Source organism: Sciurus vulgaris (assembly GCF_902686455.1).
Source record: "Sciurus vulgaris genome assembly, chromosome: 10".
Lineage (NCBI taxonomy): Eukaryota > Metazoa > Chordata > Mammalia > Rodentia > Sciuridae > Sciurus > Sciurus vulgaris.
The window spans coordinates 108,207,603-108,495,960 of NC_136470.1; the positions used below are offsets into that span (position 1 = coordinate 108,207,603).

General features: G+C 32.3%; 1 protein-coding gene across 1 annotated transcript; it reads left to right on the forward strand.

Moving 5' to 3' along the window:
- Nucleotides 1–492: 492 nt before the first annotated feature.
- SI (sucrase-isomaltase) lies at nt 493–122,461 on the forward strand (the record flags this gene model as incomplete). Its single annotated transcript, XM_079155080.1, is given in 81 exon segments — nt 493–610; nt 2,040–2,167; nt 6,320–6,437; nt 6,752–6,861; nt 7,680–7,831; nt 9,569–9,740; nt 11,446–11,545; nt 12,400–12,512; nt 16,151–16,276; nt 16,877–17,008; nt 17,097–17,216; nt 19,312–19,425; nt 21,489–21,573; nt 22,001–22,118; nt 23,511–23,682; nt 25,721–25,837; nt 28,171–28,325; nt 29,140–29,224; nt 29,979–30,035; nt 31,697–31,821; nt 33,549–33,637; nt 34,627–34,676; nt 35,389–35,559; nt 36,324–36,479; nt 39,768–39,974; nt 42,748–42,902; nt 47,157–47,325; nt 48,647–48,743; nt 48,843–48,955; nt 49,039–49,164; nt 50,559–50,687; nt 51,382–51,492; nt 53,100–53,162; nt 53,472–53,588; nt 54,840–54,927; nt 55,961–56,099; nt 58,638–58,771; nt 59,719–59,753; nt 59,950–60,066; nt 60,435–60,583; nt 61,754–61,838; nt 61,934–61,987; nt 62,577–62,701; nt 67,162–67,250; nt 69,978–70,016; nt 70,019–70,026; nt 70,201–70,309; nt 70,312–70,367; nt 84,865–85,035; nt 85,794–85,949; nt 89,214–89,420; nt 92,170–92,324; nt 96,560–96,705; nt 96,708–96,727; nt 98,044–98,140; nt 98,240–98,352; nt 98,436–98,561; nt 99,959–100,087; nt 100,781–100,891; nt 102,495–102,557; nt 102,866–102,982; nt 104,223–104,232; nt 104,235–104,309; nt 105,334–105,426; nt 105,429–105,471; nt 108,000–108,067; nt 108,070–108,132; nt 109,071–109,105; nt 109,303–109,395; nt 109,397–109,420; nt 109,784–109,816; nt 109,819–109,888; nt 109,891–109,908; nt 109,911–109,932; nt 111,097–111,181; nt 111,276–111,329; nt 111,915–112,039; nt 116,498–116,586; nt 119,328–119,377; nt 119,552–119,719; nt 122,393–122,461. Coding segments are annotated over 81 exon segments (8,295 nt in total).
- Nucleotides 122,462–288,358: the final 165,897 nt, after the last annotated feature.

Below are 288,358 nucleotides of genomic sequence, written 5' to 3' on the forward strand. Positions count from 1 at the left end.
TACATAATGAGACTTGCAATTGAAGAGACATGAGTTAGAGTAGGTAGAACTTTATCATTTTACTTCAAAATATAACATCTCTCAGCCTTAAGTTTCTGATCAGGAAAGTGTGAATAAGAACATCTCCTTCCCAGAATTAAGAAGTGTGAAAATTAGGAGACAAGATGAAAGTTAAAGCTTTCTTTGACTTGAATAATGCCTTAAAATAAGAGGGCAAGGCACAACAACTTGGAACGGGTTATTCCCTTGTTTATGATTTAGTGTACGCTGTAATGTGTATAATTAATCTGCTCCTTTTGCTAAAAGTTGCATATGTTGCTTACATTTTTGTCAATGCATACTATTTTAGATTGTAAACCAATAAAACTGTTTGTCCCTCTGCTTGTCTCTTGCTTAGTAAAAATTAGTATACCTAATTTCATGAGAATTGATGGTGGTTCATTATACATTATATACTTTATATTTTAATCTCAAATTCCTTTCCTTCTTCAGATGGCAAGGAAGAAATTTAGTGGATTAGAAATCTCTTTGATTGTCCTTTTTGCAATAGTTACTATAATAGCTATTGCCCTAGTTGCTGTCTTAGCAACTCAAACACCTGCGGTTGATGGTAAGTAAGAAAAACTCTTATACATGATAGTGAAGTTAAGAGAAAGTTATTTCATAATAGCTAATGATTAAAAAAAAAAGATAATCTATGAGAGGTGAAACAGGAGAAGGATGACCTCTAGCAAGTTACACAATCGCTTCAACTTTCTATCATTTTTTTCTGGTTATTTCAATGAAAACCCTGTGTAATTAAGAATGCATGTGCTTTCACATTAATGGACTTTTCCATTACTTGAGAAAGAGCAAAGAGACAGAGGGATGAAGATGGCAATGTAAGATGGAATAGTTGCCTCTCGTTACTAGTGAGATTGTTTTCATTAATGAGAAAATCTAGATTTTTGCAGTGGCCTTCAGAAATTTCCAAAGCAGGTGAGGAATGTGGTGAATATACTCTCTTTCCTCGTCAAATTATTAAGGAGAAAGAAGGTGTATGACAAAATAAAATAGATGAAAGGTGAATCAAGGTTTGAGGTATTTAATAACTTTTTCTGAATATGTCTGTTCTAATTTAGAGTTGCTGCATAATACTGTGGGCCACAATATATACTTGCTTTTTCTTTATCATTCTCTGGACCAAAACAGAATTGGAAAGCACATTACACATTATATGCTAGTCTAACAGTAGGTAGGAATTCCTACTGCTTTATCTTCTTTCAGCAGTAGCTCGCTATATTGTTAATCAAATTTTATCTTTAACATATATGATTCCTATGATATTCTTTTTTATATGGGGGTAAAATCTATTTTTTTTTTGCTATTCCTAACTTTCTATTTTTTACCTATAAAATTATTCCCTTCAAAGTATCTTCTTCCTCCTGTTTTTCTCTTTTCCAATCTCGTGAAATTCTCTGCATTCTTCGATTCGCTGTTTCTCCATCTTCATTCTTCATCTGTAAAACACAAATTGTAAGTGCACTGGGAATGTACTTTCTGTTTCCTTTTTAATATGTGAAAGTATTCTGCTTTCCTGAAGAATCAGACAGCAAATTCTACACTACTATGAAATATTCTCTAATTGTTAATTCCTGTAAAAGTTTTAAAAATTCTCTTTCACGTTTCTTTTTTTCAGTAAGAATTTAAATTTCACTGAATCAGATGAAACAGTTCCTAAAACAATATAAAAAGAAGGAATAAAATAGTTTGGGAAAGAGAAAAATACAATTGAAATAACTACATTGTTAAGCTAGTTATCAAAGACTGTAGTATTTTAAAATGAAATCAAACACTATAGTATTTTAAAATATTATTTGGTTCTTTTTATTACTATTAAGGCTTGAATTTTGGCATCTTTTTAAAGGAAAATTCATTTTAAAGTTTTCATTTAGTATATATTCATGTGCTCTTTTAACATAAAGTATGTATTACTTGAAAAAGTCTGGTGGAAATAATTTAATGTCATATCTTATTTAACTAAGTACTTTCTTCCCCAGAATTGAGTCATGCTACTTCAACTCCAGCTACAACAGCAAACCCTTCTGGTCTAGGAAAATGTCCTACTGCATTAAATGATCCAATCAATAAGAGAATAAACTGCATTCCAGATCAATTTCCAACACAGGTCTGCAAAAACACTTTAATGTTTCTATGTATTATTACATTAAGATAATTGCTCAATTATGGATAATTACAAACACTTAAGAATCTAGACATAAATTAGGCTAAATTTGTCTTTTTTGTAGCTCCATATAAATAAGTGATGTTTGTCTAATTCTATCATTTTTCCTTCCCCCCACTCAACCCCATCCCTGATTTTCCTCTATACTATCTATCCTTCCTCCATTCTTGTCCCCTCCTACCCCTGTTATGTATCATCATCCACTTATCAGAGAAATCATTTGGCCTTTAGTTTTTTGGGATTGGCTTATCTCACTTAGCACGATATTCTCTAGCTGCACCCATATACTGCAAATACCATAATTCTATTCTTCTTTATGACTGAATAATATTCCATTGTGTATATATACCACAGTTTCTTTATCCATTCATCTATTGAAGGGCATCTTAATTGAAATGGTTGAGTTTGCTTTTTCATACGGCTGTTCAATTCAAATTAACAAACTAAAATTTATCCATGTTTAACTAATAATTATTAATGTTACAAACCTTCATAATATTTTAATCTCTCATGCTAATTTCTTTTAAAAAAAAGGTTTTTAACTTGACAGTATGGAACCTTTGAGTGACAATGTCTATATTCTATTAGAGTATTTGAAATGACAGCATTAAAAATAATCTGTAGAAAATAAAAGATCACTTATGTTTTCATCTTTTATTTTAGAAAACAAAGTGAGTTTATTTATTTCTATTTAGAGTGTTATAGTTATGCATAGTAGTTGGGTTTATTTTGATAAAATCAGACTTGTATGGGATTTGATTTCAGTCCCCATTTCCCCCACCTTTCCCTCCTCACCTCCCTCTGTCTTCTCCCTCTCTCCTCTATGCATCTTCCTTTCACTCATTTATTTATTAATTTTTGGTTGGTACTTTCTACTTGTACACAAAGATGAATTTTCCTGTGGCATATTCATATATGCATATAATGGAATTTTGTGAAATGCATTCCATATCTCCTTCCCTTTCCCATCTCTACTCCCTCCCTCTAGATTTCCTTCTTCTACTCCACTGATCTTCCCTATATTTTTATGATATCTGATCTCCCTGGTATTTCCCTTATTTTGCTCCAGGTTCTGCTCATGATAGAAAACATTCAATTCTCAATTTTTGCTTCTAATATTTCAATTACCAAGGTTTTCTTCATTTCCATCCATTTTCCAGCATGCATCATCTCATTTATCTTTATGGCTGAGTAAAACTCCTTGTTTATATGTACCACATTGTCTTGATCCATTCATCTATTGACAGGCATCTGGGCTGATTTCATAATCTGGCTATTATGAATTGTGCTGCAATAAATGTGATTCACAATAGACAAAATGAACTTATTTTAAAAGCTTAGTTTATGTCAACTGATTCCACTGAATTATGCTCCTAACCCTCAAATGAATTTCAATGTTTCTCGATATTTTTAACCAAGAAAAATTAAATTTAGCAAAATAATTCTAATGAGAGTCTGATGTGAAACAAAATCTCATTTATTAAATTTTAGATTTGTATGGGAACTTAGAGTTCTATGATTCTAAATGAACATGACAGGGTCTTTCTGTTAGTGCTGAGACAAAGCTGGAATTAGAACTGTAGTGTGCAAAGTTCAATGTTAGCTTATGTTCAATGAACTCAGTTGTCATTCTTCATTAGCCAGGATGTTATAATTTTCTCTAATTGGATAATTTTACAAGGTAATATTTTTTCTATTATGGAAAATTGATTAAAAATACATGATGAATGAATGAAAAAGTAAAATCTATCTGAAATTAGATAAAGGGCCTAAACATTGTTTCCTCTTTTTCTGTTTTAGGAGAAGTAAATTTCAAATGGGATATTAATTCAAACTCCATCACTTAGTTTTTGAAAATTTTGATTATTTCTAATTCTATGATTTTGATAATATTTTCTCATTAATGCATTGGAAGATTCTTTAAAATACATTCAAATGTTACATTTCATCTTTTCAAGTGATCCCTTAGAGCAATGATTTATACTTAAAATTTTAAATATGAGAGGCATACCATTTGAATAAATATTATTTTGTCCAATCAATGCGGTTAAGGTTGAATTTAATAAAAATGATAACTTCTATAAATTTTCTGAAGTTTTCTCAATTGAAAAAATTCTCTTGGGATTTTATATCATTGAAAATGGATCATGTTTACAAAATTATTAAAAATAAAGAATTGATTGTGGTAAGCTTTTTGTATGTATGATTTCATTATAAAAGACATGCATATTTATTTTATAATAATGAGAAATTATGAAAGAGTCAACATGATAATTCTAAAAACAGCTATAATTTTTATTATGTATTAGTCGCTCAGGCTGCCATAACAAAATACAAGAGACTGGATGGCTTCAACTCTGGAATATATACTTTTAAATTAATACAAACATACATACACATACACATACATACATATAATACTTTGGTATGTATATGTAGTGAGTTAAATGATATTTTCCAAAAACTTCTGTCCATGTAGAGCCCCAGAATGTGATTTCCTTAATTGGAAATCAGTTTTATGCAGATGTAATTAGTTTATATGAAATCATACTGGATTAAGGTGTACCCTAAATCTAGTGACTCATAAAAGGAAGAGACTATGCACAAAGACAAAGAAGAAAGATCTTCTGTGAAGATGGAAGCAGAGATTGGAGCTATGCAACTACAAATCAAGGAATGCCAAGACAGTGGCCAATGGAAGCGTAGAAATAGACAAGGAAGGATTCTTCCCTAGACCTTCGAAAGCAGCCTGGCTTTGCTGAAACCTTAGGTTAGAACTTCTAGATGCCAGAATTGTGAGAATAAATATCTGTTGCTTTAAGCCACCTTTTCCCATGTTGTTATGGCAGCCCTAGGACACTAATACAGTATATCTCAAGAAATTTAATGTAAGTCTATTGTATTAAAAATTTTTAAATTTTGTTAGAATGTGATTATGATACTCTTATTTCTTGTCTTAAAACAATACATTTACACTTTTTCCAAATCATTTACCTATGTCTAGAACTACCCTTTGGTCTTATACTAATAGTTTTAAAATATATCTTAGACTTCTGTAAATAATTTTTGCAAAATTAGGACTTTTTTTGTGGAAATATTTCTATAGTTTAAATAACCAGAGGCAAAATTGCCCCATTGAAAGTAACACATTTCTTAGGTTTTGATAGGTATTGACTCTCCCGTTTGGTCAGATCCAACTGCATTCTTGTTTGCATGTGTGCGTGTGTGCACGTGCACACATGTGCATGTACATGCATGAGCAGTGGTGTGTGTTTCTGAAGCTATTTTAATTTAATAGGAAAGTGGATGAGAGGTCTATGTATATTTTCAACTGACCAAACATGGAGACTTTTAATTTATTTTTATGATTAAAAAAATCCAAGGAAAAAGACCCAAGGTATTCAAATTATGATCTGTCACTATTAAATTTTGATATTAAGTAGATTGTGATTACATCATTGTTAGTACATAAAGCACTGTGTTGATCAACTTTTTATATTAGCATTTATATTTTTTGTCTACTTCATATAATCTTTCCATATAAGTAATAAAAATTTCTGAGAATTCAGGATTTTGTTGTACTCATTGAACATAGTTGTAGTAATTAGTTGTGATGCCTGGCATATAAACTAGTTAAATATATTTTGAACTATTAAATAGCTAAAAATAACTTAAAATTTTTATAGTCTTGAACTCAGACATATATCTTCATCTTAATTATTTATCACCCACCTTGATACATAATTAGTACAAAATAAGCATTTTAATTCTTTTTCACTAACATCATGACAACAGAATTTGTTATAATTACCCAGAGCATATGAACTTTAAAAATAGATGAGCTAACAATAACATGTATGAACACATGAAATTAATAATTTACAACTCAGAGCATCAATATTTAATGGTATAATTGATTCAATTCATCAAATATATTTCTTTCATGTGATAATAATAAAAGAACAAATGATACATGGGTATGTTATATATTTGAAGAAATAATCTTGTTTTTTAAATATTCAGTTAGTGGAAAAAGAGAGACTAGAATATCTAACATTAGTACTAATCATTATTTTTATAAAATATTTTTATCAGGTAGTCTGTGCACAGAGAGGCTGCTGCTGGAGGCCAGGGAATGATTCTATTGTTCCTTGGTGCTTCTTCGCACGTAACCATGGCTATACTGCTGAGGAATCATCCACAAGTAGTACTGGTAAGAAGTGCTTTGTCATGATGACTGAATATAGTGCATTCTTAATAAAAAAAAAAAAGGCATTTTAAGTTTCTCTTTGGAAAAATAGCCTAAATAACATGGAATAAGTGCATACTGAAATGTTCAAATTGATTATACTGGTTTTTTTTTTTTTCATGATTTTATCTTCATATAAAAAAACTCATTGTTTGTGTTGAATACAATTATACATATTCAAATACTTAAGTTAATACAATTATAAATATTCAAATATTTAATAGATGTTGATCTTTATGAATAAATTCATTCATCCTTGTTTGTTTTCCTGATTTAAGGATTTGAAGCCAAATTAAACAGGATAGCTTCTCCTACACTATTTGGAAAGGACATTAATAGTCTCCTCCTTACAACTCAAAGTCAGACATCCAACCGATTCCGGTTCAAGGTTTGTTTTTTTTTTTCTTTCTATTTCTAAAGAAAATTTAATAATCAAAAATGTTTTATGAACACACTCCTTACCTTATCCATACATTTTCCTACATAAGAAATATTTATTCAAGGCAAAGAACTAATTATACTAGTTACTACAAAACTCTGAGCCTGTTTGTTTAAATATAACTTAAGAATAATTGTTTCTCCTGCCATTACTTTGAAGAATTTAAATAACAAAGTCCAGGTAAAATATTTAACACATTGAGAATATGTACTCAATAAATATTAATATGTTTTAATTTCAAATTTAAGCTATGAGGAAATATTAGTTTAAAATGTAATTTGAAGAAAAATGTTAATAGTGCTATGTGAATGCAATTTATCTTTACTATTTCTTTTTAGAGCTTGTGGTTTGTATGCTTGGTTTTACTAATTCTTATTGCATGCAGTTTAAGAGATTTTTTTTTTAACCTTGGAAATTGAAGCAGCACCAATTACTTTGCATACTTGTTTTTTAGCAAAAATTTCACAAGAATTGACTTATTTTGAAATTTTATTTATTAATTTATTTTGGTGGAGCTGGGTATTGAACCCATAGCATCGAATTCTAGGCAAGTGCTCTACCCTGAATATAATTTCAGTTCTGAGATTTCTTTAAGCACAATTAAAATTCCTTATGGAAGTATCTAAGGGGGTAAACACTAAAGAGCACTAAGGATAATTAAATTCACAGGGCTGAAGTTATTTTCTATTTGGAGCCTGCATTTAATTATTCAAAAATTGAATACTGTTTTAAAATTAAGTAATGCATATTTGTTCAAATCTTTGCAGATTACTGATCCAAATAATAGAAGATATGAAGTTCCTCATCAGTTTGTGAAAGAATTTACCGGACCCACACCTTCTAAAATACTGTATGATGTAGAAGTTGAAAAAAATCCTTTCAGCATCAAAGTTATTAGAAGAAGCAATGGCAGAATTTTGTAAGTATTAATTTTAATTTATGTTTGTATAAATTTAAAAATTGGAATGTCAATATCAAGTTATTATCACAAAGAATAAATTTCCTTCACAAAGAAAGTGCAGTAGAATTTTTTAAAGATTATGATTACAAGGGAATTTTCCTTTCCGTGAATGAAAGGCACTAAAAATGAATGAGAAAATGCCAATTTCAGCCAATCAAAGATAAAGGTGGAGAGAATCATCCATTTAATTATTACCTTGTCCATATTTTTGCATATGTAAAATTTTTCTTTGTGCTGTCCTAATTAAATAATCTATTGACAATCTGAGTGATCAAATGGTTACTATTAACCAACATATTAATTAATATTAAAATTTTTCTTGTACATGTTAAATATCACTTGGACACCTTCATTTTGAATGTATTGACTGTGGGTGGGGGGTAATTGGTGCAAGAATTTAGTAATTTCCTGTGAATATTTTCAATATAAATATTCTTCCATTCCTAAGAAACATGAATCTCAGAAATGACTTTCAATGAATATATTTCAGTATTTTTGCAATTAGCTTTATTCTAGATCATAAAAATATTAAATTCTAAGTGAAATAAACCACACATGAAGGTAAAAATGCTGTACAATCTCACTTTAATTGGAATCTAAAGAAGCAGAGAGTGGAAGATGGTTACCAGATTCTGGGAAGTGGTGCAGAATAGAGAGATTGTGGTAAAGTTTGCCTAAAACTTTTTTTCCGCTGCCTAGTGGAAACAGTTTTCAAGGTCTGTTGCACGGCATCATGACTTTAGTTGATAATAATGTAATATATCCCTCAGAACTGCAAGTAGATGCTAGATGGTCACACAACACAAAATAATAAATATGTGTGATGATGACTATGTTAAATAGCTTGATTTACATTCAGAACTGTATTTAAAATTTTTGCATCATGTTGAATACATGCAGAAAATTATAATTTGCCAACAAAAATGAAAATTTTTAAATGCCAGTTAGCATTTCTTTCTCTCTGTTTTTTTTTTTTTTTTTTTTTTTTGGTACTGGGAATTGAATTCAGGGGCACTCAACCACTGAGCCACATCCCCAGCCCTGTTTTATATTTTATTTAGAGACAGAGTCTTACATGAGTTGCTTAACACCTCACTGTTGCTAAGGCTGGCTTTCAACTCCAGATCTCCTGCCTCAGCCTCTCTACTGGGATTACAGGCATGTGCCACCGTGCCTAGTCAGTTAGCTTTTCTTGTAATATATATCTGGTCTACATGAAATATGCAAGGATCTTTATTTTTGGAAAAAAAAATACTCTTGAAGATAATTTTAGCATAAATGTTAAATGTGTAAAAGCCAGTATAATCCTACGTTATATCTCAGTCATGGGAATAAGGAAGAACACAGTTTAAAACATTTCTTGCCTACCATTTGTGAACTTTTAAAACATGAATTTATTTTCCCAGTATGTATCATCTGTGAAACAGGGCAATAATGTTAATTATAACTTAGGGTTGTGATGAAGTTTAAAGGAGAGAATGAATGTGAAAAATTGCTTTCATGATGAGAAGGAAATTGTGTTGATGCAGTAAACAACCCCTGATTGTAGGGAAATTTGTGTGTCCTTAAAAGGTAACCAAACAAAAGTTGATTTTGCTTTAGAAAGGAATATTCTGTATGATATTAACATAAACCCATATTTGGTGCAACAGTTTATATGTTTCTACATATTTTATTTTTTCTTTCATGGTTTAGATTTGATACCAGCATTGGTCCCCTTGTGTACTCTGACCAGTATTTACAGATTTCAACCAGACTTCCCAGTGAATATATTTATGGAATTGGGGAACATATTCATAAGAGATTTCGTCATGATTTATATTGGAAGACATGGCCAATATTTACTCGGGATCAACTTCCGGGTGATGTAAGAAATTATCTTTCTTGTTAAACATAAAATCATTATATGGAAGGGGTTGATAGTTTTAAATAGCTTAACTATTTTAAGCTATCATTTATTTGACATTACAAATAAATTATTTGCATATTAGTGACATATAATCCAGAATCTCATTTGTTGTAGTGGTGAGGACAAATAGCTAAATCCTAAATTGGCTCAGTGACTGCAAGATTTTTGTGACTGTTTCAACAGGCAATTCTTATTTATGAATGTTTTAGTTTGACTTTCATTTTTACATTTTATCATTCCTCTTTCGATAACCCTAGTATTCAAACCCATTAAGCTAGAATAATTCTGAACATCATGCTGTACAAGATTTTATGTGATTTGGTGTTTTTCTGTCTTTTGAACACCAAAGGGTACCTTTATCCTCTTATTCTGAACATAACATGTGATTATTTTCCATAACTTTGAATTATTGCAAGGCAATAATTGCAAGGCAATAATGGGGTACATCTTGTTTCTCTGTACATGAAGTAGAGGCATACCATTTGTGTAATGATACATTTACATAGGGTAATGGTGTTTAATTCATTCTGTTATTTTTAAAATTTTAATTTTTAAATGTTTGCTTTATAGAATAATAATAATTTGTATGGCCATCAGACATTCTTCATGTGCATTGAAGCCACTTTCAGGAAAGTCATTTGGTGTTTTCTTAATGAACAGCAATGCAATGGTTTTTCTTTTAACGTACTAAAACTTGAGGTGGTTTATCCTTCATGTAATATGTCATTGAGGGTTCAGCAAAGTCTTCCTCATAAAAACTTTAGTATGTCAATCATCACCATTCTTATTCTTTATATATTGTATTATTCTTTATATATTGGTCTCCCCCTCTAGAATGTGAGATGCTTGAGGACAAAGACTACAGTCATTTTAATATTTTTAATGATGATGTGATTTTTTAAATGTCAGTGTTATTTCATTCTCCAAAATGAATAAGTTAATGGTTGTTTTAAGGAGCTTCACTTGGTACTGAGTTATGAATAAATTCTACCAATCTTTATTTATAGCATGGCTGTCTGTAATAACCAGCAGGCTGAAATCCTCATCCTTACTTTCTATTCATTCTTTTCTTTGAACTTTCATATCCAGTCAGTTAAGAAGTTTCTCTCCTTTCACCTTTTAGTGTCCATACAGTTTGCATCCACTACTTCAATTCCTCATCAGCAATCCACAAATACATGCAATAGTTGTATCAGAACAGTCATCCATGAGTTCCTTGCACACTCATGAGGTGTAATGGATACACATGCAATTATGTCCTCATAACTTATTGAAACCCATTTAATTATAAAAAAATAAAGAAATGTAAATAACTATTAAAATAATAGGTATGCTGTGTTGTCTCACCTGTTAATATAAAATTACTAATTAAAACAAGTTTTAGTTTTTTTGTACTAAAATTTGATATGATACAAATAACGAACAATATTGGTATAGAAATCTAGGGCATGTTACAGAAACAAATGAGTTTATAAAAGTCATTTTACTATATTTAATCTTTAAAAAAATTTTTTATTGTAAACAAATGGGGTACATCTTGTTTCTCTGTTTGTACATGAAGTAGAGGCATACCATTTGTGTAATGATACATTTACATAGGGTAATGGTGTTTAATTCATTCTGTTATTTTTAAAATTTTAATTTTTAAATGTTTGCTTTATAGAATAATAATAATTTGTATGGCCATCAGACATTCTTCATGTGCATTGAAGATACTTCAGGAAAGTCATTTGGTGTTTTCTTAATGAACAGCAATGCAATGGGTAAGATTGATCTTTCGGATAACATGCTTAAATGAGATTTATTTTGACATGTTTAACTGTTCTCTTCATTCCAATCACGGATATTAGATGCCAAAGTAAACTCTACTATAAATGGTTTTAGCATGTGAAATTATTATAATTAGATTTTGAAATTAGTGAGACAATAAATTTTTGCATATCAATGTTTCTATTTTGGGGAGAGTATGCTATGCTTTGACACACAGGTGCTTTTCTTTTCCTTTAGAGTAACTCTGAAACACATCCACACAAATTAGTTTTCCCATCCCCACAGCCTCATTTGTCAAGATAAGTTAACATGCTTCTCCAAATAAAAAAGGGAATGATCTCTATGGGAATAGAAATAAGAAAGAGTAATGTTTTAGTTTATTATACTTCAAGTGATATAGAATCTTTTGCTTTTTTTATGTTGTGAGTGGAATACTATTTAATAGGTGAATCAGTGTTAATAAAATGTTACAAAAATAATGTTCCAGCAGGAGCAGTCTATTACATGGTTATCAAGTCAATTATATGTAAAAAAGTTAAATTAAAAACATTCATATTTTTCTTCTTAGTAATTAATGTGCGATGCTATGACCTTCAAGGAATCCCGAATTGAAATGATTAATTGAGATGCAGTTTTAGGGGAAAAAAAAAGTTTTTGCTGTAAGAGTTCTAATCCTCTTATTCCTGTGGCATTCTACTTTTCTACTGCACTATTCCTGAATTCAATATTGAATTTCTTTTTAACTATTTAAAATAGTGTGAAATAAGGTGACTTACAATTACTTTAATACTAAGTAACTTTTCTTTTTTTACCATTTAAACATACTTTACCAATTGTTATTTTGCAGAGATTTTCATCCAGCCTACTCCAATAGTAACTTATAGAGTTATTGGTGGCATTCTGGACTTTTATATATTTCTAGGAGATACTCCTGAACAAGTAGTTCAACAGTATCAACAGGTGTGTTTCAGGTCTATTTTTATTAAAAAAATATTTTGTCATATTTTTTCTTTGTCTATCAAGTCCACATATTTGAATAATTTTTATTTACATATCAGGGCCTCTTAACTAAACATATCTTAAAGCATTTCGTTCTTATGATATGAGAAAATTGCTATCTAAGCCTCACTTACCTGTAAGAATAGCATCTTTACATAGTTGAACGAATCCAAGATGAGCTTAGAGCAGTGAAGAATCCAGAAATTACCTTGAACTTGAATTTTAAAATTCCTTCCATGTGATACTTATCTTATAAATATTAGCATATATGATTCCTAGTGTTATCCAGGAAAAGGACATTACTTTTAATAAGATTAAAGGATATAACTATTTGAAAAACCTAATTTTCATGATATACTTTTTAACCTATAATTCTATTTCCAAAACTGGACATTAACAAATAACACCTGCCAAAAAATTTCTAAGAAAAGTTTCTAAAAATCTGAAATGAGACCAGTTAGAGTTTTACCCAGTTAGTTTACCAATTATGTCTTAAGAATTTCCAAATCTCTGTTCATAAATGTGAATTTTGGAAAAGAAGTACAAAAAATTTACAGTCTCCTTAATATAAAATTATAATTACCATTCTGGACTTTCATATATAAAGTAAGAATTTGGGTGTGGTAGTCGTATATGCAAACAGTATATTTTTCTTTAAAAAACTGACATTTTAGCTGGGTGCAGTAGTGCACACCCGTAATCCCAGACTCTTGGGCTGCTGAGACAAAGTCAGCCTCAGCAATCACAAAGCACTAAGCAAGTCAATGAGACCCTGTCTTGAAATAAAAACTACAAAATATAGATGGGGTTGTGGCTCAGTTGTTAAAGTGACCATGAGTTCAATTTCTGATACCCCATCCAAAAAACAAAACAAAACAAGACAAAATAAAAACCAACATTGTGATTTGTCAAACATTAGTTCCCATAGCTCACTACTACATGCTGAGAAAAGTTTGTTGTCGACAATAGTTGAGTTTGAGTATTACTGAAAATCTGAATATACCATATATATAGCATAGTCGTTTATTTACTTACAATATTTTTTGTTGAGCTTGAATACAGCATATAAGTGCTGAATTTAAATAAGGTTCAAATTGTGTAAAGAGTAGGCAGAAGAAATTTAAAATTTTATTTAAAAAAAAGAAATTATCTTCTCTCTATATTGCTAACATATAGTTGTTAGTATGTTAAAATTTAAAATAGATTTCATTAGAATGGCAAATGGTTTTAGCAGTTTTAAAAACCATCATGTATTCCAAGTATAAGTTAAATAGAAGATAGTTAATGGGAAAATATATATTTTAAGTACTTAAGTTAAACATTAACTTTATAATATATATGTATGTTTATGGAGGTGAGTATATATATATGTATATGTACATGTATATATATCATATCTATGAGGAAAAAAATTTCAACCACATGTCCAAGTATTTTAAACATGAAGTGTTTAGGAATATAGGCCAAAAATAATACTTTTTTTCAGAGACTTATGAAATTATTTTAAAGATAAATTTAATACTTCATTTGTATAAATAATAACCATGAGTAGTTTTAAAAAAAATTTGCATTATAGTTTTCAAGCTGCAGTTTATGAGGAAATCATGGATATGTGTGTGTGTGTATATATACATATATGCATATATACATATACATTTATTTTTTTATTCTAAAGAAAACTGTTATGCCTATTTAGGTTATTTATCATAAAGTAACCTAAATCCAACATTTCAGTGAAACAATTTAATATCAGTTATGTCTTTATTTCCACATATAAAATTTCATCCTATTCTGTGATGAGACATGATGCTCTCTTACAATTCTGTGCTGTGCTTGTTTGACCACTGTGAAAATGAAATTGAGATCCATTTGACCTAGGAAGAAGAAAAGCAGCCAAGACATTGCATGTAAAGAATACTAGGGAGTAACTGGGTGAAAACCTTGTACAGCATATATTTTGAGGAACATTTTTGAAAACTGGAAGAGAACTAATTGCCCAAAAACCAGGTCTGGTGTGCACGCCTGTAATCTCAGAGACTCAGGAAAGTGAGACAAGAGGATTGCAAGTTCAAATCCTGACTGCAACTTAGCAAGTCTTGAGCAAATTAGTGAGACCCTGTTTCAAAATTTACACAAATTTTAAAAAGGACTGAGGATGTTGCTCAGTGGTTACGCATCCCTGGGTTCAGTCCCCGGTGAAAAAATAAATAAATAAATAAGAAATGCCAAAATGTAAGGGAATATAAATTGCAAACTGCAACTTTAAATATATTTTTGTCTGACATGATGACGTTTTGTTGTTGTTTTAACAGCAGGTGAGGGTGTTGTGGGAAAATTTTCCCTTTATCGTATCTTTTTTTACTTGTTATTCTTTTATTCTCTCATTTCAACTTCCATGATTATACAAAATATATCTTGTCAAATATTACTTTCTTGAGTAATTATAAATCACTCAAGAAATTATTCAATATAGTTACTTGATTTTTTTTTATTGTAACCAAATGGGTACAACTTGTTTCTCTGTACATGAAGTAGAGGCATACAATTTGTGTAATCATACATTTACATAGGGTAATGTTGTTTGATTCATTCTGTTATTTTTTCCTTCCCCCTCACCCCTCCCACCCATCTTTTCCCTCTATACAGTCCCTCCTTCCTCCATTCTTGCCTCCCTCCCACACCCCATTATGTGTCATCATCTGCTTATCAGCGAGATAATTCGTCCTTTGGTTTTATGGGATTGACTTGTCTCACTTAGCATGATATTCTCCAATTTCATCCATTTGTCTGCATATGCCATAATTTTATTATTCCTATGGCTGAGAAATATTCCATTATATATATATCACAGTTTCTTTATCCATTCATCATCTGAGGGGCATCTAGTTTTGCTCTACAATCTGGCTATTGTGAATTGAGCAGCTATAAACATTGATGTGACTGCATCTCTGTAGTATGCTGACTTTAAGTCCTTTGGGTATAGGCCAAGGAGTGGGATAGCTGGGTCAAATGGTGTTTCCATTCCAAGTTTTCTAAAGAATCTCCATACTGCTTTCTGGAGTGGCTGCACTAATTTGCAACCCTACCAACAATGTATGAGTGTACCTTTCTCCCCACATCCTTGACAACATCTATTGTTGCTTGTATTCTTGATAATTGCCATTCTAATTGGGGTGAGATGGAATCTTAGGGTAGTTTTGATTTGCATTTCTCTTATTACTAGAGGTGTTGAACATTTTTTCATATATCTGTTGATTGCTTGTACATCTTCTTCTGTGAAGTGTCTGTTCATTTCCTTAGCCCATTTGTTGATTGGGTTATTTGTATTCTTCGTGTAGAGTTTTTTGAGTTCTTTATATATTCTGGAAATTAGTGTAATTATAAATTATAGCTATTTCATTTTCTAATTTTTAATGAGAAATAAGAAATGAGAGACAGACATATTCAGGAAACATTTTAGAATGCAGGAAATACTAAATATTTAAAATATGTGGTTAAATACTAGAGATATAGCAGAATAAAAAACTCATTAATGTTAGTTATCAATGCTGAATGAGTTTCTCTTTATTGAAACTTATTTAATTTCAATTTACCTCAAGCTCATTGGACTACCAGCAATGCCTGCCTATTGGAGTCTTGGATTCCAGTTGAGTCGTTGGAATTACAAATCATTAGATGTAGTGAAAGAAGTAGTACAAAGAAACAGGGAAGCTGGCATACCTTTTGTAAGTAGAATGAAGGGTTTGTGGGTGGGGATATATATCTTAAGCATTGCCATATAATAATAAATGTAATGATCTTTAGAATAACATATATATATCTGTATGTGATAAAGCCATAGATGTATATGGTAAAGCTAGTTTTTAATGCTGAGGTATATTTAATCTCTTGACATAATTACTACTTTTCTTGAAAGTTACAAATATGTTTTTGAAAACTGATCAAAAGTTATACTAGAACATAGTATATATTTAACTCTAAACAAAATCTCATGCATTTTAAAAATGGACCTGATTTTGAATTTGTATGTTTTAAAAATAATTCCCTGAACTGTTCAGGTTTTTGTTTTCTGTGCAATGAATATCACATGTATGACCTAATAAAAATCTAGTCATCACAGAGAAAAATGTGAATAGTCAAATAAAGCTTTTACTTTTAAGAACTAGAAAATCTAGTTTTATAAACAATAACACTGCTTCTTAGATTATGATATAAGATATATGTTGATTTATTTTTTAATGATTATATAAATAAATTGGACCTAAAGTTTGTAATTATTAGCTCTTTCAGTATGATTGGTTCAAATACACTGTGTTAATTTTCAGGATACACAAGTCACTGACATTGATTATATGGAAGACAAGAAAGACTTCACCTACGATCAAGAAGCATTTCAAGGACTCCCTGAATTTGTTGAAGATTTGCATAGCCATGGGCAGAAATATGTTATCATCTTGGTAACATAAATTATAGATTCAAATATTTTTAATATTTGCACATTTGTAGGTTAATAGATTTTCTATAGTTTCTTCTTTCTATTGTTAGGACCCTGCAATTTCTATTGATAAGCGTGCTGATGGAAGTGCATATGAAACTTATGAGAGAGGAACTGCACAGAAAGTGTGGGTGAACCAGTCAGATGGAATTACTCCAATTATTGGAGAGGTATATTATGATATTCATTAAACTTGTGTGACCAATTTTCTATTAATCAACAGGATTTTTCTATAAGTTGTGTGTGTGTACTTTTATTTTTGGATTTTATATTTCAGTTGTGGTGAGTAATTTTAGACAAAGGATATATTTTAATAATCTTGAAAATAATTTAATCATTCAGAAAGTAAATAGACATCACATATTTTAAAGACTATAAACACAATTATAGCAAAAAAATTGTGGTGTATAATTTAGATTCTCACAAAAGTACTGAGGGGTCTTTTCAGCTATTTGATATAAAATAATTGCAAACATAAATTGAGTGCTAAGCACCTATATAGTGAACATTAAGTTTTAAGATTTACCTTTAATGCAATAAAAATGAAATATATATTAAAATTCATTGCATGTGACAACTGAATTTTAGAAAAGTGAAGTAAGTTATCTAAAGTCTCACAACTAATGAGGAATCAAGGCAGAAATGTGCCTAGCCCTCAAATGTAACTCTTTAAAGGGAATAAATACCCTTTAAGTGGCAATTTTGTAAGATATCTTGAAAAGCAAAGTAATATCTAGACAGAATGAGTAAATAATTCCATTTCTTTAACTTAATCAAAATAAATAAAATGATAAACAAAAATATCAATTTAAAACACATGTCTGTTTACTACAATGAAGAATATATTTGTTTTCTTTTTAGTAAAGGTTTTTGGACCCATGGTTCTCTAGTACTAAAAAACACCCTAATCCTTTTTAAACATTTATTTTAAGAAAAATTCTCCCTAAATTGCCCAGGCTGGCCTTGAACTTGCAAGTTTTCCCTGAATTGTCCATCCTCCCTCCATGGGCTCTTCAGTAGCTGGGATTACAGGTGTATGTCCCTGAGCCTGGCTCCGATCACTTCTGTGCATTTGTTAAATTTTCTTGAGAAAGATCTCCTTGAATAATTATGAGTCTATTAGAACCACGTTTTCCTACATGTGATGCTATTACTATTTCATGTAATATTATTTTTGAAGATCTGTTGAGCAACTGGGGAGGCTTAAACAGGTGGACCAAAGTTTGGGGCCGACCGCAGCAACTTAGAGAGGCCCTAAGCAACTTAGTGAGATCCTGTCTCAATATAAAAAAAATAAAAATAAAAAAGACAGGGAATAAGTCTCAGTGGTAAAGTACTGATTTCAATCCCTAGTACAAAAAAAAAAAAAAATTATTCTGTTGGATATGGCCACATCAGCCAGCCAGCCAATACTGATTATTTGGATATAAAACAGTATATTTTATCCCAATTTATTTAAAATTGAATTCTTCTTGCTTAATGTAGTTATTGGAAGCAATAAGTAAAATAATTTGGAGGAACATAAATCACAAAGAGATAGTATAGTATGCTTTCTGTTTACCAGTATGAACTAAGGAATAAAATTACCTGGGTTAAAATTCTTACTGAATCAGTTCTTAGAAGTGTGACTTTGAATAAGTTGCTTAAATTGTGTATAACTTTTCTCATCTGCAAGGTGAATTTACATGTGCCACTTCCCTTACCTATAAAGTGATGATAAAAGTAGCACTTACCCCACCTCCTAAATTCCCAATGAAGATTATATGTTAAAAATTGTAAAAATGCTTGGAACTGTGCCTAGTATATGTTTAATGTCACAGTGACATTGTTGATAAGACATAAATATAAAAAAAGATTATTTGCCTGGATTTCTTGGTAGCAAATGTCTTTAGAAATGAACTATTTGTTTTATTTTATTCAGTTTTGAATGAATAACCTAACATACATTTTTAACCTAACATACAAGGATGATTAGAAATAAATTTAGTTACAGTAAAAGTAGCAGCCTCATCCAAAGTTCTTTTATATTTTCCTTCCTAAATACCTTATGATCTTCCTCTCTCTTTCTTTTTAACTATTCTTACTTAAATGCACCTAGAAATAGATCTGAGAATATTATGGAAGTGTATAGTGTATGAGTCACGTATTCCTAAATATGTATAATATTATTACTTTAGTAATTTTAGAATACACAACTCAGATAAAGTTCCATTTATTTATTTATTCTTTTATTTATGTATTTCTGTGAATGATCTATTTATCTAGGTATGGCCAGGATTATCTGTATATCCTGATTTCACTAATCCAAACTGCATAGAGTGGTGGGCAAATGAATGCAATGATTTTCATCAAAAAGTGAACTATGATGGACTTTGGATCGTAAGTAGTTTAAAACTGTTATTTTTGACAATGAATAGAACAGTTTAGCCATAAAAAGTATGTTGTATTTTTCTGATCTATTCAACATAAAATTAAAAGCCCTTAATGTTTTTCTAGAACCTGTAAATATTATATTTACTATCTTCATGGGTTAGAGAGGAACAACAAGAAATACAAATTGAGATGTTTTCCTTGAGATGATTGAGATATTGAGATGATTATTTGAGAATAAATTTAATTGTTTAATTGAAGTGTTTAATTTTATAACTAGCAATTTATCTTTAAAAAGTTAATCAGATTTGAGGATAGGCCTGTAGAAATCCATAAACCTATTCGCAATTTCAAAAACTTTAACGTAAGTTTGCAAGAATCAAACAATATCAATATGAATGTCTCTACTCTTCAGAAACTTTTAGCAAGCTATGGAATAAAACAAATCAAAATTGGCGGTGAGTTGTGATTCATATTAAGAAACAACAAGAATCAATATCTTAGATGACCGGTGAAGTTATTAAAGGAAAACACATGTCTTTGTTTCTTGGAATGAAGTTTTATTTGTGTAGCTATGCATTGCCAGTTACTAAACTTAATTAAGGTACTAAGAAATCCTGGATGATAGTCAAGCCTTCATAGCAACCTTAACTCCATTTCATGAAAGAAATCACTATGATCCTGAAATTTTATATTTTAGGAGAAACATTTATTGAGCTTGAACATAGAAGAACAGTGACTTTGTTCAAAAGTATTGCAACTAAATGGAACCCTGGGGAGACATACTGGATAACCTATCTATGTGCTCTTTGGGTATTTAGGTCCATAAAATTTCTTTGTCCTTGAAATGCTAATTATTTATTTAGCCATAGTTTAATTATAAATTGATTTATTTAATCAATAAATGATATATTTTGCAAGAATTTATTTGCTATCATCTGCATATCAAATATGTTGGGAAGAATACAAATATGGAAAAATTATGTTTTTTGCTAACAAAATGGAATTGAGTAAAGAATAAGCATTATCCTCAGAATTTCTACAATAGTGTCAATAGAATGAAAATAGAGGTTTCCATTTATTTTTTTCTTTTACATAAAACTAGTGATATCACACTGGTAATATTTAGCTACTGAAAGAAATAATTAAAAGGATTCTATGACATTGTTTTTTTTTAATTTTATCTCTTAAACTATGAATTGAATTTTTCTTTCTAGACTTCTTTTTTTCCTGGATAAGGAACACTTTGGTTCATTAGAACACTAACAATTATAAACTGATAATTTAGGAACAGCAAAAGAGACTTTGCTCTGTTGAAAGATAGAAAGAAAGAATACTTCATATCCTATATAAGCAAGGGATGGAATTCATCTTTAAAGGCAGGAGAGGATGAAATGGAAAAGGTATCAGGACAAAAAAAAGTTTTCCAGTAAAACTATTAATACAGAAACATTTAAGTTAATCTTTATAAAGATGCTTAGGTTATCAGTTTTCAGAATATGATCAAGCTCACCTAGGGTTCCTTGAAAATCTGCCAGGTATTCCAGGAGGTCACACTATTTGAATTAGAATACTAAAGATTATTTGCATTGTTTTTTCATTTCCAGTCTCTCAGGAGGAAAGACAGGAACTTGAGCGAGACAATTATTGTTGCTAACCATGTGCTTAGCATATCATAGAAACTTAATATATGAGCCAAAACATAATTAAGTTGAATAAATGAATGTGCTAGGATTGTGTGTATAATGATTGAAACTTGATGAAGAGACTCATACAATCATTTGGAAAAAAACATTTACTTAATATTTTAATTAATGTGTTTCATGTTCAATGAAAGTTACTCAAGTGAAATACATTTAGATGTTTAAAATTGCTCAAGCTGGCTGAGATATCTCTGTGAGATGGTATTTAAATTTGACTTATTTTAAGTTGGTAGCTTGGATGTGCTTTCTAGGAATAAAAGAACTTTGTGGTTCCCATTGATAAAGTATTTTTAAACAATTGGAGAATTTTTGCTTATATGATATAGAATTATATAAAATCTGCTAGCTTTCATTTTTAAATCCTTTTAGGACATGAATGAAGTTTCCAGCTTTGTTCAAGGTTCAACCGAAGGGTGCAGTGAGAGTAGTCTGAATTATCCACCTTTTACTCCTGGTAAATTTCATTTGGTTACCTATTAGTGTTAATTGATAGTAGTATTCTTGTTAACTGGTAAATTCTAGCATATATTTCTAAATCGAAATCTTTGATCTATTTTTAAAACCTTAAATCAATATGTAATATGATGTAGGATTATATTTAAATAAACTTATCTATTGTAGAGAATTAAAATGAATCTATGGGTATATGATGCACAATATAGATGTATACACTTATGTACTCCCATTATAGTCTATTTTTCCATGTGCTTATTTATTATAAAAGTTAGGAAATACTAGTTCTCTGGTATTTATTAATATAAATGTAAAGCTAATAGTTTTTGCAAGAGCAATAGGAGTGCAGGATAGGGGTCTAATTATAATTTATTTTAATTCATTGTAGTCTTTTATTTAAGACATGTTCCTTATGTGCTTTCTCTAAGATATTCTTGACAAAATCCTGTATTCTAAAACGCTCTGCATGGATGCTGTGCAAAACTGGGGAAAACAGTATGATGTTCACAGCCTGTATGGATACAGCATGGCTATAGCCACAGAGAAGTAAGTTATCATTTCATTCTGACACTCCTTTTGTATTTATTATCTAGAAATCTTTTTGGTAATTTATCAATATAATTAGAAAGTAACAAGGGTAAAAAAGAAAGTTAGTAATACTTTCATACTAAAAATTCATCATTCATTTATTATGTTGTTAGATGTTGATTGGATTTAAATTATCCTTCGAAATTTTGATTCAGTTTGCCATTTCTAAACATTACTGTTTTCTAAACAAGAACTTCCCAATTGACTTGAGCCAATGGTGTTCCTAGACCAGGTTCTTAATTATTTTCCAAAACCAAGTGTTTTAATTAAAATTAAAGTGTAGTTTCTAAGTAATAGATTTCCAAGTACTTTTTTAGTGCAATGAAATAAAAATCTTACTTGAAACAAAACTAAGGAAGGAGACGATCATATGTTGATTACCCCTAAGTGTTTTTAAGTATTGTGTAAGGTTCTATAATGCAGTTGTTAATAAAGCATAGGTCCTAGTCTTAATATATTTGTAATTTTCTCATAATTAAATAACTATGATTGAGTATTCAAATCCATTCTTTCTCATCCCAAATCATATCATAATATTAAAGTTTTGTACATTATCTTCATAGTGTTGAGTTACTTTTATGTTTATAGTTACTACAGTGTTACATATTGCATTACTGAAGTCAATAAGATCTAAGGGGGTAAAAAAAACATGCTCTGTACCAATGTAATTAAAAGTGGGATGTGGAAAAAGCATATGAGAGGATCATATTTTTCTAAGGTACCCTGGATAACTTTATATGTTGAATTAAATTTTTCTATCTTTTCTCAATAATTTTGCATTGATAAAAAACTATCAATAAAGGGCACCAACAGAGATAAAATAAATAATGCTAGTTGTTGCAGGTGGTGGTTAACTTCTTGAAACTGAAAAATAAAAAGCTACACACACATAAATTTTTTTCCCATAGCTGCCTACTAATACTTGAAAATGTAGACTCTAAGATATGATTAGTCATTATCCTGTAGAAAGAGTTTAAGTTGGACTGAAGTTCATATTATAAACTTTATATTTATAAAAGGATTTCAATGAGTTTGAACAATATAAACCAATACAAATATTGAGTTGATAGCATGGGCTTTTGATTTGGTAAAGGATGAGTGAAGTCATTGAACATCTCATTGTTTCTAAAAAATAAAATTCTTCTGTATTTGATCAGGATACATTTAAATTGGTAAGTATTGATAGGTAAATAAAAATGATATACAAATTTGTGGAAAAGCTCTTAAATATTATGAATTGGCTCAGTGACTATTCAAATATATATTTGAAGCTAAAGTTCTAAAATCAGCAAATATCAATTTCGGTTTAAGGTAAATCCTATTTATTTATTAATTTTGTTTCATTTTAAGAGCTGTAGAAAAAGTTTTTCCTAACAAGAGAAGCTTCATTCTCACCCGGTCAACTTTTGCTGGATCTGGACACTATGCTGCACATTGGTTAGGAGATAATACTGCTTCATGGGAACAAATGGAATGGTCTATCACAGGAATGCTAGAGTTCAGTTTGTTTGGAATGCCTTTGGTAAGATAGCTCAATACAGTGTTTTATATACATATATATTTATAAAAGCAAAAATTCATATTAAATTTCTTTTCGTTTTTTGTCATGAGGGTTGAATCTAGGAAACCTGCACGTGCTAGGAAAACAGTCACAGAGCTGCATCCTGAGCACCAAAACATAAACTTTCAATGGCATCTTTAATGCTTTTTGGTAAAATTATTAAAAAGCATGTTACAGAAATAAACTCAATCTTTATTCTTTAGGAGTTTGTGAGAAAATGAAATTTGGATGTCTGTATCATTTAAGCGATTATGGTGGTAAAATGGAATTAACAAAACTTTATCAAGCAAACTAATTCAGGAAATAAATATAAATACAAACAAAGTATGGAAAAGAATTTGACTATAAATATAAAACAAAAGACTATAGGGCAGAATTCAAATACATTGTGGATAAAAATAAGTTCAAAAGTAGAAATATATTTAAAAGGTTTTATTGTCAGTTTAGCTTCACAAAGAAGATAGAGCTATTTCTTTTACCTAAAAGATAAAAGATAAGTACAGAGAAGTGTTCAAATATTCAGCAGTTGAGAAAATGTATAAAAGGAAATGCTACACCTGAGAAATTAGGCAGATCTCTATATGAAGCAAAAAAAAATTTATAGTGTTAATACTCAAGACTGCAGAGAGTCATTTAAAAATGTAAAGTTTATTTGGAAATTTTGGTGAAGTAGTTATTCTTTCTTTCATGTGTATGAATAAAATGAGCACCAAAAAATCAACTGAACGATCAGTAAAGATCCCCCTATCACAATCCTGCACTTGGAAATTAAAAAGCACATTATCATCTTATTCATGCATTAAAAACCAAACTGAATGGGAATGGGAAAAAAACCCCAAACTTATAACTGAATCTTAACAATTTTGTTTCTTATCAAAGCTTGTGTTACTTCTGCTAAATTAGTGTTTAGAAGAAGAATGATAGCCTTAAATGAGTAAATTAAAAAACAAAGAATATCAATAAGTGATCCAAAGATGTAGGTAATAATATAAGAGATGTTAATGCAATTAAGGCAAAATATTTTGAGAAATAATTAAAAAATTTTAATACAAAGGTGATTCTTTGAGAATAAAATACATCTGTGTTTGTCAAAAAGAAAAAATATATTAGAATGTATTTTAATACAAAGTCTTATTGACTGCAAAATTAAAAAAACAATAAGAAGTAAAAACTTAGTAAATGAATTAAAGCTGTACCAAATTAAAGGACAAGAAGACTCACAATGTTAAGTATAACAGAAAAATAAATCTATGTATACATAATGTTTAATAAGAGTGCTTTATATGTTCATAAGGAAATATGTACATTAATTTCATAGAAATATCTCTTATAGTCATGAGATCCCATTCAAAAGAGAACTAGAGTAACATTGATATAATTTAATCTTACCAGAAAAGAAAAATGCACTGTAATTCATACATGTCATTTGTATAGTTAATAAACATGCAAACAATACTAACACATTATTTAGAGATACATATATATTTTCATAGAAAAATGAAGAAATGCTTGTAAATAGTAAATGCTACATTCAAGATAGTGTTTTCTGGAGATGTCTTGAAGTAAGTCTATTACAAACTTACATGTATATGGATTGAAGTGAAACTCAATTTTATTTAGAATAATTTATTTCATAAACTCAATATGAACATATAATCACAGGCTTTTTCCTAGCTTACTCTTATAATGATGTATTGTAAATAAGAAAAATTAAACAGTTTTATTTTGGATTAAGATGCAACATATTTTAATATAATATTTTTATGTTTATACATTGAATTAGTGATTTTATCAAAAAAGAAAATAGATAAATGTATATACAGGCTAAAAATGAAGATGAAAGTATGTAAAATGATGTGGTTTTAGAGGCAACGATGGAGCAAAAATGAAAAATGAACAGGGTTAAAGAGGAGATGATAAAGATGAGGCATAAACTATGATGCTCTTGGCAATTTTGAGAATTTTAGTGCTGTAAATAATAGATATATTTGTTATTTAGGTTGGAGCAGATATCTGTGGATTTGTGGTTGATACTACAGAAGAGCTTTGCAGAAGATGGATGCAACTTGGGGCATTTTATCCATTTTCTAGAAATCATAATGCTGATGGATATCAGGCAAGTGACTCTTATTGTCCACAGTTGTAGTTTTAATAATGTCCTAAATGTATCTACAGAAAATATGATCTGAAAGATTGCAGAATTCACAAAGAATAGTTAGATGTTTTTGTTTCAATGCCCATATTTATATATATTTATGTACATATATATACACATACATATAAATATTATATAAAAAATCAAATAAGGAAGTCATGAAAAATGTACTTATAAATATTTTATGGAAGGCTAAGTCATAAAAATATGTGTTAAATTACTAGTATTTTAAGTTAGAGTCAAAGATTTTTGAGTATGGATTCTTTGATTCAGCAGATTCAGCAGTGTAAGTTTCAGGTAACTTCTATTTCATAAAAAATGTACTGTTAAGGATTTCCAATTTTTGTTTCATGAAAGAAAAACAAAAAAATTAAAGACATTTACTAAATAATTTGAGTCCCAAGTTACTCTATGATGAAAGAAAAAACGGAATAAATAGGTAGAGAAAAAACAAAACTAAGACTTTCATAGCATGGTTCTGAACCAGTAGGAGCTGCAATACCAGGAAACATGGAGCTGTTTAACCAGTCCTGAATTCAGCTTGTCTTGGGCCCTGATAAGTATATTTTTCAGAGATGGGTAAAGTTTAGTTTAACAATTAAGCTAATTAAATGTGTGCTCTTTAAAAATTACTCAGTATTCACACATTTGTTGCATGCACTTAATTCCTTAAAAAGAAGAGATGACTCCTCAGCTTGGCTCATACGGAGGCACAAGGAAACAGAATTAGAAGGGCAAATTGGAGGTTAGCCACTTCCTAATCCATCCAATGATGCTGAGCAGTTCACCCAAATGATACTTGTGAACAATTCATGTCCATAGGAGATCCTGATATGACTCACATTGTACTTTGTATTAATTGGTGTTTCCAAAAAGTAGATGGTATGATAGAATGAATATGTTAGAGATCCATTGGTGAAATACTTCTGAAGGACAATGGAGACGAAGCATAAGAAAAGGGCAGGAATTTGCAGGCAAATGGATGAAATTGGAGAATATCATGTTAAGTGAGATAAGCCAATCTAAAAAATCCAAAAGACGAATGGTCTCACTGATAAGCGGATGATGACACGTAATGGAGGGTGGGAGGGGGGCAAGAATGGAGGAAGGAGGGACTCTATAGAGGGAAAAGAGAGGTGGGAGGGGTGGGGGGGAGGAAAAAAATAATGGAATGAATCAAACATCATTACTCTATGTAAATGTATGAATATGCAAATGGTATGCTGTTACTCCATGTACAAATAGAAACAACATGTATCCCACTTGTTTACAATAAAAATAAATTAAAAAAAAAAGAAAAGGGCAGGAGACTTCAAATCACATTTCAGGTCTCAAGCAGGGAAGCTGACAGGGTAAGAAGGTGATTTGGTAAGGAGAATCACAGATTGCAGCAGGTTAACAGTTTCAGTGAGGTCAGTTGGGGGTGTTTGCAAGGCCAAGTTGACCATTGGAAGAGTTCCATATCTCTTAGAAAAGGGTGTGCAAAATGCTCCCACTACGTGCTTTCGATGGCTGGGAGGGCCAAAAGGAAACAGGAGTTCAGTGTAAACGTAAAGGTGAATCCAGGGAAGTGGTGACTGCTGACTCAGTAAATTTTTTGACCTGTACTGGAAATCTCAACAGGCTTTCCCACAGGTTAGCTGAGGAAGTCAGCTGATGTAGACTGTTAGATGATTAGTGGACTCAGTAGAAATGCTGCACTTCAAGGTTCAAGTCTGCAGACTGTCCAGGTAGCTCTGCTCCCTGTATTCCTGGACCAGTGGACTACCTGGGGTGTATTCTAATAACAGTGGCAAGGTACAAGACAGTTAATCCTCACGCAAGCCCGTGTTAAGCCTGTGCTTGGTTATGACACATGTACTACCATCCTACTGGCCAAAATCACTTCGGAGGGCTGAGCACAAAGTCAGGTGTGGTAGGAGCTTGTGAAGATAGGAATACCCAGCCCAGTGATAGGGACTACGAAGTTACAGGGCGAAGGTTGTGAGTAAGAGGAAAAATTGGAGCCAAAAATTCATTCTACCACAATTAACAGGTGAAACTCCTATTTTGTTTTAAAAAAGTCATCTTCCCAGTGTATGTTTATATCAAAAATGTCTAATTTAAATCTTAGTAAAATACATGAGCAACAAAATAGAAACATTCACACACTGTGATGATGAAATAATTTTAGCTTTTTATAAACAAGGACAAATTTACACAATTTGTGTTTTAGAAATAGATGAAAATATTTCTATTTTGATTTCCATTCACAATTTAGGTTTCTTGTTTTAATTTCCCTTTTTATTCTACAGCATCAAGATCCTGCATTTTTTGGACAGAATTCGCTTCTGGTCAATTCATCAAGACACTATTTAACTATTCGCTATACCTTATTACCTTTCCTCTATACTCTGTTTTATAAAGCCCATGTGTTTGGAGAAACAGTAGCAAGACCAGTTCTTCATGAGTGAGTACTAAGTATAAGAATTAAAATATCTTTTAAAATACATTAAAACATACATTGAAAAGATTAGCAGAGAAAAATCAAGATATCAAGTGGATCTACGCTGCTTATATTTACAGCAGCATATTATTTATTTATATACAATTTGACAAATTATATAATGATTTTATTAGACATAATTTGTTGGATAGACCACATTAATTATAGAAATGTTACAATTGAATAGAACTTCCAAGGTCAAACATACATATAATATCTTAGGGAAATGATATCAGTAAGATTAAGCCCAGAATTATTGAAAGAGTATCAAGTATACATTGTAAAATCATGTAAATATATATAACAGTGTAAAATATTTACAAAAAAAAGTGAATTGGGCTTCCACTTGTATACCATAATTAGAATAGACCTTTTCTCAAGGAGGGATTTAAAGAACTTTACAAATCTATGTCAAAACTAGAAAAATAGAATATGAAACATTCTTGGTCCTTAATAAAACTATCTTACAGGAGAAATTAAAAAAATAATTTATTACAGACTCAAAGTAGCCATATAACCTATGGAAGATTTTTTTTGAATAGCAGAAAAACTAATTCTTCCTTGATTTCTTCCTCTTATCTCCCTTCCTTCATTCTGTTCCTCTCTTTCTTAGGTGTGAGATGAATCATAAGGGATGTAAGAACTATTGATTTAAAATTACACATAATAAATAAGTAGAATGAATAATGATTCTCAGGGCTAAAAACATAAAACAAGATAGGAATTTGGATATATTTATTTTGGATTATTTTATCTTAAAAATTGTCATTGTTCTTAGATTTTATGAGGATACAAACAGCTGGATTGAGGATACTGAGTTTTTATGGGGCCCTGCATTACTGATCACTCCCGTTTTGAAACAGGTAAATTGTACAAATTTAGTAAATTTATTACTTAAAGGGAACTTTGTATTACCAAATCCATACTTAGTTATGAAGCATCTGGGTAATAGATGCTACTCAATGAACTGTTTCAAGCTGTTAAATATTTACTTGAACACTAAAATGCGGAAAACATTTGAAATTATTAAAAAATATTAAATCAATATATGCTTCAAATACATAATATGTAACTGAAGGTACAGAAATTGTTTAAAACTAATATTCTCCTGTCAAAGCTTTTTTATTTAAATCAAAATAAAATCTTACAGTAATATCAGTGAGCTCTCCATTAAATGAACATAAATATTGAAATTTAGTTATAGTGTAAGTAAAGGGGAATCTGAAAACTAGCTGATCTTAAGAAAGTGTTGATAGAACAGTGGAGTGAAATTTGTGGTTCCTATTTTTTAAATGTCTATGTTCGTGGAGGTATACAGAAATGAACATGTTTACATTCACAGTGATCATGAGGTTTATAGCAGTATAAAAGCATTCATGCATTATTTTAATCAATACCTACAATAATTTCATCTTTACCCCTTTGCTTTAAGTTATTTCTTACATTATGTTAAGTAATGCTAGGAAAATAGCACTTCAACTATTATCTGTAGAAGATAATGGTGTGTGACAACATAGAGAAAATTTTTCCTCTTAAAAGATGGAAAGTCCAACTTATTATTTGACAAAGATTCTCCTTAAGAATTAAAAAAAGATTAAAAGTCTTGCTTCAATTTAGGGAGCAGAATCGGTGAATGCATTCATACCTGATGCTACTTGGTATGACTACGAAACTGTAAGTAACTTTAATACATGTTTAAGCTTACAGCTATTATATTTTGAAACATCTGGACATGGAAACTTAACTCCAAACATATACCATACCTATTTTTAAGAGTTCTGTAATTATTATAAAAAGAATAATTTGAGAACAGTGTGAAAATTGATACACATATATTCTTTGTTGCCCCTGAGCTAGGTTTTAATGTAATGTTCTATTCTTTAGTATAAGCATGTATTGTTATTCACTTAAAATGGAATAAAACAAGTGTTTTAGGAAATGGTAGTAGCTTACTCTAATGCTTTTCTATTTTACATATTTAATTGTATTTAATTACTGAGATAATATTCTACATTTACTTTTATATACTATATTTAAACATTTAAAAAATCTTTTTATTTTATTCTTGTAAAGGCAACATAAAAACATTCATACACAATCATTTTCATTTGGAAATACCTCTTAGAAGTACTTATTTTCAATGTAATTTTGTTGCATATTATTTAATTTGCTAAGAAGAATCTTTAATTTTATGGAATAATGTTTTTTAAAGAAACTTTCTAAAGACATGCTAACTTTATTTTCTGTATGTGCAAGTCAGTCAGTTTCCTTATTTTTTAAATTTGTTATTTTAATTGTACATATTTGGAGTAGAGTGTAACAATTTGACTTAAGTACACTGTGTGAATATCAAATCAGTGTAGTTAGCATTTCAATCTCCTTAAACATTTAACTTTTTAAATTAACACGTAAGAAATGTACATACATAGGGTATGGTGCATTATGTCAATGCATGCATACTTTGTGTGTGATTAATCAGAGTAATTAGCTTTTTAATCTTCCTATCACTACATTGTTTCTGGAGACTTTGTGCTCTTCCTAGTTATTCATAAAATATATACTGGGTTATTGTGAACTAAAATTACCTCATTGTATTGTAGAATACTAAAACTTTTATTTCTGATTGCACTTTTTTACCTTTTATTTAACGTCCCTCTGTCCCCTCTCCCCCAGAGAACAATATAGGAGGTTCCTCAAAATATTAGATCCACCATATGATCTATAAATCCCAATTCTAGATAGATTTCCAAAGAAAATGATATGAACACACTTACACTTCTATGTACTGAAGTATTATTCACAATAAATAGGATATGGAATCAACCTTGATGTCTATCAGCAGATAAATGGATAAAGAACATATGTATATGCATAATAGTATGTAATTCAGTTACAAAGAGTGATATCCCTAGCATTTGCAGCAAAATGGATGCAACTGAAGGATATTGTGTTGAGTGAAATAAGCCAGACAGAAAAATACCACATATTCTCTCTCTCCTGAGGATGCCAAAAATGTTGATCAGAATACAGAATTGTGATTCCTAGAATCACATTAAAGTAAAATACTAGAGTGGGGTTATTTAAAATTAGTTTTGATTATCATGCAAATGAAATTAATTTCTCCATATCAATCTTTTCAAATTTTGAGAAAGTAAGTTCATTTTTTTCCTGACTCTATTCAGTAAACTGAAGGAATAGAATTTTCTTTAAAAGTTAGAAAGCAACATAATCACATTCATTTGGTTGATATGAATGACCACACATAATGAAAATGTGGAATGGAATTTAAAGTTTTCACTGATCATAAAAAAACCTTCTAATTTTCTAAATATTAGGGTGCAAAAAGACCATGGAGAAAACAGCGGGTTGATATTCCTCTTCCAGCAGATAAGATAGGGTTACATATCAGAGGAGGTTATATCATCCCTACCCAAGAACCAGCAGTAACAACAACAGCAAGGTAAAATGAAAGTCACTAGCTAAAATCTGAAATTTAATATGTGCTAAGAGTTCATATTTCTATCAAGAATCAGAGATTAATGTTCAGTTTTTTCACCAGAAGATATTTGACACACAGAGGTAATGCTTAACCATAATCCTCATGGTTATGTATATTAAATATATATAATAGCAAATGTCTTCATTCAAAAAATTAACACTATTATATTAAATAGTTTTCCCATACTGAATATTTACTCATGTTCTCTGTAGAAAATAGAGAATTCAAGATAATCTCTCATTCTTGATAAAAACATAAAATACTAATGCTTGTTATATAATTTGAAGATGTGTCAGTATTTACATGTTTGGATTTTCAACATGTAATTGTCACAAAATTTTTCTTTTTCTAGAATGTTTTGCCTTTCATTTGGTAAGTGAGCAGGCATACAGTAGCATGTGCGTATAGTCCATCTCTTTGGAAGGTTAAGGTGATAGAATTTTGAGTTTGAGTCCAGTCAAAGGTATTTAGGAAGAGCTGGGCTCAAAACAAAATTAAACAAATCAAAATAAACAAGCCCAAAATCTCCAAATGCTCCATAATTTGGTATTATATAGATGACCCAATAACTTGTTGACCAGATAATTAAATATTTTTTTTTAAATTGGAAATGAAGTAAATTATTTGGTTTAGGTAAAGCACAATAAACAGTTTTCTGGTAAGAGTAAGACTCTTAAATATTTCTATATTTAGAATGAAAGAAGAAACTTAACAGCTCTGGTGTTTTATTTTGTAGTATTGAGTCCAAGAGTATAGAGATATCTTATACCTTTTATATAACATTAAGAATACCCAAAACTATATTATTTACTTTTTGTGTGTGTGTGTAACGTGTCTATTCACCTAGACTATAAAATCCATGAAAGCAATCATTTGAATTTTTTCAGTTTTAGTCTTCCAACCTCTTACAGTGCCTGGCCCATGAAAAGCTATTTTCTGTAAATGCTTATTTGAATGAATAAATTAATGAAAGGATGACTAGTAATTTAGTTGCATTGACATTCTAGGATTGTTTATTCTTATAATGTAACTTTAATGACTATGCTTTCAAAATTGGTCACTGAGCTGTATTGAACAAGAGAAACCACCTTCATAAGTGTGTATTGGAGGAAATATATTCTGTATAAAAACAGTTGCTTGTACCATCTATCCTCAGGGATGCTATTTTATGACAATATATAACTAAGAAAAAATATTTTTATTGATCACATATCTCATTACTCCTGTTACAAAATTATGTTCAATTTTAAAGTTAGAGATTTCACAAAAGATTTTTAGAATTTTTATAGCATGTCTTCATTATTTTGTGTATAAGTTGTAGACTTTATACACATCAATTTGGGGTGATACAAATTGAACTGAGCATTCATAAGATGCCATTTTATTTTCATTTGACTTGAAATTTCACACTGATTCAATTTTGCAGATGCTAGAGACTTCAAAAATTCATTACCACACTATTGTACTTATTTATATTATATATTTTCCAAGAAAATAAATTATCTCTGCATTTACATAAGAATATTGGCACTGAAAAACTTCAAGTGTGAGTACTCATTTGTGAATATTAGTGGTCTTATGTTGCTGAAGAACTACAAAACTATTAGGTTGAAATGGACTTATTTATAGGATATTTCACTATTGTACATTTTTTAAAAATTATATGCACACCTACTTTTACTTCACAGCCGTAAGAATCCCCTAGGACTCATAATTGCATTAGATGAAGGTAACACAGCAAAAGGAGACTTTTTCTGGGATGATGGAGAAAGTAAAGGTAAGTTTATAGGTAATATGCTTTTAAATGTTTAGTGTGATAATGTGGCATTTTGAATGTACTCATAAAAATAGGATCCTTTCTCTTATTTTTAGGATTTTTAGTTATTCCGTGAAATTTAACATTATTATTTGACTTATGTACATTTAATTGAAATATCTAGTTTTGTCTATTGGCTTGCTATTAGTTCTTGACCACTGTGTATATCTTCATATGCTATGTTAGTATGTTAAAAATAAAATTTCTTATAAATTTCCATGTGTACAAATTAAATTATGACTGTAGTACTTAAAATAAAATTGTGTAATTGTAAACAAAAAGTGAAACCAGTATTTAATTTTTTTTAATCAATGACAAATTACTTGAGGTAAGGATGTTTTACAATTTGTTACTGCTATTCAGTGTCTTTAATTTTATGTTTTTAGTGACAAACTGGAGAATTAGTATAACAACAACAACAACAACAACAAAAGTAGAAATAAAACAGCTATTTTTATGCTAATACCTAATTAAACATAGTAAATTTATGTTAGCCAATTAAATTATTGTCTATCTCAATCTTAAAATGTCTCCAGATTCATTCTTTCTCTCTACAAAATGAAAAGTAATTAAAAAATAATTTAAAGAAAGTGAAGTAAATTCATGGTTTGCCATGTCTTCCTACAAAAAACTTGACATGTGACTTATTAGGTAGAGAATAAGATATAAATATCATTAAAATGATAAACTTGTAATTATATATCTTTTATGATTTTCTAGAAACAGCACTCTGAAAAACTAGGCAAATAGATTTCTTTACCTTAACTTATAAGGAAATTAAAATGCTAAGATTATTTTGTGTACAGAGTTATAAAACTCAATATAAAAGCAAAATTGTTTAAGAAACTTCAGTAACAAATTGTATCTAATTTTTAAAATGTGTTACATGACTGTAAAGAAAATAATTTAATTGTATTTTAAACTGAATATTTGATTATTTTCCATTTCAGATAGCATAGAAAATGGCAACTATATATTCTACACATTTTCAGTTTCTAATGTAAGTATTCTCTTTTAACACGTAGTTAAATGTGTATTTTGTTAATGTATGGGTTATTCTTTTATTATGAATTACTTTTTTAAATGATTTTACATTTACCTCCAGAGCTTTCCCAAATACAATCTAATATTCATAAAATTAAATTCTTAAAGTTGTTAAATTATGAATAAATTGTTATCATAAAATTTTATATTTAATTATAATAGATGATTTTTCATACTAAAATTTGTGCACTGAAACCTTTGGACTTCTTAAAGTATTATGTTGGGTTTTAAGCAACATGTCCTAGAAAAATGATTTTAACATATTTGAAGATGTTTTAATATGTCAGTCCCTGTGATACTAAAGCAGATTTTGGGTGAGAATGAAAAAATCTGTGCCTAGGTTAAATTTTGAATAACTAATAGGGATTATTTTCATAGATGCTGAACTTCTTTTTCTTTGTATATTCTTTTAGGCAAAACTAAGTTATTCATCAATGTTGGGGCAAAAATAAGAAGGGGCACATATGCGTTGCATCATGAGTGATTTAGGTTTTTTCTGAAAATTAATTTTTATGTCATATGTATGAAAAATGAAGAGATACTTGCTTGGGGAGTGTTGGTGGGAATGGAGATGTAGATGATTGAAACTTTTTTTTTATATCTTCTGTTATTTCAGGTTGGTTTATGATGACTCTCTGTATGACATTATATGCTTTTGTTTTCCCCAGCACAATTTGAATATTTCATGCTCACATTCATCATATCAAGAAGGAACTGCCTTAGCATTTGAAACTATAAAAGTCCTTGGGTTGACAGATACTGTTACAGAAGTTAGAGTGGAAGAATATGGTCTTCCAGTGACTATTCACAGTAATTTTACTTATGATGCTTCCAATCAGGTAAACCATCTTATAAAATATTTTAGTTGTTGTGTACTCATTTATTGTTATAGAATCATAGACACTTGGTTTTTTTAAATTAATTTTCTTCATGAATTCTCCCTCCCTCCCTTCTTTCCTTCCTTCTTTTCTGTCTCTCTATCCTTCTCATTTTTTTCTATTTGGCATAATGCCATATTGCTTCCCTTTCAACTTGTGCTCTACATGTAAGTACTGGATGCAATTAGGTTCAGAATAAATAAGTATTTATGTCCTCTGAATCTGGAAACTTCCTTATAAAAAAGTGATCGACTTTTTTTTTCCCCATTATATTCTTTGAGGGAATGAACATTTACTTTGTATCTACTATGTCTGAGATATTGTACCAAGTACTTAAAATTTCGTATCTAATTCATTCTGAATAGCAATCTCTTTTATTAGGGGCTATTGTTCCTATTTCACAAAGGAAGAAACTGAGGTTAATACAGTTATATAGTATTCCCAAAGACTCCTAGACATTAAATGACAGAACTAAAAAGTGAACTCATATCTAGAATTAAAGATAATAATTTTCCTCCATTTTTTACAATCTCTCATAGCTACTCCATCTTGGAAGTTTTATCTGTTTGAGATGCATTACGTTAAGTATTGTGGCAGAACTATTAATGATTGATTTTGAAGAATTGCTCTGGTTGTCACATTGTAAAATGGTAAATATTTTTAATTGTCCATGGTCATATTTAATAAAATGATCTTTAATTTTTTTTCTTATTTTGTCTTCAAAGGTTCTCTTAATTAGGAATCTCAACCTAAACCTTGGAAAAAGCTTTATTGTTCAATGGAATCAAGTTTTCTCTGAAAATGAGAAATTTACTTGTTATCCAGATGCAGACCCTCCAACTGAAGAGAAGTGCCAACAGCGTGGTTGTTTATGGCAAACGGTAATTTTAACTGTGACTTTTGATATGATTTTCACATAAGTATTTCAATGTGCACTTTACATATTAGAGTTTTAATTCCACAGCATATAAATAAGATTCATTCAGAAAAATCATGCAGAATTTGAAATCAGTACCTCTGATAGATAGTCCTACTTTACATTAATTAATTCTTCCAAGATTTACCTTAGTAATTGCAAGACTCAATGGATGTTTGAATTGTTTTCCAGACACTTTAAATAGTGTAAATTATTTAATAAAACGATGCTTTATTTGTGGCACTTTATTAGATATTGACTATAGGAAAGCAGCTCAATTGGGTAAACTAGGTTGCCATTGGTGAACATCTTTCAAAAGAATTGTCTCTAGATAGTAAATTTATGAAGGTGTGCAATGGGTTAAAAAGTTCTGTTCTTTTTAGAGGAAATGTCTAGACATTTCTTTTGGAATTCTTTCTTCTGAAAAGAGATGGTTGTGCATAGAAAACATTTTTACCAATGCTGTGGGAAAGGGATAAAAGAAACATGTCTTTTTTGTGTGTGCTTGTTTTTCAAATTCTGATCCTTTGGTTTCATCACTGGGCTTTGGCAGCATGAACAGTTATTTCATATAACCAGGGCACTAGGTTTATATATATTACCACTAAAGTCAAAACACATCTGCCAGCAACTTTCCAAGAGTGTCTGCGTTTGTGTGAGACAATAAGAAGAATCTCTGCTTCCAGAAAAATTGTCCTCATTCCTCTCCATTGCTTGATAAAAGAGCATAATCTTCAACATTAGGGAAAATTAGGGAAGAATTGAAAAAAAGAAGTGAGACGAAAAGATTCTGAGATTCATGAGAATGAAGTGAAGCATTCATGAGTATGAAGTGAAGCATTCATGAGTGAAGCATTTTCAATTTTCTTCTGTGTTCCCTTTAAATTCCAGCTGTCCATTCAAATACACTCTCATCCCCATTCCATTCAAAGCATGCTCACTTTCTTCCACTATCAAAATTTAAAGGAGAGGTGAGAAAAATCTTACTAAAGCAAATTTTACTACTTCTAAACAAGATCGTAAAACTTTTACTTTTTCAAGAACAATTAATATTTCAGCACCTGACGATTCTTGGTCAAGTAAATGAAGTTTTAATGTTGGGATGCCACATGAGTTGGCCATTGTATCTGATGATTGAGGATGCAGACAACCTTCCTTTTGTTGCTTTATGTTCTAGTGTGGGAAGACAAACAATTAATAAGGAAATTATATGTCATGTTAGGTAAATACTATGGAGTAAAATAAACAGAAAAAGAAAAAAAAAAAAAATACCAGTGGTGTAATGTGGTCACCACTGTAATTTGGGTAGCATATATACAGTATTTAAAACCCTGTGATGGGTTAGAATCTTTAAAGGAATGAACTTGAGTAGATAAGGGAAAAAGAGTTCTAAGACCAAATCCTGGTTCATTACATTTCATTAGGAAAATGAGGAGGAATAAGAAAGGAAACTGATAAACAATAGGAAAAGCAATAAGTTGAAAACAATTTGCTGGGTCCTGGAAGGCAAGAGAAAAACACATTTTAAGATAGAAAAAAATGATCAATAGTGTGAAACATGTTACTCAATCAGTAAAATGAAGAATGAAAACCAGCATATGGATTTGGCAGAATGAAAGTGTTAGTATTGAGAAGCAAAATACTTACGGATTTTTTGGGGGTAAATCCTGGCTACAATGAATTTAAGTGAAAATGAAGAAACATATTGCAAATAGTAAGACAGTGAGTATTATGAATTCTTGTATGTTTTGTTGTGAAGAATACAGAGAAAAGAGAAAAATAGCTGAAGAAATTAGTGTGGCAATATTTTTCTTTTTAATTTAAGATGGGAGAAATAAAATTAACTGATATATTAAGGCTAATGCATTTAAATGCAACATTAGTTAGAGTGGAGAACTGAGGGATAAACATTTTTGGAAGCAGAGGGATGTAGAAATGGGTGCACATATGAGATGATTCTCCTTAGATGGAAGCCAGACAGTTCACATCATGTAATAGGAGGTGGGCACATATGATATCTAATGATTATTTTATTCTTATTGTTTTCCATGAGGTGGACTATGAGAATAAGGAAAGATTTACTAGGAGGCAGAGAAGACAGAAAAATGTCATGTAGGTCAGTGTAATGGTTAATAGGTTGGGGGAATACGGTATGAGTACATCATTAGGACCAATTACACCCTCCATGATTATAGAATCTAATATATTGTCATTTTGCTGTCATCCATGGTTCAGGCTTCTCCATATTTTCCACTTTATTTTACTCACAGTCACAACCTGACTTCTGTCATTGTATTTGAATTCCACATATAACAAGAAATGTGGAAAGGTAAAGACCAACCCGATTTAATCTATTTATACATCTTTCTTTTAGGGAGCATTGGAAAGGTTTACACAACTCTTGTCAAAGAGATTTGAAAATAGCAATGAGTATATTGCTTTTCTCAACAATATAAGTTAATAAATAGGTATGTAGGAAGAATGGATTGTGATAAAGTAACTAGCATTTAGTACCAGAATTTATCCTTTCCTTTCTCTTAGTTCTAGCTTCCACCTCCTTATAAACCGGTTGGTTCTGAGGTTTGACTGTAATTCCTATTTTAAACCCTGGTCAAGATGGAATTGACAAGTCATCAAAAAGGATTAAATAGGGTCATTATAAATGGAAGAAAAGAACCTAAGCATATGCCCTTGTGATGGTTCCTATTTGTGTGTGTGTGTGCGCGTGTGTGTGTGAGCGCCAAATTTACTTTTTTTTTATTGGTTGGAGCCACTTTTACATGCAAAAAACAATAGTTAAGTCACTATTAAAAGTAAGAAAAATGTGTGATCAAAAGATGTGAGTACTGCACTTAATTTTAATAAAGACAACAAAATTTGTTTTTTTAATTGCAAACCTACGACATTTCATGTTTCAGTTCCACTGTTCTATCTTTAGACTAAAATGACATTTCATATAATAATTATAAAACTTGGTGTTTCAGATTACTTTATACTTTTCCTTTGTAAGTCACACATTTGATTAAGTATAAGTCTAGGTTATTTTTAATCTAATTAAATTTTATATTTTTACTTTGAGACAGAGTATTTTTAAGTTGTCCGGTCTGGCTCTAAACTTGTCATCCTCCTGCCTCAGCCAACCTAGTAGTGGGGAATTGCAGGCTACCATTCTTAGCATGGTGTGTGATTTTTAAAAGAGTCAAATGATCCAATGCTTACACTTTCTGACAATAAACATACATTGTATTTTTAGGCTTTGTTTGCATCCAATGCACCTCAGTGTTACTTTCCTAGACAATACAACTCTTATTTAGTCACCTCAACGCAGTATTTATCAACGGGTATAACAGCTGACCTTCAGTGGAATACTGCAAATGCTAGAATACAGTTACCATCTTCACCCATCTCAACTCTCCGTGTGGAGGTGAAATATCATAAAAATGATATGCTGCAGTTTAAGGTATGTTCAATATAAACTATTATAATATTTAACTCAGCTCTTGAAATAAGATATTTTTAATAGATAAGGTATTTGAATTTTGAATGTAATTTTACAGGATTTTGAAGGCTAATTTTATTAATTAGCTTGATGATGTTTTGATTCTACACAAAATGTTTTTTTCACACAGTTCGTAGGTGACAATTAAACAAAGATTCTCATCTTTGCTAATTTTGGGAATAATAAAACGTGGTGATTTAAAAACAAATTATTGTTAGGTAAGTTCATCATTGAACAGACTCGTCACTTGAATTTTATTATGTTAATAGATTTATTAAAATATATTAAACAGGATGCTTACTATTGTCCCTAAAAAGTGGTCTACAATTTCTACTAATGCAATATAACATACGAAAGAATGATTTCTTTCAATATTTACAGTTAGCCATTATATTTTTAAGAATTCTCAGGAAATTCATTAAGAAACTTAGTAGAAATTATAAGAAAGATCAACAAAATGACTGGATGTAAAATAAAATCTTCAAAATATATTTATTGAATTCTGTTTCACCATTTAGAAGCTGAAATTGCAGCAGATCTTTTTAGCAAAATCAAGAAAAAAATTCAAAATATAAACAAATCAAATCAAAACACCAAACACCATAGGAGCTATTGTATTGCCCATAAAGTAAAAACTAATAAAAGTGCTGATATATGTTAATAAGCACTAAAAACCCCAAATAGAACTAAATGTTATTTTATTTTGCAGTGCTGGGGATTGAACTGAATGTTATTTTAAATGTTACTGCACTTTATATAAATTGTTGCTTTTAAAGTATTTCCATAGAAAGCACAGTTTAATATTTTTTGAGACTTCATACAGTATCTTTTAAGTTGATCTGCAAAGAAAGACACATAGAAATAATTAAAAATTAAAAAGGAGGAAAATTTTAAAAGTTTACTAAATTGAAACAATATGGATCTGGAGCTAAAATTGCCTGATAGGTTATGGTAACAAAATGGTACAAAAGCATAAAAGATATGCTTTATGAAAATAATATACATTATGCATGTATAACATATGTATATGCATAGTGCAAAACTTAATACCAAACAATGAAGGCTTGAGAAATTAATAGTGATGAGCTACTCTATTTAATAACTCATGTAGAAAAGTGTCTGCTTCAAACACACTAAAATAAATTTTAGATTGAGTTGCATGTGAAAAATAAATCAAGCATAAGCCTAAAACCAAATATAAAGTCATATTTATCTTGTACATGGCTAGTAGAAGTCTTTCAAACTATAGATACAAAGGAACAAATTTCCATAGACATCCCAAATTGTCTTCTATAAAATTAATCATTTTTTTACATCAATAAATAAACAGAAGACACATTTGCAGGTCAATTTAGGGATCTAAAGACTATCATGCTACATGAAGTAAGCCAATCCCCCAAGTATCAAAGTTCCAAAGGCTCAAATGTTCTCTCTGATATGTGGTTGCTAACACACAACAAGGGAAGAGGTGGGGAGGGAGGGAATAGAATTTCAGTGAATTAGACAAAGGAGAATGAAGGGAAGAGGGGGGATGGGAATAGGAAAAGCAGTGGAATGAATCAGATATGACTTTCTTATGTTCATATATAAATACACCACCAGTGAAACTCCACATCATGTACAACCACAAATATGAGATCTTAATTAGAATAAATTATACTCCATGTACGTTCAATATATCAAAACACACTGTACTGTCATATATAACTAAAAAGAACAGATAAAAATAAATTAAAAAAAGATGAAAATGAGTAAATATCTGAAAAAGATACATTTAGTTAGTAATTTCAACTCATGCAACTGAGAAGACTAAGAAAGCCTCATAAGTAGATATTTAACAGAAAGAGAAATAAAGATTGAAAATAAGACTATAAAAATATTTATACTCATGAAAAATCAAAAGAACAAAAGGCAGATTCAAAGAAAGGGAAACATAAAACATTTATTTTTATAAACATAAATAAATGCTGAAAAACAAACATTCTCATGAACAAGAAAATAACAGGACACATTCTGAGAAATGGCACAGTTAAACAATTTTGTCCTGCAAACTTCTTTAAGTGTGCTAACAGAAACCAAGACAATTAAATATATCACTAGACCATACCATCTTCTGAGACCATCATCATATATGGGGCTTGTCATTGATGAAAATGTCATTATGCGCACATAACTGTAACTAACAGCTGTCTAAAATGCTTGTAGTTTAATATTAATTAGTATTTGAGTACATGTTTCAGTGAAAATATTAATTTCTAAGTAATTCTAGAAAGTAGTTTGCCAATAGTTATCAAGGACCTTAAAAAATGTACTGAGGAAATAAAGACATGAATAAACATAGCATCATAAACATTTGTTATCTGATTATACGTGTGACCAAAAATATTGAAACAACTTTTGCATCTATGTGTGAAAAGATAAACACATTTTATGCTTTATTCATAAAATGGAACATTTGTCTCTGAAAGTTTTAATTTTTACTTCTTGTTTAGAAAATGAATCACAAAACATTTTTAAAAAGATGCAAATTTAAATTCTCAAATTGATCCCATTTATATTTTTGCATCTTGAATGCTATATAAATGAAGTAGGCCATAGATTTAGAATAGGTATTTTATGCACAATGATTTTAAATAATCTTTTAGTAAAATTATTTAAATTATTAAATGATATTTTCATGCTGTGTCAACAATAAGGACAAAATACATCTACTTTTATTATTTCTCTGGAATAGATCTATGATCCCCAGAATAAGAGATATGAAGTTCCAGTACCATTAAACATTCCAGCCACTCCAACAAGTACTTATGAAAACAGGCTTTATGATGTTGAAATAAAGGAAAATCCTTTTGGCATCCAGATTCGACGGAGAAGCACTGGAAGAGTTATGTAAGTGATTGAATCATTTCATGTGAAAGATATTTTAATTTTAGCTTAAGAAAGAAAAGATAGGATTATTATTTTCATTGCATTTACCATGCTAGAGTAGTATCACAGTAAACGTTTTAGTTGTACTAAATATTTGCCAATTTTAATATTTTTAAATTAGACAATAAGCACACCCACAGAACTATCATAAAGGACTAGTCTAAAATTTCATTTGCATGTAAATGTGATTAATTTTTATTAATAAATATGATACTTCTCTTAACATCTAGCCTCTTGTTGAAAAGCATTATGTGTCGGTAAAAGTAATAATTGAGAATAAGTCATAGAATTATTTTATTGAAACTGTGAAAAGTTTATTTTGACTGAAATCTGAGAGAGTAAAATTTTTTATACATATATTTTTAGTTGTGAATGGATCTTTATTATTTATTTATTTATATGTGGTACTGAGAATTGAACCCAGTGCCTCACACATGCTAGGCAAGCGCTCCACCACTGAGCCACAACCCTGGTAGAGTTAATATTTTTTCTCCCAGTTTTGATGAACAAAAACTGAGATAAAAAAAAAAAAAAAATCTGTATTTATTTTTATGTTAGAGTAAATAAATTTATTTTTAAAATGTCTTTATTTTAGCCAAACTACAGTGTATTAAAATATATTTTATATGTTGCAAGCTCACTTTTTCAATCTTTAGATGATTGGTGAATGATGCATCATCAGGATACAAATGATAGGAAAAAAAACATGTCAGTACTGACTTAATTTTGATTTTGTTTTGACAAAGTTTCATTCAAAAATAGGAGAAAATATTTTAAAAGAAAATTCTGATGAAGAGCATTATTTATTGTTATTTGGGAGGCATAACTCTCTATTAAGTAGCTTACAAAATAATTAATATAAAAACTTTGAAGTTGTCCCACGTTATTTATATTTGTTTCCTCTCCTGCAAATTTTATTTTTTCCTCTTCCTTTATATTATTCTTACAAATAACCCAAATAACAGTACATTTTTTAACACATTTTTCCCAAACACTGTTATTTATAAGTATAAAATACAAGAAATGAGCAACTGAGAGTAGTGATTGGGAAGAATTTAGAATTAAAATATTCATTGTGTTTACAGTTAATTGTAATACTGATTTATTTTTGTTGCATAGGTAGAAAAACATTTACAGTGATTATCTTGAAGCCTGGGGAAAAAAGGTTACATACCATTTCAGATTGTGCATTTGAGTCATTCTGAACTTCACATTAATTTTATTTTATTTATTTATTTTTGAGAAAAAGGAGAAAGAAGGTTTATTGCTTTGCTAGCAAAGGAGGAACATAGGGGAATTCTGTTCCAAAGGCTGTGATTCTGCCCATTAGCAGGAACAGGGGGCTTTTTTTTTCTTTTGTTACTGAATCACATTTTATTGCATATGTATACCGATTTTATTTACCCATTCATTCACAGATGAACATCTAGGTTGAGTACAGATCTCGGATACTGATAATGATGCTGCAATAGAGATGTTATTTTGACCTACTCTTTTTGCCCCTCTACTGGCATTTTCAGGATTTATCCCCTAAGTAAATTTCTTGTGTTCAAAACTTTGTAGAACCTGTATCTGTGGAATTGCATACATTTCTTTAAGATGCCCAATTTCCCCATATTACTTTTAACAGGGGGGTTTAAGGAGGTGATTCAAAGTCTACAAGTCACCTGTTCTGTTGGAGTTGTAATTCACTTGTTAATTTGGGAGATAGTCATTTCTGAGATCCTCTGTTAGCATCCCCAAAGTCTGGATTACTTTGTTCCTATGATGGGTGTGTACTCAGGGACAGATAAATCTTCCTAAAATGGGGAAGAAAGGTAATCCTGTTTCCCCTGAAATTAGGGAAGTGTAGAGATTAGGGAGGAGCAGAGAGAGAGGAAGAGAAAGAAACGTGTCTGTTTTAAAAATCAGCTGCAGTGGCAGAGCAGCAAGGGCTACTTTCAAAGCATAAAATAAACCACTATTACATATCCTCACTGTGTGGGAATGCCTAATAATAATGACCACAAAGGACTCAAGAGTACCAAATTTGTCCTGAGTCAATTTGAATCTAATCTCATAGACCTACAAATTTTCCTAAGCTCCTACATTGATAAACTCGATCTGAGTTACTGTCTTCATGGTTTTCAGAGACTGGCTGAAATACTAATTGCTAATTGTTTACAAAAAAAAGTAATCCTTTACTGTCTTGTTTGTTGATGGCTTAGCATGATCCCTGCCCTATGTATGCCTTGTCCAGTCACCTGCATTCTGCCACTGTGGACCTCTGAACTTCTCTGATGCTGACTACCTTTAACTATCCACATCCTACCTGACAGAAAAGAAGGACTTTGTGCTACTTTCCCCAACTTCACCCACTTTCAGCCAGAAGCAGCTTGGAGATATTGTCACCCATTTTCCTGTAGAAATTAACAATAATTTTATTTTTTAAACAGTTCTTGTCTTTTATACACACACTTCAGACAGAGCACTCATCTCCAAAATTTATAAAGAACTTAAAAAACTTTACACCCAAAATACAAGAATCCAATCAATAAATGGGCTAAGGAAATGGGCAGACACTTCACAGAAGATACACAGTGATCAACAAATACATGAAAAAGTGCTCATCATCCCTCATAATTAGAGAAATGCAAATTAAAACCACCCTAAGATTTCATCTAACTCCAATTAGAATGACTGTTATCAAGAACATAAACAGTAAGTGTTGATGTGGATGTGGGGGAAAAAGGCACACTCACACATTGCTGGTGGAGTTGCAAATTGGTACAGTCACTCTGGATAGCAGTATGGAGACTCCTCAGAAAGCTTGGAATGGATCCACCATTTGACCCAGCTATCCCACTTCTTGGTTTATATCCAAAGGACTTAAAATCAGCATACTACAGTGATGCAGCCACATCAATGTTCATAGCAGCTCAATTCACAATAGCTAGATTGTGGAACCAACCTAGATGACCTTCAACTGACGAATGGATAAAGAAGTGGTGGTATTATATATACACCATGGAATATTACTCAGCCATAAAGAAGAGTAAAATTATGGCATTGGCTGGTAAATGGATGAAGTTGGAAAATATCATGCTAAGTGAAATAAGTCAAATCTAAAAAACCAAAGGCCGAATGTTTTCTCTGATAAGTGCAGGGCAATATATAACGATGGGGGTTGGTGAGGGAAAGAGAAGAATGAAGGAACTTTGGATGGTTAGAGGAAAAAGGGGTGGGAGGAAATGGGAATGGAAAAACAGTAGAATGAAGCAGACAGTATTACCCTATACATATGTATGATTACATGAATGGTGTGAATATACATTGTGTAAAAAAAAAAAAAAGAAAGAAAGAAAGAAAGAAAGAAAGAAAGAAAGAAAGAAAGAAAGAAAGAAAGAAAGAAAGGGGGATATTAATGAGGCAGGATAATGGAAAAACAGGCAAACTGGAGAAGTCCTGTGCAAACTGGCTGAATTTCCCAGTAAATTCCTCAGCTCTGTGATCTCAGTGCTCAATGGGTGCTTCAAGAGTCTTAGTTGAAATTGATTTTATTCTGTATGCTCTTCTACTGCTTTTTTTTAATTTTATTTATTTATTTATTTATTTATTTTAAAAATTTTATTTATTTATTTATTTTTTTAATTTATTTTTTTATTGTAAACAAATGGGATACATGTTGTTTCTCTGTTTGTACATGGCGTAAATTCATACCATTTGTGTAATCATAAATCTACATAGAACAATGTTGTTTGATTCATTCTGTTATTTTTTCCCTTCCCCCACCCCTCCCACCCCTCTTTTCCCTCTATACAATGCTTCCTTCCTCCATACTTGCCCCCCTCCCTAACCCTAACTCTAACCCTAACACTAACCCTTCCCTCCCCCCCATTATGTGTCATCCTCCACTTCTTCTACTGCTTTTTAATTGTTCACTTCAACCATGATAAAAAAAGTAGTTCTTGTCTAAAGATAAATACATGCAATTACATTATACTTCTTAAGTTTCACATATGGGTATGTGAAACATATTTCACATGTACTTCATAACTTAACCAAAAGAAAAATGTGTCAGAATAATAATCTATATCCATTTGGTACCTGGTACAATTAGGAACATAGGGAAAATTGTTTGTTTTCAGATCATCAAGGAAAGAACCACCATCATTATTTGTGATACTACTTAGTATGAATTTTTTCAGTAGTTGCATTGTTTTCTTTTGTTTTCAGTTGGGATTCTCGTGTGCCTGGATTTGCATTTAACGACCAGTTCATTCAAATATCTACTCGTCTGCCATCAGAATATATATATGGTTTTGGGGAAGTGGAACATACAGCATTTAAGCGAGATCTGAACTGGCATACGTGGGGAATGTTCACAAGAGACCAACCCCCTGGTGTAAGTACCAACATGTAAATACCTTATGAGGCAACGAAATTCATAATTATCATTCAGTTCTTTTCTTTGTAAATTGGTAGTTCAAGATTGAAGTACATAATGAAAAAGGGGCTAAAGATTATTAGATCTGCTATAATGATTTTCTAAAAAATAGACAAACAAAATCACCATAAAATACAAGTGAAAGTAGAGAATAGAAAATGACAAACATTAAAACTCCAGATTGTGATCCAATTCCTTAACACTTTCAACTGCACAGAAAGAACATGCTGATTCGGTGTTCCTGGAAATTAACTGCCTAGATTCTTCTAGTTTTTTCTGTTACTTCTGAGATAATGATTTGATTCTGATTTTTTTCTTTTTAACCCACAGCTGCGGTTTTGCATTTTTGAGACCAAACATCTTTACAGAATGTTTTTATAAATTCATGACTTTCCCCAGGGTTCTGTCTCATTTATGGTACATTGCATGAATAACAGATGCACTGTAAAAAAAAAAATATATATATATATTAATTATAATTGTCCCAAACATATTATGAAGAAAATTCATGTTAATAAAAACTAGCATATTTTAATTTTTCACATATATGTGTTCTTAAATTCTAAAATCAGTAATGGAAGCAAACACATGCATAATTATTACTATTTTTATTGTGGCGTTCAAACAACTTTTGCTTTTATTATGATAGTCAAAAAAAGTTTTATTTGTACCATATTAGTCCAAAGGATAATGGGGTTTTATTTATAGAAACTTGAAAGAATGCTTATCAAAATATATTTAAGAACTCTTCAACATTAGTATAGATATTATTTGATTAATATAACATTGATTCTCAAAAGAACTTTTACATGTCAATAAATTATTGAGAGTCAAATGGGGGACAATGCATTAAAAGTTTTATAAATGTAAAACATTTTATTTTTATAAACACTCATCTTCTTGAAAGTTTGATTATTTCATCACTTAAACACTTCTAGGGTATTTTTTATGGAACAAAAATTGCTAGTTTGCAAATAAAATGAGACATATAATCTGTGGTAAAAAATCCAATTAATGTCAATGGCATTCTACATCAGTCAATATGGCAGTTTTCAATGGGTATTAAATGTGTGAGGATTAATATGTATGCTTTCTCTAAAGCAGTAATATAATTGTTCAAAGAATAGAGAAGTGGTTTCCTAAGAGAAATAGGTTTATTTTAATTCAGTCATAATTTTTGTGGAACAAGGCTTAATCTTACAACAAATTTTAAAATAGCATTGAGTAAATTCATGTTATTGTTATTAAGTATGTATTATGCTTTCTTTTAAAATTTCAGTATAAGCTTAATTCCTATGGATTTCAGCCCTATTATATGGCTCTGGAAGATGAAGGCAATGCACATGGAGTTCTTTTACTCAACAGCAATGCTATGGGTAAGACAAATTTTGGATTTCTTCTAAAATATGTGTAACTTTTTAATAAACTAATATTTTCTACTTAGATAAAAATGGTATATTATTTTGGATTTCCAGATGTTACCTTCCAGCCAACTCCTGCTCTAACTTACCGGATACTTGGAGGGATCTTGGATTTTTACATGTTTTTGGGTCCAACTCCAGAAGTTGCAACAAAGCAATACCATGAAGTATGATTTCGTATTTATTTTAGAAAACATTTTTTCATATTACAAAGTAATTCTCTGAGTTCACCCATACAATTTTTTTAAAGGTAATTGGCCAACCAGTCATGCCACCTTATTGGGCTTTAGGATTCCAACTATGTCGTTATGGATACAGAAATACTTCAGAGATTGAGCAACTATATAATGAAATGGTGGCTGCTCGGATTCCCTATGTATGTATATCAATTTTCAAGACATTATTAAATGTGAAATGTATAAATGTAGAATGAAATAATTAAGCACCTTTATGCTTTAAAACATTTTAAGTGTTTGGTAATAATCCTTAGTTTTTAAGTAGTACCTGATGAATTGAATATGATATTTTAATAATATCTTTATCATATTGATAAAGGAGAAGGTATGATACCATTTTTTCTTTATTCCCCTTCATTTCTATAACCTTAAGTTATATCAGTCCATGCACTGACTTTAATTGCATAGGTAGTCAGAATCATTTCAAATTTTCTCATTATGTTAGAGTAAGTAGCTGGGTGATTTTAGCTTTGTAATAGATAAAATTATAACATATGTAACAGAATGTGAGACTTTATAAAATATTCTCTTCCCTCAATATTTGGAAAATCAAGTATTCCATAGTATCAGTCAGTATCAGTCTCTGTAATTTTATTTTTAGCAATTTTATGGTCTACCAGGGATATTTCTGATCATACTTAAATATTGAAATGTAGAAGGCTGGTTATATAAAGCTCATTTTAAGAATAACTAAGAAGGACCTCATTATAAGACACTGTACTTATGGTAGAATCCAGTGTTACAATGGACATTACTGTAGGGAGATTTATTATGTAGTCTGATCATACAGAAATATGCAAGTGGTAATTCCTCATAAAAGAAGGGTTTTCTTCATTACCTTCTCTATCAGTGTTTTTTTTTTTTTTTTAAGAACTAGGAGAAATCAAGTTTATGTCAATCATCAATGTAAATAGCAAATTAGATTTAGGGTAAATCAGAGATTCCATGAAAATATTCAAATGGGTTTGTTTACATGTATTTGTAAACATTTCTCTGTGAACAATGTGAATGTTTATTTAAGCTGGGCTATTATTTCAAAAATGACAGCTACTACAGGGGTTACAATAATTGACAAATTGGTGTCCCTTTTTATTTGCCAATTTTAGAATTATTTGAAATTATCCAATATTTCTTTTATAGTTCCCAAAAAGAGTGCAATATTTGTTTATGTGTATCCTCTATGAAATCCTAGTTTTTCTTTTAACATAGTTTCATTGTGCCATGAAGCCTTTTACCTTTTTGTTTTTCTATTTCCTTTGGGAGTTATATAAAAACATACTGATTTAGAATTTTTACTTCCAAATCAAATTTACTAAGTGAGCTTTTGACAAAACAGAATATGTATGTAAACTTGTTTTTAGACTATTTTATATCTTTACATGCCACTTTTATTCCTTGAGCATTCCATTTCTTGATTAATCCTCTTCAGGGTCAACTGAAGCAGGACTGAAGAACTTTAACAAGCATGATGGATTATAATTCATTTATACTCATATATTTTTTACCCCATTGTTACTATCCTCATATATTTCAGGATGTTCAATACACAGATATTGATTACATGGAAAGGCAACTTGACTTCACAATTGATAAAAATTTCCAAGACCTTCCTCAATTTGTTGACAGAATAAGAGAAGAAGGAATGAGATATATTATCATCCTGGTTGGTATTTATTTTTACTTGAATCTTATTATCTTGGTTTTATTAATTCTCCCAAAGTGACAGTAGGAAAGATATTTCAAAATAAGAAATATATAACTTTGGCTTTTACTCCCAATCTAAAGATTTCTTCCTTCAACATTTCATTGTATTGACATAGACTACACCAAGTACCATGTGCTTTTAGGTAAATCCTTAGAGTTATATGTCAAAGGCAAACTGTTTTCTAGTGACCATCCAAGCTACAAAGTAGCCTCAATTTATAGAAGTTTTAAAAAGCATGGTGCATTTTTCTGTTCTTATACAATTTTCAAGCAATTCTCTGGGATTGCTTCTGAAGCTTTTCACATTTAAAATGTTTACATCAGGTTAGTAATACTATAATATTTTATCAATGTCTTATAGGGAGCAGGCGAAAGATTTAGGAACCTCACCAGAGGAACCAAAGCGTAACAAAAAGTACTAATAAGCTTGCTTGACAACATAGCTAATGGACTTTCAAAAGTTCTTAGGAGTTTTCTTCTGAGTAATTTATAGGACAATCTGTCTATGGTACTAATGATTTTATCCTTTATCTATGGAAAGCACAGTCATATGCTAATATAATAATGGGAGAATAAAGTGTTTCACAGTAGCCACCCAGGTAGCTATACTTTTATTCCACATGCATGTCATTTATGTTTAACTTTAATTTTAGGACCCAGCAATTTCAGGAAATGAAACAAAGCCTTACCCTCCATTTCAAAGAGGATTGGAGAAAGATGTCTTTGTCAAATGGCCTAATACCAATGACATTTGTTGGGCAAAGGTACTAAATATTTTGAAATAAAATGATTATGAAAGTGCTATTTCATTGAAAACTTCCATTTAAATATTAAAACCATATTTAGAATGGCAGATAAACAAAAATGTAAGGGTTTAATAAGTAAGTAAATATATGTACTTTTTGAGTTCAACCCAATTTATTAGAGACAAATAGTTCATACAAGATGTAAGACCAAATCTCAGGCTTATTTTAAAATTGTATTTCATTATATTTCTTGTCATCTTTTTTATTTTATTATGGAATTACCATTATTAGAAAGGCTGCTCATTATTCTATGCCGAAAGAGTCACTTAAGTGTGTGTACTTCTCTTAAAAAATATCTCATTAATAAAATTAAAGCTGCATTAAAGAGCTATGCTTGTATTACTCACTTGAACAATGAATATTATTTACTCAACTTTTTGTAAGTGAAAATATGCATATCTGAATATATTAATATTCCAGATAAAAAACTGATTTGGTTTTCCTATAAATCAAGTAAGAAAAAAATCTGATAATAATATCTAGACTAATAAAACCCACAAAAACCTGTAATGGGAAACATAATTCAATACAAAATGAATTTCTTTTTGTCTTGGAATATAACTAAGATATTAGTGATAAAGATAGTGAGATTCACACAGTCTATACATTAATCAGTTGTATTAATCAACATTAATTGCCTGATTTTGATAAGTATGTTATGTTAACATCAGGGAAAGCTAGGCAAACAAGTATATGAACCCTAGATCATTTTTGCAGCTTTTCTGTAAGGCAAAAAAGGTTGAAAAATAAAAAGATAAAAATAAAAAAAATAGATAAAATATTATCAGATTAATAGAAGGTTAAGAAATTTGCAATACAGAATATGGTGTATTGGCCATCAAGGAAGATCTTTCCTACTTTTTTCTACCTTCCTGTATATTACTTTAGAGCACTATTCCTTAGAAATATTTAATCTTTTTAAAATAATTACTTTTTTGGGGAAGATGATTCACATTTTTTTATATGAAGCTTTCTAGCTTTTTCAACTGAATTCAATTCCTAGAACTTTCAGCATGATTGAATTTAGGCTTTGTCTAGTGTATTTTTTACTGGAGAAGGAGAAAACATTGGTAGACAGTGAGGCAGGGGAGGTGGGACAAAAGGAAGGAAAGATTAAGTACCAACTCTGAAAATTAATAGGACTCTTCAAGTCAGCATATCATCATTCAATCACATCTTCAGTGCTTTTCAAGTAAAAAATACTGTTTATAGTTTAAATTCTGGGGTAATTCTAGAAATAGTTCTAATATCACATTAAATTAAGGTTGGTAAATGCTTTTCATATTATTTCTTAACCAGAACAATTGCTTACATGTGTTGTTTTCTAAATCACTAAGTATCACAGAAGTTGACATCTTTTCCTTAATGTTTTTCAATACAGGATAAGCTAATATAGAAAATAGGAATAATTTGCAAGAGATAATATTAAAAAAAAACACTCCACAAACTAAAAACAATAATTGAAGGACTTACAGATGGGAATCTTGAGATCAATATGCCTCTAATAATACATTCTTCCTGTGTATCATAATCATATCATACTGACAAATTCTTCTCCCCTATAGGTATGGCCAGATTTGCCCAATATAACTATAGATGAGAATCTTACTGAAGATGAAGCAGTTAATGTAAGTTTTATATTGATTAATTATATAACCAAAAGAAATCCAGAATTTGGACTTAATAATGATTTTGATTGATAATTAAATTTGAATATTTTCCTCCCTCTCCACGTATGTTGCACTCTCCTTTTACCACTCACAGCTGCTTGTGTTGTCGGAAAAAAAAATCACATACATGTACGAGATTAAAGTTGAGATCTGATTTCCTTCATTATTACTCACAGCATGATTGTAGATTGGGTGTACATTTCCAGTGTAGACATTTATGAATTTCTTATGAAGTTCTACATTTTAATCTGAATTTTGGTTTTTCAGGCTTCCAGAGCTCATGTAGCTTTTCCAGATTTCTTCAGGAACTCTACAGTAGAGTGGTGGACAAGGGAAATTTTAGATTTCTACAATGAGCAATTGAAGTTTGATGGCTTGTGGATTGTGAGTAAGAGCAATGTCTTTTCAGTTATCTGTTCTGTAGTAATTGTACAAGATTCTCTGACTCCTTAATAATGTCAACAAATCACTTTTTGTGAAAATTTGCTCACACATTTTTGCCCATAGAACTTTCTTAAGCAAAGGACTACTAAAATAGAGCTTTAACAATTCAATACATGTATATGGATGTTATTTACAGGACTTTTTCATCTTGAGCAAATTACCAAAATAACCTCCTTTCCTAACTATTAATAAATATATACAAACACTTATTTTTATTTAATGTAGTAATAATTCTCATACTCAACTGTATGTTGTAAGAAATAATAATCTCATATATGTAGCAACATTATCTTTTATACAATTTCCTTACCTTAGATGAAACTTTAAAATGTTACTGGTAATATTTTCAGTAATCTAATTTTGAAATGAGAAAAGAAGAAGATTTACTTTACTACAAGTAAATATTTAATACAGGAGATTGTTCATAATATTCCTCTTGATACCTGGAAGTAACATTTCTTACTTTGTTGGGTTTTCCACATGAATACATTAATTTTATTTTTTTAAATTGAGCTTTATAGAAGTTTTGTTGTGTCAACCTGGAAGATAGAAAATTACATAAAGCCTTTTTTTAAAGTAATGGAAACAGATATACTTGATATACAGATTTATAAAGTATAAGAAATTCTAAGTATATCCTCGAGAACAGCATGATCCAGGGAAGATGACTTGTTTTCAGATGGAGGAAATCACCTTTAATGATAGCTAATGCTTATATTTAGATTATGGTCCATTTATATGTGGCTACAGAGACTCAGATATGTGTTCAATGCAGATATTCTTTGAAGTTTCCTGTATTTTTAAATTACATCTTGTGGTTTTAAATGTGAAAGCAGTTTATACTATGCTCAAGGCAGCAGTGAAGTGAAAGGAGTAAGACATATACTATTATAATTTAATTTGTGTCTTAGAAATATAATAAATTTATTTTTATTCATATAATATACAATACAGGAAATATGACATTTATGTTTCTCAAAAGGAGGCCTGTATCATAAACAAGTTAGGAAACACTGAGCTAAACTAAATTTTTCAGTATCATTACGATGCTTTGTAATTTTATTTTTTAGAATACTAAGTAAATCAAAGAGTTCAAAATGATTTTAAATTTACTTGCTCTGTAATATTGTTCTTTTCAGAATATATATTCTAAATTTATTTATTAAATCTTTTTTAATCCCTCTCTTTAAGGATATGAATGAACCATCAAGTTTTGTAAATGGAACTACTACCAATCAATGCAGAAACACAGAGCTAAATTATCCACCTTATTTTCCAGGTACAATACTATTACTATGCCCCTGACATTATCATATTATTATTATTTACTAATAGGATGCAGAAAATAGAATCCACATTTTTAATTTTCACTGCCCACCTGCAACCTTGGGACATGCCTTTACATATTACCAAAATATTTAACACTATTTTGAAAAAAAAAAAAAAAAACAAGACATGTATACATGTATTTTATTTATATGAACATGATTCTTAAATTGTTTGAAATTTTTACTTAGGTTTTCTTAAGAACCTTCCCGGATATAAAATAATTAATTATTCTTTGAAAGGAAGAATTTCTATAAAAATATTTAAAAATTTTTTAAAACTAGAGATAAATGGAAGAAAAGTATCATTTCTCTGTTCCTATTTAATCTATTAAACATAAAGTGATTGCAAAGGTCTTAAACCTATACTGAGAAAATGTGGATTAAAAGAACAATTCCATTTGTGGGGCACTTTACTTCAGTGCTTTATTGTATCAAATAGAGTTTTAAATAAAACTTTATTTATTCAGTGCTTCAAAAATAGTACTTTTATATTTTTATTAATTCATATAACTCAGTTATCATTACAGATTGTTCATTTATAACTAGCATAGACAAAGTATGCAGAGTGCTAAACAATCAATAATTATTTTAAAATAATGATTAATTTCTTTGCCAAGAGAACCATAAGGGGGTAGTATGTTATTGTTTGATATAAACAATAATTTCTGGTGTTCTATAGCACAAAAGAATGAATATAATTAACAATAATGTATTATATACTTCAAAATACTAAGAGAGGATTTTGAATATACTCACCATAGGAAATCATAAAAGTTTAAGGTGATGGTATTTTAATCAACCGAGTGATTACTACTCAATACACATGTTAATCAAAACATCACATTATACTTCTTCATAGATATTTACAATACTGTATCAAACAAAAATTAAACTAAAGAATTAAAAATGCAAATTATATAGTTTTGAGCCAAATATTTCAATACTGGACACGTTATAACTTTTTTTTTCACTGATTTTCCTCAGAACTTACAAAAAGAACTGATGGATTACATTTTAGAACTATGTGCATGGAAACTGAGCATATTCTTAGTGATGGATCATCAGTTTTGCATTATGATGTTCACAATCTATATGGATGGTCACAAACAAAACCTACATATGAGTAAGTAATATTTATCCTCTCTGTCCCTGTGATTTACTTTCATCTTTCAGATCTTAACTTCCATGCTACCTATTTTAATAGTCCTGAGGACTATTTCTGGTAGTCCTTTCCTTCCCAATTAGTCTATGTAACTTACTTCTTTGATAAAACTCAGATAAAATGTGTTTCTATGTATGTATATATGTATTTATGTATCTATCAACTATCATCTATCTTGTCATTGTTTTTAATTTTCATCCTATTCCAAAAAGAATTCTAGACTATTTTTGTTTCCTTACCATGTACCTTGTACAATGCCTGGCAAATAGAAAGTTCTCAAAGAATAGTGTTGAATGAATAAAAAGTAAATAACATAATTTAGTGACACTAACCACAACATTAAATCCTGGTTAAATTTATTTAAATCTCTTATTAGCAAACTGGACATATCTTACTGAGCTTGAACTTCTCAAGTTTTAATATTTGCATGACTCATCTATATTTTTAACAAACTTCTATGCAAGGTCAGTAATGATAGAGCATTTATTAATCTCTGAGTATCAAGTCTCTATTATTCAATAAAACTTCCTCAAAGTGATAAAAATGTTCTAGAATTTGGGTACCCAGTGTGGAATCCACTATTCATAAATGACTGTTGAGCAACTGTGATTCAGGAGTGCAATTTTAAAGTTTACTCAAATTTAATTAAGTAATACTAAATAATTAAATATGAAATAATCAGTGTCTCATCATCACCATGTTAGAAGACAGTATAGCTCTGGGTCACTGGCTCTTGACTACACATTGTAGCCACCTAGAGATTTTTAAAAAAATGACGATTTTATTAATCTCTTCTATAACCAAAGCCCCTGTATTTTAACAAGACTCAAGATGATTCTAATGAGCATTAGCTTTGAAAATAACTATTCTAGTATATTATCCATGTTAGTAAGAGAATAAAAAACATTTGGAATTTAAAAGTATGAATAAAATCACTTACTTGCTAATAAATACGTTTGCCTTACTTCTTCCACCCATCTAATTCATTCAATCCAAAAGGGGCAAAAACTAAGTAAGAAATTATTACTTGACTACACCACACAGACTGGCCCATGACATTCCCCAGTAAAGACTCTAAGTCATTTTAAGAGTGAACAAACTTGTTTTCAAAATACTTTTTTACTGGGAAATACATTATTCTTTTTTAGTCCTACTGTGCAAAAACATCATGGCACAAGTATTATCAACTAACCTTACTTTAGTTAAAATTATAGATATTAAAAATATTAAAAATTGATGGATGATCTCCTTAGCAAAACTATTAATTTAACATGAAAATATTCCATTTAAGATAAATTGAAAAAACAGTTGTTTCTATCAAGGATAGAAAATTAAACTTTTTCAACATATTACATTGTCTAGCATGGTTTCTGACATATTCTGGATGCTGAGGAAATTTAATTTATGAATGAATCATTATCCCACTACAACTATCAAAATTGTGTAAAGATATTCTAGGTAGATGTAGGTAAATTTCTAGTAGTTCATACATGAAGATATTAAGGAAATTCAATTATTATTATTTTTTTTAGACAGACTTGCATAGGTAAAAAGAACAAGTGAGTTACTTAGTGCCTTGCCTTCACTGAGGCTGGCTTTGAACTTGTGATTCTCCTGCCTCAGCCTCCCAAGTCACTGGGATTATAGGCCTGCACCACTGCACCCAACTATTGTGACAACTTTTAAAGCCGAATCTTTCTCAATCAGTTCTCTGAGAAGGAATTTATTTGGTTATTAATTTAAAGCAGCAATAGATAATTTTTGCCAAAGTAATACATTCAGCAAAAATAAAAAAAATTCTTCAGAAAAATATATTACTCAAATGTGAACAAACAAAGAATTTGGGAAAACCCTTCTCTTATAATTTTTTCCATTAGTTAAATAATATTAATTTTGTTTGGTAATTAAATATCTCAGAAAATATATTTTATGTAGAAGTTTAGGTTGATTATATATTATTTTATTCTACATGTGTGTACACACAATTATCTCCTGTTAAATGTCAACAAACATACAAACAAATAATATTAGTCTATAGTAAATAATATTAGTCTATATTAAAGTCTGTCTAATTAGGTGTTTGAGGTATATTCCCATGAAATATTACTGTATTTCTTACTGATAAAGTTTTTCTTGAGTACTACAACAATAAACTTCATTTATAATATCATAGTGAATTGTTTCCTATTTTTATATTCTTATGATAAAATGTTATACAGTTATAACTGAAATAGGGAAAAATGCAGATAGTAAAAAATAGTATATTCTTGCATTCTTCTTAAATTTAGAATGTTTAAAAATGCATGCCATTTAAAGTCCCTCCCTGAAGACTGAGGAGTGTAGAAAAGAAAAAAAAATATTAGCTCATTCTTACAGCTAGTTGTACTCAAAGACAACATAAACTCCATAAACGAAATACATATTTTCCATAAAGTGGTCATAAATTATTTGAAGAAAATGCCTTACTATAAGTCTCAAAATATTTTTCCTCTGTATTAGAGCATTGCAGAAGACAACTGGCAAAAGAGGGATTATAATTTCTCGTTCCACATATCCAACTAGTGGAAGATGGGGTGGACACTGGCTTGGAGACAACTATGCACAATGGGACAATTTGGACAAATCAATAATTGGTATGAGAGAATCAGCATTTTATCTTTTTTTTTTTTTTAGTTTCTTTATTAAGTGTTCACTTCTGTTGGTGATAGGTCCTAGACTTTTTAAATCCTTAGGATTATGCTTTTGGCATCAGATTTGATGGCACAGAGAATCATGAAAGGGGCAGTAGTCCAAGAAACAGGAACAAGGGTGTTATGTAAAAATTAATGATATCAGAAAGTTTATTTTGAGAAAATCATTTCATCCTTTTTGTTTTCAGTTTCTTTGTTGAAAAAGGCAGGCACTGGGAAAGATAACCTCTACAGCTAAGAAAGAAATGGGTAGAAATGCTAGGTTCTAGGCAATAAGAATCACTGAAAGTGATCAAGAATGAAATATGTCTAACTAAATTTTGAAAGAGGATTCAGATAATATTTAGATAACTGGTAAATAGGACATTATCACTGTGTGTTTTGTGTCTAGTCTTATAAATTCTTCACTAATCATAGATTCAAGGAAGACTCTTTAGAAATATTTCTTCAACAAAGTTCTGGGAAAACACATGTGTTCTATTTTATTTCAGCATTTCTTAGAGATTTTATTGAATAAGGATAATTCACTTTGTTTTAAAGGACAAGAATTAGGATAAAATAATTGCAGAAACATCATTTTTAATTTAAAAAATGGAACTGGAAACTTTAAAAAATCGAAAACACTCAAACTTTCTTCTTTCTCCATAAGGTCTTCATAAAAGATTTGTACTCTGAATAGGTAATTGCAAACATGGAAGCTTATAATGTCTATAATCATCGTTTATACTGTAAAGTAAAAAAATGCAAGAATATTATAAGAAGAAAAGTATATTAATAATCTGAAAAAGATTCATTTAATTGGAGACTGACACTGAGAGTGTCTTCATTAATATGAGTAAAATATTAAAATATGAAAATGATTTTCTAAGATTTATTTTTCTAATTTTTAGGTATGATGGAATTTAGTCTTTTTGGAATATCATATGTAAGTAGATCTATTCCTCTTTTTTTTTTTTTTTTTTTTTTTGTGGTGTTGGAGATCGAACCCAGAGCCTTGTGCATGCAAGACAAACAGTCTACCAACTGAGCTATATCCCCACCCCTCCTCTTATTTTCAGAAACTGAAAATATTAAAAAACACAGACCTTTCAAAATAAATTATATATAATAATATCTTTTAGACTGGAGCAGACATCTGTGGTTTCTTCAACAATTCTGAATATCATCTCTGTGCCCGCTGGATGCAACTCGGAGCATTTTATCCATACTCCAGAAATCACAACATTGCCTTTACTAGAGTATGTCATTGTCACATTTACTTCAAACTCTTTCCTTTAATGAACCCTAGATTTTTGCATAGAATAACGATCATAGTAATTGACAACATATTTGTTGTCATCTATTAGAATGTGAACTACCCTTTGTGTATGTTCCTCTAACCTAAATCAAGTGATAAGTTTAATTTGCACTTTTCTTACTTAAATATGAATACTATACCTTATCTCTTTATTATATGTTAAAATATTATTACATAAAGTTTGTGTGAAGAGAGTGTATCACAGTGAATCAACCTAATCTTCTACTTTTATTGTCCAAATATGTATTTGAATATTATAATTTATGCAGGGATAAGGAATTATGACAGTTTCACTTTGCTTTGTTTCAGAGACAAGATCCTGTTTCTTGGAATGAAACTTTTGCTGCGATGTCAAAACGTGTTCTAGATATTAGATACACTTTACTGCCCTATTTTTATACACAAATGCATGAAATCCATGCTCATGGTGGCACTGTTATTCGACCCCTTTTGCATGAGTAAGTGTAAATTTTTTTTCCTACCACAAAGAGATAACGTTAATTTCATTTAATGAATAATCTTATAGGCAACTTTTTTTTTGCTATTTTAATTAGAGATTTTAGGTTAACAAAATAATTTTATCGATACATCTACTAATAGAGTAAGATGAGCCATAAATAAATGAAACACAAATTATTTTGGTTTTAGAAATAGCTATTTTATAATGGGCATAATTCTAAATGCTTTACATAAAGAATGACATTACATATTTTCAGAATTTCTTGGAGAAAATCATTATCTCTTATGATTTAATTCAGTCTTAATTATAAAGTAAGTCTACCAAATATGTCTGACTGAAGAGTATCCCAATTGGAGATTAACTGACCAGGTACCCTAGAATACCTTACACATTCTCCTAAGAATTATGTTTTGAATTTAACCATTAGAGCTCTATGTGATATATGACAAATCTTAGAAAATTCCTTTCCTTCAAGGAGCATTGTTGCAAACATTTCTGCTTGTTCTCATTTTTAAGGCAAATTCTGATTCTTGATGTGAATATTACAAAAGAACAAACTCACAATTCAATGACGGCAACAACAGAAGCATGAAATTTTAATAAGTGCTATTCTCAGCATATAAGATAGATTTGTATTTTATCGCCATTTATATCTCAAATGCAGTCATCTACTGAGATACAAAGGAATCTTTATGCATTGTAAACCACGATGAGAGAGCTCTAGTTTATGTAGGATAAGCAAATTCTTTTCAGAGTTTATACATCAACATCCTGACAGCATAAGTCAAGTCTCTTTTATGGTTATCTTCCAGGGTGCTCTTAGTTTTGCTTCCTAGTTTTTTGATCATATTCTAGGCAAAGTTAATATCTCTACCTGCATGACTTTTCCTTCCAAGGTGTTTTCTCATTCAGATGGTCTTATATTTCATCACATTTTCTGCATGATGTCAGGAAATTTAGTGATAGTTGTAATTGACTCATAAACGTGTATACTGCTGCATGTTGAATTCCAAGTGTTGGAATTGTTTCTAATATTTTTATAGTTTGTTTTTCATTTGAATCCATTAAAGTCGACTCTACAAAATGTAATTTGAATAAACATTTTATGGTATTCAGTAGAGATAAGATTATTTAATTTAATTTGATTACTTGTAATTGTTTTGTCAAGGTTCTTTGAGGAAAGGCCAACTTGGAATATATACAGGCAATTCTTGTGGGGGCCAGCATTTTTGGTTACCCCTGTATTGGATCCTGTAAGTCCCACCATATATTTTATTTTGTTTACAAAAGTTTTTTTTTTTTCTTTAGTTTATGTTTTTAATGATTATATATTTACTTTAAATTCCAGTATGACACTGTAGAAGGCTATATTCCTAATGCTCGGTGGTTTGACTACCATACGGTAAGTATTTTAAAAATTCAGAGATTGACTAAGCAGAAATGGGTATTGGTACACTGATGTAACCAATGAAGTGTGTTCACTTTCCACTTAAAAAGAATAGAATATGTCCTGCAACTATAGCAGAATCAAATTAACACACAATAAAGGAGGGTTATTTTTTTCTGCTATAGTTTGTTATGTAGTCATTGATTTCTTTCAGCAAATAAACACGAAAATTGAACAATACTTGCATAAAGGTCTTGTCCTTCATTGGTTATGCAAAACAATCATTAAAGGTAATGAGATCCTTCCAGGGATAATATACATGGAAAGTCAGGAACAGCTTTTGTGACCTTTCTAAATCTACACGTGTTCTGCATATGAACTCCACAAAATCAAATAGTTATAAATTACTTTGGAGAGGACCCTATTTAACTACGAACTGTGGGTGTGCTTTAAACAACATGATTTCTTGAATAAACATTTTTGTTAATATTTAACCTGGAAATCATATTATTTGAGTTTATAAATGTATGCCCTCAAGTACCAAAACTGCTGATGATCTATTTATTGTTTCTATTGTTATTCTTTTCATCTCTTTCATTTCCAGGGTCAAGATATAGGTATAAGAGGACAACAAAATCAATTTCCAACTCCCTGGGATAAAATAAATCTGCATGTTAGAGGTGGTTACATCCTACCATGCCAAGAGCCTGCTCAAAACACATTTTATAGGTAAGTTAATGTTTTCAGGACTCTGATTACATTTTGTGATATATCTTGCTAGAAATGTCAGGGAGGTTCTGAGATTTTTCTCTGACCTGCAAGCCAAGATTGCCTGCTGTGTTGTCATGGATGCTGAGTCAGGAAGATCTTTATTAATGATATCATAGCATGAAACAGAAAACTTCACATAAACTTCAGTTTTCCTTGTTTCTCAAGTTCCATCTGGGTGACATAAAGTAGACCATGCAAATGTTGCACATGCGGCAGTTTTGTGTCACATCTAAGGAAGCCCAAGTTTAAGGGAATCTAATATTTTATAATGGGCTATAAGCAAACCTATCCATCCTTCAAAGAGAGACATTATCTTTATTATACTGAACAGTAAATAACAATGGTTATAATTTTAAAAAATCTACGCCTGTTCTTCCAGTGCTGATTACATTTTTATTGTTATTGTCGAATGACAAAAAAATTAAAGCTCAATAATTTTAAACCATCAGTACACCGTTAAAATAATAAAATCATCTAATTAAACATGAATAAATCTGACAACAATTCAGGCTAATGACATTTCTATACACAGACTTGAAAATGCATCTTTCTTTAAAGTATTTTCCCACACTATCTTTTTAATTTAGATTATTTTAATTTATTCTATATTGTCTTATTGGTGCGTTATGATTTTATAAAATGGTGGAGATCATTGTGCCACATAGAGGCACACAATGATTTGACGGATCTTTCTCCATCCCTTTCCCTTTCCCTCACTCCTTCATATCCCTGATTCACTTGCTTTACTCTACAGATCCTCCTCCTCCTCCTATTATAATTATTATTGTTATTATTCTTAATTCGTGCATTATGATTATATTCAGATGTGTACATATCATAGTCTGGTACATTTTGTGTCCCAGAACTTCCCTTGCCTTCCTCTCTTTCCTCCTTCTCAATCCCCTTTTTTTCTAAGCTATTGGTCTCCCTTCTACATTCATGAAATCATTTTTCATTCCCTTTTTAAATTCTCTCTCGCTTTCAAATGTGAGAGAATCCTTTGGCTCTTGACTTTCTGAGTCTATCTTATTTCACTTAGAATCATATTCTGCAGTTTCACCTACTTAGCAGCAAATGACATTATTTTTTATTTGTAACTGAATAAAACTTCATTGTGTATATATACCCCATTTTGTAACCCATTCATCTGTATATGGGCACCTAGACTCATTCCATAATTTGGTTATTTTTAATTGGTCTGCTATACACATTGTTTATTTATCACGATAAGATGCTTATTTTATTTATTTATTTTTAAATAAATACCAAGGAATAAGATAGATGAATCATGTGATGATTCTATTCCTAGTCTCCTATATGATTTCTAAAGTGATTGTATTTATAGTTCCATCAAATGTTTATACTTACTAGCAATTTTTGTTATTTGCATTCCTTATGATTGACATTTTAAATGAAGTGAGATAAATTTTAGTGTATTTTTTATTTGTATTTCCCTGATTGCTTAGGATATAGAATGTTTTCTTTTAAATATTTGTTGTCCATTTGTATTTCTTCTTTTGATAAATGTCTATTTTAATCATTTGTCCATTTGCTTATTGGGTTGTTTTTCTGGTGTTAATTTTTTGAGTTCTATATATTGTATATTAATCCCCTCTCAGAAGAATAGCAGGCAGAATTTTCCCCCATTCTTTAGACTCTTTATTCTACTAAATATTTCCTTTGCTATGTAGATAATTTTTTAATTTGATGCCATTCCACTTATTGATTCTAGATTTTCTTTCTTGAACTTTAGGATTCTCATTAAGATAGTCAGTGCCTATATCATGTGCTAGAATTGTTCGAATGTTGACTTTATTTTTTTTTTTTGAACAGTTGCAGAGATTTTGGTTAATTCCTAGGTATTTGATTCTCTTCAAGTTGATTTTTTTTTTTTGGTAGGATATGATTTAGTTTTATTCTTCTACAAATGGATATACAGTTTTCCCAGCACTTTCTGTTAAAAAGGATATTTTTTCTCCAAAGTTTGTTTTTGGCACCTTTGTCAAGAATAGATGACATTTTCCATGTGGGTTTGTCTCCATGTCTTCTACTTTTATTCCACTGGTCTTCATGTCTGTTTTCATGTCAGTATGTTTTTTACTATAGCTCTGCAGTATAATTTTAGATTGGGTATTGTGATGCCACAGTATCAATCTTCCTTCTGAGGACTGCTTTGACTATTCTGGGTCTTTTAATTTTTCAAATGAATGTTAGCAATGTTTTTTCCTAGTTCTGTGAAGAATGTCATTGGTATTTTAAGTTTTCACAGCAAAATTGAGAGGAATGTCAGAGATTTCCCACAGACCTCCCACTATCCACTATCATAACTTCTCCTATTATCAACATCCTTCACCAGAGTGCTACCTTCCTTACAATTGATAAATCCACATGAACACTTCATTATCATCCAAAGTTCATAGTTTATATTAGGTTTCTCTCTTGGTGTTTTGTAGTCTGTGGATTTGGACAAATGTATAATGACCAGTATGAACCATAATAGTATACTGAGAAATTTCAGTGCCCTGAACATCCTTCAAATTCCACCTATTTATCCTCTAACACAAAGATTCCACTGATATTTTTACTGCCCTCATAGTTTTACTTTTTCCAGAATGTCGTATTGTTAGAATCACATCAAAAACCTTTTTAGATTGACTTTTTTCACTTAGTAGTATACATTTAAGATTTTTGCATCTCTTTTCTTGGCTCTATATCTCATTTCACTTTAGCTCTGAATAATATTTTGTCTCATGAACTTTTAATTAATTTTAAGTCACCTTTGTTTGAAAGACTTTCTTTTTTCCTGTCTGTCTCATTTTATCTGTCCTGCAGTATTCCTTCAGACTCATGGAAATGTAGATATCCATTAAAAATATCACTTTTTCTTCAAATTTTTAAGTTCCCTGCTTTCTACAGGGCAAGAAGACCTGCCTTTTAGTGGCCTTACTCCATGTAAAGATGAGGGACAACACAGATATCTATCACCATGAATTGCTCATCATCTAGCCATGACCCTCTTTTCCCTCAGGTCTTCTTCCCTGTTATCCTTGCCTTTTCTTTCACCGTCATATCCATTGTACCAAAGTACACAGGATGATTCTGTCTCATGATTGATGTCAGAATCAATTTCTTGTATCATAAAAATTTTTATTTCCAAAACCTATAGACCTGGCTTAGACATTCAGATTCTAAAGGACTCTGTTCCTATTTCTCTTCTCTTTTCATACTTGAACTACTCTCTTGGTGACCTATGTGTTGACAGGCCATGTCTCCTGGAACCACCTAACCTAATTTCTATTATGACATCATTTGAAAAGGAGAAAGATGATTGTCACTGATAAGTGAAGTCTCTATGGAGACCATTCATAATTTCTGCCTTGAAGAATCTTCATATTTGCTACAAAAGAAGTTGGATTCTATGTCTCTTTCTCTCTTTTTAATCTATGTGCATGGAGAAAAAAGGGAATGTAGTATAGCTGATATAGGACTTAGGAATACATACAGAGTATAATGAAACTTATGAATCTTTAAATCTAGTATGTAGTTACTGAGAAGACTTGAGCTTTAATTCTATTTATTTTAGGAGACTCCCATGACAATACATCCTTCAATATTTGTGACTGGAAAAGGCAGATAGCAAAAAATAATTTGCCTGGGAAATCCTTCCTTAACAATATAAGATTATCAAACCCAGTTGCTTCCCACAAATTGTTGCTGACTGAGCACAGGTGTAGGTATTTAGTTCATAGTTAGGCCTCACCTTGAAAGGTGTTGTCTACAACATAGATAGAACTTGCTGGTTATTTTAAATTCTTATTAATAATTTCCAGTTATAAGTGAATGATTTATATATGGAAATATGAAGAAGGCTTAAGTCATCAAAGAGTAAAAATATTATGAATAGTGTAATAGTTAATGGTGAATGACAGGATTAGAGAGGGAAAAATAAATTTACCAATAAACTTTATATTGTTGTAATTACTATAAATAAGGCCACTCCAGGTGAGTTAGAATAGATGTTATTATATGCTAGTGCTGGGCATAGTGGTGCACACCTGTAGTGTCATGGCACATGCCTATAGTAGCAATGATATGAGAGGCTGAGGTAGAAGGATTGCAAATTCAAGTCCAGCCTCAGGAACATAGTGAGGCCCTAAGCAACTTAGGAAGACCCTGTCTCAAAAAAAAAAAAAAAAGGACATGTATAACATTTCATATTAAATATGAAGAATTTATGGTTTATTATTCATAACTCATTTTAAACAGAAAAATTCTTTAATTTTATTTGCCTAAATCGGTTTGCATTCTCCTTAATTGCTATTATATTTGTGCTCTTTTGGATACTTTTATGGATCTTACATCATATAAAACACACTATTCTGCAAATATGGATAAAATTATATATTTCTTTTTTGTAGTCGAAAGAATTTCATGAAGCTCATTGTTGCTGCAGATGATGATCAGATGGCACAAGGATCTCTATTCTGGGATGATGGAGAGACTATAAGTGAGTGTTCCATTAGTAGATAATGTAATTTATTACATACATATCCTGTTTTCTCATACTTGACTTTTTTGTTACCTATTATATTTTGGAAACTAAGTACAAAGCTTTTATACAAGCTGAAAGATGTTGATAATTGGTTGAATCAACTTGGATAAACAAAGTTAGAAATAGTTAGACTCCTGCGTTTTTTAAATGTTAACCCCTATATTAAATATCTGAATATTGAAGAGATTTGTGTAGTAGGTATTACCTGTGGCAGAAACTAATACAGTACCAGTCACAAAATAGATACTGAGTACATATTAAAATACATAGATACTAAATATGTAATTCCAGTGACTCTGGAGGCCCAAAGTTCAAGGCCAGTTTCATCAACCTAGTTAGGAGATGATGTCACAAAATAAAAAGTAAAAAGTCTGAAGATGAAATCAGTGTTAGAGCACTCCTGGGTTCATTCTTTAGTACCACAAAACAACAACGAAATCATATTCTGGGGCCCATCCAATTCTATTAGTTTAGGGAGAAAATGAGGAATCTGCCTTTGAGCAAGTTCCCTCAGGAGATTCTTATGCAGTATATAAAATATAATTGCCATTAATAGTACAACCCTCTCAGATGAGTTCTAAACATTTTCTTGTTACAAACTTTGTCATAAGAACTGTCACTGTGTGAAGTTGGAGCTTTCATGGGTAGTTTTCTGCAATTTAAATTTACTGTCCACAGATGATAAATTTTCATTAATAGCAAAGATATGTACCATCTTTCAATTAAGTAAATATTCTCATCCAAAGGAAATAAGAATAAATTAGTAAATGAAGCATATGAGAGTGTTGACATAAGAATACTATGCTAGCACAGGAAAGAGTGAGGCTCACCTGTAGTCCCAGCGACTCTCGGAAGCTGAGGGAAAGAAGATTGCAAGTTTGAGAGCAGCCTCAACAATTCAGTGAGGCCCTAAGCAACTTAGTGAGACCATGTTTCAAATTAAAAAAATAAAGAGGGATGGATATGTAACTCAGTGGTTAAGTGCTTCTCAGTTCAGTCCCCTAGTACCCAAAAAAAATTAAAAAGAAAAGCAAAGTAATTATCTACAAGTGATCATAAAATTGGTATAAAGTCCCCTTCATTTTGTGGTTTAGAAGGTGAACGAATAAACCACTATGAGATACAATCCTTTGATTTAGAACCTTGACTTTCTTTACTGTGTTAACCGAGGGTTCTACAAAGCTCACAGCCTTTCTTTCCCTTCTCCTCTGGAAGTATGTACATTGAATTTGCCAAAATTTTTTCCAGGAGTGTCAAGTTGGTGTATGCATAATTTACATCTTTGGCATCTCTACAACTCATGACTTAACTAAGAGTTCATTCTAACATCTATGTTGATAAAGCTTGTCTTAAACTTGTTTTCCCCAGTTTTTCTTACTATACTAAGATGCAGATGAAAACTTAGTATGGCCTGTGCCCTGTTTAAGTTTCATGTCTGACTTATTTTTAATTGCTGGAAATTAATAATGTAATTGAGATTATATATTTATGATCTATTTATTCAAGAATAAAATCATTCTGGCCAATTATATCTGCCTGTTTTATTTTTTAATCATAGTATATTTCAAGATTTCAAATAAGCTCCTTGACTAATCATCAATTATAGTATGCAAAAATATTTAGTTTCTGAATTTATGAGATCAGAATCTCCAAAGTTTTCTCCCACACGAAGGACAACAATCTAAATTGAGATTATTCTTTCTTCTAAACAAATACATTCAAATTTTGTGGTACAATTTGCAGAACAATTCTACTCAAAGAAAATTGAACATAGATGAAAAATTAACTCATCCTAAAACTTGTACACATAAAGCATATCTTAAACCTTTCTAGCTTATAATATTTATATCTTTATTTGCCCTATGTTACTAATGAAGTAGATATATAAGTGTCTTTGACTTAAATCTGAGATGTTATCTTCTCATTCAGCAAACCTTTTCATATCTCTAGTCACTCTTGTTCATTTATTCTATGAATAAAACTTTTGTTAAAATTTCTGCTAACAATGTACGTTTAAAAATTAAGACTAAATATTTAAGGTATGTTGGCACTAATATACTCATAATTCACATTAAATTAGTTATGCATTCTTAGTTTATATTCAGAGAAGAAAGTTTGTGGCTGAATGTCAATTTTATTATGGGAAAAACTTGTTTATTAATTTTCATTAAATTAGTGAATATGATGCTGACATACGTAATTAGAGAGTAGATTTAAAATATATTGCTTTTTCCATGTTATCTCAATATGTATTTTAATCAGACATTTGACTTACTTTCTGTATGCTTCTTTGTTTTTTATATATGAGTACTCAAAGAAGACTAGGGAAATTTATCCTGATTACAGATCTTGACAATAATTAGTCATTTCAAATTTGCAATTAATTCCACTGTTTTGGCACTGAATTTCTTCTATTATACAATGGAAAAACAAATAATATATATCTCTAGAGTAGTAGTGATAATCTGACAAATGAGAGTGTTTAATAAGTGTTAGCTCTAAAATTACTATAAAATAAATATCGAAGTGATGAATTAAAAATCCTATGCTTTGTCAGTTTGACTTTCATTAGAAATACATAAATAGAATATCATAATATTTTTAACAAAAAAGGAAATTAGTTATACTAGTGTTACTGTTCTAATAACTAAAGATGTATTACTTTTTTCTCTCTCTCTACAGACACCTATGAAAGAGACCTATACTTCTTGATCCAATTTAATTTAATAAGGTATTTTAAATTATTTATATACAATTGTTAAAGAATGCATGGTTTCATTCCTTGTTTATTATATAAAACACTTACTTTAAATATACAAATAATTTTCTATACAATAAAATACATTGTGTCAATTTAATTGCTTTTTGCAAAAGAAGGGCTTAAAATTTTTCTTTCCTTTTGTAGACCACTTTGACAAGCACTATTCTAAAAAATGGTTACATAAATAAAAGTGAAATGAGGCTTGGATATATCCATGTGTGGGGGAAAGGAAATTCTGTGGTCAATGTGGTCACTTGATATATAATGGAAATACAGTATCACTGAGATTTCAACATCAGCCAGACAAAGAGGTAAGTGACTTAAAAAATGTAGATATTCAAAACACTTACATGGACTTCTTATATTTCTCATGCCTAAAGAAACATAATTATGAGTCAACTATGACATTTCTCAAATATTAATATTCATTAAACTTTCATTTTATTCTATATTGCTCTTAGAAACATTTCAGATGTTTCAATCAAAATAGCGTCTTTTTAATAATTTTTCTGACATAGCAATATTAAATCTGCTTATTGCTGTTTTGGAAATTTTTTAAAAAATAAAATGTGTTCATTTGAACTTTGTATATATCTTAGATAAAATATATTTGATTTTTTTTTCAAAATTAATAGAACTACCTATTAGCACTCATGAATACAGGTGTATAAGAGTGATGATACCAACATGAAACAAGGAGTCAGGACTCCTATGTTGAAGTAAAGTTGCTTCTATTAATTTGATTTTTTTATGTTGAAAAACTGACTTCAGGTCCTCCCTTTCTTTCCAGTTAAATAAAAATAAGCAAGAAAATAGTCTCTCAAACTCCTTCCAATTCTAAATTCTATGACTCTATGAATTGCAAAGGTGTATTTCAAACAATATACAGTCTAGACAATATTTAAATGTCATACATGTTTGATCCAAGGTTTAAGGTCAGATCTGCACTCCTAAAACTGTGTGTGACTACATAGCCTCTTGTATTTAACCTTGTATAACACCACCTAGTCATTATTCACTTTAGATGACCTTACAGAATAACAAGTTATTTGCTGATTTCAACTTACATAAAAAGTCTGTATCTTGGGCTGTCTCAGATCTTTATGGATTTCATAGGATGTTAGAGTTAAACAGCAACCTATCAGATGGTTTCTTCCACTTGAAATTTAACACTTGACCTACAATTACTGTGTTTTGTAGGCAAGTTGAATTTCCCAGTCGATGTGGAATTGTCTTTCTTGCTACATTGTGGTTAAAATATCCTTTATTTCTTTAAAGTATGCCAGGATTGCAATTTGGTATTGTGTTCTTTCTTAGTAAAAATAAATGTTAATTACTTAGTACCTCACACTCATTTCATTTTGAAAATTTTACTGGTTTATAAAATTCCAAGGTAACAGAATCATTGATGTAGTCCTGTGGTCTTATATGGCAGACCAAGAAACTCCTTGCAAAGGGAAATGAGTTCTCCCAAAATAGAGTCAGAATAGAGGTTGTAAATCACAATTCAAAATGAATTTTGTAATACAGTCCATCATTTTGTCAGATTAAAAAAAAAGAGTTTGCCTTACATGTTTCCTGTTCTTTATTTACTATTAATGTGACAACTAAAGCTGATAACTTAGTCAAATGAAGTAAACAATGTCAAATAAACAGTGACAAATTATATTTAATTTGTTGGATATTATTTCATTTGAGTAAATGTGGTAGAAAAAGAAGTCATTTTTAAAAGGTCGTATTCTAAACATAGTCATGAAGAATTTTAAATACTATGAAGAAATTGTTTGATAATGTTTCATTTCACCAATGATTTCAAAGGAAGATATTCATTTTAACCAAAAACCATGAACAGTTGCTTAAAAGTGCATTCAAATGGAAAAAAATATATTTATGGACAGTTTTCAAGCATTCATGTAGGAAAGATGTAGAGGAAAGAAGGTCCATTTCTTTCTACACTCATGTTGCCCTTTTGCATAGGTGTGGTGACTTTATGCAAAGGAAGACTTAATTGTGATATTAATACAATTTTTAAAACGTTTCCCTAGGAAAAAATTTGTCCAGTTGATTTTTGTGTGAGCTATTGTTTTCTGATTATAGATCTTGACATTTTATTTTTGCAATTTATTTAACTGTTTTGGCACTGACTTTCCTCTATTATACAACAGAAATTCTAATGATACATATCTATAAACTGGAAGTGACAAAGTGCTACTAAAGAACTAGCCTAGGTTTTTGTGTACAATGGATCAATTATAAAACTGAATAGTCAATGTTAAGTATTTTTTTTCCTTTTAAACTCTTCTACTACTGTGGTAAGTTGACCCAAATTTGCTGTGCCTAAGTGAAGAATAAATTTATAAAGCCCTTAATTGAGTACTTGTGTAATAGGCAGTAGAGAATGTTGATATTCTTCTTTACTTGCCCATTCAATTGTTGAATAAAAACTTTTCAAGCTAAGGCACAGAGAATCATGTAAGCACAGTGGAGAAAAAGCAATAATGATAAGGTGTAGTAGAACATCATATCATAAAAATATGACAAATGATTATTTGACCATAACTGCTTAGATTATTTTCACAGTTAGCCACTTCTATATGGTCCAATTGAGTCTATATCCAGTGAAGAAAATATGGCTGCAACAAAGTACAGATGACTGGATAACATTTAAGGAAGGGAAGTGTAGCAGTTTATGTAGTGCAATTATGAATTACTCCAAATTTAAGTATCATATGGAAATAATAGATATCAAGATAATTGCCTAATATTCTTAGATTTTCATATCTTTGACATTCTGCCTCTCTGTAATTCATTTCCATAATCTATAATGTGATTTGTTGAAATGGTTCCAACTCTGAAATAAAAATTTATCAAATAAAAATAAAGGTATATCCTGTTTCATGCTAAATTAAATCATCTTTGTTTTAAAAAAGAACAAAAATGTGGTTTTAATTAAATAATTTGCAATTTTATTTTTTTCAGATATTAGATATTGATCTTACAGATAATAATGTTACTCTTGATGAACCATTTGAAATCAGCTGGTCATGAAGATCGCCATCAATTCAAGTTCTCAAGGGGAAATTAATACTGGATTTAAGTTTCACAGCACTTATATCCATCTTCACTGACTTCTTACATTCTGTAAAATATAATTTTCATAACACTTACCTAAAGATTATTGCATGGTGGACATCAAGAATAATGCTAATTTTTTGATATTAATGTAGTTTGTATTCAATTATTTAAGAATGTTTAGTAGGATTTGGATAGTTCTAGGCTGAATAAACATAGTATTAAATATGTGTATGTAACTAGAATATAATTAAAGTATGTGATTTTTAAATTAAGTGAAACATGTAATTATAAGTTATATACAATATTTTTAATATTTCATAGATATGTTATGTACAAGTTGTCACAAAATGTGATTATTTTGTACTATGTATATTTAATTGGAACAGAAAATAAAATGTGTGTACATATATTAAAATGGGCTTATTTTCCCATTATTTTCCTAATGAAATTTGTCTTAATAAATTTAGGTTGCTATAGTAAATTGCCATTACCTGGTGGATTAAATAAAAACATTTATTTTTAACAGTTCTTGAGATTAGGAAGTCCAAGATCAAGGCAGCTACAGATTCAAGGTCTGGTGAGGGCATCATCCTGATTTGTCCACAGTATCTGTTATATCCTCCCATCATAGAAAGAGAGAGAAAGACAGGTAGTTCTACCATGTCTCCTTTCTTAAGGGCATCAATCCTTAAGTGAGAACTCAATCTCATGACATAATTACCCCACAATGTCCCCATCCTCAGATATCTATCACATTGGTGACTAGTGGGGATTCAACAAATGAAATTGGTTGAAAACAACAATAAATTCCATAGCAGGAATCCACTTTTATTTTCAAGTTTTACTTTTATATGAGAGAAAAAAAAAAAAAAAAAACGCTAAAGTTTATTTTTCTTTAGTTAGTCAAATAAATCATTCTAGCTAATTCATTTATTGAGATGCTCTAAATCAAGGCCTAGAAAAGTTTCCCTTGGTATTTTTAGCATTTAGATTACTTCAAGTTCATTTAACTAATCAACTGTGACTTGATATAATTGTTTTCTAATTATAAAATTAGATTTTTGCTATTATAGAATGTTAAGATAATACATAACTCACAATATAAGACCAGGGAAAATAGTAAGAGTGATAATAATGACAATAATAATAATAAATTGTTTACTTCCAAGAAATTTTATAGTGATTCAGGGGAATTGACAAGCAGATCATAAATTATAAAACTTAGTGCTAGGAAGGAACTCACAGTCACTGCATATGGGAAGAAAAGAGTACAGACATTTTTGATTTGATAGTCATTTGATATTCAGTGAAACTAAGTTTGCATGTTCCATTTTACTTTGGGTTCCACCCCCTTGAGATGCTCTCACAGAGGCACAAAAATTACTAACGATATTCACTTGTTAGTGAGAAAACAAATTCATAGACCACTGTCAGTTGTAATTGTCTTGACTCTACAAGCTAAGCCCTGATATATTTTTGTTGAACATAAACAATGGTCACAGAATACCAACATCAGACAAGGACATTCTGTAAACACAAAGGAATAAGACCAAAAAAAGACTGCTCCCTAAACGCGTTTGAGGATAGAAGGCAAGCCACAATAATACTAATGACTTGCTCTCCTGGATTATACAAGTATCTGACTATTTCACCAATTTCTGCTTTAGCCTACTTAATGTTTTCTACCTTCTTTAAAAAATATTCAGATAACTAATCATAAAATTGCCTTGAATTTTTTATCCGTAGCAAGTCATGCTTCCTCAAACTTTCTTTTCCCCATTTGTCACAGTGCGGTCCCTATTCTAATAAGACTCTTTGTTACACTTCTTTCACTGAGATGGTCTAGAACTTCCAGACAGTTGTTTTATTTCTGCTCACTGCAAGTAAAACAACGTGGACTGTGGATGTGATTATAGTACAAGCTTCAACTTTGTGTTAGCAAAGATACGAAAATAATGAAAGTGTCTCTCTTATTATGACTCCTAACGAAATGACTCTTTGTGAGGCTCAAGCCATTTTCTGACAATAAGTTGTATTCCTCATAATTAAGTTACTTAAATCATGTTAATATCAAATATAGGACTAGGTGGTATAATAGGAATATGAAACAACAATTTTATTTAAGTTTCAATGTCACATTTCATATGTAAGAGTTGAAGAATGTCGGTTATTCATTCTAGAGAGATAATGCTAGATTATTTGTGCTTTGGTAGCTCTCCATACAAAAATGAGATTCCAATATTTGCCTCTCCAAAACAACCTGAGGAAATCTATGTGTCTGTCTGTGCAACTACTATTATACCTTACAATATTTCTAGGAGATCTGCTAACTTCTGACTTGTTTTGTTGTTTGCTGACTTTCTTTGGGGACCTTCAGACTACCAATAAAACTTCATTCTATATTAGTTTTTATATTGCTGTGTGCATTGTTCAGAGTTTTACAGAGGAACAGAAACCACAGAATATGTGCAAAGAGGTTTATTAGATTGGCTTATACAATCAGAAGCTGGATAGCACCTCAATGGCATCTGCCTGCTGGAGAGCTGGAGGAACCAGTAGCTACTGAGTCCAAGAAGCTGAAAGCTTCAGAAATTGAAGGTCCAGTGATGTAGCCCCTGTCTGTTATTGAAAGCCAGGAAGATCCCTGGAGAACTGCAGATGAGAGTCTGTATGGGAAGAGTGAAGAAGCTGGGATCTGATGTCCTGGGTGATGTTAGCAGTAGCAATAGATGCAGCCACTCAATAAGAATCAAGTTTGTATCTGCTGTGATTTCCTCTTCCTTCTACTTTTTGCTCCACCCTGGTCCCCAGTTTATTGGACAGTGCCATCCATATTTGGACGGGGATCACCTCAGCTTGCAGCCCTAAATACCAATTGTCTTTGTAATCACCAGAGACACACCCAGAAGTCTCTTAATCCTAGGTATTTCTTATCTCCATCTACTCAAGTTGACAATCCAGATTAACTATCACACTATGTAACAAATTATCAAAAATTTAGCAGTTTAAAATTATTTTAAAATTTCCAGTGGTCAGGAAACTGAGCATGGTCTAGCTGAATCCTCTACAGAGTATATTACAAGGCTGCAACTGAAGAATCAGCTAGGTTATATTTTCATCTAGAGACTACACAAGGAAGGAATACACTTACAAGTTTACAAAGACTGTTGACAAAATTTTCTTGAGAATTTTACTTTTTGCTGGTTGTTGGCTGGAAACTGCCCTGAGCTCTGAGATAAAAGTTTCAGCTCCTATCATCTGCCTATGGTTGCTTGCCATATGTACTTCATTATTATGACTAACTACTTATTTATCCAAAGAAGTAAAGTGAATAACTAGAGTAAGATTGATAGGAAAATAAAGTCATATTTAATGTAACATAACCACAGGAGAAAATATCTGATCAACCATTCTCTATTAGTCAGGAAAGTTATGGTTATTGTTTACACTCAAGCACAGGAAATTACACAAGGTCATGAATACCAGCAGGTGAGAATCATAGGTGACAACTTAAGAGAGGGAGGGAGGGAGGGGGAAGGGAAAAAAGGAGGAGGAGGAGGAGGAGGGGGAAGGAGAAGAATGAAAAGAAGGAGAAGGAAGTCATCACAGGAGGAACAACCCTTCTAGAGCAGCCCCCACTAAGCCACCTTCTTCAGCCATGTCCCACCTGCCCACAGTTACCACCCAGTCAGATCATTCAAATTGGGATAGATTGTTTAGATCGTAGATCTCATATCTAACGATTTTACCTCTGAATACTTCTACATTAACAGGAACTGTGTGGGTATACATTATGTCCAAAGCATTGCAGAGGTGGGACAGGGTGGTAGGTTATTAAAAGTGGACACCACTGTTGAAAGGGATTGTTGCTCATCTAATGGGAATCAATTAGGTCTCTTAGGAATGGTTGTTTAAAGTAAGAATGTAGTCAAGACAGTGGAATGAGTCTGACATAACTTTCCTGTGTACATTATGAATACACCACAGTAAATCTCCACATCATGTATGTCCAGAAGACAGGGATCCTAAAGAGATTAAGATATACTCCATGTTTGTACAAATATGTCAAAATTGACTCTCTGACTGTACAATTAAAAAGAACAAATAAAAAAAACAAAGAGAAAAAGAGAATGCGTAGGTCTAAAGTGAGTTTGGATTTCTTGGATCACTCTCTTACTTCCTATCTTGCCATAGACCTCTCTCCTATACATTCCCCCAGAATGAGATGGTATTTTCTATCAAATCACCAAAAACTAATTCTGGCAACCATGACCTTGGATAACTAAAACTTCTGATATTTACAAAGTATTGAATCTTGTGTAATTTGTAATAGTGTCATAAACAAACTAGGAAAGTTACTGAGTTCCAAGTTCTAATAAGAGACCTCTCTTCTAAGATGAATGCTGATGGTTACACTGACTATACATTTAAAAAAAAACTCCTCTGTGACCAATCCTTTCTGACTGTGTAAATCTGAGTGTAATGTATAATGAGTGGTATAACGTCCACAGTAGGTAGTAAATAGACATTTCTAGTTTATTTATTTTTTTAAAGAAATGTCCTGTGCAGATTATTTGCCTTAATTGGGTTACTTATTTTTGGCTTACCATTTTTTTTTAGTTCATTATATATTCTGGGTACTAAGTCATTTAAATTGTTAAGTTGGAAAATATTTTCTACTATTCTGTAAGTTGTGTCCTCACTCTTTTCATTGCTTCTATACTGAGCAGAAACTTCATGTTTAATATAATTCCATGCATTTTTCCTCTGTTTCCTGTGTCATATTCAAAATAATCTTTGAATATATCAGTGTCTTTAAGTGTTTCATCTATGTTTTATTTCAGTGGTTTCTTAAATTTAGATATTATATCCATTTGGAATTAATTTTTTATGTATTAAAAAACAGAGTTCATGTTCCATTTTCTTACATATGAACATTCAGTTTTCCAGCATCGTTGTTGAAGAGTTTGTCCTTTCTCTGACATAAAAATGGAATAATTTTTCCCCCAGTTTTTTGGTGAATATTCAGTTTCTTTCATCAGTGTTTTGTACTTTTAATTGTATAAGTCATTTACTTAATTAAAAATTTTCCAGGATATTTCTCATAGCCATTATGTATAGGATGCTTTCTTATTTTCTTTATCAGAAATTTGTTATAGGTGCATAAAAATGAACAGATTTTTTGGTAATGACTTTATTGAATCTGTGTAGTCTATGCCTTTACTCAGTTTGTATATTCTAAGACTTTACTGAATCTGTGTATGATTCTGTTATATATATAAAGATTATACACACATACACACATGCAGTATATTCTGGCACCATGATCTTGGACATAAATACATTTATATATAATCTCAATCACCTGTGAACAGAGATCATTCAACTTATTTCCTTGTTCTTTGAATGTCTTTCCTTATCTTCTCTTGCTAAATTGTTGTGCTTTAACCTTCCAGGCCTTTGTTGAATAAAATTGGTGGAGAGTGGGCTTTCCTGTCTTGTTCTAGATCTTGGAAGAAATGAATTTTGTTTTTCATCTTTATTATGATATTGGATATATTTTTGTTACACATAGATTTTATTGAATTGCTCCATCTATACATAATTTGGACAGTTTTATCATAAAGAGATGCAGAATCATACAGACTGCTTTTTCTACAAATAATCAAGTGATTTTTGATCTGCTGAGATGATACCTTATCTTTATTGATTTGTATATGTTGAAACATCCTTTACATCCCAGAAAGAAATATCATTTGATCATGGTGTATATCATTTCATTAGCACTTAGAATCAATTTGATGGTATTTTGTTGAGAATTTTTGCTTGTATTTTCACTGGGAATATAGGTTTTATTTCTTTTCTCTATAGAGTCCTTATTTGGCTTTGCTTTCCAGCTACTCTCAGCCTTATAGAATGTGTGTGCAAGAGTTCCCTTGTTTTCAATGTTTGGAGTAGCTTGGGTAGAATTGGTTTCAATTTTTTGATTGTTTGTTAGGATGCAGCAGTGAATCCATTTGGTTGTGAACTTTTTCTTGATAGGAATTTTTGTTGTTGTTTTCTTTTGTTTTTTACTGATTGAATTTTGTTATATATTATTGGTCTGTTCAGGTATTCTATATAATTGTGGTTCAATTCTGATAAATGTATCCTCCCCCAAATTTAGCCATTTTTTCTAGGTTTTCCAATTTGTTGGAATAAATTTGTTCATAATAATATCTAAAGGTTCTTTATATTTCAGTGGTGTCAATTTTAATGTTTCCATTTTCATTTATGATTTTATTTCTTTGAAACTTTTCCAAATCCACTTAAGAGTTTTCAAATTTTGTTTATTTTTAAAAGAAATCCATCTTAATTTTACCAATTATTATGTTGTTTTTTTAGTATCTCTTTCATTGATTTTGTTCTCTGATCTTTATTTATTGATTTCTGATATTTTGGGGTTCACTTGTTCTTGCTTTTCTAATTCCTAGAGTTGTATAATTTGTTCATTTGAAATCATTTTTCTTTTGGCATAAGTGCTTATTATTATGAACATCCACCTAAGTACTGCTTTTAATATATCCCATAAATTTTAAAAATGTATTAGAAATGCATTACAGTTATACATGGTAGTGGAGTTCATTTTTACATGTTCATACGAGCACAAAATATAATTTACTCCATTTCAAATGCTAGTACTTCAACTTTACCTCCTTCCTCTCTTCCCCGGTTTTTCCTTTCTTTTTCTTCTTTCTATTTTCTTGTGTTTTTAACTGGTGCATTATAGATTTAGATAAGATCAAATTCACCATAGTCTATTCATACATGTACATAGAATAACTTGGTCATTTTCATTTTGTATAACCTCTCTTTTCCCACCTCTCCTCTTTCCCCCTTTGATTCCCTACTCTATTGATCTCCCTTTTATTTTCATAATGTCTTTGACTCCATTGTTTTTATTTCTTATTTCTCTCTATATTCTGCATATGAAAAACAAATATTCAGCCTATGACTTTCTGAGTTTAATTTATTTCACTTAGCATGACCTTTTCCAGAACAACCCATTTGCATAACATGTCCTTCTTTTTTATGGCTAAGAATAACTCCATTCTGTATACTACATTGTCTTTATCCATTCATCTCTTGACAGGCACCTGGACTGATTCCATAACTCTGCTATTATGAAATGTGCTGCTATAAATATTGATACACCTAGGTCACTGTGATATACTATTTTTTGGTTCTTTATATTTAGAACATTGTTTTTTTGTTTGTTTGTTTGTTTTTGAGTATCTGGGGTTGAACTCAGGGGGCACTCAATCACTGAGCCACATCCCCAGCCCTATTTTGTAATTTATTTAGAGATAGTGGTCTCACTGAGTTGCTTAGTGCCTCGGTTTTGCTGAGGCTGACTTTGAACTCTGGATCCTCTTTGCATTAGCCTCTGAAGCCACTGGATTATAGCATGTGCCACTGTGCCAATCTGTTGGTTAGTTTTGAGGTGATGAGTAGGTTCACTTCCCTTGACTGTAGTGATGATGTAGTGACAGGAAAGTTATGTCTGATTCATTCTATTGCCTTTCCTATACTTAAATATGACAATTTTATTGGCAATTTCATTTATACTCGGTATATTTACCAATTATCCATCTAAGTGATTTGAGGTTTAAAAGATTAAAATCAATGAAAAATATATAAAAACAAAAGAGGCAATTTGGTAGAAATAGAATCTGAAGTATCAATTATTCTTCATTTTTTCTCTAAATTTGTCTATCTATAAAATATGAAATTAAAATTTGATGTATTTTTCTATGATCTTGGGTTATCCAACGTATTTTCATTTGACATAAATAGTAGATAGTTATTGACTAGAAAACAGATTAGGAAAAAGTAAGACATTTAGCAAGATAAAACAAAAATGACTGTTTTGCATTGGATTTCAAAAAGTCATATTAGATGGAAGAAATAGAGGAATAGGGAAAGAGCAAGTTAATCACAATCATGATCTACTGGGAGGAACTATCTTCAGTTTAGACTATTTGAAATTCATATGTTTTTAGCATCAAAGTTGTGAAGCAGATGGACGCTTCTCACAAAATATACTTCCCTTGAGGACTTTGGTTCAACCAAGTAGGAAATATTGAGACTCATAGTGTGAGTATTGAAAGGTTAAAGAAGATTAAAATGCTTTTCTCTTTGACTCATTACAATTTCTCATGGATATGTTTCAAAATTAACATAGGATACACACCATTAGGGGAAAAAAAAAAAACATTTTAGTAGCCCAAATATGTTTATTATTTATCTATTTGAAACAATTCTATGTCGCTGGCTCTTTGCGGTTCCAAAATCCATGGATATTTGTCACCGCCTGCAGCAACAACTTGCACGGGTCTTATGGTGGTGGAGTGGAAACTGAGGCACTTCTATCTTTCTCTTTAGTGCACTGCTTTCTTGCTTGTTTATAGAGGATAGAGGAAACGAGGTTTACTTGCTTTGAGAGGAGAGAGAGAGAGACCCCACTTATCAGAGAGAAAGAGACTTTGCTTAAGAGAGAAACTTTGAGAGAAAGACAAGCTTTGCTTAGAGCTTAGAGGAAGAGACTTGCTACACCTTAAAGTCCTGCATCCAGTGAACTAAGGGTACGTCCACCCAAGGTGCCCTAGTGATGCGTCTCAGTTCTCCGTTCCGCGATCTGCTTTTCGCTGCTGCCGCCTGTGTCTTCTTCTGCTGTTTTCCTGCTAATGGCTGCTGTGACTCTGTCTCGCTCCGCCTACGCTTATATCACCTCCAGGACGCGCGGAGAGCAGGGCCACGCCTCTTACGCAAAGATTAGGCCAGACGCTCTGAGCAGGCAATTAGTGCTCGAGAACACATGCACATACATTGTATGCATGGACGAGAAAATCACCTGAGTGTGCTTATGTCAATTAACCTCCTCGCTGCCGATGTGATCAGGCGCCATCCCGGCGCCGCCAACATAACACAGCCCCCAACAATTCTAGATCCCAGATTTGAAAGAAATGATTAGCTAAATAACAAATTCTCTCACAATGTTTCTTAAGACTATGTGTAGTATCTTATGGTTGTAAGGTACTAGAGTTTATACTTACTTGTTCATATGCATTTAAAAATTTTTTCACCCGTCAAAATTTTTCCTTCTTTTTCTTAAAATTTACATACTTTTTCCTCATACTTTCTTTTATAAAATTGAAAAGTATTTTTCATTTGAGGCCTGGTTAAACTTCAAAGAAACTTTTTAAAAGAATATTATTTTTTTAAAAATTTGTTCTTTCTCAGTTTTTACATCTCCCTGTAAATATATTTAGTTATTTCAATAATTCTGCAATTTTTTCTGGTTTTTTGTATGGACATTTTATTTTTCCTGATAAATTGACAGAAGTATAAGGTGAGAGTATTAGTCTCCCAATCATATAATTAGTCCCTTAATCACCCAGGACTTTCACATTTTATTTCTCATTTGTGTTCCTGCGATCTTTCTGGTTCAGTTATCTCCACATGACATAGTTTGTTATTCATATTCTATCACCTTTGTAAGTATTTAAAAGTTCTTTGATGCAACTTTTTGTTTACTATCAATATAAACTCTGGTTTACTTTTGTATGCAGTGACGGATTACATCATTCTACTTTAAAATGAGACTACAATAACACAGGTTTACTGTAAAAGGGAACATGTTACTTTACTTTAGTCCCATTATCACTGTGAACTTTGTGCTTTATAATTTGGTATCTTGTTTCTCAATAGTGAATCTGAAAGTATGTAACAGTTTACTAGGTAAAACTCACACATTTTTTTATTAAAAATCATAAATTTACATAGGGCAATGTTGTTTGATTCATTCTGTTATTTTTTTCCCTTCCCCCAACCCCTCCCATCCCTCTTTTCCCTCGATACAGTCCTTCCTTCCTCCATTCTTACCACTCTCCTTATCCCTAACCCTAAAACTAACCCTAACCCTAACGCTAAACCCTCCAACCCCTCATTATATGTCCTCATCCACTTATCAGCGAGATCATTCATCCTTTAGTTTATTGAGATTGGCTTATCTCACTTAGGATGATATCCTCCAATTTCATCCATTTGCCTGCAAATGCCATAATTTTATCATTCTTCATGGCAGAGTAATATTCCATTGTATATATATGCCACAGTTTCTTTATCCATTCATCAACTGAAGGGCATCTAGGTTGGTTCCACAATCTGGCTATTGTGAATTGAGCAGCTATGAACATTGATGTGGCTGTATCTCTGTAGTATGCTGATTTTAAGTTCTTTGAGTATAGGCCAAGGAGTGGGATGGCTGGATCAAATGGTGGTTCCATTACAAGCTTTCTGAGGAATCTCCATACTGCTTTCCAGAGTGGCTACACTAATTTGCAACCCCACCAGCAATGTATGAGTACCTTTTTCCCCACATCCTCGCCAACATCTATTGTTGCTTGTGTTCTTGATAATAGCCATTCTAATTGAGATGAAATCTTAGTGTAGTTTTGATTTGCATTTCTCTTATTACTAGAGATGTTGAACATTTTTTCATATATCTGTTGATTGCTTATATATCTTCTTCTGTGAAGTGTCTGTTCATTTCCTTAGCCTATTTGTTGATTGGATTATTTGTATTCTTGGTGTATTGCCATGTCTTCCTACAAAAAACTTGACATGTGACTTATTAGGTAGAGAATAAGATATAAATATCATTAAAATGATAAACTTGTAATTATATATCTTTTATGATTTTCTAGAAACAGCACTCTGAAAAAACTAGGCAAATAGATTTCTTTACCTTAACTTATAAGGAAATTAAAATGCTAAGATTATTTGTGTACAGAGTTATAAAACTCAATATAAAAGCAAAATTGTTTAAGAAACTTCAGTAACAAATTGTATCTAATTTTTAAAATGTGTTACATGACTGTAAAGAAAATAATTTAATTGTATTTTAAACTGAATATTTGATTATTTTCCATTTCAGATAGCATAGAAAATGGCAACTATATATTCTACACATTTTCAGTTTCTATGTAAGTATCTCTTTTAACACGTAGTTAAATGTGTATTTTGTTAATGTATGGGTTATTCTTTTATTATGAATTACTTTTTTAAATGATTTTACATTTACCTCCAGAGCTTTCCCAAATACAATCTAATATTCATAAAATTAAATTCTTAAAGTTGTTAAATTATGAATAAATTGTTATCATAAATTTTATATTTAATTATAATAGATGATTTTTCATACTAAAATTTGTGCACTGAAACCTTTGGACTTCTTAAAGTATTATGTTGGGTTTTAAGCAACATGTCCTAGAAAAATGATTTTAACATATTTGAAGATGTTTTAATATGTCAGTCCCTGTGATACTAAAGCAGATTTTGGTGAGAATGAAAAATCTGTGCCTAGGTTAAATTTTGAATAACTAATAGGGATTATTTTCATAGATGCTGAACTTCTTTTTCTTTGTATATTCTTTTAGGCAAAACTAAGTTATTCATCAATGTTGGGGCAAAAATAAGAAGGGGCACATATGCGTTGCATCATGAGTGATTTAGGTTTTTTCTGAAAATTAATTTTTATGTCATATGTATGAAAAATGAAGAGATACTTGCTTGGGGAGTGTTGGTGGGAATGGAGATGTAGATGATTGAAACTTTTTTTTTATATCTTCTGTTATTTCAGGTTGGTTTATGATGACTCTCTGTATGACATTATGCTTTTGTTTTCCCCAGCACAATTTGAATATTTCATGCTCACATTCATCATATCAAGAAGGAACTGCCTTAGCATTTGAAACTATAAAAGTCCTTGGGTTGACAGATACTGTTACAGAAGTTAGAGTGGAAGAATATGGTCTTCCAGTGACTATTCACAGTAATTTTACTTATGATGCTTCCAATCAGGTAAACCATCTTATAAATATTTTAGTTGTTGTGTACTCATTTATTGTTATAGAATCATAGACACTTGGTTTTTTTAAATTAATTTTCTTCATGAATTCTCCCTCCCTCCCTTCTTTCCTTCCTTCTTTTCTGTCTCTCTATCCTTCTCATTTTTTTCTATTTGGCATAATGCCATATTGCTTCCCTTTCAACTTGTGCTCTACATGTAAGTACTGGATGCAATTAGGTTCAGAATAAATAAGTATTTATGTCCTCTGAATCTGGAAACTTCCTTATAAAAGTGATCGACTTTTTTTTTCCCCATTATATTCTTTGAGGGAATGAACATTTACTTTGTATCTACTATGTCTGAGATATTGTACCAAGTACTTAAAATTTCGTATCTAATTCATTCTGAATAGCAATCTCTTTTATTAGGGGCTATTGTTCCTATTTCACAAAGGAAGAAACTGAGGTTAATACAGTTATATAGTATTCCCAAAGACTCCTAGACATTAAATGACAGAACTAAAAAGTGAACTCATATCTAGAATTAAATAATAATTTTCCTCCATTTTTTACAATCTCTCATAGCTACTCCATCTTGGAAGTTTTATCTGTTTGAGATGCATTACGTTAAGTATTGTGGCAGAACTATTAATGATTGATTTTGAAGAATTGCTCTGGTTGTCACATTGTAAATGGTAAATATTTTTAATTGTCCATGGTCATATTTAATAAAATGATCTTTAATTTTTTTTCTTATTTTGTCTTCAAAGGTTCTCTTAATTAGGAATCTCAACCTAAACCTTGGAAAAAGCTTTATTGTTCAATGGAATCAAGTTTTCTCTGAAAATGAGAAATTTACTTGTTATCCAGATGCAGACCCTCCAACTGAAGAGAAGTGCCAACAGCGTGGTTGTTTATGGCAAACGGTAATTTTAACTGTGACTTTTGATATGATTTTCACATAAGTATTTCAATGTGCACTTTACATATTAGAGTTTTAATTCCACAGCATATAAATAAGATTCATTCAGAAAAATCATGCAGAATTTGAAATCAGTACCTCTGATAGATAGTCCTACTTTACATTAATTAATTCTTCCAAGATTTACTTTAGTAATTGCAAGACTCAATGGATGTTGAATTGTTTTCCAGACACTTTAAATAGTGTAAATTATTTAATAAAACGATGCTTTATTTGTGGCACTTTATTAGATATTGACTATAGGAAAGCAGCTCAATTGGGTAAACTAGGTTGCCATTGGTGAACATCTTTCAAAGAATTGTCTCTAGATAGTAAATTTATGAAGGTGTGCAATGGGTTAAAAAGTTCTGTTCTTTTTAGAGGAAATGTCTAGACATTTCTTTTGGAATTCTTTCTTCTGAAAAGATTGGTTGTGCATAGAAAACATTTTTACCAATGCTGTGGGAAAGGGATAAAAGAAACATGTCTTTTTTGTGTGTGCTTGTTTTTCAAATTCTGATCCTTTGGTTTCATCACTGGGCTTTGGCAGCATGAACAGTTATTTCATATAACCAGGCACTAGGTTTATATATTACCACTAAAGTCAAAACACATCTGCCAGCAACTTTCCAAGAGTGTCTGCGTTGTGTGAGACAATGAAGAATCTCTGCTTCCAGAAAAATTGTCCTCATTCCTCTCCATTGCTTGATAAAAGAGCATAATCTTCAACATTAGGGAAAATTAGGGAAGAATTGAAAAAAAGAAGTGAGACGAAAAGATTCTGAGATTCATGAGAATGAATGAAGCATTCATGAGTAAAGTGAAGCATTCATGAGTGAAGCATTTTCAATTTTCTTCTGTGTTCCCTTTAAATTCCGGCTGTCCATTCAAATACACTCTCATCCCCATTCCATTCAAAGCATGCTCACTTTCTTCCACTATCAAAATTTAAAGGAGAGGTGAGAAAAATCTTACTAAAGCAAATTTTACTACTTCTAAACAAGATCGTAAAACTTTTACTTTTTCAAGAACAATTAATATTTCAGCACCTGACGATTCTTGGTCAAGTAAATGAAGTTTTAATGTTGGGATGCCACATGAGTTGGCCATTGTATCTGATGATTGAGGATGCAGACAACCTTCCTTTTGTTGCTTTATGTTCTAGTGTGGGAAGACAAACAATTAATAAGGAAATTATATGTCATGTTAGGTAAATACTATGGAGTAAAATAAACAGAAAAAGAAAAAAAAAAAAATACCAGTGGTGTAATGTGGTCACCACTGTAATTTGGGTAGCATATATACAGTATTTAAAACCCTGTGATGGGTTAGAATCTTTAAAGGAATGAACTTGAGTAGATAAGGGAAAAAGAGTTCTAAGACCAAATCCTGGTTCATTACATTTCATTAGGAAAATGAGGAGGATAAGAAAGGAAACTGATAAACAATAGGAAAAGCAATAAGTTGAAAACAATTTGCTGGGTCCTGGAAGGCAAGAGAAAAACATTTTAAGATAGAAAAAAATGATCAATAGTGTGAAACATGTTACTCAATCAGTAAAATGAAGAATGAAAACCAGCATATGGATTTGGCAGAATGAAAGTGTTAGTATTGAGAAGCAAAATACTTACGGATTTTTTGGGGGTAAATCCTGGCTACAATGAATTTAAGTGAAAATGAAGAAACATATTGCAAATAGTAAGACAGTGAGTATTATGAATTCTTGTATGTTTTGTTGTGAAGAATACAGAGAAAAGAGAAAAATAGCTGAAAATTAGTGTGGCAATATTTTTCTTTTTAATTTAAGATGGGAGAAATAAAATTAACTGATATATTAAGGCTAATGCATTTAAATGCAACATTAGTTAGAGTGGAGAACTGAGGGATAAACATTTTTGGAAGCAGAGGGATGTAGAAATGGGTGCACATATGAGATGATTCTCCTTAGATGGAAGCCAGACAGTTCACATCATGTAATAGGAGGTGGGCACATATGATATCTAATGATTATTTTATTCTTATTGTTTTCCATGAGGTGGACTATGAGAATAAGGAAAGATTTACTAGGAGGCAGAGAAGACAGAAAAATGTCATGTAGGTCAGTGTAATGGTTAATAGGTTGGGGGAATACGGTATGAGTACATCATTAGGACCAATTACACCCTCCATGATTATAGAATCTAATATATTGTCATTTTCTGTCTTCCATGGTTCAGGCTTCTCCATATTTTCCACTTTATTTTACTCACAGTCACAACCTGACTTCTGTCATTGTATTTGAATTCCACATATAACAAGAAATGTGGAAAGGTAAAGACCAACCCGATTTAATCTATTTATACATCTTTCTTTTAGGGAGCATTGGAAAGGTTTACACAACTCTTGTCAAAGAGATTTGAAAATAGCAATGAGTATATTGCTTTTCTCAACAATATAAGTTAATAAATAGGTATGTAGGAAGAATGGATTGTGATAAAGTAACTAGCATTTAGTACCAGAATTTATCCTTTCCTTTCTCTTAGTTCTAGCTTCCACCTCCTTATAAACCGGTTGGTTCTGAGGTTTGACTGTAATTCCTATTTTAAACCCTGGTCAAGATGGAATTGACAAGTCATCAAAAAGGATTAAATAGGGTCATTATAAATGGAAGAAAAGAACCTAAGCATATGCCCTTGTGATGGTTCCTATTTGTGTGTGTGTGTGCGCGTGTGTGTGAGCGCCAAATTTACTTTTTTTATTGGTTGGAGCCACTTTTACATGCAAAAAACAATAGTTAAGTCACTATTAAAAGTAAGAAAAATGTGTGATCAAAAGATGTGAGTACTGCACTTAATTTTAATAAAGACAACAAATTTGTTTTTTTAATTGCAAACCTACGACATTTCATGTTTCAGTTCCACTGTTCTATCTTTAGACTAAAATGACATTTCATATAATAATTATAAAACTTGGTGTTTCAGATTACTTTATACTTTTCCTTTGTAAGTCACACATTTGATTAAGTATAAGTCTAGGTTATTTTTAATCTAATTAAATTTTATATTTTTACTTTGAGACAGAGTATTTTTAAGTTGTCCGGTCTGGCTCTAAACTTGTCATCCTCCTGCCTCAGCCAACCTAGTAGTGGGGAATTGCAGGCTACCATTCTTAGCATGGTGTGTGATTTTTAAAAGAGTCAAATGATCCAATGCTTACACTTTCTGACAATAAACATACATTGTATTTTTAGGCTTTGTTTGCATCCAATGCACCTCAGTGTTACTTTCCTAGACAATACAACTCTTATTTAGTCACCTCAACGCAGTATTTATCAACGGGTATAACAGCTGACCTTCAGTGGAATACTGCAAATGCTAGAATACAGTTACCATCTTCACCCATCTCAACTCTCCGTGTGGAGGTGAAATATCATAAAAATGATATGCTGCAGTTTAAGGTATGTTCAATATAATTATAATATTTAACTCAGCTCTTGAAATAAGATATTTTTAATAGATAAGGTATTTGAATTTTGAATGTAATTTTACAGGATTTTGAAGGCTAATTTTATTAATTAGCTTGATGATGTTTTGATTCTACACAAAATGTTTTTTTCACACAGTTCGTAGGTGACAATTAAACAAAGATTCTCATCTTTGCTAATTTTGGGAATAATAAAACGTGGTGATTTAAAAACAAATTATTGTTAGGTAAGTTCATCATTGAACAGACTCGTCACTTGAATTTTATTATGTTAATAGATTTATTAAATATATTAAACAGGATGCTTACTATTGTCCCTAAAAAGTGGTCTACAATTTCTACTAATGCAATATAACATACGAAAGAATGATTTCTTTCAATATTTACAGTTAGCCATTATATTTTTAAGAATTCTCAGGAAATTCATTAAGAAACTTAGTAGAAATTATAAGAAATCAACAAAATGACTGGATGTAAAATAAAATCTTCAAATATATTTATTGAATTCTGTTTCACCATTTAGAAGCTGAAATTGCAGCAGATCTTTTTAGCAAAATCAAGAAAAAAATTCAAAATATAAACAAATCAAATCAAAACACCAAACACCATAGGAGCTATTGTATTGCCCATAAAGTAAAAACTAATAAAAGTGCTGATATATGTTAATAAGCACTAAAAACCCCAAATAGAACTAAATGTTATTTTATTTTGCAGTGCTGGGGATTGAACTGAATGTTATTTTAAATGTTACTGCACTTTATATATAGTTGCTTTTAAAGTATTTCCATAGAAAGCACAGTTTAATATTTTTTGAGACTTCATACAGTATCTTTTAAGTTGATCTGCAAAGAAAGACACATAGAAATAATTAAAAATTAAAAAGGAGGAAAATTTTAAAAGTTTACTAAATTGAAACAATATGGATCTGGAGCTAAAATTGCCTGATAGGTTATGGTAACAAAATGGTACAAAAGCATAAAAGATATGCTTTATGAAAATAATACATTATGCATGTATAACATATGTATATGCATAGTGCAAAACTTAATACCAAACAATGAAGGCTTGAGAAATTAATAGTGATGAGCTACTCTATTTAATAACTCATGTAGAAAAGTGTCTGCTTCAACACACTAAAAAAATTTTAGATTGAGTTGCATGTGAAAAAAAATCAAGCATAAGCCTAAAACCAAATATAAAGTCATATTTATCTTGTACATGGCTAGTAGAAGTCTTTCAAACTATAGATACAAAGGAACAAATTTCCATAGACATCCCAATTGTCTTCTATAAAATTAATCATTTTTTTACATCAATAAATAAACAGAAGACACATTTGCAGGTCAATTTAGGGATCTAAAGACTATCATGCTACATGAAGTAAGCCAATCCCCCAAGTATCAAAGTTCCAAAGGCTCAAATGTTCTCTCTGATATGTGGTTGCTAACACACAACAAGGGAAGAGGTGGGGAGGGAGGGAATAGAATTTCAGTGAATTAGACAAAGGAGAATGAAGGGAAGAGGGGGATGGGAATAGGAAAAGCAGTGGAATGAATCAGATATGACTTTCTTATGTTCATATATAATACACCACCAGTGAAACTCCACATCATGTACAACCACAAATATGAGATCTTAATTAGAATAAATTATACTCCATGTACGTTCAATATATCAAACACACTGTACTGTCATATATAACTAAAAAGAACAGATAAAAATAAATTAAAAAAGATGAAAATGAGTAAATATCTGAAAAAGATACATTTAGTTAGTAATTTCAACTCATGCAACTGAGAAGACTAAGAAAGCCTCATAAGTAGATATTTAACAGAAAGAGAAATAAAGATTGAAAATAAGACTATAAAAATATTTATACTCATGAAAAATCAAAAGAACAAAAGGCAGATTCAAAGAAAGGGAAACATAAAACATTTATTTTTATAAACATAAATAAATGCTGAAAAACAAACATTCTCATGAACAAGAAAATAACAGGACACATTCTGAGAAATGGCACAGTTAAACAATTTTGTCCTGCAAACTTCTTTAAGTGTGCTAACAGAAACCAAGACAATTAAATATATCACTAGACCATACCATCTTCTGAGACCATCATCATATATGGGGCTTGTCATTGATGAAAATGTCATTATGCGCACATAACTGTAACTAACAGCTGTCTAAAATGCTTGTAGTTTAATATTAATTAGTATTTGAGTACATGTTTCAGTGAAAATATTAATTTCTAAGTAATTCTAGAAAGTAGTTTGCCAATAGTTTCAAGGACCTTAAAAAATGTACTGAGGAAATAAAGACATGAATAACATAGCATCATAAACATTTGTTATCTGATTATACGTGTGACCAAAATATTGAAACAACTTTTGCATCTATGTGTGAAAAGATAAACACATTTTATGCTTTATTCATAAAATGGAACATTTGTCTCTGAAAGTTTTAATTTTTACTTCTTGTTTAGAAAATGAATCACAAAACATTTTTAAAAGATGCAAATTTAAATTCTCAAATTGATCCCATTTATATTTTTGCATCTTGAATGCTATATAAATGAAGTAGGCCATAGATTTAGAATAGGTATTTTATGCACAATGATTTTAAATAATCTTTTAGTAAAATTATTTAAATTATTAAATGATATTTTCATGCTGTGTCAACAATAAGGACAAAATACATCTACTTTTATTATTTCTCTGGAATAGATCTATGATCCCCAGAATAAGAGATATGAAGTTCCAGTACCATTAAACATTCCAGCCACTCCAACAAGTACTTATGAAAACAGGCTTTATGATGTTGAAATAAAGGAAAATCCTTTTGGCATCCAGATTCGACGGAGAAGCACTGGAAGAGTTATGTAAGTGATTGAATCATTTCATGTGAAAGATATTTTAATTTTAGCTTAAGAAAGAAAAGATAGGATTATTATTTTCATTGCATTTACCATGCTAGAGTAGTATCACAGTAAACGTTTTAGTTGTACTAAATATTTGCCAATTTTAATATTTTTAAATTAGACAATAAGCACACCCACAGAACTATCATAAAGGACTAGTCTAAAATTTCATTTGCATGTAAATGTGATTAATTTTTATTAATAAATATGATACTTCTCTTAACATCTAGCCTCTTGTTGAAAAGCATTATGTGTCGGTAAAAGTAATAATTGAGAATAAGTCATAGAATTATTTTATTGAAACTGTGAAAAGTTTATTTTGACTGAAATCTGAGAGAGTAAAATTTTTTATACATATATTTTTAGTTGTGAATGGATCTTTATTATTTATTTATTTATATGTGGTACTGAGAATTGAACCCAGTGCCTCACACATGCTAGGCAAGCGCTCCACCACTGAGCCACAACCCTGGTAGAGTTAATATTTTTTCTCCCAGTTTTGATGAACAAAAACTGAGATAAAAAAAAAAAAAATCTGTATTTATTTTTTGTTAGAGTAAATAAATTTATTTTTAAAATGTCTTTATTTTAGCCAAACTACAGTGTATTAAAATATATTTTATGTTGCAAGCTCACTTTTTCAATCTTTAGATGATTGGTGAATGATGCATCATCAGGATACAAATGATAGGAAAAAAAACATGTCAGTACTGACTTAATTTTGATTTTGTTTTGACAAAGTTTCATTCAAAAATAGGAGAAAATATTTTAAAAGAAAATTCTGATGAAGAGCATTATTTATTGTTATTTGGGAGGCATAACTCTCTATTAAGTAGCTTACAAAATAATTAATATAAAAACTTTGAAGTTGTCCCACGTTATTTATATTTGTTTCCTCTCCTGCAAATTTTATTTTTTCCTCTTCCTTTATATTATTCTTACAAATAACCCAAATAACAGTACATTTTTTAACACATTTTTCCCAAACACTGTTATTTATAAGTATAAAATACAAGAAATGAGCAACTGAGAGTAGTGATTGGGAAGAATTTAGAATTAAAATATTCATTGTGTTTACAGTTAATTGTAATACTGATTTATTTTTGTTGCATAGGTAGAAAAACATTTACAGTGATTATCTTGAAGCCTGGGGAAAAAAGGTTACATACCATTTCAGATTGTGCATTTGAGTCATTCTGAACTTCACATTAATTTTATTTTATTTATTTATTTTTGAGAAAAAGGAGAAAGAAGGTTTATTGCTTTGCTAGCAAAGGAGGAACATAGGGGAATTCTGTTCCAAAGGCTGTGATTCTGCCCATTAGCAGGAACAGGGGGCTTTTTTTTTCTTTTGTTACTGAATCACATTTTATTGCATATGTATACCGATTTTATTTACCCATTCATTCACAGATGAACATCTAGGTTGAGTACAGATCTCGGATACTGATAATGATGCTGCAATAGAGATGTTATTTTGACCTACTCTTTTTGCCCCTCTACTGGCATTTTCAGGATTTATCCCCTAAGTAAATTTCTTGTGTTCAAAACTTTGTAGAACCTGTATCTGTGGAATTGCATACATTTCTTTAAGATGCCCAATTTCCCCATATTACTTTTAACAGGGGGTTTAAGGAGGTGATTCAAAGTCTACAAGTCACCTGTTCTGTTGGAGTTGTAATTCACTTGTTAATTTGGGAGATAGTCATTTCTGAGATCCTCTGTTAGCATCCCCAAAGTCTGGATTACTTTGTTCCTATGATGGTGTGTACTCAGGGACAGATAAATCTTCCTAAAATGGGGAAGAAAGGTAATCCTGTTTCCCCTGAAATTAGGGAAGTGTAGAGATTAGGGAGGAGCAGAGAGAGGAAGAGAAAGAAACGTGTCTGTTTTAAAAATCAGCTGCAGTGGCAGAGCAGCAAGGGCTACTTTCAAAGCATAAAATAAACCACTATTACATATCCTCACTGTGTGGGAATGCCTAATAATAATGACCACAAAGGACTCAAGAGTACCAAATTTGTCCTGAGTCAATTTGAATCTAATCTCATAGACCTACAAATTTTCCTAAGCTCCTACATTGATAAACTCGATCTGAGTTACTGTCTTCATGGTTTTCAGAGACTGGCTGAAATACTAATTGCTAATTGTTTACAAAAAAAAGTAATCCTTTACTGTCTTGTTTGTTGATGGCTTAGCATGATCCCTGCCCTATGTATGCCTTGTCCAGTCACCTGCATTCTGCCACTGTGGACCTCTGAACTTCTCTGATGCTGACTACCTTTAACTATCCACATCCTACCTGACAGAAAAGAAGGACTTTGTGCTACTTTCCCCAACTTCACCCACTTTCAGCCAGAAGCAGCTTGGAGATATTGTCACCCATTTTCCTGTAGAAATTAACAATAATTTTATTTTTTAAACAGTTCTTGTCTTTTATACACACACTTCAGACAGAGCACTCATCTCCAAAATTTATAAAGAACTTAAAAAACTTTACACCCAAAATACAAGAATCCAATCAATAAATGGGCTAAGGAAATGGGCAGACACTTCACAGAAGATACACAGTGATCAACAAATACATGAAAAAGTGCTCATCATCCCTCATAATTAGAGAAATGCAAATTAAAACCACCCTAAGATTTCATCTAACTCCAATTAGAATGACTGTTATCAAGAACATAAACAGTAAGTGTTGATGTGGATGTGGGGGAAAAAGGCACACTCACACATTGCTGGTGGAGTTGCAAATTGGTACAGTCACTCTGGAAAGCAGTATGGAGACTCCTCAGAAAGCTTGGAATGGATCCACCATTTGACCCAGCTATCCCACTTCTTGGTTTATATCCAAAGGACTTAAAATCAGCATACTACAGTGATGCAGCCACATCAATGTTCATAGCAGCTCAATTCACAATAGCTAGATTGTGGAACCAACCTAGATGACCTTCAACTGACGAATGGATAAAGAAGTGGTGGTATTATATATACACCATGGAATATTACTCAGCCATAAAGAAGAGTAAAATTATGGCATTGGCTGGTAAATGGATGAAGTTGGAAAATATCATGCTAAGTGAAATAAGTCAAATCTAAAAAACCAAAGGCCGAATGTTTTCTCTGATAAGTGCAGGGCAATATATAACGATGGGGGTTGGTGAGGGAAAGAGAAGAATGAAGGAACTTTGGATGGTTAGAGGAAAAAGGGGTGGGAGGAAATGGGAATGGAAAAACAGTAGAATGAAGCAGACAGTATTACCCTATACATATGTATGATTACATGAATGGTGTGAATATACATTGTGTAAAAAAAAAAAAGAAAGAAAGAAAGAAAGAAAGAAAGAAAGAAAGAAAGAAAGAAAGAAAGAAAGAAAGGGGGATATTAATGAGGCAGGATAATGGAAAAACAGGCAAACTGGAGAAGTCCTGTGCAAACTGGCTGAATTTCCCAGTAAATTCCTCAGCTCTGTGATCTCAGTGCTCAATGGGTGCTTCAAGAGTCTTAGTTGAAATTGATTTTATTCTGTATGCTCTTCTACTGCTTTTTTTTAATTTTATTTATTTATTTATTTATTTATTTTAAAAATTTTATTTATTTATTTATTTTTTTAATTTATTTTTTTATTGTAAACAAATGGGATACATGTTGTTTCTCTGTTTGTACATGGCGTAAATTCATACCATTTGTGTAATCATAAATCTACATAGAACAATGTTGTTTGATTCATTCTGTTATTTTTTCCCTTCCCCCACCCCTCCCACCCCTCTTTTCCCTCTATACAATGCTTCCTTCCTCCATACTTGCCCCCCTCCCTAACCCTAACTCTAACCCTAACACTAACCCTTCCCCCCCCCATTATGTGTCATCCTCCACTTCTTCTACTGCTTTTTAATTGTTCACTTCAACCATGATAAAAAAAGTTTCTTGTCTAAAGATAAATACATGCAATTACATTATACTTCTTAAGTTTCACATATGGGTATGTGAAACATATTTCACATGTACTTCATAACTTAACCAAAAGAAAAATGTGTCAGAATAATAATCTATATCCATTTGGTACCTGGTACAATTAGGAACATAGGGAAAATTGTTTGTTTTCAGATCATCAAGGAAAGAACCACCATCATTATTTGTGATACTACTTAGTATGAATTTTTTCAGTAGTTGCATTGTTTTCTTTTGTTTTCAGTTGGGATTCTCGTGTGCCTGGATTTGCATTTAACGACCAGTTCATTCAAATATCTACTCGTCTGCCATCAGAATATATATATGGTTTTGGGGAAGTGGAACATACAGCATTTAAGCGAGATCTGAACTGGCATACGTGGGGAATGTTCACAAAGACCAACCCCCTGGTGTAAGTACCAACATGTAAATACCTTATGAGGCAACGAAATTCATAATTATCATTCAGTTCTTTTCTTTGTAAATTGGTAGTTCAAGATTGAAGTACATAATGAAAAAGGGGCTAAAGATTATTAGATCTGCTATAATGATTTTCTAAAAAATAGACAAACAAAATCACCATAAAATACAAGTGAAAGTAGAGAATAGAAAATGACAAACATTAAAACTCCAGATTGTGATCCAATTCCTTAACACTTTCAACTGCACAGACAAGAACATGCTGATTCGGTGTTCCTGGAAATTAACTGCCTAGATTCTTCTAGTTTTTTCTGTTACTTCTGAGATAATGATTTGATTCTGATTTTTTTCTTTTTAACCCCAGCTGCGGTTTTGCATTTTTGAGACCAAACATCTTTACAGAATGTTTTTATAAATTCATGACTTTCCCCAGGGTTCTGTCTCATTTATGGTACATTGCATGAATAACAGATGCACTGTAAAAAAAAAAAATATATATATTAATTATAATTGTCCCAAACATATTATGAAGAAAATTCATGTTAATAAAAACTAGCATATTTTAATTTTTCACATATATGTGTTCTTAAATTCTAAAATCAGTAATGGAAGCAAACACATGCATAATTATTACTATTTTTATTGTGGCGTTCAAACAACTTTTGCTTTTATTATGATAGTCAAAAAAGTTTTATTTGTACCATATTAGTCCAAAGGATAATGGGGTTTTATTTATAGAAACTTGAAAGAATGCTTATCAAAATATATTTAAGAACTCTTCAACATTAGTATAGATATTATTTGATTAATATAACATTGATTCTCAAAAGAACTTTTACATGTCAATAAATTATTGAGAGTCAAATGGGGGACAATGCATTAAAAGTTTTATAAATGTAAAACATTTTATTTTTATAAACACTCATCTTCTTGAAAGTTTGATTATTTCATCACTTAAACACTTCTAGGGTATTTTTTATGGAACAAAAATTGCTAGTTTGCAAATAAAATGAGACATATAATCTGTGGTAAAAAATCCAATTAATGTCAATGGCATTCTACATCAGTCAATATGGCAGTTTTCAATGGGTATTAAATGTGTGAGGATTAATATGTATGCTTTCTCTAAAGCAGTAATATAATTGTTCAAAGAATAGAGAGTGGTTTCCTAAGAGAAATAGGTTTATTTTAATTCAGTCATAATTTTTGTGGAACAAGGCTTAATCTTACAACAAATTTTAAAATAGCATTGAGTAAATTCATGTTATTGTTATTAAGTATGTATTATGCTTTCTTTTAAAATTTCAGTATAAGCTTAATTCCTATGGATTTCAGCCCTATTATATGGCTCTGGAAGATGAAGGCAATGCACATGGAGTTCTTTTACTCAACAGCAATGCTATGGGTAAGACAAATTTTGGATTTCTTCTAAAATATGTGTAACTTTTTAATAAACTAATATTTTCTACTTAGATAAAAATGGTATATTATTTTGGATTTCCAGATGTTACCTTCCAGCCAACTCCTGCTCTAACTTACCGGATACTTGGAGGGATCTTGGATTTTTACATGTTTTTGGGTCCAACTCCAGAAGTTGCAACAAAGCAATACCATGAAGTATGATTTCGTATTTATTTTAGAAAACATTTTTTCATATTACAAAGTAATTCTCTGAGTTCACCCATACAATTTTTTTAAAGGTAATTGGCCAACCAGTCATGCCACCTTATTGGGCTTTAGGATTCCAACTATGTCGTTATGGATACAGAAATACTTCAGAGATTGAGCAACTATATAATGAAATGGTGGCTGCTCGGATTCCCTATGTATGTATATCAATTTTCAAGACATTATTAAATGTGAAATGTATAAATGTAGAATGAAATAATTAAGCACCTTTATGCTTTAAAACATTTTAAGTGTTTGGTAATAATCCTTAGTTTTTAAGTAGTACCTTATGAATTGAATATGATATTTTAATAATATCTTTATCATATTGATAAAGGAGAAGGTATGATACCATTTTTTCTTTATTCCCCTTCATTTCTATAACCTTAAGTTATATCAGTCAGTCCATGCACTGACTTTAATTGCATAGGTAGTCAGAATCATTTCAAATTTTCTCATTATGTTAGAGTAAGTAGCTGGGTGATTTTAGCTTTGTAATAGATAAAATTATAACATATGTAACAGAATGTGAGACTTTATAAAATATTCTCTTCCCTCAATATTTGGAAAATCAAGTATTCCATAGTATCAGTCAGTATCAGTCTCTGTAATTTTATTTTTAGCAATTTTATGGTCTACCAGGGATATTTCTGATCATACTTAAATATTGAAATGTAGAAGGCTGGTTATATAAAGCTCATTTTAAGAATAACTAAGAAGGACCTCATTATAAGACACTGTACTTATGGTAGAATCCAGTGTTACAATGGACATTACTGTAGGGAGATTTATTATGTAGTCTGATCATACAGAAATATGCAAGTGGTAATTCCTCATAAAAGAAGGGTTTTCTTCATTACCTTCTCTATCAGTGTTTTTTTTTTTTTTTTTAAGAACTAGGAGAAATCAAGTTTATGTCAATCATCAATGTAAATAGCAAATTAGATTTAGGGTAAATCAGAGATTCCATGAAAATATTCAAATGGGTTTGTTTACATGTATTTGTAAACATTTCTCTGTGAACAATGTGAATGTTTATTTAAGCTGGGCTATTATTTCAAAAATGACAGCTACTACAGGGGTTACAATAATTGACAAATTGGTGTCCCTTTTTATTGCCAATTTTAGAATTATTTGAAATTATCCAATATTTCTTTTATAGTTCCCAAAAAGAGTGCAATATTTGTTTATGTGTATCCTCTATGAAATCCTAGTTTTTCTTTTAACATAGTTTCATTGTGCCATGAAGCCTTTTACCTTTTTGTTTTTCTATTTCCTTTGGGAGTTATATAAAAACATACTGATTTAGAATTTTTACTTCCAAATCAAATTTACTAAGTGAGCTTTTGACAAAACAGAATATGTATGTAAACTTGTTTTTAGACTATTTTATATCTTTACATGCCACTTTTATTCCTTGAGCATTCCATTTCTTGATTAATCCTCTTCAGGGTCAACTGAAGCAGGACTGAAGAACTTTAACAAGCATGATGGATTATAATTCATTTATACTCATATATTTTTTACCCCATTGTTACTATCCTCATATATTCAGGATGTTCAATACACAGATATTGATTACATGGAAAGGCAACTTGACTTCACAATTGATAAAAATTTCCAAGACCTTCCTCAATTTGTTGACAGAATAAGAGAAGAAGGAATGAGATATATTATCATCCTGGTTGGTATTTATTTTTACTTGAATCTTATTATCTTGGTTTTATTAATTCTCCCAAAGTGACAGTAGGAAAGATATTTCAAAATAAGAATATATAACTTTGGCTTTTACTCCCAATCTAAAGATTTCTTCCTTCAACATTTCATTGTATTGACATAGACTACACCAAGTACCATGTGCTTTTAGGTAAATCCTTAGAGTTATATGTCAAAGGCAAACTGTTTTCTAGTGACCATCCAAGCTACAAAGTAGCCTCAATTTATAGAAGTTTTAAAAAGCATGGTGCATTTTTCTGTTCTTATACAATTTTCAAGCAATTCTCTGGGATTGCTTCTGAAGCTTTTCACATTTAAAATGTTTACATCAGGTTAGTAATACTATAATATTTTATCAATGTCTTATAGGGAGCAGGCGAAAGATTTAGGAACCTCACCAGAGGAACCAAAGCGTAACAAAAAGTACTAATAAGCTTGCTTGACAACATAGCTAATGGACTTTCAAAAGTTCTTAGGAGTTTTCTTCTGAGTAATTTATAGGACAATCTGTCTATGGTACTAATGATTTTATCCTTTATCTATGGAAAGCACAGTCATATGCTAATATAATAATGGGAGAATAAAGTGTTTCACAGTAGCCACCCAGGTAGCTATACTTTTATTCCACATGCATGTCATTTATGTTTAACTTTAATTTTAGGACCCAGCAATTTCAGGAAATGAAACAAAGCCTTACCCTCCATTTCAAAGAGGATTGGAGAAAGATGTCTTTGTCAAATGGCCTAATACCAATGACATTTGTTGGGCAAAGGTACTAAATATTTTGAAATAAAATGATTATGAAAGTGCTATTTCATTGAAAACTTCCATTTAAATATTAAAACCATATTTAGAATGGCAGATAAACAAAAATGTAAGGGTTTAATAAGTAAGTAAATATATGTACTTTTTGAGTTCAACCCAATTTATTAGAGACAAATAGTTCATACAAGATGTAAGACCAAATCTCAGGCTTATTTTAAAATTGTATTTCATTATATTTCTTGTCATCTTTTTTATTTTATTATGGAATTACCATTATTAGAAAGGCTGCTCATTATTCTATGCCGAAAGAGTCACTTAAGTGTGTGTACTTCTCTTAAAAAATATCTCATTAATAAAATTAAAGCTGCATTAAAGAGCTATGCTTGTATTACTCACTTGAACAATGAATATTATTTACTCAACTTTTTGTAAGTGAAAATATGCATATCTGAATATATTAATATTCCAGATAAAAAACTGATTTGGTTTTCCTATAAATCAAGTAAGAAAAAAATCTGATAATAATATCTAGACTAATAAAACCCACAAAAACCTGTAATGGGAAACATAATTCAATACAAAATGAATTTCTTTTGTCTTGGAATAAACTAAGATATTAGTGATAAAGATAGTGAGATTCACACAGTCTATACATTAATCAGTTGTATTAATCAACATTAATTGCCTGATTTTGATAAGTATGTTATGTTAACATCAGGGAAAGCTAGGCAAACAAGTATATGAACCCTAGATCATTTTTGCAGCTTTTCTGTAAGGCAAAAAAGGTTGAAAAATAAAAAGATAAAAATAAAAAAAATAGATAAAATATTATCAGATTAATAGAAGGTTAAGAAATTTGCAATACAGAATATGGTGTATTGGCCATCAAGGAAGATCTTTCCTACTTTTTTCTACCTTCCTGTATATTACTTTAGAGCACTATTCCTTAGAAATATTTAATCTTTTTAAAATAATTACTTTTTTGGGGAAGATGATTCACATTTTTTTATATGAAGCTTTCTAGCTTTTTCAACTGAATTCAATTCCTAGAACTTTCAGCATGATTGAATTTAGGCTTTGTCTAGTGTATTTTTTACTGGAGAAGGAGAAAACATTGGTAGACAGTGAGGCAGGGGAGGTGGGACAAAAGGAAGGAAAGATTAAGTACCAACTCTGAAAATTAATAGGACTCTTCAAGTCAGCATATCATCATTCAATCACATCTTCAGCTTTTCAAGTAAAAAATACTGTTTATAGTTTAAATTCTGGGGTAATTCTAGAAATAGTTCTAATATCACATTAAATTAAGGTTGGTAAATGCTTTTCATATTATTTCTTAACCAGAACAATTGCTTACATGTGTTGTTTTCTAAATCACTAAGTATCACAGAAGTTGACATCTTTTCCTTAATGTTTTTCAATACAGGATAAGCTAATATAGAAAATAGGAATAATTTGCAAGAGATAATATTAAAAAAAAACACTCCACAAACTAAAAACAATAATTGAAGGACTTACAGATGGGAATCTTGAGATCAATATGCCTCTAATAATACATTCTTCCTGTGTATCATAATCATATCATACTGACAAATTCTTCTCCCCTATAGGTATGGCCAGATTTGCCCAATATAACTATAGATGAGAATCTTACTGAAGATGAAGCAGTTAATGTAAGTTTTATATTGATTAATTATATAACCAAAAGAAATCCAGAATTTGGACTTAATAATGATTTTGATTGATAATTAAATTTGAATATTTTCCTCCCTCTCCACGTATGTTGCACTCTCCTTTTACCACTCACAGCTGCTTGTGTTGTCGGAAAAAAAATCACATACATGTACGAGATTAAAGTTGAGATCTGATTTCCTTCATTATTACTCACAGCATGATTGTAGATTGGGTGTACATTTCCAGTGTAGACATTTATGAATTTCTTATGAAGTTCTACATTTTAATCTGAATTTTGGTTTTTCAGGCTTCCAGAGCTCATGTAGCTTTTCCAGATTTCTTCAGGAACTCTACAGTAGAGTGGTGGACAAGGGAAATTTTAGATTTCTACAATGAGCAATTGAAGTTTGATGGCTTGTGGATTGTGAGTAAGAGCAATGTCTTTTCAGTTATCTGTTCTGTAGTAATTGTACAAGATTCTCTGACTCCTTAATAATGTCAACAAATCACTTTTTGTGAAAATTTGCTCACACATTTTTGCCCATAGAACTTTCTTAAGCAAAGGACTACTAAAATAGAGCTTTAACAATTCAATACATGTATATGGATGTTATTTACAGGACTTTTTCATCTTGAGCAAATTACCAAAATAACCTCCTTTCCTAACTATTAATAAATATATACAAACACTTATTTTTATTTAATGTAGTAATAATTCTCATACTCAACTGTATGTTGTAAGATAATAATCTCATATATGTAGCAACATTATCTTTTATACAATTTCCTTACCTTAGATGAAACTTTAAAATGTTACTGGTAATATTTTCAGTAATCTAATTTTGAAATGAGAAAAGAAGAAGATTTACTTTACTACAAGTAAATATTTAATACAGGAGATTGTTCATAATATTCCTCTTGATACCTGGAAGTAACATTTCTTACTTTGTTGGGTTTTCCACATGAATACATTAATTTTATTTTTTTAAATTGAGCTTTATAGAAGTTTTGTTGTGTCAACCTGGAAGATAGAAAATTACATAAGCCTTTTTTAAAGTAATGGAAACAGATATACTGATATACAGATTTATAAAGTATAAGAAATTCTAAGTATATCCTCGAGAACAGCATGATCCAGGGAAGATGACTTGTTTTCAGATGGAGGAAATCACCTTTAATGATAGCTAATGCTTTATTTAGATTATGGTCCATTTATATGTGGCTACAGAGACTCAGATATGTGTTCAATGCAGATATTCTTTGAAGTTTCCTGTATTTCTAAATTACATCTTGTGGTTTTTTAAATGTGAAAGCAGTTTATACTATGCTCAAGGCAGCAGTGAAGTGAAAGGAGTAAGACATATACTATTATAATTTAATTGTGTCTTAGAAATATAATAAATTTATTTTTATTCATATAATATACAATACAGGAAATATGACATTTATGTTTCTCAAAAGGAGGCCTGTATCATAACAAGTTAGGAAACACTGAGCTAAACTAAATTTTTCAGTATCATTACGATGCTTGTAATTTATTTTTTAGATACTAAGTAAATCAAAGAGTTCAAAATGATTTTAAATTTACTTGCTCTGTAATATTGTTCTTTTCAGAATATATATTCTAAATTATTATTAAATCTTTTTTAATCCCTCTCTTTAAGGATATGAATGAACATCAAGTTTTGTAAATGGAACTACTACCAATCAATGCAGAAACACAGAGCTAAATTATCCACCTTATTTTCCAGGTACAATTACTATTACTATGCCCCTGACATTATCATATTATTATTATTTACTAATAGGATCAGAAAATAGAATCCACATTTTTAATTTTCACTGCCCACCTGCAACCTTGGGACATGCCTTACATATACCAAAATATTTAACACTATTTTGAAAAAAAAAAAAAAAACAAGACATGTATACATGTATTTTATTTATATGAACATGATTCTTAAATTGTTTGAAATTTTTACTTAGGTTTTCTTAAGAACTTCCCGGATATAAAATAATAATTATTCTTTGAAAGGAAGAATTTCTATAAAATATTTAAAAATTTTTTAAAACTAGAGATAAATGGAAGAAAAGTATCATTTCTCTGTTCCTATTTAATCTATTAAACATAAAGTGATTGCAAAGGTCTTAAACCTATACTGAGAAAATGTGGATTAAAAGAACAATTCCATTTGTGGGGCACTTTACTTCAGTGCTTTATTGTATCAAATAGAGTTTTAAATAAAACTTATTTATTCAGTGCTTCAAAAATAGTACTTTTATATTTTTATTAATTCATATAACTCAGTTATCATTACAGATTGTTCATTATAACTAGCATAGACAAAGTATGCAGAGTGCTAAACAATCAATAATTATTTTAAAATAATGATTAATTTCTTTGCCAAGAGAACCATAAGGGGGTAGTATGTTATTGTTTGATATAAACAATAATTTCTGGTGTTTCTATAGCACAAAAGAATGAATATAATTAACAATAATGTATTATATACTTCAAAAATACTAAGAGAGGATTTTGAATATACTCACCATAGGAAATCATAAAAGTTTAAGGTGATGGTATTTTAATCAACCGAGTGATTACTACTCAATCACATGTTAATCAAACATCACATTATACTTCTTCATAGATATTTACAATACTGTATCAAACAAAAATTAAACTAAAGAATTAAAAATGCAAATTATATAGTTTTGAGCCAAATATTTCAATACTGGACACGTTATAACTTTTTTTTCACTGATTGTTCCCAGAACTTACAAAAAGAACTGATGGATTACATTTTAGAACTATGTGCATGGAAACTGAGCATATTCTTAGTGATGGATCATCAGTTTTGCATTATGATGTCACAATCTATATGGATGGTCACAAACAAAACCTACATATGAGTAAGTAATATTTCTCCTCTCTGTCCCTGTGATTTACTTTCATCTTTCAGATCTTAACTTCCATGCTACCTATTTAAAGTCCTGAGGACTATTTCTGGTAGTCCTTTTCCTTCCCAATTAGTCTATGTAACTTACTTCTTTGATAAAACTCAGATAAAATGTGTTTCTATGTATGTATATATGTATTTATGTATCTATCAACTATCATCTATCTTGTCATTGTTTTTTAATTTTCATCCTATTCCAAAAGAATTCTAGACTATTTTTGTTTCCTTACCATGTACCTTGTACAATGCCTGGCAAATAGAAAGTTCTCAAAGAATAGTGTTGAATGAATAAAAAGTAAATAACATAATTAGTGACACTAACCACAACATTAAATCCTGGTTAAATTTATTTAAATCTCTATTAGCAAACTGGACATATCTTACTGAGCTTGAACTTCTCAAGTTTTAATATTGCATGACTCATCTATATTTTTAACAAACTTCTATGCAAGGTCAGTAATGATAGAGCATTTTATTAATCTCTGAGTATCAAGTCTCTATTATTCAATAAACTTCCTCAAAGTGATAAAATGTTCTAGAATTTGGGTACCCAGTGTGGAATCCACTATTCATAAATGACTGTTGAGCAACTGTGATTCAGGAGTGCAATTTTAAAGTTTACTCAATTTAATTAAGTAATACTAAATAATTAAATATGAATAATCAGTGTCTATCATCACCATGTTAGAAGACCGTATAGCTCTGGGTCACTGGCTCTTGACTACACATTGTAGCCACCTAGAGATTTTTAAAAAAATGACGATTTTTATTAATCTCTTCTATAACCAAAGCCCCTGTATTTTAACAAGACTCAGATGATTCTAATGAGCATTAGCTTTGAAAATAACTATTCTAGTATATTATCCATGTTAGTAAGAGAATAAAAAACATTTTGGAATTTAAAAGTATGAATAAAATCACTTACTTGCTAATAAATACGTTTGCCTTACTTCTTCCACCCATCTAATTCATTCAATCCAAAAGGGGCAAAAACTAAGTAAGAAATTATTACTGACTACACCACAAGACTGGCCCATGACATTCCCCAGTAAAGACTCTAAGTCATTTTAAGATGTGAACAAACTGTTTTCAAAATACTTTTTTACTGGGAAATACATTATTCTTTTTTAGTCCTACTGTGCAAAAACATCATCTGGCACAAGTATTATCAACTAACCTTACTTTAGTTAAAATTATAGATATTAAAAATATTAAAAATTGATGGATGATCTCCTTAGCAAACTAATTAATTTAACATGAAAACATATTCCATTTAAGATAAATTGAAAAAAACAGTTGTTTCTATCAAGGATAGAAAATTAAACTTTTTCAACATATTACATTGTCTAGCATGTGTTTCTGACTATTCTGGATGCTGAGGAAATTTAATTTATGAATGAATCATTATCCCACTACAACTATCAAAATTGTGTAAAGATATTCTAGGTAGATGTAGGTAAATTTCTAGTAGTTCATACATGGAAGATATTAAGGAATTCAATTATTATTATTTTTTTTAGACAGACTTGCATAGGTAAAAAGAACAAGTGAGTTACTTAGTGCCGCGCCTTCACTGAGGCTGGCTTTGAACTTGTGATTCTCCTGCCTCAGCCTCCCAAGTCACTGGGATTATAGGCCTGCACCACTGCACCCAACTATTGTGACAACTTTTAAAGCCGAATCTTTTCTCAATCAGTTCTCTGAGAAGGAATTTATTTGGTTATTAATTTAAAGCAGCAATAGATAATTTTTGCCAAAGTAATACATTCAGCAAAAATAAAAAAATTCTTCAGAAAAATATATTACTCAAATGTGAACAAACAAAGAATTTGGGAAAACCCTTCTCTTATAATTTTTCCATTAGTTAAATAATATTAATTTTGTTTGGTAATTAAATATCTCAGAAATATATTTTATGTAGAAGTTTAGGTTTGATTATATATTATTTTATTCTACATGGTGTACACACAATTATCTCCTGTTAAATGTCAACAAACATACAAACAAATAATATTAGTCTATAGTAAATAATATTAGTCTATATTAAAGTCTGTCTAATTAGGGTGTTTGAGGTATATTCCCATGAAATATTACTGTATTTCTTACTGATAAAGTTTTCTTGAGTACTACAACAATAAATCTTCATTTATAATATCATAGTGAATTGTTTCCTATTTTTATATTCTTATGATAAAATGTTATACAGTTATAACTGAAATAGGGAAAAATGCAGATAGTAAAAAATAGTATATTCTTGCATTCTTCTTAAATTTAGAATGTTAAAAATGCATGCCATTTAAAGTCCCTCCCTGAAGGACTGAGGCGGTAGAAAAGAAAAAAAAATATTAGCTCATTCTTAAGCTAGTGTACTCAAAGACAACATAAACTCCATAAACGAAATACATATTTTCCATAAAGTGGTCATAAATTATTTGAAGAAAATGCCTTACTATAAGTCTCAAAATTTTTCCTCTGTATTAGAGCATTGCAGAAGACAACTGGCAAAAGAGGGATTATAATTTCTCGTTCCACATATCCAACTAGTGGAAGAGGGGTGGACACTGGCTTGGAGACAACTATGCACAATGGGACAATTTGGACAAATCAATAATTGGTATGAGAGAATCAGCATTTTATCTTTTTTTTTTTTTTTAGTTTCTTTATTAAGTGTTCACTTCTGTTGGTGATAGGTCCTAGACTTTTAAATCCTTAGGATTATGCTTTTGGCATCAGATTTGATGGCACAGAGAATCATGAAGGGGCAGTAGTCCAAGAAACAGGAACAAGGGTGTTATGTAAAAATTAATGATATCAGAAAGTTTATTTTGAGAAAATCATTTCATCCTTTTTGTTTTCAGTTTCTTTGTTGAAAAAGGCAGGCACTGGGAAAGATAACCTCTACAGCTAAGAAAGAAATGGGTAGAAATGCTAGGTTCTAGGCAATAAGAATCACTGAAAGTGATCAAGAATGAAATATGTCTAAATTTTGAAAGAGGATTTCAGATAATATTTAGATAACTGGTAAATAGGACATTTATCACTGTGTGTTTTGTGTCTAGTCTTATAAATTCTTCACTAATCATAGATTCAAGGAAGACTCTTTAGAAATATTTCTTCAACAAAGTTCTGGGAAAACACATGTGTTCTATTTTATTTCAGCATTTCTTTAGAGATTTTATTGAATAAGGATAATTCACTTTGTTTAAAGGACAAGAATTAGGATAAACATAATTGCAGAAACATCATTTTTAATTTAAAAATGGAACTGGAAACTTTAAAAATCGAAACACTCAACTTTCTTCTTTCTCCATAAGGTCTTCATAAAAGATTTGTACTCTGAATAGGTAATGCAAACATGGAAGCTTATAATGTCTATAATCATCGTTTATATACTGTAAAGTAAAAAATGCAAGAATATTATAAGAAGAAAGTATATTAATAATCTGAAAAAGATTCATTTAATTGGAGACTGACACTGAGAGTGTCTCATTAATATGAGTAAAATATTAAAATATGAAATGATTTTCTAAGATTTATTTTTCTAATTTTTAGGTATGATGGGAATTAGTCTTTTTGGAATATCATATGTAAGTAGATCTATTCCTCTTTTTTTTTTTTTTTTTTTTTTTTGTGGTGTTGGAGATCGAACCCAGAGCCTTGTGCATGCAAGACAAACAGTCTACCAACTGAGCTATATCCCCACCCCTCCTCTTATTTTCAGAAACTGAAAATATTAAAAAACACAGACCTTTCAAAATAAATTATATATAATAATATCTTTTAGACTGGAGCAGACATCTGTGGTTTCTTCAACAATTCTGAATATCATCTCTGTGCCCGCTGGATGCAACTCGGAGCATTTTATCCATACTCCAGAAAATCACAACATTGCCTTTACTAGAGTATGTCATTGTCACATTTACTTCAAACTCTGTCCTTTAATGAACCCTAGATTTTGCATAGAATAACGATCATAGTAATTGACAACATATTTGTTGTCATCTATTAGAATGTGAACTACCCTTTGTGTATGTTCCTCTAACCTAAATCAAGTGATAAGTTTAATTTGCACTTTTCTTACTTAAATATGAATACTATACCTTATCTCTTTATTATATGTTAAATATTATTACATAAAGTTTGTGTGAAGAGAGTGTATCACAGTGAATCACCTAATCTTCTACTTTTATTGTCCAAATATGTATTGAATATTATAATTTATGCAGGGGATAAGGAATTATGACAGTTTCACTTTGCTTGTTTCAAGACAAGATCCCTGTTCTTGGAATGAAACTTTTGTCTGCGATTGTCAAAACGTGTTCTAGATATTAGATACACTTTACTGCCCTATTTTTATACACAAATGCATGAAATCATGCTCATGGTGGCACTGTATTCGACCCCGTTTGCATGAGTAAGTGTAAATTTTTTTTCCTACCACAAAGAGATAACGTTAATTTCATTTAATGAATAATCTTATAGGCAACTTTTTTTTTGCTATTTTAATTAGAGATTTTAGGTTAACAAAATAATTTTATCGATACATCTACTAATAGAGTAAGATGAGCCATAAATAAATGAAACACAAATTATTTTGGTTTTAGAAATAGCTATTTTATAATGGGCATAATTCTAAATGCTTACATAAGAATGACATTACATATTTTCAGAATTTCTTGGAGAAAATCATTATCTCTTATGATTTAATTCAGTCTTAATTATAAGTAAGTCTACCAAATATGTCTGACTGAAGAGTATCCCAATTGGAGATTAACTGACCAGGTACCCTAGAATACCTTACCCATTCTCCTAAGAAATTATGTTTTGAATTTAACCATTAGAGCTCTATGTGATATATGACAAATCTTAGAAAATTCCTTTCCTTCAAGGAGCATTGTTGCAAACATTTCTGCTTGTTCTCATTTTAAGGCAAATTCTGATTCTTTGATGTGAATATTACAAAAGAACAAACTCACAATTCAATGACGGCAACAACAGAAGCATGAAATTTTAATAAGTGCTATTCTCAGCATATAAGATAGATTTGTATTTTATCGCCATTTATATCTCAAATGCAGTCATCTACTGAGATACAAAGGAATCTTTATGCATTGTAAACCACGATGAGAGAGCTCTAGTTTATGTAGGATAAGCAAATTCTTTTCAGAGTTTATACATCAACATCCTGACAGCATAAGTCAAGTCTCTTTATGGTTATCTTCCAGGGTGCTCTTAGTTTTGCTTCCTAGTTTTTTGATCATATTCTAGGCAAAGTTAATATCTCTACCTGCATGACTTTTCCTTCCAGGTGTTTTCTCATTCAGATGGTCTTATATTCATCACATTTTCTGCATGATGTCAGGAAATTTAGTGATAGTTGTAATTGACTCATAAACGTGTATACTGCTGCATGTTGAATTCCAAGTGTTGGAATTGTTTCTAATATTTTTATAGTTTGTTTTTCATTTGAATCCATTAAAGTCGACTCTACAAATGTAATTTGAATAAACATTTTATGGTATTCAGTAGAGATAAGATTATTTAATTTAATTTGATTACTTGTAATTGTTTTGTCAAGGTTCTTTGAGGAAAGGCCAACTTGGAATATATACAGGCAATTCTTGTGGGGGCCAGCATTTTTGGTTACCCCTGTATTGGATCCTGTAAGTCCCACCATATATTTTATTTTGTTTACAAAAGTTTTTTTTTTTTCTTTAGTTTATGTTTTTAATGATTATATATTTACTTTAATTCCAGTATGACACTGTAGAAGGCTATATTCCTAATGCTCGGTGGTTTGACTACCATACGGTAAGTATTTTAAAAATTCAGAGATTGACTAAGCAGAAATGGTATTGGTACACTGATGTAACCAATGAAGTGTGTTCACTTTCCACTTAAAAAGAATAGAATATGTCCTGCAACTATAGCAGAATCAAATTAACACACAATAAAGGAGGGTTATTTTTTTCTGCTATAGTTTGTTATGTAGTCATTGATTTCTTTCAGCAAATAACACGAAAATTGAACAATACTTGCATAAAGGTCTTGTCCTTCATTGGTTATGCAAAACAATCATTAAAGGTAATGAGATCCTTCCAGGGATAATATACATGGAAAGTCAGGAACAGCTTTTGTGATCTTTCTAAATCTACACGTGTTCTGCATATGAACTCCACAAAATCAAATAGTTATAAATTACTTTGGAGAGGACCCTATTTAACTACGAACTGTGGGTGTGCTTTAAACAACATGATTCTTGAATAAACATTTTTGTTAATATTTAACCTGGAAATCATATTATTTGAGTTTATAAATGTATGCCCTCAAGTACCAAAACTGCTGATGATCTATTTATTGTTTCTATTGTATTCTTTTCATCTCTTTCATTTCCAGGGTCAAGATATAGGTATAAGAGGACAACAAAATCAATTTCCAACTCCCTGGGATAAAATAAATCTGCATGTTAGAGGTGGTTACATCCTACCATGCCAAGAGCCTGCTCAAAACACATTTTATAGGTAAGTTAATGTTTTCAGGACTCTGATTACATTTTGTGATATATCTTGCTAGAAATGTCAGGGAGGTTCTGAGATTTTTCTCTGACCTGCAAGCCAAGATTGCCTGCTGTGTTGTCATGGATGCTGAGTCAGGAAGATCTTTATTAATGATATCATAGCATGAAACAGAAAACTTCACATAAACTTCAGTTTTCCTTGTTTCTCAAGTTCCATCTGGGTGACATAAAGTAGACCATGCAAATGTTGCACATGCGGCAGTTTTGTGTCACATCTAAGGAAGCCCAAGTTAAGGGAATCTAATATTTTATAATGGGCTATAAGCAAACCTATCCATCCTTCAAAGAGAGACATTATCTTATTATACTGAACAGTAAATAACAATGGTTATAATTTTAAAAAATCTACGCCTGTTCTTCCAGTGCTGATTACATTTTTATTGTTATTGTCGAATGACAAAAAAATTAAAGCTCAATAATTTTAAACCATCAGTACACCGTTAAAATAATAAAATCATCTAATTAAACATGAATAAATCTGACAACAATTCAGGCTAATGACATTTCTATACACAGACTTGAAAATGCATCTTTCTTTAAAGTATTTTCCCACACTATCTTTTTAATTTAGATTATTTTAATTTATTCTATATTGTCTTATTGGTGCGTTATGATTTTATAAAATGGTGGAGATCATTGTGCCACATAGAGGCACACAATGATTTGACGGATCTTTCTCCATCCCTTTCCCTTTCCCTCACTCCTTCATATCCCTGATTCACTTGCTTTACTCTACAGATCCTCCTCCTCCTCCTATTATAATTATTATTGTTATTATTCTTAATTCGTGCATTATGATTATATTCAGATGTGTACATATCATAGTCTGGTACATTTTGTGTCCCAGAACTTCCCTTGCCTTCCTCTCTTTCCTCCTTCTCAATCCCCTTTTTTTCTAAGCTATTGGTCTCCCTTCTACATTCATGAAATCATTTTTCATTCCCTTTTTAAATTCTCTCTCGCTTTCAAATGTGAGAGAATCCTTTTGGCTCTTGACTTTCTGAGTCTATCTTATTTCACTTAGAATCATATTCTGCAGTTTCACCTACTTAGCAGCAAATGACATTATTTTTTATTTGTAACTGAATAAAACTTCATTGTGTATATATACCCTATTTTGTAACCCATTCATCTGTATATGGGCACCTAGACTCATTCCATAATTTGGTTATTTTTAATTGGTCTGCTATACACATTGTTTATTTATCACGATAAGATGCTTATTTTATTTATTTATTTTTAAATAAATACCAAGGAATAAGATAGATGAATCATGTGATGATTCTATTCCTAGTCTCCTATATGATTTCTAAAGTGATTGTATTTATAGTTCCATCAAATGTTTATACTTACTAGCAATTTTTGTTATTTGCATTCCTTATGATTGACATTTTAAATGAAGTGAGATAAATTTTAGTGTATTTTTTATTTGTATTTCCCTGATTGCTTAGGATATAGAATGTTTTCTTTTAAATATTTGTTGTCCATTTGTATTTCTTCTTTTGATAAATGTCTATTTTAATCATTTGTCCATTTGCTTATTGGGTTGTTTTTCTGGTGTTAATTTTTTGAGTTCTATATATTGTATATTAATCCCCTCTCAGAAGAATAGCAGGCAGAATTTTCCCCCATTCTTTAGACTCTTTATTCTACTAAATATTTCCTTTGCTATGTAGATAATTTTTTAATTTGATGCCATTCCACTTATTGATTCTAGATTTTCTTTCTTGAACTTTAGGATTCTCATTAAGATAGTCAGTGCCTATATCATGTGCTAGAATTGTTCGAATGTTGACTTTATTTTTTTTTTTGAACAGTTGCAGAGATTTTGGTTAATTCCTAGGTATTTGATTCTCTTCAAGTTGATTTTTTTTTTTTGGTAGGATATGATTTAGTTTTATTCTTCTACAAATGGATATACAGTTTTCCCAGCACTTTCTGTTAAAAAGGATATTTTTTCTCCAAAGTTTGTTTTTGGCACCTTTGTCAAGAATAGATGACATTTTCCATGTGGGTTTGTCTCCATGTCTTCTACTTTTATTCCACTGGTCTTCATGTCTGTTTTCATGTCAGTATGTTTTTTACTATAGCTCTGCAGTATAATTTTAGATTGGGTATTGTGATGCCACAGTATCAATCTTCCTTCTGAGGACTGCTTTGACTATTCTGGGTCTTTTAATCTTTCAATGAATGTTAGCAATGTTTTTTCCTAGTTCTGTGAAGAATGTCATTGGTATTTTAAGTTTTCACAGCAAAATTGAGAGGAATGTCAGAGATTTCCCACAGACCTCCCACTATCCACTATCATAACTTCTCCTATTATCAACATCCTTCACCAGAGTGCTACCTTCCTTACAATTGATAAATCCACATGAACACTTCATTATCATCCAAAGTTCATAGTTTATATTAGGTTTCTCTCTTGGTGTTTGTAGTCTGTGGATTTGGACAAATGTATAATGACCAGTATGAACCATAATAGTATACTGAGAAATTTCAGTGCCCTGAACATCCTTCAAATTCCACCTATTTATCCTCTAACACAAAGATTCCACTGATATTTTTACTGCCCTCATAGTTTTACTTTTTCCAGAATGTCGTATTGTTAGAATCACATCAAAAACCTTTTTAGATTGACTTTTTTCACTTAGTAGTATACATTTAAGATTTTTGCATCTCTTTTCTTGGCTCTATATCTCATTTCACTTTAGCTCTGAATAATATTTTGTCTCATGAACTTTTTAATTAATTTTAAGTCACCTTTGTTTGAAAGACTTTCTTTTTTCCTGTCTGTCTCATTTTATCTGTCCTGCAGTATTCCTTCAGACTCATGGAAATGTAGATATCCATTAAAAATATCACTTTTTCTTCAAATTTTAAGTTCCCTGCTTTCTACAGGGCAAGAAGACCTGCCTTTTAGTGGCCTTACTCCATGTAAAGATGAGGGACAACACAGATATCTATCACCATGAATTGCTCATCATCTAGCCATGACCCTCTTTTCCCTCAGGTCTTCTTCCCTGTTATCCTTGCCTTTTCTTTCACCGTCATATCCATTGTACCAAAGTACACAGGATGATTCTGTCTCATGATTGATGTCAGAATCAATTTCTTGTATCATAAAAATTTTTATTTCCAAAAACCTATAGACCTGGCTTAGACATTCAGATTCTAAAGGACTCTGTTCCTATTTCTCTTCTCTTTTCATACTTGAACTACTCTCTTGGTGACCTATGTGTTGACAGGCCATGTCTCCTGGAACCACCTAACCTAATTTCTATTATGACATCATTTGAAAAGGAGAAAGATGATTGTCACTGATAAGTGAAGTCTCTATGGAGACCATTCATAATTTCTGCCTTGAAGAATCTTCATATTTGCTACAAAAGAAGTTGGATTCTATGTCTCTTTCTCTCTTTTTAATCTATGTGCATGGAGAAAAAAGGGAATGTAGTATAGCTGATATAGGACTTAGGAATACATACAGAGTATAATGAAACTTATGAATCTTTAAATCTAGTATGTAGTTACTGAGAAGACTTGAGCTTTAATTCTATTTATTTTAGGAGACTCCCATGACAATACATCCTTCAATATTTGTGACTGGAAAAGGCAGATAGCAAAAATAATTTGCCTGGGAAATCCTTCCTTAACAATATAAGATTATCAAACCCAGTTGCTTCCCACAAATTGTTGCTGACTGAGCACAGGTGTAGGTATTTAGTTCATAGTTAGGCCTCACCTTGAAAGGTGTTGTCTACAACATAGATAGAACTTGCTGGTTATTTTAAATTCTTATTAATAATTTCCAGTTATAAGTGAATGATTTATATATGGAAATATGAAGAAGGCTTAAGTCATCAAAGAGTAAAAATATTATGAATAGTGTAATAGTTAATGGTGAATGACAGGATTAGAGAGGGAAAAATAAATTTACCAATAAACTTTATATTGTTGTAATTACTATAAATAAGGCCACTCCAGGTGAGTTAGAATAGATGTTATTATATGCTAGTGCTGGGCATAGTGGTGCACACCTGTAGTGTCATGGGCACATGCCTATAGTAGCAATGATATGAGAGGCTGAGGTAGAAGGATTGCAAATTCAAGTCCAGCCTCAGGAACATAGTGAGGCCCTAAGCAACTTAGGAAGACCCTGTCTCAAAAAAAAAAAAAAAAGGACATGTATAACATTTCATATTAAATATGAAGAATTTTATGGTTTATTATTCATAACTCATTTTAAACAGAAAAATTCTTTAATTTTATTTGCCTAAATCGGTTTGCATTCTCCTTAATTGCTATTATATTTGTGCTCTTTTGGATACTTTTATGGATCTTACATCATATAAAACACACTATTCTGCAAATATGGATAAAATTATATATTTCTTTTTTGTAGTCGAAAGAATTTCATGAAGCTCATTGTTGCTGCAGATGATGATCAGATGGCACAAGGATCTCTATTCTGGGATGATGGAGAGACTATAAGTGAGTGTTCCATTTAGTAGATAAATGTAATTTATTACATACATATCCTGTTTTCTCATACTTGACTTTTTGTTACCTATTATATTTTGGAAACTAAGTACAAAGCTTTTATACAAAGCTGAAAGATGTTGATAATTGGTTGAATCAACTTGGATAAACAAAGTTAGAAATAGTTAGACTCCTGCGTTTTTTAAATGTTAACCCCTATATTAAATATCTGAATATTGAAGAGATTTGTGTAGTAGGTATTACCTGTGGCAGAAACTAATACAGTACCAGTCACAAAATAGATACTGAGTACATATTAAAATACATAGATACTAAATATGTAATTCCAGTGACTCTGGAGGCCCAAAGTTCAAGGCCAGTTTCATCAACCTAGTTAGGAGATGATGTCACAAAATAAAAAGTAAAAAGTCTGAAGATGAAAATCAGTGTTAGAGCACTCCTGGGTTCATTCTTTAGTACCACAAAACAAACAACGAAATCATATTCTGGGGCCCATCCAAATTCTATTAGTTTAGGGAGAAAATGAGGAATCTGCCTTTGAGCAAAGTTCCCTCAGGAGATTCTTATGCAGTATATAAAATATAATTGCCATTAATAGTATCAACCCTCTCAGATGGAGTTCTAAACATTTTCTTGTTACAAACTTTGTCATAAGAACTGTCAACTGTGTGAAGTTGGAGCTTTCATGGGTAGTTTTCTGCAATTTAAATTTACTGTCCACAGATGATAAATTTTCATTAATAGCAAAGATATGTACCATCTTTCAATTAAGTAAATATTCTTCATCCAAAGGAAATAAGAATAAATTAGTAAATGAAGCATATGAGAGTGTTGACATAAGAATTATATGCTAGCACAGGAAAGAGTGAGGCTCACCTGTAGTCCCAGCGACTCCGGAAGCTGAGGAAAGAAGATTGCAAGTTTGAGAGCAGCCTCAACAATTCAGTGAGGCCCTAAGCAACTTAGTGAGACCATGTTTCAAATTAAAAAAATAAAGAGGGATGGATATGTAACTCAGTGGTTAAGTGCTTCTCAGTTCAGTCCCTAGTACCAAAAAAAATTAAAAAGAAAAGCAAAAGTAATTATATACAAGTGATCATAAAATTGGTATAAAGTCCCCTTCATTTTGTGGTTTAGAAGGTGAACGAATAAACCACTATGAGATACAATCCTTTGATTTAGAACCTTGACTTTCTTTACTGTGTTAACCGAGGTTCTACAAAGCTCACAGCCTTTCTTTCCCTTCTCCTCTGGAAGTATGTACATTGAATTTGCCAAAATTTTTTCCAGGAGTGTCAAGTTGGTGTATGCATAATTTACATCTTTGGCATCTCTACAACTCATGACTTAACTAAGAGTTCATTCTAACATCTATGTTGATAAAGCTTGTCTTAAACTTGTTTTTCCCCAGTTTTTCTTACTATACTAAGATGCAGATGAAAACTTAGTATGGCCTGTGCCCTGTTTAAGTTTCATGTCTGACTTATTTTTAATTGCTGGAAATTAATAATGTAATTGAGATTATATATTTATGATCTATTTATTCAAGAATAAAATCATTCTGGCCAATTATATCTGCCTGTTTTATTTTTTAATCATAGTATATTTCAAGATTTCAAATAAGCTCCTTGACTAATCATCAATTATAGTATGCAAAAAATATTTAGTTTCTGAATTTATGAGATCAGAATCTCCAAAGTTTTCTCCCACACGAAGGACAACAATCTAAATTGAGATTATTCTTTCTTCTAAACAAATACATTCAAATTTTGTGGTACAATTTGCAGAACAATTCTCTCAAAGAAAATTGAACATAGATGAAAATTAACTCATCCTAAAACTTGTACACATAAAGCATATCTTAACCTTTCTAGCTTTATAATATTTATATCTTTATTTGCCCTATGTTTACTAATGAAGTAGATATATAAGTGTCTTTGACTTAAATCTGAGATGTTATCTTCTCATTCAGCAAACCTTTTCATATCTTCTTAGTCACTCTTGTTCATTTAATTCTATGAATAAAACTTTTTGTTAAAATTTCTGCTAACAATGTACGTTTAAAAATTAAGACTAAAATATTTAAGGTATGTTGGCACTAATATACTCATAATTCACATTAAATTAGTTATGCATTCTTAGTTTATATTCAGAGAAGAAAGTTTGTGGCTGAATGTCAATTTTATTATGGGAAAAACTTGTTTATTAATTTTTCATTAAATTAGTGAATATGATGCTGACATACGTAATTAGAGAGTAGATTTAAAATATATTGCTTTTTCCATGTTATCTCAATATGTATTTTAATCAGACATTTGACTTACTTTCTGTATGCTTCTTTGTTTTTTATATATGAGTACTCAAAGAAGACTAGGGAAATTTATCCTGATTACAGATCTTGACAATAATTAGTCATTTCAAATTTGCAATTAATTCCACTGTTTTGGCACTGAATTTCTTCTATTATACAATGGAAAAACAAATAATATATATCTCTAGAGTAGTAGTGATAATCTGACAAATGAGAGTGTTTAATAAGTGTTAGCTCTAAAATTACTATAAAATAAATATCGAAGTGATGAATTAAAAATCCTATGCTTTGTCAGTTTGACTTTCATTAGAAATACATAAATAGAATATCATAATATTTTTAACAAAAAAGGAAATTAGTTATACTAGTGTTACTGTTCTAATAACTAAAGATGTATTACTTTTTTTCTCTCTCTCTACAGACACCTATGAAAGAGACCTATACTTCTTGATCCAATTTAATTTAAATAAGGTATTTTAAATTATTTATATACAATTGTTAAAGAATGCATGGTTTCATTCCTTGTTTATTATATAAAACACTTACTTTAAATATACAAATAATTTTCTATACAATAAAATACATTGTGTCAATTTAATTGCTTTTTGCAAAAGAAGGGCTTAAAATTTTTCTTTCCTTTTGTAGACCACTTTGACAAGCACTATTCTAAAAAATGGTTACATAAATAAAAGTGAAATGAGGCTTGGATATATCCATGTGTGGGGGAAAGGAAATTCTGTGGTCAATGTGGTCAACTTGATATATAATGGAAATACAGTATCACTGAGATTTCAACATCAGCCAGACAAAGAGGTAAGTGACTTAAAAAATGTAGATATTCAAAACACTTACATGGACTTCTTATATTTCTCATGCCTAAAGAAACATAATTATGAGTCAACTATGACATTTCTCAAATATTAATATTCATTAAACTTTCATTTTATTCTATATTGCTCTTAGAAACATTTCAGATGTTTCAATCAAAATAGCGTCTTTTTAATAATTTTTCTGACATAGCAATATTAAATCTGCTTATTGCTGTTTTGGAAATTTTTTAAAAAATAAAATGTGTTCATTTGAACTTTGTATATATCTTAGATAAAATATATTTGATTTTTTTTTTCAAAATTAATAGAACTACCTATTAGCACTCATGAATACAGGTGTATAAGAGTGATGATACCAACATGAAACAAGGAGTCAGGACTCCTATGTTGAAGTAAAGTTGCTTCTATTAATTTGATTTTTTTATGTTGAAAAACTGACTTCAGGTCCTCCCTTTCTTTCCAGTTAAATAAAAATAAGCAAGAAAATAGTCTCTCAAACTCCTTCCAATTCTAAATTCTATGACTCTATGAATTGCAAAGGTGTATTTCAAACAATATACAGTCTAGACAATATTTAAATGTCATACATGTTTGATCCAAGTTTAAGGTCAGATCTGCACTCCTAAAACTGTGTGTGACTACATAGCCTCTTGTATTTAACCTTGTATAACACCACCTAGTCATTATTCACTTTAGATGACCTTACAGAATAACAAGTTATTTGCTGATTTCAACTTACATAAAAAGTCTGTATCTTGGGCTGTCTCAGATCTTTATGGATTTCATAGGATGTTAGAGTTAAACAGCACCTATCAGATGGTTTCTTCCACTTGAAATTTAACACTTGACCTACAATTACTGTGTTTTGTAGGCAAGTTGAATTTCCCAGTCGATGTGGAATTGTCTTTCTTGCTACATTGTGGTTAAAATATCCTTTATTTCTTTAAAGTATGCCAGGATTGCAATTTGGTATTGTGTTCTTTCTTAGTAAAAATAAATGTTAATTACTTAGTACCTCACACTCATTTCATTTTGAAAATTTTACTGGTTTATAAAATTCCAAGGTAACAGAATCATTGATGTAGTCCTGTGGTCTTATATGGCAGACCAAGAAACTCCTTGCAAAGGGAAATGAGTTCTCCCAAAATAGAGTCAGAATAGAGGTTGTAAATCACAATTCAAAATGAATTTTGTAATACAGTCCATCATTTTGTCAGATTAAAAAAAAAGAGTTTGCCTTACATGTTTTCCTGTTCTTTATTTACTATTAATGTGACAACTAAAGCTGATAACTTAGTCAAATGAAGTAAACAATGTCAAATAAACAGTGACAAATTATATTTAATGTGTTGGATATTATTTCATTTTGAGTAAATGTGGTAGAAAAAGAAGTCATTTTTAAAAGGTCGTATTCTAAACATAGTCATGAAGAATTTTAAATACTATGAAGAAATTGTTTGATAATGTTTCATTTCACCAATGATTTCAAAGGAAGATATTCATTTTAACCAAAAACCATGAACAGTTGCTTAAAAGTGCATTCAAATGGAAAAAAATATATTTATGGACAGTTTTTCAAGCATTCATGTAGGAAAGATGTAGAGGAAAGAAGGTCCATTTCTTTCTACACTCATGTTGCCCTTTTGCATAGGTGTGGTGACTTTATGCAAAGGAAGACTTAATTGTGATATTAATACAATTTTTAAAACGTTTCCCTAGGAAAAAATTTGTCCAGTTGATTTTTGTGTGAGCTATTGTTTTCTGATTATAGATCTTGACATTTTATTTTTGCAATTTATTTAACTGTTTTGGCACTGACTTTCCTCTATTATACAACAGAAATTCTAATGATACATATCTATAAACTGGAAGTGACAAAGTGCTACTAAAGAACTAGCCTAGGTTTTTGTGTACAATGGATCAATTATAAAACTGAATAGTCAATGTTAAGTATTTTTTTTCCTTTTAAACTCTTCTACTACTGTGGTAAGTTGACCCAAATTTGCTGTGCCTAAGTGAAGAATAAATTTTATAAAGCCCTTAATTGAGTACTTGTGTAATAGGCAGTAGAGAATGTTGATATTCTTCTTTACTTGCCCATTCAATTGTTGAATAAAAACTTTTCAAGCTAAGGCACAGAGAATCATGTAAGCACAGTGGAGAAAAAGCAATAATGATAAGGTGTAGTAGAACATCATATCATAAAAATATGACAAATGATTATTTGACCATAACTGCTTAGATTATTTTCACAGTTAGCCACTTCTATATGGTCCAATTGAGTCTATATCCAGTGAAGAAAATATGGCTGCAACAAAGTACAGATGACTGGATAACATTTAAGGAAGGGAAGTGTAGCAGTTTATGTAGTGCAATTATGAATTACTCCAAATTTAAGTATCATATGGAAATAATAGATATCAAGATAATTGCCTAATATTCTTAGATTTTCATATCTTTGACATTCTGCCTCTCTGTAATTCATTTCCATAATCTATAATGTGATTTGTTGAAATGGTTTCCAACTCTGAAATAAAAATTTATCAAAATAAAAATAAAGGTATATCCTGTTTCATGCTAAATTAAATCATCTTTGTTTTAAAAAAGAACAAAAATGTGGTTTTAATTAAATAATTTGCAATTTTATTTTTTTCAGATATTAGATATTGATCTTACAGATAATAATGTTACTCTTGATGAACCATTTGAAATCAGCTGGTCATGAAGATCGCCATCAATTCAAGTTCTCAAGGGGAAATTAATACTGGATTTAAGTTTCACAGCACTTATATCCATCTTCACTGACTTCTTACATTCTGTAAAATATAATTTTCATAACACTTACCTAAAGATTATTGCATGGTGGACATCAAGAATAATGCTAATTTTTTGATATTAATGTAGTTTGTATTCAATTATTTAAGAATGTTTAGTAGGATTTGGATAGTTCTAGGCTGAATAAACATAGTATTAAATATGTGTATGTAACTAGAATATAATTAAAGTATGTGATTTTTAAATTAAGTGAAACATGTAATTATAAGTTATATACAATATTTTTAATATTTCATAGATATGTTATGTAACAAGTTGTCACAAAATGTGATTATTTTGTACTATGTATATTTAATTTGGAACAGAAAATAAAATGTGTGTACATATATTAAAATGGGCTTATTTTCCCATTATTTTCCTAATGAAATTTGTCTTAATAAATTTAGGTTGCTATAGTAAATTGCCATTACCTGGTGGATTAAATAAAAACATTTATTTTTAACAGTTCTTGAGATTAGGAAGTCCAAGATCAAGGCAGCTACAGATTCAATGTCTGGTGAGGGCATCATCCTGATTTGTCCACAGTATCTGTTATATCCTCCCATCATAGAAAGAGAGAGAAAGACAGGTAGTTCTACCATGTCTCCTTTCTTAAGGGCATCAATCCTTAAGTGAGAACTCAATCTCATGACATAATTACCCCACAATGTCCCCATCCTCAGATATCTATCACATTGGTGACTAGTGGGGATTCAACAAATGAAATTTGGTTGAAAACAACAATAAATTCCATAGCAGGAATCCACTTTTATTTTCAAGTTTTACTTTTATATGAGAGAAAAAAAAAAAAAAAAACGCTAAAGTTTATTTTTCTTTAGTTAGTCAAATAAATCATTCTAGCTAATTCATTTATTGAGATGCTCTAAATCAAGGCCTAGAAAAGTTTCCCTTGGTATTTTTAGCATTTAGATTACTTCAAGTTCATTTAACTAATCAACTGTGACTTGATATAATTGTTTTCTAATTATAAAATTAGATTTTTGCTATTATAGAATGTTAAGATAATACATAACTCACAATATAAAGACCAGGGAAAATAGTAAGAGTGATAATAATGACAATAATAATAATAAATTGTTTACTTCCAAGAAATTTTATAGTGATTCAGGGGAATTGACAAGCAGATCATAAATTATAAAACTTAGTGCTAGGAAGGAACTCACAGTCACTGCATATGGGAAGAAAAGAGTACAGACATTTTTGATTTGATAGTCATTTGATATTCAGTGAAACTAAGTTTGCATGTTCCATTTTACTTTGGGTTCCACCCCCTTGAGATGCTCTCACAGAGGCACAAAAATTACTAACGATATTCACTTGTTAGTGAGAAAACAAATTCATAGACCACTGTCAGTTTGTAATTGTCTTGACTCTAAAAGCTAAGCCCTGATATATTTTTGTTGAACATAAACAATGGTCACAGAATACCAACATCAGACAAGGACATTCTGTAAACACAAAGGAATAAGACCAAAAAAAGACTGCTCCCTAAACGCGTTTGAGGATAGAAGGCAAGCCACAATAATACTAATGACTTGCTCTCCTGGATTATACAAGTATCTGACTATTTCACCAATTTCTGCTTTAGCCTACTTAATGTTTTCTACCTTCTTTAAAAAAATATTCAGATAACTAATCATAAAATTGTCTTGAATTTTTTTATCCGTAGCAAGTCATGCTTCCTCAAACTTTCTTTTCCCCATTTGTCACAGTGCGGTCCCTATTCTAATAAGACTCTTTGTTACACTTCTTTCACTGAGATGGTCTAGAACTTCCAGACAGTTGTTTTATTTCTGCTCACTGCAAGTAAACAACGTGGACTGTGGATGTGATTATAGTACAAGCTTCAACTTTGTGTTAGCAAAGATACGAAAATAATGAAAGTGTCTCTCTTATTATGACTCCTAACGAAATGACTCTTTGTGAGGCTCAAGCCATTTTCTGACAATAAGTTGTATTCCTCATAATTAAGTTACTTAAATCATGTTAATATCAAATATAGGACTAGGTGGTATAATAGGAATATGAAACAACAATTTTATTTAAGTTTCAATGTCACATTTCATATGTAAGAGTTGAAGAATGTCGGTTATTCATTCTAGAGAGATAATGCTAGATTATTTGTGCTTTGGTAGCTCTCCATACAAAAATGAGATTCCAATATTTGCCTCTCCAAAACAACCTGAGGAAATCTATGTGTCTGTCTGTGCAACTACTATTATACCTTACAATATTTCTAGGAGATCTGCTAACTTCTGACTTGTTTTGTTGTTTGCTGACTTTCTTTGGGGACCTTCAGACTACCAATAAAACTTCATTCTATATTAGTTTTTTATATTGCTGTGTGCATTGTTCAGAGTTTTACAGAGGAACAGAAACCACAGAATATGTGCAAAGAGGTTTATTAGATTGGCTTATACAATCAGAAGCTGGATAGCACCTCAATGGCATCTGCCTGCTGGAGAGCTGGAGGAACCAGTAGCTACTGAGTCCAAGAAGCTGAAAGCTTCAGAAATTGAAGGTCCAGTGATGTAGCCCCTGTCTGTTATTGAAAGCCAGGAAGATCCCTGGAGAACTGCAGATGAGAGTCTGTATGGGAAGAGTGAAGAAGCTGGGATCTGATGTCCTGGGTGATGTTAGCAGTAGCAATAGATGCAGCCACTCAATAAGAATCAAGTTTGTATCTGCTGTGATTTCCTCTTCCTTCTACTTTTTGCTCCACCCTGGTCCCCAGTTTATTGGACAGTGCCATCCATATTTGGACGGGGATCACCTCAGCTTGCAGCCCTAAATACCAATTGTCTTTGTAATCACCAGAGACACACCCAGAAGTCTCTTAATCCTAGGTATTTCTTATCTCCATCTACTCAAGTTGACAATCCAGATTAACTATCACACTATGTAACAAATTATCAAAAATTTAGCAGTTTAAAATTATTTTAAAATTTCCAGTGGTCAGGAAACTGAGCATGGTCTAGCTGAATCCTCTACAGAGTATATTACAAGGCTGCAACTGAAGAATCAGCTAGGTTATATTTTCATCTAGAGACTACACAAGGAAGGAATACACTTACAAGTTTACAAAGACTGTTGACAAAATTTTCTTGAGAATTTTACTTTTTGCTGGTTGTTGGCTGGAAACTGCCCTGAGCTCTGAGATAAAAGTTTCAGCTCCTATCATCTGCCTATGGTTGCTTGCCATATGTACTTCATTATTATGACTAACTACTTATTTATCCAAAGAAGTAAAGTGAATAACTAGAGTAAGATTGATAGGAAAATAAAGTCATATTTAATGTAACATAACCACAGGAGAAAATATCTGATCAACCATTCTCTATTAGTCAGGAAAGTTATGGTTATTGTTTACACTCAAGCACAGGAAATTACACAAGGTCATGAATACCAGCAGGTGAGAATCATAGGTGACAACTTAAGAGAGGGAGGGAGGGAGGGGGAAGGGAAAAAAGGAGGAGGAGGAGGAGGAGGGGGAAGGAGAAGAATGAAAAGAAGGAGAAGGAAGTCATCACAGGAGGAACAACCCTTCTAGAGCAGCCCCCACTAAGCCACCTTCTTCAGCCATGTCCCACCTGCCCACAGTTACCACCCAGTCAGATCATTCAAATTGGGATAGATTGTTTAGATCGTAGATCTCATATCTAACGATTTTACCTCTGAATACTTCTACATTAACAGGAACTGTGTGGGTATACATTATGTCCAAAGCATTGCAGAGGTGGGACAGGGTGGTAGGTTATTAAAAGTGGACACCACTGTTGAAAGGGATTGTTGCTCATCTAATGGGAATCAATTAGGTCTCTTAGGAATGGTTTGTTTAAAGTAAGAATGTAGTCAAGACAGTGGAATGAGTCTGACATAACTTTCCTGTGTACATTATGAATACACCACAGTAAATCTCCACATCATGTATGTCCAGAAGACAGGGATCCTAAAGAGATTAAGATATACTCCATGTTTGTACAAATATGTCAAAATTGACTCTCTGACTGTACAATTAAAAAGAACAAATAAAAAAAACAAAGAGAAAAAGAGAATGCGTAGGTCTAAAGTGAGTTTGGATTTCTTGGATCACTCTCTTACTTCCTATCTTGCCATAGACCTCTCTCCTATACATTCCCCCAGAATGAGATGGTATTTTCTATCAAATCACCAAAAACTAATTCTGGCACCATGACCTTGGATAACTAAAACTTCTGATATTTACAAAGTATTGAATCTTGTGTAATTTGTAATAGTGTCATAAACAAACTAGGAAAGTTACTGAGTTCCAAGTTCTAATAAGAGACCTCTCTTCTAAGATGAATGCTGATGGTTACACTGACTATACATTTAAAAAAAACTCCTCTGTGACCAATCCTTTCTGACTGTGTAAATCTGAGTGTAATGTATAATGAGTGGTATAACGTCCACAGTAGGTAGTAAATAGACATTTCTAGTTTATTTATTTTTTTAAAGAAATGTCCTGTGCAGATTATTTGCCTTAATTGGGTTACTTATTTTTGGCTTACCATTTTTTTTTTAGTTCATTATATATTCTGGGTACTAAGTCATTTAAATTGTTAAGTTGGAAAATATTTTCTACTATTCTGTAAGTTGTGTCCTCACTCTTTTCATTGCTTCTATTACTGAGCAGAAACTTCATGGTTTAATATAATTCCATGCATTTTTTCCTCTGTTTCCTGTGTCATATTCAAAATAATCTTTGAATATATCAGTGTCTTTAAGTGTTTCATCTATGTTTTATTTCAGTGGTTTCTTAAATTTAGATATTATATCCATTTGGAATTAATTTTTTATGTATTAAAAAACAGAGTTCATGTTCCATTTTCTTACATATGAACATTCAGTTTTCCAGCATCGTTTGTTGAAGAGTTTGTCCTTTCTCTGACATAAAAATGGAATAATTTTTCCCCCAGTTTTTGGTGAATATTCAGTTTCTTTCATCAGTGTTTTGTACTTTTAATTGTATAAGTCATTTACTTAATTAAAAATTTTCCAGGATATTTCTCAATAGCCATTATGTATAGGATGCTTTCTTATTTTCTTTATCAGAAATTTGTTATAGGTGCATAAAAATGAACAGATTTTTTGGTAATGACTTTATTGAATCTGTGTAGTCTATGCCTTTACTCAGTTTGTATATTCTAAGACTTTACTGAATCTGTGTATGATTCTGTTATATATATAAAGATTATACACACATACACACATGCAGTATATTCTGGCACCATGATCTTGGACATAAATACATTTATATATAATCTCAATCACCTGTGAACAGAGATCATTCAACTTATTTCCTTGTTCTTTGAATGTCTTTCCTTATCTTCTCTTGCTAAATTGTTGTGCTTTAACCTTCCAGGCCTTTGTTGAATAAAATTGGTGGAGAGTGGGCTTTCCTGTCTTGTTCTAGATCTTGGAAGAAATGAATTTTGTTTTTCATCTTTTATTATGATATTGGATATATTTTTGTTACACATAGATTTTATTGAATTGCTCCATCTATACATAATTTGGACAGTTTTATCATAAAGAGATGCAGAATCATACAGACTGCTTTTTCTACAAATAATCAAGTGATTTTTGATCTGCTGAGATGATACCTTATCTTTATTGATTTGTATATGTTGAAACATCCTTTACATCCCAGAAAGAAATATCATTTGATCATGGTGTATATCATTTCATTAGCACTTAGAATCAATTTGATGGTATTTTGTTGAGAATTTTTGCTTGTATTTTCACTGGGAATATAGGTTTTATTTCTTTTCTCTATAGAGTCCTTATTTGGCTTTGCTTTCCAGCTACTCTCAGCCTTATAGAATGTGTGTGCAAGAGTTCCCTTGTTTTCAATGTTTGGAGTAGCTTGGGTAGAATTGGTTTCAATTTTTTGATTGTTTGTTAGGATGCAGCAGTGAATCCATTTGGTTGTGAACTTTTTCTTGATAGGAATTTTTGTTGTTGTTTTCTTTTGTTTTTTTACTGATTGAATTTTGTTATATATTATTGGTCTGTTCAGGTATTCTATATAATTGTGGTTCAATTCTGATAAAATGTATCCTCCCCCAAATTTAGCCATTTTTTCTAGGTTTTCCAATTTGTTGGAATAAATTTGTTCATAATAATATCTAAAGGTTCTTTATATTTCAGTGGTGTCAATTTTAATGTTTCCATTTTCATTTATGATTTTATTTCTTTGAAACTTTTCCAAATCCACTTAAGAGTTTTCAAATTTTGTTTATTTTTAAAAGAAATCCATCTTAATTTTACCAATTATTATGTTGTTTTTTTAGTATCTCTTTCATTGATTTGTTCTCTGATCTTTTATTTATTGATTTCTGATATTTTGGGGTTCACTTGTTCTTGCTTTTCTAATTCCTAGAGTTGTATAATTTGTTCATTTGAAATCATTTTTCTTTTGGCATAAGTGCTTATTATTATGAACATCCACCTAAGTACTGCTTTTAATATATCCCATAAATTTTAAAAATGTATTAGAAATGCATTACAGTTATACATGGTAGTGGAGTTCATTTTTACATGTTCATACGAGCACAAAATATAATTTACTCCATTTCAAATGCTAGTACTTCAACTTTACCTCCTTCCTCTCTTCCCCGGTTTTCCTTTCTTTTTCTTCTTTCTATTTTTCTTGTGTTTTTAACTGGTGCATTATAGATTTAGATAAGATCAAATTCACCATAGTCTATTCATACATGTACATAGAATAACTTGGTCATTTTCATTTTGTATAACCTCTCTTTTCCCACCTCTCCTCTTTCCCCTTTGATTCCCTACTCTATTGATCTCCCTTTTATTTTCATAATGTCTTTGACTCCATTGTTTTTATTTCCTTATTTCTCTCTATATTCTGCATATGAAAAACAAATATTCAGCCTATGACTTTCTGAGTTTAATTTATTTCACTTAGCATGACCTTTTCCAGAACAACCCATTTGCATAACATGTCCTTCTTTTTTATGGCTAAGAATAACTCCATTCTGTATACTACATTGTCTTTATCCATTCATCTCTTGACAGGCACCTGGACTGATTCCATAACTCTGCTATTATGAAATGTGCTGCTATAAATATTGATACACCTAGGTCACTGTGATATACTATTTTTTGTTCTTTATATTTAGAACATTGTTTTTTGTTTGTTTGTTTGTTTTTGAGTATCTGGGGTTGAACTCAGGGGCACTCAATCACTGAGCCACATCCCCAGCCCTATTTTGTAATTTATTTAGAGATAGTGTCTCACTGAGTTGCTTAGTGCCTCGGTTTTGCTGAGGCTGACTTTGAACTCTGGATCCTCTTGCATTAGCCTCTGAAGCCACTGGGATTATAGGCATGTGCCACTGTGCCCATCTGTTGGTTAGTTTTGAGGTGATGAGTAGGTTCACTCCCTTGACTGTAGTGATGATGTAGTGACAGGAAAGTTATGTCTGATTCATTCTATTGCCTTTCCTATACTTAAATATGACAATTTTATTGGCAATTTCATTTATACTCGGTATATTTACCAATTATCCATCTAAGTGATTTGAGGTTTAAAAGATTAAATCAATGAAAAATATATAAAAACAAAAGAGGCAATTTGGTAGAAATAGAATCTGAAGTATCAATTATTCTTCATTTTTTTCTCTAAATTTGTCTATCTATAAAATATGAAATTAAATTTGATGTATTTTTCTATGATCTTGGGTTATCCAACGTATTTTCATTTGACATAAATAGAGATAGTTATTGACTAGAAAACAGATTAGGAAAAAGTAAGACATTTAGCAAGATAAAAACAAAAATGACTGTTTTGCATTGATTTCAAAAAGTCATATTAGATGGGAAGAAATAGAGGAATAGGGAAAGAGCAAGTTAATCACAATCATGATCTACTGGGAGGAACTATCTTCAGTTTAGACTATTTGAAATTCATATTTTTTTAGCATCAAAGTTGTGAAGCAGATGGACGCTTCTCACAAAATATACTTTCCCTGTGAGGACTTTGGTTCAACCAAGTAGGAAATATTGAGACTCATAGTGTGAGTAATTTGAAAGGTTAAAGAAGATTAAAATGCTTTTCTCTTTGACTCATTACAATTTCTCATGGATATGTTTCAAAATTAACATAGGATACACACCATTAGGGGAAAAAAAAAAACATTTTAGTAGCCCAAATATGTTTATTATTTATCTATTTGAAACAATTCTATGTCGCTGGCTCTTTGCGGTTCCAAAATCCATGGATATTTGTCACCGCCTGCAGCAACAACTTGCACGGGTCTTATGGGTGGTGGAGTGGAAACTGAGGCACTTCTATCTTTCTCTTTAGTGCACTGCTTTCTTGCTTGTTTATAGAGGATAGAGGAAACGAGGTTTACTTGCTTTGAGAGGAGAGAGAGAGAGACCCCACTTATCAGAGAGAAAGAGACTTTGCTTAAGAGAGAAACTTTGAGAGAAAGACAAGCTTTGCTTAGAGCTTAGAGGAAGAGACTTGCTACACCTTAAAGTCCTGCATCCAGTGAACTAAGGGTACGTCCACCCAAGGTGCCCTAGTGATGCGTCTCAGTTCTCCGTTCCGCGATCTGCTTTTCGCTGCTGCCGCCTGTGTCTTCTTCTGCTGTTTTCCTGCTAATGGCTGCTGTGACTCTGTCTCGCTCCGCCTACGCTTATATCACCTCCAGGACGCGCGGAGAGCAGGGCCACGCCTCTTACGCAAAGATTAGGCCAGACGCTCTGAGCAGGCAATTAGTGCTCGAGAACACATGCACATACATTGTATGCATGGACGAGAAAATCACCTGAGTGTGCTTATGTCAATTAACCTCCTCGCTGCCGATGTGATCAGGCGCCATCCCGGCGCCGCCAACATAACACAGCCCCCAACAATTCTAGATCCCAGATTTTGAAAGAAATGATTAGCTAAATAACAAATTCTCTCACAATGTTTCTTAAGACTATGTGTAGTATCTTATGGTTGTAAGGTACTAGAGTTTATACTTACTTGTTCATATGCATTTAAAAATTTTTTCACCCGTCAAAATTTTTCCTTCTTTTTCTTAAAATTTACATACTTTTTCCTCATACTTTCTTTTATAAAATTGAAAAGTATTTTTCATTTGAGGCCTGGTTAAACTTCAAAGAAACTTTTTAAAAGAATATTATTTTTTTAAAAATTTGTTCTTTCTCAGTTTTTACATCTCCCTGTAAATATATTTAGTTATTTCAATAATTCTGCAATTTTTTCTGGTTTTTTGTATGGACATTTTATTTTTCCTGATAAATTGACAGAAGTATAAGGTGAGAGTATTAGTCTCCCAATCATATAATTAGTCCCTTAATCACCCAGGACTTTCACATTTTATTTCTCATTTGTGTTCCTGCGATCTTTCTGGTTCAGTTATCTCCACATGACATAGTTTGTTATTCATATTCTATCACCTTTGTAAGTATTTAAAAGTTCTTTGATGCAACTTTTTGTTTACTATCAATATAAACTCTGGTTTACTTTTGTATGCAGTGACGGATTACATCATTCTACTTTAAAATGAGACTACAATAACACAGGTTTACTGTAAAAGGGAACATGTTACTTTACTTTAGTCCCATTATCACTGTGAACTTTGTGCTTTATAATTTGGTATCTTGTTTCTCAATAGTGAATCTGAAAGTATGTAACAGTTTACTAGGTAAAACTCACACATTTTTTTATTAAAAATCATAAATTTACATAGGGCAATGTTGTTTGATTCATTCTGTTATTTTTTTCCCTTCCCCCAACCCCTCCCATCCCTCTTTTCCCTCGATACAGTCCTTCCTTCCTCCATTCTTACCACTCTCCTTATCCCTAACCCTAAAACTAACCCTAACCCTAACGCTAAACCCTCCAACCCCTCATTATATGTCCTCATCCACTTATCAGCGAGATCATTCATCCTTTAGTTTATTGAGATTGGCTTATCTCACTTAGGATGATATCCTCCAATTTCATCCATTTGCCTGCAAATGCCATAATTTTATCATTCTTCATGGCAGAGTAATATTCCATTGTATATATATGCCACAGTTTCTTTATCCATTCATCAACTGAAGGGCATCTAGGTTGGTTCCACAATCTGGCTATTGTGAATTGAGCAGCTATGAACATTGATGTGGCTGTATCTCTGTAGTATGCTGATTTTAAGTTCTTTGAGTATAGGCCAAGGAGTGGGATGGCTGGATCAAATGGTGGTTCCATTACAAGCTTTCTGAGGAATCTCCATACTGCTTTCCAGAGTGGCTACACTAATTTGCAACCCCACCAGCAATGTATGAGTGTACCTTTTTCCCCACATCCTCGCCAACATCTATTGTTGCTTGTGTTCTTGATAATAGCCATTCTAATTGAGATGAAATCTTAGTGTAGTTTTGATTTGCATTTCTCTTATTACTAGAGATGTTGAACATTTTTTCATATATCTGTTGATTGCTTATATATCTTCTTCTGTGAAGTGTCTGTTCATTTCCTTAGCCTATTTGTTGATTGGATTATTTGTATTCTTGGTGTAGAGTATTTTGAGTTTTTTATAGATTCTGGAAATTAGCACTCTATCTGAAGTATGAGTGGCAAAGATATTCTCCCACTCTGTAGGCTCTCTCTTCACATTACTGATAGTTTCCTTTGCTGAGAAAGCTTTTTAGTTTGAATCTATCCCAGTTGTTGATTCTTGCTTTTATTTCTTGTGCGATGGGAAGGAATGTTATGGGATGTTAAGGAAGTCTGATCCTAAGCCAACAAGTTGAAGGTTTGGACCTACTTTTTCTTCTATAAGATTCTGGGTCTCTGGTCTGATTCCGAGGTCCTTGATTTAGAATTATGGCCAATATCATTCTAAATGGTGAAAAACTGAAAGCATTCCCCCTAAAAACTGGAACAAGGCAGGGATGCCCTCTTTCACCACTTCTATTCAACATCGTTCTTGAGACTCTAGCCAGAGCAATTAGACAAACCAAAGAAATTAAAGGGATACGAATTGGAAAAGAACTCAAACTATCCCTGTTCGCTGATGACATGATTATATATTTAGAGGAACCTGGAAATTCCACCAGAAAACTCTTAGAACTCATAAGTGAATTCAGTAAAGTAGCAGGTTACAAGATCAATGCTCATAAATCCAATGCCTTTTTATACATAAGTGATGCATCTTCAGAAAGAGAAATTAGGAAAACTACCCCATTCACAATAGCATCGAAAAAAATAAAATACTTGGGAATCAATCTCACAAAAGAAGCAAAAGACCTCTACAATGAGAACTACAGAACACTAAAGAAAAAAATTAAAGAAAACCTTAGAAGATGGAACGATCTCCCATGTTCTTGGATAGGCAGAATTAATATTGTCAAAATGGCCATACTACCAAAAGTGCTTAACAGATTCAAAGCAATTCCAATTAAAATCCCAATGATAGACCTTACAGAAATAGAGCAAGCAATTATGAAATTCATCTGGAAGAATAAAAAACCCAGAATGGCTAAAGGAATCCTCAGTAGAAAGTGCGAAGCAGGGGATATCACAATACCAGATCTCCAACTCTATTACAAAGCAATAGTAACAAAAATGGCATGGTATTGGGACCAAAATAGACAGGTAGATCAATGGTACACGATAGAGGACATGGACACAAACCCAAATAAATACAATTTTCTCATACTAGACAAAGGTGCCAAAAATATGCAATGGAGAAAAGATAGCCTCTTCAACAAAATGGTGCTGGGAAAACTAGAAAAGCATATGCAACAGAATGAAATTAAACCCCTATCTCTCACCCTGCACAAAACTCAACTAAAACTCACACTTGAAATACATGAATGTGACATAACATTCAAAGAACTTGCAGTTACAATATATGATAGTTATTCTGGTAAACTAATTATCTAGAACTTTAGTGTTTAATAAATGTATCATATGGTTACCCTAAAATGTCATTTGATCTACTTAGTTAAAATATGACACTTCATTATGCAGAAGTTAGCCAAATCCTAAAATTCTGGAAGATTATTTTAGAAATCAAGATGTAATGGTTAGGATTAGAAATATATAATTTAAAATTAAAGACATTCCCCATTCCATAAAGTTTTCTATGTCCTTTTTGTCCACCACAGATCTTTAATTTTCATCCTGCTAATGTTCTCTGATTATCTTGCTCCAGAGTGAGTAAATGACTTGATCTTCAACTTCTCCAAGTGTTCCTGCAACACCTTTTTGTTGTCTTTCACATCATGTTGTTTGATGGCACTGCTCCTTTGGGTGCTTATTATTACAAACTTCAGCAAGCTCCAAGCCAAATCCCTACCACATGGTCTTCACATCTGTGTATCAAGTTTCTTTCTTTAAACTACTTCCTTGGATATCTCACCATCACATCAAATGTGAATTTTTCAGAAGTGAACTGGAGAACATCATCCTGTAAGGCAGATTCAGAAGTCAAGTGTTGAATGTTTTGTCTCATAAGCAGAAACTAGAGCAAAATAAAGGGTGGGGTTCACTATGAAAATGAAAGGGAGATCAATGGAGTGGAGGAAGGGGATTGAGGTGAAAGCCAAAGGGATTTGAAAGATAAGAAACAGTGGAAATAGATTGACCAAATCATGCTGTGTGCTTTTGTGAACATACTATTGTGAATTCCACCTTTGTATATAGTTTTAAAGCACAAATTTGTAAAACCACAAATAGGTCGGGGAATGTCAGGGGAATACAGGAGAGGGAACAGGGGTCTGAGGAGAAGGGAAGAAGGGAGGAGGTACTGGGTAATGAAATGGAGCAAATTACATTCCATGAATATGTGATTTTGTCAAAAAGAACCCCACTGTTATTCATAGTTACAGTTCACTAATAAAAACAAAAAATTCAAATAAAAATTAAACTCATGATCAAACCCACCTCCATAAGTTCACTCTACCTACCAAACTATCTCCATTCTTTTTTATTTCCAAATATGACAGTAGCAGTCTATGTAATTTATAAAAAAGCATAGGGGTCATCTGGAAAAGTTTTTCCTTTATGTATCAGCACACCCCATTAATTCCAGCTTCTAATCTCTCTAATTTCATCTCTCCATCTTGCTTGCCACAATCATAGCATAAACTTTCATTATGATTTATCTAGGCCCTTAAAATAGACTTTTTATTACTCTTCTTTCCTTGATTTCCTTAATTCTTGTTCTCTCCCACATATTCTCTGTAAAGAAATCAAAGTTCTTATCAGTAAAAGCACAAATACAGTGATACCACCAATATGCTCACTAGTGACTTCACTCTTCTCTAAGGGCAAAAAGAAAGACTCAGTGTGAGCTCAAGGCTCTTCCTGACCTAACTTAGACCTTGCTCTACACACTAACCTGAGTCCCTCTCCCCTTCTCTCTTCTGTTTCAATTATACCCACTTTCTTGTGCTTCTAGAAATTCTGTGCATCTCTGTACTTGAAGCATTTGCACATTCATTTCCTGTTGAATGCTTCTCATTCTCCAGGCAGCAACACATCTGTCTCCCTCACCTCCTTCAGCTCCTTGACAAATGTCACCTTCTCAAGATTTTCCCCAACTACTCCCTATCACATTTCCATAGTTCATGTTTAGTATTTGCCACTAAAATGTATAGACATGCTATACATTTTAATTACATATTGATACACATTTAATTGTATATTTTAATCATACAAATCACTCCCAACCCCATACTGTGAGTCCTTTGAGAGCATGAATATCTGTTATTTGTTCACTGGTATATATCCCTAGCACTTCAAAGAGTGACTGTCAATGAATGAGCACTTTATAATCTGTGTGGATGAATTAATTGATCTTATTTAATTCTGACAACACTGGAAGTTTGTATTCTACCTCTCTTTGGCAAAGAAGAAAGTTCACTGTTAAAGTCAGACAACAAAGAGGCAGAGCAGAGATTAGACTGTCAAGTGCTTGGCTATCGAGTATGCAGGTTTGATGCTCTTACATGCAGTTCTGGAATTGGGAGTGACAGGAAAGTGTTTCCTTTAATGGAAAGGTTACTGTTTACATAAACTTTCTTGGGGCGCTCCACTTTCCAGTTTCTATTTATTTTAAATGACAAATAGTGGAGAATAAGCAAATCAGTGCTATTTAACTTGGCACATGTGAAATGGATTTTCACATTTAATTAGCTATACATGTGGTAAAATTTAGCTGACAAGATGAGCATTCTCTCTACCCTGAAAAATCAAAATACAGGAACCATTTGCATTTGACACATTGTAAATATGGTTGCTTTCTTTTTCAGTTCAACACATCCTAAAAGGTGTAAATTGGTTTAAAATGGGCTCAGCAATGTGTTTTATCTCTTCAAATTTTGTTATCTTTTAAAATAGACTTTTCCTTAAAATGACAGAATTTCTTTACTAGGAACAATGCCACAAAATGAAAGTTTGAGAAATTGCATGTTTAATTTAATATTCATAATAGTGAATACCCGGGTATATCTAAACATTAACATAGCTACTGCCATAACAATGACCACAGCAAATACTTTTTTCCTTGAAAAATATTAAGTATTCACTCAAACACTAGACTCTAGGAATCACATTGTCATCATGTGAAAGGTTGATGTTCTGAAACCTTAATCTTTGTTCTATCGTAATATGCAATTGTGATAGTCAGAAGAAGGCCCCTTCTAAAGATATTCTTGTCCTAATCCTCAAAACCTACATTAGGTTGCATGGGAGAATATTAAGATTACAGAAAAAGATAAAATTTCCTAATCAGGATAATTTCCTGAGTTGGGGAAATTACCTTGCACTATTTGAGTCCTTCCAAGATAATCACAAGGTCCTTTATAAGTGGAAAAGAGAGGCAGAGTAGTCAGTGTCGGTGTGCACAATGGACTGACTACTGGTGTTTAAAGATGGAAAGGGACATTTGTAACTTCTAAAAGTCCAAACAAGAAAACAGTTTCAGCTTTTTGGCCACCAGAAAGCATGTAGCTCTTCTGATATATATTTTAGCCAGTAAGATACACTTCTGACTTTTAACCTGCAAAACTGTTAGTGAAAACATTTGTGCCAAACTTATAATGATTTTATTATGTACATATTGTTTGTGCAGGAAGATATCTCATATTCATTCTAAAAATTTGTTTTTAAACATACATAAAATCATAAGAACTTCATATATTAGAGGGGTACCATGAGTTGTTTCTGTACATGTATACATTATATAGTATTTAAATCAGCTTAAATATTTTTCACTTCTTTTTGGCAGAAAAGTTCAAAACCTTTCTTCCAGTTTTTTAAAATTAGATTTTTATCTACAACCACACTACTGTCTAATGCACACAGAACTTCTTGTTCCTATGTAACTGTGCATTAGTACCTACTGATCGAACTTTTTATAATCCTGCTGTCCTCAGCCTCTGGTGAGCACATTTCTGAGATTTTGTAATTCTTGATGTTCTGTACTTGTCTTATTTCACTTAAATCAATGATTTCTTCTTCCATCTACGCTGTCAAAAATGTCAGGATATTATTCTGTTTTATGACTGAATAGTATTCCATTGTTAGTATAGGTACTGCATTTTCTTTAACCATTCATCAAATGACGGAAACTGAGGATGTTGTCACTTCTCAGCTAAGTGAACAGTGCAGCAATGAGCATGGAGTGCAGAAGTCTTTTTGCTATATCAATTTCATTTCCTTTACATATATACTCATTATTGAGATTGCTAGATAATACAGTAGTTCTATTTTTAATAGTTTTAGGAAACTCCATACAGTTTTCTACAATGACTGCATTGATTTATATTCACAATCATTTTGGCAAGTGTTAACTTTTCTCTATATACTCACCAGAATCTTTTATATTTTTGATAATGTCATTTTTATGGGGGTGAGGTGATAACTCCTTGTGGTTTATTTGCATTTTCCTAATAATAGTGATGTTGAACCTTTTTTTTTTTTTTTCATATACCTGTTGGCATGCCTTCATGTCTTATGTCTATTTAGTGCTATTATGTGTATGGAATTCTTTTCTTTTTTTTTTTTTTTGTACTGGAAATTAAATCACTGAGCCACATCCCCAGCCCTTCGTTGTATTTTATCTAGAAATAGGATCTCACTGAGTTGCTTAGGGCATCACTAAATTGCTGAGGCTAGTTTTAAACTCACGATCATCCTGCCTCAGCCTCCCCAGCTTCTGGGACTACAGGCGTGCACCACCAAACCCGACTGTTTATGGAATTCTTTATAACTCTGGATTATTAACCACTTCTAGAAATATACATTGCAAAAATTATCTCTGCACTCTTTTGAATGTTTCCTTTGCTGTCCAGACTTTTTTTAGTTTGAAGTAATCCCATTTGTCAATTTTTGCTTATGCTTTTTTTTTTTTTTTTTTGGTAGGGTAGGGGTGGGCTTATCCAAAAAAATCCTTACCCATTTCAATGTCCTGAAGCATTTACCTACTATTTCTTCTAATAGTGTCAGTTTCAGTTCTTACATATAAATCTTTAATCCACCTGAGTTGACTTTGGTAATCTATTAGAGAATAGGGTCTAGCTTCATTTTTCTGCATGCAGATAGTCAATTTTCCCAGCACCATTTATTGAAAAGCTTTTCCCTTCTCCAATGCATATTCCTAGTGCTTTTGTCTAAAATCAGTTGACTGTGGACATGTTGGTTTATTTCTGGGGTCTTTCTTCTGTTCCATTGGTTTGTGTCTATTTTTAATTCAATATCACATTGTTTTGATTACTATGCCTTCGTAATATGTTTTGAAGTCAAGTAGTACAAAGTTTTCTATTTTTTTTTTCCCTCAACTTTAGAATTCTTTTTTTCTAGTTCTTTGAGAAATAATGCTGGCATTTTGATAGCGATTGTATTGAGTCTGTAGTTCTCTTTGTATAGTATTGTATTAACAATACTGATTCTTCTACTGTATAAACACAGGGTATATTTCCTCTTTTTGTGTTCTCTTTATTTTCTTTCATCAAAGAGATGTTTCTTCTCTTGGGTTAAATTTATTCCTTGGTATTTTGTTTTTTGTAGCTATTTTAAGTGGGAATCATCTTTTAATTTACACCATCTGTCACAGAAGCAATAGAAAATCACATTGATTTTAGAAGTTTAACATGAAATGACACTCAGGACTATTGCTGTTATTGCATTAATGTAGAAAATTTTGACTATGTAATTAATATTTTAGGACAACTATTAATAATGTCTTTAGCTAAAGATATATCTGTAAGCATGCTTCAGGAAGGTGTCCTATCATGTAGGTTAACTCTTGCATTTACGTATACAGACATCCATATATTTGCCCATAGATATCACCCTGGAATAGCATCTTTTATGAAAGTTTCTGTATTGAAGAGAAGTTTCTCTAATAGGAGTCCTTTGGCAAGAAAGTCTGAAAATTGTTACAGAATTAATGCTCCTGTGATAAGAGTTCACAATGGCAGGTACATGATAGAATAAGAACAGGCATTATTATTATGGAGAAAACAACATAATTTTGGGGGATAGTATATAATTACTTTTAACCTATAATAAAGTGATAATTAGGCCATCTAATTGCACATTTGTATGTAATGTCAGTACATGATCATTGAAAATATTTAAAGCCAGAGTCTGGGGATGTATCTGATGGGTAGAGTGATTTTTCTCATAGGGAAAATCAGGAAGTCACATATACAGAAAGAGTTTAGCATGACCTAAATATTGTTATTTTAAATATTTCTGAAGATGGTATTGGAATAATAATAAATGCAAATGTCAGACATGAATTTATGTGCCACTTATATCATTATTTAAATTTTTATTATTATCACTATTTGTATTATAGGCAGTTTTCCAAATTGTTTAATTTCCTTAGCTTTACTTTCCTGAAGTAAAAAATAAATATGCTCACCTTTGAGTAATACATGGCTGGCCTATTGAATGATCAATATATTGCATTTAATGCATTTTTTAGTAGGTAAATATAGTTTTTAAGAATAATGAACTTAAATCTGATTGATATTTTTGATTAGATAAATTAATTTGTTTGATCCATCAATATGTGAAAGCTGAATAGGAAATATATGCTCTATGGAGCAAAGTTCTGATTAGATTATAGCTTTATTTTGAGAAGGGATGTTAAAAGAGATAATTCAGAGATTTGCCATTATTAAATCAAACAAAATATTAAAATGAGAAAATAATTTTAACTCACTCCCTAATATATCACCTGGAAATTATTGTTGTTTGAGAGATCTCAATATTTATATAATCACTTAGATATCAAAAATGGTTTTGATGAAGTGCTCAATTTTCAGTGTTAATGTCTGAGTGCAAAAATTTTGATACATTTATATCCCCGTTTTTCTGTTCTTTTTATACATTTTCCAATTAATGTTAGGAGAAGCAAGACATAATTTTAAGGGTTACCATTTTGTACCCTTAATTTCATTTAGAATTGTCACAATGTCACTATGAAAGTATTAAGAAAAATTACTAAGATTTCTTTCTTTAACTCCTGTTACAATAAGACAAAGCCACTTTAACAATGATCTTGTCTTTGAAAACCATAAAATGATAGTTTTCTTATTACAACATAGTTCTTTGTTTCCTGAGTATAATTAATTCTTATATTTAATATAAAATGAAAATTAATAAACCCCATTCCTAGGCTTCAAATTTCAAAATTTTATACATATAAATAAAAGGTTTAGGTACCATTTTTCAGAGCCACAATGAGGTTATAGAAGGGGCAGACATAAATGTAGAAGAAAATTAAATTGAACATTAGATGCTGTGCAGCAAGATTGATTCCATTCTCAAATAAATGTCTCTCTTCCACACGTAAGTCTTCCAGGATGTGCATGATTAGAATTAGTGCCATTACAAGTCACAAATTATCATGCCATATGACTTCCTAGTAATTACTAAGTTGTCCATACCAAGAATGCAAATGAAAATGTTTTTGGAATTCCATCTCAGATATTTATATTTTCATTTCCAGTGTGAATTTCTAGGAGTTACTTAGAATTGTTTAAAGAAGGCTATAATTCTTACTTTTCAGACTACTTGAGAAAGATAAATCCACTGCTGATGACTCAATTCAAATTATTCTGAGTTTGCAAGGCAGCTGGGCAGGTTCTGGTACTTGGCAATTTCAACAAGGCAGCTCTCACTTGTGGCTGCACATACTTATTTCTCTGAATAACCATACCACATTTCTCCTTACTAGGAATATAAAAAAATGTACATCTAAATGTAACACTTAAACTACCAAATAAATTTATTGTTGTATTGGAGAATAGAGTCTACTAGTTCTGAGACTAATAATATCTATGTCTTTGAACTTTTAGAAATCATTTTGACATAGTTGCTGTACATTTTATTTTGCACAATTAAGAGTTTGCATGGTAAGAAGGATTGCAGAGCAAAGAAGACCAATTGCCTGAAGAGCATCAAAAGTAGTAGCAGTAGTAAAATCCATTTCAGTCTAGAGAAGTACTGGCTCAGTGAATGCTCATGTGATTTTGTTATGTGACTTGGATAAATGGAAATACAGTGATGCTTTCAACTTAAATATTGAGATAATAAAGGGGGGGAAATGGGAGAAAATTTAAGAATATAACATTGGAGTCACTGGACAGATCATTCAATAAGTATTTGCTATAAATAACAACCTTTATTTATGTATGTGCAAGAAGACATCTAGTAGAAAGTGAGCACTTTCTTACCTAATTATGTGACTAGAAATGAAGTATTCAAACCAGATCTGTCTGGTTCAAAAGTCAGTCTCTTATGTGGTACAATGGTTAAAATGATGTGTATTAATAAAATAACCCAGAATGGTATATGACATAAGGAAAATAATGAGTTAAGGATATAACTCTGGGAAAGAGCAGTAGTTATTTGAAAGAATAAAGGGAAGTTTTAAAAATCAGTTATGATTGGTATGTATAATAGTTAAAAATACAGTCAATGAGAGTAAATAAACCCAAGTTGAAGTTAGAAAACAGCCAGGCCCAAGAAAGACGAAAATAAAATATTTTACCCAACTGCAATAATGAAATGGTTCAGCTTGGGGGGAAAATAGTAAACTGAAAGGCAAAAGATGCAGAATAAACAGCTCCAAATTCTCCAAGTCTCAGCATTTTCAAATCCAAATGACAGTGTACAGACAAAACCACTCTAGTCATCAGTATCGCAATGAAAATAAAATAATTCAAAACAGATTTGTTTAGGTGATTTATTTCCTTTGGCTATTATATTAACAGTGTTTGACCCCATGAAATTTGATTTTATACTTAATACTTAGTATACATAGTACTTTATACAAATACTTTCTATAAGTAGATATAGGTCACTTTTTAAAAATAAAACTTTAATAGTATTGAGTTGTTTTTGTCAGTTTTTTTGCTGCTTTGACTAAATGACCCAATCAGCATAACTGCAGAGGAGGAAAGGTTTATTTGATTGTTCACAGTTCTTGAGGTCTTAGTCCATAGAAGGCCAGCTTCATTTCTCTGGGCTTCATGTGAGGCAGAACATCATGGTGGAAGAGTGCAGTGGAGGGAAACAGCTTACATCATGGTGATCAGGAAGCAGAGAGACAGAGTCCCCACTCTCCAGATATAAAATGTATACTCCAAAGTCACACCTCAATTCCCACCTCTTCCAGCTACACCCTACCACTTCAGTTACCACTCAGTTAATCCCTATGGATTAAATCACTGATTGGGCTAAGACTTTTACAACCAAATAATTTCTCCTCTGAACTTTCTTACATTGTCTCGCACATGAGGTTTTGGGGTACACCTCATATCCAAGCCATAACATGAGTAAATTACATGTTAACAAACTAGTAATAACTAATAATAATTAAATTGTCATTAATATTGTAAATGGTTGAGCATAAAAATGATTATCCCTTGAGGGATGGAGTTTCAATATCTACTATGACTGACATCTGGTTATAATCATTCCTTCTAGTTATTGCTTATATTATCCCAAACTTATTTGAGATAAAATTTTTATAGTGGTTTCTTTAATACAGTTCTTTATTCTTTAAGAACATATCAAAGACTGATTACACTATAACAGGAGATACTTACCTGGGTCTCAGTTCTGAAGGTTGAGAAATCCAAGATTGATGAGCTGCATCTAATGAAGTTCTTCTTGCTGCTTCATAGAACAACAGAGGACATCAAATTGGGAGAAATCATGAGACAGAGCAAAAGGAAAAGAAAGTCACACACCCATCAATTATAACTATCCACTCCAATGACAACTAACCTACTCCCATGATAAAGACTCTAAATTATTTAATTTTTTAAAAATTTTTACAGATTGCATTTTGATTCATTGTACACAAATAGGGTACAACTTTTCATTTCTATGGTTGTGCACGATGTAGCTTCACACCATCTGTGTAATCATACATGTACATAAGGTAATGATGTCTGTTTCAGTTCACTACCTATCCTTCCCTCCATCCCCCCTCATGTCCCTCTACAAAACTGAAAGTTCCTCCATTCTTCTCTTACCGACCCTGCTTATGTATCATCATCCACTTATCAGAGAAAACATTCAGACCTTGGTTTTCAGGGATTGCTTTATTTCACTTAGCATGATGTTCTCCAACTCCATCTATTTACCTGCAAATGCCATAATTTTCTTCTTTATAAAGACTAAACTATTTAAGAGTGTGATGGTCCAATGACCTAATTATCTCTTCTGTAAATTTTTTTTTTATTTGTAGATGGACACAATACTTCTAATTATTTATTTTATGTGGTACTGAGGATTGAACCCAGTGCCTCATGTGCTAGGCAAACACTCTACCAACTGAGCTACAACTCCAGACCCCCTAATTATCTCTTTAAGTTCTCACTTCTTAATGCTTTCATGATGGTAATTGCAGCATTGGTTTTAGGTGGATATTCAAAACAAAGCAATGGTGAATTAGATATATAGGGCCTATTAAAATATTTAAGGAAAAATTATCCTTTTCATTTTTTTGACTCTTTACTAAAATGTATTTTTTTCAGTTTTTGATTCTAAAACCTAAAAACGATTTTCTGATACACTATAACTACATGATTGATAAAGTTATTAGGATATTGGTTTTGTAAGGTAAATCTGGAAAATAAATGAAAAATTATATGTGTAAACTTCTTTATGGAGATGGAAATTTTCATTAGCATGTGAAATATACTGTTAATTTCTGAAACAGTAAATCCTGTATAGTTTACACAGTGATATCCAAATTTCTGATTTCATTAAATCTATTTACATAATAAAGCTTTTAACATTCAGTGGCATTATTGCCTTGGAAAATATAATTAGTACAGCATTGATACAGTCTTCTTCTTAATTATCTATAAATTTCAGTTGTACAAATTTATAGGGAAGCAAAGCATTTTCTGAAATTCTTGATTTATTTCTTAGATTACATAGATATTTTCATAGTCAAATTTTATCAACCCCACAATTATGATTTTTCAATGAGCTTCATTAACATCATTATTCAGAATATTATTTTTCAACTGATTATATATGTACTTGGCTAAATATATTGCTTTCCAATTTTACAAATTGAAGGGTTATTCTTCTCAGAATAACATGGTAAATTAAAATATTTTGAATTAAAATATATTACATTTAATTTTTATTGTATACTGGACAAAACTTCTCATCTATTAGACTCAAATGATTCTCTGGGGGTATAAAAACAATAGTTCTATTCTGATTTTTTAATATTGTTATGTGAATGCCATAATAGGAAATGAGTGAAGAGACATATTTTCAATCATTGATTCACCTTTTAACAAAGAAACCAAATGCAGTTTTACAGACTAAAGTGTTTTTCTTTTAATTAAAGTTTCTGAAAAGTTTGAATTTATCTTCTAATATATATTTCCAGCTGAAACATTTTTTCAACTTTTGGAAAAAGTTAAGTTTGACCAATATTACTATATTCCTATTATAAACAAAATATGCGTGGTTTTAGTTTAATTTAGTTTTACTTCCTTTTCCATAATATAACTGCATTGTTCAGAAAAATGAAGTCCAGATATTGAAAGTAGTGTTTATTTATTTTTGCTGGTCTTATTGTTATTTTTTTAAATTGACAGATAAAATGTTATAGATTTGTCACATACAATGTGATGCTTTCAAGTGTGGAATGACCAAATGTATCTATTGACACATGCATTACCTCACCAATTATCACTTCTTGTGGAGAGAATACTTACTATTCCCTCATTTAGCATTTTTCAAAAGTATAATTTATTGTTATTAGCTGCAGTCACCACAATATAAAATAGGTCTCTTGAATTTATTTCTCCTATGTAACAAAATTAAGTATCCTTTGACTAACATCTCAATTTGCTTCCTACAACTGCCCTAGCCCTTGCTGAACACTATTCTAAGCTCTGCTTCTATGAGAGAACATTTCTAAAAGTTTACATAAGAATGAACTGAGTCTGTCTTTCCATGTCTGGACTGCTTCACTTTATAGTGTCAAATGGGTTCTTCAATGCTGTCACAAATGCAGAGTTTACTTCTTTTTATGACTGAGTAGTATTTCATGTTATTAATAGCTATACATGTTATACATGAAATACTACTTTTCTTCATCAATTTGTCTATAAACAGATACTTAGGTTGAATAAATATCTTGTTTACTGAGAATCATGTTGCAGTATGTATGGGTCTGCAGACATCTTTGACACATTGATTTCATTTTCCTTTTTAATATACACAGTAGTGGGATCACGCAGTGGATGCATTTTTTAATGTTTTTGGAGGAACATGCACACTGTCTTCCAAAATGACCATTCTAATTTATATTCCCAGGAACACTGTTAGGCTTCTACTTTCTCCACAATCTAAACATCACTTATTGTATTGGTATTTTTAATATCTACTCTAACTGCTGTGAGTAATGTCTCATTGTGCTTTTGATTTGCATTTTCCTGAATTATGATATTGAACAACTTTTCATATACCTTTTGGCCATTTATATGTCTTCTTTTGAGAATGCTTATTAAGCTCCTTTGGTATATTTTCAATTGGATTATTTTTTCTTACTAATGAGTTGAGTTCCCTTTTTAGGATATTAATGAATTATCAGAGTACGGTTACATATTCTATTGTATTGTTTTTCTGACAATTATTTAATTTACTATGAAGAAATTTTGATATAATTCCATTTGTTCAATTTCATTTTTGTTGCATATATTTTGTGATAATAAAAATAATCATTGTCTAGGACAGTTTCAAGGAATTTCTCCCCAGATATTCTTTTAGTATTTTTCTAATTTTGGGACTTCAGTTTAAGCTTTTAATCTATTTTGACTTCATTTTTTATAAATATTATATGATAATGGTCTAATTTCACTCTTCTATTTATGTATACTTTTTCCTCAACACTATTATTGAAGATATTGTCCTTTCTCTGTGTACTCTTAGCACCTGCCGTAGATTGTGTATTGAATGTCCTCCAAAAACCCATGTGTTAAAGGCTTGGTCCCCAGCCTTTAGAACCATGGCTTAAGTAGTCTCCAAGTGCTTTCCCACCTTGGGCTAGTCTGAGTGAGCCTGGAAGCTCAGAGATCTCTTCTCAAACGTCTCTTCACTAGAAAGTCTTTGAAATCAATTTGTACTTTTACAACTTTGAGCCTGTGATTGGGGTTGTCTTACCAATTCCTGAGATACCTTGAAAGCCTTTTTCATATATTGTTGGTGCAAAACACATGATATCTTTTTAATGGCACTGATATTGCACACTCCTTGTTCCTACCTTTAAATATGCTCCTTTTCTCACCAAGATGTGAATTTTTCAAGTCTTTCTACTCCAAATTCTTACTGCAAACAAATCTGGAGTATGCCATGCCATTGCCTATATGTGGTGTTACCTTGAAATTACCTCTGCCAGATAAACCATTCCATCAGCTTTAAGTTGAGCCTCCCACAGTATCTCAGGGCATGGACATAATGCATACAAAAATCTATGCCAAGGTTTACCAAGGATGCCTTTTAATCCAATTCCTAGCAGAATACTTATTTCAATCTTAAGTCTCATCTGTAAATCTTTTTCTTACCATATTTCTACCAGCATTGTGCTCTTCTGAGTCCTCACCAGCACCACCAGAGTCATTACCAGAATTTTGCACATTATTTGACTCTACTTAGAGTATTTTAAGCTCTCTTCAGTCTTCTTTGCTAGACTTTTCCAAATTCTTCCCATGAACCAATTTCAAAAGTTTCTGAACAAAATCATCAAATGTATGTATGTTGTTTCAAAATGCAATGCCTGGAACATACTATATTTCCAATTAATGTATTTTTAAGATAAAGTATTACTGAGATTGCAAAAAAAAAAAAAAAAGAAGAAGAAAAAAATCATCAAATGTAGTCATAAAAATAATCCCTCTCTCAGGAACAAATTTCTGTGTTAGTCACTTTTCCATTACTATAACAAAACTCTGAGATAATCAACTTATAAAGAGAAAAGGTTAATTTTACTTCTCAGTTTGGAGACTTGTTCCAGTTGCTTTGGGGCCTATGTGAGGCAGTACATTACCTTGGGAGTGCGTGGTGAAACTTTTCACTTCATAGCCAGGATGTGGAAAAGAGATAAGCAGTAGGATTCTCACTACCACTGTTAAGGCATGCCCCATATGATCTAAGACTTCCAATTGGTCCCTATATTTTAAGGTTCAACCACTTCCTAGTAGTGCTGAGCTGGGGACTGATCCTTTAACATATGGACCTTTGGGAGATATTCTTATCAAAATGTAGCAATTCTATAATGATATTCTGCGTCATGTCCACTACTTTTAAGGTGGAGTGTTTAAGTCCCCTGCTATTATTATAATGCAGTCTTCCTCTCCATTTTGATATATTACTATTTGCATTTAGGGTTTCTAATGTTGGGTATATAAATTCATAATTATTATGTCTTGTTGCTGAATAGTTTATTCATTATATAGACATGCTAGGTGCTTCCTTTTATATTTTTTGTCTTAAATTATACATTACATGATGTGAGTATAGCTACTCCTTTTATCTTTTGGTTTTCATTTGCATGGAATGTATACTTAACATGTGAAGTGAGTTCCTTGTGGCAGCATACATTTGGGTCTTGTTTATTTACCTATGGAGCAACTTTATATTTTTAAATTACCCAGTTTAAACCATTTATATTGAAGGTAATTAATTAGAGATAAGGAGTTACTACTGCTATATTGTTTTCTGTCTGTTTTGTTGATCATTTGTTCCTTTCTGTCCTGTTTTTTTTTTTTTTTTTTTTTTTTTTGAGATTGTTATTTTTCTCTAGTGGTTTGTTACATTTATTTTAAACTTTTTGTTCATCTGCTGTAGGATTTTGCTTTGCAGTTATCATTTGGCTTACAAACAAAATTTTATACCTCTTAAAAATTAGTTCAAAATGATAACAACTTAGCATTGATAACTGAGAAAAGACTTTACACTTTCATTTCACTTCCTAACATAATATTTTGAACTCAGAGATCACAATTTTCATTTCTTTAATAAGTGAGTGTTGTATAAGTGAATGATCTTATGTGAAAATAGAGTCTTTATAGAGGTTATCAAGTCAAAATGAGTTCATTAGGGCTGATCCATATCCACTGTGACTGAATATGCTAATCAGCTTTTCACCTCTGTGGCCAAAGTTCCTGATAAGAGCAACTTTGAGGAGGGCAAGTTAATTTTGGGTTCATAATTTCAGAGGTTATGTCTATGGTCTGTCTATTTATTTGCTCTGGGCCCAAAGGTGAGGCAGAACATCACAAGCAGAACGGCATGGATTAGGAAGGCTGCTCCACTCTAGGCAGCTGGGAAAGAGAGAGAGAGGGAGAGAGAGAGAGAGAGAGAGAGAGAGAGAGAGAGAGAGAGAGAGAGAGGACAAAAAAAAAAAAAAAAAAAAATCCTCCTGGGTCACACACCACCTTCCTACAGTTACCACCCAGAAATCCATTCAAAATATTAATTTATAAAATGGGTTAATCTACTAGTTATAACTATCATTATATAATCATTTTACCCTTGAATATACCTGCATTGTCTGACGTTAGCTATTTAGGGAGATGCCTCTCATTTAAACGGTAATAAAAGGGTTCTTAACAAAGGAGGCAACCATGTACATATCTGACTACATGAAGGGAGAAAGCAAAGTGCAGATGAATGCAGACATCAAAATGATAAATATATTTATCAGCTAAAGAATTCCAAAGTTTGTCAACAAATGACCAAAAGCTAGGGAAGCCATAGAGCAGACCTTTTCTTAGAGTTTGCAGAAGAATTGACTATCAACCCTATATCTTAGACTTCTAGCATTTAGAACTGTGAGAGACTATATTTATTTTTCTCTAAGCTATTTTTGGCTGCTTTGTTATAGTGATCCTCTAAAATTAACATGATATATTTTAAAGAGGAAACATATGGTCTTCATGATATTAACTTTGTGATTAATTATTTTTGTGCCCTAACTACTCTTTCCATGTATATATTCAACATCTATATCATGTCCTTTTTTATTATTTTGCATATGTAATCTGAGGATTGGTGATTTTTAGTAGCTGCCATTAATCCTAGAGGATAGTAATAAGTAAGTAATTAATTACTAATCTTTTTCACTATTATTCTTGGATAGATGCATTAGTACTTCAATTCTATTTGGCTATCACAGACATTTATTGAAGGTATACTGTGTTCAGAATGTCACTAAAACTTGAATTATTTCCTCTTCTTTTCATATAAATGATGAAGAATTATTTCTACAAATTACCTATAATATGACAGAAATACCATCTCAGTAATCTACCTTTGTTCAACATATTTTCTTTAAAATTCATGGTAAACAATAACTAAATTAAATACATTTCAATGTTCTAGAAAGCAGATCAGACATACATTCTTCTGAGTTGGATTTTATTTACATGCTTTGTTATATTCTAAAATATATTCCATCTCTTTCCTTCCTCCCACTCTTTCTCCCTCTCACCCTCCCTCCCTTCCATCCTTCCTTTCTTCCTTCCTTCCTCTCCCTCTCCTTATCTCCATCTAGTTCTCTCTCTCTCTTCTCTCTCTCTCTCTCTCTCTCCTTTCTTTCTTGCATTCTGCCAGTGAAAAGCAGGAAAAGTACAATGCACTCTCGTTTTTTGAATCTAGCATGGCAGTGAGCATTATAGACCAGAAACTGGGAGATGATTACTAAAAGGAAATGATTTGGACCCCAGGTACAAACAACCAATCTAAAGTAATTTTCTTCTAAAATTCTTTAAGTGAATTCCTTGAGATTTTTTTCCTTTATTGGTAAGGAGTGAGAGAATAGGAAGAAGGGAATGATTTTATAATGTCTTTAAAGTGCTAAAAATATAATTGCCATAAGGCTAAGGTGATTCTATTTCTTTTTAGTAAAAATTAGTAAAGACCACATAGTGATATTTGTATATCATTGTATAACTTTGAAATATTTAAAAGATCATTAATTGCTTCTCTCTGAATTTTAAATGTTTAGAAGAACATCTAAAGATCCTTTCATTTTGGTGGACACCTCTACTTTTCGCATCCATTCCTGTTATCCCTACACACACACACACACACACACACACACACGCACACACACACCACTTTAGCCATGCTTTTGGCAGATCATTATTATTTTTAAGAGTTTTAATTTATTAACATAAGGGGTTCATAATATATCCTTGTTACTTTTTGTAATTAAAATTACAAAAATTACCTTAATTTTGTAATTAGCATTTTTTAGAGTAGTTCTATACTAGTAGAAGAATTCTTGGGTTTGAAATAACAAAATTATTCCATCTTTCTTCCACTGGTCTCTGGCCCTACCACATAATTTTTTCCTATTGTTAACATCTTGTTTTAAGTGGTACATGTGTTAAAAATTGATGAACTAATATTGATATTATTAAATGAAGTCTTTGGCTAATATTAGGAATTATGATTCCAGTTGTACATTCTATGTGATTTGACAAATGTATAATTACATGTATCCACTCTTACAGCTTCATACCCAATATATTGCCTCAAAATATTTTCTGTGATTCACTCAGTTGTGCTTTCTTTCCTTCCCTCCGAATCCCTTGCAACACTGGTCATTTTACAATCTCCATAGTTTTACCTTTTCCAGAATGTAGTAAGCTGGACTTGTCTATCATTTAGCACTTTCACTTTGTTTCTTTCACTTAACAATGTGCATTTAAATTCCCTTCATGTCTTTTTTGCTTGATAGCATTTTTATTTTTCTTGTTGCATGATGTTTCATTTTATGAATAAATCACAGGTTGTCCACTCACCTGTTAAAGAGGATCTTTGTAGCATCCAAGATTTTTGCAATAATAAGGAAAGCTGCTGTAAACATATATGTGCTGGTTTTGTATGGACATAAGTTTTCAACTCTTTGATTAGGTATTGAGGAATGTGACTGAATATGCCTTTTGCAAGCATCAGTTATACTTTTAACAAAGTACTGTTATTAATTTATTTCTTTCAAGGGTCATGTTTTTGGTGTTGTATGTAAAAAGTCACTTCCAAACACAATGCCAACTACATTTTCACCAATGCTATTCTCTAAGAACTTGATAGTTTTTAAGCTAATTTGTATGAAAGATATAAAACTCAGTGTCTAGATTAATTTATTTTTGCATGTAGATATAGATATACAGTTCTGCTAACACCAATTGTTGAAAGGACTGTTCTTTCTTCCATTGAATTGTCTTTGCTTCTTTTTTTTTTTTTGCACTTCAACAAAACATTTTTATTAAAAAGCAATAAAATACTTTCTAACTTTTCCAAAACTACTTTTCCCCCCATTTTTATTGGTTCTTTTTAGTGACACAGAACAGTAGAATCCATTTTGATATAATAATACAAGCATGGAATATATCTTATTCTAATTAGGACCCCAGTTTTGTGGATGTTCATGATAGTGAGATTCACTGTGGTATATTCATATATGTACATAGGAAAGATATGTCAGATTCATTCCACTGTCTTTCCTTTTCCTATCCCCTGCCCTTCCCTTCATTACCCTATGTCTACTCCATTGAACTTCTACTCCTATCCTCCCTCCAAATCTTATCACAAGTTAGTTTCCATATATCAGAGAAGACATTTGACCTTTGTTATGGGGGGATTGACATTTCTTTTTTTAATTTTTTTATTATTTATTACTATTTTTTTATTAGTTCTTTTTAGTTATACATGACGTATTTATATAAACATGGAGTATATCTTATTCTAATTAGGATTCCAGTCTTGTGGATATGCATGATGTGTAAATTCACTATGGTGCATTCCTATATGCACAAGAAAGTTATGTCGGAATCATTCCATTGTCTTTCCTATTCCTATCCCTCCTCTCTTCACTTTATCCCCTTTTGTCTAATCCAATGAACATTCATTGTTCCCCTTCCCGCTTGTTGTGTGTTAGCATCTGCATATTAACATTCAACTTTTGGTTTTTTGGAATTGGCTTATTTCACTTATTATGAGAGTCTCCAGGTCCATCCATTTGTGGGCAAATATCATGAAGTCATTCTTCTTTATCACTGAGTAATACTCCATTGTGTATATATGCAATTTCTTTACTACTCATCTGGTTATCAGATTGATTCCATAGCTTAGCTATTGTGAATTGTGCTGCTATGAACATTGATCTGGCTGTGTCACTGTAGTATACTGATTTAAAATCCTTTGGATATATAGTGAGGAATGGAATAACTGGGTCAAATGTCAGTTCTGTTCCTAGTTTTTTGAGAAATCTCCATACTGCTTTTCAGAGTAGTTGCAACAATTTGCAGTCCTACAAGAATGTATGAGAGTACACTTTTTGGCACATCCTCACCAACATTCCTCTGTTGTCAGAATTGACTTTATTTATGTGAGCCAATTTCTGAGTACTCTGCCCTGTTGCTTGGCATATTTTTATATGCTTCCACCAGTACTACCTTGTCTTGATAACTATAGATTTAGTAAGTCTTAGAGTTGGATAATGGCAGTCCTTCAAGTTTATTCTTATATCAAAACCATGTTGGCTATTTTGTATCTTTTACTTTCCCATGTAAACTTTAGAATCTGATCAATCTGGTCAATATCTATGAAGAAAACTTGCTGAGATTTTGATTAAATTGCATTAAGCTTGTAGATGAGTTTGGGAAAAACTGATATTTCAATAATATTCAATCATAACATGTCTCCATTGATATATATCTTTTTAAATTTCCTTTATAGTTCTGTAATTTTCCTCATATGGAACATTATTTAATAATAAAAACATTTCATATGTTTTTACTAGTATAAATTTTCAATTCCAAATTTTAATTGTTCATTATTTAATCTTGAAAATAAAGTTGAACAAACTGAGATGTTAAGAAGTCATGAACGGAACCCATAAGAATTATGGGATATCATGAAAAGACCAAATTTAAGAATTATTGGGATTGAGGAAGGCACCTAGATACAAACCAAAGGCATGAACAACCTGTTCAACGAAATAATATCAGAAAATTTCCCAAACCTGAAAAATTGAATGGCAAATCAAATACAAGAAGCTTACAGAACACCAGGTGCACAAAACTACAACAGATCCACACCAAAACACATTATAATGAAAATGCCTCACATACAAAATAAAGATAAGATTTTGAAGGCTGCAAGAGGAAACCAATATGGGTATCAGCAGTTTTCTCAGCCCAGACTCTAAAACCAAGAAGGGCCTGGAACAATATATTTCAAGCTCTGAAAGAACACGGATGCCAACCAAGAATACTAAACCTAGCAAAACTAACCTTCAGATTTGACAATGAAATAAAATCCTTCCATGATAAACAAAAGTTAAAAGAATTACAAATAGAAAGCCTGCCCTACAGAACATTCTCAGCAAAATATTTCATAAGGAGGAAGGGAAAAACAACAATACAAGTCAGCAAAAGGAGAAACTAACCTGAAGGAAAAGCTAATCAAAGGACAAGTAAAAAACCAAAAATAAGCCAAAATGACCAGGAATACAAATCATATCTCAATAATAACCTTGAATGTCAATGGCCTAAATTCAATAATCAAAAGACATAGACTAGCAGATTGGATTAAAAAGAAAGACCCAACAATATGCTGCCTTCAAGAGACTCATCTCATAGAAAAAGACATCCTCTTTCCTACTAGTTTGCTGGTAATATTTTTTGTCATGAATGGATGAAAGTAGTCCATAAATTTTTTATTTTCTTAAGCTCTGTCTACAAATTCATGTAAAAATATGAACTCTCTAAATCAGTTTAGCTTCCATTTTGAAACAAATTTGGCTATCATTTGAAGAGAAAATTCTGTTTCTGCCATCACAAATGTTACATGTAAGATCAGTGGATTTTGATTTTGTGAAGGCATTTGGAAGTGGGCATTGGCATTGGACTCATATGGTACTAATGTGATGTGATCTCTTAGCCACTATCGCAGGCATGCACATACCTTTAGTGGTGGTTGAGGAAAACATCCTCCTTTGTATCCTTTGTTGCTCTCTTTGCTCATTGAGATCTGTTCAGTCTCTTCTGTAGCTCGTTATTCTTAATCATATGAGAATCATTTTTGCTATTGAAGCCAGAATTAAAGACAGGCAGTTAGTGTAGATCGGTCGTCTGGTTGGATCCAGAAAATGAAGGCTGATATGAGTCCCAGAAGTTGAAGGACCACCCCTCCGTCAGATTGGAATGTTAATGCCTCCAGGGCTCTTGGATTACCAAATTACCTGCCTATACTACTGCTTGCAGAAGGTTGTTAATAAGCACCCTCTGAACAGACAGGGAGCTGTGACTCTCTGGCTGGGCTGCTGCTCCCTTCCTGCCCAGATCACTCCATTTGGTCTCCTGCCCCTCCACTGCCCATCTGCTTCTCACCTTTTGTCCATCCCACTGGCATCTTCGGACCTAGTCACATACACAGGAATAAGAGAGATAAGGGAGAAGAGGGCAGGAGAACAAAGCAAGTTTAAAATGTGTAAAAGGATCTATAGCTTTATTCCATTTAACTTGAATAATTCAGAGTACACTACTTTAATTAAGCATTCAAAATATCAGATTTTTTTTAGAGAAAAGAGAAATGGCATTGTTTCTTCGCTCTTACCAAAATAAGCAACAGTAGAATCTCTTTTGGCATCTTTGGTGTTCATATATTTTGAGTCATACTGAAATTCAGAGTTACTGGTGGTAGAATAGATATGAAGAATGTTCAGGAGGAATATGTTCTCAGTTTACCATTGTTTTGTGCCTGATTTTATAACCATGTTTCTTCTTATATGCCTTTATTGTTATTAGTGGGAAAGAAAGTTATATACCAAAATCGAAAAAGAGAAAGAGAAACACAGCACTGAAATAGTTTACTAAACAAAGGAATTGCACACATTTACATCACTCTAATCTTAAAATTTTTAAATGTACAAATACACAAAAGCAAGCAGAAAAGAAGAGACAATGTCATATTAAGAGTATAAAAAGAGTTTTGGGTGATGTGAATTAAATAAATAAATCATTACACAGCATAGATCTGAGAAGGCATAATGACATTGAATATTTGGATAGAATTTCACCAAAGGGATTCTAAGAAACAATGGATTCAAAATTCTGAGAAAAAATATTTTTATATAATATAAGCTCATCAAAAGAAAAAAAAATTAAGTGTTAGAGTAGAAAAACATGTTTTAAAACCTATAAGAACAAATAAATTTATTTTTCTGTAGTAATGATAACAAATTATCACTAGTTAACCCGTTTATACCAACATACATTTATTAGGTAGAGATCATGTAAATTTCCTCAAATCTACAGTAGATTTACAAAGCCTACCCATTTAGTAACTTGTAATAATATGGTCAAATGAATCAATCAGGTGATTTTTTTCTATAGCTATCATAATTCTCTGTTTACATCCCTCAAGAAGCTTGTAGTCAAGTGTAATATATAGTCATGGGCAGCATTTACTGCAGAACTGTGTTGCAGTTCCACATAAATATCTGGTGAATTGTGTGTTATGGGAACCAGAAAAGTAAGGAGAATAAATTGCTATATATCTCTGAATAGCTCTTCTAAAATGTGCTTCATGAATACTTTTAGCCTACATGAAGTTCAATTATAAGGGGGAAAAAATACCACATGAGTACTGGTGTCTATTTCTAGGGTATAAGAACTTTTCTCACTACATCACATTATACCTTTTGTATGGCTCGCTGGGAAAGGATCTTCTCTGTTCCTATATATGTAATTCTTTTCCACTGTTATACATATTTTCATCTCCCTGAAAATGGAACTTGCATTTTAACAAAGTAATCCCTTTCCAAGTTGTTAAAGGAAGGGTATTAAATGTATACCTAATCAAAGTAGAAACATACAACACTGTTGACTAAATTTTAGACTTATGTCTGATTCTCCTATATTCCCACACTGGTTTTTCTTTTATATTGAAATTTGTGTAATTCTATGCAATTTGCCTTTGTATATTATTCATACACATATATATGTAAATACATATTTGTATTTTATATTTGTATAAATCATATACAAAATAAAGCTGCAACATTATAAAGGTGTTAATTAATAACCTGACAAGAATGAAAATGTGCATACTAGAATCATGTAAGTGAGCTGCTGAAGCATGACCAAAAAGATTTTTAAGTATATTGTGCATTTGGCTATAAACTGTGTACTTTATCCTGAAAATTATAGAAAGCTTCTAAATATTTTTATTCTGAAGAGATAATAACATTTGTATTTTAAAAGGTATACCCTATACAAATGTGAAACTTTTATAATGAATTTTAAAAGATGAAGTGACTTTCTTAATATCCTAGAGTGAGAAATCTTCCATATGAATTCAGTATCAGGCCTGTGGTGAGGACACATTTAATTTTAATTGAGTTAATTTAGAACATAATATAAAAGACCATTCAAGTTGTAATCATGTTTCTATGTCAATATCTTTCTCACTAGCTGAAACAGTAAGATTTTATGCATACCAAAGATTTAGGGATGGAACTATACACTAAATGAAAATTATTGAAAGGATATAAGCAGCAAAATTTTGAACTATGATTATGAAAATATCTGTTTTCTATAAATATAAAAAAGAAATTTGTATAAGAAAATATATCAATTTGCTCTGAGTCAACAAACACAAACACATTCTGTGGAAGAATGTCAGGTCTATGTAGATTGAGATGATATGTTGAAAATTAGTTATTTGAATTCTTCAGTGATTATGATTTCAAGGAGAGGTTATTTCATTTTCTCCCACTTCGTTCTGCAATGATTTTGAGTTGACAATTTAGTTGTATAAGAATTTTATCAATAAAATATTTCTTTTTATTTTCTTGCAGACAGAATGGAAACCTAACTCTTTAGGGTAAACACATCACTGTTTTTAAGGCTATTTTATATATATATATATATATATAGAGAGAGAGAGAGAGAGAGAGAGAGAGAGAGAGAGATGTTTATATATATATATATGTTTTTATTTATTGGTTCTATTTAGTTACACATGACAGCACAATCCTTCCTGACACAATTATACAATCATGGAATATATCTTATTCTAGTTAGAATCCCATTCTCATAGATGTACATGATTGTGGAATTCACTGTGTTGTTTTTATAATGTATATGGGAAAATTATGTCAGATTCATTCCACTGTCTTTCCTTTTCTTAGCTCCCTCACTTCCCTCCATTCCCCTTTGTCTAATCTACTGAACTTCCATTTTTCCCCTCATTCCCCTGCCCATTATTGTGGGTTAGATTCCACAATATCAGAGAAACATTTTAGCTTTGGTGTTTTGGGGGACTGGCTTACATTATTTAGCATGCTAGTCTCCAGATCCATTTATTTGCTAGCAAATGTCATAAAGTCATTCTTATTTATCACCGAGTAATACTTCATTGTGAATATATACCACATTTTCTTTATCCATTCACCTGTTGAAGGGCACCTAAGTTGGTTCCAGAGTATAACTACTGTAAATTGAGTTGCTATAAATATTGACATAGCAACATATGGAAATCAATAAATGTAATTTATCACATCAACAGATTTAAAAACAAGAATTACATGATTATCTCCACAGATGCAGAAAAAACGTTGACAATTATGTTTCTATACTACAATGATGAATCAGCAGAAAGAGAAATTAGGAAAACAATCTCATTCAGAATAGCCTTAGGAAAAAAATGGGGATCAATCTAACAAAAGAGGTAAATGACCTCTACAATGAAAAGAACACTAAAGAAAAAAATTCAGGAAGACCTTAGAAGGTGGAAAGATCTCTCATTTTCTTGGAAAGGCAAATTACTATTATAATAATGCCCACACTATCAAAAGCACTATACAGATTCAATGCAATTCTCAACAAAATGCAATGAAGTTCTTCATGGAAATAGTCCCCATATGTTTAACCAACCTTGCATCCCTGGGATGAAATCCCCTTGATCATGGTGCATTATCTTTTTAATGTATGCAATTTGCCAGTATTTTATTGAGAATTTTTTAATCTATGTTCATCAAGTCCATTGGTCTGAAGTTCGGTTTTTTTTTGTTTGTTTGTTTGTTTTGTTTTGTTTCAGGGTGATATTGATTTTGTAGAAGGAGTTTGAAGAATTCAGGGATGAAATAAAAAATACTTAGGCCTGGGACCTATTTCCACATCCTTCACTCTCAACTGGAGTTTATTGATCATCTAATCATCCACAATCTAGGAGCCATCTTGGAACTGCAGGGTGGTGGAGCCTATGGAAACTGAAATTCAGATCTGGGCCATTACTATTGGTTCCCCCTTAAAGGCGAGATACTGGAAACTTTCAGGGACATTATAAGTCTACAGGGTAGTCTCAGATCCACATGGCTAGATGGGAAGACACAGAAACAACATGAAAAAAACAAGGGAATAAATTGCTCCAAATGAAACTGCTCCAATTATAGAATCCATTGACAACACAGTAGAAGACATGTCAGAGAAGGAGTTCAGAATGTACATAGTAAAACTGCTCTGTGATGAAAGGAGTGAAATCAAAGATATATTTCAGGAGGTGAAATATCACCTCAAAAAAGAGAGATCCTGAAAATAAATCAAGCAGAAATTCTTGATATGAAGGAACCAATAAACCAAAATAAAATTCAATGAAAATTATCACCAACAGACAAGACCTCTTGGAAGACAGAACCTCAGGCAATGAAGACAAGATATATATATAAACTTGAAAATAAATTGACCACACAGAGAAGATGATAAATTGTGTGATGTTGCCTTACCCAGACACAATGCCTGAATAGCAGCTGCTGAAGCTAATGGAGTGGAGCTACCGTGACTACTTTTTGGGCTGATAAAAAAGACCCCCAAGGCAATGGCACTGTGGCTTGGTTCAAACTGCTGCTCTAAAAGCCACTGAAAGCCACACAAATGCAGACATAAATGTCTGCATTCACTTGAGAGAGGATTAAGATTAAAGACAAAAATGCAAAGCTCTTAGCTAAGCTCTCTCAGGACTCCTTGGCTGCACAGGAAGAAAGCTGTCTGGGAGAAGTGTGGGCCCAGGTGAAGAAGAGCCTGGGAGATGAAGCAGAAGTTCATCTCAAATTCTTCAACAAACTTCACAGTGAGGTAAAGAAGCCCCTAATAAACTTTCGTAAGAACTTCAAGGAAGACACGAAAAAGTGTGACCACCATATCACTGACCTCCCCAAGCAACTCACCAGCCACTATGCTTGGTGGAGAAGGCCTGGAAAGCCTTTACAGAGCTGCAGAGAGACCTGGAGATGAAGACCAGCAGCTATAGATCAAGCTGAGCAACAAGACAGAGGATATCAAGGAGGCATGGAGAAAGTCTACAGAAACTGATGATGACCTCATCCTCTGTGTGGATCTCTACAACCAGGCCCAGTCCAAGTGGTTTGAAGAGATGGTAACCACCACTTTAGAACTGGAATGGATGGGAATGGAGAAGGTTGAGATAACCCAGCGACATTTGTGCCAGTACACACAGCTGCAGCATGAGATGGACATGTTCATCTAAAGCGCAGCTGAACCTGTGGACCAACTGCTTTGAAAAGTGGAGCTGGTCAAAGACAGAGAGTTGTGGGTCAGTGAACACAAAACAGGAAACATTTGCCCTGTGGACATGGAAATCTAGACACACCTGTGTGACTCCAGGGAGTCCTGCTCAGAAGAGGGGCTGGGTGTCCCATACAGAGGAGATGGTGGCTCCTGCAGAGTGAAGTTGCCCTCCCACCCATTCTCCTGTCCACTGAAAAGAGAGGAAAGAGCTGGTGATTCTGGAAGGGTGAACTGGATGGCCCAGCTGGGTCATCCCAAATATTTCCAGGCCAAGAAGACAGACCTGAAACCCTGTCCTTGGAGACATCCAAGACTGAAGTCCCCCAAACCTCATGCCTTGCTCTGAGAACAAACTGAGGCTGGAACTTTGTGATCCCTGCTGAGTTCCATAAGGGTGGCTGTGCACACACTTGTGTCCTTAGATACCCCAAGGCCCATCCTCCAACTGGTCCCTTTATCTCTTGGGCTTTGGAAGATCAGATGAAGGCTGTCTCTGCCTCCAAGGCAATATCAGGAGCAGAATGATGGAGAGAAGGTGTCATCAGCTCAGCCTGAACCTAGAATCCTTTACAGGCCTCTATTTTTCTCATTGCATTCTGGGAGCCCAAATATGGCTTTTCTTGGTTACTTTTCATCCCCATGAGTCTTGGGAAGGCCTGTCTTCTGTCTTCATAGACCAAACCTTCCTAAAGAGATCAGGATGGAACTACCTCATCTGGCAAATTAGCCCCAAGTCGGAGCATTGGTTCATCATTCCTATCAGGCCAAGCATCACCTCTGAAGTCTCTGGAAATCCCAATCCATTTATTCCTCAGCTGCTTTCCCAAGGAAGTCCCCACCCCTACCCTGATACCCCATCTAGTCTCACTAGAGGGAACTTTTCGAAGTTCTCTTCCAGTAAGACTTCCTTCAGTTCTGTCCATGTCCAAAGGCTTTGAGGGATGGAGATGAACTAGTTTACCTCAGAAACCAGATGGGAGCTGTCTGCCGTGGTGTCCTATCCAACACTGGGCTACCCTGACTACCACTCTCTCAGGCTGCCCAACATGGGCTTATTGGTTCTGGGTCAGTCCCACATGGGAGACAGAGTAGGACAATTCTTTGTCATCCCCCACACGGCTCCATCTGCTTATGCATGATGGGATTTGGACTGCTGTCACTTGTATGGACATTGCAGACTCTTATGGCCATAGGAGTTCATTGCTATTCAGGGGTGTCCTGCCCCTTGGGTCTCCAGCTACTCTGAACTTTTCAGAACCCTGTCCCAAGCCCTCAATTGGTGCTAGTACCTCCTGTCCCTTTGTCCATCTTCCCTGGAAAAACCTGGACTGAGTATGACATGGGAGGCTTTCAACACTGCCAGTGGGTTCAGCATGTCACTTCCGTTCTCTACAAATGTAGATACTAACCTAGAGAACCAGGCTGAGGGAACTGGGAGAAAAAATTGACATAGTGAGCAGGGAACAGATTCTAACCAGAAACCCATGCTCTGAGAGCCCATCTTTCTTCAATTTCCTATCAATGGCTTTGAACTTGACCTTTACATCTCCAATGGAGTCAAAATTCTACAAGCAAAATTCACTGATTTTACTAGAAAACTATCATAATATAGATAGTTCTTACATGGGGGAAATTCTGTTTCTGTGGAAAAATTTTAGTAATGAATTTGAGAAACCCTGGTATAGTAGAGTGTAACTTTTCTTGAAATTTTACATATGACTATCTAAAAAGAAAATAAATGTTACTTCTTTGGTGTTATAAAATTTCCTCTCAGATCAAGTCTTTCAAACACACAGAAAACAATTCTCTGATAATATTTCTCTAGAGTGTAGTATTACTTATGTTACGATTTGGATATGATATATCCCCCCAAAGCTCAGGTGTTTGTTGATATAGGAATGTTCAGTGGTGACATGATTAAGTCATAACTACAATGGATCAGTGGATTAATAAGCATGATGGATTGATAATTTGAATGAATTACTGGGTGATATCTATAGGTAGGTGAAGTATAAATGGAGGAGTAGTTCACTGGGTGCATATCTTTGGGGTTAATATTTTTTCTCTGTTGACTCCTCTCTACATGAACCAAGCTCTTCCACCATGATGTTCCACCATCGCCTAGTGCCCAGAGCAAAGGAACCAGTGGACCATAGTTTAACACTCTAAAATTGTAAGTCCAAAACAAACTTTTCCCCCTTTAAATTTTTCTTGTTAGTTATTTTGGTCACTACAAGGGAAATGTGACTAACACAATTTAACTATTGGTACAGTTTCATATCAGCTGCTTAAATTTTCCACAATTGTTTACTGTGATCTTTTTTAATGGATAAGGGAATAACTTGGCAAGTCCTTTTACAAAACTCTGGTTGCTATTATGATCATACTCTAAGGCATAAAACTCTATGACTTCATCTGTTCATCTTTACAGAAGTTGGAAAAGATCAAAAATTGTACAGAGGGAAGCTTTTGCTTGGCATGGTGAAATATTTCTTTCGTTTTTTAAGTAAATTCAGGATAAACTCATGCATAACTCACTAAGGCATACTGGATTTTCATTATCAGGTGTCATTCCAAAATCTAAGTCAACTGAACCTTAAAATCATAACATAAACCCCAGGTGTAATGATATATTTGTCCTCAGGTGAGGACAAATGCATTCGTTTATAAATGGACATTTTAATGGTTTCCACTTTTGGCTATTATGAAAAATGCTTCTCAAAATATTTGTGCAGATGTTTCCCAAAACATCTATATTATTTAAAATTACCACAGTGTATGAGAATTCAGATTTCCTTACATTCTTGTCACTACTTGTTATTATCTGAATTTTTAAAAATTATCAAGATAATTTTTAAAATTGTATGATATCTGCTTATGACTTTGATCTGCATTTCTCAGAAAACCCATGAAGTTAATCAAGTTTTCAAATTTTGATTGAGATTTATATATCTTTTCTGGAGAAATGCCTATGCACATACTTTGCCTAGTAGTTCTTTTCATTAGAAGATTTTTTCATATCTTCTAAATTGAAGAACCTTCTCAAACATATGATTTGCAAATATTTTCTCTCATTCTTTTCCTAGAATGTGGGAATGTGATTTTTCAAGTAAAAAAAAGTTTTTTTTTATTTTGACAAAATGCAATGTATCTGCCTTTTATTTTTTTCAATGTTTGGTGTCATATTTAAAAATTACATGTAAAATTCAAGGTCATAAAGATTTCCTCTCATATTTTCTCTTAAGAATTTTATAGTCATGCACTTTGCATTTGCATTTTGACTCATTTATAATTTTAATTTTTGTAGTATGAGATAAGGGTCCAAATTTGTGTTTTGCATGTGACTATCTGGTTGTCACACACTATTTGTTGTAAAACTGTTCATGCCCATTAAAATAGCCTTAGCACCATTTTAAATATCAATTGGTCATAAGTATGTGGATTTATTTCTGGACTCTAAATTCCATTGAGATACATGTTCATTCTTATGCCTCTACCACATTATCCTAATTACCATCTTATAGTATGTTTCAAAGTTAGGAAGCCTTCATTCAATACTTATTTTTTCAAAATTGTCTGAGTATTTTTTATTTCTTCTAATTACATGTGAATTGAAAATCAGTTCATACATTTTTACAAAAAAAATTGCTGAGGTTTTGATGCTGACTGCATTGAATTTGCAGATCTATTGGGAAGTATTTCCACCTTAGTAATGTTAAGTCTTTGGAACTTCTAACATAGATGCTTTCCAATTATTGAGTTGTGTGATTCCTTTCAAAAGCATTTTATAATTTTCAGAGCATAAACTTTATTAAATTCATAAGTAATATACTCTTTTTTTCCTATTGTAAATGGAATTTTTTTCTTTATTTTTTTGATTGGTACCACAAGTATATAGAAATATGATTGGTTTTTACATATTGTTTTGTGACCTTGCTGATGTAATAAACATCATATAGGTTTGGATAGATTTTGGATACTTAAAATCTTACATATTAGATCATATCATCTGCAAATGGTGAGTTTCACATATTTATAATCTGTGTGATTTATTCCTTTCTCTTGCTCAATTACACTGGATAGAACCTCTAGTGCAATGTTAATTAGTATTGGTGAGAGCAGATATCCTTGTTTTATTCCTCATCCTAATGGAAAATCAATTAATCTGTCAGAATTAAATATGATGTTAGCTGTGGTTTTTTCATGAATACCCATCATTTGATTCAGGAAGTTTTCTGTTTTCAGTTTGTTGAATATTTCTGTCATAAAATCATGTTTGATTTTATCTGGTACTTTTTATTTGCTTGCTTAATCACCTGAATTTTTTTATTCTGTTGCTATGTTGTATTACATTTTTTTTTTTTTTTGAATGTCAAATCATTGCATTCTGGGATAAATCCCACTTGATCATGGTATATTTATCTGATGCCCTTGGATTCAGATTGCTAGCTTTTTGTTAAGACTTTTTGTGCCCATATTCATAAGATACATTGGTCTACACCTTTCTTTTCTTTTGATTTCTTTATCTGGTTTCAGTATGTGAGTAACATTGACCTCATAGAATGAGTGAGAAGGTTTTCCTTTTCAATTTTTGGGAATTCTCTTAAAGATACTTTGAGAAAAATGTCATTAAATTTGTATTATGTAGATGTCTTTTTTATTCATTACTTTATAAAATCATGAATTTCCAGATATGAATGAAATTTTAGATAATATTTAGTTTAACACAATAATGTACTAAAGAGTTCACATATACAGCTACTTGCTTTTTATACCTAATATATAATGATTTTATTGTTTAGTCTTATTTTACTTTCTAAAGTAGAGAAAAACTATTTTCCAGGCTTAGCCACTTAGATATATTGTACTTTTCAGTTATTGATTCATTTGGTTTTGTTCTGCTTATTTTGTTTTATGTGTATTCTTTTGTTCGTATTTTACTTTAATATGTCTTCAATGAAAATTAATAACCTTGACTTTTTAATACTTCCTATAAAATATGATTGAAAGTCAGGAAATATTTAAAAATATAATATTCCTGGTCAATAACAATATCTTATTAAAAATAAAAATTACTAAAGGCTGGAGACTAGGGATCACAAGCATAGTTTTTCTCCTTTTCCACATTGGAAACATGAAAACAAGTTGGTTAGGAATTACCTTACCTATTCTTTTTACCACCATGTTCATAACAGATACTGCTCTAAGAGCTATTTCAATAATTCAGAAACCTGAAATAGTCCCAGGTAAGAACACATTATGAAGAGAGATGCCCCTTTTTTTCTCCGCCATTGCACCATTTGTATTGGTACATATTTAATAACCTAGTTTATTTCTGCTATTTTCTTCACCAATAAAATTAAACTAGACAGTAGCATTAAAGTGTTATCTGTTTCAGAGGAACGTAAAGTTTTGCCTCCAAAGTTCATTTCCCATGGATAGTAATTCAATATGTGAGGGTATGACCTAGAATTTCACTTTTAAAAACCACTCCACAAATATCTGATGTAGGTCAAACACATTTTGAGAAGCACTAGCCTATTTTCCTTTTGTTCTAAACTGATTTTGTGATCTAAAGTCAGTGCATGCTTGAAAGACTTCTTTTATTCTCATTTCAATGAGTACCATTAGTACTCCAAAAGTATGAAGAATTTCAGTATATATATTTTTCTTTCTTCATTTCAGAAATATCTTTTACTCCTGGAAAGTGTTCAAATGAATGTGAATATTGATATAAACTGAAGAATCCATTGCCTTCCAAAAAAACCAGCAACCAAGGTCAGATCAGGCATATAAATTGAAACATTATTGACATTTATTTTTTCAGTGTAAGTAAAATTATTTCATTTATTGTATTTTTAATGATTTTGCTGGAAGTAATAAATACAGAATTAAAATTCATCTTTTATATATAACACGTAACATTGTTCTTTGCTGATTGAATTGTGATGGAGAGAACCAGAAAACTCAGAAATCATAGGGTCTTTCAGACAACTTTAAGTTTAAAATATGGTTCTTTTCTATGTGGTTTTTATGTTTATTTTAAATAATAGATACATTTTATGCATATATACGCATACATATATGCAAACCACACATATATGTATATACACAAACGTTGTTTTCAACTTTAGTCATTTCAGATAAAGTATATTTACAAAGAGTAATTTAGAATTAAGGAAAGAAAATTTTTAAAATTAATTATTTTTTATTTTTACAGACTGCATTTTGATTCATTGTACACAAATGGGGTACAACTTTTTGTTTCTATGGTTGTGCACAATGTAGATTCATTCCATTCATGTAATCATACATGTACATAGGGTAAGAAAATATTTTAAAGGTATTGATAGATACAAATTAGTGCTGAGGCAACATTTTAGTACCAGAGGGAAACAGCTCCATATATTAATGGTAAAAGGGTGATGGATTGCATTCAACAGGAAAATTAGAAATGAGTTAATTCATTCTAATATAGCAAATTTCCAAATTGAGCTTTCTTTTCTTCTAATATCCAACTGATAGTCAATGATTTTTAGATATCAGTATCCTTCTAAGGGAATTAGGGAAGACCAAAGTGTATTTGCCCTACACTGGTAGGAAATAATTTTAGGTCATTGCTAGAGTATCCCTGCTTCCCAGTGCTGTACTAACCTTTGGGGGTATTGTGAAACAATTTGAGTTGTTAGTCTCATTACATGGCTACAGGAGGTAGTCTTCATTTAGGAAACTAAGACCCTTTAGTTGAAGAAGGTCTGTTGCTTTATTGCAATCTTCTATGACTGAAGTCTGTTGTCCTTAAATGTGTCACACAGCCCTAGCTGCTGGGGTCTTATTACCTCTTCAGTGCACTAGCACAGTGAGGTACAAGATCTGGTCACGGGGGTGGAAGATATTTGAGTTCTCCACATACTGGGTGGGGATGCAAATCACTTCTCTACTCTACTGCCCTCAACCCTCACTGCTGTCACTTCTTAGGTTTCTGAAAGAAGAAACTCTACATTCGAAGTATCTCTATTTTGGGGTCCAAAGAAACCTGACATGTAGCATTACAAAGAACTGGGTCCTATTGAAAAGGGAATAAGAGAACTTGGAGACAACAAGCAATAGTTGATTTCTCCACATCTCTTATACAGCAAACAAAAATAATTTCACTTTATTCACAAAACAAATATTTTTGATGGAGTTCTTCCATTGAAGCAGTTATTTACACTCAAGAGCAGCCTGCTCACGACTTTCTTAAAAAGAATGAAAAGCTGTGCATTCTTCCTCTTAGGTATCTATACATTTATATATATGTATAGATATACATATGTATATGTATATGTATATTTACAGACTAAATTGAAAATTAATTAATTACCACATAATAAAAATACTACTACCCACATATTAGATATAGCTATAAAATTTATTCACAATATGTTTCATTCTACATAATCCAAATAAAAATACAAAAGTTGTTTTTCACCTATAGGAAATTTAATCTTTTTTTTTTCATTGAATATGGCTTTACATCTTCTGGTCTCTTACCCTTGCCGTGGGAATTTTATCTGTTTTTATGTCTGAAAGTCCTTTGTTCATTGGCATCATCAGTTTCAGCAGCAGGATTTTGTAAATAAACTGAAATGAGAAATTCAGTTTATATCTTTCTTAAGTCTATAAAGGTTAGAAATATTTCTTTTGGTTCAAGAAAGCACTTTGACTATTATTAATACAAAATTCCTCAAATATCTTATCTATATTATGCATTTTATAACAAAAAATAAAATGTCATGGAATATGCATTTCTTAATGAGCTTAAAGAGACTCCCTCCAATTTGTGTACCTGTGAAAGAATATGTTATTTAAAAAATGATAGAATTTACTCTTAATTATACTCAGTTTCAACCTTTAATTTTTTTGAGTTTATATTTTGTTAATACAAATAAGAGGATTAAAGAAATTTTGTCATGATATTGGGCACTTACTCTTTTCTTCAAAGTTTAATGAGTTATACATTAAAACATAATTGTATACCATAAGAATTTCTAAAAATGTGTCTGTGTGTGTAGAGAGTGAGCATGTGTGCAAGCCAAGAAAGTTGTTCTCTTTTTTTTTAACTTGAAAGCAAAAAATTGGAAATGCCTTTCAACAGTTGTTATTTATTGAAGACGTTGACACCTGAAACATACACTAAAAATTTACTGAGATTTTGCAAACAGCACTAGTGTTAACTTAATACTATATTATCAGAATTAAAAGAATACAAGTACAGTTAGTTTGAATAAGCTTTGCTGGGGTATTACTTTTGATAATTTGATTGTCATATAATTTAGGTGTATTTTCACGAGAACATGGGAGTAAACAATTTAGTTCATTTAATTTATAAAATATATCTACAACATCATCTAACTGGATAAAATAGTCCTATTGTCAAATATTGTCAAATACCTTTAAAGGAACAACATGAAAATTACTGAGAAATAAAGAAATAAATTACGAAATACCTTTTGCCAGATAGATTGCTAAGTCAAGAAAAAAAATAAAGATTTATTTGTCAAATTAAATTAAATCACATTTACTGTTATGAAATAAATAGATCCAAATTTTTTACATTACTTATTTTGAAATAATGCATTAGAATGTGTCCTACAGTTTTTATACTACTTTGAAGAGAGATGTGTGATAAGATACAAAATAAGTTTTATACAAATATGCATACATTTTATCCCCCACTCACACACATATAATGAAGAAAGTTTTAAAATGTAGATGAATTTCAAGAGAAACACAGAAAGCAACAAATGTAAAAGGTACTTAATAAGATGTTTACAACGATAATGCTTATTTCTGATTTATTCCTTTTTTTAATCTCGAGAAGACTTTCAAAGAGCTAAAAACCTATTGTTTCTTTTTTTTTTAAATTTATTATAATTGTAGATGAACACAATACCTTTATTTTATTTATCTAATTTTATGTGGTGCTGAGGATTGAACCCAGTGCCTCACACATGTGAGACAAACACTCTACCAATGAGCCACAACCCCAGCCCCTACCTATTGTTTCTTAATCTTCATGATTTATCTTTATTTCAACTTTGATGTAGTATAAGTGCATATTTATATAAAATTCTCACCTGTAATATCTCTATTATCTTTATTAGAATAATGTCATTTTTATTATTATGTTCTAATTTTGTTATTATGTTTTATTAATTATGTTCTATAAAGATGAGAGTATAGAAGAGGTTCTATATAGCTGAGAACCTGGCTCTGAATACATTTCTTAAAGAAAGAAATTACCAAAGATTAATCACTAGCAGTTTAATTGACTATTACTTATATGTACAATGTTCATAAGTACAGATTAATCTGGCCAGTGTTTTATAAAAAATGGCCAATATATTTCTATTTCCAGTTGTACGTAAGATTTGCTATGATAGTCGTTAATCATTCACTTCATCTCATGTACCATCTCCACACTTACAGGTATCATTATAGTTAATACTCATCCTAACCAGTTAAGGTAAGGCAACTTTATAATCCCTTTTTATATGTAATATTGGAGGATTAGGTATTTTAAGTAAACTACTCATCTGCTAGTGTAACAGGTTCTCAGTTCTGGTCCTTGGCTATCTGCCTAAAAGTTCTTTTTTTCTCACTAAACATTGGCAAAATTCATGATAAAACACATTTTGGTGGGGTGGATAAAAAACTGAGAATTTTCATTGATATTGGCCAGATTAAGTTTTATGTGCAATTTTGAGATTCACATAATGGAAAATAATGCAATCTTTGTAATGCTTTAATAGTCAGCACATGAACAGTGTGACTGGTCTTGGCACCCACTGAATGAATATTTCCTTCCCTGATGCTTCTTTGTAGGCAATAATGGCTATAAAGTTGACTGAAAGACAGCAACAAATGCTTATAAGGCAGGTTTTTCACTAAGAGCAATGTGCTCTTTATTATACAGCCCCATAGTGGTGGTCTCGCTTTTAAGGGCTCAAGTGAAATTAAGCAGGATAAATTCATGTATTACTTGGAAATAATTTTTACCAGTGTGTATCTCACAGCACAGTCAGAATGCCACTCATTTCTGGTTCCAGGTTTATTTGAATTGCAACTATTCAAATTATAGTTTTGTTACATGTGCAAATTATTTACAACAGAGCTTCATTTATATACTTGATTAATAACATGTTTTAAAGAAGAGAGTTCGGAACTCCATAAACTGAGCTGAACTGTAATTTCGAAAATATAAAGAACCCTGTAGATAATGTACATTAGATTTTTCTTCTCTGTCTCTATATGTATGTGTGTATGTACATATATATATATATATATGTACTTGTAATTTCTAACAATTTGAGAACTTAATAACCACTATATATTTTTCTCCAAAATATTCAAACAACATTTTGCTTACTATTTTATGGACATTGCCGAAGCATCCATCAAATATTCTGTATATTCTCTAGTTGAAATATGTTGATTTAGTCATCTAACTTTAAGCTGAGAAAGAAATTTCCAAAGGATAATGTGTCCATTCTACAGTTAGGCTGAAGATTTAAAATGAGTAACTATATTTTAATCCTAGAACTTTTGGCATTCTACCACAAAGATATGTGTCAATACTGACTATTATTTGACAGAGAATCACATTTGCACAAATCTGATCATAATCTCCTATTCAATGTATGCATTTTAACAATTATGTTATGTGTAGACACTCATAGTCACCCTGTTGACACCTTCTTTATGCTTTCTGGAAGGTAAACTTAAAAAATAAAGCAAGATAACCTTTTAAGTTACCATCTTTCATTATAAATTAACAGGGCTGGGGAGATAGCTCAGTTGGTAGAGTGCTTGCCTCTCAAGCACAAGGCCCTGAGTTTGATCCCCAGCACCACAAAAAAAAAAAAAAAAAGAAAGAAAATAAACTAACGGCCTTGCATTCTGAATATCTAGACATTGTAATGCTTTCATTGTGTGTAATATGCAAAACCATTTAATGAAATCTTTTGGTCCCCTAAATTTAGTATGTAAAAACAATAAAATAATACTTTTAAAATGTCAAATTAGGAGTCAATATAGTAGCTCTTGCTTAAAGGTCCCAGTAACTCAAGAGGCAGAGACAGGAGGATCACAAGCCCCAGCAACATAGGGAGGCCCTAAGCAACTTAGTGAGACTCTCTCTCAAAATTAAAAAAAAAAAAAAAAAAAAAAAAAATTCTGGGGATGTGGCTTAGTGGTACAAAGCCTCTGGGTTCAATCCCCAGTATCAAATATATGAATAAATAAAAACTGTCAAATTATATGACCCTTATAGACATTATACACCTAATGTTGTCAGTTTTTTTTTAAATAATCATTATTTGACTATTAGAAAATAGCAATATCTATTGCAAAATAGCAATTACTTGTATATAATTACTTGTGATATGTGTATAAGTACTATGTATATAATATTAGCAATTTTATAAGTAATTATATATTTATTGCAAGTAAATTTATTTTTTAAGATTATCATCCAAGTACAAAAGATACAATTTCCTCATTAACATATTAAAGAATACCCTGGACCAGCAGTGTATTACATTCAGTATTGTGAGGAAGTTACTGACCATCAAAGCAGCATTAAAATTGATCAGAAAGAGTAACAATGACTTTTTCCAAATAATTTTTAATTTGACATTTCTCTACTTTTAAATATGTATTTGACCTTATTGTTGTCATTCAGAAATCAAATGTAGAAGAGATACAAGTTTTTTTATTTCCTGGTAAATTCTGAGAAAGATTTTGCAATTTCCTAATCATACTTCTATTTAAAATATGAAAATCTGTCTACATTATTCTCAATGTAATGGCTTTGCCATTTAAAACTTTTGATAAATGTTGCTAGAGAAAAAAAAAAATAAAAATGTCAAAGCAAAAGTGAGAGATTTAGAGATAAAAATCATCAGTACAACATAGGAATACACTTAGAAAAAAAAATCATTTATTAAAGAGTAAACCTTCTGTTTTTAAATTTTTTATTTTAGTTGTAGTTGGATGCAATAAATTTATTTTGTTTATTTATTTTATTGTGGTGCTGAGGATTGAACCCAGTGCCTCACATGTGCTAGCATGCACTTCGCAAATGAGCTATGACCCCAGCCCCAATCTTCTGTTTTTATTTTTTTTAACCATTAATGTCTTCAATAGTATGAACACACCCTGCAGAAGGGGGGTAAATGGGACAATGAATAAATAAGATGTCTAAATAATGAAAAGAAAATTTATTTAAAATTATATCCATTTAATATGGTATTTCCTAACTCTAAAATACCTGAAGATTTAGCAAGTTTATAATGCAGTCAGCATAATTTACTTCTTTTACTTCTAGATTCTCTAACTTAACTTATCTTGACTTCAGCCACTTCTACGGTACTTGTTTTATTTCAAATTATTGCTTTAGTTTTAAGAATTCAAAATGATAGCAATAGCCTAGGGACCATTTACATTTTAGAAGTAGCTTCTCCTCCAAGTTCTCCTGCCAAATCTTTTCCCCAGACTACTAGATATCATGACATACAACAAAATCCTGATCTTTATTCCCAGGCCCTGAATGATTCTTAAATGACCCAGTAACCCAGAAATAGCCTTTCCTATCCTTCCAGTCTTGCTATAGCATAAAGTGGCAGAGGAGGTTTCCCTGATTAAGAAGACATCCCAGGGTGGGAGGAGTGGGGGGAAGGGAAAAAATAACAGAATGAATCAAAACAACATTACTCTATTGTAAATTTAATGATTACACAAATGGTATGCCTTTACGCCATGTACAAACAGAGAACAACATGTATCCCATTTGTTTACAATAAAAAAAAAAAAAAGAAGACATCCCATTGTGACTTGTGAAAGTGAAATATTTGAGCATCTGTATAAGAATTTCCCAGAGACAATGAGTAGCTAAACCAAAGCCAGGACTTTAGAAATCTTTGCTTGATAAAGATAGAGGTTCATAGATAGGGTAACAAAAAGATATTGGGCAGATGTTACTGGTCAGTGGAAGTCATTTTAAGGAGTTGTCACTAATCTGTTTCAATGTTTAGGAACTATTTGTTTATGGCAGACAAGGTGACATCTGACACTTATATAAGAACAAATTTCAGTGAAGCAGGGGTTTAAGCAGCATTGGCTGCTTATTGTGATAATCAAAGTTGATTGGATTAAGGTAGGGGAATAAGAATTTGAAACCTGAAATATACTTTCATACATATAGCTGGAAGGAAGACACTCCCTGAGAGATGGTTGTGGATTATATATCAAAAAGTTGGTTTCAGTTTTTTGTTGGCCTGAGAAACTGGAAACAATGTCACTCACTGAATTGTAGAAAGCTTAACAAGGAGCAGGCTTGGTTAGGTAAGTGGATGAGAACAGAATTCTAAATAGTTGAGGTTTGCTTTTATTTATACTTTGTATCTAAATTTTACATTAGTTTTTTTAGTCAGCTTTTTCACTGTTCTGATCAAAAGACCTGAAAAGCACAATGTTAGAGGAGGGAAAATTTTATTTAGTGCTCACCACTTAAGACATCTCAGTCCATAGACTGCTGACTTCACTGCTCTGAGGCAAGGTTGATGCAATGCACCATAGGACAAGCATGTGGAAGAAGAAAGCAGCTGAGGACCTAGAAATCAGGAAGCAGAAAGAGCACTGCTCCCCAAGATCAAAATACATACCTAAAGGCACACCCCAGTGACCTACTTCTTCCAACCACAACGACCTGCCTACAATCACCACGCAGTTAAGCCACATCAGTGGTTCAATGAACTGATTAGATTAAGGCTCTCATAACCCTGTCATTTCACCTCCAAACTTTCTTTCATACATGAGCTTTTAGGGAAAACCTCATATCTAAACCATAATATTTAGATATCCATGCAAGAGACTTGCACAGATGGATGGGGCATTTGGGGCAGCAGCAAGTAAAGTAAGAGGGAAAAGAAGAACAGAGAGAAGGAAGTAAAAACCAGTTGGGAAAACAAAGAGCTAGAGAGTGATTCCAATTAATGCTTTAAAAGTTAGAAGAAATATAATCAAATGGATTGAGAACAAAATGTCGACTTTTAGGTAACAGCTATCAAATCAAAATTAAGAGTGATTATAGATAGATAGAGGTAGACATTAAAGCTATTTATAGTAAACCATGACAAGGCTAAGAATTCTTATTTAGTCTTGGTTTAGACTTCATCAGAATTTGGGACCTTTAGAAGATGTCCAACATTCGCTGACTTTGGTTCCCTCCAGAAGTTCTGGGACACAGGAGCCACCCATAACCAAGTTGCTATGGGCCTCCCACAAAATAGTCCTCATTTGTCAGACTAGCAACTTGAGGCTGGGTGCTCGGAGACTCAATATTATATCTGTTGGATGATTATATCATGTGCAGGAGCTTAGAATTCAGGATTATGGGTCTAGATTATGATGAAAGATATAAGACTACTCTTTTATTAATTGTTGGAAATGTTTACCCATGAAAATAATAATGTAAAAACCTCATTCATATAAATTCTAGGACTCTATAAGAAATTAACACACACATTGACTTTCAGAGCTTTTCAATTACTGTCAATTCTCTGGGTTCTTTCTTACTACAAATGTCACAAATTCCTTAAAGGAAACCATGACTGTCATGCTAAGGTGATTTCTATAGATTGGAAGTAAATCTTGATACTGAAATTTGCTAATAATGGCATTTATTAAAGGTCAATGCATTTTGAATTGAGCAGTAGGCTTATTTCTCCCTGCAAAGGTATAAAATAAAATATTAGGACATAATAATATTATAATATACTTTAAATGTAATGGTGTTTCTTGTGCTAAAGATGGTAGTGGATTCACAGTGATACATGGCAATCAGAGCAACAGTATGTAGATTTTTCACAAAATTGGAATGGAAGAACCACAGAAACCAGCTGTCCCACTCCTTGTATATAATTGAAAGATCTAAAATTAGCATAATATAGGGATACAGTCACATCAATGTTTATAGAAACATAATTCACAATGGCCAAGCTATGAAACTAAACTAGGTGTCTGTCAGCAGAAGAATGGATAAAGAAATTATGGTACATACACACAATGGAGTTTTACTCATCCATAAAAAATAATGGAATTATGGCATTTGCCAGTAAATGGGGGGAAACTGAAGACTATAATGCTAAGTGAAATAAGTCAGACCAAGTAAGTCAAAGGCCAGTTGTTTTCTCTGATATGCAGTAACCAGACCCAAATGGGCAAGGAAAAAGGAAAGAAATCAGAGGGGGAAACTCCATGATGGGGGAAGCCAGAGGTCAGTGGAAGTATAGAGAGGGAGGAGGGATGGGCAAAGTGATGAATGGTGGAATTTATCTGACCTAACTTTCCTGTGTACATATATGAACATGCCACAGTGAATCTCATCTTTATGTATAGACATAAGACAGTAATTAAAAAAAGAAAACTATAAATAAATAAAGAGAAGAAAGTTATGTTGAGTGGAGGTAAGGGAACAAGGGAGGGAAAGGAGAAATACTGGGGACTAAATTAGGGTGAAATATATTTCATGCTGGTGTAATTATGTCAAAATGAACCCTAATATTATGTAAAACTAAAATGAATTAATGAAAACACAGCAAGTCTTAAATAACAGTAAGGAATAGGCTACTTTTAAATAAGGCCATAAGTGTTTTATTTTTACTTTAAAACATTTAACATATATATATATATATAATACTCAAATAATAAGTGTTCATCTTGATTTACTTTTATATGTTCACATCCATATAACCGTGAAAATGTAACTACTAAGTCACAGTCACCTTTCCAAAAATTAGATTTCATGAGAATTAAGTCACAAGTACCTTTTCCCAGATGATGTAATGAAAGATGCCCAATTGTATTATACAATTAAACTGTAGGCCGTGTTGCTGTTCCTTGGAGATTTAAAACCTGAATTAATTTCTAGTGAAGTATAATCCTTTAATAACAAATACTGATGAAAATTAAGCAGTTAAATATGGAATTCCTTTCAAAAGTTAAGTGTATTTACAATATCATTTGCCTTTGAATGAGGATAAGATTTGGGTATTAGAATATTATTTACAAAACCTTGATTTGATTGCTTTCTAGTAACATCTCCAGTTTACTATTTATAGCTTTAAGGTCCTCTCTGGAGTTAATGAGAATTCATCTGTGAGCTAAACTTTACTGATTAGCTTCCATGAGAAAGTATTAAGTAAAAAATAAAATTGTTCATGTTTACCAAGGTTCTATCTGGACTATGGACTACTGGATCCTTAAGCAGATTATTTTAATTATAAAATTACCTCCTCACAAGATAGTGATAGGCTTTTTTTCTTTATGTATTAGGAAGTTGAAAAGATGAAACATATCAGAGGCAGACAACTAGAAAATTTATTGTGCAGATATTATGGCAAGAGTCAATTTGAACTCCACAATGAATCCAGAAAACATTGGGATCCTGGCTCCATTTGTATCTGTGTGTCTGGCTGACTTCATCTGCTACACAGACTTACAGTAAAAATACAGATTCCAACCATACTGTGTACTGAAAATGTATGTATAGCAGTCCTACATGTCCATGACACCTCTGGTTCAAAGTGTGGTAACTGAGGATCAGGTTCAGGTGATACACAAATGGCTGCTTTGTTCATCTGAGTGTAAGTGGTACTTCCTAGGTGGTGGTAGTAGTAATATTTTAAAAATAATGTAACACTTTCTTCTAGGCTGTTTTATTCATCTTTGCATTGCTATGACTGAAAGACCTAATAAGAGGAACTTAGAGGAAGAAAAGTTCATTTGGGGCCTGCAGTTTCAGAGATTGCAAAGGTTTTAGTTTGTGGATGACTGACTCCAAGTGAGGTAAAACATCATGGCAGAAGTGTGTGTTGGAGAAAAGTTGTTCACCTCATAGCAATCAGGGAGCAAAGAGAGGGAAGGGGGAAGGGGCCACAGGGGAGATGCACCTTTCTGTGGCATACTCCCAGTGACCCACCTTCTCTAGCTACATGCCACTACAGTTACCACTTTGTCTATTCAAACTAGAATAGACTGAAAGCACTCAAAATTCAGTTATTTTACTCTCAAACATTTCTGCATTATTATGGGTGTTTTTCAGGGAGTACCTCGTACCCACACAGTAATATACACTCAACCTACTTACTCAACCTCAGGGATGCTTAATTTGCAGTGTCCTAAATTTAACAAGGATGACTTTAGGTCTATGTTGCAAAAATGTCCTTGTCCTTTCCATTATACATTGTAGTCTCACAGATAAGTTGATTTATTTGTTTACTGGTCTGTAGTTCTATTTTATGGTCTAAGCTATAAAAGTTGCATGGTGTACACTCTTTTCTAGTTAGGATACAAATACTCCTTTCCCCTTGTAGCTTACCAGAGACATATGTATTACTCAAACAATTATGACTTTAACTAAGATGTTTTATTAAAAATTGGTTGATTTTTGAAAATAAAACAATCTAATGTCCTACTTCATTATTTATTTCTTGAAACTTATATAATTCTAATGAATTAGAAATTCAAATTTACATGTAGCATGTTGATCTTATGCCTATAGTGGCCTGATTGTTGGTGGCAGTAAATAATCCAGGTCTAGAAATCTTCCCCACTTTATATTTTCCTTTTCTTTTTAGTTTTACTATTATTATATTTGTGATTGAAAAATGTAACAAAATATCTACCTTTTAAATAATTTTGAGTGTATAATATTAGTGACATACAAAAAAGAAGGGTTTTCTTTAGGTATTAAATGATTTGTTTTTTTAATCTTTTTATTGAGTTCTAATTTTATTCCATTGGGTTCTGGTATAATGTAAGGAATTCTTTCTTTTGTTTGTATTTGCTTTGTGTCAGTGGTATATTTTAGATAATGTTCTATGTATTATTGAGAAGAAAGTGCATTTCTTTGTTGATGGATGAAATATTCTATAGAAGCAAGTATGAATACAATATGATCCATTCCAATTTTATATATAACTATAAAGTACCAATTAAAAGATGATAAATAGAAGTAAGACCAGTAGAACTGAGAAAAGAGAACAGGGGGAGAGTAGAAGGGAGGGAAAGAGGAAGTACTAGAAACTTAAATGGAGTAAATTTTATTCCACACATGTAAGATTATGTCAAAATGAACTCCAATATCATGTATAACCATAACATACTAATAAAAACATTTTAAAAATAACAAGATAATTATGCTCTGAGCTCTGTGATTTCCATAGCTATTTAGTAAAACTAAGTCAATGGCTATATAGAAATATGGTTAAATATTTTTCAAGGCTGTTTATCTTTGTGCATGTTAACATAACCATAGAGTCACAAGAGCAACCTAAAGAAAACCCTTCTTTTTTGTATGTCACAAATGCTCATTATGTTCTTGCTAATGAATGATCACATGAGGTGATTTCTATTGACTGTAACCCTTCAAAACAAGGGACTTACTGTGTATATCAAGTTCTACTCCTGTGCATTATTTCTTTAATCTTGATAAAATTCAGAAAGCTTGAACTAAAATCTCTTAAGAGAATAACGTTTTCTGTAAAAAAAAAAGTCAACTTTTGAAATTAATTGCCTTTAAATTTTTCTTACTTTCCATGATGTGAACTAAATGTCAAGCATTGTTCAATGATCAAGTAAACAAATTAATGACAACATTCTGAACTATCTACCTTTTACACCTCATAAGGAATCATACAGAAAATTTCCATCTGAACTATCAATTATGATTATCTAGTTATCATAATTCTGCTTCATGGAATAAACACTTTTATAAATATAATTTTAATTACAGCAGTACATCTCTAATTTTTCTTATACTATATTATTTTGAAAATCATTAATAAAAGTTTTTCAGAAAATGATAAAGACTTTCTTGACTTGAGGTAATTTAGTTTTATCATGATTTTCTCAATGTTATAATTATTAAATAAGAGTAGATTTTAGAGAAACTGTTTGAAAAGAAAGTTTAAAATACAAATAGCATTAGATTTAAAAAAAAGAAAAAAAAAACACTGAAATTCTCGTATCTTGTATCTCTGTCATCCAAAATTTATCTGGAAATCATTAAAAATCTTTCTTTCTCGTTCTCCATACACACACACACACACACACACACACACACACAAATGGGTATCACCAATGTCATTCGCCATGCTGACATTCATAGTTTAAGAATGAGGACATTCAGTCAGTACACAGTGGTTTGAGCACAATGTTTGTTAATTTGTTTAATAATTTCCAAACATTTGGATGACGAGATCAAATACTCGTGACAGTTGCAGCTGCCTTTGGCCTGTACTTCAAGAACTTCACTCCTCTTAATAATATTTCATTCAAAGAATGTAGATGGCAAGCATCAGAATCCTGCCATAGTGTTTTGTTTGGCAACCATGCTCATTAGGCACTACCCATGCAATAGTGGTAATTAAATATAAATATATCCTGTGCCTAGGAAAACACTTTAATTTCTTATTCCAAGTCCAATGTCTACCAATTAACAATGCATTACAAAAGCAATGAATTATAAAATTATTTGTCCATCATGAGAGAAATGCAATAAATATTTAATATATTTGACATCGTTATTAAAATTCTTAAAACAACATAAATTTTAGCCTTAAATACAGGGGAATAGATTATTCTGCAACAATGATGGTTAAATACTTGATGATCAAGTATAGTTAGGAGTATTTCTTTAATTTTAGCAAGGGAATTTTACTGGTAGCAAGTAAGACATTTGAATTCAAATAAATGTTTCTTAAAACCATTTTTCGGGATGTTAGATATCATATAGTCACCATCAATAGAGAAGATAATAATGAACTGTATAAACATAAGATAAAATAAGCAATATTAACTCTTAAAAATGTCAATGAGTTATTATTTAATTAGTCATATTCCCAGTAATTATGCTTTAGAGTTATGCTGGGGGAAAATAGAACAAAACTCCAGACAAAAACAAACATACAAATAAATCAAAAGACTTACAAACACATATACACAGAGACATTGATACGTTGTCACAAAGAATTGAAGAAGGTCTTTTGCAAAGGGATTTACCAGATGCTTTAATTTATTAAAATGATACTATAACAATATGTGTTGAACATTTTCAAGAAAAAGCCATCCTGTACATTTTCGCAAACATGTTTGACCAGAAAATCTTTTTTTATTCACTTATTTTTTAGGCCGATTTATTTCTAAAATATCATTTGGAACTTCTGCATAACAAATATATTTTATTGTTAGTTTTTATGTATGTTTATTTTATTCTCTGATGTATTAAAAAAGACGGTAGATAAGATCTTAATAGTTCAGTTAAACTTTCAACAGCAATTACTGATTGCTTATCATATGGTAAGTCATTTTTCATTATTTCAAAAAGTACAAAGGAGATATTCCTGATTCTAAACCTAGCGTTGTCCATAACATCTAGCACATTATCTTATATGTAGGCTGTGCTCAGTGCATGTTAATTGAATGAATAGGTATGTGTATGCTAATTTATTTGATATATGAGACATTTGACGAAGAATTTTATTAATAGAATTGAAAAAAATAGTCCCTCAAGTACTCCTTATAAGACTATTAAAGTTATTTTTAATTCTGAAAGTTATATAATTATAAAAATATGGCTAAAACTCTATGTTAAAAAACAGAAAAAATTAACCCAGTCTCGAGAACACTAAACCACTACTGTTATCATTCTGCTATATTATTTTCTACACATGCTTTTAAAATTAGTTATGATTTTTTTCAAATGAGACTGCAATTTAATACACAATGGAAAATTATTCAGCCATAAAGAAGAATAAAATTATGGCATTTGCAGGTAAATGGATGGAACTGGAGAATATCATGCTAAGTGAAATAAGCCAATCCCAAAAAACCAAAGGCAGAATGTTTTCCCTGATAGTGGATGATGATACATAATGGGGGTGGGGTTGGGGGTAATAAAAGAATGGAGGAACTTTAGATTACATGGAGGAAAATGAGAGGAGGGTGGGGGCAGGGGTATGAAAGATGGTGGAATGATACAGCCAGCATTATCTTATTTACATGTATGATTACACAAATGGTGTGAATTTACATCGTGAATAACCACTATGAAACAAAAGTTTACCACATTTGTTGTACAGAAAATCTTTTCAAATCACTTTTAAATATTTCTTAAAGCCAGGATTGCTGACTTTGGTGCCATAGCAAATTAATTGGTTATTTATAACTTATGGATCAAAGTACTTACATAGTGATAATAATACCCATTATGGAAAAAATTAATAGCTAGCTATAGGTTTGAAGTGCATTATAGGTTTACAATCCAATACCGTGTTAATAGAAAATAATTTAAGGGAGACTTATAACTGTGTATCTAAACGACCTGCATGTACAAGTACAGAGAGAAGATCTCTTGTCTTTCCTCCTTCCTGCTCAGTGGTTGCAGAGGCTCTCACTGTGAGGTAGAAGAGAATGAAGGAAAATGTGAAGGTGACAGAATGGGATCAGTAATACTTAAATTTAAGCTGATATAAAAAAATTACACCAATAGTAAAGTTTGAAGCACCGATATTTAATTTGGTTGTAATTTGGTTGGCACTATAGTTTGGGATCTTAGATCAAAGACCCATGGGTTAAAAGTTTGCTACCATGGGTAGTGTTAGAACGTTGTGAGGTGAGGCTTAGTTGAAGGTTCTTTGATCATTGGAATCTTGCCTTTGAAGGGATTTTAGAACGCTTCTTTTAAATTTTTTTCCCATATCCTTACTATGAAGTGACAGCTTTTGTTGCTGCTATAATTTCCACCATGAGTGCTAGCTCACCCCAGATTCAAAAGCAATGAGACCAAGTGACTGTGGGTCCAAATCTATTAAACTGTGAGCCAAAACAACACTTTTCTTTATACAAGTTCATTGAATCAGGTATACTTTATGACAACCGGATGCTAACTAACACAGTTGGCTAAAGTTTAGTAAGTCTAAGGTTGGTCAGATAGTACTCCCTGTTCATACACTAACCATCTCTCAGTAACAGTGTGATCTTATTCATATATCTTTAATTCCATAGGTCTTTGTAATTTCAACTGTCAAAGAAAAAGTATTTTACTAGCTTGGCACTTAGAAGCTGGTTTAAATAATTTCTTGAGGCCATACATTGTTTTCACATTTGTGATTTTAGTATTATCCTCTTAATATACTGAAATAGAAAAAAACTACTTGTAATTGTATAACAGTGGGTTTTAAATAGTATCCAATCATGCTTTTACTTTACATTTTCCTAATGACCAATAGTGGTGCATCTTTCATACTACATGGCCACATGTATTTCTTCTCTGAACTAATGTCTATTTAAATCCTTTGCTCAGTTTTTAATTTGATCATTTGATTTTGTTGTGTGACTTCAAAGAGTTTTTCGTGGTGGGTACAAGTTTCTTATCAGATACCTGATTAGTGAACATTTTAGACCATTCTGTGAGTTGTAGTTTCTCTTTTTTGATGATATTTTTCTCTTCCATATTTTTTATTGGTCAATATAGTTGTATGTAATGATTGGATCTGTGTTTCATATTTGTACATGAACAATATAACAATATAATTTAGCCACTATCGTTCCTAGCACTTTCCCTGGTCCGCCCTACTTCTCACCCACTAGTTCCTTTCCTCTACTGATCTCTTTTGGATTTTCACGAGATCACTGACTATCCCCATTTGTTTTCCTTCTTCTCTCTTGCTTCCAAATATGAGAGAAAACATATAATTCCTGAGCTTCTGATTTTGCCTTATTTCACTTAACATAATGGCCCATCCATTTTCCTGCATATAACTATTTAATATTTTTGTGGCTGAATAAAACTACATTGTGTGTATATATCCACATTTTCTTTATTCATCCATTCATTGATGAATACCTAGGCTGGTTCCACAGTTTGGTTATTGTGAATTGCTGTACAATAAATGTGAATATGTGTGTATCACTATAGTATGATAACTTTAATTCTTTAGAATAAATACAGAAGCAGGGTATTGTTGGATCACATGAGAGTTTCATGCCTTTTGAGGAAACTCATAGTGATTTCAGAGTGATTGTACTAATTTACATTACTAACAACATTTTAAAGGTGTTCCTTTTTCTCCACATCCTCTTCAGCATTTATTGTTATATGTATTCTTGATGACTGCCATCTAACTAATGGAGATGAAAACTCAGTGTAGTTTTGATTTGCATTTCATTAATTGCTAATGATGGAACATTTTTTTCATTTGTTGCCAGTTGTATTTCTTGTTTGAGAAGGGTCTGTTTAATTCATTTTCCCATTAATTTCATTATTTGATTTTAAGCTGTAAAGATTTTGAGATCTTTATTATAGATATTAATTTCTCTCTCAGAAGAGTAGTTAGCACAGATTTTCTCCAATTCTGTACATTTTCTCTTCACATTTCCAATTGTCTCTTTGCTGCACAGAAACTTTTAAGTTGATGCTATAGCATTTATTAACTCCAAGCATTATTTCATGAACTTTAGGAGTTCTATTGAGAAAGTTATTGCCTGTGTTTATATGCTGGAGTGTTGACCCTACCTTCTCTTCCAAGAGTTGAATAGCTTCTGGTCTAATTCCTAGGTCTTAATTCCTTTTGAGTTGATTTTGTGTAGGATAAGAGATAAGGGTCTATATTCATTTTTCTACATATGGATAACCAGTTTTCCCAGCACCATTTGTTAGAAAGATTCTTTTCTCCAATGTATGTTTTAGGCATCTTTGTCAAGGACCAAATGACTGTAGATATGTGGGTTTGTCTCTGTGTATTTTGTACCATTGGACTATGTGTCTATTTTTATGACAGTACTATGCAGTTTGTGTTACTATAACTCTGTGGCATACTTTGAACTCAGGTATTGGGATACCTCCAACATTTCCTTTTTGGCTTAAATTTGCTTTGTCTATTCCAGGTCTTTTCTTCTTTCATTCATTTATACTAGGTTTTTGTAGTTCTGTGAAGAATGTCATTGGTATTTTGATGGGGATTCTATTGAATTTGTATATTGCTTTTGGTAATATGGCCATTTTAACAATATTAACCTATTCATGAACATGGGTGGTCATTCCATCTTCTGAGGTAGTCTTCAATTTTTCTTCTATCCCTAGTTTCTTCAGTGTTTTTTTTTTTTTTTAATCAAGAATGGGAACTCATTTGTCAAAGGCCTTCTCTGCATCTATCAAGATGAATAAGTGATTTTTGTACTAAATTCTATTTTTGTACTGAATTACATTTATTGATTTTGTATGTTAAATCATTTTATGCATCTCTAGAATAAAAATCAAATTGGTCACAATATACAATATTAATTTCTTCCCTGATTTATCACCCATTAATTATTCAGATGTGTATTGTTCAATTTCCATATGTTAATGTAGTTTTTGTAGGGTTTTTTGGTGTTCTCCCAGTAAGTGCCTACTGTGAAGCCTAGGATGTACATTTGAGAACATGAGTGAAATAAGCACAGAGAAGATTGCACTCAGGGGGGATTCAAGTTGGAGAAGCAAAGGAGAGCCCAACTCATTTTTCCATTTAGCCTGGTGGCTCCTGTGACCAGCTAAAGTGCACTGAGAATCTGAACATGTGGGTGTGTGAATACACTCAGGAGTAAAGCCTGTGTGCAGCAGAGTGTGTGGTAAAATGCCTCCCCCTTCACCACAAGAATTCTTTGGAGGCTCCTGAGATGCTAACTTCCCTTCTCAACCTCCTTGTCCCTCCAGAGATCAGCAACTGCCAGGCCCTGGGGGTATGTTGATGTCCTCAGAGCAGATATCACCGAAGAAGCCCTAAAGTCTGATTGGAAGGAAGTATGAAGGAAGTTCAGCCTTCATAACTCCTCCTGTAGAACTCTGCAGCCGCCCCACGCTAGGAGTGGCATAGATGTGTTCTGTGAAGACAAACTCCAACTGACAGTACTCCCCATTCCATCCTACCTTATGCTGGTGAGAAGGGAAACTGAGAGTTATTTCAACCAGCCTCAGTCTTAGGCTACTCCACTGGCAACTCGTGTCAGCAACACAAAAATAGTAAGACATTAACAACCCAGGTCTTGCGTGTTCATGTTTGCTTTCTCCCCTCAGTACACAGCCCAAGAAGAAATGGAAAGGAAGTCTGTTGAGCATAGATGGCGATCATCCATTCATTCATTCTCTTTGACCTTTTTGACCACTGCAGTGAGTATGATTCCTTCCTTCATTTTTCATCAAGAATCTTTTTCCATTTTTTCTCTGTGTGTGTTGTGTGTGGGTGTGTGTGTGTTCTTGCTGTGTTGATTGGTCCATGGACTTATATACATATTTATGTTTGTTTCTTTTGTTTTATTTTACGTTTTTAAATGTAGCTATTTTTCTTTGCCTTAGTGATTGATATATATCCTTGGTATACATACTAAAACCCTAACCCTCAAAAGAGAGCCTCAGCTGTCTATGGCCAGTTAAATATAGAGCACCTTTGAAACACAAGTTCACAAATGCAGCCTCTGGATCAGCTAAGTTCAGGCTGCTTTTCTGATCTCAGGTTTTTCTGTACCAAATTGGTCCAGTGTGCTTCTCGTCATCCTTCTCCTGTGGGAACCAGTGACACTACTGCTGCTGCTGCCACTACTGGCTTGGTTCCAATGTACTCTTCTTCTTTGTACAATGTACCCAAGTTTCTGAGTCGCTAAGACACTGGGACTGCCAATACTGAAATGCAGGGAAATCCCTCTTTCACCTGCCTTACTAAATACTTTTTCAGCTTGAATCCTGACCCATGGAACAACTAGGAGTACAGTCATTTTTAATCCACATCTTGAATCTCCTGATAATATTTTTATTATAGGAGTAAAGTCTCGCCCCTCCCCCCATGGATTGAACCCAGGAGAGCTTTCTAACTGAGCTGCATCCCTATACTTTCATTTTATTTTTATTTTGAGACAGGGTCTTTGCTAAGTTGCTTAGGACCTTCCTAAATTTATTTTTTCTTTTTTTTTTTTATTATTGTAAACAAATGGGATACATGTTGTTCTCTGTTTGTACATGGAGTAAGGCATACCATTTGTGTAATCATACATTACATAGGGTAACATTGTTTGATTCATTCTGTTATATTTTCCCTTCCCCTCACCACTCCCACCCCTCTTTTCCCTCTATACAGTCCTTCCTTCCTCCATTCTTGCCCCCCTCCCTAACCCTAACCCTAAACCTAACACCAACCCCCCCCCCCCCCCATTATGTGTCATCATCTGCTTATCAGAGAGATCATTCGACCTTTGGTTTTTTGAGACTGGCTTATCTCACTTAGCATGATATTCTCCAATTTCATCCATTTGCCTGCAAATGCATAATTTATCATTCTTTATGGCAGAGTAATATTTCATTGTATATATATATGCCACAGTTTCTTTATCCATTCATTAATTGAAGGGCATCTAGGTGGGTTCCACAATCTGGCTATTGTGAATTGAGCAGCTGTGAACATTGATGTGGCTGTATCTCTGTAGAATGCTGATTTTAAGTCCTTTGGGTATAGGCCGAGGAGTGGGATAGCTGGGTCAAATGGTGATTCCATTCCAAGTTTTCTAAGGAATCTCCACACTGCTTTCCAGAGTGGCTGCACTAATTTGCAGCCCCACCAGCAATGTATGAATGTACCTTTCTCCCCACATCCCCGCCAACACCTGTCGTTGCTTGTATTCTTGTTAATTGCCATTCTAATTGGGGTGAAATGGAATCTTAGGGTGGTTTTGATTTGCATTTCTCTTGTTACTACAGATGTGGAACATTTTTTCATATGTTTGTTGATTGCTTGTGAAGTGTCTATTCATTTCCTTAGCCCATTTGTCGATTGGGTTATTTGTATTCTTGGTGTAGAGTTTTTTGAGTTCTTTATAGATTCTGGAGATTAGTGCTCTATCTGAAGTATGATTGGCAAAGATTTTCTCCAACTCTGTAGGCTCTTTCTTCGCATTGCTGGTAGTTTCCCTTGCTGAGAGAAAGCTTTTTAGTTTGAATCTATCCCAGTTATTGATTCTTGCTTTTATTTCTTGTGCTATGGGAGTCCCGTTGAGGAAGTCTGGTCCTAAGCCGACATGTTGAAGATCTGGACCTACTTTTTCTTCTGTAATCTACAGGGTCTCTGGTCTGATTCCGAGGTCCTTAATACATTTTGAGTTGAGTTTCGTGCACGGGGAGAGACATGGGTTTAGTTTCATTATGTTGCATATGAATTTCCAATTTTCCCAGCACCATTTGTTGAAGAGGCTCTCTTTTCCCCAATGCATATTTTTGGCACCTTTGTCCAGTATGAGAAAATTGTATTTATTTGGGTTTGTGTCCATGTCCTCTATTCTGTATCATTGATCTACCTGTCTATTTTGGTACCAATAACATGCCGTTTTTGTTACTATTGCTATGTTGTAGAGTTGATTGTCTGGTATTGTGATACCCCCAGCTTCAATTTTCCTGTGAAGGATTGCTTTAGCAATTCTGGGTTTCTTATTCTTCAGATGAATTTCATAATTGCTTGCTCTATTTCTGTAAGGTACATCATTGGGATTCTAATTGGAATTGTATTGAATCTGTAGAACACTTTTGGTAGTATGGCCATTTTGACAATATTAATTCTGCCTGTCCAAGAACATGGGAGATCTTTCCATCTTCTAAGATTTTCTTTAATTTCTTTCTTTAGTGTTCTGTAGTTCCCATTGTAGAGGTTTTTCACCTCTTTTGTGAGATTGATTCCCAAGTATTTTATTTTTTGCAAAGCTATTGTGAATGGGGTAGTTTTCCTAATTTTTCTTTCCAAAGATTCATCACTTATGTATAATAATGCATTAGATTTATGAGCATTTATCTTATATCCTGCTGCTTTACTGAATTCACTTATGAGATCTAAAAGTTTTCTGGTGGAATTTACCAGTTCTTCTAAGTATATAATCATATCATCAGCAATAGAGATAGTTTGAGTTCTTCTTTGCCTATTGGTATCCCTTTAATTTCTTTGGTCTGTCTAATTGCTCTGGCTAGAGTTTCAAGGACAATGTTGAACAGAAGTGGTGAAAGATGGCATCCCTGCCTTGTTCCAGTTTTTAGGGGGAATGCTTTCAGTTTTACACCATTTAGAATGATATTAGCCATGGGCTTAGCATAGATAGCCTTTACAATGTTAAGGAATGTTCCCACTATCCCAATTTTTTCTAGTGTTTTGAGCATGAAGGGGTGCTATATTTTATCAAATTCTTTTTCTCCATCTATTGAAATAATCATGTGATTATTGACTTTAAGTCTGTTGCTATGGTGAATTACATTTATTGTTTTCCAGATGTTGAACCAAACTTGCATCCCTGAGGTAAAACCCAGTTTATCGTGGTGCACTATCTTTTTAATACATTTTTGTATGCTATTTGCTAAAATTTTGTTGAGAATTTTTGCATCGATGTTCATTAAGGATATTCATCTGAAATTTTTTTTTCCTCGATGTGTCTCTGTCTGGTTTAGGTATCAGGGTAATATTGGCTTCATAGAATGAGTTTGGGAGGGTTTCCTCCTCTTCTATTTCATGGAATACTTTGAGAAGTATTGGAATGAGCTCTTCTTGAAAGGTTTGTAGAACTCGGCTGAGAACCCATCTGGTCCCAGACTTTTCTTTGTTGGTAGGCTTTTGATGACCTCTTCTATTTCATTGCTTGAAATTTGTCTATTTAAATTGTATACGTTCTCCTCATTCGTTTTAGGTAATTCATATGTCTCTAGAAACCTTTTGATGTCTTCGAAATTTACTATTTTGTTGCAATATAGATTTTCAAAATAGCTTCTAATTATGTTTTGTATTTCAATCATGTCTGTTGTGATATTTCCTTGTTCATTCTGAATTTTAGTAATTTGGATGTTCTCCCTTCTTCTCTTTGTTAGTGTGGCTAAGGGTTTATCAATTTTGTTTATTTTTTATAAGAACCAACTATTTATTTTGTCAATTTTTAAAATTGTTTCTTTTGTTTTAGTTTCGTTGATTTTAGCTCTGAGTTTAACTATTTCCTGTCTTCTACTGCTTTTGGTGTTGGTCTGTTCTTCTTTTTCTAGGACTTTGAGCTGTAGTGTTAGGTAGTTTATTTGTTGATTTTTTTTCTTTTTTTATTGAATGTGCTCCATGAAATAAATTTTCCTCTAAGTACTGCTTTCATAGTGTCCCAGAGATTTTGATATGATGTTTCTTTGTTCTCATTTACCTCTAAGAATTTTTAATTTCCTTCCTGATATCTTCTGTTATCCATTCATGATATAATAGCATATTGTTTAATCTCCAGGTTTTGTTGTAGTTTCTGTTTTTTATTCCTTCATTTATTTCTAATTTCAATCCATTATGATCTGATAGAATACAAGGTAATGTCTCTATCCTCTTGTATTTGCTAATGTTAGCTTTGTGGCATAATATATGGTCTATTTTAGAGAAGGATCCATGTGCTGCTGAGAAGAAAGTGTATTCGCTCTTTGTTGGATGGTATATTCTATATATGTCCATTAAGTCTAAATTATTGATTGTGTTACTGAGATCTATGGGATCTTTGTTCAATTTTTGTTTGGAGGATCTGTCCAGTGGTGAGAGAGGCGTGTTAAAATCACCTAGTATTATTGTGTAATTGTAATTGTCTATTTGATTTCTGAAATTGAGAAGGATTTGTTTGGCATACATGGATGAGCCACTCTTTGTGGCATAGGTATTCATGATTGTTATGTCTTGCTGATTTATGCTTCCCTTAAGCAGTATGAAATGTCCTTCTTTATCCCTTCTGAGTAACTTTGTCTTGAAGTCCACATTATCGGAAATGAGGATGGATACCCCAGCTTTTTTGCTGCATCCATGTGCCTGGTATGTTTTTCCCTATCCTTTCACCTTTAGTCTATGGGTATCTAATTCTGTGAGATGAGTCTCTTGCAGGCAACATATTGTTGGATCTTTCTTTTTAATCCAATCTGCCAGTCTATGTCTTTTGATTAATGAGTTCAGGCCATTAACATTCAGGGTTATTATTGTGATATGATTTGTATTTCCAGTCATTTGGCTCTTTTTTTTTTTTTTTTTTTTTTCCTGGTCACATCTTGGTTTCTCCTTTATTTGACAATTCTTTTAGGATAGTTCCTCCCTTTTCTGATTTTCATCATTGTTATTGTTTTCATCTCTTCTTCATGGAATATTTTGCTGAGAATGTTCTGTAATGCTGGCTTTTTTTTGGTAAATTCTTTTAGCTTTTGTTTATCACGGAAGGATTTTATTTCATCATCAAATCTGAAGGTAAGTTTTGCTGGGTACAAGATTCTTGGTTGGCATCCATTTTCTTTCAGAGCTTGAAAATGCTGTTCCAGGCCCTTCTGGCTTTTAGTGTCTGGATTAAAAAATCTGCTGATATCTGTATTGGTTTCTCCCTAAATGTAATTTGGTTCATTTCTCTCACAGCCTTTAAAATTCTGTCTTTATTTTGTGTGTTAGGTATTTTCATTATAATGTACCTTGGTGTGGGTCTGTTGTAATTTTGTGTATTTGGAGTCCTATAAGCCTCTTGAACTTGATTTTCCATTTCATTCTTCAGATGTGGGAAATTTTCTGATATTATTTCATTGAATAGATTGTTCATTCCTTTGGCTGTTTCTCTAAGCCTTCCTCAATCCCAATAATTCTAAAATTTGGCCTTTTCATGATATCCCATACTTCTTGTAGATTCTGTTCATGATTTCTTACCATCTTCTCTGTTTAGTCAACTTCGTTTTCAAGATTAAATATTTTGTCTTCAATGTCTGAGGTTCTGTCTTCCAGGTGTTCTGTCCTACTGGATATGCTTTCTATGGAGTTCTTAATTTGGTTTATTGTTTCCTTCATTTCAAGGATTTCTGTTTGGTTTTTTTTTTTTTTTTTTCAATATCTGTAACTCTTTATTGAAATGATCTTTTGCTTTCTGTATTTTCTCTTTTTACTTCGATTGGTGCGATCATTCAATGCCTGCATTTACTCTTTCCTCTCATCGTTTGCTTCCCTGATCATTTTAATTATGTACATTCTGAACTCCCTTTCCATCATTTCTTCTGCCATGCTGTCATTGGATTTTATTGTTGTAAATCTAGATTTATTTGGGGCATTTTCTTCCCTTGTTGTCTCATATTGTTCAGGTGTCAGTGTACCGCTAAGATATTGCAGATTTCCTGTATTGACTTATAGTGTCCCTGAAGATTTCTAGTATATCCCCTCTTAGCCTTCAGTAGCCTGATGTCTTAGAGGAGGTTGATAATGTGGTTCTCCACAAGGAAGCTGCCTCTCTAGGGGTGGTGGCTTTCAGGCGGGGTATATTCCCTGCTAGTGGGCAGAGGTGCCTCCACTTGTTGACCAATGGTCATCCAAAGGGGTACTAGGCTGTGGGCTGACACAAGGCCTGTTTGTGTCTGTGTCTCTGGTTTTACCGTCCTTGTGGGAAAACCTCACCCTGCAGGGAAGACTCACCCAGTGGGGAGGTCTCGCTGGTCAGTTCCCCTCCTAGAGGCTCCCCTCAATCCACAACTGGGCTGGGCAGCCTTCTTCTGCAATGTTCCCAGGGGCCCAGACCTACCTCCTGGGCCTGGGAGCCTTGCTCTGCGCAGAAGAGTCTCCTTAGGCTGCCCCTCCTCAGAGAAACTGCCTGCAGTCCTGGAACCTTCACTCTGCCCCTCAGCTTGTCTCTGTGCGGCTCTTCCACCAAGAAGCCACCTAGGTCCTGGGACTGTGTTCTGCACCTAATCGCCTGGAAGTGACCAGTCGCACGCCTCCTCCTCTGGGCAGCCGCCCAGTGTTCCATGTGGTTGCTTCGAGTCCAAGCGACCCACCACACACCTCCTCCTCCGGGCAGCTGCCTGGTGCTCCGGTGCAGTGGCTCCACGTAGCAACCCGCTGCACTCCTCCTCCTCCTCCAGGCAGCCACCTGGAGTTCCGGTGTGGTCACTCTGAGTCCAAACAACTCGCCATGTGCCTCCACCTCTGGGCAGCCGCCAGGAGCTCTGGTGGGCAGCTCCGAGTCCGTTGTGCTGTGCAACCCTCCTCTACAATGCTCCCAGTTGTCCAAGTTCACTGCTCCAGCAGGGTGGAGGGGTGTCTCGTTGGGCAACTCTACTTCATAAAGTTCCCTGCCTTCTGGGACTACCGCCCCATCCAGGACACCTCCCCAATGGGAGGGACTGACCTGGTGGCTTTGAGTTGGTTCCAAGTCTCTCAATATCTCCTCTTCTTGAAACCTGAGTCCTGGAATCAAAATGAAATGCAGCCACCCTCTAGTCTGCCATCTTGAAAACCCCCAGGACCTTCCTAAATTTCTGAGACTGATCTCAAAAAGAGAGTAGATCTCATGTTAAATATCCATATTGCAATAATAATTTAAAATTAATGAAAGACTTATACATTGAAAACTCTAGTTTTTCTAATCAGTTTTAATCTAAACTGTTTAATAAATTTCAAAGTTTCAAAATTCACATTCCAAACTTTGAAGACACATTTCTCTGGTTTAAGAAATTCAAATCTCATTTTTGAGACTAAATCACATGCAGAGCACAACTATAATCACTATTCTTTTTTTTTTTTTTTCTTTTCTTTGGCTAGGCTTTCTTAGATGTATTGTTATTTAAACAGAGTTTTTCATTCCTTTTTCTGTTATTGTTTCAAATTAAGTAGATATTTGCTCTTATTTATTAATTTTATTTTATTTTCAGAATTCTGAAAAAGCATTTTAAATAGAAAAAGTTTCAGTTTATTCAATCAACTTGTCTGGATCTGGAAAATACAGCACATTGTTTAAGAGACAATGGTGCTTTGTGAGAACATATGGGATTGTCTTTAACTGACTTGCTGTAATTGTTTTGGATATATAGTGTTAGTATAAAATTTAAATAACTTTGTGATTTCAAATAAGCTCTATCTTCTTGGCAAGGTCATTTTAATGGTATCCAGTTATCATTGCTTATGTACCTTTTGAAAAGCATTAGCAATTTCATTCACTCATATTACTTATGTTTTAATCCTGATTACTAAAAATCTGTATTTAGTAATTACTTCTACCTATAATTTTTAATTTTAGATCCCTTTGTTTTCCATTCATAAACAGATGTACTATGTACCTTTAGAAGTCCATATGTCAAAGACAAAAAGTCATGACCAACTTCTCTAAAATTTATTTCATCCCCTGGGGTTTTCATCCTAAGTGATTTAATAAAATCCTAGATAAAGTAGAATGGTAAGACTCTTTCCTAAATTCTTCTCTCCTTACTCTCCATTTCAAATTAGTCAGTATATTTCCACTTCATAAGAAAAACTTAAATAAATATACTTCTGTCTATATTTCTTCTTTTGACTCAGATTATAGTTTTTCTGAACTATTTCAACATTTTACTACAAAATTTTTCTATCTAGTTTTTCTGTCTTTAATCTTATTTCCATAACTTTGTTTTCCACCCTGATACCTGAGTGTTCAGCTGTAAGCACACATTTAACAATATTGCCCCAATTTTCAAAGTGACTCAATTATTTCAAATGTTCCTTTGTTAAAATCCAAATGCTTTTATTTGATTTCCAAGAACTTCAATCCAATGACCTGAACTTTACCTACCTCTTTAGCTTCCTGCTTCTCTCCTTCTACTGCTTTATGTTGCTTTTATATAGAATTTCTTTTAGTACGTTGAATACATCATGCTCTATTTTTATTACTTTGTCACTTTTGTTACTGGCATTAGTTGTCATATTGAATTTTTAACTTACCTATTTGTAAGTTTATTCTAACTTCTCAGAAATTCATCATCTTTAATTTGTTGTTGTTATTGTGATTTTGGTACTAGGGATAGAACCTAAGTGTGCTTCACCACTGAGCTACATCCCCAGTCCTCTTCTTTCTTTATTTATTTATTTATATTTTGAGACTGAATCTTTCTAAATCTGAGGGTCTCATTAAGTTGCCCAGGGTTGCCTTAAACTTGTAGACCTCTTATCTCAGTCTCCATACTCAATGAGATTACATTTGTACGTCACCATGTCTAGCTAATTGATTTATTTTTTATACTTGGGTACTTTGGATGAGGAAAGGGTAGTCATTAATAATTATTCTGTAATAACATTGTAAACTTGGAGTCTCTCAGGAAAACTAGGAAACTAGGAAACTAGTAAACTAGTAAACTAGGAAAACTAGTACCTGTGCTTTATTTCCAGGGTATTTTTTCCAAAGATATTCTGAAATACGTGCTTTATTGTTGACTTAAAAATTATTCAATAGACTTCTGATACTTAAAAAATTACTCTGTTTCTCAAGATATGCAAGATTATTTAGGTTTACTTCCCAACCTAACTTTCACTGTGGGCCTCCTCCCTAGTGAAGTCTGAAGCATTTGCAGTTCTCTGGAAGTCCCACTTTCCTACAGCTGAGCAACTGACTTGCAAACTTTATTCTCTGTTGAAATTACACCTCACACTCTTAGCCACATGCTCTTTCTAAAGATTAAAATAATAATGTTCTCAAAGTGGATATATTCATATAATTAAATTTTATCGAGTCTAAGATACTCCAAAAGGTTGTGAGGATAAAGGAAGTTATGAATTTCTTGCCTTTATATGATTTACATTCTCATAGAAGAGACAAACAATAAAATGGCTAGCATATAAATGATATAATTTCAGAGAAAATACTTTGAAATTAAGGAGAGAGGTCTGCTCTAGAGATAATGCTTTATAGAGGGTACAAGAAAAAAACCTCATCTTGCAAAGTAGTTCCTACTTAGACTCAGGCTGTTTTAGGATAGAAAACACAAGTGCTTATTTTGGTTTTGTTTTGCTTTGTTGTTCATCCTCAGAAAGTAACTTAATCCTACTACTTTGTAAATTGTCTCTAAATGCCTCTTAGTGAGTTATTAATTACAATGCAAGTATACATAAAAAGAACCTAATCCTTTTCTTCAAATATTGTATTTGATTAAAATATTTTTATATCTATTTTATTATGTTTATTATTTCATTACATTTTTATTTATATAATATTATTTCCTTTTTTACATTTTATGATTTGGTAAAAATCAAATTAAAAGTGAATGGTAGAGTTATGAAAAAATTAAAAAGAATATAAACTGATATCGCAATATAAAAAGAAAAACATTGAAGAGTAGAGGAGGGATGACAATTTTTTAAGACAATAATATAAATCAAACAAGATAGGAATATTAATACTTAAGAATAAAAAAAGACGTTGTAGTCTTTTTAGTACATACTGCCCAAGCTGTAGCAGCTATGTGTTGGTACCTTTATGTTACTAGAGAAGTGCTTGCAGGGAACAAATTAAACTTTTTAGAACTTTTAAAAAATTTTTTGAAGCATTTTATCCATTTTTTTAGCAATCACAGTGGTAGGAAAATTGCCTGCAAATCCTAAAGCTCTAATTAGCAAATTCTATTGAAATTCCCCCTTTGGTGAAAATCGATAAATCATGCTTAGTTCAAATGATTATACGTTCTGTTGTATAGAAAAAGTAACTAATATAAAGCATAGTTAATAATTATAAGCATAATTGAAGCAAAATTTTTCTGCTGAAGAAATAAATCATATAACAGAGTTCTGAGCAAAGATAATGCATGATCCATTAATTAATGATAATAGAGCTCTTCATTTTAATTGTGATATAATTATATCATCAGACACACACACAAAAAATCTTTGTTTTTCATGACTCATCCAGTCTTTAGTTTCTCAACAATGTGGAATTATCTGTGCTTATGAAGGAAATGTTATTGAATACATGACTTTTATGTGACTTGTATTCTTAGTGAAAAGATTTCATTCTTTAATCTTTAGAAATTTATTAATTATATTTTCACAAATTGTAAAAAAATTATAGTGGGTTTCTATCTATCTTATATACAGTCAGAATTAAGCATCAATATGTCTATACTTACTTTGTTCTTAAACACCTTGGACAACACCAGAGTAGCATTTAAAACCAACATAGAAAATCATTAAAATACAATGCAAATAATCATTTTTGAATTAAAATGCATAGCATATTTATTTCTTAAAAGAAGATTTTGAAATGGATTCATTTACATTTTGAAATAAAATAAAAAATAATTCCTAAACATTAAATTTTAGTTAACAAAATTTTTCTTAAAATATATTAATTTTGATGCAGAGAATATTATCATTCTGATGTCAATTTTCAATTTAATGGGTTTTTGTGCCTCATGATCCAGCATACTTTTGAAATAACCTTCAGTCAGTTAACACAACAAAGCTCTATTTCAACATCTGCTATGTAGCATTGTCTTTTCTGTATATATTATTTTATAAATCCATTGTAAGTAAAGACACAATATCAAGGCCACTTCCACAAGGGTGAGTCAAGTATTCACATATTTATTTCACTTTCTTGTATATTCAATTATCATTTGAAATATCACTGATTATCTATTGTTTGAGTTGTAAATGTAAAAATAAGTACACAAAAGTTTTTAAAAGGTTGACAGTTTATTCAACAAATTGGAAACAATTAACAACCAAATACTGCAGATATTACCCATAGATGCATAACTATGTTTAAGATAAAAAATATATCATCATAATTTCTAGAACACTCAGAAGTATAGGGGTACAATTTATGTTATTAAACAATTAATACTGAACCCCACACCGAGGTCAGACATCATTGCTGAGCCTGCCTGCCTAACCCCCTACTGCTGAGGGACACTGCACTTGCCTCTGAGTTAGCTCAGAACACCCTCGATGGGGTTCCCCAGCTTCTTTGGAGGCTGGTGCAGACATTTTGAATTATTCCTGAGGATGTGACCATCATCATTGGAAGGCAACTCTCTTCCTGAGACAACTACAGGAGACTGGAAGTCCTTTGACAGGACTCAGGATTCATGAAGAGGAGGTATTGAGAGACTCAGGACCAACTCAGAGCAGCCAGGTGAGTCTCTCCCACTGGCCGAGGATCTCTGGATGGGTCAGAGTCCTGGAATGCAGAAACTTCATGAAGTAGAGTTGCCCAGTAAGACTCCCCAACTGGAGCAGTGAACACATATAACTGGGAGCATTGTAGGAAGGACTGCCCAGCAAGAGACATTGGTGTAGAACAAGATTCCCAGGCCTGGGCAGTAGGAACATCATAGAAGAGGCTGCCCAGAGAGAGTCTCAATCACAGGATGAGGCTCCCTGGCCCAGGAGGCAGGTCGAGATTCCTGGGAATGCCGCAGAGGAGGGCTGCCCAGCCCAGGTGGTTGTTCTACACTAAAGGGAATGTCTCAGAGGAGAGTTGCCCAGGGAGACATTCCCACAAGGCGCGTCTTTCCTGCTGGGCAAGGTTTTCCCACCAGGGTGGTAGAACCAGAACACAAGCCCAGACCAGCCATGCCACAGCCCATTGTATACTCCCTCTTTTGACTGACCATTGGTCAAAAAGTGGAGGCCCCTCTTCCCACCAGCAGGAAATATACAACACCTGAAGGCCACCACCCCTAGAGGGGCAGCTTCCTTGTGCATCACTGCATTATCAAGTTCCTCCAAGAATAAACACTACTGAAGGCTAGGAGGTGAGTTATTGGAAATCTACAGGGACACTATAAGCCAATAGCATTTCACTACTGGAGGGGTAGATACCTGACCAATATAAGAAAACAAGGGAAGAAAATGTCCCAAACAAACCTAGATGATACATCAATAAAATCCAATGACAGCATGGCAGAAGAAATGTCAGAAAGGGAGTGCAGAATGCACATAATTAAAATGATCAGAGAAACAAATGATGAGATGAAAGAGCAAATGCAGGCTTTGAATGATTGCACCAATCAACAGTTAAAAGAGCAAATGTGGGAAGCAAAAGATCATTTCAATAAAGAGTTACAGATATTGAAAAAAAAAAAACAGACAGAAACCCTTGAAATGAAGGAAACAATAAACCAAATTAAGAACTCCATGGAAAGCATAACCTATAGGATAGAACACCTGGAAGACAGAACCTCAGACATTGAAGACAAAATATTTAATCATGAAAACAAAGTTGACCAAACAGAGAAGATGGTAAGAAATCATGAACAGAATCTACAAGAATTATGGGATATCATGAAAAGGCCAAATTTAAGAATTATTGGGATTGAGGATGGCTTAGAGAAACAAACCACAGGAATGAACAATCGAGTCAATGAAATAATACCAGAAAATTTCCCATATCTGAAGAATGAAATGGAAAATCAAGTACAAGAGATTTATAGGACTTCAAATACACAAAATTACAATAGACCTACAACACAGCACATTATAATGAAAATACCTACCATACAAAATAAAGACAGAATTTTAAAGGCTGCGAGAGAAAAGAATCAACTTACATTCAGGGGGAAACCATTACGGATATCAGCAGATTTTTCCACCCAGACCCTAAAAGCTAAAAGGGCCTGGAACAACATTTTTCAAGCTCTGAAAGAAAATGGATGCCAACCAAGAATCTTAAACCCAGCAAAACTTACCTTCATATTTGACGAGGAAATAAAATCCTTCCATAATAAACAAAAGCTAAAAGAATTTACAAAAAGAAAGCCAGCACTACAGAACATTCTCAGCAAAATATTTCATGAGGAAAAGATGAAATACAGCAATGTACATCAGCCAAGGGAGGGAACTACACTAAAGGAATAGCCAAATAAAGGAGGAACCAAGTCGTGTCAAAACACAAAAATAAGCCAAATGACCGGGAATACAAATCATATGTCAATAATAATTCTCAATGTTAATGGCCTGAACTCAACAATCAAAAGACATAGAAGGACAGATTGGATTAAAAAGGAAGATCCAACAATACCCTGCTCATCTCACAGAAAGAGATACCCACAGAATAAAGGTGAAAGGATGGGAAAAAACGTACCATGCACATAGACACAGCAAAAAGCAGGAGTATCCATCCTCATATCAGATAATGTGGATTTCAAGCCAAAGCTAGAAGGGATAAAGAAGGACATTTCATACTGCTTAAGGGAAGCATAAATCAGCAAGACATAACAATCATAAATATCTATGCCCCAAATAGTGGCTCATCCATGTACGTCAAACAAATCCTTCTCAATGCCAGAAATAAATAGACCACAAAACAGTAATACTAGGTGACTTTAACACGCCTCTCTCACCACTGGACAGATCTTCCAAACAAAACTTGAACAAAGAGACCGTAGATCTCAGTAACACAATCAATTACTTAGACTTAATGGACATATATAGAATATACCATCCAACAAAGAGAGAATACACTTTCTTCTCAGCAGCACATGGATGCTTCTCTAAAATAGATCATATTCTATGCCACAAAGCTAATGTTAGCAATACAAGAGGATAGAGATACTACCTTGTATTCTATCAAATCATAATGAATTGAAATTAGAAATAAATGACAGAATAAAAAGCAGAGAGCTGGGGATGTAGCTCAGTTGGTAGAGTGCTTGCCTTGCAAGCACAAGGTGCTGGGTTCAATCCCCAGCACAACAACAGAAAAAAAAGCAGAAACTACTCCAACACCTGTAGTTTAAATAATACACTCTTGTACGATGAATGGATAACAGAAGACATTAGAGCGGAATAAAATTCTTAGAGGTATATGAGAACAAAGAAACATATCGAAATCCTGGGACACTATGAAAGCAGTACTTAGAGGAAAATTTATTTCATGGAGTGCATTCAATAATAGAAGAAAAAAATCAAAACATAAATGACCTAACACTACAACTCAAAGCACTAGAAATAGAACAGAGCAACACCAAAAATAGAAGACAGAAATTAGTTAAAATCAGACCTGAAATCAGTGACATTGAAGCAAAAGAAACAATCAAAAAAATTGACAAAATGAATAGTTGGTTCATTGAAAAAATAAACAAAATTGATAAGCCTTAGGCACACTAACAAAGAGAAGGACAGAGAAAACTCAAATTACTAAAATTTGGAATGAACAGGGAAATATCACAATAGACATGAGTGAAATAAAAAACATAATGAGAAGCGAGTTTGAAAATCTATACTCCAACAAAATAGAAAATCTTGAACATATCAACAGGCTTCTAGAGAAATAGGAATTACCTAAACTGAACCGGGAGGATACACACAATTTAAATAGATCAATTTCAAGTAATAAAACAGAGGTCTTCAAAAGCCTAACAACAAAGAAAAGTCCAGGCCGGATGGGTTCTCAGTCGAGTTCTACAAAACCTGTAAAGAAGAGCTCATTCCAATACTTCTCAAAGTATTCCAAGAAATGGAAGAGGAGGGAACCCTCCTAAACTCATTCTATGAAGCCAATATTACCCTGATACCTAAACCAGACAGAGACACATCGAGGAAAGAAAATTTTAGACCAATATCCTTAATGAACATTGATGCAAAAATTCTCAACAAAATTTTAGCAAATTGCATACAAAAATATATTTAAAAGATAGTGCTCTTTTTTAATTAAAAATCATAAATTTACAGAGCTGGAAAAAATTATATAAATATCCCCAAATAGAAGAAAGATGTTAAAACTGTAGTATATCTGTATAATAAATATTATATAACAAAACCAAAAAAAAAAGATAGTGCACCATGATCAAATGGGTTTTATCCCAGAGGTACAAGTTTGGTTCAACATCTGGAAAACAATAAATGTAATTCACCATAGCAACAGACTTAATGTCAAGAATAACATGATTATATTGATAGATGCAGAAAAAGCATTTGATAAAATACAGCATACCTTCATGCTCAAAACACTAGAAAAAATAGGGAGAGTGGGAACATTCCTTAACATTGTAAAAGCCATCTATGCTAAGCCCATGGCCAATATCATTCTAAATCGTGAAAAACTGAAAGCATTCCCCCTAAAAACTGGAACAAGGCAGGGATGCCCTCTTTCACCACTTCTGTTCAACATTGTCCTTGAAACTCTAGCCAGAGCAATTAGACAAATCAAAGAAATTAAAGGGATACCAATAGGAAAAGAAGAACTCAAACTGTCCCTATTTGCTGATGACATGATTATATACTTAGAGGAACCGGGAAATTCCACCAGAAAACTTTTAGATCTCATAAGTGAATTCAGTAAAGTTGCAGGATATAAGATCAATGCTCATAAATCTTATGCATTTTTATACATAAGTGATGAATCTTCAGAAAGAGAAGTTGGGAAAACTACCCCATTCACAATAACCTCGAAAAAAATAAAATACTTGGGAATCCATCTAACAAAAGAAGTAATAGACCTCTACAATGAGAACTACCGAACTCTAAGGAAAGAGATTAAAGGAAGCCTTAGAAGATGGAAAGATCTTCCATGTTCTTGGACAGGAGAATTAATATTGTCAAAATTGCCATACTACCAAAAGTGCTATACAGATTCAATGCAATTCCAATTAAAATCCTGATGACATACCTTACAGAAATAGAGAAAGCAATTATGAAATTCATGTGCAAGAATAAGAAACACAGAATAGCTAAAGCAATCCTTAGCAGGAAGAATGAAACAGGGGGTATCACAATACCAGAACTTCAACTCTACTACAAAGCAATAGTAACAAAAATGGCATGGTATTGCTACCAAAATAGACAGGTAGATCAATGGTAGAAGAATAGAGGACATGGACACAATCCCAAATAAATACAATTTTCTCATACTAGACAAGGTGCCAAAAATATGCAATGGAGAAAAGATCGCCTCTTCAACAAATGGTGCTGAGAAAACTGGAAATCCATATGCAGCAGAATGAAATTAAACCCCTATTTCTCACTCTACACAAAACTCAACTCAAATTGGATCAAGGACCTTGGAATCACACCACAGACCTTCATTTATAGAAGAAAAAGTAGGTCCAAGTCTTCAACATGTAGCCTTAGGATCAAACTTCTTAACAGGACTCTCATAGCACAAGAAATAAAAGCAAGAATCAACAACTGGGATAGATTCAAGCTAAAAAGTTTTTCTTAGCAAGGGAAACTGTCAGCAATGTGAAGAGAGAGCCCACAAGTGAGAGATAATCTTTGCCACTCATACTTAAGATAGAGCACTAATCTCCAGAATCTATAAAGAACTCAAAAAACTCTACACCAAGAATACAAATAATCCGATCAACAAATGGGCAAGGAAATGAACAAACACTTCACAGAAGAAGATCTAGAACCTATCATCAGATACATGAAAAATGTTCAACATTTCTAGTAATAAGGGGAATGCAAATCAAAACTACCCTAAGATTCAATCTCACCCCAATTAGAATCGTGGTTATCAAGAATACAAACAAAAATAGGTTTTGACAATGATGTGGGGAAAAAGGTACACTTATACATTGCTGGTGGGGTTGCAAATTAGTGCTGCCACTCCGGAAAGCAGTGTGTAGATTCCTCAGAAAGCTTGGAATGGAACCACCATTTGATCCAGCTATCCAACTCCTTGGCCTATACCCAAAGGACTTAAAATCAGCATACTACAGAGATACAGCCACATAAAGTTCAATAGCCATATTGTGGAACCAAACTAGATGCCCCTCAATTGATGAATGGATAAAGAAACTGTGATATATATATGCAATAAAATATTACTCAGCCATAAAGAATAATAAAATTATGGCATTTGCAGGCAAATGGATGAAATTGGAGAATATTATGCTAAGTGAGGTATGCCAATCTCAAAAAACCAAAGGACAAATGATCTCGCTGAGAAGCGGATGATGACACATAATGGGGGGTGGGATGGTGACAAGAATGGAGGAAGGAGGGACTGTATAGAGGGAAAAGAGTGGTGGGAGGGGTGAGCGGAAGGAAAAAATAGCAGAATGAATCAAAAACTATTACCCTATGTAAATGTGCGATTACACAAATTGTATGCCTCTACTTCGTGTACAGAGAAACAAGATGTATCCCATTTGTTTACAATAAAAATAAATTTAAAAAATTACTAATAGTTTTCCCAGTTTCAACCACTGTGCTCAGTGATGAAGAATATTCTTACATTATAAATAAAAGAAGTGAAACAATAATTATTCTAGGTTTGTGCTCTTTAGTCAAATTTGTGTTATCATTTGACAGCATTCGTGATCCAAAAGAATATATGACAAAACCCCAACTAATTACTATACTACTTGGTGAACTAACTTTGGTTATTGAAATGACTTGCGTTCTTTTAAATTCTATATATACTATGAATTTTTATTGAGTGAAAATAGACTCGATATACTATTTTTTCTTCTCTACTCAGATTATAATTAGTGTACTTGTGTTCAATTAAAATTTATTGAATAAATGACTCAGTCAATTGATTAAGGTCTTATAATATTGGAAATTATAAATTAATAAAAATTTGGTTAATTTGTAGTCCAAGTCTCTAGATATTATTTCCCTCCTTCTCATGTATCACTCTTGAGGGTTGGGAGAAATCACATCAATTTTGAGTCTTTGATTCTAATATAACAGATGGGTCACGAAGTCTGTATCTCAACAGTACTGTGAATATTAAATGAGATAATCCATGAAAAAACTTTTCTAAGTTTGAATTATTTATTTTTATTTATGTATTTTGTTAATACACATAAATTACTCAAACTGTTAGGTAAGATATTACTGTATTGAATAAGAGATTATTCTAGTGCATACATGCCAGAGATGGTATGATATAAAACAATGAAGAACTCAGGAATTTAAGCTTTCATCCAATCATACCAGTTTCATGAACTGGAATTAATTTTTAAGACTGGTATTTCATATTTCATGGAAACATACATTTTTCTTTCCATTGTTTAATTAAACTACCAAAGTTAAATGTTTATGCTGCATTCAACAACATTACAAGAATTTATGAACCATACTTTCCTAAAATAATTTTTTTGTTGTTGCTATTGTCCTTATTCTTCCTTTCTGTGTCTCTTTTTCTATCTTGTGTATATAAATGCATAAACATGGTGAACTTTTTTTTAAGTTTGTATTCCTATTAATTCTGACTTTTTCATCTGCATGTCTATGTGTGAAAACAGTCATAAAATTTTCCTTCTATGACATTCATCTTGACTTCCACAAACCACATAAAAAATCAATTTTACTTATATTACTGTCATTTTTATTTTCAGATCAAAGCAAGATGATTGTGGTTGGCTACTAGCTCTATTTTAGACTATTTTTGACATATTTCAACTTATCTCTTTTATGTGTGGAAATTTTACATATAAATGTTTACTTTCAGATATTTTCCTATTCAAGATGAATTCTCCTTTTATTTTATGAGCCCCATGGTATTTTCATACTAAAATAAAAGAAATTTAACTATGCAATGATAAAAATTATACATAATTATACATATACAATTATATGTAATTGCTCAAGCACTTTTAATGGAAGAATAAGTGACTAAATACATTTTTTTTTTTCCAGGAGGACAGAAATTTGTATTAGGGAAAAAAGAGAAGCTACACCTCTTTAAATATCATTTTGTAGATTTAGTATTAGAGATATATAATAGTTTTGTCTAATTACAAAATAAAATAAAAGTAGAAAAGAAAGTAATTCCTAAAACTCATGAGCAAAATTTAAAAATTAAATATGAATTGGTGACTACATCATGCAAAAAAAAAAAAATTATCTGTCCTTACAATGACTTTTTCCCAAAAACTACTTTTTGAAAGAGAAGTTACAGATAAGTAAAATAAGTATTTCAAACAGGCCTTTTAACAAAATTATAAATGTACATAGCTTCTCTAAGATGGAAAAATAGAATCTTTTTCTATTAATAAACTAAACATATCTTTATGAGTGTGAATTTCATGCTATTCCTCAGGATGAATGCTTTGGGGGACATGTTATGTTTTGAGATTCCTAGGGAACACTGAGACTCAGACTCAGTTGGATATGCAAATGCAGTATTGCAGGGAACAGAAGCAGGGATTTAGAAGTCAAACATAAAGTCACAGAAATATCCAATTGCATCTGTTGGCTATTGGAAACATTCCATGAAAGTAATGCTATTTTATGAAAATGTTGTTTATAAAACACAATAATTAGTTTTCTCAGAAAGTTTTTAACTTTCATGTGCCTTTCAAATAATATCAAAAGTGGACAAGAAAATGTCATGTATACCCTTCCCTTTTTGTATTGAAAAAGACAAGAAAATACACAGCATTTAACAAACAATATCAATTTGAAGACTTTTTTTGTCTTAAATATAGATTAACCATAACATGATAGTATTTTAAACACATTACTAATACTAGTACAATATTGAATAGTTTTATTCATAAATATATATAGAAGAATACTTCAGTTAGTAGTTGAAACTACTTAATGAAGTATATAAGAAAAATACCATTTTACCTATTTGCAGCTTAAGAATTTGCAACTGTGTAGAATTGAGGTAATGTACTTCAAAAATTGCACTAAAGGCAAGTGGCTTTGTGATCAAGGTCTTGTTATTTACATTGTGAGTTCTTTATGACATAGCATGCTCCAAATTGCTTAAACATCCTTTTGAATCTAAGTGAAATATTTAGAAGGCATAAACTGAGATATAACTCAACACTATTTTATTGAAAATTTATTATGAATAATATATCTAATCATCAGTTAAAATCTCTTAGCTTTATAATCATACTATTCTTCAAAATATTTATAGGCATTGATTGACATTGGGCACTGAAACAAAATGAAAACAAAACAAAGCAATGAAGAGTAATAATATTGGAAGTCATTGAATTTTTAGATAAATATTGGTCTCAAATCAATATTAATTTGAAAAATATACTAGGAAGTTTTTTTGTTTTATAGATAGTAAGTGTGATACCAAGTTAATATAAAAAGTATTACATAGGGAGCACATTAGAACTTAATGCATCCCCTGCAAAACAGTTGTAAATCCATGTTTGTGATAATAATGACAAAGGCTAATCCCAATATGAACTTCATAATTACATGCCTAATCCACAAATCTCTGTTCCATAGTCAGATTAAGAAATTGTATGATTTTTAAAGATTAAATTCCTAAGACCCAAAATATAGGCTTAACACTTCAATTATCCTTTTCCTTACAAAACGGGAACTCCTTTTATTAACTTATCTATGTCTTTATATAACCTTCATCCTTGCTTCTATATAAAAAGCATATACTTACATAAAGTATAAATAGGAAGGTAAAAATATAACTGAGGAAATTCAGGTGAAGGAAAAATAGGGCATTTAGTGTTAGAATTTAAAATGCATGTTACTAACCCTATTGTAAAAAGTAACTAAACAGAAGCATAAATCTTTGATGTTTAGAAGCTGCATTACAATGTAGGACATGGTTAAATTGTTTTATGTGCTAAGATTAAAAAAAAAAAGTTAGCTGATGAGCAGAAGTGCATTTTCTCCTAGACATCCTCATGATAAATTATCATACCATGTTATAAAGAAGTTTGTTTTAAATGATGGCAATGCAGAAAATACAACCGAGAGCATCAAAGTACAGATGTGTAGAATCACGCTGAGGGTTCAGCAAAACCAATGACCCATGATCTTAAGTTGCAGGTCTCTGATCATGTGCTGAATCTAAGGATCATTTTTCACATATCTCAAAAGAACAGACTGAACTTTTCTCAGGGTGTCATCCTAAACAGTGTATTTTTTTCTAGCAAAACTTATGCTAAGGATTGAGCCATTATAAAGTCAAGGTTATACTCATGATGATTTTCAGGACAAGGATAGGAATATTGACATGTGAGAATTGGAGAACTTTTTGAACTAAACTCTTACATTATGAACCTGAGAAGATTCCCTAGCATTTTAGGTGGGAAAACATGATATTAAATAGTGTGTTCTGCATAATCCAATAATTGTAAAACAAGGATAAATTTATGAGCAATTTTGCTTATTTACAAATTTAAATGTCCAGCATGCTATTTAGGAGATATGTGACAAGTGGGTACCTCAAATTAGAAGGAGACAGAAGCTGATAATATTTTCTCTGTGAACTGATTTATTTAAAATATTTGGATTAGCATATACATTTTGTTCAGATTGTATCAGAATACATGATCATAATATCTGTATAATCATCCACATGAAATTTAAATTACCCAGAGGAATATTTATTGAAAATTGGACACATATTTACCTTTATGATTAAGAAATATTTTAGGGAAATATAATTAGTATTACAAAACTCATACTCACCTATTTGAGGCTAGCGGTGATAAGAACTAAAAACTGATTAGGCTTAGCCCAGGTATTTGGATCAGAATAAAAACTACAGTGAAGAAAGATAGTGCTGTGATATAACTAATAAAGTTTATGACAGTTAAAATAACTTAAGAAAAACTTTCTGAATCTCCTTGGAATTAATTTTTCAACAGTCATTTTAAAATAAAAATGATTGAACCCAGGCATCTTTACCTGCGAAGCAAGTGCCCTACAACTGAGTTACATCCCCCAACCAGGATTTTGAAATAAAAATCTCTGCATATATTTATATGTGCATTAATTATGTATATATATATATATCTATATATATGTAAGGCAACTTATGCCATATATTTGTGTGTATATGCAAAAGTATAAATATGCATAATACAAAAATACTGTACTATCTGTACTATAAAGTAATATTTACAGGTCATAAGTTTGTTATCTTTTAAAAATGATACATAGTGCATTATTAAAAAGACCTTTCACATGAGATTAAATAGGATAAAAATAATCATAATTTCTGTTGTGTTACATAATTCATTTTTCTATTCAAGAAGGAATGCACATGAGAGCACAAGTGATTTCACTATTTAATTTTTCTTACTCTTATATCTTGGCTTCCATCAAAGCTTTTAAGGGTCTGAGCACATGTTAAAAAAGATTAAAGTACAGAATTATTATTTCCTGTTCTGTGTAACATTCTTATTTTCCAACCATCCCTATCTTTCTGGGTAATATACAGTATTAATTGTTTTTTTTTTTATTTTTAATGTAAACAAATGGAATACATCTTGTTTCTCCATTTGTGCATGTAGTAGAGGCATACAATTTGTGTAATCGCACATTTACATAGGGTAATAGTTTTTGATCCATTCTGTTATTTTTTTCCTTCCCACCACCCCTCCCACCCCTCTTTTCCCTCTATACAGTCCATCCTTCTTCCATTCAGGACCCCCCTCCAACTGCACATTATGTGTCATCATCCACTTATCAGCAAGATCATTCGTCCTTTGATTTTTTGAGATTGGCTTATATCACTTAGGATGATATTCTCCAAATTCATCCATTGGCCTGCAACTGCCATAATCTTATTATTCTTTATGGCTGAGTAATATTCCATGGTATATATATATATATATATATATATATATATCTATCACAGTTTCTTTTTCCATTTATCAATTGAGGGGCATCTAGGTTGGTACCACAATCTAGCTATTGTGAATTGAGCAGCTATGAACATTGATGTGGTATAGGCTGAGGAATGTGATAGCTGGATCAAATGGTGGTTCCATTCCAAGCTTTCTGAGGAATCTCCACACTGCTTTCCAGAGTGGTTGCACTAATTTGCAACACCACCTGCAAAGTATAAGTGTACCTTTTTCCCCACATCCTCGCCAACACTTACTGTTGTTTGTATTCTTGATAATTACCATTCTAATTGGAGTGAGATGGAATCTTAGGGTAGATTTGATTTGCATTTCTCTTATTACTAGAGATGTTGAACATTTTTTTATGTATCTTTTGATTGCCTGTAGATCTTCTTCTGTGAAGAGTTTGTTCATTTCTTTGCCCATTTGTTGATTGGATTATTTGTATAATTGGTGTAGAGTGTTTTGAGTTCTTTATAGATTCTGGAGATTAGTGCTCTATCTGAAGTATGAGTGGCAAATATTTTCTCCCATTCTGTAGGCTCTCTCTTCACATTGCTGATAGTTTCCCTTGCTGAGAAAGCTTTTTAGTTTGAATCTATTCCAGTTATTTATTCTTGTTTTTATTTCTTGTGCTATGGGAATCCCATAAGTTGACATGTTGATGATTTGGACTTACTTTTTCTTTTATAAGGTGCAGGGTCTATGGTCTGATTCCAAGGTTCTTGATCCAACTTGAGTTGAGTTTTGTGCAGGGTGAGAGATAGGGGTTTAATTTCATTCTGTTGCATAAGGATTTCCAGTTTTCCCAGCACCATTTGCTGAAGAGGCTATCTTTTCTCCATTGCATATTTTTGGCACCTTTGTCTAGTATGAGAAAATTGTATTTATTTGAGTTTGTGTCCATGTCCTCTATTCTGTACCATTGATCTACCTGTCTATTTTGGTACCAATACCATGCAGTTTTTGTTAATATTGCTTTGTAGTATAGTTGAAGTTCTGATATAGCGATACCCCCTGTTTCATTCCTCCTGCTAAGGCTTGCTTTAGCTATTCTGGGTTTCTTATTCTTCCAGATGAATTTCATGATTGCTTGCTCTATTTCTGTAAGGTATGTCATCAGGATTCTAATTGAAATTGCATTTTATCTGTAGAGCACTTTTGGTAGTATGGCCATTTTGAAAATATTAATTCTGCCTGTTCAAGAACATGGAAGATCTTTCCATCTTCTACGGTTTCCTTTGTTCTCTTTCCTTAGTGTTCTGTAGCTCTCATTGTAGAGGTCTTTTACCTCTTTTGTTAGATCGATTCCCAAGTATTTTATTTTTTTCGAGGTTATTGTGAATGGGGTAGTTTTTCTACCTTCTCTTTCTGAAGATTCATCACTTATGTATAAAAATGCATTAGATTTATGAGCATTGATCTTATATCCTACAACTTTACTGAATTCACTTATGAGTTCTAAAAATTTTCTGGTGAAATTTCCTGGTTCCTCTAAGTATATAATCATGTCATCAGCAAATAGGGACAGTTTGAGTTCTTCTTTTCCTATTGGTATCCCTTTAATTTCTTTGGTCTAATTGCTTTGGCTAGAGTTTCAAGGAAAATGCTGAATAGAAGTGGTGAAAGATGGCATCCCTGCCTTGTTCCAGTTTTTAGGGGGAATGTTTTCAGTTTTTCACCATTTAGAATGATATTGGCCATGAGCTTAGCATGGATGGCTTTTATAATGTTAAGGAATGTTCCCACTCTCCCTATTTTTTCTAGTGTTTTGAGCTGAACGGATGCTGTATTTTATCAAATGCTTTTTCTGCATCAAAATAATCATGTTATTCTTGACATTACGTCTGTTGATATGGTGAATTACATTTATTGTTTTCCAGATGTTGAACCATACTTGCATCCATGGGATAAAACCCATTTGATCGTGGTGCACCATCTTTTTAATATATTTTTGTTTGCGATTTGCTAAAATGTTGTTGAGAATTTTTGCATCAATGTCTATTAAAGATATTGGTCTAAATTTTTCTTTCCTCGATGTGTCTCTGTCTGGTTTAGGTATCAGGGTGATATTGGCTTCCTAGAACGAGTTTGGGGCGTACCCTCCTCTTGTATTTCATGGAATACTTTGAGAAGTATTGGAATGAACTCTTCTTTACAGGTTTGTAGAACTCGACTGAGAACCCATCCGGTCCTGGACTTTTCTTTGTTGTTAGGCTTTTGAAGACCTCTGTTTCATTACTTGAAATTGATCTATTTAAATTGTGTATGTCCTCCCGGTTCAGTTTTAGCAATTCATATGTCTCTAGAAACCTGTTGATATGTTCAAGATTTTCTATTTTGTTGGAGTATAGATTTTCAAACTCGCTTCTCATTATGTTTTTTATTTCACTCATGTCTATCTTGATTTTTCTTGTTCCTTCCAAATTTTAGTAATTTGAGTTTTCTCTGTCCTTCTCTTTGTTAGTGTGCCTAAGGCTTATCAATTTTGTTTATTTTTTCAATGCACCAACTATTTATTTTGTCAATTTTTTTGATTGTTTCTTTTGGTTCAATGTCACTGATTTCAGGTCTGATTTTAACTATTTCCTGTCTTTTACTACTTTTGGTGTTGCTCTGTTGTTTTTCTAGGGCTTTGAGTTGTAGTGTTAGGTTGTTTATTTTTTGATTTTTTTTCTTCTTTTATTGAATGCACTCCATGAAATAAATTTTTCTCTAAGTATTGCTTTCATAGTGTCCCAGAGATTTTGATATGATGTATCTTTGTTCTCGTTTACCTCTAACACGTTTATTCCCTTCTAATGTCTTCTGTTATCCATTCATTGTACAAGAGTATATTATTTAAACTACAGGTGTTGGAGTAGTTTCTGCTTTTTATTCTGTCATTTATTTCTAATATCAGTTCATTATGATTTGATAGAATACAAGGTAGTATCTCTATCCTCTTGTATTTGCTAACATTAGCTTTGTGGCATAGAATATGGTCTATTTTAGAGAAGGATCCATGTGCTGCTGAGAAGAAAGTGTATTTGCTCTTTGTTGGATGGTATATTCTATATATGTCCATTAAGTCTAAATTATTGATTGTGTTACTGAGATCTATGGTTCTTTTTTCAAGTTTTGTTTGGCAAATCTGTCCAGTGGTGAGAGAGGTGTGTTAAAATCACCTAGTATTATTGTGTTGTGGTCTACTTATTTCTGGCTTTGAGAAGGATTTGTTTGGCATACATGGATGAGCCACTATTTGGGGCATAGGTATTTATGATTGTTATGTCTTGCTGATTTATGCTTCCCTAAGCAGTATGAAATGTCCTTCTTTATCCCTTCTAGCTTTGACTTGAAATCCACGTTATGTGATATAAGGATGGATACTCCTGCTTTTTGCTGCGTCCATGTGCATTATATGTTTCTTTCCATCCTTTCACCTTTATTCTGTGGGTATCTCTTTCTGTGAGATGAGCAGGGTATTGTTGGATCTTCCTTTTTAATCCAATCTGTCCTTCTATGTCTTTTGATTGTTGAGTTCAGGCCATTAACATTGAGAATTATTATTGACATATGATTTGTATTCCCGGTCATTTGGCTTATTTTTGTGTTTTGACACGACTTGGTTCCTCCTTTATTTGGCTATTCCTTTAGTGTAGTTCCCTCCCTTGGCTGATGTACATTGCTGTATTTCATCTTTTCCTCATGAAATATTTTGCTGAGAATGTTCTGTAGTGCTGGCTTTCTTTTTGTAAATTCTTTTAGCTTTTGTTTATTATGGAAGGATTTTATTTCCTCGTCAAATATGAAGGTAAGTTTTGCTGGGTTTAAGATTCTTGGTTGGCATCCATTTTCTTTCAGAGCTTGAAAAATGTTGTTCCAGGCCCTTTTAGCTTTTAGGGTCTGGGTGGAAAAATCTGCTGATATCCGTAATGGTTTCCCCCTGAATGTAAGTTGATTCTTTTCTCTCGCAGCCTTTAAAATTCTGTCTTTATTTTGTATGGTAGGTATTTTCATTATAATGTGCTGTGTTGTAGGTCTATTGTAATTTTGTGTATTTGAAGTCCTATAAATCTCTTGTACTTGATTTTCCATTTCATTCTTCAGATATGGGAAATTTTCTGGTATTATTTCATTGACTCGATTGTTCATTCCTGTGGTTTGTTTCTCTAAGCCATCCTCAATCCCAATAATTCTTAAATTTGGCCTTTTCATGATATCCCATAATTCTTGTAGATTCTGTTCATGATTTCTTACCATCTTCTCTGTTTGGTCAACTTTGTTTTCATGATTAAATATTTTGTCTTCAGTGTCTGAGGTTCTGTCTTCCAGGTGTTCTATCCTATTGGTTATGCTTTCTATGGAGTTCTTAATTTGGTTTATTGTTTCCTTTATTTCAAGGGTTTCTGTCTGTTTTTTTTTTTTTTTTCAATATCTGTAACTCTTTATTGAAATGATCCTTTGCTTCCCACATTTGCTCTTTTAACTGTTGATTGGTGCAATCATTCAAAGCCTGCATTTGCTCTTTCATCTCATCATTTGTTTCTCTGATCATTTTAATTATGTACATTCTGAACTCCCTTTCTGACATTTCTTCTGCCATGCTGTCATTGGATTTTATTGATGTATCATCTAGGTTTGTTTGGGACCTTTTCTTCCCTTGTTTTCTCATATTGTTCAGGCATCTACCCCTCTAGTACTGAAACTCTGAGATATTGCAGATTTCCTTTATTGACTTATATTGTCCCTGTAGATTTCCAATAAGTCACTTCCTAGCCTTCAGTAGCCTGAACTCTTGGAGGAACTTGATAATGCAGTGATGCACAAGGAAGCTGCCCCTCTAGGGGTGGTGGCCTTCAGGTGTTGTATATTTCCTGCTGGTGGGCAGAGGCACCTCCACCATTGACCAATGGTCAGTCAAAAGGGGGACTAGACTGTGGGCTGGGGCACATCTGGTCTGGGCCTTTTCTTTGGTTCTACCACCCTGGTGGTAAAGCCTTGCCCGGTGAGGAAGACTCTCCCCTTGGGGATGTCTCACTGGTCAACTCCTCTCTGAGAAGTTCCCTTCAGTCCACAACTACACCTGGGCTGGGTAGCCCTCCTCTGTGACATTCCCAGGGGTCTAGATCTACTTCCTGGGTCAGGGATCCTCTCCTTGTTATTGAGCCTCTCGCTGGGCAGCCCTCCCTTGTGACGTTGCCTGCGGCCTGAAACTACCACTTGATCTGTGGGGGCACAGCCCTGTGAGTGACTCTCTCTCTCTCTCTCTGAGTGGCCCTCCTCTACGACGTCTCCTGGGGACTGGACCTACTGCCCTGGCCTAGGGCCCTCGCCTTGCGCAGAAGCTTCTTCCTGGGCCATCCTCCTCTACAATGCTCTCCGTTGTCTGGTTTCATGGCTCCAGTGGGGGAATGTCACTGGGAAAATCTACTCCAGGAAGTTCCCTGCATTCCGAGACTAATGACCCATCCAGAGAGCCGTGCCCAGTGGGAGAGTCTCATCTGGCTGCTCTGAGTTGGTCCTGAGTCTGTCAATACCTCCTCTTCTTGAATCCTGAGTCATGTCAAAGGGTCTCCAGTCCCCTGTAGGTGTCTCAGCAAGGGAGCCGCCCTTCAGAAGATGCTGGCCATGCCCTCAGGAATAATTCAATATGCCTGCACCAGCCTCCAAAGAAGCTGGGGAGCCCCATTGAGGGTGTGCTGAGTTAACACAGAGGCAAGTGCAGTGTCTCTCAGCAGTAGTGAGGCAGGCAGGCAGGGTCAGCGATGGCATCCAACCTCGGTGTGAGGGTTGATGGGCTGGCTAGCTCCGCGAGATGTCATCTGACCTCAGCATGGGTCCACAAATATTTTATTTTGATTATTTTTGATACATCCATAAAACTTTGAGATTCCATAAATTTCTAAAATAAGTTGTTTTCTGTCTCATTTCCGAGTGCTCAGCAGTGAGTCCTTGTCCCTAGGGATCTTTAGCCCCTGCATGGCAGAGAAACCTGGGACTCTGAAGCAGGAGAGTAAAGCCTAGTGTTGAATGGCTAATATGGAGGCCTCAGGGGAAACCAGTAATTTTAAGAATAGAATTTTTAATAGGTATTGTTATGGTTTAGATATGGTATCCACTGAAAGCTCAAGTGTGAGACAAGGTAAAAAAAGCTTAGAGGTGAACAGATTGAGTTATGAGAGCCTTAATCTAATCTGTGCATCTATCCACCAATAGGAATTAATTGGGTGGAAACTGTAGGTAGGTAAGATGTGCCCGGAGGAGTTGAGTCATTGAGGATGTGACTTTGGGTTTATTTAGTGTCCTTGTTGAGTGTAGTAGTCCCTCTCTCTCTACTTCCTGGTGCCAAGTTCCCAGCTGCTTTTCGTTGCCACATACTACTGCCATGATATTCTGCTTCACCTTCAGTACGGAGGAATGACACCAGCCTTCTGTAGACCAAGTACTCTGAAACTGGAAGCCAGAAAATAAACTTTGCATCCTCTAAAATTGTTTTTGTCCATTGTTTTGGTAACAGTAGCGAAGTAGCTGACTAAAACAGATATTAAAGTAGTGAGAACTACTAGTTACTATGCATGTGTGCTACAATTAAAAGACCATACTTGATTTCACAAAGTATGCAAAGTGAAAAGTTTTCACAAAGAGATTATTTCTGCCTGGTGAAGTGGTTCATGCCTCTAATCCCAATAACTGAGGGGGTGAGGTAGAAGAATCTCAAGTTCAAGGTCAGCATTAGCAACCTGTGAGACTCTCGAGAACTTAGTAAGAACCTGTCTCAAAATAAAAAATAAAAATGGCTGGAGATGTAGTTCAGTGGCAGTGGTAGAGCACCCTGGGCTCAATTTCCAGTGCCAAAAATTAAAGGAAAAAAAAAAAAAAAGACAAGTTACTTCCCCTCTCTTCAAAATAATAAATATTCACAATTTAAGAGGTAAAATAAGAACCACTTTGAAATGGGTTGCAAAGATTACACAAAGTACAAGACTATTTTGAACTTTATTTATTTATTTTTTTTATTGTAAACAAATGGGATACATGTTGTTTCTCTGTTTGAACATGGCGTAAAGGCATACCATTTGTGTAATCATAAATTTATATAGAGTAATGTTGTTTGATTCATTCTGTTATTTTTTCCCTTCCCCCCACCCCACCCACCCCTCTTTACCCTCTATACAGTACATCCTTCCTCCATTCTTGCCCCCCTCCCTAACCCTAACTCTAACCCTAACACTAACTCTTCCCTCCCCCCCATTATGTGTCATCCTCCACTTATTAGCGATATCATTCGTCCTTTGGCTTTTTGAGATTGGCTTATCTCACTTAGCATGATATTCTCCAATTTCATCCATTTGCCTGCAAATGCCATAATTTTATCATTCTTTATGGCTGAGTAATATTCCATTGTATATATATACCACAGTTTCTTTATCCACTCATCAATTGAAGGGCATCTAGGTTGGTTCCACAGTCTGGCTATTGTGAATTGAGCAGCTATGAACATTGATGTGGCTGTATCTCTGTAGTATGCTGATTTTAAGCCCTTTGGGTATAGGCCAAGGGGTGGGATAGCTGGGTCAAATGGAGGGTCCATTCCAAGTTTTCTAAGGAATCTCCACACTGCTTTCCAGAGTGGCTGCACTAATTTGCAGCCCCACCAGCAATGTATGAGTGTACCTTTCTCCCCACATCCTCGCCAACACCTGTTGTTGCTCGTATTCTTGATAATCGCCATTCTAATTGGGGTGAGATGGAATCTTAGGGTGGTTTTGATTTGCATTTCTCTTATTACTAGAGATGTTGAGCATTTTTCCATATGTTTGTTGATTGCTTGTAGATCTTCTTCTGTGAAGTGTCTATTCATTTCCTTAGCCCATTTGTCGACTGGATTATTTGAATTCTTGGAGTAGAGCTTTTTGAGTTCTTTATAGATTCTGGAGATTAGTGCTCTATCTGAAGTATGATTGGCAAAGATATTCTCCCATTCTGTAGGCTCTTTCTTCGCATTGCTGATAGTTTCCTTTGCTGAGAGAAAGCTTTTTAGTTTGAATCTATCCCAGTGGTTGATTCTAGCTTTTATTTCTTGGGCTATGGGAGTCCTGTTAAGGAAGTCTGATCCTAGACCAACAAGGTGAAGATTTGGACCTACTTTTTCTTCTATAATCTGCAGGGTCTCTGGTCTGATTCCGAGGTCCTTAATCCATTTTGAGTTTAGTTTCGTGCATGGTGAGAGATATGGGTTTAGTTTCATTCTGTTGCATATGGATTTCCAATTCTCCCAGCACCATTTGTTGAAGAGGCTATCTTTTCTCCATTGCATATTTTTGGCCCCTTTGTCTAGTATGAGAAAATTGTATTTATTTGGGTTTGTGTCCGTGTCCTCTATTCTGTACCATTGATCTACCTGTCTATTTTGGTATCAATACCATGCCGTTTTTGTTACTATTGCTTTGTAGTAGAGTTGGAGATCTGGTATTGCAATACCCCCTGTTTCACTCTTCCTGCTAAGGATTGCTTTAGCTATTCTGGGTTTCTTATTCTTCCAGATGAATTTCATAATTGCTTGCTCTATTTCTGTAAGGTACGTCATTGGGATTTTAATTGGAATTGCATTGAATTTGTATAGCACTTTAGGTAGTATGGCCATTTTGACAATATTAATTCTTCCTATCCAAGAACATGGAAGATCTTTCCATCTTCTAAGGTGTTCTTTAATTTCTTTCTTTAGTGTTGTATAGTTCTCTTGTAGAGGTCTTTCACCTCTTTTGTGAGATTGATTCCCAAGTATTTTATTTTTTTCGAGGCTATTGTGAATGGGGTAGTTTTCCTAATTTCTCTTTCTGAAGATTCATCACTTATGTATAAAAATGCGTTGGATTTATGGGCATTGATCTTGTAACCTGCTACTTTACTGAATTCACTTATGAGTTCTAAGAGTTTTCTGGTGGAATTTCCAGGTTCCTCTAAATATATAATCATGTCATCAGCGAACAGGGATAGTTTGAGTTCTTCTTTCCCAATTCGTATCCCTTTAATTTCTTTGGTTTCTCTAATTGCTCTGGCCAGAGTCTCAAGAACGATGTTGAATAGAAGTGGTGAAAGAGGGCATCCCTGCCTTGTTCCAGTTTTTAGGGGGAATGCTTTCAGTTTTTCACCATTTAGAATGATATTAGCCATGGGCTTAGCATAAATGGCCTTTACAATGTTAAGGAATGTTCCCACTATCCCTATTTTTTCTAGTGTTTTGAGCATGAAGGGGTGCTGTATTTTATCAAATGCTTTGTCTGCATCTATTGAAATAATCATGTGATTCTTGACTTTAAGTCTATTAATATGGTGAATTGCGTTTATTGATTTCCTGATATTGAACCAACCTTGCATCCCTGGGATGAAACCAACTTGATCATGGTGCACTATCTTTTTAATATGTTTTTGTATGTGATTTGCTAAAATTTTGTTGAGAATTTTTGCGTCGATGTTCATTAAGGATATTGGTCTGAGATTTTCTTTCCTTGATGAGTCTCTGTCTGGTTTAGGTATCAGGGTGATATTGGCTTCATAGAATGAGTTTGGGAGGGTTCCCTCCTCTTCTGTTTTATGGAATACTTTGAGAAGTATTGGAATGAGCTCTTCTTTAAAGGTTTTGTAGAACTCGGCTGAGAACCCATCTGGTCCCCTATTTTGAACTTTAATGAATATCACACTTATCTTTGAAATTCACAAGCAATGTCCTAGTCATAATTCAGAATTTCTTTTTCAGTAGCATACAAAGCACATTTACATAAATGTTAAGGACCTGGTTGCCTGCATAAGATCTCCAAGTTTCCTTTTCCATTCACTTTTTTTTGTTTTGATTTAATATAGTTTCCACTTTCATTTTTCATGCTACAGCATCTTTTCCATTCATTTCTCATATTCTACTACCTTATCAGAACAATACTTGGTTCTAGGTAAACATTTTGTAATTTAAAAAAAGGTTCAATTGCAATTTGGCATCTCATTCAAATTAATCATGTAATGAAGTCATATAACATTTCTTTGACTCTTCTATCATTATCATTTTTTTTTGTTTTAAAAAGCTTGTGTAGTTATTACAAAAATATCATTTAGAGCACCCAGTCCCATGTCCCAGCCCGCGGTCTAGTGCCCATGCTGCACTGACCATCTATCAACAGATGGGTTCAAGCTTCTGCCCACTAGCATGGATTATTCCAAAACCTGGAGGTCACCATCTGTAGTGAGACAGCACACTTCTTGAGACACCACATTATCAAGTTCCTCTGAGGCATCAGGCTACTGAAGACTAGGAGGTTTGAACAGTATAGTATAGTTTTATTGTAGATATTTTTTATTAGTAGCATTATTACAATTATTCCTATTATACCTACTATTAGTCCTATTTTTTCTTTTATTAATATTTTTCTCACTCTATATTTCTCTTATCTATCTGTTTCCTTGGAGACTTCCCTTTTATTATGCTAATAACCTACTTCTTTTAATTCAGCTTTCACTATTCCTATGACTTAGTACCGCTATAGACTCACTTCTTATCTCATTAATGTTATATCCTACACTGCTCCCCATTCTCTTTGTCCACCATTAGAATTTGTGATCCTTATTGCAAACCTATTGGTTATACTATAGATAATAATCAAACTCATTGTCTTTGTTTATTAAGATAATATGGTTAATATCATAATAGGAACTATTTGGGTAAAGTATGCATATTGTTGATATGATGTGCTGCTATTATTGATCTCTCACTTCAAGGTGAGGTATTAGAAACCTGCAGGGACATTATATGACTATAGGGGGAAAACTGCAATACCTCGGATTTGCACTGCTGGGGGGGGAGATACATGAGCAAACATGATACATGAATACATGAAATACATGAGATAAATTGTCCCAAACAAACCTAGATGCTATAACAATATAATCCAATGACAATGTGGCCCAAGAAATTTCAGAAAAGGAGTTCAGAATGTACATAATTAAAATGATCCTAGAAGCAAATGATGAGATAAGAGAGCAAATTCATTCAATGAATGATTGCACCAATAAACCATTAAAAGAGCAAATGCAGGAAGCAAAAGATCTTTTCAATAAATAGACAGAGATTCTGAAAAAACAAACAAACAGCAATCCTTGAAATGAAGGAAACAATAAACCAAATTAAAAACTCAATAGAAAGCATAACCAACAGGCTAGATCACTTTGAAGACAGAACCTCACACAATGAATATGAAATATTTAATCTTGAAAATAAAGTTGACCAAACAGAGAAGCTGGTAAGAAATCATGAACAGAACCTCCAAGAATTATAGGAAATCATGAAAAGAATAAATTTATAAATTATTGGGATTATGGAAGGCACAGAGATACAAATCAAAGGAATGAATAATCTATTTAAAAAATAATATCAGAAAATTTCCCAAATCTGAAGAATGAAATGGAAAATCAAATGCAAGAGGCTTACAGGACACCAAATGTGTAAAATTACAACAGATCAGTTATAATGAAAATACCTAACATACAAAATAAAGATAGAATTTTAAAGGCTGTGAGAGAAAAACATAGATTTTTCTCATAGATTACATATGAGAAAAACCAATACAGATATCAGCAGATTTCTTACCCTACACCCTAAAAGCAGGAAGGGTCTGAAACAAGCTCTGAAAGAAAATGTATGCCAACCAAGAATATTATGTCCAGCAAACTTATCTTCAGATTTGATGATGAAATAAAATCCTTCCATGATAAACAAAAGCTAAAAGAATTTACAAATAGAAAGCCTGCACTACAGAAGACTCTTAGCAAAATATTCCATGAGGAAGAAATGAAAAACAACAATGTAAGTCAGCAAAGGGAAGAACTACCCTAAAGGAATAGCCAATTAAAGGAGAAACCAAGTCAAGTTAAAAATAAAAAATAAGCCAAAAGTGACCAGGAATACAAGTCATATATCAATAATAACCCTGAACATTAATGGCCTAAACTCATCAATCAAAAGACATACACTGACAGATTGGATTAAAATGAAAGACTAAACAATATACTGCCTTCAAGAGACTCATTTCATAGAGATACCCATAGACTAAAGGTGAAAGGATGGGAAAATACACAGCACACACATAGATTCAATAAAAAAGTGGGGGTTTCCATCCTTATATCAGATAAAGTGAACTTCAAACCAAAGTTAGTCAGAAGGGTTAAAAAAGAACGTTTCATAGTGCTTAAGGGAAGCATAAATCAGCAAGACATAACAATCATGAATATTTATGCCCCAAACAATAGCACATCCATGTATGTTAAACAAATCCTTCTCCATTCCAGGAACCAAATAGACCAAAACCCAATAATACTTGGTGACTTTAACACACCTCTCTTTCTCACCATTGGACAGATGTTCCAAACAAAAATTGAACAAGAAAACCATAGAACTCAATAACACAATCAATAATTTAGACTTAACAGACATATATAGGATATTCCATCCATCAACATGTGAATAAACTTTCTTCTCAGCAGTACATGAATTGTTTTCTATAATAGACTATATTCTATGCCACAAAGCTACTCTTAGCAAATACACAATAGTAGAGATACTACCTTACATCCTATCATAATGGAATGAAATTAGAAATCAATGATGAAATAAAAAACAGAAACTACTCCAATACCTGGAGATTAAATAATACACTACTGAATGGCATGAATAACAGAAGACATCAGGAGGAGATTAAAAAAATTCTTAGAGGTAAATAAGAACAATGATACAGCCTGTAAAAATCCCTGGGATGCTATGAAAGAGGAAAATTTGTTGTATGGAGTGCATTCAATAAGAGAAGAAAAGGTCAACAAATAAATGACATAACATTATAGCTCAAAGCCCTAGAAAAAGAAGAAAGATCAACACCAAAAGTAGTAGAAGACAGGAAATAATTAAAATCAGAGCTGAAGTTAAAGAAATTGGAACAAAAGAGACAATTCCCAAAACTGACAAAACAAATAACTGGTTCTTTGAAAAAATAAACAAAATTGATAAACCCTTGACCACACTAACAAAGAGAAGGAGAGAGAAAACTGAAGTTACTAAACTTAGGGATGAAAAAGGAAATATCATGACAGACACTATTGAAATACAAAACATAATTAGAAGGTATTTTGAAAATCTATACTCCAGCAAAATAAAAAATCTTGAGGACATTGACAGGCTTTTTAGAGACATATGATCCACCCAAACTGAATCTGGAGAACATGCACAATTTAAATAGATCAATTTTAAGCAATGAAATAGAAGAAGTCATCAAAAGCCTAACAACAAAGAAAATCCTGGGACCACATGGATTCTCAGGCAAGCTCTACAAGACCTTCAAAGAAGAATTCATTCCAATACTCATCAAAGTATTCCAAGAAATAGAAGAGGAGGGAACCCTTTCAAACTCATTATATGAAGCCAATATCACCCTGATACCAAAATCAGAAAAAGACACATAGATGAAAGAAAACCTCAGACCAATATCCCTAATGAACATAGATCTAAAAAATTTGAACAAAATTTTATCAAATCACATACAAAACCATATTTAAAAAAGTACATCATGATCAAGTGGTTTTCATCCCAGGGATGCAAGTTTGGTTCAATATCCAAAAATCAATAAATGTAATTCACCATATCAACAGACTTAAAGTTAAGCATCACATGATTATTTCAATAGATGCAGAAGAAGCTTTTGATAAAATACAGAACCCCTTTATGCTCAAAACACTAGGAAAAACAGGGAAAGTAGGAACATACCTCAACATTGTAAAGGCCATCTATGCTAAGCCCATGGCCAGTATCATTCTAAGTGGTGAAAAACTGAAAGCATTCCCCATAAAAACTGGAACAAAGCAGGAATGCCCTCTTTTACCATTTCTATTCAACATCGTCCTTGAAACTCTAGCCACAGCAATTAAAGAGACCAAAGAAATTAAAGGGATATGAATTGAAAAAGAAGAACTCAAACTATCCCTGTTCGCCGATGACATGATTATATATTTAGAGGAACTGAAAGATTCTACCAGAAAACTTCTAGAATTCATAAATGAATTCAGTAAAGTAGCAGGATATAAAATCAACACTCATAAATCTAATGGATTTTTATTCATAAGGGATGAACTCTCTGAAATAGAAATTAGGAAAACTACCCCATTCACAATAGCCTCAAAAAAATATAAAATAAAATACTTGAGAATCAATCTAACAAAAGAGGTGAAAGACCTCTACAATGAGAACTACAGAACACTAAAGAAAGAAATTAAAGAAAACCTTAGAAGTTGGAAAGATCTCCCATGTTCTTGGATAGGCAGAATTAATATCATCAAAATGGCAATACTACCAAAAGTGCTATACAGATTCAAAGCAATTCCAATTCAAATCCCAATGATGGACCTTACAGAAATAGAGCAAGCAATTATGAAATTCATCTGGAAGAATAAGAGACCCAGAATAGCTAAAGCAATCCTAAGCAGGAAGAGTGAAACAGGGTATATCACAATACCAGACCTTCAACTATACTACAGAGCAATAGTAACAAAAATGGTTATTGGTACCAAAATAGACAGGTAGATCAATGGTACAGAATAGAGGAAACAGACAAACCCACATAAATACGGTTGTCTCATACTGGACAAAGGAGTCAAAAATATACAATGGGAAATGATAGCCTCTTCAACAAATGGTGCTGCAAAACTGGAAATTCATAAGCACCAAATGAAGCTAAACCCCTATCTCTCACCCTGCAGAAAACTCAATTCAAAATGGGTCAATGACTTCAGAATTAGATCAGAGACCCTGCAACTAATCAAAGAAAAAGTAGATCCAAATCTTCATCATGTTGGCTTAGAACCAAACTTCCTTAACATGACTCCTAAAACAAAGGAAATAAAAGCAGGAATCAATAATGGGGACAGATTCAAACTAAAAAGCTTTTTTCTCAGCAAAGGAAACAATCAACAATGTTGAGAGCCTACAGAGTGGGACAAATTCTTTCCCACACTCACTTCAGATACAGCACTAATCTCCAGAATATATAAAGAACTCAAAAAACTTTACATCAACAATACAAATAACCCAATCAACAAATGAGCTAAGGAAATGAACAGATACTTCACAGAAGATATACAAACAATCAACAGATATATGAAAAAATGTTCAACATCTCTTGTTTCTTGTCATGGATAAAGGAGGCTCCTCATTCAGTTTATCCTTTTCCCAGGGCATATTTTAAGCATGACATGGTTAGTGTAACAGCATTGCCTCCTCACCAGTGGCTGTGCCTTTTTAATAAATAATTTTGATGAATGTTTAAAGTTTTTGTTTTTCAGAAGCATTTATCTTTGACTTGTTCCCATTCGGAATATCTTGATTGAGCAAATTTGAGCTTTTCTGATATTAAAATGTCATGGAAACAGACATCAAGAAAACAATAAAAAAGTAAACATCTTTCTTTTATTCTTGTGAAGGAGATAAGTAAAAACTAATCAAACGTTTTACATATAAATATAGTTCTGGGCTTAGAGTTTATTGTTTAAACTGACACATAAATGTGTAAACTACTTTTTCTATAATTTGAATACAACTATTTTCTACTTATTTATAAGGAATTCAGTTACCATATTTACCAGTATCTTGCAATAAATTATACATTATTTTTCATTTTAATTTTTAATTGACAAAAGACAAATCATAGATATTGATGAGTTTAATGTGACGGTTTATCATGTATATGTATTGTGGAATGATGAAATCAAGATAATTAATATCTCCTCCACCTCATATAATTTCTGTGTTGGAAACTTTTACGATCTATTTTTTTAGAACATTTCATGATATATTAATAAAAATTCTAACCACCCTGTTGTATCATAACTCTACAGAACTTATTCCTCTTTTCTATTTGAAACTTGTTATCTTTTAAGAAGTATTCCCCTACCATTGAAAATCACAGGTTATCTTATTTTCATGGCTGATTATTTCCCCATTGTGTGTGCGTATGTGTATATATATGTATACACAACCACATTCTCTTTATTTACCCTTTAATGGATATTTAGATTTATCTCATATCCCAAAGATTGTGATTAAGGCTGCAATGAACATGAGAGTGCCAGGTTCTTCAGCATAGTGTATTCCCCCCCTTTTGATGAATACCCAGAAATGGGATTGATTGTAGAATCATGTAATGATTTTACTTTCATATTTTTGAGGATCCTCTGTATGCTTTCTCCCTTTCTACTAATTATTACATTATTAGACTGGGCTAATTTTTCCTCATCATACTCTTAGAATTTATATTCAACTTTATTTAGTATCATTGAATACATATTCTAAAATATTAAATTCACATAATTATTCACTTGAAAACTCTAAGGTTAACTCTAAATGTCTGTTATTTATTTATTTAAAAATAGGGCATCACTAAGTTGCTCATGCTGACCTTTCATTGGTATCCTCTCGGCCAACATCAGGCATCAGAGGCATTTAGTACCACAATGTGCTAAATGGTTATATATGAAAATCTAGATGAATGACACCAGAACTCAGGAACCTTCTTTAACTTTGCCCAGCCAACAGTTCTAAAATGTATGCTAGAAGCAAGTTCATTTATTTATTCAGCTAGGAATTTATTCAGTCAGGTACATGGCTGATAGACTAATAAAAACTATACTAGTAGTCACTGTAATTATAATACTATTTATTTATACCAGATATTCCATAATGTTTATCTTAATCTGACAAAAATCTTTCAGAAGAGACATTACTATGGTAAAATTAAGATTGATTAAAACTATTGGTAATTAGTTCTGATGCATATAGTGATGAGTGGCAGAAACAGTTGTGATGCTCACTATATTCTTTCTTAATTCTTATCAGAATGATTTTAGGCTTAAAAATACAACTGTGTAAGTCTAATCTAACATCTGTCTAGTTCATGTATAGTTAATTTCGTAATATTTAATTGCTTTTTCATATTTATTATAATACAAAACCTCTATCTTGAGTCAAAGTCTAATTTGTTTCCAGAACACTTTTTTTAAACAAAATTTTATAATTTTTGTTGAACTTTTAAGCCAGGATCCAAACACTTTTTAGAAATTGCAATTGGTTTATATGTTTATTTTATCTTTTAATGTTTAACTACCCTTTTCCTTTTGTTTTTAAACTCAAAATATATTTAATGAAGAATTAGTAGATTACTTTGTAAATTATGTGCCCTTCTAACAAAAGCAATATAAAATCAACATACACATTCCACTATAGATCAGAATTAGTTCTTGGGTAAATCTATATACAGTTTTTGGTCATGTCTACTTCTATCTGTCCTCCCCCAATTTTATCCATCCCTAAAGATAAAGTTTTTATATCATTTCCTCAGCTTCTGATTCTCTTGGGAGTCCTACAAGAAATATTATATTCCTTATTTTAAGACCTTTCTTATTGTTAGAAAAGTTTATGATATCAGAATCCATGTTTTTCTCTTAACTTTCAGTATCATGTAGTATAAGTTTAGCAAGTCTTATTAAATGATGAACAGTTTACTATATGAATATTCTGCACTAAATAGTGATTATGTTTCTTCTTTTTTTGAGCATTCCTATACAGCCAAGTGAATTTAGACAATGTATATTAAGTATGAGAAGTTTTAACATAGTCACAAAACAAGAGTCACATATGGAACTTATAATCAGAAAATATAAATCCGACCTTTCTTCAGTTTCATATTTATCCTTCAATTCATTTTGACACTCCTCACTTGATGTATGTTGCCCTTTATTATCCCAATTTTTTCTTCTTCCTGCTTCAGTTTTTTTTATTTCATTGAGCTTGTTATTCATCTCCTATATCTGATGTACTTATTTCCATACATCAAAATCCATCTCATGAAAATGCTCTAGTTTTATGTGATATTGTTCTCTTTGAAACAAAATGTTTGGATATGAAGTATTCACCAGAGAAAATTATGTTAGAAAATGCAGGATATTCAGAAGCAAAATTATTAGATTATGAGAGTTATAACTAATTAGTGGATTAATCCATTTGAAGGATTAATAATTCTAATGAATTGCTAGGTGGTAACTATAGGCAAGAGGAGCATGCTGGAAGAAGTAAATCACTTGGGGTATGCACGTGGGTATTATATATTGTCTCTAGATGCCCATGCTCCTTTGACTGTCTCTGCTTCCTGGCTAACATGAGCTGGGCAACTTTCTTCTGTCATGCCCTCTACCATAATGTTCTGCCTCACTTCAGACCCATACAAAGTAAATTGGCTGACTGTGAACTAAGAACTCTGAAACTGTGAACCCCAAATAAAGTTTCCAAGATGAATAACACAAAGAGAGAACAATTATTTTGAATTTCTTTTTTTTTTTCAGCTTTTTATTTTTACAGACTGCATTTTGATTCATTGTACTCAAGTGGGGTACAACTTTTCATTTCTATGGTGTACTTGAATTTCTTATGTTGGAAAATGTGTTCTTTTTTAAAAACTTTCCACTCACCCTACAATGCATAAGTATTTTCAAAGAAGATAACTTACTTTCCTCTTAATTTTTTTGCATGTATTTTCTGAAATTATCAATCTCAATGCCTTATACAAAGGTATCTATTGATAATTTTTGTTGAAGTGAAATTGTGCATAAATATCTCATTTATGGAATGAATGCCTGTCTTATTCTGCTTTTCTTTGCTGTGAACAAAATACCTGACAATAACACCTTGAAGAAGAAAACTATTTGACTAATAGTCTCAGAGGCTTCAGTTTATTATTGGCCCACTTCATTGATATGGGCCCAAGGTGAAGAAAACATCATGGCAGAAGGGTGCCACAAAGGAAAGCCACCCAGCTCATGGCAGTCAGGAATCACACACACACAGACACACACACACACACACACACACACTAAGAGAGAAGTCAGGGGCAAATTGTAATCTCTAAGGATACACTCCCAGTGAAATACTTTCTCTAGCCACACCCCATCATCTTGCAGTTGCCATCTAGTAATCCATTCACATTATTAATCCATCAAATGAAGCAAATCACTGATTAGGTTAAGCTTTATCTTCTAATCCTTTCACTGGTGAATATTGTTACATTGGATATTATATTATCAATTGGAAAACATCACCTTTGCTGACAGGGCATGGACAGAAAAGCTACAATGAATTGATAAGTTTTGTATTTGAAACAAAGATAGACATAAGTTAGATAAGTTGTCCCTTTTTTTTTTTTTGGAGCAAGGGCAAATAAGAAACAAATAATGACTTAAGAATAGAATTGCAATCTCAAGACGTCTGAGTCTACTGATCAGGTCGCCGGCATTCTTATTTCTCTGGGTGTGTATTTTTTGGTTAGGAGGCATTTCTAAGCATTTTGTTCTATTGCCATTAGTGTACATTTTTTTCCTGCAGTTGAAATTTGAGAAGCTACATTGAGCTTGGTTCATAGTACTTAGTATCTGAAGCACAGACACAATGCTACTTGATAATCAGTATAAAATTGACAACTGAATTAATCTTTATAATCCTGAATCAATCTGTAAAAATGACATAATACTGCTCTCCTCATATGGCAATGAGAATTAGGGAGTGTTATATTTTTAAAGGATTAAACATGATACTTTATATAATAATTATTTAACAAATATTAAATTATTTTTACTGCCATCTTTATTATCATCAGAAACTACACTTTAAGGATAATTCCAAATAATAAGCATGTGATAAGAAGTAAAGCTAATCATTTTGCCAATATTTCTCATTTTATTTATTTTGGAGGGGGAATACTAGGGACACTCAACCACTGAGTCACAGCCTCAACCCTATTTTGTATTCTATTTAGAAACAGGCTCTCACTGAATTGCTTAGTGCCTTGCTATTGCTGAGGCTGGCTTTGGACTTGAGATCCTTCGGCCTCAGCCTCTGGAGCCACTGGGATTTCAGGTGTACACCATTGTGCCCAGCAATGTTTGTTATTTTTAATTTCTGTCTTCACCTTGAGGAAACGTATCACTTCAATAATTTAGGAAAATACATTGTGTGACATGGTGTAGTAGACAGAATAATTCCCCCAGAAACAAAGATATTCACATCCTAATCCCCAAGTCTGTGACTGTGTTATCAAACACCGCAAAAGGGACTTGGAAGATGTGATTTAATTAAGGATTTTGAGAAGGAAGATTATCTCGAATTGTTTTTGCTCAACATTCTTGCCAGCGTCTTTAGAAGAGGGAAAATAGAGCTAAGAGAGTCAGAGTAGGAAATGTGATAATGGAAAGAGAGGGAGGGAGGACGGGAGGATGGAAGAGATTGGAATTTGAAGTTGTTAACCTGTTGGTTTTGGTGATAGAGGAAGGGACCATGGACCAAGGGAAAGAGGTGACTCTTAAAAACTCTAAAGACAAGGAAACCATGTATGTATGATATATCAAAATACATTCTTCTGTCATGCATAATCAAAAAAGATCTCTTTTTTTAAATAGAGAAGGAAATGGATTCTTTTCTACAAACTTCAGGAGTATACCCCTGTCAAAACTTTGAAGTTAGCCCTCATGAAACTTTTAACTCCCAGAAAGATTTATGGTAATTAGTTACAATAGCAGTAATAAATAATACCTGCAATAGAAAATCAATTTTAAAAAGGTCAAGTGGACAGAGAATGTCTATAAGAAAAGGGAATGTGATATAAAAAAGGTAGATGATTTTATCAAGCAGTAATGCAGATGCATTTTCTTGGAAGCCATTCAGTTCCTACTAGTTTGTCTTTACTTGAGGGCATCCCCATCCTCCAGGATCTATTATCTATTCACATTAAAGTGTAAATAAATGTCATAGTAAGGTGTTATAAAACCAAACTTTCTTTTGCCTTTCAATAACAAGTAATTCTAAAGTCAAGTTAATGAGGCTTTAATGGGGTAAGGTCATGAAAACCCTGGCCATTTGAAGATAATTACTGAGGAGCAGATGAGCTTTCTGCATGTTCCAGAAACTATGAGCTCTACTTGGTCACTAGTTTCAGATGTGGTCAACTTTGTTCTTAAAGGTTATTTGTGACCTCTTTCCTCTTTCCTAATTGCAAGTTTGTTAAGGAAAGTGTTCATAATGCTTCTGAACTTACATCTACTTATAAAAGATCCACAAATTAATATTTTTTCTCAATCTCCTAGTTTTCTTTCTTTTGGGTTACCAAGAGCTTTCACTTCCAATTTTCACAAGCTACTGACAATCATTTCCAAAGTAATGTTTTGTTACAGTGTTATAACTTTTCTAACTCCTATAAAGAACCTCTGTAATCATCTTCCATGAAAGAATACTCCCTCAACCATTTGTCACCCTCACTTCCTCATTCACCCTAAAACTATTTTGCGCTCTTCTTTTAACACTGAACCTTCTGACCCACTTGACTGGCTGCCTTCTGCTTTCGAACCATTTGATCTCAATTACTCAGGTGCTTCCTACTCTTTTATTTCTTCCCCTTATTGTCAACCAACAGGCATTGCTAGATAAGTCACATCAATATGCTAACTAGGTGTCCAAGATTAACTTTCAACTCAAACATTGTTTAACATTCTTTATACCAGTGTGATTACATTTTTCTATTAAGTTACTAAAGTTAACTTTAATTCTGTGCACCTTAATTTCATGCCCCAAATCTCCATTCTCAGCAAACGTATCTCCTGTTAATCTTCCTTTTCTTTAAATGCCACAATAACCGGGATAGTTTAACCCCAAACTTAAAAGTTATTGCAGATGCCTTTCTTTCCTTCAACCCCAAATCAATCACTGTCACAAGAACTATCATTCATAAATCCCAAACTCGTCTCAAATCTGTCCATTCTAGTATTACTCAGCCATAAAGATTAATAAAATTATGGCACTTGCAGGCAAATGGATGAAGTCGGAGAATATCATGCTAAGTGAGATAAGCCAATCCCAAAAAACCAAAGGATGAATGATCTCGCTGATAAGCGGATGATGACACATAATGGGGGATGGGAGGGAGGCAAGAATGGAGGAAGGAGGGACTGTCTAGAGGGAAAAGTGGGGTGGGAGGGGTGGTGGGGGAAGGAAAAAATAACAGAATGAATCAAACACCATTACCCTGTGTAAATGTATGATTACAAAATGGTATGCCTCTACTTCATATGCAAACAGAGAAACAAAATATACCCCATTTTTTTATGATAAAAATAAATTTAACAAAAATCTGTCCATTCTTTACATATGTACCATCACCATCCCAGTCTGTTTCTTAATATCTCTTTACTTCCTTCTTATTCTTATATCTAAGTTATTCTCTGCTCAATATTTCTCGTGATCTTCTTAGAATATAAAGATCATATTTAAGTTTTACTTCAAATCCATACTGGGTTCTTATTGACCCTAGAAGAACATTCAAATTCTGTTAACTGTTATAGAAAGTTGTGCAAGATCTGATCCAGTCTCATGTTAGGTTCTCACTTGATCATTTGTTTCTAGGTTTATTCCAATCGTTTCAGTTCTTCCAGATGATGAGACTCGTTCTACAGAAAAGCATTTACTTATATGTGGGGTCCTCACACGTAAGTAATTTCTTTTCATTTTTTACTTAACTAGTTTCATCTTTTGCCCTCATTTTAAACTAACACATAAAAATAAAATTTTACTTATTTGTGGGTTACTATGTAATGCTTTGATAGACATATATATATATATTGTGCAATGTTTATATCAGATTAAACATGACTCCTCAAATATCTATTATTTCTTCTTATTCTTATTCTTGCTCTTATTCTTATTCTTGCTCTTTTTCTTCTAATTATTATTGTGTTAGAAATCTTTCTCAATTTTTTTTAATTGAGAAGGATTGAATTAATTCCTCTTTAAATTTTTAGTTAATTTATGTGTAAAGTCATAATGTCTTGAACTTATCCCTAATGGGAGACTTCTTTGTGCCACTAGGGATTGAACCCAGGGCATCATGCATGCTAAGGAGATGACCTACCACTAAGATGCATCGCCATCTCCCAGCATAATTTCTTATTGTACCAACATTAAAAATCATTTCTTCTAGATTCTATAAAAGTTGTAATACATTCCCATTATCTCTAGTTACTCTACTATGCAACAGCACAATAACATTCCTACTTAATGTCGTATTGGAAATTTTAGCAAGAATTATTAGGCAAGGAAATTAAAAAATAAAAGTCATCTAAGTTGGAAATGAGGAAGGCAAAATATTCATGTTTTCTTATAATACAACTTTATAATATAAACCTAAATACCCTATGATAAAACTAGTGAAACTCATAAACAAATTCAGTAAAGTTTTAGGATACAAAATTATCAATTTAATTTTTAGGTATCACAATGAACTCATTGGAATCACATTCACATTCACAATAGCTACAGAAACAAAATGACTGATGAAAGAAATTTGAAAATATACATAATAAAACAGAAAGATACCCAATCTTTAGGAAATAGAAGAATTATTATTGATTAAATGACAACATTTTCCAATGCAATCTACAGATTGAATACAATCATCCTCAATTACATTCAGGACATAAAGAGAAAACTCCTAAAATTCTATGAAACCACAAATGACCCAGAATAGAAAAATTAACTCTGCACAAACAAAACATGAAGCTGGAGGCATCACAATACTTGATTTCAAGATACACTTCAAAGATATAGTAATTAATATAAGTAACAACAATTACCAAAAAAAAAAAAAAAACAAAAACAAAAACCAAAAAGTCTGGTACTTAGTAAATAGAACAGAATGAAAAATTCTTGTACGTATATCAAACTGATAAGAAGCTGGGAACACCCATTGGAGAAAGAAGAGTTTCTTCAGTAGTGGTTGGAATCCTAGAGATAAACGTTATATATATATATATATATATATTATAATTTTTTTCCTTACCTTTCACTATATTAAAAAAAAAAAAAAACTCAAAATTAACCAAAGCCATAAATGTGAGGCCTAAACTTGGACACTGGACAGGAGAAATGCTTCAACATATTAATATAGGCAAAGAAATGTTATCCCCCAAAGCCTAGGCAACAACAGTAAAATTAGACAAAAAGAATCATACCAAACTAAATAGCCCCTGCACAGAAAAAGGAATAATATAGTGAGGAAAAATATTTGAAAATGGGAGAAAATATTTGCAAACTATCAATCCAGCAAAACCATTGGGCAAATGATTTCTGTGGACAATCCTACAAAGAAGAAAGACAAAGGGTCTACATGTATATTAATAAATGTTTAATATCAATAATCATCAGGGCAGACAACATCAAAACTATGAAGCTTCAACATCTTACCCTAGTTAGAATGGTCATAATCAAAACTACAAAAGTTAACTAACTGAGGCAAGGATGCAGAGTAAGAGGAAATGCCATAAACTGTTGGTGGGAATGTAAATTTATAAAGCCATTATTTAAACAGTATCGAGATTCCTTAAAAAACTTATAACAAAACTCCTAAATTATTCTGCAACCTCACTATTAGGTATATAACTAAAGAAAATAAAATCGACAAATCAAAAAGATATGGGCAATTCCAAGCTTTTTTACAGCAGTATTTATAATAATTTAAAAAAGTGTTCACAGAGACAAACCCACATAAATACAGTTATCTCTTATGAGGCAAAGACACCATAAACAAACAGTGGAGAAAAAATAGCCTTTTCAACAAATGGTGCTTGGAAAACTGGAAATCCATATATAATAAAATGAAATTGGACTCCTATCTGTCACCCTGAACAAAACTCAACACAAAGTGGATCAAGCACCTAGGCATTAGAGACCCTGCTCCTACTAGGAGATACAGTGTACAAAACTTGTGATATATTTCAAAATAAATAGGAGTATCCAAACACTCTCTACAAACAAAAAATTGGTTAATATTTGAATAAAGGAAATGAGAATTACCCAGATTTGATCATCACACATATCATATTATAACCAATACATATGCACAAATATTTATGTTACTATGTTTCAATTTAAAAAAGATACAGAATAAAAAACAAAATCAGACTAAACAAAAATAAAAGCTAGATAGAATTATTTAATAATTCATCAGACCTTGACATCTTTTCTTAAAACATGTAGAAGGAGACCTTTAAGTGCTCTGTCCATGTGAAAGAATATGAGACTAGCAATGGAATTCTCATGAATAATGATAGAGGAAAGGTCACCCCTAATTTTTATTTAATGTGTTTGACAGAATTGCCTCATAGAAAGCAATTGAAATAGTTGATCATCAGATATTTTGCATCACATGGATTAAAGATACTGGAAGAATTTTTGAAATCGAGTTTTACACACATGTTTACTATGTAGTGTTAAAAATAAATAAAATGTTTATATGTAAACTATACTTTGTAAAGATATGACATCACAATAAGCAATAGTAAATCTTGTACGATACTAGTTTTTGGTTTGTTCTGTTATTTGAATGACACATTTTATGTTATGTGGTGAGACATGATGATTCAGAAAAATAACACAAGGCTTGGTACACATTAATTTGATTATAATAATTTAAATTGGTAGTGAAAAGTTGCTTTTATCCAAGAAAAAGAATTAGACCTATATTAGCAGGTGAAGCATGGTTAATAAACAAAAACAAAGTTAAAAAATTGCAAAACAAAGAAAAATAAACCAACAATAAAACTAATGCTTCAAATGCTCAGATCAGAATTTATTATTAGTTTCAAATTAGGCATTGAAATGTTGAAATATTCAGGAATCAGTTTTCATCAGGAAGTTTGTTTGTTTAGAGAAATTCATAAACAATGCAAAGAGTCTTGCTAAAATCTATATACATGAAATTAAACTCCCTTTATTGGTGTCTATCAATAGTTCAAACCATAATTTCTTAACCCTGACTGCACATTATCACTGTCTTGGGAGATTTAAAAAATATAGTTGCTGAGGTCTCCGTCCCAGGGATTCTGATTAAATTGGCCTCGATGGCACCCTTAGAAAGGCAGTTTTTGAAAGTTCCCTTGGAGATTGTAATGTTCAGTCAAGAATAAAAACCAGTTGTTGGAATTAATGGTGTGGAATATTAGTCACTTTTAGCACATGTATAAATATATAAGTTGAATTCACTGTATCCTTCAAAATATTCAGAAACAAGTTATGGGACAGGACCATACATGTTTCTTATCATGTTCTTACTTATGCTTGAGTTACCATTAATGACAAGGATTTCAGTGTCTGGCGTCTAGCAGATATTGTTGAAATGTTTATTGAACTACCTTCTGATATCAATTTCTTCCTTTGTAATATTCTTCCTAGTGTTTTTAAAGGTAGAAATCCTTTCCCAATGAATAATCATCCACATTTTATACATTGTCTTGCTATATTAAAAACTAAATTAATTAAGTTTTATATATTTTTTATTTTTTTAAGATTCTCAATTGCCTGGATTTTTTGCTTCTTTACCTGTATAATGATTTTCATTAAAGACAATTACTTTCATTTTATCACTATCTACATAATTTTGGCTAAGAGGAAAAGCATTCATTATAAACTTGCAGAAAAACAAAGATACTTTTGATGTGAAATAGAAATAAAAATTATAATAATAAGAAAAGCACTAGTTATTTTGTAAATTCTTATTTTGAACATTTTAGATTGCAGATTAAACAAGTCATAGGCCAGGAGAAAGTGCTCCATTTGGCCATGTCCAGCCATTTGTCCTCCCATCTTCAGCAGATAATAAAATCCTAGAGAAAATAACTCATTCTTCTACATTAAAGAAGCAACAGAATTAGTCATATAAGTGACTAATTCTCACCTGAGTGGAGAAAAATCTATTACCAAGTTCATTCAGGTTATTGGCAGAATTATTTAATTGAAGTTACATAGCTGAGGGCCAACTATTCTACCAGGTTGTCATGTGGAAGCTACCTTCTTCTTCTAGAGGCATCCCACAATTTGTTTTCTTATTCATTTCCTTGACTTGGTTGCTTACTTTGAAACTGAAATATGTATCTAGCTCCCATCAGCTAACATAGAGTCTTCCATTATGTTAAGAATGTGACATCTTCTACATTTTATCATATGCTATTTGTTGGAAAATACTACCCTCCTGAAGGCTCAAAAGGAGAAGATTACACAAAGATATAAATCCTTGAGAAGAATAAGTCATTTGGGTTACCTTGGGGTCTGTTTGCCAGAGGTCACATAAACTCAAAGGATCATTTATGTAGGGAGAGATGGTCATCCTAACTTGTAAAAATAGTATGGAATACTAGAGCAGGAAATATTCAGGAGGTAGAATCAGTAATATTCTGTCAATCATCCCCTCTAGGTAAAGGTAGTTGAAATTATCTCTTGAGTGGCATAACAAAGGAAGACAGTAGTCTTTGAAAAATATTTTGTCCCCCTTCTTTTCCTCTATATTTCCTCGAAATCTTGTCTTTTATGTAAAAAACTGCTTAATCCTCATTAATGTTCAGTTATAGACTGGATCTCAAATGTTCCCTTAAAGTGCATATGTTGAAAGCTTTGTCCTTATGTTGTGGTATTATGGAGAGATAATGAACAATTTAGGAGGTAGGCCCAACTGGAGGAAGTAAGTCACTGAGGCCATGTCATTGATGGATTTTTCTTGTCTCCAGCCACTTCCTTGCTCTTTCTCTACCTACTTCCTGCCCTGCTGAGGTAAATAGCTATGCTCTATGATGTGGTGCCCACCATGATGCTCTACCTTGTTAAAGTTCCAAAGCAATAGGAGCAAATGAATATTGACTGAAACCTCTGAAACCACAAGCCAAAATGAATCCTCCCTCCTTTAGTTCAATTTTTTAAAGTATTTTTCTACAGAAATGGAAGGCTGATTAACATAGAAACTGGTGCTGGGAATGGAATTGTCACTGTCACTATTTATGGCCATGTGGTTTAGAAGTCCTGGGGATGGGTTTTTGGAGGTACTTTGAAATGTTTAGGGATGTAGGCTAGAGAAACTTTAGAAATATTGTAAGCAGATCTTAATGTGTGATTCTGGTGTGATCTCAGAAGACCAGAATACTGACAGGAAATTTTATAATATAGACTATAATCATGAGGTTCCTGATGGAAATGAGGACTCTATTGGGATTTTGACGAGAGGCAATTCTTGTTACATTCTCACAAATAATTTGTCTACATTCAGTTCATGCCTTAAAACTTGGTGTGAGGCTAAATTTAAAGGTGACAGACTAGAATATCTAGTAGAGGAAATTTCAAGGCAGCACAATAATCAGGCTGTGTCATTAGTATTATTGGTTGCTGATAGCCAGAATTTCAGAGAGAATTAGGAGCAAAAAGCAAAGCAGAAAGATTTTAAAAACTTGTAGTGTGACCAGAAGAAAAGCAAGTGTAAAATTGGGGATAAGGAAGATACATTTGCTGAAGAAATTAACATCACTAAAAAGAAGTTAAGTGCTTAACATTTGAAAAATAGGAAAGATACATTAAGGGTATTTTAGAAATTGGCCAGACCGCACCCACCACTAGCTCAAGGGTATAAAAGTATAAATTTGTTTGAAGAACTTTGGTTTAAGAAAGAGTACCAGGGTGCCCTGCTTGCACTGGATTGTTTAGGAAGTTGTTTTCTTAGGATTTGCTTCACTATGTTCAACTGTCTAAGTGTCCAGAGGTTGCTGCATTGATGGTAACAGTGGACCCAGATACTCCTCCAAGTGTGGCAGACCTTGACAATGTCCACATGAGCCTGATTTTGCAGACATGCATAATGCTATAGTTGTGGGATCATGGAGAACTTCTTCTGGTTTTAAAAAGAAAGACTGAGAGACTAGAAAGTGTGTGATGGGTTGGAATACTTGCATTGTATCCCCTGATGATGTGAAGCATGAAACTGTGAGGATGAATTAAAAGCTACAGTGGAAATACTAGAAATTTGGAGACACCAGGAACATGAACGAGCATCCTAGGAAAATCACAGGCAGTGAACAGAGGCAGCCCAAGAAAGAGGTCATGTGGATTGCAGCTAGCAAGGCAGAGATAGACGTCTATGGGGATTCCAAAGCCCCTGTGAGCTCACGTCTTGCCACCCACCATATGTCTGAAATATTGGACATGGCCACAGGATTTATTGTTTGCCATTATTGACTCAGTCTTGCTTTGTTCTTTCATACCCTTCATATTCTCCTATTTCTAACTTTTGTAACAGGAATGTTGACACTGTGCCATCTTCTGTTGGAAGTAGGAAACTTTTTTGTTTGTTTATTTTTATAGAAACTTATAAATCTGAGGAGACTTTGTCCATGGAGTTCGAGAAATGCCAGAACTGAGAAGATACTTGGAGTTGGACTGAATCCATTTTGCATTGTGCGATGGGCATGAGTTATTGGAGGCCAGATATAGAATGCCATAGTTTCAATATGGAATATTCCCCCAAGCTCATGTGTTAAAGACTTGTTCCAGGAGTGTTGGTACTATTGGGAAGTGATGGACGCTTTAGGAGGTTGGGACCAATGGCAGGAAGTAAGTCAATGGGGTGTGCTCTTTAAGGATATATCTTGTCTCTTGTAACTTTCTGCCTCTATTTCTGTTTTATTTGTGAGTGCCATGAGGTGAGTAACTCTGCTCTACCTTGCACTCCCTGTCACAATATTCTGCTTCATCAAAGGTCAAAAACAGCAGGACCAAATAACTTTGGACTGGAACCTCTGAAACCATGAGCCAAAATAAATCTTTCCTCCTTCAAATTGGTTTTCTCAGGTATTTTGACACAATAACCAAAAGCTGAATAGCCCAATTTATGTTTACTTTGAAGAAAAGTAGATGAGTTGGTATACCTAACATGAAACAAAGATCATGTTAGGCTCTGGTTACATATAGCTGTCTCTTGAATCAAAGGTTTAAGCTGTGCTCATGCTATATGTCAATCATTAGTCATCATGGCAATGCCCTTCATACCTTCCTCACTTCAGGTCTCAGGATGCAAGAGAAGACATATTGAAAAATTGTTGTGCTCCTAATGGGGGAACAAAGTGTGGGGTAAATTGTACACTAGTTCTTAAAGTTTCTAGAAGAAAATCATGTTACTTCTGCTAATGTTGGCCAAACTAATTCACATAACTACACCATAGCTCAAAGAAGTAGGCCATGAATGAGAATTGTACACAAATTATGAACTGTACTGAAGATGATTATGAGGGAATTTGGGACTCAGGATTGGTTATATTATCACAGAAGGAGAGTCAGTTTACCCTTCAGGCTGCACAAAAGCAAACATATATTGTAAGGACTTAAGTCAGTTGAAGATTAATTAATAAAACCTTTTTGCTTACTTTTATTCTTCTCAGAGTTTAACTACGTAGTCTAAAAAAGTTCAAGACAAAAGGACTTCCTTGTTTCCAGCATGCTGCTCCTGCAAAACTCCCTATCTCCAGCATGTTTGGAAAACCACTTGGTACAATTTATGTGCCAATGCTGCTCTCGTGCTTTTCGTATTTCTATTTCACCCAAATATTCCTTTTCTTTCTTAGTACATTATATTGTTTTTCTCAACATGGAAATATGTGTAAGACAATACTTTTTCCTGAATATTGTTGTCCATAATTTTAACTTAGAGAAAAGGTCATATACTTATGTCATGTTGTGTGTTTACATAGAACTTTTGAGAATAACCAGAGGAAATTAGATAATAGGTAGAGATGTAAATATATACAAACATATATAAGGAGAATGAAAATTAAGCTGAATTCTAATACCATAATATTTTCAAAATTCCAAGTAGAATTTGGACAATGAGAGATTTTAATGATTAGATTTTTTTACTTGTTTCTTTCAGGGGAACATTCTTATTTTTACTATGGATTCCCTCCCTGAGGATTTCCGTTCTTTTGTAACAGCAGTTGCAAATCATTATCAGTAGAACTAAGACTCAAAAAACACATCATGTTTAAGAAGTCAACCAATCCTTAAAACAATTGTAAATTTTTGAGAAGATATATGAGTTTAACTGGATTTTGACATACTGCAATGAATGCATGTATTAAACATGTGATAGCACATACAAATGTACACTTTTTATGTTGGTAAAAATACATTAAAATGAACAACATATGCCAAAAATGTAGATGAAATAAGGGAAAAAGGTTTGATGGGATAGATCTGCTATCCTGATTTAAACATAATATGATGTGTACATGTATCAAAACCTCATGATCCCCCCTTACTATGCATATTTTTATGTTTTTTCTTGTCAATTAAAAAGTGATTTTTATTATAAAATGTGAAGTATATTTTAGCATTGAAACATGGGTATCACATTAAAAAGTTTGAAGCCAAATGTAGTGGCATGTACCTATAATTCCAGTGACCTGGAAGACTGAGGCAGGAGGACTGCAAATTAGAGTCCAGCCTTAGCAACTTAGCAAGGTCCAACCAACTTAATGGGACTCCCATCTCAAAATAAAGAATAAAAAATGGTCTGGGGATGTAGGTCAGTGGTAAATGCTCCTGAGATCTATCCCCAGTACCATATAGAAAAAAAAAAAAAAAAGAAAGAAAAAAGATGAGTAGTGAAACAAGTTGAATTGTTGATAAGCATAAATTACTTTGATTAATATGGTATGACTCAGGTTATGAAGAATAAGAGCATTTTAAAAGTGAGTTGTTTAAAGATAGGGTTTGTTGTTGTTTTAGGTTTTCATTTTCATCCAGTCTCTAAAAGTTTATAGCTCATTAATTTTAAAGATAAAAAAAACAAACAAAAAAGTAATCTTTATCTTGTGTTGTTAGAAAAAGAAAGATAAGATAAAATCCACAATTTTAGTTAATAAATATATTGATACTTATTATTTTCCTGTTCATGTGATATTTTTACTTTACTAAAGAAAAAATGCTCACATCATTTATATGTATGTAAATAAAATTATTAATTCTAAGAATGATCACTTCATTATTTGTATGTATTTCTGAAATCATTCTTGTAAGAGAAAAATTGTCATTCCTCATTGATGATAGCTTTTACTCCTCTTGGATGACCATCCTGGCTTTTTTTTCTCTGAATTTGAGGGAAACTCCAGTGACCCTAGAATTGCTTTCAAGACTTAGTAAATAATGAGAGAATAGGAAACAGTAAATTCAGGTATCCTGGAAACTACCTTTTGTCTAAATAATATGAAATCTAATATTTTTTTCCAAACTAAATGTTGAACCTAGGGTTAATTTATAATGGCATCTCAGAGTTTCTACAAGTCTAAGGAAACAGTTACATGACACTTGATATAACCTATCAATATCTGAGTTCTAACAGATTCTTAGTGAGAACCTAGTACCCGTAATGTCCCCAACTCCTAGGAGTGCTGATTACTGAGCTCTCAGCTCAGTCCTCTAGGAATTGTCCTTGGCTGAAAGATCTTCCTTGCCTCAATGCATATTTCCTAACAATGGGCAGCCTGCATCCAGTTACTATCTCTAGGGGTTATAAATGCTGACATTTTTATCGCAAGACAGAAGGATTATGTAAGGTTATCTTGGTTTCAAACTCCTCATAGGTTTTACTGAGGCCTTTCTTAGAACTGTATTTCTAGTCAACTTCTTCCCCTGCCAGGTTCTATTCTCTTTCTCTTACAAAGTTTTTAATGCCCAAATTTTCAATAAAGCTACTGCATAAAAATCTCAGTTTCATACATGACTGTATAAACAGACAACAAAAGCACAAATGCCAGTGTATACCAAAAAAGAACCATCCTTAAGAACAACCTCAGAGTTAGCAGGTGTTGAGGCATCAGAGAGAGACCTCCAGAGTTATTCATGTACATTTCAAAAATTTATTTTCAATCTTCCCAGAGAAGGTCAACAATTAAGGACACAGACTTTGTGACCACATCTACTATTTCTAGAAAATAATGTTTGCAAAAAATAATAGCTCCTGTCAGAATTGAGCAAGCTGAATATAATTTTGCTGAAATGGCTCTTCAGTTCTCAATTGTGGGACTCTAGTAATAAACTTACAGGTCAGAGTTTTAGGTAGTTGCAGTAATGAATTCCTACTTCTCCAGAAAATTTTTGAAAACTTGATTCATTAAGCAGACTGGAGTCCCTGGTAACTTTTAAGGGTCAAGTGCAGATCCAGGATTTACAGCAATATTATGAAGTTTACATTTATGTTATATTTTATATACAAAGTAAAGAAACATAATAAAGTAAAATAAACTACTTTCTTTTGGTCTTTCCAGAGTCGTTTCCTATACTTGTTTGAGGTGAACCAATAATTCATTTCTAGAGGACATTTCATTGTTGAAAGACATTTTTGATTGTTTCACCTTGGAATTGGTGATTATTGGTATTTTCATCCAGTTTGTGTAAATGTAAGAAAATGCTTGAGTCTAGAGATATATCTAAGTGGTAGAACACTTCCATAGCATGTGTAGGACCCTGGATTTTATCCCCAGCATCACTCACACACACACATGGATACACACACACACCTGAGGCAGAACACTTTATAAAGAAAAGAGGTTTATTTTGACTCATGGTTCCAGAGGTCACATGGGGCAGCCACTCCAGTGAGGATCTCTGTCTCTCACATGAGAGAAGAAGCAAAGAAACCAGGCTCAATCTTCCTAACAGCACACTCACTGGAACTAATCAGCCTTCTGGAACCTCTGAGTCCTTTCCTAAGGCAGTGGCCTTATGAGCTAATAATCTCTTTTAAAGGCTATGCTACATTAATACAATTTCCTTGGGGGATTAAGCCTTAACAAGATCTTTGGTGGAAGAAACCTCATTCGAAACACAGCAGATGATGTTGGCATCCAGTGGGTCAAAGTCAAGTAATCAACCTCTAAAACAAAGAATTATCAGATCTAAAATGTTGATAGATTGAGAAACTCTGCCCAAAATCACTTAATGATTAAGGAAAGGTACCTTCATTGTGCTCTTTTCATGTACATTCAGAAAAATCAAGTTGAAAAAAACAATTAAAATTGCAAAAATGTACAATACCATGCTGATGTTTTATGATTTGACATGACATAGTTTTAATTGGGAATGTCCCTCAAATGTTCATGTGTTAAAGTCTCAGTCCTTAATTTGACACTGTTGAAAGAAGGGGGAAAGCTCCTGGGAGCTTCTAGATCATTGAAGAGGGCTGTGGAATTCCTGTCTCTTCTTTTCTCTTTTTGCTTCCTGTGAGGTGAGCAGTTTGCTCTACTATGCTTCCTGTGAGGTGAGCAGTTTGCTCTACTATGCATTCTCTGTCATGATATTCCGCCTCATCAAAGACCAAAAGCAATGAATGGGTCTACCCAATAATGAACTGAAACCTCCAAAACTGGGAGTGAAAATAAACAGTATAAGTTGATTTTATCAGGTATTTTGTCACTATAATCACAAACTGGCTAATGCAATACACACATATACAAATTTTTTTAGAGTAGAAATTATATGAAACTTTTACCATCAGGAAATAATGCTGACAATGTGACCTCAGAGAACATATGAGCATTTATTTTTGCAACAGTCCTTTAGTGTAAAATTTCTGCTGAAATTTAGCTTTGACAATTCAACTGAACAAGTGTTTATTGTGCTTACCATAGATACTGTTACAGAGGTTGTGCTGAATATCATATTGATACCTGAAAATTTACATTTTTTCCCACGGTTAACAACTTGGAATTATGACTATCTTTCTAAAAAAAGTTTAAATTTTATTTCATTTTTGATAAGCTGCTTTTAGAGAAACAAAAAGGATACTTTAGTTTTCTATCTTAAATCACCAGCACCACAGAATGAACTTTAGAGGAGTAAATTTAAAAGGATATATTTTCTTATTGTTTCAAAAACACTTACAGAAGGTTAACGGATCAATTAGTTAGATAATCTTGATTCCTTGATTAAACTGGAGAATAGTTGCTATTGTAAAATATTTAATAATGCTTCAGTATATTTATATATTCAATCAGATTGCAAGACAAGAAAGTATTTAGTCTACTTATATTACAGGGACCAAAGGGAGAGAACCCATCTCAGGCTTAATGAGAAGATTGTTTTTCTCCCAGGAACTAGACCCATCCCTGCCAGTTCCACTACAAGTTATAATACTGTGACCTAGATACCAACTTTCCGTGTATCTGTCATCAGGGTAGATATTGTTCCTTCTGAAAATTCTAGTATCAACAAATGAAGAGAACAATGTTTTTTAAAAGCGAAGTGCCCATTTGTGACCTTAAAGATAATATAAAAGTTAGGTGAGTGTTGACTGTGTCACTCTCTTTTTGGTTATCTGTCTGTAAGTTCTTGATTTTGGTATTTAGTTTAGTTGTTTTTTTTTTTTTTTTTTTTTTTTTTTCAGCTTTGAAAATACAGGTCATGCAAAGCCAGAAAGAGTCTTCAATTAGAAGGAAAGTAACTTGGACAAGAGACACATTTCCAATAGTGAGACGGAGATTTCAGTTCATCAGAGAATGTCAATGAAAGAAAACTCAAATTGTCAGAAACCTGCAGAAGGAGAACCAGAGACTTGGCAGGTGAAGGAGACTGTCAGGTTCTAGTAGGTGTCTGCCCATAGGTCAATATCTATTACCAGTGTCAGCAGAACAATACCTGAGAGTCTTCCTAGGGAGCAGGTGATCCAGACCACCTGCTTTCAAGTGTCAACTCTACCACTTGCTAGCTATACAGAAAGAAAAAATATCTTACACTTCTGAACCTCAGTTTGATTATGGAAAATTCAGAATATAACAGTACATATCTGATTGTTGAGAGAAAACATAAAAAGGTATGCTGCTATAGCGTTCTGTATGTTTGCTACATTTATAGAAAACATTTAAGCCTCAAAAAACCTCTGAAGTCAGAGAAATAAAATGTGTTTTCATTTTCCCAATTGTTTTCAAATTTCGTGTTACTAGAGAAAATAAAATGATTCTAGTTAATGCCTTAACTCAAGGAGCAATTTATTAAGAACTATTAGTCTTCATTTTTTTTTTCTGATTTTAAAATGAACTTTAGATATCAAGCTTTTAGTCGTGTCTCATAAAAGGGTTGGCCTAAACTAAGTAAAGACATAATTGTTTAATGTTTCTTAAAAATAGTACATTGTATGTGAAAATAATTTACAAGCATGGAATTCTAATATAAAGACCCTACCTAGCATTGCCTGGCACAGTGGTCTGTAATTCTGAGGCAGGAGAATCACAAGTTCAGGATATCTGGGTAACTTATAAGACTCTGTTTCAAAATAAAAAGGGCTGGGAGAATATCTCAGCACTAGAGCACTTGCTTAGTATGTGTAAGGCCCCGGATTCAATTCCCAGCATTGCAAAAAAGAAAGGAAAAAAAAAAAAAAAGATTTTGGTTTCAAGGCTGAATGTAGAACTAAAGAATAACAAAATTCAGTGTGTTCATTGATATCATTCAGAAGAAGTTCAGGATAAAATTTTAATTAGGTTGCATAAGAACTTCCATAAATCATAAATAATACAGTACAGAATTTATGGCTATTTGGGTTATATAATTACATTCTATGCTTCTTTTAGGATAATTGAATTGAAAGGAATGATAATTCCATTTCCCAAGAAGTCTTATTGCTCCTGTTAGAGACAAAATATTAGCCCAGATGTATTATTTTAGGTGAACAGGATGATGATCATGCCTATAGAAATTATTACTGAACACAGACCCACAGCATAAGGGAAAGAATGGTGAGTTTGAATCAGAGTTGAGGCGCATGTCCAGGTTTGCTTCTTTACATCTATATGGAAAAAAAAATAATTCATTTTTGTGAAACTTCTTCCATTTGGAATGAATAATAACCTTCATGTTTCTTTCAGAATTTTAGTTAAGATGAGAAGAAAACATGTTAATATGTCTTGTCAACATTAAAACCTTGTCAAATATAAGTTATAATCATCATCATCATCATCATCATCATCTTTTGCCTTAAGAAATCAGAGAAACCCACCTATATGGTTCATCACCATGGTTATATTTATACAAATCACATCTATCCCAGAACACTTAATAATAATTTTTAGTGTATGTAGCTTAAAGATGTTGTTCTGACTAAATTTATGCAACTGGGTTTTAAATAAATTTCAATTAAATGAAAAACTTTTTTCAATTTAAAATACTACATAATTTTCATTTTATATTCCTTAAAAACTGAAAGCTTGTCATTAAATTTAAAATATAAAATTTAGAGATTAGTATCACATCAACAAGTTGAGGAATAAATGCCAGTGAAAATGGGTAAGCTATGTCCTGAGACTATGGAGTGTTTTTGGAGAACAGAATCTCAGTTCAGTGAGTTTAACATTAGCAGATATAAATTCCCAAATTTTCTGAGTATTATCTACTGATTTTCATAAGATTAACTGTGTTTTGTTTATATGACTATTTTACAGGAAAGTTGTTGAACACATACCTAATAGCTTGTTTTTAAATTAAACCCAAAGAACAACACTTTTTATATGAAAGTCAAAAATAAGATTAATCCAATGATAATTATTGAGTTAGATAAGGTTCTGCCCAAAGTATTTTAAATTATTCTTCAGAGTGAGAAGCAGTGTAACCATACATGACTGTAATTTTCTCTAAAAATCTCTATTTTCATAAAACTTTTGAAACCTACATACATCTGCAAGTGTATTTTTGGAACATTTTTTTTTTTTAACAGTGCATACACAAAAAATGTGTTTCACTTCTCCAAAACTTCTCAGTGGTATCTTCCTCAGTGAGGTAGACATATTGTTCAATCTCCCTGTTCTGTTCTATTTCAGTGTAGTTACCAGGGTCCCCACTGAGCTGACAGTGAGCCTTATGACCCCCTTTTCCAATGTCAGTAATTCAAAAGGAGCAGTTATTGATTCACTCTTGTCCCTTCTGATTTTCTGGCTTATGGAGCTGGCACTAGAATAGGAAAAACTTGGCCAAAGAAGTAGAGAGAGCAATAGAAAAAAATATGGAATCAGACTCAGAACACACCTGAGAGGAGAAACTAGGTATCTATACTATAGAAAGAAATCCTTGTAGATTTCCAGTCCCAAAGTCAGTCCCAACTGTACTTTCTGTTCTTAGTTTAGTTAAAGTACTCTCTCTTATATTAAATTCCTCTTTACTGCTTAAGCCAGAAGGGGCAAATATTGACTGCTTTCAACATAATACCCTGATTCTAAAAGAAAAAGACATGGTTTGGTATGGTTCATACATTTTCAATTGTAACAAACATGCTGGACAGAATACAAGAGGCAGATTCATAGGTCACACTATTTGTCAATGAAAAAAGCTGAATTTGGATTCACTCATTTCATTGCTATTTCCACATGAAATAGCCTCTTGATATAGTCTATGATATTAGACTTAATTTCATTAACTAATCAATTATGTTTTTTCTGGGCAAGGCAGGGTGCCCCTCTTGCTCTACAGGACTCAGAGCAAGAGTATTTCTTCAGGTGATTATGGTTTCTTAAAAGGAAACGTCCATTACAGGACCCGCTCCCTTACTTTCTCCACTATGATGAAAGAAAGCAGACTGTTTTCTTAAGCTTCCTATATTATCTTTGCCTTCCTCCTTCAGTCACTCGTAGGTGACTGAAGTCTAGTTCTGTACACCTTGGCAAAGATGAAGATCTGTTATGTGGTGAGGAAAAAATACATCCAAAGCAACCCACTACAAGTATTTCACAATGAGTTCTATGAGAACTCTTTTACAGTACATTTTTTTGTGGGGGGATAATGGGGATTGAACCCAAGGGTGCTTTACCATTGGGTTACATACCCAGCAGTTTTTTCTTTTTAAATTTTTATTTTGAGACAGGATCTTCTTAAGTTGCTAAGGTGGCACTGAACTTGAACTTGTGATCCTCCTGCCTCAGCCTCCCAAGTAACTGGGATTACAGGTGTGGACCTCTATGCTCAGTCTTTTATTTATTTTTTTTTGTGTGTGTGTAATGTAAGGATTTTACTGGAAGTGACAGAAACTTCCTGGAGGATAGAGTATTACATACCATTCTTTGGGCAGGAGGACATCTTTGAAAGGAAAAAAAAAATTATATACAATAAGTAATTTATTTATTAAGTTCTAACAGAAATAAGATACCAAAGGGATAGGAATTCACTCACTCATTCATTCATTAGGAGTTCTTACTAATTTTCCTGCAAGGAAAGACTATAGATTCAGGGTACAAGGAACAAAATCCAACCAACGAGCATTTTTAGCACCTTACAATCAAGATAAAAGACTTCTTAAAATCCAGCTGTGTGTTTCTTTTAATTAGCTCACTACTCAGTATAACACGTATTGCAAGTATTCCTTCTTGAATAACTTCCTTGAATAACGCAGCTGGGAGCATAGTCAGTTGAGCTTTGATGCAGCTGGGTAGCTGAAATGATGAAAATCAAATGTGAATTCTGATGAAGTAATTTCATTTTGAGCCTTTCATATTTCTTCCCCCCAAATTAAAAAGAAATGAAACCTCAAGTTCAGCTGGTTCACTGTCTACTCCATGCCAATTCACATTTTCAGATAATAAGAATATTTTGCCCAAAATGAATACTAAACAAGAAATTCTATTTTCTCACCTAATAGTGAGTTTTTTTTTTTTTTTTTTATTTATGGAGCCTATGGTAATTTGCTCTGATAATATAATAACTGACCTGCTTTGTGAAGTGAGGCAAACATGTTATTATTGCTAAAATAGTTAAATGATGCTGTAATTATTCATTATGAAATGTTATCTTCATTTACTCTATGTTCAGTTTCAATAAAGATTCTATTGTAAAATAACTGTGATGATTAATCTTGGGTAATCTTTTCATTGTTTAATAATATCACTAAGTTTTCAAAGACTATTTTTTTTTAACCACATACTTAGAATGTAATGAATATCCTCAGGAATTTAATCAGTTGATAATATCATAATTTCAAACAGTAAACCCATGAAATTCAATTAATGTAATGGAAATACCTCCTTATTCTAATTATATATATGACAGCCTATTTTATAGTATGGATTTTAATTTTAGTTCTCCTTTGTATTGTGTTAATATATTTAATTATGCCAGATTTTAAAACTTTAGAACATAAAAAGCTATTTTTTCATTTGCAATCGTACTAATTTATTTACTCAACAAGTGTTCATTGTGGGTGCATTATTTGCCACATAATATATAGGGAATCGGATATACAAATGTAAATAATGAAAGCTTTGGCATTCAGTTCTAGAGAACACTCATAAACATACTTAATACTTATGATGAGCTAAAAAAGTGATAATGCCAAGCACTGGCAAGGAAGTGAAGAGATAGGATTATTAACACATTGCTGATGGGTACAGCCACCGTGGAAATCAGTTTGGCAGTTTTTATACAATTGAATATGCAACTACCAGCAGTTATACTCCTCGGGATTTGCCACAAAGACATAAAGATTTATGTTCATACAAAAAATTGTATGCAAGTGTTCTTAGCAGTTTTTTTGTTTTGTTTTTTTTTTTTTTTTTTTTTTTTTTTGGTACTGGGATTGAATTTAGGGGCACTTGGCCACTGAGCCACATCTCCTGTCCTATATTTTATTTTATTTAGAGACAGTGTCTCTTGAGTTGTTTAGTGCCTCACTTTTTCTGAGGCTGGCTTTGAATTCTCAATCCTCCTACCTCAGCCTCCCCAGTCGCTGGGATTACAGGCGTGTGCTGCCATGGTCAGCAGAAGCTTTACTTTTTTTTTAAAATTTTTTTATTTTATTTATTTATTTATAGAAGCTTTACTTTTAATAACCAAAAACTCTAAACATCTCAAATGTCATTCAGAATATCAAGAATTAAACAAATCATGGTATATACAAACCATGGAATACTACTTAGCAATAAAAAATTAACAAATTATTCATTCAACTTGGAAGCAACCCCAGGAATTCATAAAAAAAAAAAAAAAAAACTAAACTAAATTTTAGACATAAAGTTCAAATTAGCAGCTGGCAAAGGTCAGGGATTGGGTCAGTGTGGGAGTGTGGGAGGGAAAGAGGTTATGTTATAAAAAGCGTACAAGGGATCACTGTGATGAGATGACTTTAATATTTTGGAGGGCTGGGTACATGAATGCAGAGATTTGGTAATATTAATAAAATTAAATACACAACCATTCTTACATGAATACAAGTAAAGATGAATTCTGATTATCAGTGGATTGGATCAATTTTAATATCCTGCTTATGATATTCTAATCAAGCTTCATAATAAGTTATCACTGGGGAAAACTGGAAAAACTGTCCATTGGATTTATATATATTATTTCTTATACCTGCATGTGAATATATAATCATTTCAATAAAAATTACATAAAAAGTAGTACAATAAAATGTGAAAGTTGCTTTCACAGAAGTTTGTGTCAGATATAGTAGCAGTATAAGGAGAATTTAGATACTTTTTTGTTCCATTGGATTGGTTGACTGATTTGTTTATTTAGAGTATGTGTGTACACAGCTAGGATGTGCTAGGTACAGGGTATATATATATAGTGTGTGTGTGTGTGTGTGTGTGTGTGTGAATGTGTATATATCTATATATATATGGGGTATAAAACAATGCATAAAAAAACAAACATTCTTGACCATATATGTGTAGATATAGATATAGATATAGATGTATATCGTGTGTGTGTATATATATGTGTGCGTGTGTGTGTGTGGTATATAACATGAAAAATAAACATTCTTGGCCTTATGCTACATCTAGTTTGGTGGAAAGATCTGTACTTTTAAAAAATATGTGGTTTTAAAAATGTATATAGTTATCCCACTCCTCAGTTTATACCCAACGGACCTAAAATCAGCAAACTACAGTAATAAGGCCACGTCAATGTTTATAGCAGCTCAATTCACAATAGCTAGATTGTGGAACCAACCTAGATGCCCTTCAACAGATGATTGGATAAAGAAACTCTGGTATATATACACAATGGGATACTATACATCCACAAAGCATAATAATATTATGGCATTTCCAAGTAAATGGATGGAATTGGAGAATATCATGCTAAGTGAAATAAACCAAGTCCAAAAAACCAAAGGTCGAATGTTTTCCCTGATAAGTGGAGGATGACATATAATGGGGGTGGGGTTGGGGAATGAGAGAAGAATGGGGGAACTTTAGAATATGTAGAAGGAAATGAGAGGGAAGGGAGTATGAAAAATGGTGGAATGAGACAGACATCGTTACCCTATGTACATGTATGATTACACGAATGGTATGAATCTACATCGTGTACAACCATAGAAATGAAATGATGTACCCCATTTGTGTACAATGGATCAAAATGCAGTCTGTAAAAAATTAAAAGCTAAATTAACAAAAGGTATATATACTTTAAAAATATATAGTACATTAGATTATGAAAAGTTGTATGAAGAAAAGTAAAGCAGGATGGTGGGGCATGGTAGATGGCAAGGTTCTGGTCAACCATGACAAATTCTGTGACATTTTCTGTAAGTAAAAGAGTGTGAGTAACAATTTTGGAAAGAAATTTTTTTTATATTTTATTTTTGCTTTTTTTTTAAGTGTAATATGATACCAGAAGAAAGCTTGTATCATTTGTAGTAAGCCCACTGTGCTATCAACATTCATAAAAGAATAAAACATGGGATTCTGGAGTCTATCTTATGACTCCCCAGGTCACAGCAAATCCAGGAGGGAAGTGTGCATAGACATAAATAGAAGTCTTAAAATTTGGGAGTTATGTTGTGAATCTGGAGACAAAAGTTGTTTCAGAATCCCTACTCCATCTCTATTTATTCATATGGCCTTAATTTTTCTCATGTATTAGGTCATGATTATGAACTTAATTCACAGGTGATAATGTATTAAAAGAACTTGCATTATTATGGCAGGTATTTAAAACTATTAGACCAAATTGAAGATTTAATTCACTTGATGGTTGCAAGTCTAATTCTTTTAAAGGAGTTCTAACATTTGAAAGTTATATTTAGGTATTCTAAATTCCTGGCTTAAATATCATACTCCCTTGGTAATTCCATTATCATAATTTGTCAACTTTAACATTTCAACAAATATCAATTTAACAGCATAAAGTTCTTTAAAAAGTTTTCTATAATTGACAGATTTGGAAGAATATGCTTGCCTTAAATTGATTAAATATGACCAAAGTATGTATATATAAAATTATATATTTTTCCCAAAATAACATGAAATTATTTATATTTTTAGAAAATTTTGAATGACTTCAAATAATATATCATTTTCAGTATGGCTTCACAATGTTTTTCTTAACCTTAAGAAGTTTGGCATCCCACAGAGAAGATGAATGAAAAAATTTGTTATTTTCTACTTACAAAGTTCAATAAAATGTATTAACCTTTAAAATCATTTCATTTTTATTTACAAGATGTGGTTTCCCTCTGTTTTTCTCTTCTTCAGGTGTTAAACATATCACAATATTTTTCTAAAATAAAGTAATAATTTTTATGTGTTACTTCTGATTTACGGTTTCCTTAAAATTCTCTCATTTTTGGTTCAACATTAACAATATGATATTTTCCATTGGCTTTCTTTCAAACTGAAAAGAATAATGTAAATTATGGCCCCAGATGATTATTATATTTGACCTTGTTATTATATATTTTGAATTAACATAAAATGCAGATGTTTCAATATTTTTAGAATGAAAGTCAGTAAGTAAACCACTCATTTAAGATCATATGTAAATGTTAAGATGTCCATCTGTGCTTAGTGAGTTCTTTCATGCCAGAAAACTCAAACTAGACATTTCTTTCTATTTTTATTTTCTAGATAAAATTGAAAAGGCACACTTGGTGGTATTAGGGATGTTTCAAAAAATACTGGTAAAATAAAATAGGAATTATTGGTGGAAGAGAGTAACTAGACTCTGATCTTTCAGCAACCAATTATCAAGTTATTACTATGTGTCGGTGGTGGATAAATAATTTGACAATGAATAAATGCTCCATGAGGAAGTAAATATCCTAGTGATAATTGAGCTTTCACTGTTATCTCCTATGCTCTGAAATAAGCCAAACTTCCTAAAATTGCATCATCTATACTAAATAAAATTAACCAAAATACCTTATGTCAGCCTACTTTCCCATAAATTATTGAAGACAAAGAGATTAAAAATACAATTTTAAAACTTTGGTTTAGGCAGAGAGGAGTGAGGGGAGGGGAGGGAGTATGGGGTGAGGTGGAAGGATGGTGGAATGAGACAGACATTATTACCCTTTGTATATGTCTGATTACATGAACTCTGTGACTGCATCATGTACAGCCAGAGAAATGAGAAGTTGTGCTCCATTTGTGTACAATGAGTTGAAATGCATTCCACTATCACGTATAATTAGAACAAATAAATTAAAAATAAAACTTTAAATATATACACAAGTTCCTTATGCAACTCATTCTTTTTTATTATTATTTTTATTTAGCTTTTAATTTTCTACTGCATTTTGATTCATTGTACACAAATGGGGTACATCATTTCATTTCTGTGTTTCTACACAATGTAGATTCATACCACTCGTGTAATCATACATGTACATAGGGTGATGATGTCTGTCTCATTCCATTTTTCATACTCCCTTCCCTCTCATTTCCTTCTACATATTCTAAATTTCCCCCATTCTTCTCTCATTCCCCATCCCCCACCCCCATTATATATCATTCTTCACTTATCAGGGAAAACATTCGACCTTTGGTTTTTTGGATTTGGCTTATTTCACTTAGCATGATATTCTCCAATTACACCCATTTACTTGCAAATGCCATAATATTATTCTTCTTTATGATTGGATAGTATCCCATTGTGTATATTTACCAGAGTTTCTTTATCCATTCATCTGTTGAAGGGCATCTAGGTTTGTTCCACAATCTAGCTATTGTGAACTGAGCTGCTATCAACATTGATGTGGCCTTATTACTGTAGTTTGCTGATTTTAGGTCCTTTGGGTATAAAACGAGGAGTGGGATAACTGGGTCAAAAGGTGGGTCCATTCCAAGTTTTCTGAGGATTCTCCACACTGCTTTCCAGAGTGACTGCACCAATTTGCAACTCCACCAATCTAGAATGTGAAGAGAGAGCCTACAGAGTGGGAGAAAATCTTTTCCACACACACTTCAGATAGAGCACTTATCTCCACAATTTATAAAGAACTTACGAAACTTTACACCCAAAATACAAAGAACCCAATCAATAAATGGGCCAAGGAACTGGACAGACACTTTACAAAATAAGACACACAGGCAATTAATAAATACATGAAAAAGTGTTCAACATCTCTAGTAATTAGAGAAATGCATCTCATTCTTTATTCCCAACAGTTGTATCATTTTTAGGAGTTGTTTATTCTTGATGAATGAATTTTAGTAGAACTTGAAAGATGGAAAAAAATCCCAAAATTGGATTCAATCTATTTTAATAAAGATCTCATGTGAGAGGTGGATATTTTAAGTTTTTCAGGCTGTCCATTTATCTATGAAACTTTGCTATTTTGAAAAATAGATGATAAAACATGCATGTGAAAGTATTAGAATCCATGTTTTTTAGATTAGCTTATACTTTCAGGGACATACCAGGAGAGTGGTGTCTCTTGTCATGTACCTCACATCCTCTATCCTTCCTCTACTTTCCTAGTAGCCACCGAGTAATTAGTTCATGTAGATTCTATGCAGTTTAAATTTACCAAAATTCAAGTGCCCTTTATTTAGGTTAAGACAGAAATATAAGAAAGAAATGTCATACATTTAAAAGACACATCTATATTTAGCAGAATGATGATCAGTGAAACACTGGTTTCTGTCAGCTATTCATTTTTTTTTTTCCCTTTGCCCAAATACATTGAGAAAATACAAATTAAACCAAAGTTAGGGAGACTGAAGTATACAGGACAATGTGTAAACTTTATAATGACAAAGAATACTGTGAATCTTAAAAAAGGCACAAACAGAATATATATAATATATATATATATACATATATATATGTATATATATATATATCCCATAGCAGGCAGAAATTTATAATAACATGTTGACAGTACTTACATATAGCATAGGAGAGGGATAAATGACTTCCTCCTAATCTTCTAGTTCTTTGATGGGGACACAAATTACATTGACATAAGAGATTAATATTAGACAAAACTATTTTAATTGCATGCATACACAACTGAGTGTGCATGAGACTCTGAGACTTTAAGAAGGAACAAATGATGGAAACTTGTATAGGATCCTGCTCTATAGAAAGGACTAATGTTTTAGAGTTTCTGGAAGGTGGTGGAGACACATGGGAGGGTGAAGGGAGGAAATATATAATGAATAAAAATTTCTTTTGCACATAACATCTCAAATAAAACAAGTTTTCCAGAGTAGACCTATTTCTGATATGAGTAAATTTAATAATGTAGATTTATTTTATAAATGCAATTTTATTTTACCAAAGGACATCTTTCCGGAGCTACTTCTGTGTCTGCAGTTTCTCAGAATAACATGTTTCATATATGCCATAAGGGTATATTCTGAGGTGAAATATCTAGTCTCCTAGAATCATATTTTAAGGTGCAATTATGGTTTAGATATGAGGTGTCCAAAAAAGACTCATGTGTCAGGCAATGCAAGAAAGTTTAAAGGTGAATTGATTGGGTTATGAGAGGCTTAACCTAGTCAGTGCATTAATCCCCTGATAGGGATTAACTGGGTGGTATCTGTATGCCACCCAGTAGGTAAGGTAGGGTGTGGCTGGAGAGTTAGGGTTATTGGGGGTGTGCTTTGGGATATACATTATGTTCCTGGTGAGTGAGAGCTCTCTCTGCTTCCTGATTGTCATACCCTGAGATACTTTCTTCCTCCACACCATGTGCCTTGATGTTCTGCCTCACCTGGGACCCAGAGCAATGGAGTTGACCATCTGCACTGAGACCTCTAAACCCATGATTGAAAAAAAAAAAAAAAAAAAAATTTCCTCCTCTAAAATTGTTCTTGTCAGATCTTTTGTTCATACTGGCTAAAAATCTGTCTAAGACAGATGGTGTGTCCTGAGTACCAACAATGGCAATCTATGACTAATTTGCTTTTTTGTTTATAAATTTCTAACATTGGCATACACTGCACAATAAAAAAGAAAAGAGGTATAGATTTCCATCTTCCCATATTCATAGATTTACCAATTTTATTTTTGTTATCAGTAAAGCAAAACGATTCTCTTAGGTTAGGGTGCATTATCTTTAATCATGCAGAAGGATTTTCTTAAGCTCCCCAGAAAATAAAGTAGGATTTTTCCTGGAGTCTTCAGAAATGAGTTTTTGAACATATGAATTTCTTGTTGGCAGAAATGGAAATGATTTTCTGAACATATGCGTTTAGAGCGTATGATGTCTAATTAGAAGGGAGGCTTATCTGAATGCCTTTTGAGAACAGGTGGAAATTAGTGTACCGACCTTTTTAAGCAGTGATATTGGAGGATCCCAGGCAGAACACAAAGGTTATAACTACCGGTTTAGCAAAGACAGTACAGTGAGAAGTCAGTGAATCACAGAAACTCCTTTCAAAGAGAGTAGAGTTAAATCATATCACACCTCATATATTACTCTTCTTAACACATTTGCAAGTGGTACCACCTTTCTCTAATTTCCTGCTTGAATTCCCTGAAACAAAATAACTAGATTAAAATATTTACCTCTAAATTAACTAATATTTACATCATAAGATATGAATTCCCTAATTGTAATTACTTTGTTAAAATAAGAGTATTATGTTGGAGAAACTAGAATAAGACTATATAGATGACAACAACATTTAGCCAACCTCACTAATGTGAATAAAGAATACAGTCAGTTCACAATGTTTGTCTGTTTTCTTTCTGTGGTTGTTTTCTCTTCCCATAGGTCTCCTCTTGCTTTGAAGTAATGACTTGTAGTCTTTTCTGACTTGTACAATCCTTCCTGAATATGCTAATTAATTTTCTTTAATAGTTTTGATACATTTAAAAATATGTTATAATGCATGTTTAATATCTTATGGAATTTCTGTATATAGTTAATTTTGATGCCTTTTTAAATCCATGAATTAGTTTCCATCATGCTGAGATAGGAAATTAGGCTAGATGGACCATCAGTTGGTTCGATAATCTTCTTTGGTTGAGATGCCTATATTTTAACAGAAAAGTAAATTCTAATAGTCCTAAAAACAAACTTATGTGTAATATAAGAAATCACTTTTTGTAAGAAAGTATAGAGATAACATTTTATTATTGATATTTAAAAAACATAATGAGTTATTTTGCAAAAACTCATACCCTGTATGGTATGAAGTATATAAACTGCAAAAGACTTTCCCAAAAGAAAAAAGTTAAAAATGTCAATGTCTTATCTACAATAGCTTTATGTCCTCTTTTTCTTATTATACTTTGTACTATTTTCTAAAATAAAGTTTCCATAAATTTGTAAAAAAAAAATCAGACTAAGAACTCTTAATTTAAATGTTAGTTGTTCCAAACATTTGCTCATTTTTCAGTGTGAAAGACAATTGCTTACTTACTGTATCCAGACACTTACCATGTCAAGAAACTATACATTTCATCTCACAGTGCCTAAACCTGACACATTAGGTGTTACAGCTGTGACCAGGTTCAAACAACTTATCAGATAATTGCAAACTAGTGGCCATTGCCTGTGTGATGAACTCTTATTATAATATCACAGATGGCTGGAACAGATATTCACTGATTATTGGAATTAACAGTGCATCAATTTATGGCAACATAAACTATTTCTGCAAAAGAAAGAATAGAGTAAATGAACAGATGTAATAGTCATTTAATTCCAAGGCTTTTGTTATGAAACAGAATTGTTAAGAGTTTGTTGTTTCAAAGATAAGTATAAATATTTATTTAATCTTGAAAATGCTAGAGTTAAGAATACCTTTTATCAAACCTATACTGAGCCTGAAATAAGGAGAATAATATTCAGGGAATCTGCTTTAATGAGTTTACACACACACACACACACACACACACACACAATTAGGCTTCATAATCCAAAAGTCTATAGTTTAATAAGGCTAGATTATGAATAATACAACAAGAAAAATAGTGACCTCATTATAGTAGACATAGGAATGTAAGGTAATAATCTGTCAGCACAAACTCCAATCTAGTTCTTTAATTCTTCTAAATTGTCAGTAGACATTTGTGGAACACTTGCAGATGTAAACCTACATATGTAGTGAACAAATTTGTCATGAATGTGCTTGAAGATGCAGTTTTACAGAAGCAACTTGGAAGTATTCTAGGTCAACTGGATAATTTGAAGTACCATCCAGATTAGAAATATTTGTCTTCAGCTTTGTGATTCTTCCCACTGAGTCCCTCCCTACAACTTAATCAAGTACAAAAGTTTTGTTGTTTACATGCAATTGCAATAATATAGCAACATTCTAACAAGTGGGTAAAATAACATGTTTTGACAATGAAAGAATTTATATGTGGGAAAAGTACCTAAAATTATAGAATTATTTATACTCAGTCTTTGTGTAATATTCAGAAAAACATAATCATAAATCTTATCTCTGAAAGTACTAATGTAAGATATGAAGAAGCTTATTTTGCTATGAAAATTGGGGTATAAAAGATTTAGTGGAATTGTATTGCACGTACCTAATATTCAGAAAATAAATGATAACTGGTGGAGTGCAGGTATCAGAGTCAGTAGTAAATAATTGCTCCTGTCTGATGGGAAAATGGTATTTGATGATATTGGTTGAGCTATTCAGTTTTCCTCTTGGGACTTAGGCCATGTTCATATCAAGTAGGTTCAGATAATGTAGAAAAAGTCCAAGTCAGGTTTTAAGTGTTTTTTTTTTTTTTTTTTTCCCTTCATGAGCACAGTTTATTTTCTATCAGTTCTTTTTAGCTATACATAACATTAGGATTTGTTTTGACGTAAATATAAAAGTGTGGAAATAATTTGCTCTGTTCAGTCCCTAGTATTCCAGCCTCCTGTATTTCCCCTTTCCCTCCCCTCCTCCCTCTCCTTGTTCACTTCACTCCAGTGATTTTTCTGCTATTTACCTTTAGATTTATTTATTTATTTATTTCCTTACTTATTTTATTTAGTGTCTTGGGAATATGCATGATGGTGAGATTCACTATGCTATATTCATACATAGGAATGTATTCAACATAATCCTCTGAACTCTAGCAAAAGCAATCAGACCAGAGAATGAAATTAAACAGATACAAATATGAAAAGCTCAAATTATCTCTGTTTGCTGATGACATGATCCAATATTTAAATTAAGACCAGAAAAACTCCACCAGAAGACTTCTAGAACTGATAAAATATTTAGTATAGTAGCAAGATATAAGATCAACATGTATAAATCAATTGCTTTCCTATAATCCAACAGTGACCCTGCTGAGAAAGAAATCAACTTGTTTCTTGATACCACTGCTAGAGTACAGTAAGGAAGACACTGCAGTTTGGGATAATAAACTGGGCATAGAAGTTGACAACTGCAGTAGGAGAAGTTCAGATCAATGCATTAATCACTAATCCTGATAAACTTCTCTAAAATTCACCACTTATCTAATTTCCAAAAGAGGCATTAACAAGCATTTTCATAAATATTTTGAGAGAAAAATTGCAAGCCTCAAAACCAGGAGCCTCTTGTTCACTGCTAAGTATGGCAAACATAAAGGAAATACAGAATATCAGCATCATTGGTAAGTGAACTGAAAAAGCAACGTATACTTTAGAAAGGGATTGTAAAAATACTTTTTTAGAAGCAAAACCAGAGAAACCAGAACCAAGAAATCACCTTCATCATGGCTATGGGATGAATGTTTGTGTCCTGCTTGCAAATTCATATGTTGAACTTCTATCCACCTCATATAAGAAGCGAGGCCTTCTGGGAGGTAATTAGACTGGGGTCCAGTCTTCATTAATGGACTTGGCACCTTCTGAAAGAAGTCCAGTAGAACTTGTTAGTCCTTCCATCATGTGAGTACACAGCTACAAGGTGCTGTCCAGAGCAGGCCCTTGCCAGACACTGAATCTGATGAGGTCATGATGTTGAACTTTCCAAGCTCCAGAACTGAGAGAAATAAATGTTTGTTCTTTATAAACCCACAATTTGTGGTGTTTTGTTATGTCAACCAAAACAGAAAAATAGCCATCAAAATAGTAACATCACAAAGTACTGTATTTATTCATTCATAAAGAAGTAATTTTTTAATTATTAAGATATGCCAACTACTGTAATAGATGCTAGGGATATAGTAGCAAAAAAGAGATATGATCTAACAGAACTTACAATAATAACATAAAAACAATAATAAAGATAACAAGAAAATAAGTGAGATAAAAAAGAAATGACATGAAAGAAAATGTTTAATGTTCCTAATAAGACAATAAGATTAAGTGTAGGACTCTGAGGTATGACAGTGAAACCAAAGAATGAAGATAGCTTCCATGAGAAGAAGAGTGATGTGAGCTTGGCATAGTGTCAGTGTATAAAATTTGTTTCATTTTTTTGAGAAAATTTATGTCTTGTGTGAAAAGATTCTATAGTGTATATATTTTGAAATCTCATTGCTATGTATAAAATATTCATTAAAATTATCTGAACACATTAGGTTTAATTTTTAATTATTTTTATTGTTCTATTTAGTTATATATGACAGCAGAACACATTTTCATTCATTATACACAAATGGAGTACAAATTTTCATTTCTCAGGTTGTATACAATGTAGTCATATCCTTCATGTGATCATACATGTACATAGGGTAATGATGTTTGTCTCATTCCACCATCTTTTCTTCCCCCAGCCCCTTCCCTCCCCTCATTACCCTCTACACAATCCAAATTTCTTCCATAAAAATTAAACATAATATCCTTAAAATGAAAATGAAAAAGTTGATACAAAATTAGTAGAAAATTGAGGTAAGAGTTTTTCTGAATTTTATTTTATTTGAAATATACGCCAAGTATGTACATTATAAAATATTGATGAATTGTAATTTAAACACTATTATAAGCTCACAAATGTTTGTCTTATTTTTATATATTTGCATAATTGTATATATTTGCATAATCATTTTACTAATGATTTATTTTTATTATGGAAAATTAGAAATAAAAATAGGTTGATATTCACATTTAAATTAGAATTAGGATCATAGGACTCTATAAAGCATCTCCAAATTTCTTAAATTTCTCATGAATTTCTGATCTCTCTCCAAAATTATCACATTCACTGGAATGTAGTAAAAATGCATAATCTTTCAGAATATCTACATCTATCTATGAATCTATCGCTATCTCTGTCTCTATCTCTATCTCTATATCTATCTCCATCCTATGATTCTCATTTGTAGGCTTACAGCCTATCAGGTCAAAAACACTTGGGTCTAGTAACACCAAAGTGGTATATTACTACAGTGTGCTGATTTTAGTTCTTTTGGATAAATATTCAACAAAGGGATATCTGGGTCATATGGTGGCTCCATTTCTAGTTTTTCAAATAATCTTCATATTGCTTTCCAGATGGTTGTACTAATTTGCAGTCCCACCAATATTTTATGAGTGTGCCTCCCCTGCCATTCTTGCCAGCATTTATTATTATTTGTATTATTTTGCCATTCTGACTTGAGTAGAACTATAGTCAAATATAATGGAACCAGTCCAGATGTACTTTAATAGATAAATTAATAAAATGTGGTATATATACACAATGGAGTTTTACTCAACCATAAAGATGAATGAAATGATGGCATCTGCTGGAAAATGGATGGAGATGAAGAAAATAATGATAACTGAAATAAATTAGATACAGAAGATTGAAGGATGAATGCTCTCTATTATGGGAAGAAGCTGGAATAAAATAAGGGAAATACTGGGGGGATCAAATATTGTGAATGTATAGTGAATATCAGTAGAGTAGAAGAAGGAGATACAGAGAGAGGAGGGATGGGAAAGGGGAGGAAATGTGGAATGAATTTAACAAAATCATGCTAATACATGCATAAATATAACACAGGGAATTCTCCCTTTATCTGTAGGCTGAAGTCACCAATCAAAAATAAATAAATAAATGAGCAAAAGGAAGATCAGTAGAGTCAAGGGAGGAGAGTAGAGGGAAGGATGAAGGGGAGGAAGTACAGTGGCGTTGGTGAAAGGGGACTGAAATGGAGTAAATCAAATTCAACACAGATATGATTTTGTTAAAAGAAACCCCTACGATGCTCTAATAAAAAATGTGTACCTGACACCCAAAATTAAAAATTGGAATTTTAAAAACTTAATTCTCAAGAAATTTTCTATATTTTCTATATATTAAAGATATGTAAGAAAAAAATTATCTCAAGGAAGAGTGATGATTAATAAAGAAGGATAGGGCATTGTGGGCCATGCTTGTGAAAACATTTGTATTTGTGAAAGCATTTTTAATCTGTAAATATTATCAAAATTTAGTTAAAGACAAATCTTTAAAAACAAATAATTACAGATAGCAACATACATACCAAAAAGGTGTCAGTATCATACTTCATAGGGGCAAGGATTACAAATCACAGGGGTTTCGCTGGGATATTAACTGAAGGTAAAAACGGTTTAGAACATTTCAACTGGGCTGAAAATTTAAATTATATGTGCTGTTCAGAGTAGGTTCAAATGATAAATACAGGAAAAGTTGTTTCAAGATGTTTCCAGGAAAAAGAATAAAACTCAGGAAAACTAAATGAGTTGTGGTATGCAAATAATAATAATAACAGTAATACCTGCAATAACATGATTAAAAGAAAGTTACTGAGAAAAAAAGAGTACAGTTGAAGTAAGTTGCATTGAGTTGAAAGTTCATGATTTTAAAAAAGACTTCTTAAATTTCCCTTTGAAAAAAGATTAAAATATATGTGAAGTTGTTTCTTGGGAAAATGAGAAAATACTCTAACACATGCACACAAAGCAAAATTCGTGCAGTGAAATGATCCCGACTCTCTCTTTCTTGCAAATAATCACTGCTTCCTTAAGGTGGTTGAAGAACAAAATTAATCACACACCTAAAAACATTCAACTTCTTTCATAACAGCATGGACAATTCTGATTTAGCTATTCAACATCCTGCCACCTCAGGGAAGACTCAGTAAACTGTGAGAGATGGGGTCTTTCCAGCCACAGGGACTGGAACTTTCAGTTTTACTGTTTTTGCCTTTTGTGTATTAGAAGAGTATGGGTTAGTAGCAGTGGTAGGCTAAGGATCATTTTATGTGACCCAAACCTTAGATTATACTCTGAGATCTACTTTAGGTTTTATTACAGTTGGTCAGTCCATGACGTTTTAAGGTTCATCTTAATTCTTTACAAATTGTTGACTTCTTTAATGGTAGATTCCATAATTTTCCAATCCTATTTATAATAACTAAATTGAATATCCTATGTAGATCCAATAAGTTTACTCCATAGTGTTCTAATTCTAATTCTCAAAAAATATTATCTTTGACATAAAACGTTTGGCTCTCAATCATACTTGACCACTGAGAATTGTGCATTATCATGCAATTTCCTTACAGAGAGACAACATAGTGTGTCCTATTCCTTCCCACAAAAATCATCATGCCCTTTTTCCATAATTTTATTAATGCTTTGAAATTACTACATTTTCATTCAGTTTCTTTCAGACATATAAATATACATAAAGCATCTAGATTCTCCTAAGAAACATCACTTTTGTCTTTTTCAAGAACTGTCAGCTATTTCTCTGGTTGAAAGGGCAGTTACTTGGAGCAAATACATAGCACAACAATTTGTGTCAGTAGTCTTGTAACTACTCTGATTATTATGCCTGGAATTCAGTCCTCTTACACACCTGAGAAGATTTGCTTATAATTTAGATTTTATTACAAAAAAAAAAAAAAAATAGGTTCTGGTTTCCTCTGCTCTATAATCATTGATATAACCACTTTTTTGTTCCATCTATAAAAATTTCAGCATTTCATGCTTCTTTTAATGCCTTTTTCTCCATGATTTCAATAAATTTTTAGACTTTTTTTTTTTGCATTTGCTAAAACCTACATCATCAAAATTTTGGGAGGTATACTCATGTGTTTCATTCACTATCTTAAGCTAGAACTCATTTTTTTAACAAATTTAACCATTATCTGTTTGATGCTTGTCTATTTTCCATATTGAAATACAGGATATTCCCATGTAATATTTACTTTTTAAGTCAATCTCTTCACTATTGTGACTAAATGACCAAACAAGCACAATTGTAGAGGAGGAAAAGTTTATTTAGGTCTTACAGTTTCAGAGGTCTTAGTCCATAGAAGGTGGGCTCCAGTCCTAGTTCATTTTTAGTCCACAGAAGTTAGACTCCAGGCCAGGCTGAACATCATGACAGGAGGGTGTGGCAGAAGGAAGTAGCTCACATCACAATCAGGAAGCGGAGAGCAAGGTCTCCACTTGCCAGATACAAATACACACCCCCAAAACCACGCCCCCAATTCCCACCTCCTCCAGCCACACCCTACCACTTCAGTTACCCCTTAGTTAATCCCTGTCAGGGGATTAATTCATGATTGTGTTAAATCTCTCAGAATCCAATCGTTTCTCCTCTGAACCTTCTTGCATTGTTTCACACATGAGTGTCTGGAGGACACCTCACATCCAAACCATAACATTTACTACACTTTGAAATATAAAAATTATTTTCTAGACAACTACTCTATACAGAGGAAAAGCTGTGGCTTATCAACTTATAACAAGGAATAAGACAAAAACTATTTTCACTCTTTTCTCCATCTCAATCTCAAACAGAAAAGAACCATTCAGTAACAACAATTGAAGTAGATTTGAGTATGTAGGTATTAACGTCAATTCAAAGTAAACTTTTTCTTTATGGGGGTGGGGGAAAGGGTACCAGGGATTGAACTCAGGGGCACTCAACCCCTGAGCCACATCCCCAGTCCTATTCTGTATTTTATTTGGAAGCAGGGTCTCACTGAATTGCTTAGCATCTCGCTTTTGCTGAGGCTGACTTTGATCTCTTGATCCTCCTACCTCACCTTCCTGAGCCACTGGGATTACAGACTTGTGCCACAGTGCCAGGCCAAAGTAAACTATTAATATCTAAAAGTAATTGGAAAATATCACAATAGGGGCAGTCTCCCGCATGCCAGCATGGGTGAGGGAAAGGGTTCCTATAGAAGGGATGGGCTGGCTGCAAAATAATAGCTAAGAAATTTATATATCATAAACAACGCCAGAAGACAGAATTATCTTTTTCAAAACAGGGGCATGACTGATTGAGCTATCCATGAAGTTCTGACTCTAACAAGGAAAGAGCCCAGCCTTGGTTGATTTATAGTGGTACAGATCAAAGGGGAACCGAGAGCAGCTTCTTCTTTGAAAAGCCAGATGGGGTAGAGTTAAGCAAGCCATTTGGCTTTAGAGGGTCATTCCCACAACCAGGGCCTGCATTCAAACTCCAGTGGTGAATCAACTGCAGGGAACACCAACTCAGGCAATCTGGAACAATTTTCCATAACTGTCAGTTCCTGAAAGCCAGATTTCCCTAATAGTTAAACAAACCTGGTTTTACTGCAGACCATAGGTGGCTTCTGGCAGGGAAGAGCACATACTAAGATCTTCAGAATTATCTCCCCTCAGACCCAATAAGGTAATGAGCTAATTACACAGCTACTACACTTCAAAAATACAGAAGCTAAATGGGTGGTGATCTTAATCCCTGGTTTGGATATAAGAAAAGAGTTTTTGAAGTAAGCAGGAAAGAAAAATTTAACCACATCCCCCTTTCTCCAACTCCAAGCAGTACAACGTGACAAGAGATGCCACATTAAGTCCAGCATTAGTCTTGCATGCCAGTGCTAAGCCCAATGTGGTAAAACACACTGTAGTCTGGAGTCCCATCGCCCCTACTGCTATGCTAGTACCTGCAGACTGAATTACAAGAATTGCTTTATTCATGTGATCAAAGGATCTCCTTCTTTACCCTTCCCCTGATGTTAGGCAGCACATCCATGACCGGGAATACCTATGAATGGCATGACACAAAGCTAGAACAGGTCTTTGCCTTGGAGCTTAGTGCAGGTGGCAGTGGTTAAGACTGTTAGGTAGTAATTAGAAATGAGCTGTGAAAAGTGAAGCGATAATACAGCAGGGTCATGGAGTTTCTTTGAAATAGGCCTAAATGACCAATCAAGTAACTTGTAAAACAACAGGTTTACTATCTCTGAGAATACACCAGTGGAAACAATGGAAAACAATTAAGAAATACATCAAGAAAGCAAGTTCAGTGGGACTAATCCTTTCAGGTGGGTCTACCGAGGTCATTGTAAAATTAGAATTTATGGCCATAGATTTCTCAATGTATTTCAGAAGAGAAATGTATTTAAGTAGTGCAGGTACACTAACGTAAACTATGTCTAGTCAGTGACCTCAATACTCACATTAACATAGGATTGACTTGTAGATGAAGCCCCACACAATAGTAGAAATTGAACAACTGATTGACAAAGGTAGACCCCAGTTCACAAGGCAAGATAAACATAAAACAGCAATGAATTTGGAAATAACACTGCTTCTTTTGTTGTTCTCTGACTGGAAACAACTGACTCTCTCTCAAGAGTACTTTTTATCTGAGACTTTACTTTCACCTATCATAAAGAACTTTGAGTTGTATTTTTGTGTCTGACTTTAAATTTTCTTTTATTGTAACACAAGAAGGGAGTGAGTCTCTCCTGTGACAAGAACAAGCACTAAATAAAAAATAAAGGCTTTTATATTCAGACCAAGATTCACAGATGGAGCCTCTGGGTTCATTCCAGCATCAAGTGAGGACCAGTACACAAGTTGGAGAGTTTTGTGTTTTGATCTGCATTATTGCCAGGCTTGAGTAGGATCTGGCACCCACCCACAAATTGTGCAGGTCACTGTGGCTGTGAGATTCATGTGTGACAGAGCTTAGTATCAGCTATGGCAGCCGAGGGACTGTCTTAAGTACTCATATGCCCATCTTGAGCAGAACAGCAATCACTAGGCCAGTTTTGTTGACCTGGAGACACCTATATACTCATGGGAAAAACTTGTGTTCTGGCATGTAATATCACCAGTTTCAGCATAGACCTGGGTGGAGCCTAGAGATTGTGCATATCTTTATAACTATGAGATTCAGACATGACCTCACTTAGCCCCAGACTCCATGGCCAAGGGACAGCTTTTACCAACATATCTCCAACCTCATGGAATATACTATGGAATGAGACTTCATTCACTGAAGGAGAGGACAGAGTAAGCTCAGGACTTTGCCTTGGAACTCAATGTCACATGACAGAAATCTAACACTCAAAAGATCCTAATGGCCATAATCTTCTTAGTCTATGGACAGAACCTCTGCAAAGGTCTTGGTACCAGGGGAATATGTAGTCCTAGTCTACTTATCTTTTGTTCTACTAGCAACATCTATAGATGTTTGTACCATTTAGGGCCAAAAGTAAAACTTAGCAGTAGGCAGCCCATAATAGTGTATGCCATGATCCTATATCATGGCTATGCTAGGCTAAGTAGGACATTTGCTCCAGATACAATACATTTCAAAATTCATCCCCTCATGCATGGCACATTTTCCTGAGACAGGTCCCTTCATGGAGATTCTGCTCAGAGCTGGGCAGAATTTTTCAGTGTCTTACCACTGGCCAGTGGCTATGGAGGGATATGTGAGAATAGACTGATCTCAGGGAGAGGCTGAAAAGGGGATGGACCATCATTTTTAGGTGCTCTTTGTTCATGCTTAATAACATACCTATTGAAGATATGGGACAAATATGAGCTTGGATTACCCTCTAGAATTGAAATAATGACAAAACACACATAAACACTAAACTCAGCAAACCTGGATAATGGACTAAAGTATTGGAAATTACTACATTCTCAGAGAAAATCAGAAGCCTGTTTAGAATTTCTGGAAATTAGTGCACCAATAAAGCTAGATTATAAAGGCTGGAATACATTTAATGTCCAGACAACATCACATACTAGCAAACATCATGAACAATTAGGGAATATCAACCTCATCTAACAGTAAAAATTAAGTGTCAGAAACCAACCATATGGTAAGCAGTATTGAGAATTTAAAATGGCTGTTTAATGGAAGCTCAGTGAGCTGGAAGAAAACAGAGAAAACAGATAAATGATCAAATACTCTAATAAAGAAAATTTAAAAAGATGGAAGCATTAAAGGATAAAACAAAAATCCAAGAACTGAAAAATACACAAAGTGAATTTAAAACACAATAGAAGGCTTTGATTGCAGACTAGATCAAACAGAAGAAAGAATTAGTGAATGTGAACTCAATGACAAGATATGTGAAAATACTTAGAGGAGATAAAAAAGAAAGATTAGAGAAACTTTGAGACAGTACAGAAAGAGTAAATATACTGATTACTGGAGCTTAAGAGCTGGTGTAGAAAGCTTACTCAGGATACACTGGACAGCTTGCCAAACTTAAGAACAGAAACATCCAGGTAAAGGATGTTCAAAGATCACCCATCAAATTTAACTCAACCATGTCTACCTTAAGATATCTTACAATCAAACTCTCACAGGGCAAAGATAAGAGAGGATTACCAAGGCAGAAAAGAAACAAATAGCACATAAGGGTTTTCCAATTTGCCTGAAAACAGACTTCTCAACACAAACTTATAGGCAATGAAAGAGTAGCATGAGATGTTCACAGTATCAACAGTGCAAAACAACAAAAAACAAAACAACAACAAAAAACCTGCCTTGCCAAGGTACTGTAATCATTTCCTTCATAACTGAAGATATTGAAGGCATTCCCTTGCAAAAAACGCTGGAAGAAATTCTCAAAATGTAAAAAAGATTAATGAGCAAGAAGAAAATGTCAAAAGATTTAACACAGGTAAGAGTAACCATATAGATAAATTTAGAAAGTTCTGATATTATAATCATGGTGTATAAATGATATCTTCAGTATAATGATTCAAAAATAACATAATTAATTATAATTTCATTAACTTGATAGACCCAATAATAGAAAGATGTGAAACTGACATCAAAAACTCAGAGTGTGGGAAGAATTGGAGTCCAACTATATAATTTTTTATTATATTTTCTGTCTTTTTTGTAAGGGTTGGGCATCAAAACCAGGGTCTGAGCACGCTAGGCAATCATTCTACCACTAGGATACAATCCTGGCTTTTTTGTAAATTTTCTTAGTTATGATTATCTAAAATTACTATCATTTAAAAATAATTTATTATAATCTAAGAATATTTACATGTAAGCCTCATGGTAATCAAGAGTAAAAATCTATAATAGATAAACCCCAGATAAGCAAATAGTCAAGGCCCAACACCAGAGGGAATTGATATTTAAAAAAATCTAAAAGAGGAGAAAGGAAAAAAGGAACCATAATAAAACCAGAAATCAAGTAGCAAAATGGCTGTGGTAAGACCTTACCTATCAAAAAGTACCACAAATGTGCATGGATTAAATTTCATGACTGAAAAACAAAGCAACAGATAATAAATGAAGATCCAACTACAGGGTTGCTTATAAGAAACTCACTTCATCTTCAAGGACACACATAGATTCAATGTGAAGGGATGGAATAAGTTATTCCTTGAAAATATAATCCAGAAGAAAACAGCAAGTAATATTAATATAAGATATAATATACTTTAAATCAATATCAGTTGTTTGATTCTCAAACAACATTACCCTATGTAAATTTATGATTACACAAATGGTATGCCTTTACTCCATGTACAAACAGAGAAACAACATGTATCCCATTTGTTTAAAATAAAAAAAATCAATATCAGTAAAAAGAGACAAAGAAGGTCATTTGTCTTCTTTTGAAAATTATATGAGCTTCACCTTTTTCTTTTGTTGATGAAAGAAAATCTGTGACATAAAGTGCCTAAATTTCTGCACAGAAAAAACAGCTGAGATTTTATTATATTGATATGAAGAATTGCATCAGGCAATTTCCTCATTCTCTGCCATTTTAAGAATAAATTCTCACTGCAGGTCTCAGGACTCTTGGCTCTTACTATATTCATGAATAAAAGTTCCTTAGTTATCATTCACGTCCTACTATATTTATAACAAGTTAAAATAATTAAATATTACCCTAAAGTTTTTATCATAATGGATTGCCTAATTGGAGAGACTGTCTTTAAAGCTTTAGTTTTTGAAGAAAATAATATTGAAATAAACATTAACATAAAATATCATTTCCATTATAAGATCAATTTCACTAACCTAATAAATTAAAAGCTAACACATTTAAATGGATTGTCATGAATATTGTAGACTGACAATCTCATGTATCATGGCAACCCTTTGAAGCAACTGTCATAACTTGGCATATATTAAAGAAATTAATTCAATATATTTCAGTATAATTTGTATATAAAATTTATTTTAAAATTCATTTAGGGATTTTCTACTACCACATCCTCTGCAAGTTGATTCTCCCCCTTCTTGTATACTTATCCTTTCATTTCAAATATCTTTCGAAATGCCACATCTTCCATAAAGATGTTTTTAAAATTTTATCTAAGAAATAGGATTTTCTACCTTAAAAACCTATAGTATTTTTATCACCTTATGATGCTTTTTTTGCTATTGCTTTTGAATTGTTTTTGTAATTGACTTTACCTATTTCTGCTCTATATAAGAATATAAAAAATCAATGTCAAAAGATAAGCTTATAATGTTCGTACTTTCTTTCAATATATGGATTGTGCTCATCACAAACAAAAAGTATAAAGGGGTAAATAATTGGAATGACCCGATTGAAAATTAGTAATTATTCAGGCAAAAGCATCTATATCTTCATATGGAATAGATATGCACATACATTGAAGCAAATACTAAGAAACTAGAGACCCAAATCATTCCTGGTAAATACATTTTCCACTTACACTATAGTTGTTAAATGTAAAGAATGATCTACATTAATGGCAGAAGATCCTGGGGAATGGCTTGGGTGCCACTCCATACTTCTAGCTCTGCTTCACCACCACTTCATGGTGGGGGATGAGTGGGCTGGTTATGTAGCTCAGTGGCCTTTGGCCAAGGAACCATGTCAAATAGGCATATGACTAGAGTGCAGGAGTCTCTAGGTTCAATCTCCAGCACATGCGGGATAGAAATATGGACCCAAAGACATTATTATACAAGAATCATTTCATGTTGCCTTTGCTAAAATACCTTAATTTCTCTGTTTCTCAGTTTTCATATTTGCAATGGATTTTCTTTTAGCTATTAATTATTAGCTATTAAAATATGATAATATTTTTGCAGAAACATACTCTGCTGATTTTTTGAAATTTATTTGAAGATTATTAGCTGGTCTAATAGGTATACTTTTTATTGCTAGTTTTACCTGGAGGTTAATTAATGTCTAAATTTTGTTCTTTGGAACTAATGGTATTCTTCATCAACTAATATTAGGATAATAGGATAATGTCATTATTACTTTCAGTCATAAAACTCAGATTTCAGATTGATATGAATAGTATTTAAAAACAAAGAATATATGATTCATTAGTTGATAATTTAGAAATGCTACATTTTCCATTCATATGAATATGTAATTATGACAGATGTTTAAACATCAGAGCATCAAGGATGTTTTAGTCAACTGTAGATTAAATTTGTTTTATCTTGCTTATGCATTGTTATTCTCTGTTCACAAGAACTGTTTCTTGGTGTACCCGTTGTTAGAACTGTTTATAACTTGAAAATTAGTCACCAGGACTTCTAGCCATTTACTTTTATGGTAAATCTAGCAGTGTTAATTCACCAATATTAACAATATTTAAAATAATAACAGAGTTCAACTAGCTAAAATCCTAATTAACATTTTATCCTAAATACAACATTTTGTGCAACTTCAGATAATATCAGATTCTAAGATGATGTTTCTGCTCAGAATCATTTTATTCCCTTGTGTTGACTTTAAATCCTTAAAATAATGCTCCATCTGCATAAACATATTATTCCCTTTCTCCTTGGTGCTTGAAAGTGATTTTTAATTGATTTTGAATTATGGATATCTTGGATAATCTAAGTAATTCTATGCATCTGTTTCAGTTTAACCTTACCTGAATGCTCACATTTATTAATATACCATGGTCCATACCATTTTACAATTTGTAGATATTCTGAAACCTATTCATGCTGTCACACTTTAACTAGAGGACTGTGGATCCTAGTTTAAGAAGTTGTGCTTAGAAACTACAAACACCCTTTTGAGACTAAATTAAAAAGAAGAAAAACTTTTGTACTGGAGGTTTAACTCAAGGCCCCAGCCACTGAGCAACATCTTGTGGCCTTTATATTTTTGTTTTGAGACAGATTCCTGCTAACTTATTGAGGCTAACCTCAAATTTGAGGTTGTCTTTCCCTAGACTTTTAAAGTTGTGGGATTATAGGCATACTCCACCAATCCCAGTAAGATGTTACTTATTTCAAGTTTTTTTCTTTTTTTGTTTTTGTTTTTGATTCCAATCAAAGGTTCTTATTTTTAATTTTATCTTTTCAGTCTCTATGAAAATAACTCTTTGTCTTAAGCATTTTATGTAAATTGCATTTTTGATATGCAGATTAACCTCCTACAGTATTTTTGAACATTAAGTTATGAAATCACATTAGTGGGTCACAACTAATATTTCTTAACTAAAATGCAAAGGAAAAGGAATGAACATAGGAGAGCACATCAAATGCAATCATGAGACACATCTTTTCATTAAAACTTTGTTTCAATTCAAAAAAAAGAAAAAAAGAAAATAACTCTTTGTCTTGGTGTCTTGTTTCCCTTTGAAGACTTCCACTGCTGCCCATGACTAGCTTTAAGATGCATTTATTCTCCAGCATACAGCTTTTCAGAGGCTTATTGTCAACCACTGTGGGGGTCTCTGAGGCACATCCCATGTGGATGAGAAAAGGATTAACTGCGGGAGAATGATGTTGGCTGTTTATCAATCAATTACCCATAAACGTATCTACTCAATAAACACACAAGAACCAATACTCTTTAAATGAGAGGGGGCATGACAGGTCTCTAACAACGTGAGTCGCTCAACTTTGTTTTATTTATAACACACAGGAAAAGCAGGCAAGACTGGGAGGAACTTTTTCTGTGATGGACAGGATAGGGTGGAATTAGGGGAGCCATTCTCTTAGGGGCACTATTCCAGAAAGAGACAGCGAACCACCCCCATGAAGCACCACATGTTTCTTGGCAGTTCCTAGAAGCCAGTCATCTGCATCCCATGGTTCAACCTAGTCTGATTCTGCTAAATAAGGATGGCTTCCCACAAACCACTACTCAGATTTACCCAAATAAAAATTTAAGAAAGGGTTTATAGAAGATGATACAAGGAAAATATGTAAAGATAAGTTAAATAAATGAGGAGTCTTCTGTTGGTTTTGTTTCCCCTATATATTTGGCATGATCTCTTGAGCAGAGCTACCTATATAAACTCCATTTTTACCTGTTTTAATTTGTTTTATATAAAAACTGAGTTTATGCCCTCAACCTCTCTTGGTATTTGGCAAATATGGATTTGGAGTACTATTATCATTCAATATAAAGCAGAATGGGATATTCTAACTTTACCTGATTTTAGTCTTAACCATAACTCTATTTAGCACATTATACCAAGGACATAGAACAACCCTATTCAGAATGTGAAATACTTGTTACAAAAGGCAAGTGATTAATGATAAAGGTTTCACTGATATCATATAAGCATGAATTGGCAAATTTTCCAGAGGCACATTCTTTATAAAGTTGTTTATACTACTTATTTTTATTTCTGAAGAAAAGCATTTGGTTTAAAAATAAAAATGCCAGGAGACTGCATTTTAAAATTTAAATGAATATTTTTGATAAACTTGATAAAGATTTTTTTAAAAAATCTGTTACAGATAAGTGTATTTTTACTTTTTAAAAATTTTTAAGGGTATAATGTAATAATTATATACATGTATACAAAATATAATAATTACATCAGGATAATTAGCATTCCTTCTCTTTAAACATATATCACTTCTTTATGATGAGAATCCATTTTGAAGATTTATCACTTTCCATCTAATGATTTCACTTCGAGTCAAGGTTTCTAAATCCTATTACTTTGCCTTGCACATAAATCATAGAATACAGAATCATTGACCTTTATGAACATATGTATTTTAGTTAGAAGTGTAAGAATGAGTCAGTCTTTAAAAATAGTTGGTTGCTTTTTATAAATGAGCTATGAATGAACTATTATTACCTGATTGGAGATGGGAGGGGAGGAACCATGGATAGAATATAAAGTAGATTTGGACAGTACAAAATGTTTTAGAACTGTACTTCTTTAGTATTTGTGGATTTTGTATTCATAAATTCAACTAGTCACAAATGGGCCTACATGATTATGTATTAATGTATCACTTTACAGTGATATGAAATTAGGAGTCTGATATGAGATTTAATAGTAGAGATTTAATCTAATAATGACTTCAGCATCTGCTTCACAAGTCAATATTTGTTTCTACTTAATAGGATTTCAATTTTTTTAGTACAAAGAAAATATTTCATACCTAGGATTCACATATTTGAAGTAATTAGACCATCATACATGCCCCAGAATGTCAGTTTGTTACAGGAATGCACCATTTTTTCTAAACTCAATCTTCGAAGAAATGTAATGAAAGTGAATGTTTAAAGACTGATGGAGGAGTATTAGAATAGATGCCAAGAATCACTTATCATTTCCATATTTCAAAATTTACTGAGGAGCAAAGCATTAGGCTAAGGGAAAATTCTCTTTGTGTGTTCTTTCCCATGTTTCTTATGATGAAGGAAGTATACTCGCCTGCAAATGAGGATCAGATGAGAAAGTAATAGAATTAAGAGATGATTTTTGTTTGATCATGAACGTTATGGAATCACTTAAAAACTTCATTAAAATGTCCATCAGAAGGTCTAAAAACTAAACAATAACATTATATAATTGAGTTGGAATGTAAATTTGCTTCAGGTTAATTATTTCCCAAAACAGAAGTAGCTAATTTATTAAATATGCAATATATGCTTTCAAATATGTGCAATCTCCTGAGATAGGTAGATTTGTAAAATAGCATTTACAGTTCTACAGCCCAAAGGACCACACTAAAAACCATTAGAGCTTATTAATGAATTCTGTAAAGTTGCATGATGAGAAAATTAACAAACAAAATTAGTAACTATTATTTCTTAATAATGGTCTGAAATAGAAATCAAGGCACAATCCCATTTAAAATGGCTACAAACATCTTAAGGAATAAATTTATCCAAAGAAGTAAAATATCTATACAAAAAACTATAAAACAATTATGAAAAATAAAGTGAAGAGGACATAAAACATAAATAAATAGGTTAGAGAAAGTCATCTCATGTACCTGGATGAAAAGATCTCACATAGCTAAAATCATCATAGTACTCAAAGTGATCTGCAAATTCTATGCAATCTCTCTCAAAATACCAATGTCATTCTTCAAAGAAAAATTTTTAAAATTCCCTAAAATTTATATGGTAAAAGAAGAACATCTAAATAACCAAAGAAATTTTGATAAAAAAGAACAAAACTGGAGACTTTACTCTATATGACTTCAAAATTTACTACAAATCAAAGCAACTTGGTATTGACATTAAAATAGACACATAGACCAATGGAACAGAAGTCAGAGCCCACAAGGAAACCCTCACACCTACAGCCAACCTATGTTCAGTGAAAGGGCTAAGAATATACATTGGAGAAATGACAGACTTTGTAATAAATGGTGCTGGAAAATTGGCTATCCATGTACAGAAGAATGAAACTAGACACTTATATCTCATGAATGAAAAAAACTCAAAATGGCTGGAAGACTTAAATGTAAGACCCAAACCTATGAAATCAATAGATACAAATATAGGATAAATACTTAAGGACATTGCAATGGGCAAGGAGTTTTTTGAAGTAATCAAAGTCATGCCCTCCCCACAAAATAGAGGTAAATGAGATTATATAAAATGTACTTGCAGAGTGAAGATAACCTATAGAATCAGAAAAAAAAAAAAAATATTTGGCAACTCTTCTTCTGTGTAATTGTTAATTTCCAGAATACATAAGGAACTCAAAACATTTAACAAATTTATTAAAAATGGACACATGATCTGAATAGATATTTCTAAAAAGAAGCCATGCAAATGAACAAATACATGAAAAAATACCCATAAGTTTTTCTACTACTCATTAGGGAAATGCAAAGTAAAACCAAAATGAGCCTGGGCTTGGTGGTGCCCACCTGCAATCCCTGCTACTCAGGAAGCTGAAGCAGAAGGATCATGAATTTCAGGTTAGCCTGGGCAAATTTGAGAAGGAGACTCTTCTCAAAATAAATTTTGAAAAAGTACTGGAATGGACTTCATTGTTAGAGTATTTGCCTAGTATGTGTAAGCGCCAGGGTCAAATCCACAGGACCATTAAAACAATGAAACAACAAATATCACCTCACTTGAGTAAGAATTACTGATATCAAAAATAGAAATGATAATAAGTATTGGCCAGATTGTGGAAAAAAGAAAACCCTCGAACGCTGTAAATGGGAATGTTAGTGAGACAATTATGAAAAAACAATTTTGAGATTCCTAAAATAATTAAAATAGAACTATAGTATTATTCAATAATCCCATTCTAGGATATATATATATATATATATATATATATATATATATATATATATATATGAAATCAGTTTGTCAAAGAAACATTTACACCCTCATATTTACTTCAACACGAAATGAAAACAACTGAAGTGCCTATCAATCAATGAACAGACAATGAATGAAATAGAGCATATGTACACAATTGAATACCACAGAAAGACTGGAATTATGTCACTTGCAGTAACATAGATGGATCTGGTGATCTAATTAAGTAAAGCCAGGCACAGAAAGACAAGTACTTTGTATTTTCACTCATGTGGAATTTTTAAAAAATGATCTCAAGGAAGTTTAGAGTAGAATGAATGATGGTTAACAGAGGCTATGAAGAGTAGAATGGTAGTATGGATGAGGAACAGTTGAAAGTCAGGAAATTACAATGTACTTTTCACAGGAGGAAGGCTACAGATAAGAGCAAAGTACTCTAGATTTCATCAAGCTTGAAGAAAGAATTTTGAAAGTTTTCATTATGGAGAAATGACAAATGTTGAAAAAGATAAATATGTTTAACCTGATTTCAATATTATACAATATATATCATATATAGTAACCCACTTATTTGTACAATTTTTGTTTTTGTATTGGTTAAAATTATCTTAAAATAATAATAAACATTTAATTTAAATTAAAAATAAAAATGTAGTGTTTCATGAGATATGGAAAAATCACTAAAATTTTTCAAAACAGACTATTGCTTCAGTTAAAAAATAATGTTTATAAAAGACTAAAGTGATAATTAAATAGTATAAAAATTACATAAATGAACTTTTCACTGATTTTTATCAATTGAACAATTAAATCAATTTTCAATTCACACTAATTATGTGCTAGGTGATAGGGACACAATGACAAAAGAGATTGTACTTGAAGTCTAGATGATACAAAAAAGGAAGTCTCAATAATAAGTGAATGTGATAATGGCTGCAACACAGAATCCTGGCAGGTCTGAGTTAGTGAGACTTCTGAGGGAATATCATTCTATGAGAACAGATACTAAAGACGAAATCCGAAGAACCATCTGCAGTCTATAATTGTCAATATTGTGATGCAGAGAATTTACTAACACTTCCCAAGTGTTACATAGCTAATTGATTATGGAAAACATACTTATATTCAATATAGTATTTGGTTTCATTATCTGGCAACTGTTACCTTAAAAATCATGCCATTTTCCTGAGTATGATTTAGTACGTTCATAGATCGTTCATTATGTGCATCGATAAATTGTTCTAGACCAGGCTGCATTAGAACTTAGAAGGAAATATTCTGCCTGTAGTTAACAATACTTTTTCCAGTAAAAATCTTCAAAACACTCTGAGTAAGGCAAGGCTCTTGAGAAAGATCATCATAATTCATTTCCAGCAGACTTCAAATTTTGCACTGTGATTCAGAAACACATGAACACTCTTATAAGATTCCCTGCCCACGCACTGGCTGAGTTTCTAGATCTAGCATTTGAGTAGATAAGTCCCACTGGAAGAAAAAGCATTAGCTGATTGACAGAGAAAAGGCAGTCAATGTCGTGTCATTTCCACATAGTATCTTATCTTCCACTTTCAGAATATAGAAAAAGCAAGTATTAACACTGAGATACCAAATGAAGAATAACTGACTTTTCTGAAGTTTCCAAAGAATCTGCAAAGGCATAACATTGAAATAAGGTCTGTAAAAATGTTTTAAGGGAATTCTTTCCAAAATAGAGAAAACATTAATAAAGAGGTTTATCAAGTTCAATGAGGATATATGTGTGTGTGTGTGTGTGTGTGTGTGTATAGATAGATAGATAGATAGAGATAGATAGATATAGATAGATACAGATATCTACATATAAATCAAGTTTTATATATACACATGAAAATCCATTGAAGATAATAAGAAAATGCCATGGTCAAAAAAGAATCTCCATGGAGAATTTATTCATTTCACTAATATATTTGTGTGTTTAGTACATGCTTACAATAGGCTAAGTGTAGGAAATCAAGTGGGAAAGAGATTGAGCCATGTTTTGGTTCAGGACTGAGAGGTAGGTGGGCAGTTATAATAAAATATGGGTTATAATGGAGAATATTTATTATGCTGATGGAGAGGTTTTTTTTTTTAATTTTGATTTTTATTATTTATGTATTTGCTAAAACCTTTCACTTAGACTGTTTTAGTCAACTTTTTTGTTGGTGTGACTAAATGACCCAACAGCACAACTGTAGAGGAGGAAGAGTGTATTGGAAGGCTCACAGTTTCAGAGGTCTTAGTCTGTGGAAGACTAGTCCCATTCCTGGGGACTCGAAGTGAGGCTGAACATCATGGCAAGAAAAGTGTGGTAGAGGGAAGCCACTGACATCACGTCAGGAAACAGAGAGATGAACTCCACGTTCCAGATACAGAATATATACCCAAAAACCACGCTCCCAATGAACCACTTCCTCCAACAACACCCCACCTGCCTCCAGTTATCACTCAGTTAATCCCATCAGGAATTGATTCACTGTTTAGGTTGAGACTCTCACTACCCAATCATTTCTCCTCTGAACCTTCTTACATTGTCTTGCATGTGAGCTTTTGGGGGTCATCTCACATCCAAGTCGTAACATACATTTTTGGAATCTCCAGGCAAGCATCCCACTATGAAAAATTGATATTTAGGCTGAGATTCATGTGTCAGTAGGATTTATACCTTAGGAAGTAGGAGATGATTGTTTCAGTTTGATGGAAAGGCACATATGAAAACTTTAGCGTGAAATATGCAAGGAATTCAATAAACTGAAAATATTTAATCATATATGCTTAAACCACAACAATTGAGAGAAGGGGTAGCAAAAATCTCAATTCATTTGTTTTGTACTTTAAAATATTCTAAGCCTCAGAATCTAATTCCGATGATTATTTTGAGCACAATCTGAGATATCTAATTCTCATTTTAATAATTTCAGAACATTCTGGTGTGGATGGCTTTATAATAGAGTGCATTAACCAAAGTAAAATGAAGAGTCCTTGAGGGGCATTATAAGGGTGTATCTTAGATTTTCATTTTGGAACAGTCTAGTTGCAAGGTATCTTAATAAATTAAGATATAATAACATTAAACCACATTGAGAAGCTCAGTGGAAAAAATATAGGAAGCCAGAAACAATAGGGTGACTGAATGACATGACAGAGTGGATGAATTTGAGAACATTTTAGGAAAAAATATACACATGATTTAGTGATTAACTTTGGGAAGACCTAATGTTGTTGTATTTATTCCTGGTGTGAATAGCTAGGTAGATGATAATATAGAAGATAAATAATATGTCGCTTTTTGTTTGCTTGTATGTTTTACATTTTCCTTTCTTTTGACATGGGACTTGCTGTGTTGCCCAGATTTGCCTCAACCTTATGATCCTCCTGCCTTAGCCAACAAAGTAGTTTGGTTTGCAGGAATTGGCACCATGCACAGCTACAAAGTAGACTATCTATAACTAAACATTTGCTTATTTCAGCTTTGTAAGTTTTGATTTGCAATCAATATATATGAAATAGAAATTTGGACTAAAGGACACCAATTTTGAATAAAATATAAACACCTCATTAGGAAAATTCTATCGAACTATAAAACATTACAGTATTTCAGTTAAAGAAGTGCTCTAACTCTTACAGTGCTTCAAAAAAGATTCTAAAATATGATTACCTCCCAACCTGTCTCATCTTCTTTATACAACTACAAATTACTTTGCTCCTTCTCTTTTAGGAAACTAAAGACCAAAGATAAAATGTTCAGTAAATTCTAAGATATAATATATATCTTTTCCAAATGCAAACCAGTATTTATCAAACATGCCTGGATATGTCTGAATCTCAACTTTATCCTGGAGTTCTTACTATACTACAAATGAAATGAAACCATCAAGTACCACTGTAATTCAATGTGAACATTTTGAAAGGGATTCACAGTTATTCTATCTGATTCTCAAAATTCTATTGCATGTAATCCTATTCTATTTAACTTTCTTCAAGCATTTATTACTTTGATAATATCTCATTTCATTAAGTTGTTTATGTTAGGTTCAATAGCAATAGGGATAAAAATTACTGTTGTTTTCTTTACCTTTTAGGATTACATTAAAAAGTTAATTATTCTGTACCTGCCATTCTCCCCACCTCCTTTGATCCCTGTGCTACCTCTCTTTATATTTCTCCAAACTGACTAGCTGCTCCTTCTCAGGATCCTCCAGTTCTCTTCTTCTCTGGTTGACCTAAAATAGTGGAGAGTTTTAGGGAAGTTTATTTTTACTTTCTCCTTAGGTGATACAGCCCAGTTACATAGCTTTAAATAACTTTTATCTGATGATAGTGTGCAAATATTTATTTATATCCCTGGTATCTGTAGTCATGACTGATAGGCATTTCTAACTTTCAATCTTAATAGTCCCAACACAGAAATCTTGATCTTGCTGTTCTATGCCTGATCCTTCTTTAATCTTCTCAGTAAAAGCCATCACCTCCCACTCCGTTGCTCAAACAAAAATCCTACAAGTCATCCTTGATATTTTAATGATATGGAAAAATGTGCCTTCTGAATTTTTCTCTTTTTTCATTTGTGTGTGAATGATTTTATTTTATTTTTTGATGTTTTTCAAAATATCTTGACGGGAACCTGATTTATATGTACACCAACTAATAAAATAATAATTCTGGAAATATTCTTGAAGGTTAAAAAAAACTGCACTTTTTCTTGTTGATACTCTGACAGATGACATACCAGAAATCCTTTGGTCATAGAGATAAAGATGCTGCAAAGAATGACAGTTTCTGCTCAGATAATTGACAACCAGGAACATAAATACATCAAAGGAAATACATTAGGATATTACTCAAGGGAACACAGTCTGTTAGGAAATGTGTAATGTTTATTAGATGAAAATGAGAATGTGTTTTTGAATTATAACACTGAACAGGATGTTACTTCTAAATAAAAACACTAGGTGGAAAAATAATGATTGTTCAATTGTGAGGCAGTAATGAGGACATAAAGAGCCTTCTTTTGAAGTACTCAAGGGCTTCTAATCAAACAATGTAGCAGGTTTTGTGTATTATATTCAGGAAGATCTTAAAAAATTATAATAAAATTTCATTGTATAGATTTTTTACTTAATAATTTCATTCAAATACAAGTATCACCAAATTTTAAATTCCTATATAAATGTCACGAGTGTCATGATTTCCACCATTATTGCTTTTCTTTGCAAAGCATATAACAGAGATTCAAAGTAAGCTGCATTTGCTCAAATAAAAATTATCTGAGGAGACTGTGAATATTAATAAAAGAATAACAGTTCAGTCTCATTATATAAGAAATGTAATAAGAGTAAAAATATGTGTTTATATCTTTACTTGTCTAAGGAGTAGGGAAATTTTAATCTTTCCAAAGCAAAACAGTTCTCCTGCAATTTTCTAACTAATTGTACTATTAGAAAGGAGAGGAATTAATCTACTCGGAACACCTGCTTTATGGCTTATATTATGCTGCCTGTATACTTCTCTGTTCATCAAAATATACTCAGAAGTCCAAGTAAAATGAGAAAAAACAGTATGAAAATTAGTTTTTAAAAACTTTTAAAGCTTTTTAAGTTTATAAAGTTCTAAATTTTTCCCAGTTTATATAATTTTGGGGGGTTAAATGTTTTCTGTTACTATATGATAGTAAAAAATAGTTGTGAAATTTGCTTTTGTTTTTATTTGGAAAATGTATAAATCCTGCAAGAGTCTCTGGAGGATTTAAATACAAAATTTTTGTAACTACTAATGCAAGTGCAAGATCTGTTGATAGTGTTTATCATTATTCCAATAAAATAGTTGATAGAGTGCTAAGAAATAATCAACTTTACAAGATTACCCAAATATTAATGAATAAGGGATAAAAAATTCAATGATAAAATAACATGAAATCAGTTGGAATTTTAGCATTTAATTTATAAGCTACAAATGATTGAACTACTGTTGGGTACTATTCCCTCTCTTAGAAAAATATAATTATCTTTAAAGGCAATATACAGCATAATTAGATAATATTTCTTGGAGTCAGTTTATCATACTGAAATATGACATCTCATCTGATACATACAGAAATGCGTAATTCAATGAAGTAGCCAAAATTATGTGTTGGAGAAAGTCTGGACTCTTCAATAGAAGGTGCTGGGAAAACTGGATAGAGATAGGTAGAGGAATGAAACTTGCCCTATATCTCTCAATTTGTAAAAACATCAACTTAAACTGGATCAAATACCTAAATTTAAGACATGAAATTATTAAACTATTAGGAGAAAAGAGAGGAATCACTTTAAAACATCAGGTTAGGTAATAATTTTTTTATAAGATTCCAGATGCCCAGACAAAAATAAAGAACAAAGGGAAAAATGAGATTGTATTAAATTAAGAAACTTCTGCACAGAAAGAAAAGCAATCAACACAGTGAAGAGACAAGCAACAGAATGAGAGAAAATAATTGCAAACTATTCGTTCCAAAGGGAATTAAAATCAGAATACATAATTTAAAAATTTCGAATACAAAAAGTAAATAGTCTTATTAAAAATAACCAAATTATATGAATTGACATTTCTTCTAAGATGATATAGAAATGACCAATTAATATATGAAAAAAATTTATGCGGGAAAATGCAAATCAAAACCTCAGTGTCACATAGTCTTACCCCAGTTAGAATGGCTATTATATTTAAAAAGTAACAAAAGCTAGAGAGTATTGGAGAAAAAGTAACTATTACACTGTTAATGAGAATATAAATCTGTACAGGCATCATGAAGAACAGTATACAGTTTCCTCAAAAAAATAAAAATAGATCTATATCATTTAGCTATCCCACTTCTGGGGATATATCCAAAAGATGAAAGCTGCATGTTCTCACTTGTGTGGAAGCTAAAAAGATTTTAAAATTTACCCATGTTTATTGCATCACTATTAACAATAGCTAAGACATGGAATCAGCTTAGGTGTCCTTTAACAGATGAATAAAAATTGTCATATATATAAACAACAGAATATCATTAAATCATAAAGAATAATTAAATCCTGTCACTTGCAGTAAAATGGATAGAAGTGGAAGTCATTATATTAAATGAAGTAGGTCAGACATAAAAAGACAAGTACCACATCTTCTCTCATATGTGAACGCTAAAAAAAAGTAGAACTTAATATAGAAAAGTGACTACTAGAGATTAGAAAGGGTGGAGGAACCGTGAAAAAAAAGGCAGTTGGATTGAGTCAGTGCACACTGAGTGCATGTGTGGAAAAATCACATCAAACCTCATTGGCATATGTAACTAATATGTGTTAGTATTTTTTAAAAAACATGCTCAACATCACTATTCTTTAAGGAAATGTAAATTAAATTACAATGAGATCATCTCACTCCAGTCTGAGTGGTTATTTTTAAAAGAGCAAACAAAACAAATTAAAATAGCCCACAAACACCAGTGAAAATGTAGATGAAAACCAGCTCTTGTACAGTGCTTGTATGAATTTAAATTAGTATAACCATTATGGAAAACAACATGGAATTTCTTCAAAAAATTGAGAAATAGAACTACCATATGATCTACCTATTTCAATCTATCTTTGGTATACATAGAAAGGAAATGAAATAAGCATGCAGAAAAGATATGCACATTCCCGTGTTTATTGCAACTCTATTCACACTATCCAAGGTATGGAATCTCAGAGCTGTCACTGATTGATGAATAGATATAGGAAATGTGGTACACACACACACACACACACACACACACACACACGCACACACACACACACACACACGACAATATATTGTTCATCCATAAAAAGAAATAAAATCCTGTCATATGTGATAAAATAGATGCAAGTGAAGGATATCATGTCAAGTGAAATTCACCAATCACAGAAAGATGAAAGCTGTATGTTCTCACTCACATGTGGAAGCTAAAAAGATTTCATTTAAGTAGAGAGTAGAATAGTGTTACTAGAAGGTAGGAAGGGTAAAGTAGAGAGGACCCAGAAGGAGACCAGATAACAAGAACCAAAAATAAAGTGTTGGACAGGAGGAATGCTTCTAATTTTCTGCAGCACAGTAAGATAAGTATAGTTTAGAAAAACCTATCATGTATTTTATGAAGAACTAGTAGAGAGAAGTTTGAAAGTTTCAAACAGAAGGAAATAATAAATGTATAAGGAAATGAAAGTGCTGATTACCAAGATGTGATTGTTACACATTGTAGGCAAATACAGATTTATTACATGGTACCCCTAAATATGTACAGTTATGATGTATTGGTTTTAAAATTTCATTAATATTATTCAAGTAAAAGAAAGGTCAAAACACCACTGAAGGATTTGAGAGACAAAAACATCCAACACATTTGGATCAAAATTAAAGAAACTGTAATGCATAGTATTTATTTTACAATAACCCCTAAAGATTTACTAAACAAATATAATTCACATAGAAATTTAAAACTGATAGATGCCAATTATCATGAGAAAAGATTAGGAAAAAATCTGACAATCTGAACAACCTATCTTTTTGATTTGATGTGACTCAAAGAATTAGACTCAACCCAAATCTGTATTGTTCATAAATTGAAAATGCAATGTTAAAACATACAAAATGACCAATTTTAGACACTATTTGTGTTTTATAGTTGTTTTTCTACAAAAATACACTTTAGAATCTAAGTTGTATTTTCCACTTTCAAGTATTTTTTTTTTCTGGTGGTCAGTGTTTCAATGTTTGCAGATATACTGTAGTATAGATCTGGGGGGAAATTCTTTGCCAATTATAGAAATTTCTCCTGTGTTGCATGGTTCTGATATTGGGATCCAACTTAAGCCTACAAACTTTATAAGAGAAAATAATCCAATTGTACCTTCTTTTCTATCCCAAAATTCCTTGGAAAAGAAGAAATATTAAATTAGATTAAATAAATGTACCTGTTCTTGAACTAAACAGAAGTGATTTTCGATATGACCACATATCCAGTTTTTCTAAACATTCAACCTTTATAAGAAATTTACCTTTATAAAAAAAGAACATTCCATCTTTTTTTTCCTTTCAGATTTTACTTTCCATCAAGGTAACAGTTAAAGGATAATTGGAAATGTATTCCTATTTTCAAATCAAACTAAAAATTTCTTGGAGAAACTAAGTAAATATAATCACTAATTGTGTTTTCTAATATTATGATATTACATAAAAATATATAATTTATATACATATATAATATTTTGTTTATTTTTCTTTTTTATAGTTATTATAGTATTGACATGTAGAACAAATATTGAGATTGAGAGGAGGAGGGTAAATTTTGGAAGCATAGGATAGGATTTTAATCGTAATTCTGTCGTTTGTTCATACCTGTATCCTTTCTAAAAACACTTAAATTTTGATTTACCCACTAATAAAGTTGCAATAGTAATGCTTTCCAAAGTAATTTATTCTTATGCTTAAAAGTAAAATATATACAAAGCACTTGGTACATGGCTTAATATCATAACTTATCTAATTATTCCTGAAAACGTTGCAAGATTCAATATTCATGATCAGAGATTATCAAGGGTAGAATCTTTTTGCCATTCATATTTTAAGAAATCTAAATGTATTTGAAGACACATGAGAAAATATTTTTTAATAAATTCACCGGAGTGAACCATCCAAAGAAGTGCAGTCACCCAGACCATATTCCATCGTTTGAAAATAGCAATAACTTTATCTAACTTCAAACCAATTAAATCCAAAGTTCAAGTTATATGATCAAGCTTTAGTTTCAGAAAGATCAGACATTGGGTGGGTAATAAAAATTCCTTTCTTTCAATAAGTCACATAAACTGGAGGCTTTTCTAAGGAAAATTTCTTCTGTAGTACTATATTGTTTTTTTTTTTTTTTTTTCTTTTGGTACCATGGATTGAACTCAGGAGCACTAAACCACTGAGCCACATTCTCAGTCCTTTTTGTATTTTGTTTAGAGACAGGGTCTCACTGAGTTGCTTAGAGCCTCACTAAGTTGCTGAGGCTGACTTTGAACTTGCCTCAGTCTCCCTAGCCACTGGATTTACAGGCGTGTGCCACATATCCCAGCTTCTATAGTACTATTAAGTGAGCTAAGATAAGCCAATATTGAACAGTTGTTAATAGTATGCATTGCTTTAAGTACCTAAAATATGGTTATTCACTTGTTCTACAGAACAAAACCATGAGTATTTTCTAGAATTATTGTAGTCAAGGAAAATGAAGCATGGAGATATTAATAACTTTCCCAGGTGTGCATGTGATATTGGATAGAGTTTGATTTCCAACCAGCCAGTATGAACACAAAGATCATGCCTTAACTACTGCATCCTACAATTCCTTCTGAGCTACACTTGATTTGCATACATAATAATATAGATAGTAATATCAGAATTGCTAGCAACTTCACAAATTCCTCGTTTGGCACTGAACACCTTATTTTGTGTAACTAAAATCCAAGTGAATTAAATATAAATTATTAATTCATAGAGTAGATTTTTGAAAATTTAATTATATAATTCTTCAAATACATTTAAAATAGAGAGCTCCTGTCTTCCTGATAACATTTAATATCTACATAACTCAGAGATAATTTGTCTAATTTTGGGCATAATTATACTATTAATATCTTATACATTTTCTTTTTATTCCCTTTAAAATTGTCCTATATCTTTTATTAATAATATTTAATCTTATTGTGCTACATTTTTATGGTACATCTACTCATTTTTGTTTTTGGAAGTAAATGGAATATGAATAAATACATGACTCTACATTATTTTGACATAAAAATTTAAGTCAATTATATAAGAGCATTTCCTACATTATGACAATTAAACATAGAGAAAAACTTCTTGATGATGGAATTTTTAAATTATTTTGAAGTGACTTGGTATCAATTTACAATTGGATATTTGGTTCCTGTAACTGAGTAAGCCTTTTTATATTTTCAAACAATAGAACTATATTTATGTTGACTCATTAATGTGGCAAATTACTTAGAATTATTTATTATTTATCCTATTCTACCAGAGAAGTAACTAAAACTCAGGTGTTTAGTTGGATCTAGTTCCAACAATCTTTGAGTAGCAAAATCAGTGGTTCAGGACATAACATTTTGATCCTGGAACAAATGTACCTTCTGCTTTCTGAGTGTGGATAAGTGACTCAGCTATCTTTTTCTGTGACATATACTTTCCAGATGCTGATAGAACCTAGAAGAAATTTTGAGCATAGAACCCAGAAGGGTCCAAGAGATAAACATTAGATCAGAATCTATTCATGTGCTCGCTTCGGCAGCACATATACTAAAATTGGAATGATACAGAATCTATTCATTACAAGTAGAAATTATGCAATGGTGAAATGATAAGCTGATGACTATACTCATGGAAGTTAAGATAAA